Consider the following 233,810-nt stretch of genomic DNA (forward strand, 5'->3'; position numbering starts at 1 on the left):
AGGGATGCTGGGAGGCCACCTCCCCTGCCCCTCCTGGCCTTGGGGACTCTCTCTGCTGTCCCCCTTCCTGTCCTGCCCTCACTTCTGAGTCAGTTGCTAGATGATAGTGGGAGAGGAAGTGAGCACCTTAACTGATGCTTTCTTGAGAAAACCAACCCTATTTCCTTTTAGGTTCCCCAGAAAAGAGTCATCATGGGCAGAGGAAACAGGGTTGGCCCTCTCTTGTAGTCTTTCCTGAGTTACTAAGACTCTGGACTTCCTATAAAAGTCATCCAAAATAGACTTATTGTCAAGTGGAAATAAGTTGAGGTAGAAAAGAGCAGTGTGCTCTCAGCCCTTCCTGTGAACTCTGCATCCATCCAAATGGCCTTGATCACCCACCCTGGGCCACTGGGACCAAAGTCACTGGTGTCATTGTTGCCCTCATGGATAAGACTACAGGGACCTAGACATCACCAACTCAATGGACATGAGTTTGAGCAAGTTCCAGGCGTTGGTGATGGACAGGGAAGCCTGGTGTGCTGCAATCCATGGGACTACAAAGAGTTGGACACACAACTGAGTGACTGAAGTGAACTGAACTGAGACTATAAGGGTTGTAGGTGACATGCACAGAATGGCTAAGTGGTGGACTTAGGGGCCTCTCCCAGGTACTATGGGAGCAGAGCAGGGGACTTCCTGGGGATTTCTCGGACGAGCTCTTGCCAGGATTGGGCTTTGAAAGATGAGCATAACTTTGCCGGGTGGTAGGAGCAGGTGTTTCTGGAAGAAGGATATGAGGGAGGAAGCACCTGGAACCTGCATGAATGTGCCCCTCAGCAGCAGGAGTATGACCAGTATGCAGTGAGCAGCTGGTATCTTCTAGGACTGTGCCAAGTGCTGGCACTACAAAGGTGAATAAGGTTGGCAGGCTGGTGAGTGAGGGTAAATGGAGAGGGTGGAGGGGCTGGGAAGAAGACCATGGAGTGGACAGAGCACTATTGGCAAAGGACCTCACAGTCTGTTGGTGGCAGGTCTTCCTTCACAGAGCCCAAGGCACAATGTACTTGGACATGAAGGACTCCACAGGACAGGACTGGGTTTGTTTATCTAAGGGAGTCAACAGCGAGGATGGGATTAGCTCAGGGTGGGGCCTGGTGGGCAGGGTGTTTGTTTAATCTGAGCAACCCAGATGTAAGGGTGTTCATGTTCCCTTTTGCTTCTCCAGGTATATCTGGGCCCAGAGGGTGTGTGTGGTTTATTGCACAGCTGGTGGCTGCATCTGCAGAGCTGAGAAAAACTGGATCTTGTTCACACTCAGCCGGGGGAAGACTCCTGGATAAGCAGGGGGGTAGGACCCCGCCCATCTCCACATCCTCAGGACAACTATCTGAGAAAAGGATGATTGTCACTAGTTGACAGAAGAGGGAAACAGAACCTCAGAGAGATGAGGTCATGGCCAGAGGTGCAGGTTGAGCAGGAGCAGAGCCTGGATGTGGGGGCAGGTATGTCTGATGACTTCCTCCCACCCCCAAGGCCCTAAACAGTGCAGAGGGAGGTTGACACTTGCTCAGGTGGCCTCAGCTCAGGATGTGGACTCCTGAGACGTGAGCGGTGACCCCGGAAGGAAGCTGGATGTTGGGGGTGCTCAGCACTTTGGGAAATCTGGAGAAAGCAGATGGGTAGAGGATAGGAGAATCAAAGCCTCTTCTCCTATGGCCTGGCCACCTTGAGGCTGCCCCCAGGGTGAGGAAAGGGTTCCTTTTGAGATACAAGGAATCCAGGTTCATCACCACCCTGTCTCTGAGTGCCTGCTCAGTGCCAGGTCCTAGAGGGAAACTGAAGCCTGAGAGGGGAGGGGCAGGAGACCAAGTGGGAAAATGCAGGACATGTCCTTCCTGTGCTCTCTGGGCCCTCAGCTCAGGGCTGCCCATGATGGTTGATCAGGTGTGGGGAAGATGGTCCAGATGGAGGAAGTGAGAAGGGCTTACTACACAATGTCTGCATTATGATCCTGGTTTTGCAATATTAAGATAAAAAATCAAACTGTAGACACATTAGTGTAACAGGAGGGTTATAGGCTTAGATCTATGTGTTTAGACAGCGACTGCACTTTCAATTTTCACTTTCTCGCATTGGAGAAGGAAGTGGCAACCCACTCCAGTGTTCTTGCCTGGAGAATCCCAGGGACGGGGGAGCCTGGTGGGCTGCCGTCTATGGGGTAGCACAGAGTCGGACATGACTGAAGCGACTTAGCAGCAGCAGCAGCAGATAAACTTAGAAACTTGGGGGTTATTAAAATCATATTCTTGGGACTTCCTTGGTGGTCCAGTGGTTAAGACTACCTGCTTCCACTGAAGGGGTTGTGGGTTCAGTCCCTGGTTGGGGAATTAAGATCCCACATAGTGGGCAGTGCAGCTAAAAAAAGAAAAATAACAAAATAAAAACAGTGTGCAATTTGATCAGTTTAAATAAAAGAAAAGAAAATCACATTCCCTACTTACATACCAGTGTCAGAAGGCCTGGTCTTGGCCTCTACTCTGCCCAGAGAGCTGTGTCACCCTGGACAAGTCACCTCCCCAGGGAGTGTTGTTCAGTTCTCTTATCCATTTTTAAAAGCTGGTTTCAAACAACAAATAACACACAAGGGGATCCCCATAAGGATAACAGCTGATCTTTCAATAGAAACCCTTCAGGCTAGAAGGGAATGGCAGGACATACTTAAAGTAATGAAAGAGAATAATCTACAACCCAGATTACTGTACCCAGCAAGGATTTCATTCAGATATGAAGGAGAATTCAAAAGCTTTACAGACAAGCAAGAGCTGAGGGAATTCAGCACCACCAAACCAGCTCTCCAGCAAATGCTAAAGGATCTTCTCTAAACAGGAAACACAGAAAGGATGTTTCAACACGAACTCAAAACAACAAAGTAAATGGCAACGGGATCATACTTATCAATAATTACCTTAAATGTAAATGGGTTGAATGCCCCAACCAAAAGACAAAGGGTTGCTGAATGGATACAAAAACAAGACCCCTATATATGCTGTCTACAAGAGACCCACCTCAAAACTAGAGACACACACAGGCTGAAAGTGAAAGGATGGAAAAACATATTCCATGCAAACGGAGACCAAAAGAAAGCAGGAGTCGCAATACTCATTTCAGATAAAATAGACTTTAAAATAAAGGATGTGAAAAGGGACAAAGAAGGACACTACATAAAGATCAAAGGATCAATTCAAGAAGAAGACGTAACAATCATAAATATATATGCACCCAACATAGGAGCACCACAATATATAAGGCAAATACTAACAAGTATGAAAGGGGAAATTAACAATAACACAATAATAGTGGGAGACTTTAATACTCCACTCACGCATATGGATAGATCAACTAAACAGAAAATTAACAAGGAAACACAAACTTTAAATGATACAATAGACAAATTAGATTTAATTGATATTTACAGGAGTTTCCACCCCAAAACAATCAATTTTACCTTTTTCTCAAGTGCACATGGAACTTTCTCCAGGATAGATCACATCCTAGGCCATAAATCTAGCCTTGGTAAATTCAAAAAAATTGAAATCATCCCAGCCATCTTCTCTGACCACAATGCAGTAAGATTAGACCTCAATTACAGGAAAAAAACTATTAAAAGTTCCAACATATGGAGGCTAAACAACACGCTTCTGAATAACCAACAAATCACAGAAGAAATCAAAAAAGAAATAAAATTATGCATGGAAACGAATGAAAATGAAAACACAACAACCCAAAACCTATGGGACACGGTAAAAGCAATACTAAGGGGAAGGTTCATAGCAATACAGGCGTACCTCAAGAAACAAGAAAAAAATCAAATAAATCAACTAACTCTACACCTAAAGCAACTAGAGAAGGAAGAAATGAAAAACCCCAGGGTCAGTAGAAGGAAAGAAATCTTAAAAATTAGGGCAGAAATAAATGCAAAAGAAACAAAAGAGACCATAGCAAAAATCAACAAAACTAAAAGCTGGTTTTTCGAGAAGATAAACAAAATTGATAAGCCATTAGCCAGACTCATCAAGAAACAAAGGGAGAAGAATCAGATCAACAAAATTAGAAATGAAAATGGAGAGATCACAACAGACTCCACAGAAATACAAAGGATCATAAGAGACTACTACCAACAGCTATATGCCAATAAAATGGACAACTTGGAAGAAATGGACAAATTCTTAGAAAAGTATAACTTTCCAAAACTGAACCACGAAGAAATAGAAGATCTTAACAGACCCATCACAAGCACGGAAATCGAAACTGTAATCAGAAATCTTCCAGCAAACAAAAGCCCAGGACCAGACGGCTTCACAGCAGAATTCTACCAAAAATTTAGAGAAGAGCTAACACCTATCCTACTCAAACTCTTCCAGAAAATTGCAGAAGATGGTAAACTTCCAAACTCATTCTATGAGGCCACCATCACCCTAATTCCAAAACCAGACAAAGATGTCACAAAAAAGGAAAACTACAGGCCAATATCACTGATGAACATAGATGCAAAAATCCTTAATAAAATTCTAGCAAACAGAATCCAACATCATATTAAAAAGATCATACATCATGACCAAGTGGGCTTTATCCCAGGAATGCAAGGTTTTTTTAACATCCGCAAATCAATCAATGTAATACACCACATTAACAAATTGAAAGAAAAAAACCATATGGTTATCTCAATAGATGCAGAAAAAGCCTTTGACAAAATTCAGCATCCATTTATGATTAAAACCCTCCAGAAAGCAGGAATAGAAGGAACATATCTCAACATAATAAAAGCTATATATGACAAACCCACAGCAAACATTATCCTCAATGGTGAAAAATTGAAAGCATTTCCCCTAAAGTCAGGAACAAGGCAAGGATGCCCACTTTCACCACTACTATTCAACATAGTTTTGGAAGTTTTGGCCACAGCAATCAGAGCTGAAAAAGAAATAAAAGGAATACAGATAGGAAAAGAAGAAGTAAAACTCTCACTGTTTGCAGACGACATGATTCTCTACATAGAAAACCCTAAAGACTCTACTAGAAAATTACTAGAGTTGATCAATGAATATAGTAAAGTTGCAGGATATAAAATTAACACACAGAAATCCCTTGCATTCCTATACTCCAATAATGAGAAAACAGAAAGAGAAATTAAGGAAACAATACCATTCACCATTGCATCAAAAAGAATAAAATACTTAGGAATATATCTACCTAAAGAAACAAAAGACTTATATATAGAAAACTATAAAACACTGATGAAAGAAATCAAAGAGGACACAAACAGATGGAGAAATATACCGTGTTCATGGATTGGAAGAATTAATATAGTGAAAATGAGTATACTACCCAAAGCAATCTATAGATTCAATGCAATCCCTATCAAGCTACCAATGGTATTTTTCACAGAACTAGAACAAATCATCTCACAATTTGTATGGAAATATAAGAAACCTCGAATAGCCAAAGCAATCTTGAGGAAGAAGAATGGAACTGGAGGAATCAACCTGCCTGACTTCAGGCTCTACTACAAAGCCACAGTCATCAAGACAGTATGGTACTGGCACAAAGATAGAAATATAGATCAATGGAACAAAATAGAAAGCCCAGAGATAAACCCACGCACCTATGGACACCTTATCTTCGACAAAGGAGGCAAGAATATTCAATGGAGAAAAGACAATCTCTTTAACAAGTGGTGCTGGGAAAACTGGTCAACCACTTGTAAAAGAATGAAACTAGAACATTTCCTAACACCGTACACAAAAATAAACTCAAAATGGATTAAAGATCTAAATGTAAGACCAGAAACAATAAAACTCCTAGAGGAAAACATAGGCAAAACACTCTCCGACATAAATCACAGCAGGATCCTCCATGACCCACCTCCTAGAATATTGGAAATAAAAGCAAAAATAAACAAATGGGACCTAATTAAAATTAAAAGCTTTTGCACAACAAAGGAAACTATAAACAAGGTGAAAAGACAGCCTTCAGAATGGGAGAAAATAATAGCAAATGAAGCAACAGACAAACAATTAATATCAAAAATATACAAGCAACTTCTGCAGCTGAATTCCCGAAAAATAAACGACCCAATCAAAAAATGGGCCAAAGAACTAAACAGACATTTCTCCAAAGAAGACATACAGATGGCTAACAAACACATGAAAAGATGCTCAACATCACTCATTATTAGAGAAATGCAAATCAAAACCACAATGAGGTATCATTTCACACCAGTCAGAATGGCTGCTATCCAAAAGTCTACAAGCAATAAATGCTGGAGAGGGTGTGGAGAAAAGGGAACCCTCTTACACTGTTGGTGGGAATGCAAACTAGTACAGCCACTATGGAGAACAGTGTGGAGATTCCTTAAAAAACTGGGACTAGAACTGCCATATGACCCAGCAATCCCACTGCTGGGCATATACACCGAGGAAACCAGAATTGAAAGAGACGCGTGTACCCCAATGTTCATCGCAGCGCTGTTTACAATAGCCAGGACATGGAAGCAACCTAGATGTCCATCAGCAGACGAATGGATAAGGAAGCTGTGGTACATATACACAATGGAATATTACTCAGCCATTAAAAAAAATACATTTGAATCGGTTCTACTGAGATGGATGAAACTGGAGCCCATTATACAGAGTGAAGTAAGCCAGAAAGAAAAACAACAATACAGTATACTAATGCATATATATGGAATTTGAAAGATGGTAACGATAACCCTATATGCGAGACAGAATAAGAGACACAGATGCATGGAACAATTTTATGGACTCTGAGGGAGAAGGTGAGGGTGGGACGTTCTGGGAGAATAGCATTGAAACGTGTATATTATCATATGTGAAACAGAACACCATTCCATGTTCGATGCATGAGACAAGGGCTCAGGGCCGGGGCAATGGGATGATCCAGAAGGATGGGATGGGGAGGGAGGTGGGTGGGGGGTCCAGGAGGGGGAACACATGTAAACCCATGGCTGATTCATCTCAATGTATGGCAAAAACTATTGCAATGTTGTGAAGTGATTGGCCCCCAACTAAAATAAATAAATTTATTAAAAAAATAAAAATAAAAAAAATAAAAGAATCACAATAAAAGAATAATTTTTTAAAAAGGGAAATGAAGTTTTCCCCAAGGAATTCCATAACTTTTTAATTTTTAATAAACTAAAATTATTATTTAAAAAATAAATAAATAAATAAAAGCTGGTTTCAGTCTGCTCATATGGGTTTGTAGCTTCTCTGTGTGTTTGGGTATTCACCTTTATCTTCTCTAAGTATTGCAGACATTGTCTGCAGATCTCTTGCATTTTGACTTGGTTTACGGTGTCCTTAGCAATTTCTAATTTTTAAGAGGTCCAATGGTTTCTGGGATTTGTGTCTTGGTGAGACAGTTTTCCTCAAGTTAGCAGTATTTTTCCAGTATGTTTTGCATAATGTTTTCATTTCTTCCAGTATGTTTGTGGATTTTTTTCATTCTGGTTTACGTTTAGATCCCTTTAGGTTTCACTAATTGAGTAGAGCTTTTTGTTTCTTCTTCTTCCTCTTTTTCTTCTGCCTTCTACCTTCTCCCTCCTCCCTTTTTTCTCCTCCTCCTCTCCTGCTCTCCCAGACTCCCTACCTTCCTTCCTGCATGTCTGCTTCTTTATCCCCTTAAAGCACGATTTACTTAACAGGTACCTACTGCAATCAAAAAGGAATACACTGTTTTTTTCTGCCTTTAAAGAAGCCTCCAGTGCAGTAAGGCATTATTCAGATTTTAGCAGGAGCCCATGTCTTTCCACAATTCTCTCTTCCTCTTTCTCCTCCTGTAAAAATATCATGGCTGGAGTAAGGAAACATGAGGAAATACAGGTGTTTCCTGCCCCTGAAAGTACAGTATTCCTACAAAAGCTTTTCTAAACCAAGATGGCTTAGTGTGAAGAAGATATAGGCCTCACTTCACAGTTTACTGGCAGAGGGTGATCTTTTGGAAAGCAAGCGACACCCATAAATGAAGCACTCAGAAATCTGATGGCACTCAGAAAGAGCTTCTATCAAGACAGATAAGGAAAACAAATGGAATTACCCAACTGCAGGTAAAAGAGGTGTGGTGCTGTGTCTTCAAGAAGTTGGTGGTTTCATGTCCAGTAACGGGTCCCACACCTTGTATTCTAGCCAGGCTGTGCCTGGGAGGGTGGAGGGAGCCCCAGAGGCCCTGGAGCAGGAGGAGCAGCAGAGAAAAGACAGGGCACCTGCCCAGTGCTGGAGCTGAAGAAACTCCACACAAACAGACCCACAACCGGGAAAGTGTAAGATTCCAGGGGAGACTGGACAGGAACTGGGGGAGACAGCAGGGGAAGGAGGCTTTGGAGTGGGAACTCTAATTACAGGCAACATTTCACCTGGTGAGGCAGGTGGGGAAAGGCACTGCACGGGAGGGAGAGCCTGAGCGCAGTCCTGGAGGCTGGGGGGGATCAGAGTCCAGGGAGCTGGGAGTCCTCCAGGCCCCTCGACCAGGCCCTGAGAAGGCAGGAGGGTGAGGAAGACAGGAGTAGGAGCACCAGGAAGGCCTGGTGATGGGCTAAGGACTCTGCACTTGATCCTGCCTTAACCCCTCCTTTCCCTGCCCAGGGTGGATAACTTGCAGCCACATGGAGGGAGATGTGTGGTAAGAATCTCTGCCCACGTGGAGGGGAGGCCTCTGCATCTGGCCATATCGTTGGGTGGGGAGTCTTTTCAGGGTTCTCCTCTCTCCCACTGATAGGCTTTTCAGGCAGTGACCAGTCAGAGGCTAACAGAGGAGGATGCCCTGGATAGTAAGCCAGCAGCAGAAGCACTATCCAGCATCCACACCCAGATGAGGCCCCAGACAAGGGTCAGAACCAGGACAAGAAAGTCAGGGAAGGATGGAAGGATGAGGTCAAGGGTCCAAATGCATTTTCAAATGTTTGGCATCATCCAGGATCAGCCCTTTCTGTCCAAGTTCTCCTCCTCTCTCTGCCTTGGCTCTTGGTCCTTGTGTTCCACAATTTCAATTGGCTGCCCTGGTTCCTGGGGACCTACAGTTTCAAGGCAGAGAAGGAGGCAGGGGACCAGCCAGCTCTCCTCTCCCACGTGCCTGGAGACGGGCCTGTTTGTGTAAATTCTCTCCCATCCACACAGTCAGTGCCCATAGCCACCGCCACCAGGCATACTCCCTAGTAATCAAGCTGATGGTTACTCTTCTTGAAGGGAACCCTGGGCATTGCAGAGAGAAGGTGATAGAAAGAAAGATTCTAGGATCAGAGCTCAGGTTAGGGGGCTTGGGGGAAACTCTAAGGAAGTTGGGCCACTCTAGATTGGGTGCTGTAGAGAATGACAGGGGCAGTTTTACTAATGATTGTCTCAGTAACTCTATCTGTGGAGAGGGGAGACCAGAGCAAGGATAAAGGTGCAATTGGTAAATAAGGAGCAGTCATAATTTTCAGCCAAGGGAGGGAATGTGAAGACTCTGGGTTCCTGTCGCCGCCATCCCTGCTTTTTAATTACTATTATTGTTAGCAGCAAAGTGAGAAGAAGCCGGGTATGGGATCTTGAGCCCAGAGAGTGGGGTGGGATCTAGTTCTCCATGAACAAGGTTTCTGACCTTGGGCAAATCACAGAACATCTATGCTTCAGCTTCCTTAGCTGTAAACGGGGATACAGCGGTACACACCTCCTGGTTATCAGAACAATATGGATTATAATTTATAAAGTCTTAGAGTAACTACCAGTGCAGAGCAAAATCAGAAATACAAGCCACTCTCACGAGTAGCTGTTACTGTAACTATAAGGACCTTTACTAACATTTCAGTCAGGTCTCAGGAAGAGTACTCAAATAAGTACTCTTTTGCCTTCTTAAAATACTGCCTAAGTGTAATTAACATGCTTTCTTTTCTCATCTCGCAACACAAGATAGTCACAACCGGAACCAAAAGAAGTTCTCTCTATATACAGATCTGCTATTTGAAAAAATAACAGAGAACTGGCAAGACCAAGGATGGACACCATCACATATGATATGTGTGAATGTAAATTTGTACAGTTTCTTTGCATAACAAAGTAGCTTAAGTATGAAAAAATGTTAGGTGTTGATACCCCTGGATCCAGTCATTCTACTTCTAGAAATAGCTTAATGAAAGAATCTTAAAGGTAGGCAAAGTTTTATGCAAGAAGAGTATTCTTTGCACTGTTATTTACATAATGAATTAAAAACAGCCTGAAGTCCAACAATCCGGAGTGGATAACAAAGAGGACACCATTCGGGTCCTCAGCTGACCAGGGCTGGGCTGCAGGGATTGGAGTGGGGCTGGTGGGACTCCAGCAAGAAGATGTGTGGGATGAAGGCTATTGCAGAAGCGAGGAAGATGTGGGCTGTGGGAGCTACAGCACCGGGAACTTTATCAAGGCAGAGACTCGAGCACAGGGTGCATGACATCATTTTGCAATAAAGTCATTTTCCGATTAATATACATCCACAAATAGACATTTTTGTACATTAAAGCAAGTAGAGCATAGTCATCACAAACCTGGGATTTGGATCAGAAAGACTTGGGTTCAAGGCTGGGCTCCAGCAGAAATGTGAAAACTTGGACTGACCTAAGTTTAGGTGAGTTTTAGTAGCCTGCACGTCATAGACAGTGGATCAATATCACCTATAACCAATTAGTAACACAAGCGTCCCCAACCTCACGTAATTTTCAGAGTATTCCCTTCCTGCCTGTTCTTCTGTCTCTGGCTCCTGTAACTTCGCAGATAGCTGTCTCCTGTCTGATTATCCTCTCCTTGTGCCCCAACAGGAGAGCAGGACTCTGGCTGGGGAGGACAGCGGGAGGATGAGTAACTTTCCTTTACAAGTGATCTGCAGAGCCTAGGGGACAGAGAACCATGCTGGGTTAAGTCCATGGTGGTATTGGTGGCTGTCCCAGGGGAAACCACCTAGGACCTCACCCCTTGCTGCTCCCTACAGCCACTGCTCATGCGTGATCAAACCCACAATCTGTTTTCTCTTCCCACAGCCTGACACAGACGGGTGAGCTGAAGGGAGATCTCTGGGACCCTGCTGCTGCCACCATGAGCTCAGAAGATCCCAGGGACCGCTCAGGTAGTCAGCCACATCGTCTCTGGCAGGGTCCTACTTGTGACCCAGAATTGAGGGTGGTGGCTCCAGGCGAAATTAACCTGCCGAGTAATCAAGAACCAAGAAAGGCGTGGATATGCATCCCCCAGAAGGCAAAGGGGAGTCCCCTAACACTCGGTGGTCTGTCCCCACAGCCTCTTTCCTGGTCCTCTCCTCAGGGAGCCACAGCCAAGATGCTAACTTCCTCCCCCTGCCTCCTGACCCCCAGCTAATGACTCAGAAATGAGGCCAGGACAGCCCATGGAGTGGGGCGGGCACAGCAGAGGAAGTCCCCAAGGCCAGGCGGGACAGGGAGAGGAGGTCCCCTGGAGCTTCTCCTGCCCTCTCCCTTGGTCCAAGCCTCCTTCTGCTCCCAGACCCTGGGGTGTCAACCCAGGCTGTTTCCTCCACCTCTCGCCCTGCTTCCCAGCCAGCTGCTCTGTGAGGATCAGCGGACTCTAAACTGAACCCCAGTCTGGCCTTTGCTGCCTCCCACACCTGTGTGACCTGGAGCACCTTACCTGACCTAACCTGTAAAATGAGAAGAATATTTCCCTATGTTGTGATGAGGACCAAATATAATGTGTGTCCATGGCCTGGGCCAGGGCCTGCCACATAGTAGGTCCTGCCTAGTGTGGTGCTGTCCCCTCTACCTGGAATGTGTTAGTTCCAAGTAGAAACCTCTCCCCTTCTCTAGAATCCCCTCTCCCCTGTGTTGTGTTAGGGCACCTGCCCAGCACTCCCATATATATATACACCTGATTATCAAGTGACTGCCCCAGGCAGGTACTAGTTCTATGTTCTCAAACACCCATGCAGACACCCAGGTGCTGTTATTCCTCCACCCACACCCACCCTAATCAATCAACACACAGATCTAGTGCTGTGGCTTCCCTCCATGTGAACCCTGAGTGCATTTCTCCCTTAGTGATGCATGAGAAAAAGAAAACCTAAGAACACTTAATACTTCAGGGAAGAGAGAGAGCGGAAGATATCTGACGTCTCTTCATTTAATAAGGACACTGATATTACTGAATTAAGGCCCCACACTTAAGGCCTCATTTCACCTAATTACTGCCTTAAAGCCCCCTATCTTTTAATATAGTCATTGCAGAGTGGGTGGGTCTGGGTGTTAACTTATCAATCGGGGCTGGTGTATACAGTCCACCTGAGACCCCAGATAAATCCATCAACAGCATGCCAGATGAATGCTGCTCAGAAAGGTGAGCTTTAACCACTTTTACTCGATACTGTTTACATCACACCATAGTTTATTAGAATCTTCAATTTTTATTTTTCTGTCTAGAGAGCCAAAGCTTTTTTGAGGATGTCATTGAGTATTTCCAGGGGAGTGTGAGATGGGAACACCTGCAATTCCTCCTCACTGAAGACAAACCCTGGGAGAATTTTGTGACTGAGGCCGATTTGTCCAGGTAACCATGCAGGTACAACAGGAATGTCACCAACATGCCCCCAGGAAGATTCTCCCAGGCTAGTTTCTTCCAGGCAGGATCCTATAGTTGGGGTCGAGAATGTTCCTCCTCAAGATCCTATGTGGAATGTTTCCTCTGTGTTATTTGTTGGCAGTGAATGACCTTGGGTTGAGAAGAGACAAAACCTGCAAGGAAGGTCAGGTTGTATGACTTTGGATAAGTTGCTGAACTACTCTCTGCTTCATCATCTGTTCAATTTTATTGTGAGGACACTGAGATCATGCATGCAAGTGCTTTTCATGATTGCTGACACAGAGTAGGTGCTCAATCAATGTTAATTTTAAAATAAGCTTGTTGGGAAGAATCAGGGACCTTCTTCCTGGAGATAAGAACCAAGAAGGACTTCCTTTGGGTCAAGTTGGAAAATACTGACCCGAACATCATTTTGTATTCCTGGGGATTCCGACTAGAACTCCTTGATTCCCCATCTTAGTAATTATACCAACATTGCAGGTCCCTGCTGGCCAATAAGGCAGAGAGGCTGGAGGGGAACTGGTTGGACCTGGTGGGATCCTGGATCTAGCCCTGCCCAACTCTGGGCCTGTGGGTTTAAGACTTTGAGTCTCAGATTTGTTATGTGTTACGTGTCCAGTGGGAATAGCAATTCAATCTGATGGACTATGGTGGTGGCCTCAGAGTGAACTGCAGGTCAGAGGTGGGGAAGCAAGTGCAATCATGTCGTCCAAAGGCCAAGGGAGGCCTGGACCAGGGTCAGACCCAGGGGTCAGGGTAGAGCAGAGGGTCCAGGTTGGAAGACTAGTAGGCAGGCTTGGGCAGCAGGGCCAGGACCAGAGTGAGGACAGTGGGCCCCGAGGACACAGAACTGAAGGGGCTGTGACTCTAATAGAGGTCCCGTGAGGGGGGGGGTCATTTCTTCCCTCCCTGATAGGATCCCCTCACGCTGTGCTAGAGGGCCCCAGGTGACCCTGCCTGCACATCCTGCCTGGGAGCTGGCTTCTCTCTCCATCTGGGACCGTCCTCTAGTCTACGTGGAGCCGCCCTGATGGTGGGAAGGCCGTGTGGCTCAGTGAGCCCTTCAACGTCACAGTGAGTGGCTGTGATTGTGTGTCATTTGAGGGCTTCTAAGGAGCCTCACGCGTCCCCACCAAAGAGGAAAATGCTTCCTCCACCAGCTGTGCAAGTGCCGGTCTCTTCAGGCTCAGCCATTTAGATGGATGTTTCCTCAAGTCTCTTGAATCTTTAGAGGTTCCATAAAGTTGCCCACAGCCTTGGGGTGCAGGCTCATGAAGCTGTCACAAATTAACATGTGACCCCTGAGAGGTCAGGGGTGCTGGGTGCTGGGTCAGGAGTCAGTGAGGTGGGCCGGAGGGGCCACAGGGAACAGGGCTCACAGCACACCTTCTGCTTCCCAGTCAATATGGGCAGTGGACAGACACAGTGTCCTTCTGCTGAGAAGGCCAAGGGTATCAGGCTTGGGTGAGAGCAGATACCAGGCAAAATGATTGTTAAGCGTCCTTGTAGCTGAGTTTTGATTAAAAATAAAATAAAATTCTAGGCACACAGTTAGCCAGTCTGAAAAGTATGAGGATACAGTCCCAGGACTGTCCTTATATTTGTCATCAAGGCCAAATTTGGGGGACCCCATAACCACCTTCAGATTCTAGAACTCCATAGAAAGATGCACAGACTCACTTAAAGCTTCAGGATCCCAGTTATGGTTTATAACAGGGAAGGATGCAGTTTCCCATCAGCCACAGGGCAGAGTCTGGGCAGGTTTCACACACGAAACTTCCATTGTCCCCAGGATGCATTACTGCCCTGGATTCAGTGTGGCAGGACACACGGAGCACTGCCCTCCGGGGACCCTCACCCTATTTAACAACAAATTACCCTGACCTGTCATCTCCAGCCCCTCCCAGAGGTGAGACTAATGCCCTAGAGCCCAGCTCCTCCAGAGGACAGAACTGATACCATGTGACCCAGAGGCCCATCACATATCAACTTGTCAGACTGTCCAGTGGCCAAAATCCCAGGCAGGCGAGGACATTCTTATCAGCCAGAATATTCTTGGGGCCTAGGGACCACATCCTAACAGCCAAGAGCAAAGAACAAGTGGACTCCTCACTATACACTAAGGTCCTTGAGTGAAGGGTTTTCTGCTCTCATCCCACTTCTCTTTGTTTATCTCTGAAGTTCCCATTTTACACACATTTTGGAAGTGATGGTATTGGTCTGCCTTTGAGGTGTCTTTATCAAATATCTTTCTTAAGTTAAAGGTATCCTAAGATGACCTTTGCTTATTTATTCCATGATTGAATAAGTACATGGAGCACTAACAATATCCAAATGAGGGTTTAAGGTTGGAAAAATTTTTACATTAGTAAAATTCTTGTGATTTACAATAAAATCTCTGTGGTTTATGCAGGATAGAGCTTGTTGAGCCTGTTTCATAAACAAGCAAACTGTCTTTCTAAGCCTTTAATGTTCATTGTTACAGGGAAGAGGCAGATGTACTACGTGAATATCTGATCAAGCTGCAAACAGTCTTGGCCAGGGAGGACCAAGACAGGCTTCAAAAATACCAGCAGGAAAAGGAGAGGTTTTTGAAGGAGTTTCCTCAGGTAAAACAGGAGCTGAAGGAGAGCATAAAAAAGCTCAATGAGCTCGCAGACAATGTTGACAAGGTGCGCAGGGACTGCACCATCTCCAAGGTGGTAGCCTCTTCCACCAGTGTTGCGTCTGGCACCCCGGGCATCCTAGGCCTGGTTCTGACACCCTTTACAGCAGGCCTCAGTCTGGGACTCTCAGCCACTGGAATAGGGCTGGGAGCAGCAGCTGCTGTAACAGGTTTGTCCACCATGGTGGTGGAAAATGTAAACATGTCATCAGCAGAAATCCAGGCCAGTCTCCTTGACACAGCCAAAATAATTTCCTATGGAAGTGATCTCTATAAACTTAAAGACTTTGGGAGGCATATTCGTGCCATCAGGGTGGCCAGAGGCAACCCTCAATTAGTAGCCACTGCTCAGCGCTATATAACCACCGTGCGAGTCTCTGTCCAAAGTGCCCAACAGGTGAGAAGACATTTTGAAGGCACAGCTCTGGCAGTGACTAGGGCAGCCCGCATCACAAGGGGAGTCATGGCAGGTTTATTCTTTGCACTGGACGTGTACTCCCTTGTGAAAGACGCACAGGACTTGCAGGAGGGGACAAAGACACCATTGGCTGAGAACATGAGGCAGAAAGCCCAGGAGCTTGAGAAGAATTTGGAGGAGCTCACCTGGATCTATGAGAGTCTGCAATAGGGCCCGACTGGGCCACCCCTAGACCAATGCAGGGACAGGGAACATGTGCAGGGTCAAAGGGAGAAACCACTTATTTTGGACTGAAGAAGACACTGAGGGCAGAATAAGGGAGAGACAGGGAAACTAGCAATGAGAGGCCAGGAATAGGGGAGCTTTGAAAATGGGAGAAAGCCAAAGAGTTAGGATTGTAGAGATCCAGCACAAGTAGCAGGGGCTCCTCTATCGCCCTCCCCAGGGTTTGATATTCCAGCAAGAAGGGTTTCCCCCTGGTGATGGTCTCTAGCCCTACTTCTCCAACCTCATCTCACCTTTGAACTCAGTAGGTATTGACTTGTATTGTTTCCATGTTTTATTAAAGTATAGTTGATTTACAATATTGTATTAGCTTCAGGTGTATAGCAAAGTGATTCAAATATACATGGATCTATGTACATATTTACCCTTTTTTAATTTTTTATAAGTTCTTCAGTTCAGTCCAGTCACTCAGTCGTGTCCGACTTTTTGCAACTACATGGACCGCAGCATGCCAGGCCTCCCTGTCCATCACCAACTCCTGGAGTTTACTCAAACTCATGTCCATTGAGTCGGGGATGCCATCCAACCATCTCATCCTCTGTCATCCCCTTCTCCTTCCGCCTTCAATCTTTCCCAGCATCAGGGTCATTTCAAATGAGTCAGCTTTTCACATCAGGTAGCCAAAGTATTGGAGTTTCAGCTTCGGCATCAGTCCTTCCAATGAATATTCAGGACTGATTTCCTTTAGAATAGACTGGTTGGATCTCCTTGCAGTCCAAGGGACTCTCAAGAGTCTTCTCCAACACCGCAGTTCAAAAGCATCAATTCTTCTGCACTCAGGCTTCTTTATGGTCCAACTCTCACATCCATACATGACTACTGGAAAAATCATAGCTTTGACTATAGGGGACTTTGTCGGCAAAGTGATGTCTCTGCTTTTTAATACGCTGTCTAGGTTGGTCATAAGTTTTCTTCCAAGAAGCAAATGTCTTTTAATTTCATGGTTGTAGTCACCATCCACAGTGATTTGGAGCCCAAGAAAATGAAGTCTGTCACTGCTTCCATTTTATCCCCATCAAGGAAGGCCACATGATGCCAAATTCTTTCCCCACTCATGGAAGACAGAGAGATGTGAACACAGCAGAGTGGGCCCCAGAGTCTCTGTGAAGGAAGAGTTCAGGCAGCTTTCCCCTGAGGTGGGGCTGTTGCAGAAGTGAGTTGACACTTGATGCCAGTCACAGAGGGTCCCCACTGGCCCCGCCAGACTGAGCTCCTTGTGGCTCCTAGGAACTAGGGCCTCCGAGCTCACTTCTTTGACAAGAGATAATTGATGTTTATGACTCATCTCAAGCTAACAGGGAGCATTTATGGAAAGAAAATACATTTTTAGACTATTGGAAGGTTTAAGGATTTCTCTTCCTCTAAGGAAATGGCATAGTCCAGAAAACAGACTGACCAGCCAGTTTCCCCATTTGGGGGCAGGTCTGAACCTTAGTTTTCCCAGGTGACATTGAGATAGTAAATGTTTTCATCACAGGGCTGTGGTAGCTTGCACGATGGTGTGTGTGAAAATGTTTTACAGACTGTAAAGGCTTCAGGTGCTGCTATGTTTTCCCACAAAGGTTCAGCTTTTTAAGAATTTGTTTTAATTTTTGAAAATCATCAAATTTACCATTTTACCCACTTTTAAGTGTACAGTTCAGTGGTATTAAGGACACTCACATCATTGTACAACCAGCATCACCATCCATCCACAGAATATTTTACATCAAAAATGAAACTCTGTCCCAATTATATACTAATACCTCATTCTCCCTCCTCTCCACCCCTGGCAAGCACCAGTGTACCCTTGATTTTTATGAATTTGACTCCTCTCAGGACCTCATGTGAGTGGAATCATACAATATTTGTCCTTTGTGATGGGATTTTTTTCTTTCTTTTTTACTTCCTGTGGTAAAATATACACAATGTAAAATTTACCACTTAACCATTTTTAAGTGTACAGGTGAGTGGTATCAAATACATTCATATATTGTGCAGCCATCACCATCATCCATCTCCATATTCTTTCTTCCTGAAACCTGAGCTCCACTAGACCGTAACTCCCCCTCCCCTTCCCACAGCCCCTAATAACCACCACCCTATTTTCTGTCTTTATCGGTTTGCCTACTCTGCAAACCTAATAAAAACAGAAAATATAATAAGTTTTTTGTAACTGTTTTATTTAACTGAACATAATGTCTTCAGGGTGCATCCAGGATGTAACATGTGTCTGAATTTTATTCCTTTTAAAATAATTTTTTAAAAAAGAACTTTCTTTCTTTTTTAAGTGAGTAATAGTCCGTGGTATGTATAGACAGAATTTTTCTTATATTATTTTTCTTTCTTGCACACTTTGGCTATTGTGACAAGAGCATCCTGGCAGTGAGTGGCCGAGACCAGTTCCCCTGAGGTCACCTGTGCTGTCAGCCTAGAGGGGATCCCCTGTGCTCTGCCCCGCTGGTGCCCATCTCCATCAGCAGCTCTGACGACTCTAAAGCCCTCTGGTCACATGCTCAGTCTGAAGCTCCCTACTCACTCCCAGTGATCCTATGAAAAGCGACAAGGACATGCAAGTGGGTCGTTGTAGCCATCCTGGGGTACTTCTCTTGTGATGTTGGGGTCAAGTGGAGCCCAATTTTACCGTCATTGAATCTTTAGGATCTCCAAATGGGGTGGCCTCAGCTCATGTCCCTGGATTTAAGCCTTGCTGAATCCTCACCTTGATTTGAGTCTGTAGCTCCCATGGTTGCTCTCCCATGAGCTTGTGTTTATTGAGTCCATGATGGTCTGGTGTCTATTAGGCATTCTCAGCAGAGGACCTTCATGACAACTGGACACAGCTCCTCTGGATTAGCTGAGTTCTGCATCTCAGGGTGGTTTTGCTTAACTTCCAGATAAACTCATGCTAGTGGGAGAGAGAAGAATTGGTAGGAGGGAGTTTACTGGGGGGAAAATGATTTAAAGGAAGGAAAAAAAAAAAGGAACTTTAAACAAAGAGTGGCGTTTACAATAGGCAGTGACAACCTTGGTTTGAATCTTGGCTCCTCCCCTGAGTTGCTGGAAGAAAGCCCCCTCCTCACCCCTGCCATCAGCTACCTTACTGCAAAAATCAGGTCAGATTCCTGGTCTGTGTTCCAGGGTAATTGTAAAACCAAACTGTAGAGTGTGGTCCTCATGGAGTAACACCCATCACTTCTCTGTCCCTCCCTCTAAGATGGGGAAGGTGACCATGATGACCGGGGCCATTTTCTGGGATGAAGCACCGCTGATGGAAGGGCAGGTGGGCCTCCATGGGGGTCCAGCCCCACTGGGGCAAAAAAGAAAAGTCCACCAGGACTCTCAGGCTGTAGGACCTTTTCTTCTGTTTCTTTATCTGAAAAATGGAGCTGACACTTCCTAGACCTGATGTGAGAGTAAAACAGAAAAGGTATGGACAGAGCCTGCACAGAGGGTGGCTAATGCTGAGCCTTCCATACACTTTGGCTCTTTGCTCAGGAACGAAACAGAAAATAAGACTGGTTTTCTGTTGTTGACTTTTGAGTTGCCAGGTCACTAGTCTTCCTGTAAAGATCGTCCATTCTGAGAAAAGAAATCATGCAACTAAAACTAATCCAGGGTAGAAAATAGCAACATGCTCTCAGCCCTTCCCACAAACTTCACATCCATCCAAATGACTCTGACCACCAGGCTGGGCCTCCTCAGGTTACTGGGACCTGAATCAGGCACTATTTCTGTGCCTGTCAGCAGGGCCAAGTCTAGAAGGACTTGATCAAAAGGAGTGGGGGTGGGGCATGGACAGAGAGGCTGAGGGGTGGCCTTAGGCCCCTCTCCCAAGTACCACGAGAGCAGAGCCGGGAACAGGGGACTCTGCAGGTGAAGTCCCGGAGGACTTCCCAGAAGAGGTGATACCAGCCTCTGGCTTTACAGGGTGAGTATGATTTCTCCAGGTTCGATGCAGCAGGTGTCCCTGGCAGAAGGACCTGCGTGAACAAACCCTAGAAGCCATGTGGATGTGACCCCCAGCAGCAGCAGTATGACCAGTATGCGGTGAGGAGCTGGTGTGTCCTAGAACTGTGCCACGTGCTGGTGGCGTGAAGGTGAAGAAAGCAGGCAGGCTGGTGAGTGGGTGGGTGGGGAGGGCTGAGGGGGTGGAAAGACGGCCATGGGGTGGGGGAGTGGTTGGCCAAGGGACTCATGGTGTGTTGGTCTCCTTCAAGGAGCGGAGGCAGGATGGGCTGTGTCAGAAGGACGTGGGATGTCAGGGCTGGGGTTGTTTCTCTGAGGGGACAGCAGGAGGGTGGAAATGTTCTGGGCAGGGCCTGGTGGGCAGAGTGTTGGTAACTTGAGCCACTCAGAAGTGAGGGTTTCACTTTCCCTTTTGGTTCTCCGAATATATCTGGGCCCAGAGGGTGTGTGTGATTATTGCAGAGACACACAGAAGGCGGCTGCATCTACTGAGCTGAGAACAACTGGATCTTGTTCACATTCAGCCAGAGGAAGACTCCTGGGTAAGCAGGGGGTGGGTAGGACCCCCACCCATCTCCCCATCCTCATGACAACTGTCTGAGAAAACCTTGATTGTCACTAGTTGACAAAAGAAGGGAAATGGAAGCTCAGAGAGGTGAGACTAAGGCCTAAAGGACAGAGCCCGGATGTGGAAGCAGGTGTATCTGATGGCTTCCTCCCACCCCAGCGACCCCTAAACAGTGCAGAGAGAGGTAGAAGCCTGCTCAGGTGGTCTCAGCTTGGGATGTCGACCCCTGAGACATGAGCAGTGACCCCAGAAGGAAGGTGTATGTTGTGGGTGCTCAGCCTTTTGGGAAATTTCAAGAAAGCTGAGGGGATGGAGGAGGGCAGTGGGGCTAGAGAACTTCCTCTTGGTGGGCTGGCCACCTTGAGTCTGCCCCTGGGTGCTGTGTTGGGGCTGATGTGAGCAAACGGTTTCTTTTGAGTTACAAGGAATCTGGTTGCATCATCCACCCTGTCTCTGAGTGCCTGCTCAGTGCCAGGTCCTGGGGAAAAATGAAGGCCTGAGAAAGGAAGGACAGGAGACCAAGTGGGGAGACGCAGGCCTTGCTGCACAATGCCCACATTATGATACAGGTTTTACAATCTTAAGACAAGAAACCAAACTGTAGATACATCAGTATAACAAGAGGGGCGTGAGATTAGATCTATGTGTTTATAAAGGTAGAGACAAACCTAGAAATTTCTGGGTTATTAAAATCACATTCCACTCCCCTCCCTTACATACCCATGTTAGAAGGTCTGGACTTGGCCCCACTCTGTCCGTGGAGAGCTGTGTGACCCTGGGCAAGTTGCCTCCCCGGGAATTGCCATCTCTTACCCATTTGTGAAAAACTGCATTCAGTCTTTTCACGTGGATTTTAGGCTCTCTCTGTGTTGGGAATGTTCATCTTTGTCTACTATGAATATTGCAAACAGTGTCTTCCGGTCTCTCATTCTTTTCTGACTTGGTTTGTGGCATCCTTTTGAAATATTTAGTTTTTAAGAGGTCAAATAAATCAGACCTTCCTTATGGCTCCAGCAATTGTGTCTTGATGAGAATGGTTTCCCCAACTCAAAATTATTTTTAGCATTTTTTCTACTATGTTTGTAGTTTCTTTTTCTTTTCCATTTTCATTTAGATCCTTTGGAATTGATTGATTGATTGATTAGAATCTTTTTGTTTCTTCCTCTTTCTCTTCGCCCCCTGCCCCTTCCTTTTTTTCCTTCTTCTCCTTCTCCTCATTCAAGCAGGACATGTTTAAGTGGTACTTTTCTCAGTCAAAGAGTAGCACACCCATTTCTGTGCTTTCAAAATTGTCTCCATTGCAGTCAGGAAATGACTCCACGCTTTTCCTCTCAAAGTCCCAGGCAGCAGTTTGGGAGCAGAGAGCGAGAGACTGGAGGAAGCTGGGCCCCACACCCAGACCAGACCTGGACTGGACATTCTGTGGGAGGGGAGGTTTAGGAATGTCCTGCTCAAGTCTTCAAGTCTCAGGATAGTATATCAGATTTCAGGTAAGCCTCAGGTTTTTCCACAGTTCTCTCTTACTCTTTCTCCTCTTATAAAAATATCATGGCTGGAGTAAGGAGACATGAAGAAATACAGGTGTTTCCTGCTACCTGAGAGTACAGTGTTCATACAAAACTTTCTTAAACTAAGACGGTGTAGAGCATGGACCATGTAGGTCTCACATCCTCTTTTACTGACAGAGGGTGATCTTCTGGAAAAGGGTGGGATGCCCATAAATGGAAACGCTCAGAAATCTGATGGCACTCTCTATCAGAAAGAGCTTTTATGAAGACAGACAAGAAAAACAAGTGGAATTACTCAACTGTAGGTAAAAGAGGTGTAGTGCTATGTCTTTGAATCTGGTTGTTTCATGCCCCTGTAACAGGTCCCACACCTCATATTTTAGCCAGGCTGTGCCCAGAAGGGTGGAGGGTGCCCCAGAAGCCCTGGAGCAGGAGGAGCAGCAGAGAAGAGACAGAGCCCCCACCCGGTGCTGGGAGCTGAAGAAACTCCACACAAATAGACCCACCAGCAGGAAAGTACAAGATTCCAAGGGAGACTGGAAGGGAATTAGAGGAAGACCACAGGCGGAGTAAGGTTTTGAGATGGACCTCCAAGGACAAGTAACATTTCAGCTGGTGAGACACGTGGGGAAAGGCCTTGGAGGGGCAGTCTGAGCAAAGGCCTTGAGGCTGGGGGGGAATCAGAGTCCAGGCAGCTGGGAGCCCTCCAGGCCCCTCAACCAGGCCCTGTAGAGTCAGTAGGGTGAGTGAGACAGAGCTGGAGCATGAGGAGGGCCTGGTGATGGGCTAAGGACTTTTAATTTGATGCTGCCTTTACCTCTCCTATCCCTGCCCATACCATAGAGTATGAGCTGTACCACGTGGAGGAAGAGGTTTGGTAGAATCTCTGTCTGCCTATGTGGAGGGAAGGGCTCTGTGTCTGGCCATGCAGTTGGGCAGGGACAGGCTTCTCTAGGATCCTCCCCTCTCCCACTGGCAGCCTTTCCAGGAAGTGACCAACCAGAGGCTAACAGAGGAGGACACCCAGATAGTAATCCAGCAAAAGGGAGCACCGTCCAGCATCCACACCCAGCTGAGGCCTCAGACAAGGGTCAGGACCAGGACAAGAATGGCAGGGAAGGATGGAAGAATAAGTCAAGGGTCATGATGCATTTGCAAGTGTTTGGCGTCATCCAGGATCCAGCCCTTTCTGCCTGAGCCCACCTCTTCTCTGTGACTTGACTCCTCATTCTCATGTTTCATGATTGCAATTGGCTGCCCTGGCTCCTGGGCTCCTGCAGATTCTAGGAAGAGAAGGAGGTAGGAGACCAGTGAGCTCTCCTCTCTCACCTGCTTGGAGGTGAGTCTGCCTGTGTGAATTCTCTCCCACCCACACGGTCAGTGCTTCCAGCCTCTGCCACTGGGCATATTCCCTAGTGAGCAACCTGATGGTTACTCTTCCTCAGGGACAACCCTGGGGATCAGAGAGAGAAGCTGTTAGAAAGAAAGATGCTAGGATGGGGCTCAGGTGAGGGGATCTGAGGGAGACTGTAAGGAAATGGGGCCACTCTAGATTGGGTGCTGCAGAGCAATGGGGTCAGTTCTACTAGTGTGAGTCTCAGTAACTCCCTGTATGGAGACCAGAGTGAGGATAAAGGTATAATTGGTAAAGAAGGAGCAGTCACGCTTTTCAGCCAAGGGAGGGGGTGTGGGGTTGGTGAGGGCACAGTGATGGGTGTTTGCTGTCTCCTTCGCTCCTACTCTCAGGGTGACCCTGTGTGAGGCTGGAGTTCTGTGAGAGCCTTTACATACAACAGAAGAGCATTGCCCTCTTGTGATATCAGGCCAGCTTTGGGATGCCAGGGCTTGTTCTTTCTTTCTCAATTCTTTATAAACATTCATGTAAATAAACAGAAAGGAGTATACCTATAAACTTCAAGACCCCTCTTCTTTTTAAATTTAATCAACAATGAAATATTTCCCATTATACTTACTTTTCTTGGCAACATAGAAAGAAAAGAAATATACTGACTCAGTCATGTCCAACTCTTTGTGACCCCATGGACTGTAGCCCATTGGGCTCCTCTGTCCATTGGATTTCCCAGGCAAGAATACTGGAGTGGGTTGCTATTTCTTTCTCCTGGGGATCTTCCCAACCCCAGGACTGAAGCCATGTCTCTTGAGTGTTGCGTCACCTGCATTACCACTATTGCACTTTTTAACCTTTATGTCTCCCTTTTTGACCACACTTTATTTAAAGTATTCTCATTTGAATATTATTTTGAACTCATGGCCTTTCACAGACTCAGCTTGGCCCAATGAAACATCTTTATAGTAATCATTATCTTTTATTATTATTATTTATGTGGGTGCCCCTTCTGACCACTCCTCTGATCATCTTCAAGAGCATCCTTGCCTTTGCAGGAGCAGAGATGCCAGCCTGTGGGATTCACCTCCCCTGCAAGGGGTCTTCCTTCCTTTGAGTAGACGGAAGCCCATGGGTGCACATGTGGGTGGGCAAGATGCTGCTGGACAATGTGTCTGTTTAGGGTTACTGTTCACTCTGATTATTCTGGTTAAATCCCAGTTACCATCCCTACTTAGAGAATTTAGAGGGCTTCCTTAGTGGCTCAGAAGGTAAAGAATCTGCTCGCAATGCAGGAGACCTGGGTTCCATCCCTGGGTTGGGAAGATCTCCTGGAGGAGGTAATGCCCATTCCAGTAGTCTCGCCTGGAGAATTTCCTCCAGAAGAGCTTGGAGGGCTATAGTCTCTGGGGTCGCAAAGAGTCAGACATGACTACTAACACTACCACTTTCACTTTCACTTTCTTAAAGAAGTTGGTTTCATCAAAACGAACATGTCTCCCATACTGACAGCTGTCATGGCAGGAGCCACACTTATTTCTTGCTGGCATTTAATTCAACCACTTCCATCATCTTGAGGGTGGTGGCACTAGAAACCATCCCATTTTGTGGGTTACTGACTGCTATAAAGTGACTGCTGCTGTCTTAGAGTTAAAACAATCCAGTCCTAAGTGCATATGGTTCAGATCAATTTGTACAGAGGGTTCTGCTCATTCCTTCCCAAGGAAAAGCTTCTTCTTTAGATAGTTAATCAATGTCTTTAAATGATATTACTACATTGGGAGGTGGAATAGTGTGAGAATGTGTGCTCAGGAGACAGGAACCTGGATTTGGATTCTGGCTCTAGCACTAGCTGTGTGCTTTGAGTAGATTGCTTAACCTCTCTGAGCTTCAGTTTCTTTTCTTATAGGATCATTGTGAGAACTAAAGGAAGTGAATTCATACCAAGAAATTGGGAAGGTGCCTGGTGCAAAGTGGGGAGTCATCAACCACAATAGCTAATCAATATTTAGTATTGGATTTTTCTTTCTCTTGGCTTAAAAATTTGATATTATTTACTTACTTCTTACTGGGAAAAATAAGGATTTCATTTATTTTTTACTTTTTCTATACCTTTCCCCATCTTCAGTTTGTATCATTATTTCACTAATTTGATATCCTCTATTAGGAAGCTTTGTACTTGTAAGCACCTTATTTACATCTTCATTTCTTATGCTTTCAACTGGACCCGCTATTTCTTGATTCTCAGCTTTGTAAACTGAGGTATTAATTCTCCTTCTCCCTTTAGTGCTTCAGATCCCAAATTCTAGAAGTGTATTTTAATTTTTATATCGATTAACAAGTACATTGATCATGGAGGAAGGCTTTCTTATCTCTCCTTGCTATTCTTTGGAACTCTGCATTCAAATGGGTATATCTTTCCTTTTCTCCTTTGCCTTTCACTTCTCTTCTTTTCACAGCTATTTGTAAGGCCTCCTCAGACAGCCATTTTGCTTTTTTGCATTTCTTTTCCTTGGGGATGTTCTTAATCCTTGCCTCCTGTACAATGTCATGAACCTCCATCCACAGTTCTTTGGGCACTATCAGATCTAATCCCTTGAATCTATTTGTCACTTCCACTGTATAATCATTAGGGATTTGATTTAGGTCATACCTGAATGGTCTAGTGGTTTTCCCTACTTTCTTCAATTTGAGTCTGAATTTGGCAATAAGGAGTTCATGATCTGAGCCATAGTCAGCTCCTGGTCTTGTTTTTGCTGACTGTATAGAACTTTTACTTTGGCTGCAAAGAATATAATCAATCTGATTTCAGTGTTGACCATCTGGTGATGTCCATGTGTAGAGTCTTCTCTTGTGTTGTTGGAAGAGGGTGTTTGCTAAAACCAGTGCGTTCTCTTGGCAAAACTCTGTTAGCCTTTGCCCTGCTTCATTCTGTACTCCAACGCCAAATTTGTCTGTTACTCCAGGTATTTCTTGACTTCCTACTTTTGCATTCCAGTCTCCTATAATGAAAAGAACATCTTTTTTGGGTGTTAGTTCTAGAAGGTCTTGTGGGTCTTCGTAGAACCATTCACTTTCAGCTTCTTCAGCATTACTGATCAAGGCATAGACTTGGATTACTGTGATATTGAATGGTTTACCTTGGAAATGAACAGAGATCATTCTGTCGTTTTGAGCGTGCATCCAAGTACTGCATTTCAGCCTCGTTTGTTGACTATGATGGCAACTCCATTTCTTCTAAGGGATTCTTGCCCACAGTAGTAGATATAATGGTCATCTGAGTTAAATTCACCCATTCCAGTCCATTTTAGCTCACTGATTCATAAAATGTCGATATTCACTCTTGCCATCTCCTGTTTGACCACTTCCAATTTGCCTTGATTCATAAACCTAACATTCTGTGTTCCTATGCAATATTGCTCTTTACAGCATCGGACTTTATTTCCATCACCAGTCACATCCACAACCGGGTGTTGTTGTTGCTTTGGTTCCGTCTCTTCATTCTTTCTGGAGTTATTTCTCCACTCTTCTCCAGTAGCATATTGGGCACCTACTGACCTGGGGAGTTCATCTTTCAGTGTCCTATATTTTGCCTTTTCATACTGGGTTGGAAAAGGTCAGTTTTCATTCCAATCCTGAAGAAAGGCAATGCCAAAGAATGTTCAAACTACCGCACAATTGCAGTCATCTCTCACACTAGCAAAGTAACGCTCAAAATTCTCCAAGCCAGGCTTCAACAGTACGTGAACCGTGAAGTTCCAGATGTTCAAGCTGGATTTAGAAAAGGCAGAGGAACTAGAGATCAAATTGCCAACATCCGCTGGATCATTGAAAAAGCAAGAGAGTTCCAGAAAAACATCTATTTGTGCTTTATTGACTATGCCAAAGCTTTTGACTGTGTGGATCACAACAAACTGTGGAAAATTCTGAAAGAGATGGGAATACCAGACCACCTGACCTGCCGCCTGAGAAATCTGTATGCAGGTCAAGTAGCAACAGTTAGAACTGGACATGAAACAACAGACTTATTCCAAATCCAGAAAGGAGTACTTTTGGATACACAAATATACAAAGGCTGTATATTGTCACCCTGCTTATTGAACTTATATGCAGAGTACATCATGAGGAATGCTGGGCTAGATGAAGCACAAGTTGAAATCAAGATTGCCGGGAGAAATATCAATAACCTCAGACATGCAGATGACACCACCCTTATGGCAGAAAGCAAAGAAGAACTAAAGAGCCTCTTGATGAAAGTGAAAGAGGAGAGTGAAAAAGTTGGCTTAAAACTCAACATTCAGAAAACTAAGATCATGGCATCTGGTCCTATCACTTCATGGTGAATAGATGGGGAAACAATGGAAACAGTGACAGACTTTATTTTGTTGGGCTCCAAAATCACTGTAGATGGTGACTGCAGCCATAAAATTAAAAGACACTTGCTCCTTGGAAGAAAAGTTATGACCAACTGAGACAGCATTTTAAAAAGCAGAGACATTAGTTTGCCAACAAAGGTCTGTCCAATCAAAGCTATGGTTTTTCCAGTAGTCATGTTTGGATGTGAGAGCTGGACTATATAGAAAGCTGAGCATCTAAGAATTGATGTTTTTGAACTGTGGTGTTGGAGAAGACTCTTGAGAGTCCGTTGGACTACAAGGAGATCCAACTAGTCAATCCTAAAGGAAGTCAGTCCTGAATATTCATCGGAAGGACTGATGCTGAAGCTAAAACTCCAATACTTTGGCCACCTGATGCGAAGAACTGACTCATTTGAAAAGACCTTGATCCTGAGAAAGATTGAAGGTGGAAGGAGAAGGGGACGACAGAGGATGAGATGGTTGAATGGTATCACCGACTCAATGGACTCTATGAGTTTGAGTAAACTCCTGGAGTTGGTGAAGGCCAGGGGACCCTGGCATGCTGCAGTCCATGGGGTCGCAAGGAGTCAGACATGACTGAACTGAACTGACTGAACAAGTACATTTACTTCTTATAGTTAAATACTCCACCTTATTTTAAAAGATAACAATCATTTTATAATGATTATAAATAAATAAAACTTTGTTTTTGAATCACTATATTATACACCTGTGAATTATATCATAGGAGTACATCAAGGCTGTATATGGTCACCCTGCTTATTTAATTTATATGCAGAGTACATCATGAGAAACGCTGGGCTGAAGGAAGCACAAGCTGGAATCAAGATTGCCGGGAGAAATATCAATAATCTCAGATATGCAGATGACACCACCGTTATGGCAGAAAGCGAAGAAGAACTAAAGAGCCTCTTGATGAAAGTGAAAGAGGAGAGTGAAAAAGTTGGCTTAAAGCTCAACATTCAGAAAACTAAGATCATGGCATCCGGTCCCATCATTTCGTGGCAAATAGATGGGGAAACAGTGGCTGACTTTATTTTGGGGGGCTCCAAAATCACTGCAGATGGTGACTGCAGCCATGAAATTAAAAGACGCTTACTCCTTGGAGGGAAAGTTATGACCAACATAGACAACATATTAAAAAGCAGAGACATTACTTTGCCAACAAAGATCCATCTAGTCAAGGCTATGGTTTTTCCAGTAGTCGTGTATGGATGTGAGAATTGAACTATAAAGAAAGCTGAGCTCCGAAGAATTGATGCTGTGGTGTTGGAGGAGATTCTTGAGAGTCCCTTAGACTGCAAGGAGATCCAACCAGTCCATCCTAAAGGAGATCAGTTCTGGGTGTTCATTGGAAGGACTGATGTTGAAGATGAAACTCCTATACTTTGGCCACCTGATGTGAAGAACTGACTCGTTTGAAAAGACCCTGATTCTGGGAAAGATTGAGGGCAGGAGGAGAAGGGGATGACAGAGGATGAGATGGTTGGATGGCATCACCGACTCAATGGACATGAGTTTGGGTAAACTTCGAGAATTGGTGATGGACAGGAAGGCCTGGTGTGCTGTGGTTCATGGGATCACAAAGAATTGGACACGACTGAGCAACTGAAATGAACTAATATATATCAACAACACTTCACTTCTCAATAGTCTCCAAAATAATCAATCAAAATAGGAAAACCAGGACTTGAACATAGATAAATTTACCTTAGATTTTTAAAAAATCAAACAAAAGAGTTTACATTTTTGTGATATTTTAATACATTTTTAAAGAGCTAACTTGTACCATATAGCTGCACATGCTTTTCAGCAGAGCTTTAGTTTTTCCTGATGTTTCTAATTGGCCTCGTTTTCACCCTTTGCACTGTTTATCTCCAACATTTCCTCCATTTCTTTCCAACTGTGCCTCATATGACAGCAAATCCCCTGTCCCCACAGACGCTGAACTTCTTATCCTATTCTGGACTGGTTTCTCTCTAGGTCTGCTGCGCGCCCAGCTGGGATCCTTGAATTCCCTTTCCCCTGGGTTGATGTTCCTGATTCCTGGATCCCATGTCTATCTCTCTTATGGGTAGCCTTTACCTTCCTCCATAATTATACAAACGCACCACCTATTTTTTTTCCCTGCAACTCGTTCTCAAGTAGCTTTCTGAAAAGTCTGGTGAAGAGTGAAGGCTGCTGTGAATATGGGATGGGCCATGGTGTTGGTAAACTTGTTCCCTGCTCTCCCCTCGGCCTCCCTCTCATCTTGCTCCCTCTCTGGGACTCTGCCCAGCAGACGGTTCTTCTCTCCTGTCAGCTCTCTCTTCCTGCTTCTCTCCCTCTACTGTGCTCCTCTTCATTCAGCTATCACTTCTCCATCCAGTGGGTCTTCAGACATTTGTTGAAGACTCTGGTCTCCTGTTGCCCCGTGCTTGTTTTTATTAGCAGCAGAGAGAGGAGAGGCGGGCTATGGGTTCTTGAGCCCAGATTGTCGGGTGGAGCTCAGTTCCAGGGGCAAGACTTCTGACCTTGGGTGAGTCATGTAACATCTGTACTTCAGCTTCCTTATTTGTAAATGAGGATACAATGCTACACATCTCAAAGTCTAATGGAATAAAATGCAAGTTATCATTTGTAAAGTTTCAGAGCAAATACCATTGCAGAGCAAAGACCACAAACAAAAATCACTCAGTAGCTGGTATTATAACTGTAAGTACCTCTACTATCATTTCAGTCAGGTCTCAGGAGGAGTAGTTGACAAAGGCTCTTTTGCTTTCTTGAAACAGTAGTTAAATGTCATCAACATTTGCTTTCCTTCCTCATCTCCCATGGCAAGGTAATCATAAGCAGAAGCAAAATAGATTTTTTATATATAAAAATCTGAACTACTCTTTTTTTTGAAGACCACTGAGAATGAGAAAGTCTGAAAGGATGGACACCCTCATGTATCATGAGTGTGAACATAAATTGCTGCAATTTCTTTGCATAACAGTGTGTCTCTAGGTATAAATATTTTTTAGGTGCTGATGCCCTGTGGTCTAGCCTAGATAGCTATATCCTAGATCTTATATCCTAGATAGCAATCTAGCTATAACCTACTCCTAGATATAGCTTAAGGAAACAGTCTCAAATGTAGTTTTATACAAGGAGAATGTTCTTTACATTATTATTTGCATAAGGAATTAGAAACAACCTAAAGTCCAGGAGCCAGGGGAGGACAGAAGAGCGGACGGGGCACCATCGGGGTCCTCAGCAGGCCAGGGCAGGGATATAGGTATTGGGGTGGGGACGATGGGACTCCAGGCCTTTGTGGGATAAAGGCTCTTGCCGAAGCAAAGAGGGCATGGGCTGTGGGAGCTGTATCACCAGGAACTTTATCAAGGCAGAGACTCGAGCATAGGGAGCAAGACATTATTTTGGAATGAAAGCACTCATTTAACCGATAAACATATATCAACAAATAAATATTTTTGTATATTAAAGAGAGTAGAGCATAGTCATCACAAACCTGGGATTTGGATCAGAAAGACTGGGTTCAAGCCCAGGTTCTGGAATCAGCTTGAAAACTTAGGCTGATGTAAGTTCAGGTGAGTTTCAGGAGCCTGCAGATCATAGACAATGGATGAATATTAGTTATTACCAATTAGTAAACACAAGTGTTCCCAGCCTCATATAATTTCCAGATTATTCCTTCCTATCTGTTCTTGTCTCTGGTTTTATTGCTCCTATAACTTTGCAGATGGGTGTCTCCTGTCTGATTACCTTCTCCTTGTGCCCCAACAGGAGAGCAGGACTCTGACCTGGGGGGAAATGAGTAACTTTCTTTAACTAGTGACCTGCAGAGCCCAGGGGACAGAGAGCCACAGTGGGTTAAATTCCCGGTGGCACTGGTGGCCGTCCCAGGGGAACTCACCGGAGACCTCACCACTCCCTGTTTCCTGCAGGCACTGCTCACTCGTGATCAAGCCCATAATCGGTTTTATGTTCCCCAAGGGTGAAGCCACACCTCCTTCCAGCCTGACGGAAACAAGGAGCTGAAGGGAGATCTCTGAGACCCCGCCGCTGCCATCATGAGTTCAAAAAACCTCGGAGACCGCTCAGGTAGGCAGCTGCCTTTTTCCTGGCCAGTTCCTGCATGTGACCCAGAATTGAGGGTGGTTCCTCCAGGGAGATCTCTGAGACCCCGCCGCTGCCATCATGAGTTCAAAAAACCTCGGAGACCGCTCAGGTAGGCAGCTGCCTTTTTCCTGGCCAGTTCCTGCATGTGACCCAGAATTGAGGGTGGTTCCTCCAGGCAGAGTTAATCTACAGAGGAATCAGAACCAAGAAGAGGATGGATAAGCATCCTGGAGCCCCCCAGAGGGGCCACATGGAGTTACCCCAACGGGGGTGTGTTCCCAGAGCCTCTTTCCCAGGCCTCTCCTTGGGGAGCCCCTTGCTAGGTGCTCAATTCCTCTCCCACTGCCCTCTAGCAAGTGACTCAGAAGTGAGGCCAGGACAGCCCATGGGGAGGGGGACAGCAGAGGGTGTCCTCAAGGCCAGATGGGGCAACAAGGGGAGGTCCCCCAGCACCCCTGGAGCTCCTCCTGCCCTCTCCCTTGGCCTGAGTCTCCTCCTGCTCCCAGACCCTAGGGCGTCACCACAGACACCTTTCGTCCAGCTCTTGCCCTGCCACCTGCCCAGCTGCTCTGCGAGTATCAGCGGACTCTGAACTGAACCCCAGTCTACCTTTGCCACCTCCCACCTGGAGGGGAGGGGTGATGGGGTTTTACACAGGATCACGTCTGGCTCCACCCCTTCACTGCCCATCCTGGGTGTCTCTGATCAGCAAGATGAAGCCTCTCACATGGTAGTCTTACTCAATGGCAGGTGGCCCAAAACCCTTTTTTAAAATTAGGTAGCATCGGAGAAGACAGTGGCACCCCACTCCAGTACTCTTGCCTGGAAAATCCCACGGACAGAGGAGCCTGGTAGGCTGCAGTCCATGGGGTCGCTAAGAGTTGGACACGACCGAACAACTTCACTTTCACCTTTCACTTTCATACATTGGAGAAGGAAATGGCAACCCACTCCAGTCTTCTTGCCTGGAGAACCCCAGGGAAGGGGGAGCCTGGTGGGCTGTCTATGGGGTCGCACAGAGTCGGACATGACTGAAGTGACTTAGCAGCAGCAGCAGCAGCAGCAGTTTATAACGTTCTATAAGTTTCATGTGTACAACATTATATTTCTACTTCTGTATATGCTGCAGTGTGCTCACCACCAAAAATCACTTGCAAAAATCCTTATAGGTATACTGCATGGTAGAATGAAGAAATCGCAAGAGTTTAACATAAGGAGGATTCAAGTTATGTCCAAGAAGTGTCTGATACCTGACCTTGGATTCCACCTCTGAGCTTTCTGCTCACTGACCTTAGGCTGTCCCTTATCCTGTCTGACTCTCACTTTCCTCATCTGTGAAATAAGAATGATGCATTTGTGGGTGCATGTACCAGGAAACACATCTTACATCATGACTCAGCCCCACTCTCCATATTATATACATACATACATATATATATATATTCTGGTTGCCTATGTCTTACCTACAATTCCATAACCTCTGGGCTTCCCTGGTGGCTCAGACGGTAAAAGAATCTGTGTTCAATGCAGGAGACCCAGGTTCGGTTCTTGGGTCAGGAAGATCCCCTGAAGAAGGAAATTGCAACCCACTCGAGTATTCTTGCCAGGAGAATTTCATGGATAGAAGAGACTTGAGGGCTACTGTCCTTGGGGTCACAAAGATTTCAGGACTGAGCAACTAACTGAGCAATTCCATAACCTCTAGATCCCTGAAATCACACAGGGATTTTGGTAACTCATTTGAGCAGTGATCTTGCTCTGTACTGATCTGAGGCTATTTATTGTCATTACATCCTTTATCACATTTAATGTGACTATTCTTTTATTTCAGTGCCAAAATATGAAAGCAGTCATTTATAGGGTGCTGCCAGTCTCTGCTACAAGTAGTAACTAACAAAACACATCCCTTGTATTCCTTCTCTTTGTGTGTGTGTGTGAGCTCAGTTGTTCAGTTGTGTCTGAATCTTTATGGCCTCATGGACTGGTGTCTGCCAGGCTCCCCTGTTCTTGGGATTTTCCAGGCAAGAATGCTGGAGTGGATTGCCATCTCCTACTCCAGGGGATATTTCTGACCCAAGGATCGAACGTATGACTCTTGCATCTCCTGCATAGGCAGGCGAATTTTTACCACTGTGTCTCCTGTGAAGCCCTCCTTCTCTTTCTGAAGGTTTAAAATTGTAGATTCCTGAAGACACCTAAATCCCAGGATTAGATAATTATTTCTGGAGGTTTAGAAGTCCAAGATCAAGGTAGTGGTGGTTTCTGGTGAGACCTCTCCACCTGTTTTGTAAATTCTGACTGCCTTCTCTCTCTGTCCTCACATGGTCTTTCCTCTGGGGGAGAGGGAAGAAATAGAGAGAGAATCTGGTGTCTTTTCTAATAAAGACATTAAACTTATTGGATTAGGGCCCCACACTTATGACCTCATTTTACCGTAATTACCTCCTTAAAGGCCCAGTCTTCAAATATAGTCACAAGGGGGTTAAATCTTCAACATATGAATTGGGGGGTGGGGGGAAAACAGTTCCATCCATAACCCCAGGTGACTCTACCAAGAGTGCCCAGGTGATCGCTGCTCAAGAAAATGAATTTTAACTAATTTATACTAAATACCATTTTTTTTAATGTGCTGTAGAATTTATTGCAGATACCATGTTATGATAACAAAAGCAGATCATCCTTAAGGCATCAAATTTGTTTATTAATTTAAACAAAAATATATGATCCCTGTCACACAAAGAGATAATTTTAAATTTACTTGGAAGTTGAACCAATCAATACATATATATTTGGAAACTATGCACCTGATGTGCTAAGTCCTTTCAGTCACATCTCACTCTTTGTGACCCCATGGACTATAACCCATCAGGCTCCTCTATCCATGAAATTCTCCAGGCAAGTGGGTTGCCATTCCCTTCTCCAGGGGATCTTCCCGACCCAGGGATCAAACCCACATCTCCTACATCTTCTGCATTGTCAGGCAGGTTCTTTACCACTAGTGCCGCCTGGGAAGCCCAACTGTGCACCTAGTATCATATCATGCCAGAGATAAGGCTGCTGTCCTCACAGAGTACATGGATCACTGGTAATCAATCCTTAACCTAGTGAATAACATAAAATATTGGGGAATATTGGAAAGCTAACAGATTTCTCTGGACACTGTTTATCTTGCCCCTCTGAGAGACTTGTAGACTAGATGAGATTAGTTTGGAAAAGAGGTCTTGTTTAGTTCAGAGAATCGTCTAAGAGTCCAATATAGTTGTGGGCTAGTCAGAGACTAAAGAAACTTTATAAGGAGAAGTAGGCTTGGAAATCAAGCGATCCTCTTTTGAATTAGCATGTTTTAGTCAAAAGTATGGAATTAATGATAAGCATCGGTTAGGAATTTCTGTAATGTCCTCCAATGCCAAGTGACCACTAGCATCCTATTTCCCATTATGATGATTCCTTGATGAGAGGTAGAAGGCATAAAGAATATTGCCAGCTATAAAATAAACTACACTCCAATGCCTATGATTGCTAAAAAGAAATATTTTTTTTAAATAGAAGAAACTCACTGAATCAAATGAATGCTAAGCAGAACAAACACAGTGTACTCAAAACTGAGGTAAGAAACCTCTAATTACACAGGAAATCAATGCAAGGATTAATCATTTTAAGAGAAGATTCATTTTCCCATAGCCCCACAGCTATGAATGATATCTTCATGAGCCTGGGCTGCCTTCTCCAGTGAATACCAGGGACCTATTACTGGTTTCAACCAACCAATTTCCATTCCGGCTTAGAGGGCTGCTGCAAACTGCTGAAGTGCTTCCTTGAAGGATGGATGGAGAGCTACTGCTTTTATGCTAGCTTCTTTTGTCATGGATCCTGTGGGTTTATTTCAACAGGACCTCTGCGGCCAACAATTATTCCTCGTCCTCCATGTGACAAAAAATTCAAATCATCACTAAGACTGACATTAGCAAACATTTCAATAATCACATCAACTTTTTTTCACCAACAGATTTCTTAATTTTATCAATATAATTAGCTTCTTTGTGATTAAACAATTCGTGGGCTCCATTTTGGAAAGCAATCTTTTGTTCTTCCTCAGTAAGAGCTGTGCCCAAAATCTTTAAGCCATAAGCTCTAAACGTTTGGCATACTGCTCTTCCAGATCCCTCACTAGCCCCAGAACACTTCCTCCAGCTTTCACGGGCACTGTGGAGCAGACTCGATAAGCAGTAAAACACGAGATGCTGATGGCAGCTCCTTGTTTAAAATCCAGTTTTTCTGGCAGCGTGTGAACAGTGTGATGGGCTGCCAGAGCATACTCTGCGTAGCCCCCAGAGATCGTCCTGGTAGTGTATGTCACCTTTCTTGAAAGCAGATATATTCTCTCTAGCAGCTTCTACTATCCTAGCCACATCTCAGCTAGGAGTATAAGGTAGAAGTGGTTTTATACTGTGAGTGCCAGACCGGATATATGCATCCACTGGGTTTACACCACATGCTTGGACTTTGTTAGAACCTGGTGGTCTTTCAGAATTGGTATAACAACATCCAACTGGAGTTTCAGCACTTCGGATCCACCAAGTTAAAAAACTCAAATAGCTCTCACCAACTTCTGTCCTGTCACCATAGTGATCTAGATACCTGTTCTAGGCTGGAAAATCAAAATCTGCAAGCCCTCCCCCAGATTCCACAGGGTTTAAAAAAAAAAAGCTACTCAATACCATTTATTATCCACCACACATTTTTCTGGGCTTTCCCGGTGACTCAGACAGTAAAGAATCTGCTTGCAACACAGGAGACCTGGATTTGATCCTCGGGTCATGAAGATCCCCTGGAGGAGGTAATGGCTACCCACTCCAGTATTTTTGCCTGAAGAACTCCATGGACAGAGGAGCCTGGCGGGCTATAATCCATGGGGTCGCAAAAAGTCAAAGAGCACTGAGCGACAAATGCTTTCCCTTTTTCACTTCACAAGCTCTAACCTTATTCCCTTTCCTTTCATCTAGGTATTGAGATCTTTTTTGAGGAGGTTGCTGCATGTCTCTGGGACATACTGAATAGAGAGGAACTGATACTCCTGCTGACTGAATTTACGAAGAAAATTGAGGCTAAGGCTGGTTTGTCCAGGTAACCTGCATGGGTGTATCAGGAAGGTCACCCACACCCCCAGCACCAGGCTAGCTTCCTCCTGGCAGGCACACCTCCTCCAAGCAGGACCATATGGTGGGGAAGGAGGATGTTCCTTCTCAACATCTCATGAGGAATGTTTCCTCCATGTCATTTGCTGGCAGTGAACAACCTTGAATTGAAAAAAGATGAAACCTGCAAGAAAGGAGTAGATTATGTGACCTTGGACATGTTACTGAACTACTCTCTGCTTTACTTTCTTCATTTGTTTAGTTAAACTGTGAGGACACTGAGATTATGCATGCAAAGAGCTTCCCATAATGACTGACACAGAGTAGGTGTTCAGTCAATATTAACATTTTAAAAACCTGTTGAGAAGAGACAGGGGCTAAGAGTCTTCTTTCTGGTGATGAGAATCAAGCAGAATTTCCTCTGGGGCAAGTCAGAAAACCCTGACGCCATTGTTTATATTACTCAGGCTTCTGCTTAGAGCCTTTCTATTCCCCATCTTAGGAATTGTACCAAACGAGTGTACCAAACCAAACAGCAGGATCCTGCTGGCCCATAAGGCAGAGAGGCTACAGAGGAACTGGTTGGAGCTGGTGGGATCCTGGATCTAGCCCTGCCCAACTCTGGGGCTCTGGGCTTATATGTTAGAGTCTCAGACTTGCCTATGTCCAATGGGAATAGCAATTCAGTCTGATGGACTATGGTGATGGCCTCAGAGTGAACTGCAGGGTCAGAGGTGAGGAACCAAGTGCAATCATCTCATCCAAAAGCCCAGGGAGGCCTGCACCAGGGTCAGACCAGGGTCAGGGTAGAGCAGAGGGTCCAGGTTGGAGGACTAGTCGGCAGGCTTGGGCAGCAGGGCCAGGACTAGAGTGAGGAGAGTGGACCCCGAGGACACAGAACTGAAGGGGCTGTGACCCTAGCAGAGGTCCCCTGAGTGGTAGGGGGGGCATTCCTTCCCTCCCTGATGGGATCCCCTCAGGCTGGGCTAGAGGGTCCTGGGTGACCGTGTCTGCACACCCTGCCTGGGACCTGGCTTCTCACTCCATCTGGGACCCTCTTCTAGTCTACGTGGAGTCCCCCTGACTGTGGAAGGCCGTGTGGCTTAGTGAGCCCTCCAGAGTCACAGTGAGTGGCTGTGATCGTGTGTCATTTGAGGGGTTCTGAGGAGCCTCACGCATCCCCACCAAAGAGGAAAATGCTTCCTCCACCAGCTGTGCAAGTGCCGGTCTCTTCAGGCTCAGCCATTCAGATGGGTGTTTCCTCAAGTCTCTTGAATCTTTAGAGGTTCCACAAAGCTGCACATGACCTTGGGGTGCAGGCTCATGAAGCTGTCACAAATTAATATGTGACCCCTGAGAGGTCAGGGGCACTGGATGCGGGATCAGGAGTCAGTGAGGTGGGCTGCAGAGGTCAGGGGGACCAACAACAGATCTCCTGATTTCCAGGCAGTTGAGGCAGTGGATGGACTCAGGGACCTTTTGCTGGGAAGGTCAAGGGCACAAGGTAGCACAGAAGGTAGCATATGGCAGACCAAATGACTGTTAAGGTGTCTTCTAGTTCTGACTTTGGGGTGTTTTTTCTTTTTTTACAAATTCTAAGTCATAGAGACAGCCAATCTGCAAAGGTGAGGGCACAGTGCCCAGGACTATGCTTTCATCTGAATCAATGGAAAATTTAGGGGATACCCAAAACCACCCTCAGGTTTGAGAATTCCCTATAGAACAGACAGGACCCACTGAAAACCATCATGATCCCAATGTATCACAGGAAGCCTGTGGGTTTCCATCAGCCACAGGGCAGAGTCTGGGCAGATTTCACACCCAAAGCTTCGATTGTCCCCAGGATGCATTACTGTTCTGGAACTCAGTGTGTGGCAGGGCACACGGAACACTGCCTGCCAGGGACACTCACCCATTTTGAAACAAATTATCCTGAACTCCTTATTGCCAAATTCAGACTGAAATTGAAGAAAGCGGGGAAAACCACTAGACCGTTCAGATATGACCTAAATCAAATTCCTTATGACTATACAGTGGAAGTGAGAAATAGATTTAAGGGACTAGTTCTGATAGACAGAGTGCCTGATGAACTATGGACAGAGGTTCGTGCCATTGTATAGGAGACAGGAATCAAGACCATCCCCACGAAAAAGAAATGCAAAAAGGCAAGGTGGCTGTCTGAAGAGGCCTTACAAATAGCTGTGAAAAGAAGAGAAGCAAAAAGCAAAGGAGAAAAGGAATGCAGAGTTCCAAAGAATATCAAGGAGAGATAAGAAAGCCTTCCTCAGTGATCAATGCAAATAAATAGAGGAAAACAATAGAATGGGAAAGACTAGAGATCTCTTCAAGAAAATTAGAGATACCAAGGGAACATTTCATGCAAAGATGGACTCAATAAAGGACAGAAATGGTAGGGACCTAACAGAAGCAGAAGATATTAAGAAGAAGTGGCAAGAATACACAGAAGAACTGTACAAAAAAGATCTTAATGATCCAGATAATCACGATGGTGTGATTCCTCACCTAGAGCCAGACATTCTGGAAAGTGAAGTCAAGTGGGCCTTAGGAAGCATCACTATGAACAAAGCTAGTGGAGGTGATGGAATTCCAGTTGAGCTATTTCAAATTCTAGAAGATGATGCTGTGAAAGTGCTGCACTCAATATGTCAGCAAATTTGGAAAACTCAGCAGTGGCCACAGGACTGGAAAAGGTCAGTTTTCATTCCAATCCCAAAGAAAGGCAATGCCAAGGAATGCTCAAACTACCACACAATTGCACTTATCTCACACACTAGTAAAGTAATGCTCAAAATTCTCCAAGCCATATTTCAGCAATACATGAACCGTGAACTTCCAGATGTTCAAGCTGGTTTTAAAAATGGCAGAGGAACCAGAGATCAAATTGCCAACATCCGCTGGATCTTTGAAAAAGCAAAAGAGTTCCAGAAAAACATCTATTTCTGCTTTATTGACTATGCCAAAGCCTTTGACTGTGTGGATCACAATAAACTGTGGAAAATTCTAAAAGAGATGAGAATACCAGATCACCTCACCTGCCTCTTGAGAAACCTGCATGCAGGTCAGGAAGCAACAGTTAGAACTGGACATGGAACAACAGACTGGTTCCAGATAGGAAAAGGAGTACGTCAAGGCTGTATATTGTCTTCTTGCTTATTTGACTTATATACAGAGTTCATCATGAGAAATGCTGGACTGGATGAAGCACAAGCTGGAATCAAGATTGCCAGGAGAAATATCAATAACCTGAGATATGCAGATGACACTACCCTTATGGCAGAAAGTGAAGAAGAACTAAAGAGCCTCTTGATGAAAGTGAAAGAGGAGAGTGAAAAAGTTGGCTTAAAGCTCAACATTCAGAAAACTAAGATCATGGCATCCGGTCCCATCACTTCATGGCAAATAGATGGGGAAACAGTGGAAACAGTGACAAACTTTATTTTTCTGGGCTCCAAAATCACTGCAGATACTGATTGCAGCCATGAAATTAAAAGACACTCCTTGGAAGGAGAGTTATGCCCAACCTAGACAGCATATTAAAAAGCAGAGACATTACTTTGCCAACAAAGGTCCATCTAGTCAAGGCTATGGTTTTTCCAGTGGTCATGTATGGATGTGAGAGTTGGACTATAAAGAAGGCTGAGCGCTGAAGAATTGATGCTATTGAACTGTGGTGTTGGAGAAGACTCTTGAGAGTCCCTTGGAGTACAAGGAGAGCCAACCAGTCCATCGTAAAGGAGATCAGTCCTGGGTGTTCATTGGAAGGACTGATGTTGAAGCTGAAACTCCAATACTTTGGCCACCTGATGCGAAGAACTGACTCATTTGAAAAGACCCTGATGCTGGGAAAGATTGAGGGCAGGAGAAGAAGAGGACGACAGAGGATGAGATGGTTGGATGGCCTCACCGACTCAATGGACATGGGTTGGGTGGACTCTGGGAGTTGGTGATGGACAGGGAGGCCTGGCATGCTGAGGTTCATGGGGTGGCAAAGAGTCTGACATGACTGAGCAACTGAACTGACTGACTGATCCTCACTTGTGGTCTCCAGCGCCTCCCAGATGTCAACTTATGTCCTACAGTCCAGCTCATCCAGAGGTCAGAACTGATACCACATGACCCAGAGGCCCCATCATACATCTCATCAGACTGTACAGTGGCCTGAGGCCCAGGCAGATAAGGACATTTGTATCAGCCAGAATATTCTATGGGCTTAGGGACCACTTCCCAGTAGCCAAGGGCCAAGAAACGTTGACTCCTCACTACACATCAAGGCCCTCGAATACAAATTGTCTGCTCCAATTCCACTTTTCTTCGTTTATTTGTGGAGTTCCTAACCTACCAACTTTTTGGAAGTGATGATGTTGACCTGTCTCTGAGGCGTCTTTACCAAATATCTATTTTTTCTTTTTTTGGCTGAGCCACATGGGTTGTGGGATCCTAGTTTCACGATCAGGGATTGAGTCATATCAGGGCCAGTGAGGGTGCAGAGTCCTAAATCTGGACCACCAGGGAATTCCATCAAATACCTCTCTTAAGTTACCAGTATCCTAAGGTGACATTTACTTATCTGTTCCAGGATTAAATGGGGCTTCCTTGGTAGCTCAGACAATAAAGAGTCTGCCCGCAATGCAGGAGACCTGGGTTCAGTCCCTGGGTCGATAAGATCCCCTGGAGAAGGAAATGGCAACCCTCTCCAGTATTCTTGCCTGGGAAATCCCATGGATGGAGGAGCCTGGCAAACTACAGTCCATGGGATCGCAAAGAGTCGGACACGACTGAGCGACTTCACTTTCTTTTCTTTCTTTCTTTCCAGGATTTAATAAGTATATGAAGCATCTACAAGGTACAAAACCTGCATTTAATGTTGAAAGAAAAATTTACATTTGTAAAATTCTTTTCTAATTGATTTATAATTCTATCTCTGCATTTATGCAGAATAGACATTATGGAACCTATTTTGCAGACAAGCAAACTGCCTTTCTAATCACTTGACCTTCATTGTTACAGGGAAGACGTGGATGCACTACACAAATATCTAAAGGAATTGAAAAGAGTCTTGGTTGAGGAGAACGAGGAAATGCTCACAAAAGAGCAGGTGGACAGGAGGAGGTTTCTGAGGATGTTTCCTCGGAAGAAACAGCAGCTGGAGGAGCAAATAAGAAAGCTCCACAAGCTCGCAGACAAGGTTGACAAGGACCACAAGAAGTATGCCATCTACAACACCATGGCCCACACCACTGGCACTATATCTGGCTCCCTGACCCTCCTTGGCCTGACTCTGGCACCCGTGACAGCGGGGGGCAGTCTGGCACTCTCATTCGCTGGGTTAGGGCTGGGAACAACAGCTGCTGTGATAACTGCGTCCACCAGCTCCAAGGAAAACGCAAGCAGGTCAGCAGCCGAAACTGAAGCCAGTAGCCTGATGTCAACTGGCGTCAAGAAATGGAAGGTGCTCCTAGAGGTACTCAGGAGCAACACCCAAAGTGTTGATATAACAAGGAAATTGGAAGAAGCCGTGCAACACATTGAAAGAAATATACGTGACATGGAAACAGGCAGAGCCAACCCTGACTTTGCAGCCGATGAAGTCACCTACTCGAGCTTTGGGAAAATCATAGTCCCAGGCACCCGGCTGGTAAAGAAGGCCTGTTCCATTAGAATGGCTCCGGCAGCTGTTGCAGGAGCCCGGATTGTGGGTGCAGCCGCTACAGGTATCTTCCTCCTGGTGGATGTGGTCTTCCTAGTAAAGGAGTCAAAGCACTTGTGTGATGGTGCAAGGGCAGAGTCTGCTGAAAGCCTGAGGCAGCAGGCCAGGAAGCTGGAGAGCAAGTTGCAGGAGCTCAACGCGATGTATGAGCATCTGCAGTAGAGCCTGACTCAGCGACCCCCAGAGCAATGCAGGAACCAGGATACACATGGGTCAAGGTGCAGAGGTACCTTATTAGAGAGAAAAGGAGAGGGAGAGAAAATTTTTGGAGCTGAGTATCAGGAATTTGAGGTTTCTGCAGCTGAGCACAGCAGGGGAGGGATGGATGTTGGTGATGGCTCCGGAGAGTGAAAGAAGGAGCCTGGAGCCTGGATTAAGGGAAGAGGGGGAACTAGAGAAGGGTTAGGGGTGGGGAGAGAGAAACCACTTTTTCCCTTCATATTATGAAATTTTATTTTGTTTTGAGGAATAGCTGATTAACAATGTTTGATAGTTTCAGGTGAACAGTGAAGGGACTCAGCCATACATATACAGGTATCTACTGTCCCCTCAAATCCCCTCCCATCAGAAACCACTTACTTTGAACTAAAGAAGTCACTGGGGGCAGAATATAGGGAGAGGCAGGGGAACTAGCAGTGAAAGACCAGGAATATGAACGGGTTGAAAATGAAAGTCAAAGAGTTAGGATTGTTGGAATCCAGAAGTAGCAGGGGCTCCTCTATCACCCTCACTAGGGTCTGATGCCCCAGCAAGAAGAGTCTCCCCCTGTTGGTGGTCTCTAGCCCTGTTTCTCCAGCATCAAATCACCTTTGATCCCAGCAGCTTATCTTAATTAGCCAGTGACTTCTTTTCCTTGCTTGTTTCTTTAATTGAAGTACAGTTGCTTTACAATATTGTATTAGTTTCAGATATACAGCAAAATGTTTCAGTTATCATGTATCTATGTATATATCTGTTCTTTTTAATCTTTTCATTACAGATTATTACAAGATACTGAACAGTTTCCCCTGTGCTATATATTAAGTTCTTGGTTTTTTTAAAATCTATTTTATGTATGGCAATGTGCATCTTTTAATCCCATACTCCTAATTAACGCCTCTCCTCCTTTGGTAACAATAAATTTGTTTTCTGTGACTCTGAGTCTCTTTCGATTTGTTAATAAGTTCATTTGTATTCTTCTTTTTTTTTTTGGCCATGCCAAGCAGCTTGTGGGATCTCAGTTTCCAGACCAGGGAATGAATGGGGCTTCCCTGGTGGCTCAGGTGGTAAAGAATCTGCCTGCAATGCGGGAGACCTGGGTTCGACTCCTAGGTTGGGAAGATCCCCAGGACAAGGGAAAGTCTACCCATTCCAGTATTCTGGCCTGTAGAATTCCAGGGACTATATAGTCCATGGGATTGCAAAGAGTCAGACACAACTGGACGACTTTCACTTTCACTTTCATAGCAGTAAAAACACCGAATTCTAAACACTAGACCACCAAGGTACTCCCTGTACTATTTTTTAGGTTCTCCATATAAGTGATATTATATATTTGGCTTTTCTGTCTGAATTACTTCACTTACTGAATTATGATCACCTCTAGATCCATACATGTTACTATAAATGGCATTATTTCATTCTTTTTATGGCTGAGCAATATTCCACGTTGTATGTGGAATATTGTATGTGCCACATTGTTTTCATTCCTTTGTCTGTTGACAGACATTAAGTTACTTCCATGTCTTTATTTTGCAAATAGTGCTGCTAGGAACACTGAGGTGCATGTATCTTTTTAAATTGGAACTTTTGTCTTTTCCAGATATATGCCCTGAAGTGGGATTGCTGGATCATATGATAGTTCTATTTTTAGTTTTTAAGAGACTTCCATACTGTTTTCCATAGCAGCTGCCCCAATTTACATTCCCACCAACAGGGCAGAAGGCTTCCATTTTCTCCACATATTCTCCAACATTGTTTATTTATAGACTTTTAGATGATGGCCCTTCTGACTGGTAGGGAGTGATACCTTATTGTACTTTTGATTAGTATTTCTCTAATTATTAGCAATGTTGAACATCTTTACATAGTCCTGTTCGCCATCTGTATGTCTTCATGAAGAATGGTCTTCAGGCAGTGACTTCTTGATGACGATGGTGGAGATAATTGTGGTGGCCGCAGTGGTGATGACAACACAGTGGATGGAACATCTGACAAATTGCAAGGTGCTGTTTGGGTCTGGAGTGCACTGAGAGACCAGTGCACTGGTCTGGAAATTCCCATGAAATTCCAGACGTTGTGCAGTAACAAAGGTTGATTTGGAAAAAAACAAAAAAGAAAGAAAAATGAAACCAGATGGCTGCAACATGTCAAGGAACTTCGAGGTGTGTCAAGGAGGTCAACAAGCCTGGGGCAAACAGATGTAGCCCATGGGACATCCAGGGGAGCCCATGTCTTCTGACTTGGGCTGAGCATGGGGATGCTCCTCCTCCAGCCCTGGGGGACCAGGATGGACACAGGGCACCTGAGGGTGATTGAGGGCAGAGGGCTTGTGTGCAGGTCTGAGAGAGGGTCAGCAGTAAACAGAGGGCCAGAGAGAGACAGCACATGCCTCACATAGGCTGCCTTCATGTTTCACTAGGACTCCTGCAGGAGCTTCCAGAACCATCTTCCTGTGTTTACCTTGGGGCACTGCCCTACCCCCACCCGTCTATTCCCCATGGGGCTAGAATGACCCTTAAGAATATCGACCTTAGCAGCATCTGCCTCCAGCTCTTCCCTGGCACCCATGACTCTGAGCACAGATGCCCAAAGCCTCCCGGTGTAATAGGGGCGGGGTCCTACAGCCATTAGCTTGAGACAGTTAGGAGACTGTCAGCAGGAGACCTGGGAGCAGGGTAGTTGCAGATCCCACCCCACCAATACTCAGCCTGGTAGCGGTGTCCTCTCAACGCGGAGTGTGGTAAGAGGGGGATGGCCGCCTTCTCCCCGGCCCTCCAGGCCTTCTAGCCTCAGGCCTAAAGGTGAGGTGAAGGGCGGGGGATAGGCTGGGGATGGTGACCGGCAGAGCTCCAGAGCTCTCGCTTGGCCGCCCGCTGGCCGGGCCCATCCTTGAGGGGGCAGTGAACCTCTCCCTTAACCCCACCTCTGAGACCTGAGGTGGTGGAGGTCTCCATGGGTCCCAGTCCACAGAGGCCTCAGCAACTGGAGTAACTGGACACTGTCATTAAGGTGACAGCTTTAACGAGCTTCAGTCACTCCATTCAAGTTCCAAGCACTGGTCCAGCTGAGGTCAGTTGTCGACCCCGAGGAGGTGCCAGAGGTCAGGGTTAAGTGGCAAGGACGTTGCATAGCATTGCTTCAGGTCTTCTCTGCGGTGGGGGCTAGTCTCTAAGAAGGGCAACAGCTGGGGGCTAGGGATTAACCTGAAGGGCATTTGCTGCAACATATGTCCTTATGGATCCCATGCAATGATCTCTCCAGGTTAAATGTGAAGCCTGAGGGCCAGCTGGGTCTGGGTGCCCAGCTTCCTCAGTGATGATGGCTGGACAGGGCCTGGGGACCTGAGGGTGTTGCCAGCTGAGATCTGCCTTCTTATCGGGGCCTGGGCATTGGTGGAAGGACCAAGACTGGGTGCTGGAAGAAGGTTCCTGGGCAGGGTAACTGGCCCACATGGGACCCTCTCCTCTTAGATAGGGCTTGGACCTCAGAGAGTGAAAGTTGAGCCTTGGGAATTTGCCCTTTCTTGTCTGAACAGAAAAGAACATTTCTATTGTGAAGGTTTTGACAAACATCATGACCTGACAATGACCTGATCTCAAGAACAAAGGATCTGACAACAAGACGTTTGCAAAAACTAACCACTCCCCTCCCACATCTTTCCTGTCCAAGGGCTTTGCTGAGAGATTTTGGGGACTTCAGGGTGTTTCAGGAATGAGCTACTTCTCATCTCCTTGCATGGCCCAGCAATAAACTTTTCTGGGCCCCAAACTCTGATGTTTTGCTATTGTTTGGCTCACAGTATATCAGGCTCTCGGAATTACATTCTGTAACACATGCAGCCCAAAGTATTCTCCTGGAGCCTGGGGTCCCCCAAGGGCAAAGCTAGATGCCATGTGGAGCCCTATACCATGGCCACAGATACAGAGCTCCACACCAAGATCATCTCCCAAACTGACAGTGCCCCATAGCAACCGTTGCCATGAGCCCCGTGATCTAAACCGGCCAGCTCCCTGACCCCATAGTAGGTAAAAAAAAATACTAACCCTAACAATTCACCTAATGCCACCCTTCCAGCAGGAATTTTCTTTGTGTTGAGGCTATAAAAATTGGCCACTGGCCCACAAAGAGCATCAGGCAGGCCGGCTGATCAAACGGTCAGCTCTCCCTGGTTCATCAGGAAGTCTGCCCACTGTCTGAGCAGCGCTCCTCACTCCCTCTGCCCTTTGTTCCCAATACTTTCTCTCTCCTAAATACCCTGTATCTGGAAATTCTTTCCAACCCTCATACAAGCACATTTTTGTGGCCCATAGAAGGACTCTCAGAGGTTTTAGCAGCAGCCCTGGCTTCTCCCCACTAGAGGTCAGTAGCTCCCTCCCTACTTGTGACAACCAGAAATGTCTCCAGACATCCTGGAACATCTGCTGGGGGAATGACACAGTTCCCTGGGTGAGGTCACACCACTGGATCTTAGCTCCGGAAAAAACCCTGGGAGTGAGGTCAGGACTGTGGACAGGGAGGTTGGCCGGCCCCCGCCTGGAGGCGCTGACCATGATCCTCGCCCCACAGGGCCTTCGCCAAGCAGCAGCAGCAGCTGACGGCCATGAAGGTCCTGCAGAAGAACTGCACCGCCTACCTCAAGCTGCGCAACTGACAGTGGTGGCGGGTCTTCACCAAGGTGGGTCTGGAGGGGCTCCTTGTGGCATAGAGATGAGCGGGCCTCACGCTGGCCTCCTGCGGGGCTCAGGCCCCGGGGCTGGCACTTTGCCCTTGTGTCCCCGGGCCCAGAACTTGAGCCCAGGATGGTCCTGCCCTGAGGGATCACGAGGGGTATGAGCTGGGGCATGTGTCCAGCGTAGATGGCCAAGGTGCTATTGACCTGTGTCCCCACGTCAGCTCCACGTAGAGACAGCACTACCTACTCAGGAAATCTGGCTTGGGATCTGCGTCTGACTAAGTCCTCCCTTGGCTTTACAAACATCCCTTTATTATTAAAGTGTGTCAGGCTGCTTTGTTCATAAAAAATAATCTGTGGTAGTTGCAAATTTTTTTTAATTTTTTATTTTATAAAAGGCTTTCTTGTCTCCTCTTCCTGTAAAAATGGTAAAATCCCTAGTCTTTATCACTGTCCTTCCATGTCTGCACCCTTCGGCAGCTCGACTGGGAGAGCAGAGGACTGTAGAAGTGGTTAGCTACCGTCATCCTTAGGTCGCTGGTTGGATTCTGGCTCAAAGGAAGTGCTTCAAGTTTTGGGCTTCGTTGGTGGCTCAGCTGGTAAAGAATCTGCCTGCAATGAGGGAGACCTGGGTTCTATCCCTAGATTTGGAAGATCCCCTGGAGAAGGGAACGGCTACCCACTCCAGTATTCTGACCTGGAGAATTCCATGTACTGTATAGTCCACGGGGTTGCAAAGAGTCAGATAGGACTGAGTGACTTTCACTTTCACATCTAGAAGAGAGTAGCTTGTCCTACCAGGTCTACACTAGTGGCTCAATTTCCCTGTATTCCTCACTGTTTTGTATATGCTGGGTTTAGACTTATTTATGGCAAAGAAGGTATGTTTTGCACTTGGGCAGCAGGTCTGCATGCAGGCCCCTGGGTCACTGTTTGGCCAGCCTGGTTGCTCAGGAGAGCTGCAGGCTCCTAGACCAAATGCTTGCCAGGCCTCCAGGTGCTGACCCGTCCAGCCTCCAAGCAGGTATACTTTCGGGCCCTGGGAAGGGAGCGGCAGGAGGTGATGAGAGAGGTGGGGGCCAGCACTGGAGCTAGGATGATGCTTCCTGTCAGCGGGGGCCCACTCCCATAGAAGTTCTGGGGGGCCTTCCCTGCCTCTCCCAGCTGGTGGTGGCTGCTGTGTTCCTTGGCTGTGGCTGCACCCCTCCATCCTGCCTCCGTCTCTTCGTGGCCTTCTCCCCCTACTCTCTGTTGTCTCTGTGTGTCTTACAAGGATGCTAGTTGATTTAGGGCCTACTCGCTCTCATTACAAAATGTTTCTCTTAAAGGGTTTTCAGAGACCCTTTTCCACATAAGGTCCCATACACGGTTGCAGAGATTAGGTCATGGATGTACTTTTTGGGGAGCTATCATTTAACTCACTACAGGACCCACAAATATCGGTTCTCCCCCTTAAGATCCTCTGGACTGATGTTCGCCTTGTGCAGGAGAAGTGCTGGAGGGTGCCCCTGTCTGCCCACCAAGGGGGAGGGAGCAGTCCCCAGGGCTGCCTGACTGCCCACCACACCTGAGCAGGAGAGCCCAGGGGCCACTGATCCTGGAGTCCCTTGTGGAAGGGAGGGATCCTTGCTCCCTCTCCAGCTGTCCATGTGTGTCCATGGAGCCTAAATGCTAATGACCCTCCTTGTCCAGCCTCTCTTGTTCCCCCTGTTCATCCCTCCTCACTGCTGGCCCCTGAGGTGGACCGTCCACCCTGGTCCCAGCAGGTGCTCACCTCTTCATTTGCCTCCACTGAGCTGTTGACTTTCCTACTGGTCTCTGATTCCTGGCATTAGCGATCCCCTCATTCCTAATTTTATACAGTTGCTTATTTTTCCAAATGATTCCGAAGTTTCCTCCCAGACTACGGTTGTGAATACAAAACCAGAAATGTCCACGTTAATTTTCTGGCTGTGGTCCCCTGGGGTGATGGTGAGATGTTCAGAGGGGCACCGTGGAGGGATAAATAAATACAAGAGCAAGCGAGATCACATCCGATGCTGTGTCCCAGCATCTCCCCTCTATATGCCAGCAACAGGCATTTAGACACAGAGGACAACGTGGTGGCCAGGTCAATGAACTTTGTTCTCTGATTGTTGGGCGAATAAAAAGGCTTTAGCTTCCTATTAAGATTTTATAAAACAGTACAGTGAGATCAGTCTAGAAAGATGAACAGAAAAGATGACACTGATTCTGTTTTTTGAATAATTTTTCAACAGTGACCAGGTAATATGTTTTAGTTTTTTTCCCGTGAAAATGTCATACTTTTTTTCTGAATTAGTGGCTGTAGTAGAGATCAATAGAAAGAAAAGTGAAGCTACTCAGTTGTGTCCAACTCTTTGTGACCCCATGGACTGTAGCCTTGTGGGATTCTCCAGGCAAGAATACTGGAGTGAGTTGCCATTTCCTTCTCCAGCGGATCTTCCTGACCCAGTGATCAAACCCAGGTCTCCCGCATTGCATCGGATTCTTTACTGTCTGAGCCACCAGGGAAGCCCCGAAGAGAGCAAATAATCATTCCCAAATTTTCATCCTTCACTCCTTTAAAAAAAAAAAAAAACTAAAAATAAAAAAAAAGTTGCTAATTATATAAAAAAATACACAACATAAAATTAACCACTTTAGCCATTTTTAGTGTCCTTATTTTTTATAGAGAAGACACTGAGTTTAGGTGAGTATACGGCAGCCCAGCCTCCCATGTAGCTCCATGTAACCTCATTGCTAAATTCTGACTAATCAAAGGTGAGAGGAATGATGTGTGGATCTTCTAGGTCATGTCTTTGAAGGGAAATTATGAGCTCTGTGTCCTTCTCTGCTCTATTTTGGGCTGAAATATCTGATGAAAACCAGCTTCCACATTGAATAAGACCCCTCACTGGAAATAATGGCCAAGCAATAACAGGCTGGACTTCTGGTCGACTTACCTACCACCTACCTCCCAAATGCCTAGCAACTTGGACTTTCATGTCTGAAATGAATACATCTACATTGTTTGAGTCAATATGTTAATATCTTGTGAGCCCTTTGTTACAGCAGCTCAGCATCCACATCCTAACCAATACGAAACCATCCCTAGGCTTCATCCCTCCTCTAGGCTTTGAGTCTTCTCATTCTTTCAGAACTCTGCCTCTCTGATCAGCCCCTGTGAGTTGACCATTGCTTAGATCGCCTGTGGCTTTGACATTGACTTCTCCCGGGATCCCATGTCTGAGCCCTCACCTCTCCAGGGGATCCCAACACTGTGGCCTGTGAATCAATGACCTCTTTAGGCTTCTAAGACTCAGTTCCCAGACTGGCCCAGCCCAGCTCTTAAATTAGACAAGATTAAGGACCACCCCTCCACCCCCATACCCATCCCTCAGCCTTCCTGTTAACTTTCAGACTTAACTGGTGAAATGGACAGACAGGAATGAGACGATGGCAACCATAGGACCAAGGCAAGGTGGTAAGAGGATTTGGGACTAACTTCTAGTAGGTATGGGCATTGTTTTGGGGATGATGGGAAAGTTCTGGAATTATGTAGTGGTGATGTTTGTACACATAGTGAATATACTAAAAGCTACTTTTCAATGGTGAATTGTATGTTATGTGACTGATATCTCAATTCTTTTAAATGCTACTTTTTAGAAAGCTGTGGAGATGATAGGAAAAGAGTTTCAGAGAGTACATCCTGAAAAGGGACAAGAAAGAGGTAATAGAGTCAGGTGGAGAGAGGACAGGGCAGAGGGGAAGAAGCCGTGACCAGCTGTCTTCCTGCAGAAATCAAAGTGACAGGTGACAGGAGTCATGTGTGGAGCTTCTGGTTCCTGGAGATGAAGCATATCCAGGGGCTCTGGAGGGAATCCTGGCGCAGTGGAGGAGGTGGGTGAGGCCTCCAAGATCCTTTCTTATGGGTCTAGGATCACTTATCCACAAAAACCAATGGACTACTGATACTCACAGCCAGTTGGCTGGATAACAAGGGCAGTTTTGTTGAGTGAATGTTTTAAAAGGTCAGTCTTAAAGTGTTACACACTGCCTGAGTCCACTTATAACATATTCCTAAAATGTCAAAATTCCAGGGATGGAGAACAGACCAGTGGTTGCCAAGAGTTAGGGAAAACCCAGGAAGGGTGACCTTAAAGGCCCAGCACAGAGAGTTTGTAGCGACAGAACACTCGGTATGTCGATTGTCATGTTGGTTAAATGGGGAATCTGCACATGTGATAAAATGCCATAGGATCATCCCAAAGACATAAAAACAAGAGCATGCAGCAATTGGTGAAATTCAAGTGAGGTCTGTAGTCTAGTTAGTCGTATTCTGATAGTGACTGTCGTTACATAAGTTATCACCACTGTAGGAAAAGTGGGTGAAGGATACATAGGACCTCTCTATAGTAGTTTTGCAACTATGTGGTTTTGTCTATGAGTCTATACTTACATTTTTTTTTTTTAATCTCTGATTCAAGAGCTGAATTTTGGAGATGAGGACCAGTGGGTAAAAGAAGAGAAGGTGAGGCCAGCTGTGTGACCTTGGGAAATGAATGAATCCTCTAAGTCTGCTTTCTCATCCATGCACAGGAATGATGAGAACAGCAAACAACTCACCAGGGCTTTGAAAGAGAAAAGGAGGTAATGCCGACACAGGAGGCCCAGAAAACAGCTCTTCTCGTTGACGGAGAACATACTGTTCGACAAGTCCAGTCCCTGCCTTGTCTCACTCATTCTCTCAGTGACTCTACAGGCTACACGCTCTTTCTATGAGCAAGGACACCAATTCACAGCAAAAAGGTAGAGGAGATGAATTCCAGGAGGGCTGCTTGATGGCAAATCCTCTTGTCACTCACAGAAGACGGGGAGACATGAGCATAGCAGAGTGGGGCTCAGAGACTCTGTGATGGAAGAGTTCAGGCAGCTTTCTCCCTGAGGTGGAATGTTCCAGGAGTGAGTCAACACCTGGTACCAGTCACAGTGAGTCTGTGGGGCCAGCCAGACTCCCTATGCCCACTAGGGACTGGGGTCTCTGGACTCACTTCTTAGACCAAGCAGTATTTGATGTTTATGACTCATCTCAAGCTAACAGGGATCATTTATGGAAGAAAATTACATTTTTAGACTACTGGAGGGTTTAAGGATTTCTCTTCCTCTAAGGAAATGACATAGTCCAGAAAATAGACCAAACAAGAGGCAGAGAGACCAGCCTAGTTTCCCCATTTGGAGGGCAAGTCTGAACCTTAGTTTTCCTGAGAGATGCGGGGATAATGTTTTCATCACAAGGTTGTGGTAGCTTCCATGATGATGTGTGTGAAAGTGTTTTGCAGACTAGAAAGGGTCAGGTGCTGCTATGTTTTTCCACAAAGTTTCAGCTTTTTAACAATTTTTTATTAATTTTAAAAGTCATCAGATTTACCATTTTAGCCATTTTTAAGTGTTCAGTTCAGTGGTATTAAGGACACCCACATAGCTGTACAACTAGCATCACCATCCACAGAATGTTTTACATCAAAAATGAAACTCTGTCCCAGTTATACACTAACACCCCATCCTCCCTCCCCTCCATCCCTGGCAAGCACCACTGTAGCCCTGGTCTTCGTGAACTTGCTCCTCTCAGGACCTCATGTGAGTGGAATCATACAGTATTTGTCCCTTGTGATGGGATCTTTTTTCTTTCTTGTTTACTTCCTGTGGTAAAATATATACCACATAAAATTTATGACTTAACCATTTTCAAGTGTACAGGTGAGTGGTATCAAATACATTCATATGTTGTGCAGCCATCACCACCATCCATCTCTATATTCTTTCATCCTAAAAACCTGAAACTACTGATACTTGCAGCCCATTGGGTGAATCTCAAGAGCAGTTTTCTGAGTGAATTTAAAAAGACCAGTCTTGGGACTTGCCTGGGGGTCCAGTGATTAAGACTCTGCACTTCCTCCGCCAGAGGCACAGGTTTGATCCTACATGTCATGTGGCACAACTGAAAAATGAAACTAAAAAATGCAAAGGCCAGTCTTAAAAGGTTACATGTTACATGATTCCACTTATAAAATATTCGCAAAATGCCAAAATTCTAGGAATGGAGAACAAATCAGCGGTTGCCCAGAGTTAAGGAAGGCCCAGAAAGAGGTGACTCCAAAGGATCAGCACAGGGAGTTCCTTTGTGGGGACAGAATACTCTGTATATCAATTGTCATGATGGTTAAATGAATCTTCACATGTGATACAATGTGGTAGGACCATCCCAAAGACACAAAAATGAGAGCATGCAAAAACTGGTAAAATTTGAGTGCAATCTATATTCTAGTTGGTTGTATTTTGATAGTGACTGTAGTTACATAAAATATCACCACTGCAGGAAAATTCGGTGAAGGGTACACAGGACCTCTCTGTAGCAATTTTACAACTGTGTGATTTTGTCTGTGAGTCTTACTTTTATTACTTTTTTAGTCTCTGATTCAAGAGCTGAATTGTGGAGGTAAGGATCGTTGGATAAAAGAGGGGGAGGTGAGGCCAGCTTTGTGACCTCGGGAAATGAATGAATGAATCCTCTAAGTCTGCTTTCTTATCCACGCACAAGAATGATGAGAATGGCAGACAACTCAGGGAGGTTTTGAAAGAGGAAAGGAGGTAATACTGACACGGTGAGCCCAGAAAACAGCACTTCCTGTTGACTGAGCACCTACTGTTCGCCAAGCCCAGTCCCTGCCTTGTCTCACTCACCCTCTCAGTGACTTACAGGCTACTCACTCTTTCTATGAGCAAGGAAACCAAGTCACAGCAAAACCTGGGGTAGCCTAAAAGGGCTGCGTGATGGAAATTCTCGCCCCACTCATGGAAGATGTGGAGTCATGGACGCAGCCGAATGGGGCCCAGGGTCTCTGTGACGAAAGAGTTCAGGCAGTTCCCCCCTGAGGTGGGGCTGTTCCAGGAGCGAGTTAAACACTTGGTGCCTGTAGCCGTGGGTCCCCTGGGCCCAGCTGGACCTGGCTCCCGGTGGCTACTAGGGACTCTGGCAGCTGGGCTCACTTCTTAGGCAAAGTGGTATTTGACATTGTGACTCATCTCAAGCTAACAGGGAGCAATTGTGGAAGAAAATTACATTTTTAGACTATTCAAGGATTTAAAGATTTCTCTTCCTCTAAGGAAATGGCATAGTCCAGAAAACAGACCAAAACAAGAGGCAGGGAGACCAGCCCAGTTTCCCACTTGAGGGGCAAGTCTGAACCTTAGTTTTCCCTTGTGACTCAGGGATAATAAATGTTGTCATCAGAGGGCTGTGGTAGCTTACACAACAATGTGTGTGAAAGTACTTTGCAGATTGTAAAGGATTCAGGTGCTGCTATGTTTTTCCATAAAGGTTTGGCTTTTTAACAATTTATTTAAAATTTTAAAAATCATCAAATTTACCATTTTAGCCATTTTTACAATTTTTATTTATTCACTTATTTGATTTTTCACTTGGCTGGGTTCTCCTTGCTTTGATGTGCATGCTCAGTCCCGTCCAACTCTTTGTGACCCCATGGACTGTAGCCTACCAGGCTCCTCTGTCCATGGGATTTTCCAGGCAAGAATACTGGAGTGGGTTGCCATTCCTTGCTTGGAGCGGGCTTTAGTTGTGCCATGCAGGGCCTACTCTTTGTTATGGTGCTCGGGCTTCTCATTGCGATGGCTTCTCTTGTTGCAGAGCACAGGCTCTAGACATGTGTGACTCGCGTACTCTAGAGCACAGGCTTAGTAGTTGTGGCACCTGGGCTTAGTGGCTCCCCAGTATGTGGAATCTTCTTGGACCAGGGATTGAACCTGAATCCCCTGCATTAGCAGGAGGAGTCTTATCTGCACCACCAGGGAAGTCCTAGTTTAGCCATTGCTAAGTGTAGAGTTCAGCGGTGTTAAGGACATCCATGCTGTCATGCAATTAGCATCACCCTCCATTCACAGAATGTTTTACATCAAAAGTAAAACTCTGTCCCCATTAAACACTAACACCCCACTCTCCCTCCCTTCCACCCCTGACAGGCACCTCTGAATCCTTGGTCTTTGTGAATGTGACTCCTCTTGGGACCTTATTTGAGTAGAGTCATACAGTGTTTGTCCTTTTGTGACAAACTTTTTCTCCCTTTTGACTGTGGTAAAAAGATATGCTAAATCTTCACCTTGATTTGAGTCTGCAGCCCCCTTGGTGGCTCTACTGTGAGCTGGTGTTTATCAAGTCCAGGAATGTCCAGTGTCCATTCTGCATTCTCATCAGAGGACCTTTATGATAACCTGCCCATCACTTAAATGGATGTTTAACTGAGTTCTTCTTCTCACTGTGGTTTTGCTTGGCTGTCAAACTAAAGTCATGCTAGTGAAAGAGAGAAGAGTTTATTGAAGGGAAAAAATGACAGAAAAAGAACTTTAAACTAGGAATGGTATTTGCAAGTGGCAAATCTCAAACTTGGTTGGAATCTTGGCTCCTCCCCTGAGTTGCTGGAAGAAATCCCCTGCCTCGCCCCTCCCCTCTTATTTGCAAAGTCAGATCAGACTCCTGGCCTGTGTTCCAGGGTGATTGTAAGACCAAACCGTAGTGTGTGGTCCTCATGGGTAACACCCATCACTCCTCTGTGCCTCCCTCTAAGGCTGGGAGAGGTGACCACGACGACACAGGGACATTTCCTGGGATGAAGCAGCCCAGATGGAAGGTCAGGCAGGCCTCCATGGTGAGGGGGAATCCAGCCCCACTGCCGTTCCTTCTGCTTGGGGCAAAGCAGAAAAGTCCACCAGCAGTCCAGCTGCATGACTCTCGGGCTCTGGGACCTTTTCCTTTCAGTTTCTTTATCTGAAAAATGGAGCCGACACTTCCTAGAGCTGATGTGAGAGTAAAACAGGCAAGATGTGGACGGTGCCTGCACAGAGTGTGGCACACGTTCAGCCCTCCACACACCTTGGCTCTTTGCTGAATATCCAAACAGGAAATAAGACTGGCTTTCTGTTGTAGACTTTTCTGAGTTGCCAGGTCACTAGCCTTCCTCCATTTGGAGAAAAGAGGTCTCTTGTCAAGTGCAAATAAGACAGGGAACAAAGAGCAACGTGCTTTCAGCCCTTTGCACGAACTTGGCATCCATCCAGATGGCCTTGACCACCAAGGCTGAGCCTCCTCAGGCGAGTTGCCTGAGGGCACTAGCGCCTAAAGATACTAGTATTGTCACTGTCAGCAGGGTTCGATCTAAAGGGACTTGATTAAAAAGGTGGGGCCGGGGTGTGGACAGAGTGGCTGAGGGTGGACTTGGGCCCCTCTCCCAGGTGCCCTGTGAGCAGAGCTGGGGACAGTGGACTCTGCAGGGAAGGATCCTGGAGGGCTTCTCAGAGGAGGTGACAACAGATTTGGGCTTTATAGGAAGTATGATTTTTCTAGGTGGTAGGAGTAAATGTCCCTGGGAGAAGGAACTGCATGAGCAAATGCCTAGAACCCACATAGGTGTGGCCCTCAGGAGCAGCAGTATGACCAGTATGCAGTGAACAGCTGGTATGTTCTGGGAGACTGTGCCAAGTGCTTCTGGGGCAAAGGTGAATAAGGCAGGCAGGCTGGTGAGTGGGTGGAAAGGGTAGAAGGAGCCAGGAAGAAGTTCATAGAGTGGGGGAGTGATTGACCAAGGGTTTCACAGTCAGTTGGTGGCAGGTCTTCCGTCATGAAGCCTGAGACAGGGTGGACCGTGCCCAGAAGGACCTGGATGTCAGGACTGGGCTTGTTTCTCTAAGAGCATCAGCAGGGATGGTGAGAACAGCCCAGGGCGGGGCCTGGTGGGCAGAGTGTTTGTTTGACCTGAGCCACCCAGAGAGGAAAGTTTCATTTTCCCTTTCAGTTCTCCGGGTATATCTGGGCCTAGAGGTTGTGTGTGGTTATTGCAGAGTCAAAAAGCTGGTAGCTCATTGCATAGCTGAGAACAACTGGATCTTGTTCACATTCAGCCAGAGAAGATTTCTGGGTAAGCAGGCAGGGTAGGACCCCCCGCCCCTCATCTCCCCATCCTCAGGATGACGGTCTGATGATGGTCACTAATTGACAGAAGGAGGGAAAACGGAAGCTCAGAGAGGTGAGGTCATGGCTGACATGGCGGGTTAAGCAGGAGCAGAGCCTGGTCGTGGAGGCAGGTGCGTCTGAGGGCTTCCTCCCACCCCTTGGGCCCCTAAACAGTGCAGAGGGAGGGTGACACCTGCTCAGATGGGCTCAGCTCAAAATGTGGACTCCTGAGATGCGAGCGGTGACCCCAGAAGGAAGGTGAGTGTTGGCGGTGCTCAGTCTGTGGGGAAATTTGGAGGAAGCAGAGGGGGTGAAGGAGGGCGGGGGGTCAGAACGCTTCCTCCTTGTGGCCTAGCCACCTTGAGGCTTCCCCCAGGGTGCTGTGCAGAGGCCAATGGGGCAAAGGATTTCTTTTGAGATATAAGGAATCCAGGTTTCATCACCCACCCTCTGACCCCTGTTTCCTAACTGCCTGCTCAGAGCCAGGCCCTGGGGAAAAACTGAGGCCTAGAGAAGGACAAGAGAGCAAATGAGGGGACACAGGGCACTGTCTTCCTGTGCTCAACGGGCCTCAGCTCAGAATGTAGGTGATGGGTGGTCCTGTGTAGGGAAGATGGCCCAGCAGACAAAGTGAGAAGGGCTCACTGCACGATCCCCACATTAAGATCCTGGCTCTGCCACCTTAAGATAAAAACCCAAACAGTAGACAGGTCAGTATAACAGGAGGGGCATGAGCTTAGATCTATGTGTTTTACAGGCAGAAACAATCCTAGAAACTTTTGGTTTATTGAAACCACAGTATTCCTCTCACATACCCGTGTCACAAGCACTGGTCTTGGCCTCCTGTCTGCCCCCCGAGAGCTGTGTGACCCAGGGCAAGTGAGCTCCTCGGGAATCATTTGCTCAGATCTCTTACTCGATTTTTAAAAACTGATTTCAGTCTTTTCATGAGGATTTTAGGCTGTGTGTTGGGGATGTTCACCTTTATGTACTGTAAATACTGAAAAAAGTGTCTGCTGCTCTCTCATTGTATTCTGACCTACTTTATGGTGTCCATGGCAATATTTAATATTCAAGAGGTCAAATAAATCAGACTTTTCTTTATGGCTCTGGGATTTGTGTCTTGATGAGAAACGTTTCCTCAAGTCAACATTATTTTTAACATTTTTTTCCAGTACCTTTGTAGTTTTTTTCTTTCTGGTTTACATTTAGATCCCTTTTGGAGTCACTGATTGATTGATTAGAATCTTTGTGTTCCTTCCTCTTCCTCCTTCCCCTCCTCCTTCCTCCTTCCCTCCTTGGTATTTTCCTTCTTCTTTGTCTTCTTCTCATTCAAACAGAACATATTTAATGGGTACATTTCACAGTCACAAATGAACACACCCTTTTATGTGCCTTCAAAAGAGCATTCATTGCGGTCAGGATATGACTCCTCCCTCTTCCCCTCGCAAAGTTTTAGACAGCAGTTAGGGAACAGGGAGCAAGAGGCTGGAGAGAGCTGGGCTGCACACCCAGACCTGGCCCAGACACCCTGCGGGAAGAGAGGTTTTGGAATGTCCGGCTCAAGGCTCAGGCCAGTATCAGATTTTAGATAAGATCCATATTTCCCCCCAATTCTCTCTTCCTCTTTCTCCTTCTAGAAAAATATCATGGCTGGAGTAAGGAGACATGAGGAAATACAGGTGTCTCCTGCTACCTGGAAGAACAGTGTTCCTGCAAAAGCTTTCCTAAACCAAGATGGCGTAGGGAATAGACCATGCAGGTCTCACTACACAGGGTGATCTTTTGGAAAGCAAGGGATGCCCATATATGGAAACACTCAGAAATCCGATAGTGCTATCTGTCAGAAAGGGCCTTTCATCAAGACAGACAAGGAAAACAAATAGAATTACTGCACCGCAGGTAAAACAAGTGCTGTGCTGTGTCTTTGAGAAGCTGGTTGTTTCACGTCCCTGTAACAGGTCCCACATCTTGTATTTTAGCCAGTCTATGCCCAGGACGGTGGAGGGAGCCCCAGAGGCCCTGGAGCAGGAGGAGCAGCAGAGAAGAGACAAGGCTCCTGCCTGGTGCTGGGAGCTAAAGAAACTCAATACAGATAGACCCACAAGCAGGAAAGTGCAAGATTACAGGGGGGCTAGAGTGGAACTAGGGGAGACAGCAGGGGGAGGAGGATTTGGAACTGGGCCTCCAAGGTCAGGTAACATTTCACCTGGTGAGGCAGGTGGAGAAATGTCTCACCACCTGCAGGGGGAGGGGCAGCCTGAGCGAAGGCCTGGAAGCTGGGGGAGAATCAGTGTCCAGGGAGCTGGGAGTCCTCCAGGCCCCTAGACCACACTCTGAGAAGGCAGAAAGATGAGGAAGACGGGAGTAGGAGCATCAGGAGGGCCTGGGTGCTGGGCTAAGGACTTCGGACTTGATCTTGCCATAACCGCTCCTTTCCCTGCCTAAGGATGATGCCCTGAAGTCACATGGAGGGAGATGTTTGGTAGAATCTCTGTCTGCCCACGGGGAGAGAAGGGCTCTGTGTCTGGCCATGCAGTTGGGCAGGAATGGGCTTCTCCACAGTCCTCCCTTTTCTCAGAAACAGCCTTTGGGAAAGGGACCAATCAGAGGCTAACAGAGGAGGACGCCCCGCATAGTAATCCAGCAGAGGGAGCACCATCAGCATCCACACGGAGCTGAGACCCCAGACAAGGGTCAGGACCAGGCAAAGAATGGGAGGGAAGGATGGAAGGATGAGGTGGAGGGTCCACATGCATTTACAAGTGTTTGGCATCATCCAGGGTCAGTCTCTTCTGCCCACACCCTCCTCCTCTCTCTTCCTTGGCTCTTGGTCCTTGTGTTTCACAGTTTCAGTTGGCTGCCCTGGCTCCCAGGGTCCTGCAGCTTCAAGGCAGAGAAGGAGACAGGCCAGCCAGCTCTCCTCTCCCACCTCCTTTTACAGCAGGAGCCCCCAGACGCCTCAGCTGAGTTCCCCTGTGTGTCCTTCGGCAGGACAGGGTCATACAGACACCCTTCACCATAGAGCAGCCCAGAAAACACATTCCTGATGTCCAGGCCCTGAGACAAGGTGCAGAAGGGTCCAGGGTAAAGGCAAGTGGCAATGGAGGAGGTAGAATTTCAGGAGAGCAGGTGGGTGTGAGGAGCATTCAAGGCCAAAGGAACACTGTGTGTTAAGATCTAGACTGAGAACAGAGAGCAGCAGCTGGAAATGGAGCAGCCAGGGAATAAGCAGAGCAGGGGTGGCTTGGACAGAGAAAGGAAGCTGCTTGGAGGTGGGCCGGCCTGTGTGAATTCTCTCCCATCCACACAGTCAGTGTCTCCAGCATCCACCACCAGGCATACTCCCTAGCGAACAGGGTGATGGTTACTCTTCCTGAAGGATAACCCTGGCTATCGCAGAGAGAAAGGGTTAGAAACAAAGATGCTAGGATGGGGGTCAGGTAAGGGGATTTGGGAGAGGCTCTAAGGAAATAGGGCTGCTCTAGATAGGATGCTGCAGAGAGTAGGGGACAGGCAAGAATACTGGTTCGGGTTGCCATTTTCTTCTCCAGGGGTTCTTCCCAACCCAGGGACTGAACCCACGTCTCTTGAGTCTTACGTCTCCTGCATTACCACTGAAAGTGAAAGTCTCTCAGTTGCGTCCAACTCTTTGCGACCCCATGGACTGTAGCCTGCCAGGCTCCTCGGTCCATGGGATTTTCCAGGCAAGGATACTGGAGTGGGTTGCCATTCCCTTCTCCAGAGGATCTTTGTGCTTTTTAAGCTTTATGTCTCCCTTTCTGGCCACACTTTCTCTAAAATCCTCTCATTTAAATATTATTATGAACTCATGGCCTTTCATAGACTCAACCTGGCCCGATGAAGCATATTTATATTAATCATTATCTTTTTATTTATTATTATTGTTATATGTGGGTGCCCCTTTTGAGTAGCAGAGATGCCAATCTGTGGAGCTCACCTCCCCTGCAAGGGGTCTTCCTTCCTTTGAGTGGACAGAAGGAAGCTCATGGGTGCAGATGTGGGTGGGCAAGATGCTGCTGGACAATGTGTCTGTTTAAGGTCACAGTTCACACTGATTATTCTGATTTAACTCTGTTATCATTCCTACTTTCCTAGAGAAGTTGGTTTCATCAACACGAACATGTCTCCTACACTACAGTCGTCACAGCAAGAGTCAGGCTTATTTCTTGTTGGCACTTAATTCAACCACCTTCAATCATCTTTAAGGTGGTGGTGCTAGAACCACCTCATTTTGTGGATTACTGACTGCTATAAAGTAACTGCTGCTGTCTTAGAGTTAAAACATTCCAAAGTCCTAAGCGCATATGGTTAAAATAGATCAATTTGTACAGAGGGTTCTGCTCATTCTTTCCCAAGGGAAAGCTATTTCTTTAGATAGCTAATCAATGTCTTTAGATGATATTACTACATTGGGAAGCGGAATAGCGTAAGAATGTGTACTCAGGAGACAGGAACCCGGACTTGGATTCTGGCTCTAGCACTCGCTGTGTGCTTTGAGTAAATTACTTCACCTCTCTGAGTTTCTGCTTCCTTTTTTACAGGGTCATTATGAGAACTAAAAGTGAGTGAACACCTACCAAGCACTTGGAATGTTGCCTGGTGCAAAGAGAGAAGTCATTGACTACAATAGCTAATACATATTAGATATTGCATTTTTCTTTTTCATGATTTAAAAATTTTGTTGTTATTTATTTCCTACTAGGAAAAAATAATGATTTCATTTGTTTGCATACTTTTTCTTATACCTTTCCCCACTTTCTCCTGATATCATTATATCACTAAGTTTATACCCTCTATTAGAAAACCTTATAATTGTAAGCTCTTAGTTTACTCCTTTATATTGTAAGCCCTCAACTGAAGCCAGTATTTCTTGACTCCCTGTTTTGTAAAATGAAATATTAATCCTCATTCTCCCTTCAGTGCTTCAGCTCCCAACTTGTAGCAGTGTGCCTTAATTTTTATATTGATTAACAAATAGATTCATTTCTAATGTTTAAATAGTTTTTTTATCTTAAAAGATAAAAATCATAAAATAATGAATATAGGTGAAATACCAACTTTAAAATTTTGAATCACTTATTGTACTCCTGTAGCTTTCTGAAAAGTCTGGTGAAGAGTGAAGGCTGCTGTGAATATGGGATGGGACATGGGATTGGCGAGCTTGTCCCCTGCTCTCCCCTCGGCCTCCCTCTCATCTTGCTCCCTCTCTGGGGCTCTGCCCAGCAGACCATTCTTCTCTCCTGTGAACACTCTCCCTGTTTCTCTCCCTCTACTGCACTCCTCTTTATTCAGCTATCACTTCTCCATCCAGTGAGTCTTCAAACATTTGTTGAAGACTCTGGTCTCCTATTGCCCCCATGCTTGATTTTATTAGCAGCAGTAGCAGAAGAGGCAGGCTATGGGTTCTTGAGCCCAGTGAGGAGGTTGGAACCCAGCCTACCAAGGGCAAGACTTCTGACCTTGGGCAAGTCGTGTAACATCTGTGAGTCAGCTTCCCTATCTGTAAATACTGGTACAATGTATATATCTCAAAGGTTAATGGAATGAAGTACGAGTTATCATTGGTAAAGGTTTACAGCAAATAATAATGCAGAGCAAATACCACAAACACAAGTTACTCTTATCAATAGCTGTTATTATACCTATAAGTATCTTTACTATCATTTAAGTCAGATCTCAGCAGAGGTAGTTAATAAGTGCTCTTAAAAAATGTGGCTAAATAGAATCAATATTTGCTCTCTTCCTTCACCTCCCAAGGCAACATAATCACAAGAAGAACCAAAATAGTCTCTATATAAATATCTGGGTTTTTTATTTTATTATCCAAAATTTAATCTTTTATTTAATATTATATTCTGATTCAATGATGATCTTATGTGTTTACCATGGGTAAAATTTTAAATTAATTTAAAATAGAACTGAATTTATAATAACATTAGGATTTAGCATTAATCAAAGACTGGATATCACTGATTGAGCTACACATAAATAGAACTGAAATATATCCCAAAATATCTGGATTTTTGTTTTAAAAAGTTCACTGAGAATGAGTACGTTTGAAAGGATGGATACTCTCATATATTATGAGTGCGAATGTAAATTGCTATAATCTGTTTGCATAACAGTTTGGCGCTAGGTACGAAAATTTTTTAGGTGTTCATGCCTTCTAATCTAGTAGTTATACTTCTAGAAATAGCTTAAGGAAACAATCTCAAATACAGGTGAAGTTTTTTACAAGGAGAATGTTCTTTGCACTATTATTTACATAAAAGAATTAGAAATAGCCTAAAAGTCCACCAGTCAGGGGAGGACAGCCGAGGGGGTAGGGCACCATCGGGGTCCTCAGCCACCCAGGGCAGGGATACAATAATTGGGGCAGGGCCAGAGGGACTCCAGGCTCTTGTGGGATAAAGGGCCTTGTAGAAGCAAGGAGGGTGCAGGCTGTGGGAGCTGTATCACCAGGAACTTTATCAAGGCAGAGACTCAAGCACAGGAGCAAGACATCATTTTAATTAAGAAGAGTTATTTTCCAATAAGCATACATCCACAATTATATATTTTTGTACATTAAAGGGAGTAGAGCATAGTCATCACAAACCTGGGATTTGGATCAGAAACACTTGGGTTCACATCCAGGCTCTGGTAGCAGCGTGAAAACTTGGGCTGACCTAAGTTTAGGTGAGTTTCAGGAGCCTGCACGTCATAGACAATGGACCAATATTAGTTATTACCAATTAGTAAGCACAAGTGTTCCCAACCTCACATAATTTCCAGAGTATTCCCTTCCTATCCGTTTTTCTGTCTCTGGTTTTATTGCTTTTATAACTTTATGGATGGCTGTCTCTAACCTGATTATCTTCCCCTTGTGCCCCAACAAGATATAAGGACTTTGAGTTGGCTTGGAGGGAACTGGTGGGAGGATGAGTAACTCTCCTTAACTAGCAGCCAGCAGAGAACAGGAGACAGAGAAACATGCCAGGTTAAGTCCCCAGTGGCACTTGTGGACATCCCAGGGAAACCCGCCAGAGACCTCGCTGCTCACTGCTCCCTGCAGCCACTGCTCCCTGTTGATGGAGTCCACAGTCTGTTTTCTCTTCCCCAGGGGTGAAGCATCACCTCCTTCTAGCCTGACCCAGACAAGGAGCTGAAGGGAGCTCTCTGAGACCCAGCTGCTGCCATCATGAGCTCAGAAGACCTTAGGGAAAGCTCAGGTAATCAGCTGCCTCGCCTCTGACTGGTTTCTACTAGTGATCCAGAACTGAGGGTGGTGTTGAGAGATTGTTGCTGAGTGGTGAAAGACACTGGGATTCTTGGCCTCCAGAGGAGAAGAATTCAATCCGGGGCCAGTGACGCTTGATCGCTCAGAGCTTTAGTGTAATAAAGTTTTATTAAAGTATAAAAGAGATAGAGAAAGCTTCTGACATAGACATCAGAACGGGGCAGAAAGAGTGCCCCCCTGCTAGTCTTTAGCAGGAAGTTATATACATACTAGCAGGCTGCTAATTAGTAAAAGGAAATGTCTCAAAACTCATAGACTGGCACCAGGTCGCTTAGCCACAACATGTATTTTGAGATAACATTGGCACAAGGTGAGTCATCCCAGGCCATAAAACTATTGACATGAATCTTGAAGAAAGGCAGATTTCCAAGCAAATACATAGTCTCATTAACAAACTTAAGAGAACATTTGCATGAGTAAAACATGCTGGTTTGTTGAGTAAAACATATTGATTTGTCAAGTCGGTTCTGAGTCTTAGGCTTGAAGAAAGATGAAGTCTAGGGTAAATACATAGTTCATTAACATAGCTTAAGAAAAACATTTCCATGAGAAAAACGCATTGGGTCGCTCAAGTTTTGAGAAAAGTTAAGTTCAGGTAGAATCAGGTATCATCATGGCAACACAGAATTTTAAAAGAAATCTCATTTTAATTTTGTATAGAGTAGGGGGAAAAAATCTGACACTTGTAGTTTGTTTCCTCCTGCCACTTAAGAGAGAGATTAAAAAATGTCTGACACTTGCAGCCTATTTCCTCTGTTTGGGGGCTTCTAGCCTTCCTGTCTGTTACCCTCTCAGTGTCTCCAGCCTGAGTTAACCTGCAGAGGAATCAAGAACCAAGAAGGGGATGGATAAGCATCCTCGAGTCCCATAGAGTCCAAGGGGTCTGTTTCCTCAGCCTCCTTCCTGGCTGTCTCCTCAGAGAGCCACAGCCAAGGTACTCACTTCCTCCCCTCCAGCCCCCTAAGCCCAGCTAATGACTCAGAAGTGAGGCCAGGACAGCGCACAGGGAGGGGGGACAGCAGATGGAGTCCCTGAGGCCAGGCAGGATGTGGGGAGGAGGTCCCCCAGCATCTCTGGCCCTTCTCCTGCCCTCTCCCTTTTCCGATCCTCCTCCTGTTCCCAGACCCTGGGGCGTCACCACAGAGGCTGCTTCCTCTGGCTGTCTCCTTGCCACCAGCCTAGTTGCTTTTCAAGGGTCAGTAGACTCTGAACTGAACCCCAATCTGAGCTTTGCCACCTCCCACCTGTGTGACCTGGATTGCCTTACCTGAACTCACCTGTAAAATGAAAAGAATATTACCTTTTGTTGTTATGAGAATCAAATACAATGTGTGTCCATGGCCTGGGCCATTCTGACAAAGGTTTGTATAGTCAAAGCTATGGTTTTTCCGGTAGCCATGTATGGATGTGAGGGTTGGACCATAAAGCAGGCTTAGCCCCGAAGACTGGATGCTTTCAAACTGTGGTGTTGGAGAAGACTCTTGAGAGTCCCTTGGACAGCAAGGAGATCCAACCAGTCAATCCTAAAGGAAATCAGTCCTAAATATTCATTGGAAGGACTGATGCTGAAGCTGAAGCTCGAATACTTGGTCCTCTGATGCGAAAGCTGACTCATTTAAAAAGACCCTGAAGCTGGGAAAGTTTGAAGGCAGAAGGAGAAGGGGGTGACAGCATGAGATGGTTTGATGGCATCACTGATTCCATGGATATGAATTTGAGCAAACTTCAGGAGATCACGGAGGACGGAGGAACCTGGCATGCTGCAGTACATAGGGTTGCAAAGAGTCGGACATGACCTATCAACTGAACAACAACAAGGGTGGCCTGGGCCACATATTAGGCCCTGCCTAGTGCAGTACTGTCCCTTCTACCTGAAATGTGTTAGTTTCAGGTGGAAACCTCTCCCCCTCCTCCAGGATCCTCCTTCCTCCATGCTGTGTTCAGGCATCTGTTCAGTGCTCCCATATATAAACACCTGTTTACCAGGTGTGACTACCTCAGGCAGTACTCAGTACTGGTTCTATTGATCTCAAACACCCCTGTAGAGACCCAGGTGCTCAGTTATTTCTCCCACTCACTCCCACCCCAATCAATCAATACACAGTTAGTGCTGTGGATTCCTTCCAAGTGTGCCCTGGATTCCTTTCACTCTTAGTGAAGCAGAATAAATAAGAAAAATTAACAGCTCTTTATGCTGCAGGAAAGAGAGGGAGGAAGATTTCTGGTATCTCTTCTTCAAATAAGGATACCAATCTTATTGGATTAGGGCCCCCCACTTGTTATCTCATTTCACTATAATTATCTCCTTAAAGGCCCTATCTGATACTAGTCATGGGGGTGGAGAGTTTGAGCTTCAACTTATGAACTGGGTAGGAGGTGGACACAGTCCATCCATAATCCCAGGTGAATCCATCAACAGGAACCCCAGATGACTGCTACTCAGGAAGATTAACCAGTTTATACTCAATACCATTTAGAGTCTGTCATTATTTCCTCTAATCTTATTTTTTTCCATCTAGAGAGTGACAACTTTTTTGAGGATATCATTCAGTATTTCCAGGAGAAAGTGAGCAGAGAACAGCTGGAACTCCTGCTCACTGCAGAGGAAGCCTGGGAGAGTTTTGTGGCTGAGGCTGATTTGTCCAGGTAACATGCATGTGTGCACCAGAAATGTCACTTGTATCTCCCTGCACCAGGGTAGCTTCCTCCTGGCAGACACATCTCCTCCAGGCAGGACTATGGTTTGGGTCAAGGATATTCCTTCTCAAGATTCCATGAGGAATGTTTCCTCCATGCCATTTTCTGGTAGTGAACGGTCTCAGGTTGAGAAGGGATGAAACGTGCAAAGAAGGGGGCAGGTTACATGGCCTTGGACAAGTTATCGATCTACTCTTGGCCTTAGTTTCTTCATTTGTTCAGTTTTATTGTGAGGACCACTCCAGTACTCTTGCCTGGAAAATCCCATGGATGGAGGAGGCTGGTAGGCTGCAGTCCATGGGGTCGCACAGAGTCGGACACGACTGAAGTAACTTAGCAACAGCAGCAGCAGCATTGTGAGGACACTGAGATCATACATGCAAAGTGCTTCCATAATGACTGACACAGACTAGGTGTGCTGGGCAGTGCTTAGTTGCTTCAGTTGTGTCCGACTCTTTGCAACCCCATGAGCTATAGCCCACCAGGCTCCTTTGTCCATGGAATTCTCCAGGCAAGAATACTGGAGTGGGTTGCCATGCCCTCCTCCAGGGGATCTTCCCAACCCAGGGATCTAACCCAGGTTTCCTGCATTGCAGACAGATTCTTTACTGTCTGAGCTACCAGGGAAATCCAAGAATACTGGAGTGGGTAACCTATCCCTTCTCCAGGAGATATTCCTGACCTGGGAATCAAACTGGGGTCTCCTGCATTGCAGGCAGATCCTTTACCAGCTGGCCTACCAGGGAAGCCCACAGAGTAGGTGCTCAACTTTAACTTTAAAAATAAGCTTTTTGGGAAGAGACAGGGGCCAAGGTCCTTTTTCCTGGTGATGAAAACCAGATGGGACCCTATTTAGTATAAGTCAGAAAATCCTGACACCATCACTTTGTGTTCCTGGGGATTCTGACTAGAGTGCTTTCATCCCCCATCTTAGGGACTGTACCAATCCTGCAGGATCCTGCTGGCCCATATGGCAGAGAGGCTGGAGAGGAACTGGATGGAGCTGATGGGGTCCTGGCTCTAGCCCTGCCCAGCTCTGGGCTTATGTCTTGCAGCCCCAAATCTGTCCTCTGTCCTGTGGGAATACCAGTTTAATCTGATGGGTTGTGGTGATGACCTCAGAGTGAACTGCAGTCAGAGGTGGGGAACCAAGTACAATCATCTTGTCCAAAGGCCCAGAGAGGCCTGGACTAGGGTCAGACCCAGGGGTCAGGGTAGAGCAGAGGGTCCAGGTTGGAGGACTAGTTGGCAGGCTTGGGCAGCAGGGCCAGGACTAGAGTGAGGAGAGTGGGCCCCAAGGACACAGAACTGAAGGGTCTGTGACCCTAACAAAGGTCCTGTGAGTGGGAGGGGGGACATTTCTTCCCTCCCTGATGGGATCCCCTCAGGCTGGGCCAGAGGGCCCTGGGTGACCGTGTCTGTACACCCTGCCTGGGACCTGGCTTCTCACTCCATCTGGGACCCTCTTCTAGTCTATGTGGAGCCACCCTGACAGTGGGAAGGCCTTGCGGCTCAGTGAGCCCTCCAGGGTCACAGTGAGTGGTTGTGATTGTGTGTCATTTGAGGGGTTCTGAGGAGCCTCATGCGTCCCCACCAAAGAGGAAAACGCTTCCTCCACCAGCTATGCAAGTGCCGGTCTCTTCAGGCTCAGCCGATCAGATGGGTGTTTCCTCAAGTCTCTTGAATCTTTAGAGGTTCCACAAAGTTGTACACAGCCTTGGAGGGCAGGCAGTTGAAGTTGTCACAGATAAAGTGTGAATTAGACTGGTGACCCCTGAGAGGTCAGGGTGTTGGGTGATGGGTCAGGAGTCAGGGAGGTGGGCTGGAGAGTCCACGGGAAACAGGGCTCACAGCACATCTCCTGCAGCTGGGAAGGCCAAGGTTATCAGGCTTGGGGGAGAGAAGATGCCAGGCAAAATGACCATTAAGGGTCCTTATAGCTCCAAGTAATGTGCTTGAAAAAAAAATCTATATACACAGAGTTAGCCAATCTGTAAATTGCAAGGGCACAGTTCCCAGGACTGTCCTTACGTTTGACACCAATGGCAAGTTTGGGGGTTCCCAAAGCTACTCGAAGGTCTGAGAATTCCCTAGAGGGATGCACAGAACTCACTGAAAGCTTCATGATCCCAGTTACAGTTTATTACGGGGAAGGATGAAGGTTCCCATCAGCCATACGGCAGAGTCTGGGTGGGTTTCACACACGAAGCTTCCATTTTCATCAGGATGCATTACTGTCCTGGATTCAGTGTGTGGCAGGACACACGGAACACTGCCCACCAGGGACCCTCACCCTATTTAACAAGTTATCCTGACTTGTTTTCTCCAGCCCCTCCCAGGGGTCAGACTAATGCCCTGGAGTCCAGCTCCTCCAGAGGTCAAAACTGATACCATGTAACCCAAGGCCCCATACATCACTTTGTCAGACTGTCCAGTGTCTAAAGAGGAGGACACTCCTATCAGCCAGAATATTCTGGGGGCTTAAGGACCACTTTCCAGTAGCCAAGGGCAAAGAGCAGGTTGACTCCTCACTAGATACTGAGGCCCTTGAATGAAGGTTTTCTCCTCCAATCCCACTTCTCTTTGTTTCTCTGTGGCGTTCCCACTCTAAAAACTCTTTGGAAGTGTTGGTGTTGACCTGCCTCTGAGGCATCTTTATCAAATAACTCTCTGAAGTTAAGCATATTCTAAGATGACCTTTGCTGATTTTTCCCATGACTGAATAAGTACATGGAGTGTCTACAATGTCCAAATATATGTTTAATGTTGAAAAACATTTTACATTTGTAAAATTCTTTCCTTGTGATTTGTAATAAAATATCTGTGGTTTACGCAGGATAGCTCTTGTCAAGCCTGTTTTATGGATCTCTTGATGTTCACTGTTACAGGGAAGAGGCAGATGCACTACATGAATATCTGATGGAGCTGAAAACAGACTTGGTAGAGGAGGACCAAGACAGGCCACAACAGGACCAGCTGGACAGGAAGAGGTTTTTGGAGGAATTTCCTCAGGCGAAACAGAAGCTGAAGGAGAGCATAGCAAAGCTCCATGCACTGGCAGACAAGGTCGACAAGGTGCACAGGGACTGCACCATCTCCAGCGTGGTGGCCAACTCTGCAGGCGCTGTGTCTGGCGTCCTGACCATCCTTGGCCTGGCTCTGGCACCCATGACAGCAGGCATCAGTCTGGGACTCTCAGCCACTGGGTTAGGGCTGGGAGCGGCGGCTGCTGTGACCGGTGTGTCCACCAGCATTGTGGAACACGTAAGCAGGTCATCAGCAGAAACCGAAGCCAGTCGCCTTGTGCCAATAGATACCAATGAAGAGGGGGCATTTGCAGAGGTTTTACGTAAGAGGACACCCCAGATCATTTCCTCTACAAAGAACTTCATCCAAGCCTTGGAAGGCATTGGGAAAAATGTTCGTGCCATCAAGCTGGCCAAAGTCAACCCTCGCTTAGCGTCCCACGCTAAACGCTTCATGACTGCGGGGCAAGTCTCCGTCCGAAGTGGAAAGCAGGTGCAGAGAGCATTTGGAGGCACGGCTCTGGCAATGACCAAAAGTGCCCGGATCATGGGTGCAGCCACGGCAGGTGTTGCCCTCCTGATAGATGTGGCCTTCCTGGTGAAAGAGGCAAAGCACTTGCACGAAGGGGCAAAGACAGAGTCAGCGGAAAAGATGAGGCAGTTGGCCGCGGAGCTGGAGAAGAAGTTGGAAGAACTCACCCGAAACTATGAGAGTCTGTAGGAGGGCTGGACTTGGACCCTACCAGGGCAGTGTAGGGTGCAGGGTCATGTGCGGGGCCAAGAAAAGAAGGCACCTTGTTAGAGGGAAAGCGAGACAAAAAGGGGGAAACTGGGCTGGTCTCCCTGACTTGAGTCTATTGTCTGGACTGTGCCATTTTCCCAAAGGAAGAGAAATCCTTAAACCCTCTTGTATTCAAAACATGTCATTTTCTTCCCTAAATTCTCCCTCTTGGCTCAAGATGAGTCACAAAGCTTCAAGTACCACTGCTCAAAAAGTATATTTTTTTAAATACAGAATAAGTGTCACCAATTTGTTCATGTCTCTAGATCTGTTTCCTCTGCTTATTTTTAAAAACCTTAATAGGAAACCAACACCTTTTTATTTGCCCAACAATCACATGATCAGGGAGCCTAGTTCATGACACCAGCCCTGACCTCTTGCTCTGTCTCTCCAACTGTCCTTTGTTAGCATGTAGAAGGGAGAGGCTGTGACATAGCGTCACGTATGACCTCTCTTGCTCTGATTCCTGCATCCTTCCATGATGCCCCTCTGAGCGTTTCACCAAAGATCTACATCACCCCAAGGGAACCCCAGGCAGAAAACAAACAGAACTTTCTAGCTTCTGTGTCCGAGTTTTCTAAATTGAAGTATGGTTGATTTCCAACATCGTGTTAGTTTCAGGTATATAGTACAGTGATTCTGTTATGTATATATATGAAGAGTATGTATTTTTCAGATTCTTTTCTCTTATAGGTTATTACAAAATATTGAGTATAGTTCCCTGTACTATACGGTAGGTCCTTGTCAGTTATCTATTTTATATATAGTAGTGTTTATCCGTTAATTCTAAGCCTCTAATTTATCCCACCACGCCCCTTCCCCTTCAGTAACCATAAATTTTTGATTAGCAGTAATTATTTGATATTCTACTACATTTTTTTTTTCCCCCAGAGGGGATTGGGGGTTGTTTCTTTTTCCAGAAAAAAACCCTATACATCCTGTCTCCTCCTTTACCTCTTTGGAACAGCCCCTCAGAGCTCCCGAGAGACTGGCTCTTGGACTAGTCTCAGTAAGGTCACTGAATGAATATAAAGTAATCCTCAACTTTTAGGTTGCGCTTTTCTTCAGTGGACAATACTGAGTGATGGATGGATTGATGGTGAGGAACTGGCTTCTGCAGCTGTGGGAGGGCCAAACAGGTCTGAAGTCTGCCAGGCAGGCTGTCAGGAAGGGACGGCAGAACTTTCAGGTCCAGGATGAATCTGCAGTCCAGGGCAGAATTTCCTCCTATCGCCAGATCTTTAATGTAAACACCCCTGCAAGGAACCCTTTGCCTTTTAAGGCAGCATGTTCACAGATTTCCTGGATTAGGGTGTGGACACCTCTGGAAAGCTGACAACAGCCTCTGAGTGGCCACCACCGTTCCTATTCATTCATTCATTCTCTCATTTTGCCCCGCGTGGTCCACCTAAGGGCTAGGCCTGTGCTGAGGACTGGGGGCATAGAGGGTGGCCACCGTGGAGGCTGAGGCAGTCAGAAAAACAAATGGCTGTGGTACAGAGTGGAGGTCGGGTTCAAAGGACTTTGGTGACACGGTGGGAGGTACAATCCAGGAGGAGAGGACGGGAAGGCTGCCTTGTAAGGAGTGGGGAGCGTGTCTGTGGGGACAGGGGCTGTGCCAGGGACTGAGGGAAGCCATGGCTAGAAGGGAAGGGGAACTTCTCTGCCGTCAGAGGTACTCCGGCCCTTGGTGGCAGGAGAGGAGGGAATCGGGTTCTAGGAAATTAGACTCTGATGTATCAGGAAGTGAAAAGCAAAATTCCCAAGGTTTCTGAAGAAAACAGTGGAGACCTGAAGTGACTGCTGAGGGGCCTCTGGTTAACCCTTGACCCCCCTCTCCACTCCCACCTGCTCATTTTATGATCAAGTGTGTGTGGGTTTGAGAAGCAGAGACAGGTGGAGAGTTCAGGCGGGACCAGAGAGATCGGGGCTTGTTTGCTCAGCCCTTTGTCTCACAGAGAGCGGCCGGAGAGAGGCCCAGCCAGGTCCTCCTGCCAAGGGGCCCACTTGAGTCTGGGGTGTTGCCAAGGGCCACTGGGCTGGGCCTCACTGCATGGGTGACGTCTATAAAGGCCTCTCCTCTCATCAGCCTTTTCTGCAGCTCTCGGAACTCACTTCCTCCAACTGCTAAGTGCTAGGGGCGCCACTTACAGGGAGGCCTGTAAAGCAGATTCAGGCTCCCACCATTGAAGCTGAATGAATGGGGTGGGGGAGGGGGTTGGGAGGGCTGTGGAGTTCAAAGCCTCCTCTCCTCTGCTGTCACATTAGGGTGCTTCCCACCCTCGGCCCTGGCCCAAGGCCATCAGCTCGGGAGAAATCCTGCCCATAGTTACAAAGCCCCAATTACTTCACTTCCTGCTGCCATTAACCACATCTGCAGCCCATTTGAGAAAAATCTCCAGAAAAGCAATGACTGTGTCTGCCAGTTCACCACACTATCCCCAGTGTCTCCACAGGTCTGGCACTCATTGGGGGCACAGTAAATGCCCCTCTTCCTTCAATTATTGCACATTAATTAGTCTACGGTGTGGCAGGCAGGTGCTAGGCTGAGACTTGGGCCTTTTAGACCTTTCTTCACTTTACAGCTGAGGAAAGGGAGACTCAGAGAGGTTAAGTGACTTGCCCAAGGCAGCAGGTAATAGAGTGGATATTTGGACCTAGTTCTTCTACCTGACTTTTGTCCACTTGACCCAAAGTATTGTAGTGTGAAAGTGTGGAGGCAAGGAGAGGGGGTGGCCTATTGGGGTGATGGCCAGAACAGCAGAAGATGAGGTGGGGCAAATGGGCTGGGGCAGGGTTATGATGAGCATTGAAGGTCAAGAGAGGGACCCATAGGATTTGGCCTTCATCTACTGGGCCACAGGGACTAGGATTTTGTTTCTGCTTCAGGTCCTTATTCAACTAAAGTAGTCTCAGGGAGGGGCTTGTCACAGTGTTCAGTTTTCTCGTCTGAAAAATGGTACGAATATATTGATGTTTTAGTAATCCCAGTGGAAAGTCTGAGTGAAACATACCAGGGCTAAAATCCACATGTTTGTGTTTTTTGCAGTTTATTTATTGTAGCTGATTTCTACTATCATAGTGTCGTGGTTGGAAAGATGCTTGATATAATTTCAGTTTTCTTAAATTTACCAAGACTTGCTTTGTAATCCAGCATGTGATCTATCCTGGAGACAGTTGCGTGTACATTTGAAAAGAGTGCATTTTCTGCTGCTTTCAGACGGAATGCTTTATAAAGTCCATCTGGTCTAATGTGCCATTTAAGGCCTGTGTTTCCTTATTAATCTTTCGTCTGGATGATCTGTCCATTGGTGTAAGTGGAGTGTTAAAGTCCCCCACTAGCTCAGATGGTAAAGAATCTGCCTGCAATGCAGGAGACCCACGTTTGATCCCTGGGTTGGCAAGATCCCCTGAAGAAGGGAATGGCTAGCCACTCCAGTATTCTTGTCTGGAGAATTCCATGGACAGAGGAGCCTGGTGGGCTACAGTCCATGGAGTCACAAAGAGTCAGACACGACTGAGCTACTAACACACACACATTATTTTGTTACTGTCAGTGTCTCCTTTTATGTCTGATAACTTTTGCCTTATATATTGAGGTGCTCTTACATTGGGTGCATATAAATTTACAATTCTTATATCTTCTTCTTGGATTGAATCCTCAATCATATGTAGTGTCCTTCTCACTGCTATATTTAAAATGGATAACCAACAAGGACCTCCTGCATAGCATATGGAACTCTGCTGGATGTTATGTGGCAGTCTGGATGGGAGGGGAGTTTGGGAGAGAATGAATACATGTATACATATGTCTGAATCCCTTTGCTATTTACTGAAACTATCACAACATTGCTAATTGGCTATATCTCAATACAAAATAAAAAGTTTAAAAAAATCATATGTAGTGTTCTTCTTTGTATCTTGTAACAGTCTTTATTTTAAAGGCTATTTTGTCTGATATGAGTATCACTACTCCAGCTTTCTTTTTATATGTATATAATTCTATTTATTCATTTCTTTTATTTTTGGTTGTCCTGGGTCTGTTGCTGTGTGGGCTTTTCTCTAGTTGCAGCGAGTGGGGACAACTCACTAGTGGTGTGTAGGCTTCTCATTGTGGCAACTTGTCTTGTTGGGGGCCACAGGTTCTAGGGCACACAGGCTTCAGTGGGCTCTGTAGTTGCAGCTCTCGGACTCTAGGGCTCAATAGTTGTGATACACCACCTTGGTTGCTTCACAGTATGTGTGATCTTCCCGGATCAGGTACTGAACCTGTGTCTCCTGCATTGGCAGGCAGATTCTTTACCACTGAGCCACCAGGGAGGCCCCCACACTCCAGCTTTCTTTTGCTTTCCATTTGCATGGAATACCTTTTTCCATCCCCTCACTTCAGTCTATATGTGTCTCTAGATCTGAAGTGGGTCTCTTGTAGACAGCATAAATATTGGTCTTTTTTTTTTTATCCATTCATCCAATCTATGTCTATTGGTGGAGCATTTAATCGGATTACATTCAAGGTAACTATCGAGATGAGTGATCTTATTTTGTTGTTTTGAGTTTGTTTTAATAGGTCTTTCTTTTCCCTTTTCCTCTTTTGTTCTCTTATGATTTGATGACCATCTTCAGTGTTGTGTTTTGATTATTTTTTCTTTTTTGTGTGTAAACTCATTATAGATTTTTGGCTTGTTACCCTCAGGTTTTGGTATAGCGATCTATATGTGTATATATATATATATATATATATATATATATATATATATAATCATTTTAAAGTGGTCTCTTAATTTCAAATGCATTTAAATACCTTGCATTTGTACCCTCCTCCTATCATGATTATTAATTTTGATATCATATTTGCATGTGAATAGTTTCCTGCCTTTAGTGTATGTTGGCATTTACCAGTGAGCTTTTCCATTTCATAATTTTTCCTGATTCCTAATTGTGGTCTTTTGTTTTCCCTTGAGAAATTCTTTAGTATTTGTTGTAAAGCTGGACTGTTGGTATGAATCCTTTTAGCTTTTGCTTGTCTGTGAAGATTTTTACTTCTCCAACAAATCTGAATCAGAGCCTTGCTGGGAAGAGTATCCTTGGTTGTAGGCTTTCCCTATCATAACTTTAAATATACAGTGCCACTCCCATCTGGCCTGCAGAGTGTCTGCTAAAAGATTAGCTGATAGTCTTATGAATATTCCCTAGTATATACATATTTTTTCTCACAGTGATGCATCCTGAAACAGTCTGTCTCTCCCCTGTCTCCCCTCAGATTGTGGCTCCTTGACAGCAGTGCTGTGTTGTCTTTTTAAAAATTTATTATTATTATTGTTTTGGCTGCACTGGGTCTTTGTTGTCTTGTGCAGGCTTTCTCCAGTCGCAGCGAGCAAGGGCTACTCTCCATTGTGGTGTGTGGGCTTCTCATTGCGGTGGCTTCTCTTGTTGCCGAGCATGGGCTCAGTACTTGTGGTGCATGGGCTCAGTTGCCCGCAGCAAGTGGAATCTTCCCAGATCAGGGACTGAATCCATGTCCCCTGCATGGGAAAGCAGATTCTAAACTATTGGACCATCAGGGATGTCCTCCTTGTATATTATTTGTAGCTTTTAATATTTTCTCTTTGTTTTTCATTTTTTTCAGTGTGATTATTATGTGTCTCAGCATGTTCCTCCTTGGTTAATCCTGTGTGAGACTCTATTCCTATTTCTAAATTTCTATTTGTATTTTTATGTATATAGTGGGTGAGTTATGTTTCACTCTCAACTTGAGCAACTGTTATCTTTCCCATGTTAGGGAAGTTTTCAGCTATTATCTCTTCAAAATTTTCTGAGGCCCTTTCTCTTCTTCTGGGACTCCTACAATGCAAACGTTTGTCCATCTGATATGGTCCCAAAAGTCCATTAAACTCTCATTTCTTTTCATTCTTTATTCTGCTTCACAGCAGTGGTTTCTACCTGTCTTCTAGCTCACTGATTCATTTTTCTGCCTCATTTATTCTGCTATTGATTCTTTCTAGTGTATTTTTCATTTCAGATATTGTATTCGTCAACTCCGATTGTTTTTTATCTTTTCTAATTCTTTGCTAAAAATTTCTTGTAAATTCTCGATCTGTTCATCCATTCTTTTCCCAAATTCTTGGGTCATCTTTACAATCATCACCCTGAACACTTTCTCGGGTAGATTGCCTATCTCCACATCACTTAGTTCTTCTGGGATTTTATCTTGTTCCTTCATCTGGAACGTATTTCTTTGCCATCTCATTTTGTTAAAATTTCTACTTGTATGTAGTGGGTGAGTTATGTTTCTCGACTTTGGAGAATTGGCCCTTTGTAAATGTCCTGAGTCCCAGTAGTATACTCCCCTCTCGTCACCCAAGGGCCAGGAACCAGCTGGTGCAGGTAGTTCTGACCCGCGTTTGCACACTCACATCCACAGGCTACAAGATCAGTTTTTTTGTTTCTGGTGTCTGCCCCCTGGTGGGTGAGGCTGGTGGGGAGGCTTGTGCAGGCTTTCTGCAGGGAGGGGCCAGCATCTGCCCACTGGTGAACGGAGCCAGGTCTTGGCCCTCCGGTGGGCAGGGCTGTGTCAAGAGGTGGCTGTGGGCTCAGCAAGTCTGGGGAACCTGTGTGCTGAACGGTGGGCCTGTTTTCCCAACCTATTGGTTGTCTGGCCTGAGGATTTCTAGTAGCGGGGTGAGATCAGGTCTCAGTGCCAAGGACCCAAGATTTCTACCTGCAGTGAGTTCACATAGGTGAATATTCCCCACTATGTGCACCACCAGATTTTATGACCCCAGAAAGAGCCACAACTGCTCCCACCTCCCCAGGAGATCCTCCAAGACCAGCAGGTAGGTCTGGCCCAGGCTCCTATGGAGTCACTGCTTTTACCCTGGGTCCTGGTGTGTGCACCCTCTAAGAGTAGAGTCTTTCCCTCAGTCCTGTGGAGCTTCTAACAATTAAGCTCCACTGGCCTTGAAAGCCAAATGATGTGGGGGCCCCTCCTCCTGATGCTAGGGAGACTGGCAGAGGGCTCAGAGCTCTCGCTCCTGTAGGAGGACTTCTGCAATATAATTATTCTCCAGTTTGTGAAGTGCTCACCTGGGTGAGATGGGATTTGACTATATTGTAAGCACACACCTTCTACTGTCTCATGATTTCTCCTAATTTAGGTCTTTGGATGTATCTTTTTTTTTTTTTGGTAGATTCCAGTCTTTTTTATCAATAGCTGTTCAGCAGTAAGTTGGGATTTTTGGTGTGCTCCTGAGAGGAGGTGAGTTCAAGGTCATTCTACTTTACCAACTTGTCTCCCTTCCAGTGGTTCATCGATTTTAATTATCCACATGCCCATCCTTTTCTTTCCATCAGTAGTCAAGATTTATCTGATAAACTAACTTCTAAAAACAGACTCTTCCAATACCAGAAATCACCAGTGTCACTGGCAAAGCCCACTGAGGTCCCCAGGAAAAATAAGATGGAATCTAGGTGATAAGGTCTACCCTCTTCTTTTGTGATTAGTGTAGTTTCACTTGTGTACAGAGGGCCCTGTACAGTGGCCTTGCACATAGCACACTGGATTAACATTCTCAGCACAGAACCGGTGGGCCAGACACTTGCCAGCCATGTGCTCATAACCATAGTCTGGATGCAAGATTTGGAATTTTTGGAAAAAATAAGCAACCGAGCAGAGCTAGGGATGAAGAGGTCTCTAATGCCAGCAGTCAGAGACCAGTAGGAAAGTTGACTGTTCAGTGGAGGCAAATGAAGAGGTGAGCACTTGCGGGGACCAGGGCGGATGGTCCACTTCAGGGGCCAGCAGTGAGGAGGGATGAGCAGGGGGAACAAGAGAGGCTGGATGAGGGGAGGCATTAGCATGCTCTAGGCTCCACAGACACACGTGGATGCCTGGAGAGGGAGCAAGGACCCCTCCCTTCCACAAGGGACTCTGGGATCTGTAGACCCCGGACTCTCATGCTCATGCTTGGTGGGCGGTCAGGCAGCCCTGGAGACTGCTCCCTCCCCCTTGGTGGGCAGAGGTGGGCACCCTCCAGTACTCCCCAGGCACAAGATGAACAGCCAATCCATAGGACCTTAAGGGGGAGAACTAATATTTGTTGGTCCTGTAAATGGTTAAATGGTGGCTCCCAAAAAAATATGTCCACGACCTAATCTCTGCAACTGTGTATTGACCTTAGGTGGAAATAGGTCTCTGAAAATCCTTTAAGTGAAATGAAATATCTTGAGATCAATATCGATTACCTAAATAACTAGCACCCTTATCAGACACACAGAGACAACAGAGAGTAGGGGGAGAAGGGCACGAAGAGACAGAGGCAGGATGGAGGGGTGCAGCCACAGCCAAGGAACGCTGCAGCCACCACCAGCTGGGAGAGGCGGGGAGGGACCCCAGAACCTCTATGGGAATGGGCCCCCACTGACAGGAAGAAGGGCCCCAGACTCCAGTGCAGGCCCCCACCCACCTCTCCCATCACCTCCTGCTGCTCCCTTCCCAGGGCCCAAAAGTACACCTGCTCAGAGGCTGGGCAGGTCAGCTGCTGGAGGCCTGGCAAGCATCTGGTCTAGGAGCCCGCAGCTCTCCTGAGCAACCAGGCTGGCCAAATAGTGACCTGGGTTGGGGGGGAGAGGGAACCTGCATGCAGATAGGCTGCTAGAGTCCACACCTTGGATCAAGTGCAAGCCCAATCCCTTCTCTAAGGAAAGACTTTTTCTCCCTCCCCTCTCACCTGCAACTGCAAGGACATCTGTCTTTACTGTCCTCACACTCCCAGTGCCTGGTGAGGGGCCTCAGCCTTTGCTGAAAGAATGAAGGAACAAAAGCTGACAGTCCTATGGAAAGCCTCTGCCCCAGCACCCACAGGCTTAGGCACCAACTCCTTCATTCCTGCTTCTACAGCCCCTGGGACGAACCTCCAAAGGGCAGGCTTTGCCTTGTCTGATGACTAAGGAACTTCCTAGAAGCTGGCATCTCTATCCCCTGAGCCAGCTCAGTGTCCAGCATGTAGTAGGTGCTCAGTAACTGAAAGGAACCAAGATTTATAAGACATTTGTAGCATCCTTGAATCTGGCCAGCCTGCCTTTCTGCATGACCACCATCCCCTATTAAAGCCTGGGCCCCAACCGTGCTGCACTCCTGGAAGCTTCCAGAAATCGCACAAAGGAGGTACCTGCTGCAGAAGCACAGCACAGTCCCTTCCAGGGGGCCCAGATACAGTGCCTTCTAGGCCACCTGCTCCAGGGCACAGACAGCCTCCAGACACGTGGCTCGTAGCACAAGGATCTCTTTATTGTGACGCTCAGTGGAAAACATCTGTAAACCAGCTCACTGTAGTGGTGACAGCTGCAACCATGCTAAGGCACTTTCATTATATAAAAAAAGGGCGGGGGTGGGAGTTCTGTCCACTCCTTTGTGACAGCAACTGGGACCTGAATTCAGAGCTTTTTAGGCATATGGAGCTTTAATATATCTTCATGATTTCTTGAGAGTTTGTTTCCTTAAAAAAAAAAAAAATGCCTTCTTTGCCATAAGTAAGTCTAAATGCAGCATATACAAAATAGTTAGGAATACAAGGGAATTCAGCCACCAGTGTAGACCAGTGTAGGACAAGCTATTCTCTTCTAGACGTGCTTCTGAAGGAAAGGCAGTGATAAAGACTAGGAATTTTACCACTCATTACAGTGAGAGGGAGAAAAGACAACAATGTTTTCTTTTTCTTTTAAAAATGTCTGTGCAGACGGCAGCGTCTTGAGTTATACTGAGTCAACGGTGCTGATCAACTACCCTCGGGCCCCAGTCCTGGCCCTTTCCACTGCTCTGGCTGTCAGACTCGGGACAAGTCCCTTAACCATTAAATATATTTGGTCCCCAAGAGTGTTGGGAGAGGCCACCGCTGGCCTTTCCAGCTTGGCCCCTAGGTCCTGCCTGCTTGGCCCAACAGCCCTGCTGTGGCAGGGATGAGTTGCCCTCGGCCAAGGAGGGGAAGGGGTCATCATTGCACTTGAGACATCTGAGAAGCAGGAAGGGGACAGTGGCGCTGCCCAGCAGGGTGGGGAGGAAGGCCCTTCCCTCCCCGCCCCCGGCATCCTGTGCCCTGCACAGAGGTGGACCCCCAGGTCTGCTCATGTTGGACCACCCAGAGTCCACAGGAGCAGGGGGGCCAGTGGGGCAGAGGGTGTGAGGTCACCGAGTGTGATTGCCAACAGCAAAGGAGGGAGAGGGAAGAGCTGGTGGTGGAGGCGGGGGGAAGTGAGAACTCTTCTGGGGTGCTGGGCTAGGGAAACTCCTTAGTCTGAAGAAAAATAGATTCATAGAAAACCCTCTTGCCCATCCCCGGAGGCCTGCTCCTGCCCTCGCCTCACCATCTTGTGCTCTGTGGAGAGAGAGCGGGAGATCCGGCTGGTCACTCTGTCCCTGGGCCTGGGCCCAGGACCCTGACTCTTTGGTATCAGATTCGGGGTGGGGGTGGGAGGGGAGCAGGGGGGGCTGCAGCAGAGGAAGCCGAACGCCCTCAGGGAGGCCTGGGGGACGGGTGGGGTGGTGAGGGAGGCCTGAATTCCCCAGCCTGGGGGGACGAGGCGGGGTCACAGTCACAGCAGTCCCAAGAGGAAGGAGGGGGTGCTGTGGGGGCCGGGGAGGGGAGGCGGCGTCGCTGACGTCTGTCTCCGGGCAGCAGGAGAAGAGCCGGTTACTCGGCAGCTCTGGCCTCGGCAGCTTTGGCCTCAGCCCCGTCGGCTTTGCCATCCACCTCATCGTCCGAGCAGTCGCTGGCACCTTTCCGGGCCATTCGGCGGGGCACGACGAACGGCAGGTCCCCACGCCTGGGGGCAGAGGCAGTGGTTAGCAGGGCCGGCCAGGCGGCCACAGCACAGCTCATATGTTTCAAAGCAACCTCAGAGGAAGACTAGCTCCTGACATCCCATAGGGAGAAGCGACAGGGGTGCTCAGGGGTGGGACAGGAGGGCTCACGATAAGGGGGTGACTGAAGCTTCCTGCTTTCACCCCAAACACCAGCAAAAAACTGTCAGGTAATGGGGGCTGATTAAAAGGAGGCACAGTGGTAAAGAATCCGCCTGCCAATGCAGGAAATATGGGAGACACGGGTTCGATCCCTGGATTGGGAAGATCCCCTGGAGAAGGAAATGGCAATCCACTCCAGTATCGTTGCCTGGAGAATCCCACAGACAAAGGAGCCTGCTGGACTACAGTCCATGGGGTCGCAAAGAGTCGGGCACGACTGAGCAACTAAACAACAGAAGGAGGCGCAAGAGCAGATGGAGCCACCTCTGCAAAACACCACCCTCTTGTCACACTTGGTACCAAACAGGTGAGATCACGAGACACAGGCTGACAGTGCACAGTGTACACAAACAGGCATCTCTTCCAGTCCCAGATAAGAAAACCAACAACATACACACTGACTAGACTGTTGCTTTTATGCTTAAAAAAAAAAAAAAGGATCACTGGGAAAAGGAGGTCAACAATGAGAATCTCGACTAAAAAGGCCCTCTGCCTCAACCATTTCACGTTGCCTGATCGGGACACTCCTTTGAGAAATGCCAAGCAGCCCTCTCCAGCTGATCAGGGTTGGAAGATTGACCTGAGCTGTGCCAGGGACTAGCTGGGTGGCCCTGAGCAACTTCTAGTTCACAAAACCTAAAAACATTCTCATCGGGTTTAAGGACTGTGACAGGAACAGACTTTTCAGGCAGGATGGGAATCAATCACCCAGAGAGGTTATTCAAAAGGCTGGGCTACAGCCTAGGAGGCCAGAGAACCAGGAAGGGCTTTCTGAAAAGCACCTTTCTGGTGTCAGTAAGTGCCCTGCCCACTGACAGGGCTGAGAAAGGGGACTGAGTTTACAAGAGCCTCATGGTCAGAATTCTGCTTTTTAGGACAAAGTAACTTTTTGGAGGAGAAAGGGTCGCGGGGCAGGGCGGGTGTGGGTGAGGGGGTGGGGCAGGGGCGATTGGTGGGGCTCACCTGAGCTTGTTCTTGAGGGAGCTGACCTCGCGGTTCATGGCATCCGCCGTCTCAGTGGCATCCTCCAGCTCGCGCTGCAGTTTCCGGCGGGAGGCATTGGCCCGCTGGGCCTCCTCCTCCGCCTCCTCTAGCTGCCGCTTGAGCTGCTTCAGGCGGGTGGATGCCTTGTCCGCCTGGGGAGACACAAGGCCAGGGGCCCAGGTCAGGACTCCACATGACGGTGGCCCACCCCGCTCTCAGCTGCCTCGGGGCAGGGCCCTGCTCCGTCCCAACTCACCTGGTCCTTGTACTGCTCGGCGTTCCTCCGCTCGTCATCCACCTGCAGCAGCACATCCTTCAGCTTCTTCTCGGCCCGACGCACCTGCTTGCAGGCTGCCTGGCGCTCCCTGCAAGGCACAAATACAGTGACTCAGGGGGACCCGCTCTTTTGGAGGGTCTGCTGGGCCACCCATGTCTAGGTCTCACTGGCCTGTCCCCTGTAGGGAGGCCCTGATCAATGCTCTTATGAAGGCATTAGGATTAGCCCCATTTCACAGATGAGGAAACTGAGGCTCAAGGAAGTGACACATCTCAGAGAGCATATATAAAGCTAGAAAAAAAGAATGATTGATGCCCATTACGACCCAGGTTCGATCCCTGGGTTGGGAAGGTCCCTTGGAGAAGGGAATGGCAACCCACTCCAATATTCTTGCCTGGAGAATCCCATGGACCGAAGAGCCTGGTGGGCTACAATCCATGGGGTCGCAAATAGTCGGACACGACTGAGTGACTTTCACTTTCACCCCTAAAGAAGTCTGTCTTGCTGAGTCCACAGATGGGCTGCCCAGGGAGTGGGAACCACCACCTCTCTCTGATTCAGCCCTGAGAGAGTCACCAGGCCCAACTTTAGAAGTGGGCCGTGGGCTCCTCTTCAAACTCTAAAGCCCTAGCAAAAGGCCCCAGGAAGAAAGATGAGAGCCCCATTGGGATGGAGGGAAACAGCATCAGGGATGGGCACACCGAGAGGCCCACAGATGGTGCTGGGTGGTGGGCGAGGAACACCCACTTGGTCTCGTTGTCCAGCTGCTCCTCCAGCTGTGCGATCTTGGCCTCCAGGGCAGCGATGGAGGCCTTGTACTTGGACTTGACGGTGCCCTCCATCTCCTGCAGCTTGACCTTGAGCTCCTTGTTCTGGCGCTCCAGCTGCTGCCTTGCGTTCTCGTTCTTCTGGGTGTGGCTGCGCTCCAGGTTCAGGTCGGTGTTGAGCTGGTCGATCTGTGGGAAGAAGGGCTGGTGACCTCAAGGAAGGCGGGGACCCTCATCACCAGATCCTCCTGGAAGAGGGAGCTCCCCAATAGGAAGGGTTCAGAAGCAGCTCAACCCCCGAAAGAGAGGAACCAAGGAGACAGTGCAGGCACCAGGATGTCCTCCTCTAAGCATTGGATGGCTTCTGCTGGGAGGCCCGGTGTGGAGTGAGGCCTCGCTGCCCACCTGCAGGTTCGCCTTCTTCAGCCTGTCGTTCACCAGCTCCGTGTTGCTCTGCTCCTCCTCCAGCTCCTCCTCCAGCTGTGCGATGCGGGCCTCCAGCCGCCGCTTCTCCTCCAATGCCAGGGCACTGGGGAGGGTGGAGCAGGTAAGAGTGGCTAAGCTGGAGCGGGGAGCCCCCACACCCACCACCTCCCCCAGTGGAACATGCCATGCTTGCCCCAGCTCACCCCTTGCCGCTGCTGTTGGCTATCTCCTCGGCCAGCTCGTCCCGTTCCTGCTGGGCCTGGCGCTTGGCGCGCTCGGCAGCTGCCAGCTCCTGCCACGGGAACCCGGAACGTGACCCACGGGGGCCCCCACAGCCGACAGCCCCCCCGCTCTGTTCCCAGTACTCTGAGCCCCTGGCCTCCTCTTCTCAAGCCCCTTTCCCAGGTCTGCCTCCTCCATGAAGCCCATTCTCACGAGCCCCTCTGAGATCACAGCTTAGGCACCATATGTTTACATAGCCCCCATATCTAAGTGCTAAAAACTAAGCCAGGGGTATTGTAATAAATAAGAAGTCACCCTGGCCTGATGGAAATCTGGTCCCTCTGCTTTCCAACAAGACAGGAAGCAGGGGCAACAGGACAGAGACGTGAGTTAAGGCCAGGGTGCCAGGGCTCTGAAAGCCAGAAGGGGAGAGGGCTTCATCCTGAGGCTGAGGCAGCCTCACCAGAAACCCACATGTGCAGGAGGGCACAGCCAGTCTTGACAGGAAGCCTGGCTACCTGGCCCAGCCAGGAGCAGAACTCGGTTGCCAGCATCCTCTCTGCAGAAGATGGTCTAGAGCCTGGGGAACGCTTTCACAACCAGCCTTGCATGAGGCAAGAGGCCGCCAGGGGACACTCAGTGAGGGAAGCCTCTGGGAGGGCCCCCTACTCGCCAGGCACCAAGTCACAGTGGGCAGCGGTGGTTACCACAGAGCCCTGTCTTGTGCAAGGGAGTCGGGCCCAAATGGTGACAATTGGGGGCCTTCCAAGGAGCCTTCCAACTTAATGAAACCTTGCCAGGCAACCTTTCAGAAACAAGAACCAGCCCTGCCTACGGCTGGAGCTTGGCCCATTTTTCAAGGCGTTCCCGGGTGACCCAGGCTCGTGAGTGGAGGCTCTGGGCTGCCACCTGCTGGTCAGAGGGCGCACTGCACCCAGCCCACCTCCTGCAGCTGGATCATCTCGGCCTCCATGCTCTTCAGCTTCTTCTCGTTCTCCTTGGCCTGCGCCAGGATCTCCTCACGGGAGGCGCGCGTGTCGTCCAGCTCCCGCATGTAGTCCTTCATCTGGGCCTGGGGGCGGGGAGGAGAGGCTTGGCACCACCACCCCAGCCACTCCCGTGCACCAGCCCCTCCCCACCAGAGGACACCTCACCAACAGGGACCAGTGGCTGGTTCTCGGCCTGTGCCCATGTTCAGCTCACACAGTTATCAAAGGGCAGGAGTGAAGACAAAGAGTCTCTGTTCTACACCACTGACAGACTTCTGACCGTTAGGATTTACAAAGGACACCTGTGGCAGCGTTAGGCCCTGGGTGTGTGTTAGTCCAGCTGCATTTCTGTTTACTTTCTACCACTTCTGGTTGACTTGGATCCCATGCTCCAGGTCAAGGACCACCTGCCAGGTTAGCCCCAACCACAAGACATAAGCCTATGTCCTTTGTTCTCCTGTGATTCATTTTAACTCTAAAGATCTTCCCCCTTTTCTTTTGTAGGTAAATCCCAAACTGGGATTCCCCAGGCCCAAGGGTACAAGCCTTATTGTGTGTGGCCAGGTGGTAACGGCTGAACTACCACTATCAATGCATCTACGGCCCACGACCTTGCCAGCACCAGATGTTGACATGTGTTCTTGTTGCTGGTTTGCGGGGTATAATGAGGCATCTCAGAGCTGGGTTTTTTTTAACTTGTTATTTTTAATTATTGACAAGGCCAAGCATGTGTTCTGTTTCTGGACTGCTGCACTGATTCACCAGCTTGAAACCGTCTGTCACTGTCCATTAAGGCTGGACTGAGTCATGTCTGGCTTATTCTAGAAAACTGCCACTAAGTGACTATAACGCCATTGCACTTTTAGCTTTACACTTGTTTCTTTGTTTAATGTAAAGTCAACAATTTTTGACTACTGCAAGTTTGATTCTGACTATAATATTTTGTCTCCGCTCAGCCTCTGTGTCTCCATCTGTGTAGTAGTAGTAGTAGTGATAGTCTCTCAGTCGTGTCCAACTCTTTGTGACCCCATGGACTGTAGCCCGCCAGGCTCCTCTGTCCATGGAATTCTCCAGGCAAGAATACTGGAGTGGGTAGCCATTCCCTTCTCCAGGGGATCTTTCTTACCCAGGGATCAAACACAGGTCCCCCACCTTGCAGGCAGATTCTTTACCACTGCGCCACACCCAAGACTTTCAAGGTGGCACTTCCCAGCACTCACAGGCCAGCCCAGCAGTGTCCAGCCCTGTGCTGGGCCCAGTGCTGCCGTGTGCGGCTGGATCAGAGCAGCCTGAGCTCACCTGCAGCTTCCGCAGCTGCTTGATGGCTTCGTCCCGGTTCTTGTTGGCTGAGTCAATGTGGGCCTCCAGGTCTTTCAAGTCCATCTCCAGCTTCTTCCGAGCGGCCACAGCTATCGAGCGCTGCTTCCTCTCATCCTCCAGCTCGGCTTCCATCTCCCGCACCTGGGGAGATGCTGACAGCTCAGGGGACCGGACGGACCCAAAGACACCGCCTCAGCTCAGGGCCCAGGTGGGCTTGGTCCAGTCCCAGGGAGTCCACAGGGCCTCCAGGGACAGTGAGGATTACTGACCATAAAACCCTGGTAGAGGGGGTCACCAACCCCCGGGTAGAGAACTAGGACACGAGGACGTGGAAGACACTCCCACAGACCAGTGGAAGGAGAAAGGAGCCCCCAAACTCTGGGGCACTTCTGCCCGCCTCTGCCCAGGGAGTGGGCAGGCCCTCTGCACCTGTTTGACCAGCTGCTTTTTCTTCTCCTCGCTCTGCTCATCACGGCCCTGCAGGTCCCTCTCGAACTGGGCCTTCATGGCCTGCAGGTTGACCTCCAGCCGCAGCTTGGCGTCCTCAGTGGCCTGCAGCTCGTCCTCCAGCTCCTCGAGCTGCGTCTTCATCTCCTCCACCTGCTGCTCCAGGGCCCGCTTGGACTTCTCCAGTTCATGGACCTGTCGCCAGGGGGGCCCGGTCAGGACCACAGGGGTGTCAGGCCCCCAGGCCCCCAGCCCCAGTGTCTGTGAGGCCTTAACTCTTGGCATTCAGAGGCCACCCCCCACCCTGAGAGCCAGCCATGGGCTCCAGGACTCACGCTCTTGCCCACGTCATCCTTGGAGCTCATGAGGTCCTCCATCTCGGTGCGGAACTGCTTGTTGAGCCGCTCCAGTTCTGCCTTCTGCTCCATGGCCTCCTCCAGCGCCCGGGCCAGAGACAGCGCCTTGGTCTCCTTCTCCCGGGCCTCCGCCTCCGCCCGGTCACGCTCCTCTGCATACTTGGCGGAGATGGTCTTCTCCTCAGCCAGGAGCTGGGGGACAGGAAGGCACCATGAGTGAGAGCAACGAGCTCTCAGAAAGGGTCACAGCCTGACAGACAACAGCCTCTGCCCGAGGCAGGGTGTCTGCAGATGGACGGGAGGATGGACTGCTGCACTGATGACACCCACCTGGTCGAACTTCTTCTGCTTCTTCTCTAGGTTGGAGACGCTCTGCCGCTGGTGGTCGAGATCCACGAGCAGGTCGTCCAGCTCCTGCTGCAGCCGCGTCTTGGTCTTCTCCAGCTTGTCGTAGGCAGCCACCTTTTCCTCATAGCGCTGGCTCAGCCCCTCCAGGTCCTTCTGCAGCTTCCTCTTGGCCTCCTCGGCCGTCTCCAGGCACCCCACGCTGTCATCCATCTTCTTCCTCATGTCGGTGACCTGGGTGGGAGGCAAGGAGTAAGGAGGACCCAGTTGGCACCTGCTCTGGCAGCCGGGAGCTGACCTGCCACTGCGAGCAGAGTTATGGGGCGCCAACTCAGTTATGGAGACAGCTTCCTAGCCACTCCTCTCTTCCTCTGGGACCAGCGAAATGGGATGTTCCACAGAGGGCAGGTGTCTAGCACACGGAGCCCAGGGCAGGCGGATGTCGCAGGTCAGCTTGGAAAGGCCACCCAACCCTGACCTGACCAGCCACTTGTATCAAGACTGAGGCCCAGAGTAGGGAGCCTCCATCTCTCCCATCTCTCAGGCAGCAGCCTGGCATCCCCTGCCCTCAGGTGTCCATCCTGCAGCCCCCTCCTCACACCTGGACACACAGCTGCCACTGCAGGAACATGCTCCCTGTCCCCACCCAGGTGTGGACCTGATTCCGCGCCCTCCCCTGAGCTGGTGCAGATTTTCAGGCAAATTTAAGTCCTAAGACAGGATCCACAAGAGCGCTCTCCATCTATCTCTGGTCCCAGATCCTTTCAGGGTCTAGAGAAGATCATGGCCTCCTTTCTATGATGATGTTTTAACAGGCATAAAGCGAAATACATAGGACTACTAAGAAACCACCGTAAAGAGTACAGTTGTCAGGTATTTTTTTAACACAGTGGTTCCGTAACTGGTGTGCTTCTTTAGCACAGCAAAGAGCAGGCTCTTGAGTAGCAAGGAGCACAGTGACCTTCCCAAAGCCTGGCCTCAGCTCAGACACAATGACCGGTGGTTTCAACTCAATAGGCCACAGGCGCTGCTACCATCATGGCTTGTTCCCTACATTCATAAGGGAACAGAATGCTGAGGGTCAGCTGGAGACTGGTGAAACGAAGATGAACCCCAACCAAGTTCATGGATCCCTGAATTCTCCTCGGGGACCCCAGGCATGAGCCCTGGTCTGGGGAGGGCAGGAGCTCCCCAAGGGAGGGTGGCCAGCTTGGGGAGGCCTGGCTGTGCTTCCAGGTCCAGGTGGCTACGCAGCCAGAAGCTCCCCAGCCCACAGGCTCCGACCACTGTTTCCAGAGCAATCTGAGGTGAGCCAGGTCCGAACCTGGGCGTGGAGGGTGGAGATCTGCTTCTCCAGGTTCCGCTTGGCCTCCTCCTCCTCCTCCAGCTGCTCCTTGAGAGAGTTCTTCTCATCCTCCACCTGCTTCAGCTTGGTGCTCAGACTCAGCTTCTGCCGGTTCTCCTCCTGCAGCAGCTCCTGCTCAGCAGACAAGGGGGGCCGGGGCTCAGGACCCACAGTGTCGGGGCCTTGTGGTCCCCATGCTCTCGGTGGGAGAGAGGAGCAGGCCCCAGATTCAGGGGGCAGCCAGCAAAGATCTGGCGGGGAGCCAGGAGGTCCCAGAGAGCCTGGGGACGCTGGGGAGGACACTGTGAGGAAGATCCAGAGGCCTGGCAGCTAACGCCGTGTGGGCACAGGGTGCTCCCAGGATAAGACCAGCTGCGGGGGCCCATCACCGCCCTTACCTGTGTGTCCTGCAGCTGTGACTCCAGAGCGGAGAAGTCCTTGGTAAGCTTACTAGACTTGCTGTCCGACTGGGTGAGAAGACCCGTCACATTGTCCAGCTCGACCTGTGCGTGGACGGGAGACAAAGCCCCATGAGCTTGACCAGGACTGCTCGGGGCCCACTTCGGGTCTCTCAGCCATGCTGGACCTGAGCCACAGGCTGAACCCCGGGGGGCTCACAGATGAGCCAGGTCATGGAGAGAGAGAGAGAAAAGAGCAGGGGCGCTGGCAGCATGGGCCAGGACCCAGGCAGTTGGGTAGGGGCCTCACCTGCAGCTTGGAGACCTTGTCGGCTAGCTCCGTGCGCACACGCTCTCCCTCGGTGAACTTCACCTGCAGCTCCTGCAGTTGAGCCTCCACCTTCTTGCGCTTGTGCTCGGTGTCCGCCTTGCCCTGCTGCAGCACTTTCACCTCGTTGGCCAGCTCCCCTCGCTCATTCTCCAGGGTCTGTTTGGCCTTCTCGAGGTTGGCTTTCACCTGCAGGGAGAGAAAGCAAAGACGTGAAAGGGGGAGCCTGTGACGTGAGGCTGGTTTTCCCAACATCATCAAAGAGCCGGTGAAGCCAGACCTGGAATCTGCTGCCCTGCAGCAAAAGCGACACTGGGCAAGTCCAGGGGGCAGCGAGTTGGCAAGGGCCATGGACTTGGAGGGCTCAGGCCTGATGTGGACTCATCACCCAGCTGGAACAGGACGCCTGGCATGTGGCCTCACCTCTGAGGACCATGGCTTCCCTGGCTCTCAAACCATCCCTGCCTGGCCTCCCGCACAGGGTGCAGGGAATGCCCAAGGGCAAGACATTGTCATTGCTAATGTTAAGATTTTAGCATTATTATCATAGGCTGAGGGAAATTATAACTGTTCATAGTTAAGACTTCCAGAAAAGCCTCTTGCAAATTTGATGTTCACCGTAAGTAACACTGAAATGTTCTTCCAAAAAATATAAAAGCCAAGTTTATAGAACAAACACAATCCCAATCTATTCTATATCAAGCCAGTCACAGGATCAAAGGGAAGTTTAAGGGTAAACTGGACCCCAAGTGCATGCAAAAGCTCTTTGGGTGAAAACAGATAGAGGGAAGGCTTCAACCTGCCCAGAACCAGGAGGAAGTCAAAGGGAAACAGAAGGACAAGCCATGTTTCTGAAAATATTGTTCACGCTGCCATGCAGAAGAGCCTCCATCCTGTCGGGATGCCAATAAGGGTGGCCGTGAGCTGGAAACCACAGGAGGCAGGACTGGTCTTGTTCAGGAACTGACTGGTCACAGTCCCCTGGCTGAGCAACCAGCCGGGTCAACATCCCCAGGGTTCTCCCCGAAGATTCCAGCTGACCATGTGTTGGAGGTGTTCTAGAGAAGGGCCTGACTTCAGAAACGGGACCCAATGACCCTCTGAAACTCAGTTTCAGAGTCATTCCAATTCCACGAAACTTTCTGGTCTGGCAGGTTGTTGAACGGGATAATAATGGTAATAATAAGACTAGAACAACTTACTGAGCCCTTATTGACTATGCACTGTCACACGTTACCAACTCCAACTCTCCCATAATTATATGAAATGGGCTCTCACTAGCCTCCCTTACAGAAAAGGAGACTGAAGCACAGAGGTACCTGTATGCCCCCCCAAGTCACACCGTCAGGAAGGGCTGGAGCCTGGACTACGCGAGGGTCCCCCAACGCTCCCCCCGGCCCACAGTGGCCGAGCCTCACGGAGCCAGTCCCGGGGGCCCACGCACCCGCTTCGTCTGCTCCAGCTGCTCAGCCAGCTCCTCCACAGCCTGCGAGTGCTTCTGTCTCATGTCCTGGATCTGGGCCTCATGGGTCCTGGCCTCCTCCTCAAGGGTCTTCTTCAGGATGTTCACTTCTTGTTCACGTTTGGACCTGGACAAAGAAATGCCTTCAGGAGGGAGGCCAGGGCCCCAGAGCAACACTGCCCTGGTGGCACCGAGTCCGGTGGGGAGCACTGGCCACCCCAGGCAGCTTTCTGCCTGCTGGCCTCCCTCCTCAGCTGTCCTTCCTATAGCACAGGCTCACAGACACACTTTTTTTCCTCTCCTTTTTTTAAAAAAAAAAAATGTAATGTAGGCCTTTGATGCAAGGAATTGGATTTTATTCTAAATATGGGGAGCCAGGAGTAAATTTATCAGACGTTTTTTTTTTTGGCTGCACCACAAAACATGCTGGATCTTAGTTCCCCTACCAGGAATTGAACCCATGCCCCCTGCAGTGGAAGCACAGAGTCCTAACCACTAGAGAGTCAGGAAGTCCCCACAGACATGACTTGTAGGGGCTTCTGCAGCCTTTCAGCCTTACTGCCCACCCTTGCCTCAGCCCAACTCCAAGCCAGGTTCTTCAACTCTAGGGAGAAACTGCTGAGGCACCATCAGCTTCTATCTGTTCTTGTTGTTCAGTCACTAAGTCATGTCTGACTCTTTGCAACTCCATGGACTACATCACACCAGGCCTCCCTGTCCCTTATTATCTCCCGGAGCTTCCAGGCTCCATGACAACAGGCCACACTATGTGTGTGCAGAGGCCCTGGGGTACCCCCTCTGAGGCCCGGGCCCCCCTTTCCCTGCACCACCACCCCCATCCTCACTGACCAGGCAGTCAGCCCCAAGGCACACCTGAGCTCCTGCTGCGCGGCCGTGGAATCCAGAGTGTCCTCCAGCTCCGTTTTCAGAGCCTCCAGCTCTTCGCCGAGGTCTCGTTTCTGCTTCTCGGCTTTATTCCTAGCAGCACGCTCAGACTCCAGGTCTTCTTGGAGTTCCGAAATCTGAGATTCCAGCTCCCGGATCTTCTTCAGGGCCATGTTCTTCTGGGTGGTTTCTTCTTCCACTCTGCCAAAGAGAGCACCAACGTCAGGATGAGGTTGCTGTCACCTTCAGAGAGCAGAGTCTGCAGAAAAGGCTTAGAGAGGTGCGGCCAAAGCCACTCCTGGTGGTGACAATCACAGCCCCTTAGGAGCTCTTCTGGGCACAGACACTGAGACATCTGGAAGACTTACGGGCTATTCCACTTGGAGAATTCAAAAACCTCATAGAGGAATCGTTTCATTTTCCAAATTAAGCTTCAGTGCTTTAAACATTCTTTAAAAATTAAAATATTAAATGAAAAAAAAAGGAAATAAAATGCTACAGTCCATGATTATAACAACAAAGTAGAAACACAAAGGTTCTCTGGACTTAGGGCAATAATCAAACCTCAGTGCAGCTTCATGAGTTGTAGCAAATGTATCACTCTTGTGGGGGCAGCTGCTAACGGGGGAGGCTGTTAATGTGGAAAAAAATCACTTGGGAAATCACTATAACTTTTGCTCAATTTTCTTATGAACTTAAAAATGCACCCCCAAATAAAATCTATTTTTAAAAAGCATACCTGTAGCCATGAAATTTTTTAAAAGAAAGAATTGCTTTGATTGGATGACTAGGATTGTAGATGACTTCTGGGAGAGATTACAGATGACCAAGAAGCCCAGACTGCACTTTCAGTGAACAGAAAATGCTTTGCTGTAAACTAGCTTCCCAGACAACAGTGGAGCGCACGCCCGCAGGTCACTGATGCACTGAGAACCATAGCAGGAAGCCCACTGAGAACACAGGCACTGGCCATCTGGCCTGACGCTCTGACCCTCACCTGGCCAGGGCGGCCTGGAGCTCCTCCTCCTTCTTGGCCAGCTGCATCTTGAGCTCGGCAATCTGAGCCTGCAGCTCAGCGATCTGATCATTGAGGTCGGTGGAGTCTCCTTCCAGCTTCCGGCGGGTCTTCTCCAGCTCCTGGCGCTGCTTCTCCTCTCTTCGCAGGCGTTCTGAGAAGGAAGAGTGGAGAGATGCCAACAGAGTCCTCAGTGGCTTCTCTTTGTCTTCAAATCTTACATAAAACACCAGGCTTCACAGGGAGTGGCTGCCGTGTCCCACGTCTAGAGGGCAGTGGCTGGATGCCACAGGCCCCAGGAGACCTGCTCACGACCCCAGCTCCTGGCAGCGAGGCCCATGCTGGTCCTCAAGTGATGGGTGCCCCGGCAACCCCAAGTCCAACGGTCTCTGTGCCCCCCATTTACCCTCCAGGTCGGTGATCATCGCTTCATGCTTGTTCTTGAGTTTGGCAAGGCTCTTCGACTTTTCCTCCTCTTCCATGAGGTTGGTAGTGAACTCGGCTATTCTGTCTTCCAGAAGCTTCTTCTCCTGGGGGGGCGAGGGTGGGTCACAGCTTAAAGTTAGTTGAGTGCAGAAGGCACTGGCTCTCCTCAAGCACGACTCACCCAGACAGTGAGGTCTGAATGGAGGGGTAGGGCCTTAAACACCTGGTCAAGTGCATTGGGATTTCCCAGATCAAAGGGGTCATTTTGAAAGTCACTAGAAGGAAATGGCAACCCACTCCAGTGTTCTTGCCTGGAGAATCCCAGGGACGGCGGAGCCTGGTGGGCTGCCGTCTGTGGGGTCGCACAGAGTCAGACACGACTGAAGCGACTTAGTAGTAGTAGTAGCTCCTCTGAAACAGCTGGGTAAGCATCCTTGGGACCCATAAACGGGGTGCCCAAGCCCTTTCTAGGTCTGCATTACCCCTTTCTACTCAGGTAAAAAGACCTTCCGGGTGATGGTGTCAGTGAGAGAACTTGGGGCAGGAGGGTGCTACCTTCTCGGCCTGTGACCTTGCCCTTCCTCATCCCCTAAAGTGCCCCTGCTCTTCTCACCTTCTGCTTTGTGTGGCCACCACTGGAGTCCTAATTCCACAACAGCGACCACACAGCCCGCTTACTCCCCACGTCACAGGCTTCCAGACAGCCGTCCTGCCCTGTGAAGCTGGCCACCCCCATCCTCCGGAGATAAAGGTCAGCATCCTGACCGTGTCTCTCCCACTCCTCTAAAGTGATTCCCAGCTATCATCTGTGGCCAGGAAGACGCTGACAGGGGCCCGGCCACCAGCCTCACCTTGGCCAGTTTGCAGTTCTGGTCCTCCATGATGATCTGGTCCTCCTCCAGCTTCTTTAGCTTGGCCTCGGTGGTCACCTTCTCCAGTTGAAGCTTCTGCCGGGCACTCTCCTCCTCCTCCAGCTGCTCCTCCAGCTCCTGTCATGAAGCCAGGGCGACCGTGAGCAGACAAGACAGGGCCCAGCGCCCACGTGTGGGGTCACGTATTTAAAACTGAGGTACAAGGACAAGAACCCCAGGTCCCGGTTCCATCACAGGGTCATGTGTTCTGAGGGGCCTCCTCTAGTGAAAGTCCACCCTCCGCTCCTCAGACCAGCCGGAGTGAGTACAGAGGAGGGGAATTAAATCAGATTCAATGCTCAGCACGGCAGTGCTCATGGACACCTGACACATGTGTCAGAAAAATTGAGCCAGGGAATTCCCTGGCAGTCCAGTGGTTAGAACGCTGAGCTCTCACTGCCAAGCGCCAGGGTTCAGTCCCTGGTAGGGGAACTAAGATCCCACAAGCCATGCATAGCATAGCAAAAAAAAACAAACAAAAAAACTGCCTCAAAGAGAACACCTCCCCAAGGCTGCCCCCAGGACAAAGACTGTCCTCCCATAGCACTTGGGATATCCCTGCTCCCCACCCACCCTGTCCCCCACTCCCCTCCTGGGTCCGGCCCGGCCCCTCCTCTGGGCACCTGGATATTCTGCTGCATCTTCTTCTTCTCGGCCTGCAGGTGCTGGCAGCGCTCCTCCTCCTCCTCCACCCTAGCCTCCAGGTCATGGCAGATCTCTTCCAGCTCCTGCTTCTTGGCCGTCAGACGGGCGCGGAGCTCCTCGGCCTCGGCACACAGTTCTGTTTCCGCCTGGAGCTGCTCTTGGAGCTGCAGCTTCTCAGCCATGAGCTACAGGAACATGGGGGAAATGTGAGTTCTGACAGCTGCCTGGGGGCTGCCTGTCCCTGTGGGAGAGCTGGTCCCTAGCGCAGGCTCCATCTCAGGATGCTTAAGCTGCCAGGCATGTCTAAACATCACATCCTGCATCGAGAAAATTAACCCCCAATTTTCCTTCAATGCCAAGTTTATGCTTTGTCTCCTGGGGCTTCCCTGGAATCTGCCTGCAATGCAGGAGACCCGGGTTCAATCCCTAGGTTAGAAGATCCCCTGGAGGAGGGCATGGCAACCCACTCCAGTATTCTTACTTAGAGAATCACATGGACAGAGGAGCCTGGCACGCTGTAGTCCACAGCATTGCACAGAGTCAGACACAACTGAAGCGACTAAGTAACAGCTCTGGTGGCCAGCAGGAGGCAGCTACGCGGGCCGAGTCTGCAAACACCCACCTGGGACTGGAGGGTCTCCATCTCTGAGAGCCTGTTCTCAGCAGCCAGCTGCTTCTCCCGCACCTTCACCAGCTCCTCCTCCTTGGCCATCATCTCTTCCTCCTGCCGGCTCACCTGCAGCAGTGGCTTGACCTAGGAGAGGAGGTGGAGGAGACAGGTCAGGGAAAGAGGCCCGTCCAGGTTGAGAGTTGGGGGTTTTCCCCTCACTTAGGGAAGCGCCAGGGCACGAGAGCGAGGGGCAGGGGAGGACACTGGGCGGAGCAGGTGCGCCCAGGTACAGCTTTTCAGGAAATCAGTCTGGTGCTGTGCACCATAGGCCTCTGAGCCACTAATTACATTTTGGGGAAACTAGCCCTGTATGTGCATGAAGACGTTCAGGACAGCATTGTTTACAACAGTGAAAATTTAGCAAAGAGATAAAGATCTACCGCCGGAAAAGTAGCCAGATAAATTATGAAACATCTCTAGGGAACAGTACGCTCACTTTTAAAAAATTATGCTTATGAAAAAAATTTAAATGGAAAACGCAAAAAAAAAAAAAAAAAGACTGTTTACACAAGTCAAAAAGCTCAGGTATGTAAGGTGTATAGTTTACACAGCAGAGATTTAATGGGAGTGTTTAAAAAAAAAACGGAATAAATATTGAAATATCTATTCAATATTGATGTTGGCTCAAGGTTGATGGGATTATAGGTGAATTTTTACTCTCCTGTTGATCCTTTTTGTTGGTATAGTATTTTGCAATTACCACAAATTATGTACCATAAACAAAAGTAGCTTGACCAACTTTAAATACATGAGAACTTTTTTGTAAAGGCTAGGGAGGACCTAGCTACCGGGTACAGACCGCGGTTTCCTGCTCGGACAGCACTGTCACCACACAGGGCCGTGGTAGGCAGGCGGGGCCTTGACATCCCGGGAGCTGCCCCTGGAGCTGCCCCAGCCCAGGCCCACAGCACCTCGGCCATCCATGCTGGACACACACCCCAGCTCACACCCCTCTAGACCCCACAGGGCAGGACCATCCTGGGCTCAAGTTCTGGGCCCGGGGACACAAGGGCAAAGTGCCAGCCCCGGGGCCTGAGCCCCGCAGGAGGCCAGTGTGAGGCCCGCTCATCCCTGTGCCACACGGAGCCCCTCCAGACCCACCTTGGTGAAGAGCCGCCACCACTGCCAGTTGCGCAGCTTGAGGTAGGCGGCGCAGTTCCTCTGCAGGACCTTCATGGCCGTCAGCTGCTGCTGCCGCTTGGCGAAGGCCCTGTGGGGCGAGGGTCATGGTCAGCGCCTCCAGGCGGGGGCCAGACAACCTCCCTCCCCACAGTCCTGACCTCGCTCCTGGGGGCTTTTCTGGAGGGACCGACCCCTTCCAGGAGCACTTCAAAATAGATGTGGGGGGAAGGAAGCTGGCTTGGGGTTGAGCCCTACAGGTGACTTCGCAGAGGTGACCAGGACAAGGTCACAACCACCTTCCTTCACTAAAGGGTGAGTGAGGTAGTTACAGAGTCAAGTGTAACCCCTGGTCATTAAGGCCACCTGTCAACTGCAGCTCCCCACCCTCGTGCCACCCACAATCTTGGGGCTTTTGTTTGGTGGGAGAACGTCAGCAGCTCATGTCCTGCAATGTCCATCTGTCCAAACACCCACATTCATGCTCTCTCCACAACACTCACAGCTCAGGCTGGAACAGACGCCCCAGAGCCCAGACACAGAGGAGTCAGGGGGCAAATGTGCAGCTGTCCCACCCACTGTCCTGCACAAGTCTGCCCCTCACCCTCCAGGAGCTGCCGGGACTCAAGGGCGCCTCCTCCCCAGAGCTCAGGGTCCTCTGGGGACAGCCAGCTCTGGGTGTCACCCCTATAGGAGGGATACAAGGAGAAACAGTGGGAAGCAGGGGTTTTCTTAGAGGGAAAATCTGAGCACAGTCACCCCTCCTGCATGCTCACTTTAAACCTCTGGCAGAAATCCAGGAAGCAGAGGAGCAGGGAAAGCCACGTGGCCTCCCTGGGGGACACCTGACTGCGTGAGGGTGCCCAGGCCCTGCTTCCTCAGTACCCTCTGCTACAGGAGAGCCGGGGGTCCCAAGCAAGGTGTGGGCGTCCCGGGACTCACTTCCTAGCCAGGTAGCCCCTGCAGCAGGCCTGGAAGCCGATGATGACGTCCGTGATCTTCAGGTCCCGCTCTTCCTCCAGGTGGGCCAGCACGCCGGCCCGGAAGAAGACCTTGCTCTGGCCGATGCGATACAGGTTGCTGTCGAGCTCCAGGGCTTTGATCTAGAGGAGGAGAACTAGCTGCTGACCATGGGGCCACCACGGAGCCCTGGAACAAGGCCAAGGCCGGGGAAGGGGCCTGGAGCCAGGGTCGGCCCTGTGCTCTGTGGGCAGCCTTCTCCTGGTGCAGGGAAAGCGGGGCTGGGAAACGCCAGGAGGGGGAAGGTGGAGGCCAGCAAGGGGCAGGTAAGGAGTCAGACTTGCAGAGAAACACAGGATCTCAGCCCTGAAGGGACCCTGTAAGTCTCCTCTTTCTTCTCTGCCCCACCTCCTCACTATAGGCCTGTTCTACAAGCACCCAGTCAGGTCACCCTCTGAGCAGAGGTGGTCAAGCATCATTGCTTTGTCCAAGCCCAGCACCAACTCCAGCTTAGACGGGGATCAAATACTAAATAGGTGACCCCAGGCCTTAACCTCTGTGGGCCTACATTTCTGCGGCTGTAAAATGGAAATAATGGTTTCTTTAATTAAAAGATAAGTTAACAAAGCAAATAAATAGCACTTCTTTCCTAGCAGAGCTGTGGGAAGGAAACCAGAGAAGGCACAGAAGGTGCTGAGCATGGGGTCACATGTGGGACCATTGCTGAATGAGCTTTAGGCAATGTGTTGTTACTGTCACAGGGCTGTTTCGGTACAGAAACAAGGCTCTCTTATTAAGCCCACTGGCAAGAGTCTGTCTGTCCATCTGTCTGCCTGGGAGAGAGGGGATTTAGAACAAGCTCCAAGAGGCAGAGCCTTGAATAGGGTAAGAGGAATCTAGGGCCCTTGATGCCCAACTAAAGGCCCTTCAGGTCTGGAAGAGGTCCTGGGAGAAGGGGCAGGCCAGGGAGGGTGGAGCCATCGCCGGGTGCCCCATCTCCCGTCATGACAAGCCTGGCCAACTGTCTTCCCTACAGAGCTGGATGGAGGGGACCTTCTTATGTCTAAAGGCGGGAAAGCCCTCATTGGCCAGCAGCTGACTCTCCGGAGAAACAGTGGCCCAGACACGAGCTAGGGGCGCACCTCTGTCCTTCACATCTCCCTTCCATCGGGTGATAGGCATCACAGAGCAGGGACCCATGTCTCCTTCCTCCTTCTCTAGGCTCCACCCTCCCTGTCCCTTATAGGGCTGCTCTGAACAAAGGTGGTATTGAATTTTTCTTCCCTTTTCTCTTTCCTCCCCAATGCCCACCCCAGCCCATCCTCTGCTGACTCTCTGGCAAAGATGCAAAGTAAAGAAAGCAGGGGGCCCTGGCTGCTGACCCTGGACACATGAGACCCAGCCAGGTGCCTGCCTGCAAAGCAGAAAAATGACCGGTGGGTAGAGCCCCAGTGTGGCCACTGAGTCATCCTGGGGCCTTCATTCACTAAGCACAATCCTGTGCCCACTGGCCGTCGAACACTGGCCAGTGGGTGGGGAAGAGAGGAAAGGGCCAGAAACTCAGACTCTGCTGGCTTTGCACCGGTTGTGGGGCCCTGGCGGTGAACTGTCCCCTGTGAAGATTAGAGGAGATGGGAGCAATAAAGAACCAAATGTGCCCAGAAGGAAGGGTCCCTGCCTCACACCACAGCCTTGCTATCTGAGCTCTGGCCTCCTCCTCCCCTCCCTACTCCCACACACTATCCTGACCACCTGATGCTCGGTGTGCCTGGCAGAACCAGAACAGGCTCACTGGAGGAACAGGAGAGCACAGGCGTCAACAGATCCAGAGGGCCCTGACCAGGCACGTGGGCGCTGGCCACTCGGGTGTGCATACCAGCCACACGTCACCCACCAGGAGAGCCCACTCACCATGAGCACACACGCTTGCTTCCCGTCCATGAAGCCCTTAGGAATGGAATTTGGGGTCAGGATCTCGTATCTGAGGAGGAAAAGGGCGGCAGGTCAGTACACCCTTCACTCGGATTCTACGTGGCCTGGAATATCCGTGAGACGAGGGCCATCCCTTCAGTGGAGCAGGTGTAGGATTCTTTCCACAGAGTGTCCGAGAGAAAGGGGACACTCAGTGAATCCTATCCTGCTCTTTCCTGAGGCTGAAAGGCACGAGGAAGGCCTGGCATTTTCCAGAAAGTGAATGGAAACTTGTGTCAGACTGTTTCATTCACTTATGGGTGAGCTCTGCAGTGGGCTTACAGTGGGCTTACTAACTGCTAACCAGCATCTGCGTCTTTGGCCCCAGAAGTTTTTGAAATTAAATGTCTAGTTTTACAAATATCATCTGATACAAATCAGTAAATGCCTCATGACCTCATGATTAGAAAGATATGTGGAATTCAGGCATTATCAGACAAAAAATCAAGTCATGATACCTCTAAAGCCACTGTTTCCCACTTCCAAACTTGTCCTCTATATTTGTTACCAAAAAAAACCCAAAAATGAAATAAATGGCATATATTGAGTACAAAGAGAAAACCATTTGCTACAGAACATTTTTCCTGACAATCTCCGTCTATGTAACAGACCACAGCTGGTGAACATAGCCAGGCCCGTCTCTGCTGAGATGTTGCAGAGAACCATTAATCAACGGGGTGGTCCAAGAAATTAACCAGAGGGCTGCAATAGACAGCAACCAGTGCTAAACACAGTCATTAGGCAGATAGGCCAGTGTCATGACTGTCCCCACTCCGCACACACAGCAGACATCCGATTCCATTGATTTTTTTAATACTCAAGGCTCCAGCTGATCCTCCTTTAATGTCTTTTCACAGCTCCTCTAACTATAGCAAATAGCACCAGGCCTCCACAGTGACTGGGAGTGGAAGGCAACAAGGTAACTTTCATTTTAGCAACAAAACAGGAAGTCCTTCCTCACATGGAGGGTGGCACAGGGACCCCAGCTCAGAGTGGATGGGGAAATGGCTCCCCTACTAAAGGCTTCCCACTCACCTCTGCCGGAACTCCTGGAAGACCACGCGGTTGGGGAAGCCCTGGCGGCAGATCCGGATGCCTTCGAGAACCCCATTGCAACGCAGCTGATCCAGCACCAGATGGGGGTCCAGCTTGCCGGCCTAGGGAACAAATCCATGCACGTGCTCTTGCTGTATGCCCAGGGACTGATGGAGAGAGGATGGGCCCCTCTGGATGCAACAGGGCAAACGCCCCCCGGGAAGGAGCAGTCACTGCCCTCCCACCCATAGTATTGACAGCTCAGTTACAAGATCCGTGTCTGAGAGGCAGAAACGCAGGCTACATGGGCAGGCTGTCCCCTAAGAGTGCCCAAGCCACCCCGCAGGGTGACTGAACCAAGGGCTCTGTGTTCCACGGGCGAAGGGTTTCCGATCAGGGTGACAGACAAGGGCTGGGCGGCCCGCACCACACTACTAAGCAGCCGCACCTTCTTCTCGTGGTTGGGGATGATGCAGCGGACGAAGTTGGGGTTGGTGTTCCTCAGCGTGGCCATGAGTTTGGCCAGCTGCTCCTTGTACAGCTGCCCCACCGTGCGGAACATGCCCTTGCGCGTCTTGAAGGCCCCGGGCATTGCTGTCTCCGACATGCCGGCCACCTGGTCCAGGCCAATGATGCGGTCCACTGGCAAGAGCAGGTAAGAGCACGTGAGTACCCAGCAGCCCAGGCCAGGGCAGAGGGGCGGGAAAGACAGACAGGCCAATCTGGGCAGAAAAAGAGGAGACTACAGAATGGCAGACCGTTTCTACTTGGAGCTTACAAAGCAGGCTAAGGTCATCTCCAAAGGTTGAGAGCAAAGGTGACCTTGTGAGCAGGGAGGAGGGAGGAGGAAAGGGTTTGGAAAGATCGCAGAGCAGCAAAGTGGGGAAGCACATTCGTGAAGGCTGTCTCCACGTTCTCACTTATCTCAGCCACCCTGGGACGCTCCTAACCCAGAGACACAAGAGCTGATGATGCATTCTGGAAGAATGAGCCGAGCTGGTCCACTAGCCTGGCTCTGAGGTGTTCAGACTTGACTGACAGGAACTGAAAAGTCCACTCAGTCATTTGAAAAAAGCAGACCAGTATCCTGAACTCACACTGACCATTACCTGAGAGCACTGGGCTAGGTCAGAAGGCAAGAGTTCTAAAGCTACTCAGCCATCGCCTGCAGGAGTCTGGCCCACCCTCTATCTGCCAGCAATCCCCCCATGCAGAGCTCTCTACATCAGGGGCCTAGAGCAACATGCATTGTGTCAGGGCAGAGAGTTCCAGAGAACCACCCCTGCCCACGGCTACCCCAAAGGCCGAGGATCCTTCTCCCTCTCAGGTCTCACTTGGTCTCCAAGATCACGAGTCTTTCTCATCTAACCCAACCCTCCAAGGAAACAGCCCTCATCATCGTGGCTCCTGCCCAGATCAATGAAATGAACCACCTCCTCCTGGGCAAGAACCAAATGATGAACAAGCCCAACCTAAGTGGCCAGCGATCTGAGGTCAGGCTTATACCAGAGCCAGTATTAAATTTGAAGACTTCCATTGCTGGATGCAAAAGTTAAGAATTCTATGACAAAGTCGGGTTCTTGTTCCTTTGTGGCCAGATCTCTGTTATTTATTTGAAAGCAACAGAAAAGACAGCTGCTCAAGAGGGAAGCCAGGAGTGAGGATAGACCCAATGAACCCCTCAGTTAAAATAAGAGGCAACTGGACCTCCTGCAGGCCACACAAGGCCCCTCTGGCCACCAAAGGTGTCCTGGGACTGGGTGGCTTGTGAAGGCCACTCAAGTTGCCCAGGGGAAGGTTGAACACGCCCCAAAACAATTGGTCATTTCATGTGAGGGTGTCCTGGCCCCAAAAGACCCTGCCCAGGAGGAAAGGTAACTGCTGCATAGACACACAGGTGCCCTGTCAGCACTGAAGTGTCTGGGCCCACACGCGCGTGCACACACACACATGGCAGTGCACACACACACAGCAGTGCACACAGCACCCTGTGCTGAGACACAGCAGCCATCACACACACACACGCACGCGCACACACACGGCAGTGCACACAGCACCTTGTGCTGAGACACAGCAGCCATCACACACACACACGCATGCGCGCACACACACACACGGCAGTGCACACAGCACCTTGTGCTGAGACACAGCAGTCATCACACACACACGCACACACACGCACGCGCACACACACACACACACGGTAGTGCACACAGCACCTTGTGCTGAGACACAGCAGTCATCACACACACACACGCACGCGCACACACACACACACGGTAGTGCACACAGCACCTTGTGCTGAGACACAGCAGTCATCACACACACACACGCACACACGCACGTGCACACACACACACACACGGTAGTGCACACAGCACCTTGTGCTGAGACACAGCAGCCATCCAAGTGGTGAGATGCCGCCTTCACGAGGGGAGTTCTGAAGGGAACGTGGACTGTGAAACAATTGTTTTTCCTCCTTTTAAGATCTATAACATGAAGCTGTCGATATCAAAACATAGCCCAGATGGGCCTGGCTTTCTACTGGAGGCCTGTGATGGGGAGGGGACCGCAGCCTGTGCACAAGCCCAGGGCAGAGACCAGGGAAGGAGCACAGGCAGGCAGGAACAGCCAGGCAGAGCAGGCAAGCTCAGCAGAAGCACCAGTCACGCAGCCCAGGGTGCAGCACACGTTGGCGCCGCGCCAGGCGGCCAGTCACCTGGTTCTAGGTGGAGGATAGGAAAGCGCTGATAGAAATAGGCTCTCTGGGTGCTCTGCATCTCTGCAACAGAGAGGTTAAAGCAAAACCCAGGCAGAGGGAAGGAGAAACTGGCAGAAACAAGGAAAAGAATGGCTTCCAGAGGTACTGGCTACCAACGAGATGCAAGAAGGCAGTGAGGAGTTGGATGGAATCCGGGTGGCCGGGTGCTGGGCCACCACACGACCCCCTAAAAGGGAAATGTCTGTGGCCTCAGAGTCTGGAGAAGCCTCTGGCCCAGAGGAAGTGGCCATGTGCCATGTTCAAGGATGCTTGGGGCTCAAGGGCACCAGGATTCAGGGACAGGATGACCCTCAGGGCTGGAGGAGCCCACGCTCCTGGGAGCTAAGTGGGCACAAACCCTCTGGCTTGAGCCCTGCACTCAGCCAGAGGCCAGGAAGGGAAGGGGCCTAGCTGTGGGCACGGGGAGGCAGGGTGAGGGCCAAGGGCGTACCATCCTTCCACAGCTCCGAGACAAACTTGTCAGAGGACTGGTGCAGCAGTGTAGCGATGTTATCGTTCAGCGGGTCCATGTTCTTCATCAGCCACTCATCAGCTTTGTAATCCACCTGTAAGATTGGACCTCGAGTCACAGGCTGCTCAGGGCGCACTGGTGCGCACAGCCTCTACGGCAGCAGGCTGACCCCATGGGCGGAAACATCAAAAACAGCGAAGACCCTCAACCTGGTATTTTCATCCCCAAGAAGGAAATAACGAGTGACCAGGGTGGAAGCCTCCACAAGATGTTCTCTGCAGAGTTATGTGAAGGCAAAATATTTAAACAGCACCAACGTCTGGCTGCAGGGAACAGGCTAAGAAAATTACGTTGCAGCTACATAGTAGAATATTCTGTTTTTAAAAATGTTTAATGTAATATGAACGTTAGAGGGGAAAATCCTAATAATTCCTTTTAGCAACAAGACAAGTAATTTTTGCTTTTTTTTTCAGGATATTCAGGTTTTCTTGGAGCATGTATTCTTCTTACCTTTTTTGAAATATGTTCTCAATAACAAGAGTAATAAAACATCATATATTGTAACAATACAAACAGAGCGACTGGCCACCACAGCCTGCTTCCTAACCAACACAGCAGTAACTCAGCCTGTGGTCCCCTCTTGGCCCCTCTCTGCAGGTTTCACTGCACGCAAGGCTGTCAATGGTGAGGTGCAAGAAGGTGGCGTCTTTCTCCCTAGAGGCGTCTTTCTCCCTAGAGGCAGAGTAACCTCCTGGGAGAGGACAAACCCTAGAGTCGGGTGTCTTGACATCTGTCCCCCTGAGCACGGCCAGCATCTTTGTCCTTTGAGCTGCTGCAGTGCAGGCCAGACGAGGATGCACAGGGCCAGTTTCACCATTCAGCCCTTCATGGGCTTTCAGGTGTGCCCAGGTTTTGCGTTACCGACAACAGTGCAACAAAAGCCTGCCTGTGTTTCTAACAAAGGTGGTGGGAGACATGGGCATTCGGGGGGCACGACCTTAGGTAACTGGAAAAAAGAGATCTCCTTAAAACAAGTAGTTTAAAATCAAGAGTGGCTTCAACAGCCTTAGGAGACAAAGGAGCTAAGCAGGGGGGGCCGAACAGTGCAGGGCCACGTGCAGAAGGGTGGGAGAGGATCACGGGTGGCTTGGGGAGCACCGCTGTGACAGCACAAGTTTCTCATCACCGATCCTCACTGATGGGGAGGCTGGGGACTGTCCGGCTCATCACACATCCAAATATTAGACATTCTGTGCAAGCAACACAACTTCCTGAGAAGAACCAGCTTTAGTCTAAGCTTGGACCTCTGCAGACTCAGGACACCCCTGTTCAGGTCCGAGCCCTGGGATCAAGCCAACTGGAGGATGTCTGACAGCTGGTATGAAGACAGCTCTGCTACTTCCTGGCCGGTGGTCTTGGCAATAACAAAGCCAACAACACCTACAGGCATGGCTCTCACCCAGGGGACAATGTTACCCCCCAGTCCCACCCAGCAGATGTTCCAGGATGACTGGAGACATTTCTGGTTGTCGCAAGTAGGGAGGGCGCTACTGACCTCTGGTGGGGAGACGCTAGGTCTGCTGCTAAATATCCTATAACACGCAGGAGGGTCCCTGACAACACAGACTGATCTGGCCACGGAGGCAGGCAGTGTGGGAGCTGAGAGGCCCTGCCCCAGAGCACTGACTGCCCAGCACTGAGCTTTGTGAGCTCCTTTAATGCACATTCCTCAGCATAACGGTGGTCACCCCCATTTTCCAGATGAGGCAACCAAGGCTCAGAGAGTGAATGAAGTAACTGGCCCAAAGTCACACAGGAGCAGAGCGCTGATTCAGACTGCAGAGTCCATGGCTTTAGCACAAACAGCACATCTACACCTGGAAAAGGCACTTAATGACAGCACACCGCATGACACCAGGCTGTGCGCTCCTCACCTTGCCAGCGTAGTGGATGATGCAGAAGTCTGCCTTGTCCTTCAGCTGCTTGGGCTTCTGGAACTTGGGGTGGGTGCCCTGCTCCTGCATCACCTTCTCCACGAAACTCTTGTCCGTGGCTTTGGGGAACCAGCACTCTTCGTCCAGCAGGGCCAGGATGCCAGGAGGGCCTGCCTGGAGGAAGCACAGCATCACGCAGGTCAGCTTGACCTGGAAACCCACCGATTCTCACCCTCGTAAAGAAGTTACAGCCTGGTTTTCAGAAACTCAAGAATCTCACCAGAAGGTGGGCAGTGCTTTCCTCACACAAGAAAAAAATAAGGAGCATGACTGAAAGCACTCCAATTACAAGTTCTAGCTGAAAAAGAAATTTCTGAGGTCTAGGCTATGTCCAACACACCTTAACCCCACGATCCATCCCAAGATTCTCCCATGAGAATACTGGAAATCACCTGGTGGCTTGATGGGCCATGCAGACCCCTGACCCATGTTCAGAGGATGCCCGTCAACAGGGGTCCTGGCCCCTGGAGTCCCTCTCGGACCCCATTCGACACAGTGTCCACACAACTATGTGGTGAGCAGGGACAAAGCACCCCAGAGCCCCAAAGCCTTCCAAACACTGAGTTTATAAGAGAGCAGACTCGGGCACTGGGGGACTGGCTGACAGGCCTGGGAACCAAACACCATCTTGTTTGTTGGAAAACAAAACTGATTTCAACAAAAAAAACTCATCGTCAAAGTAAACCATTCACTATTAGGATCACAGATGGTTCCGCCCCCAGAGGGGCAGAGCGCGAGGTGGGGCGAGGCGCAGCCACGCGGCTCTTACCGGCTTCTCAATGAGGTCGATGCAGGGCTGCAGGTCGAGGCCAAAGTCGATGAAGTTCCACTCGATGCCCTCACGCTGGTACTCCTCCTGCTCCAGGATGAACATCGTGTGGTTGAAGAGCTGCTGCAGCTTCTCGTTGGTGTAGTTGATGCAGAGCTGCTCGAAGGAGTTCAGCTGCGAGAGGGAGATGGGGTCAGACAGATCCCTGTTGCTGCCGGCAAGCCCCCAGGAAGGACTGGAGAGGTGTTTGGGCAGAATCTCCTGGGGCCCCTCCATGCTGCCCCCTGTGGGCTTTCCCTCATCACACCCACAGCAGGGACTGTACTGCTGGGGCCCACGGACCCCACCAGCAGTCTGGTGGAGCCCCTGTATCAAGATGATGTTTTCAAATGCACAAAATAGATCAAAAGAGAAAGAAGCTATCTTGAAATGTAATTATCAAACATGGTAACATAGAAAACCATAGTGCTTCTTAATTAACAAGCACAAGTCCAAGCCGTCAGCTTCGTAACACCTAGAATTTGAAGTAGAGCTGAATGCAAACAGTATGCATGTGTGCCAAGTCGCTTCAGTCGTGTCCGATTCTCTGTGACCCCATGGACTGTAGCCCAGCAGGCTCCTCTATCCATAGGATTCTCCAGGCAAGAATACTGGAGTGGGTTGCCATTCCCTTCTCCAGGGTATCTTCCCTATCCAGGGATCGAACCCGCATCTCTTATGTCTCCTGCATTGGCAGGCGGGTTCTTTACCACTAGTGACACCTGTGAACCCAAACAATACAACAATATGCAATGGCTCCTATGATGTGAAAATATCTGATTTCTACTAGAGACAGAACAGCTGTAGTTTGTGTACTCTGCTGAATACACAACTGAAAAAAACTGCATCATTTAATGAGAGGTTAGTGAAAATAAAGAGGTAATTCTTTCCCCACCCAAGTTCACGGCTCCTCTGAAAACAGCCATGGACCCTAGGTTGAAGAATCTCTGAGCTCCTGCAATTACCAGTTTTTGCTACCTGACCTCAAAGTCTTTGTGGGCAGGGACAAAGTCATGTCACAACACTCAAATATTTGAGAAAACATAAACAATAAATGAACAGAAAGCCCCTGTCTGTGAGGCCTCCTAAAGCACCATCTAGATGGTACCATTCTCACCAGCATGTTTGGTTGGGAAAGGGCACTTTATTTAAGCTTTAAATACACCCAACTGCTGTCTCCTGTCTCCATACAAGCAAGGAGGTGGCCGGCTCAAATTGCTGCGGGACCAGGTGAGAGAGGACCCCAGCCCAAGGAGAAGGCAGCCCCAGAGGCCCGGGAGGTGGGAGGGGGCTCAAGGGAGAGGCTCACATCAAAGATCTCGAAGCCAGCGATGTCCAGGATCCCAATGAACGAGGCGCCCTGCCTCTTGGTCTTGTCCAGAGCCTTGTTGATGCGCAGGACCAGCCAGCGGAACATGCGCTCGTAGGTGGCCTTAGCCAAGGCCTCGATGGCAAAGTCAGCCTGCGGGGACACAGGGCGGGGGGGAAGGTCAGACACAGGAAGCCTTTAAGCGCTCATTCCCTTTACCCCAACAATGTCACCTGCAGGGCCCACCCCCAGAAAAACAGCCCCAAAGATGAGGAAAAACCTTCAAGCACAAATATGTTCACCACAGTGTTATCTATAATGAAAATTGCAAGAGCCTAAACTTTCAACATTACGTGCCGAGTGAACTTGTGTGCGTGCATGCTAAGTCACTTCAGTCGTGTCTGACTCTTTGCGACCCCATGGACTGTAGCCTGCCAGGCTCCTCTGTCCATGGGATTCTCCAGGCAAGAATACCAGAGCGGCTTGCCATGTCCTCCTCCAGCGGATGTTCCCCACTCAGGGATCAAACCTGGGCTTCTGGCATTGGCAGGCAGCTTCTTTACCACTAGTGCCACCTGGGAAGCCCCCAGATAATCTTTGCAAAGACCTTTTTAAAATAAATGGATATGAACTCAAGTGTCTACAGAAGAAATGACATCTGAGACATGCTTCAAGTAACACAGCTAGGGGTGTGGAGACCAGATTAACCAGGAGCCAAGACCAGCCATGAGTCAGTGACTCCTGAAGCCTGGACCCTGGGCCCAGCTTCCTCCTGCTCTCAGTGGGGGTGACACTACCTGCTCTCCACGGTGCCGTGAGGACTCAAGAGAGGGAACCAGGGGACAGTGCTAATACAGGAGCCGCCCCAGGGCAGGCCTCAACGTGGCCACCACAACAGTCCTCGCCAAGGAGGTGGCCCAACCCCCCAGCCAGAGGGCTCACCTGCTCCTTCGTCTGCGCCTTCTGGACATAATCCCGTCCCACCTTGATGCGCGGGGTGAGGATTCCTCGGGTGAAATCAGTCACATTGATACCCAACAGGTGGGATACTTTCTGGGCAGCTAATATTTTTCAAAGAGGAAGGAAGGAAGGGGTAAAAGGTTTTTTAATTAAACCCAAGAGAACCAGTCCCTCTGCTCAACCTGCAAAAGGCGTGGTAACTGAGTGATCGTTACCAGGACAATCAACCCGGGCCCGGCCCTTCCTTCACAGGGCACAGAACAGTCAGCTCTCCCCTTAGACAGGCCAGCGGGCATGGCTTCCAACTCAGGGCCCCACATCAGGACCTCTGCACACCCCTGGCCACATCCTGAGTGTGAAAGAGGGTCCTGAACACAAACAGCACCACCCTAGATGGGGACAGGACAGGACAACTCACATGCCCATGCATTAAATTCTTGCGAAAGCCCCTCAGGAGCACATGTTAAGGCTAACTTAAGTAGGGTCACTTGCAATGACCCAAGGACTAGCAATGGCCGAAGAGCTAGGGTGAAGACAATGTTTCATGTCCTCCCAAGCTCACAGGCAAGTCGAATGACAGCAGAAATGACTGTTTTACAAACGGAGACAACCGGTCTGGTCTCAACATAAATGAGAGAAACTCGGGGCCACAGATCATGGGTTTTCTAGCTCATTCTGACACTTATTCCGTGAAGGAGCAGCAGGGTCATGTTCAAGAGTGTTTTACAAAAATATGGAGTGACAGGCAGCCATAAACACACGTGCAATAAAAAAGAAGAGTGTCTAAGATCTCTCCAAGACTCCTTCTCCTGAGCCATCTCACCCAGGCCCCTACCCACGTAGTCAGGTGAGGGGCCCACGGGGTTACCTGTGTTGTCGGGCATGGAGGCCTGGTCGCTGTTACGCTCCTTCTTGAAGACAATGTTGCCGAGCTGGAGGACCCCCGAGATGACTCGCAGCAAGCCTTGGGGTGCAATGAAAGGCAGCTCAGAACCAAGTGGGGTAGAATAATAAGCCCCCAGGTGGGGTGTCACCCCTCAGAGGCCCTCAGGCAAGACAAGCCATGTGAGGCACCAGGCCTTGGCCTCAAGCACATCTCCAGGGCCTCTGGTCGACCTCCGCTGGGACAGCCTTGTGCTTAGATACAAGCTCTGTTAATGCTTCTAAGTTCAGACGTGCCTCTACCTAGGGCCCACTGTCTGTTTTTACAAATATAGTTTTACTGGAACACAGCCAGGCCTGTCCATGTACATGCTGTCGGTGGGAGAGCAAAGTGACCCTGACTCTAATGCTGAAGAACAGGGTACACACGCTGCAGCCCCTAATCTTCCTAAAATACAGCATCAAGGCCCCCTTCACCTCCCTCTAGAGAAACGAGAAGACACAGGCAAGCTCCACACCACTGTCACTCCGGACGTCACCAGTGCAGAAGCCCCAGCCCCTTCCACGCTTGGCTCCGACAAAGCAGGAATATTCCACTTCCAGCAAATGGCAAGGACAGGAGCGGTAGGCCCAGGCCCTGGGCAGTTAGGAACCTGTCCTTTGTCCCCATATGTCCCCAGGCGATAAGACCAGGAAGAAATAACCCTGAACCTCAAATCTGCAGGCCCACCTCCCAGCACTCAGCCTTCCTCCGGTCTCTACGGACTTCCTAACAGCCAGTGCCAACAGAAAGCACTCCCCAGCCTCCCCAGGAAGGGCTAGCCCATACCCATCTGCTCTTCCTCTGGGATGCCCATAATCCGAAAGGCCTCCATGGTCTCCTGGAACATGTCCTTGTCTTGTTGCCCGGGAATGGTGACATGCCCGTTGGACAGGAAGCGGTATTTGTTGTATGACTCTAGCAGGAGATCAGCTATAGGAGGCAGAGAGCAAAGTTCAGTGAGGGTCAGGAGGCTCCAGTCAACCCTGTGACCTCAAAGGTGTGGGAGATGGGGAAGCGCCCCGAAACACCACAGGAATGCTGACTCTCCCCAGCACGTGAGATGGGCACACACAGAGCCCCCCACCCAAGAGCATCAAGGCTCAGAAACCTGCAGCTGTGCAGTGACCTGCAAAAAGGTCTGGCCTGGCTGGAAACAGGGGCCAAGCCCGCAGCCGGCCCAGAAACAGAAGTCAGGCTCGCCTTGCCTGCCCCTAGGCCGAGATTTCATTTCCCGACTGCAGTGTGTGGCCTGACTGCAGGGAGATCCCCTAGGTGGGCCCATGACTCACACTTGAGGTGCTCCCCAGCCCCAGACAGCAGGTAGTAGAAGATGTGGAAGGTCCGCTCTTCCTTGGCTTGGCGGATGGCACGAGATTTCTCCAGGAGATCTTCAAGAACATTAAGGAACTGTGCACACCGCAGGGAAGGCAGCCCCACACGCTCCCGCACTGAAAAGCGATGGAACTTCACCAGCAGAAAATGGCAAAACAAAGCAAAGGCAAACTACCCTGGCTCTGTCCCTCATGGGGTGCAGCCTGTCCAAACGGCAGCCCTCACACTTAGGAGCCTCGTCTGTATAAAGGGCCCCCTTTTCACAGAGAAAGGAGCTCAGAATGCCTCCCCAGGCTATTAACATCAAGGAGAAATAAAGCAGCATTCACCCAAATGGGAACCACACTAGATGACCTTCAATAGCTCCATCCTATTCAAAGATCAACTTTGCACGCATGCTCAGTCGTGTCCAACTCTTTGTGACCCCATGGACCATAGCCCGCCAGGCTCCTCTGTCCATGGAATTCTCCAGGCAAGAATACTGGAGTAGGTTGCCATTTCCTTCTCCAGGGGATCTTTTCGACTCAGGGATTGAACTCCTGTCTCCTGTGTCTCCTGCATTGGCAAGTGAATTCTTTACCACTGAGCCACCTGGGAAGCCCTAAGCTCAATTTTATCCCTCCTATAAACAAAAACCAACTTATCCTGGTCCTCTCCCTGGTGCCATAGACAAGGTGTCATACGAGGCCGGTAAAGGGGAAACCGCTGGAATCAGGAAGCAGCCTCTTGTCCATCAAGGTCACTTCCCTCCCCCCCAGAGCCAGAACACTTTTTATAGTTAACCACAAGGATACAAGTCTCAATGTTGGCTCCCACAATGTAGCCATTGACATCAAAGTTGATGCGGATGAACTTGCCCTGAGGAAAGACAGATAAAGAGATCAGAGCCCCATCGTCCAGCCCCTTCCCCAGAGGCACAGCCTGAGGCAGGAAACCAGGAGACTGAGCCTGCGTCTGGCAGCCAGGGACCCGGCACCCCAATTGCACGGGAACTCAGGACTCAGAAGGGCCACACAGCTAAGCCTGAGCCAGGACCAGGCCCAGGGGTGCCCAAATTCCTCCACAGAGGGGAGGAGGGAAGCAGTTATCTGGAGGCTCTTCTGCTTGGTCTGACTCCAGGTTCTAACTGGCTGCGGTTACATCAGGACAAGCAGGGGACCGGTGGGGACTCCCTGCTGCCTCATTATCTTCGTCACCTGAGCTGAGGAAGCTCCTTATGCAGGTGCATGACCCAGTCTACTGCCTGCAACAGGCCTGGAAGCACCAAGTCTGACCCTTCTCTCCCATCTGAGGCATAAACACCCAGTGGGAAGGTGCCCGTGAGCACCATCACTCACAAATCGAGAGGAGTTGTCGTTCTTGACGGTCTTGGCGTTCCCGAAGGCCTCCAGGATGGGGTTGGCCTGCAGCAGCTGCCGCTCCAGCTCACCCTGGAAAGGAACCCAGAGGCGTGGTGAGGGCCAGGCAGTGGCGTGGCTGCCAGACCTGCTCTGCCAGGCGGAGGGGAGGCGCCAGAGCCGTGTCCACACGCCCCACATGCCAGGGATGGGGGCTTCCGGACTCCGACCACACCGCCTTGGCCTGGTCCCCATTGTCACTCCAGAGTGATCTTCCTGCCAGACGTCTGGAAATGCTGCCTGACTTGAATTTGCTTCCTGGGTTAACCAACCAGTGGTCCTAGAAAGAGAAAGCAGGCTGCCCATCCAGCTTGGGGACCTGGCAGGATGGCCTGGATCAGCCCTGGAAGATGCACTGGGAAGCAGCACTCGAAACAAGAAGAGACACAGAGGCATCAATCCTTCCCCTGGATCGTTTCCATCCAGGATGCTGCCCTTCCTCTGCCCCCCGGGCCTCTACTCCCCACCCAACAGCCCACAAAAAACTTCTCCCTTTTCATAGGACAAGGAGAAAGGGAACTAGATCCGCAAGTCACCACCTTGTCATATATGTGTCCTAATAAACTCTGCATTTTCCCTGCTGGTCCCCTGTCCTGCCACTCCCCAAGCCACCCCCATGCCCCCTAAACCTGCTCCCAGCAAGTCAGGTGTCTGAGCATGGGATCAGCAAGGCCCACTTTGAGTTCTAATTATTTATTGATAACATCAATAAGCCCTACTACAGTCTCATGATACTTGGTGGTCGGCAAAAATGTCCCCTTATTTATGCCTTCTTCTCCCTGGGTCCTCGTGATACTTAGAGTAGGAAAGACAAGAGTAGCCCCATTTCATGGAAGAGAAAACTGAAGTTGAGGGAAGGGGACTGAATTGCCCGAGGTCATCCAGCTGTCATCCAGCAAAGCAGGTCATCGAATTCAAGGCTTCTACCTGACACATGTCAGTCACCACACTGTCTCTCGCCATACCCCAGCCCTACCTGGGGGCTCCTTGCTATCAGGTGGGCAGGCCTTTGGAAGCAGTTATCATCCTCCTGGCAGGCCAGGTAATAACTGACACTGCCTGAGGAAAAGACGGCTCCTGTTCACCTTAATACCTGGGTAATCTAGGAAGACAGCACATCACACAAGGGCCAGGTGGGATTTTCTATTTATCGGCAGGGCTGGAGTCAAGCCAGGACTTTCTGAGAATAAAGGCTGCCTGTAATCTGTGATGAAAGGGAGAACTGGTGGCAGATGCTCCCCAAAGAGCCATGAACTACAGCCTCCCAGGGACGCCTGCAGCACACAAGGCCGCTCAGGCTCACCATTCTGTACATAAGTCTACAGAACACTGACGATGCTCTGGGGTCTGGAAAGGCCACCAGAGACTGGAGGGGGCCCCACAACAGCCATCCCTGGTCAGGGATCCTCCCAGGGTTGGAGAGTCTTGATTTTGGACTGTACAGATTAAGTGGAGGAGGGTCAGTGCAGCCAGGTCAAGGGGCAGAGGTCAAGCCCACAGAGCAGGCCCTACAGGAGTGCAGGGCACCAGCAGTCACAGGACGCTGGCTTCCAGCCCCCAGGCTCAGACGGACTAGGACGACAGCGAGGCAGCCCATGGATCCAGAGTTGGTTGAGCGCTGCTCCCCCACCCACTAAAACACCTTCTCCAAGCACAGGCCAGGCTGCCAGGCTGGCCGAGCCACTCCTGTTCCCACAGTCAGATGGGAGCTTGGTCCCCACCGGAGCAGGCAGCCTGCTTAGAGGCAAAGCTAAGGCCTCTGTTGGGGACACAGGCTGCTGCTGTGGAAACGTGGGGCCACCAGGCCAACCTAGGAGTGACCAGCTCGGATTCCCGAGCTGAACTCAGCTGAACTGAATGGTGGCGGCTAACCTACAGGTTTCTCTTCACTGATGCCTAACTGGGCACAGGAGAGACCTTTATTTGTCAATGAAACCTGCATACTGTGAAATTACGAGGCACTGCTATAGGCAGCGTGTGCTCGTGAGGTTTGGGATTATCTGCGTGGTCTCTGAAGGGCTTCCCTGGGTGGAGTTTCTGCCAGGGGCCTCCAACTAGTACACAAAAACCAGAGGGAGGAAGAGCATCAGAGGTCGCTGTTCAGACTCTAGAAGTCCATCTGGAAAGTCCCTTCACTCAGCGCCGCTTTGCCAGCTTGCCATCTGGCTAAAGCCTGGCCCCCCACAAGGTGAGGTTTGGGGTATCCCAATGGATGGTCTTGGGATGAGCACTTGGGTCACTGCGGGGAGCAAGCTCCCCAGCGTATGCCGTGACAGGCCTAGAACACAAGGCACAAACCAAGTTCAAGAGTGTCTCGTGGCCTAGCTGTGTGTGGAAAATCACTGCACAGCTTCAGGCAAGGAAATCAAACAAACTGGTCAATGGCCTTTACAACTGAGGGCTGGATGGTCGTGGGAAGCCAAGGGCAGCCTATTCAACCATTCTAGTTGAACCTGGAGCTGGGTACCGTGTGCCCATCACACAGTAGCCTGAGAAAGAGGACGTGACAAGTTGGCCTCCACTTGTCACAGCTCCCACGTGCCGTCCTGAGTGCTGGGGGCCTGCTTCTCCCTGCACCTGCAGATGGATCAGCCCCAGACGTTAACGCATGTGGGTCAACATCACTGCTCTGTAACTGTGGTCCCCCCTCCTGTCCCACAGGGCAGGGACACCAAGGCCACCCTCTGGAGATCCAGACACATACTAGGCATTCAACCAATAGTTGGGAAATGGATTTTCCTGCAAATCCAGAGATGGAAAACCGCAGCTAGAGAACTCCTAACCTCCCCAGCCCTGTTTTTAAAATAGGTCCCTTAAAAAGAATGGAAAATGAGGGAAGGGGTGGGTAGAGAGAGAGAGCAAAAGAAAACTTTACTCGTTTCTAAATATAACTCCTGACACCCCTTGGAAAAAGATTCAGAATGTCTGGCGAAGTCTGGCGCGTGAAAAGTTACTTCTGGCTTGATTCCAGAAGACTGTCCTCTTTAGAGCATTCTGCAGGACACACCCCAGGTCTGCATGCAAGGAGACACACCGCTACTTACTTACACACGCTGCACACAGCGCCCCGGGAAGTGGGGGGCGCCCAGATGGCTGTAGGGGACACCAGTGGCACTGAGATTTCATAGGGAAGTTTGAGTGTGTACTTGAGAGACAGAGAGAGAGCACCACACGGGCATGCTTCAGACTGACCACACCCCGCTCTAGGGAAGCCCAGTGAGCAGATTCCTGGCACGGCTTCCTGCCAGTGCGGTAAGGGCCGCCCACCCCATCTGGTCTGGCACGCTGAGCGTGCGGGGGTCTGGTCAGGCAGACGCTCACTCTGCCGTGCCTCGGTCAGGGCTCCACACGGGGACTTCTGGCCCTCATGTGTATGGGAACTCTGAGCTTCTGAGAACAGCTAGGTGGTGAGACTGGTCCCCTTTCTGCGGGGGCTGTCATTGCAGAGTGCACGCGAGGTCACCGTGTGTCACAACCCAGCCCCTCCTCCCAAGACAGTCAGTGAACCGAGCCTGTAAGAAGAGGTCTAGCCGCAGAGAGTGACAATGGTGTGGAGTGAAAAGCTGCTTAGAAAAAAATCGTAATTCAAGGGCACACGATGGGCAGAACACGCATTCCCGGTGTACAACGTGCAGTAAACGTGCAGCTCACCTAGCGAGGACACTGCTGGGTTCGACCACAGTCCACCAAGGGGGAGAGGGGGAGAAAAAGGGAAGTGAGATGACTTTGCAGCTGCCTTTTCTCTCTTCGCTGGGGGCTGCCCACCCAGAGGCATTTCAACACCAGGGAACAGAAGCAGGGGTTCCAATGCCGGCCTGCGCGAGATCCTTCAAGTCTCCATTGACTTGAGAACCAAGCTTTGGAATCTGTCTTCCAACCTCAGAGGTGGAGGCCACACAGCATGGGCTGCAAACTTCCAGCAGTCTCCAGTTTCCATAGCAACTCAGAGTTAGGGCCGGTCAGGAGGAAATGGGCTGGCTAACACCAGACCCACTCCCAGGATGGCCAAGACGCAGTCTCAAGGAAAGTGGGCCTGGCCTCTATTTCAGTCCCCCAAACGCCAAGTCATGGATCATTAAGTGCTCTTCCTTGGGGAGACGAGGCACGTCCATGGGGAGGAAGGCCACACTCACCTGGTCCTTCTTGCTCTTGTGTGATGAGGCCACGTGAGCCAGGTACTGAATGACTTTCTTGGTGTTCTCCGTCTTGCCAGCTCCAGACTCACCCCTGCCAGGAGAGCCAGAGAAGTTCTCAGGGGAGAAGTGGCCAAATCTTGGGTGTCTCCCCTTTCCCACTGCAGGCTCTACTGTCTCCCATTCTGTGGGTGCCAATGCGGGACACCACCTCCCCAACAGCCCATGGCAGGAAAGGGACAGATTAAACTCTGGAATCCTCTCTGGGGCCCTTTCCCATGGCCCTCCAGAGTCCTGACAAGAGTAAACTTCAGTCCACTGCCTGCCCTGGTCACTTGGCAGCCTTTGCTTCTAAAAGTCTCAGGAATCAGTTTTCGGCAGCTGTTTTGACTCAGGGGTCAAAGGCACTTATACATCTTCCCTTGAAACTTCACTTGAAGGAATGTTCTATACCGTTAACTTCCTCGGCAGTGGATTGATTCATCAGCTTCTCGTTAGGTTCAGAGGACAAAGGTGAGAAGCCCAGGTAAAGAAAGCTGAGGTTCAAAGCAGGAGAATGTATTCTCTGGGCCATCAGCTCCCAACTCTGCCTTGTTGAGAAAATGCTTGCTTTTCTTCTTGGCTATAAACCCCAGCCCTGCCCCCTCCTTTCAGGAAGGAGATTAAATCTTTGGCCATGAAAGAAAGCTCATTCATACTGTGGGACCACTGAGTAGCAAACATTAAGCCTGTTCCTTGGGGAAGTGGGGGCTTCCCTGGTGACTCAGACAGTAAAGAATCTGCCTTCAATGCAGGAGACCTGGGTTCAATCCCTACATCAGGAAGATCACCTGGAGAAGGGAATGGCAACCCACTCCAGTATGCTTGCTTGGAGAATTCCATGGACAGAGGAGCCTGGAGGGCTATAGTCCAGGGGGTCACAAAGAGTCAGACACGACTGAGCAACTCACACTTTCACTTTTCACTTTTTGGGATAGGGGATTGACTTGGGAATGGATCTCATGGACCTAGGTTTTGGTAGGAGTCCCCAAGAGTAAGAACAGAACATAGTGACCAAGGCCCCGCCACCCAGAGAGAAACACTTACGTGCACAAAATGGACTGATCCTCTCGGTCTGAAACAAAAGAGACAAGGGGTTAACCTCCAGGAGACATAAAGCCTCCCCCTCCAGTTTCTGAAGAGCTGCCCACTGCCCCCACCCCCACTTTCCAGGAGCAAAAAGCCTCAGACGCTGGCCTTACAGGGGGGTTGGGGGTCCCACACCACCGACACACGCTGACCCACTGCCTCACCGGGAGGAGGGACATTCCCCGGTGGCAGCTGCTCCCTCCTCCAGGGGCTCAGACTGCCCGCCCTGGCTGCCCACCCAGCCCCAGTTCCGTCTGTCCACCTTTGAGGAAGCCAACCTCTGGAAAGCTCCCTGGAAATCTACTTTCCTGAGTGCTAAGGTGGGGCCTGCCCTGTGCATTTCTAACTTGGAGTTGTTGGAAACGAGGACTGTGGCAGCTGTTTAAAACACTGTCCTCATCCAGGTAAGAGGCACAAGTAAGATGCTGGGTGAGAGGTGGGGTCAAGGCTGGCTTTGCAGTGGGACAGCCCTGGGCTAAGATGCTGCCTTGGCATGGCCTTCCTGGAGCCCCAGCCTCCTCCCATGATGGGGGATTAGAGTGTACATGGAAATTACATGTGTGAAAGCACCGGTGTGGTGTCTGACATGGGGAAAGTGCTCAGTAATGTGAGTTCGGAGGCAGCTCAGAAAGAACAGAAGCTCTTTAGAATCAGCTCCTGACCAGTTTCTGTGATAACTGGGATCTCCCAGCCTGGGGGTCAGGAACTCTCAGCCACTCTCCCAGCTCTGTGAGATCCTCAGCCAGCAAGGATGTAAACAATGCTCTCCCCTTGGGGGCAGACGTAACAGTAATGCTCAGCTTTGAAAGCAAAGTTTGACAGAAATGCTTTATTTAAGATATCAGGGCTGACCTGGCTCAGTCCTGAGTGTGCAATTTTAAGCAACAGCTAAAAACAAAAACCTTTTTTTTTCCCCTTTTTATCCCATCGCATGGAACACCCCACCCACCTCCCTGAGGTAAAGTCAGCCTGAATCCAGGACCAGGCTACTAACGGACACTTGGCTGCAGTGAGGTCTGCGGTTCCCAAGTCCCGGTTTCCTTATCCATACGTAAACATGCTACTAACTCCCTGACAGGATTAGTTTGAAAAACAGAAAGAATGTGCAAAGGACCCAGCCTGGAAGCCTGTGCAAGGAATGAACTCCATAGGCAGCTGCTGTCCATCTACCTCCCCATCAAGAAGTCACCATGATGGGTGGTGCTGACTCGGTCAGGGAGGTGGAAGAACTGGTTGAGAAGTAACCAGGGTTCCAGAAATTGTCAGTAGCCTCAGTGCTGGAGAGAAACTGACATCAGCCATCTGGAAGAACACCCCCACGGGCTCTACTGCCCAGTCAGGACCCTGCAGGATGGGGCATCTCGAGGCAGACTCAGGACAGCCTGTGTGTCTCGCCTTGAGAGATGGATTTAGCTGTTGGGCACCAGCAGATACTGTGCAGCGAGGTCACCTGCCTCTCTGCGAGGGGACCTCTCCTGCATGCTGATCCCAGCAGCCCACTCGGCTGCACATTTCTGACGACTACCTCTTTTCCTGTCTCGGGAGGGAGAAAGGGAGTCCAGCCAGGGAGGAGCAACAAGAAAGCTCGCATCCAACACAAGCTGCAGCTGCCCTTCCAGCCCCTAGAAATATCAACAGTGCGGGAGTGTGGAGGGAACCCGGCCACTCACACGGACACAGCCAGCACCCTGCCCCACACTGGGCAAGGGTTCAGAGCAGACCCGGAGGGTGACCTTGCTTCCAGCTCTCGACTTTCCCAAAGAACAGGGCCCTTCAAGGCTGTGCAGTAGGGCCTGAGACAGACCCAGCGGGGTCCCTGATAAGACAGCAGGGAAGGGAAAGCAGGGGGAGGGGCAGGAGGGAGGTGCTAAAGGTGGGGGAAGCCAGGGCAGAATAAGGGAATAAGGGGGCTGGGGGGGCGGCACACAACAGAAAGAACACAGCTGTGATGGGGTCAGGCCTCCCTCCCCCACCCTCTGCTGCATCTCAGAGGCTGCCCAGCAGCTAGCGTGTTCAGTCCCGCTCCCTGGGAGCAGGCAAGAATGTACCTGCGCGGCGCGGCAGGCAGTGGCGGCTGAGGCTACCATAAAAGGAAACATTCCCATCCCTTCCAGAGGAACCGTTTTCCCAGGGCTGTCCAAGCCTGGTCCCTGGGACGGCTGGAATTCCTCTGATTGTGTGAGGGGGAGTCAGATGCTGAATGGCTGAACAACAGGAAGCAGAGGCCCCAAACACACACGTGTGGGCACGCACACACAGTCACACTATGCACACAGACCCACACGCACACACACAGGGTTGTGGACAAGTTGCATGTGGACACGCATACACATGAATGCAGAGACCGGACGTGCCTGGGAGGATGTGCAGAGCCATGAGTGCACACATAGGCACACGTACACATATACACGCATACCTGTAGGTGCACACACACAGATAGAGGCACTTACACAGAGGCCTGCACACACTTCACATCCCCCTTCCAGAACCAAACACTTCATGTAAGCTTCATCCACTCCACCATCTCCAGCTCTCCCTGCTCTCTGACCTTTCACCTCCAACTCCTGAAGCCAAGGTACCACTGTCAATACAGCCTAAAAGGAAACTCTCCAACCCTTGAATTTTACACTTTAAAGAAACCTTAATTTGCTTCGCCAGAACATTCGCTGAGGCAAATACTTCTGCAGAGGAAACCTGACAGGAGGCGTTTCTGATTTCCCCAACTCTTGCCCCTACCACCGGGTGCCCCTAAATCCACCTGCCCACCATCCCCCAGAACCTGTCGATTTCTCACTTTTTACAGAAGGTTGAGTCTGCATCTCTTAGGAGGCAGGTGAAGCAGGCACCGCCCTTGGTCTGCACAAGCCTATCTCACTGCCTTTGGCTCTGTTCCTGTGCTCAGAAGCATTTCTTCTGTTTAGTCGCTCAGTCGTGCCCAACTCTGCGACTCCATGGACCACAGCCCACCAGGCTCCTCTGTCCATGGGATTTTCCAGGAAAGAATACTAGAGTGTGTTGCCATTTCCTTCTACAGGGGATCTTCCTGAGCCAGGGATCAAACCCAGGGCTCCTGCACTGGAAGACAGATTCTTTACTGCTGAGCCACCAGGGGTCGGGCAGAAGATGGGGGAGGGTGGAGGAAATTCTCAGCGGCTCTCCCCCGGCTCAGTTTACTGCGCCAGGGCCCCAGTGCATTCCGGCCAGAACCCTCCTTAACACACACTCCATAAGCTCTCCCCATACAGTCCTCTCTAGGGACACAAACTCTTCCGAGTCCAGCCCACTCCATTGTTTGCTCAAGTCCTTATTTGAGTCTATGTGAAATGAAGGCTTATTTGAAAACACCCTTCCTTCCTCCACTATAGAGGAGATAGACAGACAGACAGATAAGAATCCTACAGCCCAGAACCAGGGAAGTGCACCCACCAGAGAAAATCCTGTTCTGGGAAACAGGCTCCCACAGGATGAAGACAGTAGCCTGACTTAGGGCCTCTGAACCCCTCCTGCCCTGGTCCTGCCTTGGCAGGGACAGGGTAGAGACAGGAACACGAATCTCTGCAGTGATTTTCAACTCTTTTAAAAGCCGCAGCAGGGACTTCCCTGGCGGTCAAGTGGTTGAGACTCTGCCTTCCAATGCAGGGGTTTCTGGTTCAATCCCTGGTCGGGGAGTTAGGATGTTACATACCAAAAAGCCAAAACGTTGAAACAATACTGTAAGAAGTTCAATACAGCCTTTAAAAGCAGCAGCAGCAGCCTTTCCTCAGGAAAAAAATCTTTCTGAGTCCCCCATATGAACAGCAGGAGATAAAAACCAGAGCTGCTTGGGAGGTGGAGACAGGGTTCCTGGGAACACACTTTACAACTACTGGTCCATGTGTCTGGAGCCACGGGGGAGAGAAGACAGTCGCTGGCTGGGTGCCCTAGAGCCCAGGGCAGCACCCTCGTTCTGCACGTCCCCGCGGGATGCCTGGCCCTCGGCCTCCAGGCAATCAGAGGGCAGGGTTCCCGGGCAGCGCCGCTCCAAGGATCAAATGAGGCGGGTGCCTAAAGCCTGAGACACAGGGCAGGGTTTGGAGACTGACCGCAATGACCCCAGCCCTCTGCACCTCCCAGCTCTCCCAAACGCATGGCCTCCTCACAACAACAACGAGAAAGGTTTTAAGTTACATATCCAGTGATGAGGCCATTCCCTCCCCGGATTTTATTTTAAACCCCAAATGCCCTGAGGCCTTTTGGAGCCAATTCTGAAGTCCACATGGACAGGTGTTTCCAGCCAGCTCAGGAGGCCCCGGCACAGGTGGGTGGTGGGGGAGCCCCAACCACAGGTATTTCAGGCCAGGTACAGGCTTTACAGGCTTCTGTGAGGGGCCTTCTCGCTCACTTCCTCTGAGAGAGGAGCTGCCGATTCTTGTCCATAAAAGGCCACGCGGCTCGCTCAGCTGTGATGTGACATCAGCCCCGACAGGAAGTACGGGAGGAAGGGAACAGGTCTTGTTCACCCACTGCGGCTGCCCAGGGCTGACTCATCAGACGTTCACTCAGATAATGCCTGCTGGCCTTCTGCAGGGCTGCCCTCTGGGGGCACCTGGAACAGGGTTCTGCCTGCAGGACCCGTCTTCAGATCAATAGGGTTTTTCTCCAGAACCGACTGAGATGTGGATACAGGCCAAGCAAAAATGAATGCACAGGGCAGTTGCAGCTTCGACAGCCCACCTGAATGGGTGAGAGATGACACGACCAGTGGGCTTGCGACTGTCCACACCAAGGGGGCTGTTTTTCTGCTAAAACTGCACAGCAGACCCCCAGGTCACCCGCTGTGGGACCCCTGCTCGGTGTCGCCTGGGACAGAAGCCTCAAGCTGCGGGGACAAACTCCAGGGCTGCAGGTTACTTTTCCCAAGACCCTCTCAGGGACAGCATTTTGGTCCTAGTGGGTGAAAACACCAGGCACTTTGCCAGGTGTGAAATGTGGAGAGACTTTTGGGTTTGAGCTCAGATGTGGGGGTTGGGAAGGTTCTAGACAACCGGTAGTCCTATCACCTGCATCTAGAAGTCAGGACATCGAGTCCTGAGAAACCCAATGACTTGGTCAAAGCACATAAGCTGGGCCAAGAAGCCAGGCCTCCAGATTCTTCCCCACGCTGCTCCCATAGGCCAGAGCCTCAGAGCTGCACGTGATGGGCTAGTCCCACTGACGAAGGGTCACACCAGCCTTGCAAGCTGTCTGCTACTTTCTCCAAAGCCATCCTAAGTCATGAGCTTGAGTTATATAAGTGCATGGGAAGCAAACAGAGGTGAGGAAGAGGGGGCAAAATAATGCCTCCTGTTAGCGGGTTGCTGCCAAGCCTCGGTGGCCTGGTGTCACGGCACCCAGGGGAACCTACCTGCACCCCACTGCAGTCAGTGAGCGAGGAGAAACACCCACTGGTGGCTCCCAAGCACGTGGTGGTGTCACCAGCCATGTTCTCTTCAGGAACAAAGGTGGGCCCAGACCAAGCAGACACTCGAACCAGAAGCCAGGGGACCCCACTCGGTGCCTCTGCCCACGCTCTCCCCCTGTAGGGTCGGGGTGTGAACCCTGCAGAGGCCCCAGTCCCAGGCACAGGAGGCAGAGGTCTGGTAGGCCTCCCCCACCAGCACCCCTGACAATTAGGAAGAAACTCAAGGGACTGCTCTTTCATTCTGTTAAGAGGCCCCAGACAAGCCCCATCTTGGTTAAAATGCATCCAGTGGCTCACGCAAGTAAGCTCCTGGCGCACAGGTAAAACGGCCAAAACCACTGCTTCTGGCGCGCGGGGCTGGGAACAAGAATTTCTCAGAGTGAGGCTGCTGCTAAGGCAGCTCTCATGAGTCTGCCAGGATGGAGGGAGACTTAAAAGCCACATGTGGATATAGACGGCCCACAGTAAAGGTCACGAGGACATCTGGAGAGACCTAACAACCCCTGAGGCCAGTTTTACCCTCTGAAATAACCCCTCATGGTAAAGGAAAGACAGGCAGGAGTCCTGGCCAGAGAGCACTAAGCCACAGGTCACAGCCCTGCAGCGGAGAGGACAGGCGGGAAAGACAAAGGGACACAAACGGGATGAGATGGACACCACCAGGCAAGCTCAGGACAAACCTGGCTTCAAGTTGGAGCACAAACAGCCCTCCCAGGAGACAGCAGGCTTTGCAAACGTCCCATTGATGGGTTTGGTCCAACTTAGAGAACCAGGAACACCAACACTAGGGAGACAAACCACAGTGGCACATGAAGATGCGCCCTGAAGAAGCCAGGGGATCCAATGTCTCGAGAAGGACAATCAAATGAAATAAAAGATGGGCTGGGGACTGTGGGGCCAGTATTTGCCCCCAGAACATAGCTTCTGTTCTTGGCTTTCAGCTTAGAGGTCTGCCCTATTGTGTTTGCAGTCCAGCTCGGGTTGGAGAGACCAGCTCTTCCATAAGAGTCAGGAAGTCCAGTTGGAATGACACCCCGAGCCCCAGTCAGCACCACCTGTTTGCCAGAAGCTTGGAGTTATTACAAAGGTCAACACTGGGCCATTAGCCTTGGTCAAAACTAGAGGAATTTTACAGAAGCCACTGATGTTATCCTGAGTTTTACACCTGCAGACTCTCAGCTCCCTTATCTCTTTAGTTTGGAGGAATTTATCTTGTTCTCCTCTGATAGCTTAATTCCAAAAATCAGACAGGCAAAGGAAAGCAATCCTTTCCTCCAAGCGCACCAGTGTCCAGCCCTGACATACCGGGACACGCTCTCTTAGGGTCTCCAGCTAAGAACTTGAGAAAATAGGAGAAATGAGCTTGTAGGCAGCAGAGAGGTTAAAAGCACAAAGCGTCTTAGCCATTAGAGATGTTGCAGGTGAGTTTTTGTTGTTTGCATGTTGCAAACAGGGAGATGTGAAGTAACAGAGACGTGGGGCCAAGTTCTCGGCCACCCGCAAAGTTTCAGATTCCGAGAGGTCACTTCTTTCTTCTCTCCCACTTCAGTCGGCCCAGAGCAAAGCCAAGCCAGAGCTGAATCCTTGAAAAGGACCCGTTAACCACAGATTCCTCTTCTAGAAAGAACATTTTATAGAAATGAGACTGACAAGCGTGACCACACTGTAAGTAGGCAGCCTCATTTCAGGAGCCGACTTTCCTTCTGGGGGGCCTGACCAAGCAGCATCTATGTGCGGGCTCTAGTGTTGGGGTGGCAGGCCCAGGGCTGCCTGTCACGACGCCCCTCTGGTAGCCTACCAGCACATAAACAGAGGATTGCTCCAGAGCCAGGGAGGAACTGTCTCTCATGTGCCCGACACCCTCCTGAAGACCCACCCTTGAGGCCTCGTCAACCCCAAGGCCCAAGGACCAGATCAGACAAGCTGGAGGCTGCATCTGCCAGCACATGCCTGTGTGTGTCACGTGGTAGCTGCGGGGATGGCAGCTAGATGAGCCACTTCCTGTGCATGCCGGTACCCAGAGTCTGGCCTCTCGGAGGAGGCTCACCGAGGAGACTTTTAAGAAGCTACCTGAGGAAGCGTTTGCTTATCACCTTCTTCAAGCAAGTGGGAGAGCGTGTGGTAAGCAGTTCTCGCAGAAGGCAGGGACTGTTCATTCAAGACATGGCATCTCCAGGCCCCACTGCCACCTTCTATGGGACATTCATCACAGGACACGGCCTCTCATTCGATCCTTGGAGTAACCCTGCCAAGTTCGTTTATCTAGTCAAGAGGCAGACGAGAAAATGAAGGCCCAGAGTCGGCCCCAGTCGGTCGGGACACAACAGGGCCAGACTCCAACTAGTCCAAACCCTGTGCTCTCTTCTCCACACACTTTCTGCTCACCAGGCTAATCTCTCCTTCAAGCAAAGGCCAAGAGAGACCCAGCAGACTAGACTCCTCTGATGACCTGCTCCAGAAGCGCCGTGTCGTCTGTCAAAGCTGAACCCCCCACCCTCCTGCTGTGGTGTATCTGCCTGCCTCTCAGGCTCCCAACCCCAGCAGGGCTGCATCCAACACAGCTGGCTGGCAGGGGTGACCGTGTGGCAGCAGGGGCGACAGAGTGCGGCCCTAGGGTAAGCCGCTGCCTCCGGGCCTCCCTGCAGACAGCGGGGCCTTTGTGTGCAGCTGGCTGGCGGGGCTCCCTGGCAGGGCCTGAGCCTCCTGGCTGGCACATTCCTGCCTAAGTGGAATCGTCATATCTGCGGCTTCCTCGGCTGCCTGTCCTGTGAGTCTGCTTTATGCAGGAACCGTTGATGCACTTTCGAGCACCTCCCCAACACAGCACTTTCCCTCTGGAAGACCTTAGAGGGTAGACAGCTCCATGGGAACAACAGTCACCAAGGCCAGGTGAAGGTGGAAAGAGGGCCCTAACCGGCAAAGCCAACAGGGAGCATCCCTCCAACTCCAGCCAGGGAGGAGGACCAGCAGTGAGCCCTGGAAGATGGGCACCAGGGTGAGAGGGGGAGAACTGGTTTCTGGGGCTGGCTCTCTGGGGGCCTTTGGACAGTCAGTTAACATGTCTGGGCCTGTCCTTCTACCTGTGAGGCAGAAGGATTGTCCTCAAATGTAAAGAGAATGATCAAATTCTTCCCTTCTTTGCTTACCCAGAAAGGCTACTCAAGCACTGAGAGGCAGGTGGACACTCACCAGCCCTTGGTGACCAACCACCCTGGGGCAGCTTCCACTGAGGAGCAGAGGTGGGACTAGCGTGGAGCAAAGGGTTAAATAGTTCTTGGATTAGTTCAGGTCTGGAATGAGAGCAGACCCTGCTGCCCCTCCCCCAGCAATGTTGGGAGCTCATTAAAATACCAGAGTCACCACCAGTGAACCAAACCCGGTATTCTAACTAATTAACATAGAAGAGAGTCCTTTTCGTCTCCTGCTGGGGGAGATAACTGAGCTCCAATTCTCTAACTGGCTGGGTCTCCTGTGAAAACACAGGCAGTCTTTCCCACAGAGGGAGACTCCCAAATTCCCCGGGGGCAGCCCCTGGTACCCTGTCCTCCAGAGCTGATGTATGCCTTCAGTCTTCTCTCATCTTTCCAGCCTTAGACCATTCAAAGCCTTCCGCTTTTTACAGAATCCTTAGGAACGCATCAACCACAAGGTAGGAAGACCCAGTAATGCCCAGGACAACAAATTAACCCAACGGGAAAGCCAAGGTTGGGAGGGTGAACCTACTAAGTCACCACAACTTTAATTAAACCCAAGGCTGAGGATTAAAACAAACAAAACTGGGCCAGGCATGCCTGGGCTGTGTCATAACCATTTATTGACACACACCTGCCAGCCTTTCCACAGGATCCGACCTGCGCGGGGTGTTCCGCGGTGACTTTCTGACCACCCCAGGCCCCAGCGGCAACATCTTCTTCTAAACTCTCAAGACATCTGACACTTGCTGCAGTCGTGTTGACACCAGATATAGGTGGCATCTCATCCTGTTATACAGCTTTGGCCACAGATCTCTGTGTACAAACATGTCTGTCTCTCCACCCAGACTGCCAGCGCTTCCAGTGCCAGAATAATGTACTCAAGCATTCTGGCACTTTCCATCTCCTACCTCCATAGCCTAATCTTGAGTACTATGTGCTGCCATGCCTCACCTCGTGCCTATGGCAGACAGCACTAATCTATCCCAGCATTCTCTGGCACTGAGTCTCAGATCCTTGCCAACACAGGGCTAGGCAAGGTACTACTGACTGATTGGAGCTGACACTTAGAATAAAACCCATCTGCAATACTTAGTCCAATAGTTCTGAAGTAAGTGGGGGCAATGTTGCGCCCCCAGGGAACATTCAATAGCAATGTCTGGGGGCATTTTTGATTGTCACAACTGGAAAGGGAGGGTGCTATTGGCATCAAGTGGGGAAAAGCCAGGATGCTGCTAAGCATCCCATATACTCAGGATAAGTCTCACCCCCACCCAGCCTGCAACAACAGAGTATCCAGCCCAAATGTCAGTGGTGCCAGTTTGAGAAACCCTGGCTTAGTCTAACAAATAGATAGAGAAACCATATAATTTATCAACCAAACTGGGGTGCTTCTGAAAGTAAGAGGGCAGTGTCAATACTAACTGCAAGACAGCAAGCATAAATCAGGACTTACAGGCAGACCAGAGCATTTAAGAGATGAAAGGCAAGGGAGGTCCCTAGGAGAAGTCAAAGAGCTCCTCTCATAAAAGTCCCCAGACAAAGCCACCAACTCCCCTATTTGGCAAAATAAATGCCAGTATGTCATAAGCCACAGCCAGCTCAGGGACGAAATCTTTTTCTAGTTCTCATTTAAAGAAAAAGCAGAAAAAGAACCGTCTGGCTGTGCCTTTTAGGATGCGTGTGTCAGAGACCAGACTTGTGTTTCTCAAAGCCAGGGGGGCTGTGTGCACTAAGTAAAACACCCTCTCCAAAAGAGAGAAGCTGATTCTAACAACCTGAGGACCCCAATGCTCCACTGGTATTACCTGACTTAGGGCAAGAACCAAAGACTCCTCTTGGGAACTTTCTTTACTGGTGAGCCATCTTGTCATAACAGGGCAACTTCTGTTAATTAACTTCCTCCCTGTTGTTTCAAGAACAAGAAATCTGTTGCCAATTGCTTTGCTGGTCAACTGTGTGCAACGAGAGGGAACTTGGAAATGTCTCTGGTCAACATGGGGGCTGAAGAGCTGCACCGAGTCCAGCATGAGGCAGAGAGTGGGTGAAAACTTCTCAGTTTGAGGTTCAGAAAATACGTGGACCCAGCACCTACATAGATCATTAAAGAGAAGCACTAAGACCCTAGGTTCCTCGTGCCTGCAGATGTATTTCCTATCCCTGTTCTCCAAAAGATGAAAACACCCACCCATTTGTCCTCATAATTTGAGGCAGCTCCTTGGTTCCTGTCAAGGCCATTCCATTACAGCCAAGACTTCCTGCTCAACACAAAAGAAAGCTCCAGCCCTCTGCAAGTTCCCTTTTCCTTTTTTCCCCAACTGTCTCTAACCTGTAGAGCTGATTTTTGTCCCTCAAAATTATCATGGTTGAACACATATAACTCGGGCAAATCTCTTTGGAAAGAAGTCCCACAGGTTGTTAGAAAAAAGGCTAGCAGTCTAATTTCAGAAATTCCAATCCCTGGAGCCATGCTATAGTATATCACTACATTATTCTTATCATAATGGCTTGACGAGAAGTGAAAAAGCTCACTTGCTAGAAAAAAACCTTTTGGGTTCAGGATCCAAGTATGGGAACATGCTCTAACTCAGCAGTGCAGAGCTCAAGAAGACTCCAGCCTGCATGAGGCCAATTATGAGAGCCAGGAGAAAACTGACTCATAACCTCTAGAGACAGACTCGGGCTCTTCTGGAATCCCACAGAATGTTCTCCCACCAGACTCTTCTAGTTAGCACTCTGAAACTGACATCCTACTCTAAAAACTAAAAGGCTGCCTTCCTCAAGGAATTTTGATAGATGTGAATATGAGCCAAAGGGGAGGTCAAACTTGTACATCCTACATAATTCACCAAGTTTGGTGATGAAACACCTTCCACAGCACTGTGTGGATGGTACAAGACAGGCCCACATGTTGCCATTTTAAACCACTAAACCAGGGATAAAGTTAACACAAGACTCATCACCACCACTGCCTAGATTGACTATTAAGTTTAAAGAAAAAAAAAAACCAGGATGCCCATGTAATAAGACATGAAAAACCACTATCAATATAAGATATGAGAACATAACCCTATGCTAAGTAGTTGGCTAAGCTCTGAGAATATAAAGGCAACATGGGCCTGGTCCACACCTAAGTCAAAGTATTACCAGGGTTAGCCCAGACATCCTCCCTAGCTGGCAATAATACTTCAATCACGTCTTTAACAAAAGAGTAGAGACTTGCCAGCTACAGCAAGGCAGATGGAACAGGCACGGTGGTTTGAAGCAGAAAGGCCTATTGGAGAAATACAAGGAGTTCCATGAAGCCAGGAAGCTGGAGAGGTAGGCAGTAGGCCAATTAAAAAAGGGACAGTGTAAGATGAATCATGTTCCAGGCTTGGGTGATTGGGTGGATGGAGAAATGGCATCTGGGAGCAATGGCCTGCAGCAATCAACTAATAGAGCTGGTCCTCAGCTGGAAAGTGATGGCAAAGCCACTGAAGTGGGTGGGGCCATGGTCCAGAGGATGAGTCCTTGAGGAACACCAGGTGTTAACGGGACAAGACGTGAATGGGGCCGTAAAGATTAGGGAACCATAAAATCACAGGAAGGAAGGGCTTTCAAAAGGAAGTGGTCAAGACTGTGCAACCCTAGGAGAGGTTAAGTAAGATAAGAACCCAGAACTCCACAGAAGGGAGGGTGGCCTTTACCAGTCTGGGAGGGCAGCGGATGACATGCAGGGGCAGGAGTATGGCTGAGAAGTGCTGAATGGAGGCCGTGAGCATGGATATTTCCTCTAAAAAGCTTCACTGTGATGGAGGAAAGCAGAGACAACCTACAGAGGGCACAGAATCCAGGAGAGACTTTGTCTGTTTTTTTAAAAGATGTAAAAACTCACATGTTTCCAGACTGGGGAGAAGAGAGGAAGAGGTTAAAATCATGGAGGAAAGGGAATAACAGGTAGAAGAGGCAGCCCGGAAGTCAGAGGACTGGCACAGGAGCTCTTGATCAGAACGAGAAATTGGGAAAATAATTAGGAAATGCACTTTTTTTTAAAGCTTCTACAATATTCTATCAACGTATAAACACCTCCTTTGACAGCCACCAGCCTTGGCTCTCAAGCAATGGCTTACAGCTCTTGATGCACAGCCCCCTCATCAGTACCACTGATACCAATCCATAGGATCACCATGGCTGTGAACATGAAGGAGCACATGCAAAGTTGCCGACAAGGCTGCAGGTAAAGACAGATCCTTGGAAGGCTGAGGGACTCACCTTGCATCATACTCCTATAGGCGGTGTCTGTGATAGCGTAAATGTGGGGGGGCATCTCATGCCTCTTCTTGCCCTTGTACATTTCCACGATCTCTTCAGAATAGATGGGCAGGTTCTTATATGGGTTGATGACCACACAGAATAGGCCTGAATAGGTCTGAAAAGAGTGACAAACGGGAATGGGTTAGGAAGTTTGACTCACAATGTCATGGAAACTCTGTGGCAAAATGTCTGCTGCCTCCAAGGACCCCAAGTCAGCCTGATGTGAAAGCACCCACTGGAGCCCCTGGTTTTCCAGGTCCTGCTCCAGCAGACCTGCCGAGGCATGGGGGCACCACCAGCATTTCTGCTCTTTCAGTGAGGGGGCTCCCTTGACTGCCAGACTGCTGCCAGCTGTGTGTGTCAACAAGCGTGTGCTTTGGGCAAGATCTGGGGCAAGCTTTATGGACAGTAGGAGTCCAGTTATAAAACTGAGATATAAGGACAATAAGAGATGTGTTTGCCTTTGTGAGAGATGCACAAAGGGAAAAGGATGTGGCTGCAGCAAGCCAACTGTGTGAAGATACAAATTATTCTATCCTAAAGGACTTTCTGAGATATTCAAGCTGAAACTTTTCCAGCATTGGGAAAGACTCATTATGCTCCTCAACCATCTAGATCCTTTGTGGGAGAGTAGATCACTGACAGATACCCCCTCCCTGGAATCTTCCAGAGACACTAACATGAAGGTCTCTAAAAAACCAAAAAAACAAAATTTAAAGACCACTGTCCTGTCCCCCATGATCTTTCTCCAAGACTCAGGTCTCCTCTGAAGGGGAACTCAATTTGTCAGCACTCACAGTGAGACTCCTGGGAACACACCTGACACCCCAAGTCTGAGTTCACCAGGTTAAATCAGACCCCAGAGTCAAATCCCAACAAGGGCAAGTTTCTTAACCGCCCCCTCCATTTCTCAATCTGTAAAATGGGCACAGGCCAGCTAGTTGATCCTCATTGAGTGAGGGGCTCGGAGTAGTTCAGGAAAGCAGTTTCTAGTGGCAACAGTCTAGGCAGACCTGCCTTTCCTTGGTGTCTTCTAGGCAGACCTGCCTTTCTTTGGTGTCTTCTTTTTCTAATAATTTCCCTGCTATTCTTTTTTTCCTTCCCCTCCTCGCAACACACAAAAAAAGACAGGCTCCTAATACCTGGATAAGACTCCCAAGACCACCTAGGGGACATGGGTAATCACTGAGGGACACAGCTCTCTTTAGGCAGCTGGAGCAACACAAGCACCTTCTCCCAAGAAAAATAGGCCAGAGGCCCCAAAGAACCCAGGCGAAGCGAGGCCCACAAGCCATGACTCACACACCTGCAGCCCCAAACTCTGCTGAGTGACGGCTGAAGACCACAGGGCAGGTTCCTGGCAGAGTTGGGAGCAGACCCAGGTCCCACGACCCCCCTCCCCACCCCCAGCCAGTGCAGACCTCCTTGGCTGTGGAGGCTGACTCTCCAAGCTCCTCACATCTTTTTGTTTCCCTCACTACAAGTGCCCTTGACACTCACTGTCTCCACTGTTGCCTCTGGATCCAACAGCAGCCCATATCTGAGGGGCTGTGGATGTATCAGTCCAGTCCCTTCCACCCCTGCCCTCTCCAGTCTCGCCAAAAATGAGGGTGGATCTTGTAGCCAAATCCAAACAAAGGATCCACATGGGAACTGGTCGTCAGGACAAAGCCCCCTCCCAGCACTGGCCAAGGGCTATAGGTCTTGAACTTTCCAAGCAGCAGTTAGGCTGAAAGCAGAACTCCAGAGGGATCCACCAGCCACGCACTGGCCCGCGTGCAAAAGAGCAGCTGAGCTTGGGACATGAACAAGTGTGTTTGGTTGCCTCTTCTGCTTGGAGGAGGGGATGCAAGGCCCTTAATTTCCTTTCTTCCTGGGATAATCAGTCAATTGTTTTCCCTCCAACTACTCTTTTCAGGAGGGACCAGGAAAGCTCTAAAGCAAAGCTGTCTGCACGTGGTATCACCAAGCTCTGGCTCGGGTATATGGGAAGACAGGAGCGCCTTGGGGAACCTCTGGTTTTCCCTCCACTACTGTCGGATGGGGACGAGATGGCAGGCCAGGCAGCAGTGAAGTCATCCCAGGAGCTCAGAAACAAGTGTGCTTTGTTCCTGGGGTTTGAGAAAACCCACACTCTAGGAAATCCAGCCCGATGAAAGTAAAGGACACGTGGCCACACATTTAGGGCGCGCCATGGGGCCAGATGTTTGGAAACAGCTGGTGGTGACAGCAGAAGGACCCTGGGGTTTAATAGGACAAGTCATTCTGACAGCTGGGTGGGCAGATGGTCCTGAGGGGGGTTCAAGAGGACCTCAAAATTCTCTGGGCTAATCCCATCAAATCAGTGGACTATCAAACTAAGCCCCGTGGAATGAGCACTGCAGCTCAGGTGGGAGGCAGGGTGCTGTACCTCGAGCCCATCGCGCTGGAAGTCCGTGGAGGCACAGACATTGAGCAAGTGGCTCTGTTCCCACCCAGCCACACCAGGGAGCTGCTCCATTCATGGGCCACAGAGGCCCTTTGTGCCCGACCGCCCTCTGTCCCCAGGCCTCCCCACACCGAAGAAACAGACAGAGCAGCTGTGGCGCAGAATTACCCCACGCCTCCCACAACGCCAGGCAAACACACCACACAAAGGCTCCCAGGGTCGCAATTTGGAACCTCGTGTGCAGGGGGCGGGGGGGCCTGTGAATGAGGTGGCGCCCCCTTGCCCAGGCAGCCCCACCAAGCAGCTTTGATCTTCCTGAAGCCCTGCACCTGCTGGGGTCTCCAATAGGGCAAATGCAAAGACAATCAACTTCCTTCTGGTGAGGATGCTGAGAAGGCCAGCCAGACGGAGGCAGGAGGGTCTGTGCCCAGGAGAGGCCAGCAAAGATGCAAAAACAGGAGTTAATGCCTGATGCCTCCAGCTGAAGAGTTTCAGTAAAAAGGCTCAGATTCTGCTCCTGAGCTTACAGGCATGAGTCCATGCTTGCCTAGAGAGCAAAACCCATACTCTGGGAGATGAAGCAACTAACACACTTTCATAACTAATATTCCCATCTGCAGTATGCTGATAGGCAAGTGCAGGCCACCAATTTGTTTCATACTCAGCGGTTCTTTAACAGGACCCAAGCTTAACTGAGACACGTACAAAAGGCCAAGCAGAGGGTCAGAGTTACCTTCACCTACAACAAATGGCAGCAGCTACAGAGCCCAAGCCTGAATGAGCCCAGGATTGGCTGGTGCTTTACAACATTCTCACAACTCCTTGTAGATGGGGAAGTGAGGCCCCACGTAGCCATGTCAAACGTTCGGGGAGGGCCAAGATGCGAACCAGGTCCTGGAGGCTCCAACTCACATGACCTGAATCACTCTGCTTTACTGAGCAGGACCATTTCTTACAGGCCAGAAGAGTGGTTCTAACATAACTCATCAAGGATACCAAGGGGAGAGTCCCCTGCCCAGACAATAGCACTTACTCCCATCTCCCCTTCACAGACAAGCAATGCTTCCTTAAGGCCGTTTGTTTTTCTGCAAGTCACTAATTCTGAATTTCAATATTAATACCCCAAGAGAAGGGGGCTTTTAATTTGGTCCATACAATATTTTCATCAAGAACAGATAATAAAACTCCTGACTTCCAATCTCAGGCCTGCCAACACCTGGCTGTGTGTGTAAATCCCTTGCCCTCTCCGGGCCTCAATCCTTCCCACCTGCCATATTACATATTAGAAAGCTGGGCGAAGCTGGTCCATTAAGGACTTTTCCACTTAGATAGGTCAATGTATCTCCTTATCCTCCCAACTGCGAACACCGCCCACTTATGTAAATAAGTCCTGGAACCACCCACTCGCGCAGAGCCCCGCCCACTTATTTAGATGAGTCCTGGGACCGCCCACCCACGCAGAGCCCCGCCCACTTACGTAGATGAGCCCTGAGTAGTAGCGCTCCTTGAGGTTGTGCAGCACCGAGGCTTCGTTGAGGCACGTGAGCTCCGCCATGTCTTCCACCTTGGAGAACTTGGGTGGATTCATCTTCTGGATATCATCCTTGTTCACCTTCACCTTCTTCCCGTTCTCCACCAGCTCCACAATGGCCTCCTCACCCATCTCTTCCTTGAGGCTGGCGGGCTCAAAGCCACTCTTGTCAGAAGGCACCCATACCAGCTTCTTGGCTGCCCAGTCGGCCTGGGCCAGGGGGTTATTGATGAAGTTTTTATCCACATAGAGATACTTATCTGCAGCTTGCTGCGCCATGGTGACTCACAGCCAGGACCTAAGGGAGAAAAAAGGATAAAAGGTTAGCTATGCACCACACCAGCCACGTAAAGATCACTCATCTCATATCTTTTCAAACTGTACAGCATTATAATAAGTAAATTATGGATAACCAGGGTGTACAATTTGTCAAAATTTTCTCACTCTCTACTTGCAGGAGAAAGATGGACACTGCTGAAGAAAAAAGTGATCAAGGATTCTGTAAGGAATTAATGGTAAGATGTATCCTAGGGTAAATGCATAATCAAATCTGTAAACAACAATTGTGCCAAATGATGAGCATAATAAGAATCTTGGACAGATGTAATTATAGTCACACAAGGCTACACTCACTAAGGCTAGGAAAGTGACCACACAGTTTAAGAAGACTTCCAACAACAACAGATTTCTAGTTACTCCAAAACAGGCAACTGACTACAAGTGCACAGAGTGTTTAAGTCTCCAGTTTAAAAAAACTTTATTTCACAGAGTCAACCAAGAGAAGAAAACACAACACCAGTATGTTGCCAACAGATTTTAATTCCACTGCCCCAAGAAATAAGGCGAAAAGGAAAGATGTCAGGCTCCAGGAAACATGGAGATTAAGTAATGACTGCTTCCTTTCTGGGGCACTAATGTGAAAACATAACCCTCACAATTCATAGCCCAGGAGAACTTAAGCCCATGTGTGTTTGCTTTTTCTTAAGCTCATTTGCAAAACAAAGATGATAAAATAAGAACCCCTCACATCTGAGTGGTTTTATAGTTTATGAAATACTATCACACACACTTCTCTATCTCAGAAGATCCTCATCCTAACAACTCTGTAAGGTGGGTAAGGTAAGTGTTATTATCCCATTTTACAGATGAGGAAACAGAAGCTCTCTGGAGGTAAGGGGCTTTGTCCAAAGTTACCTAGGAAGGACTCATGCTCCCTGGTCTAACTCCTGCTTCCCATGGCCTAACCACAGTACTTATTCCTGCTCAGAGGCTTAGCTGGGATCAGCTGGGAGGACAGCTGTTTTGAGTGAATCAAAAGCAGGACTTAGAAGCCCTGATCTAGAAGAGATCCAGCCAGAGCCACCAGAAGAATAGCCCAGAAGCTTACTGCCTAGCTCACGACACAGAAAGGTTTTTCCCTTATGAGATCAAGGCCCCCTCCCCAGGTCCAGGAAGCCAGGAGGACCCCAGATCCACATCTAGAGTCACATAGTCTTGCATGCTTCCAGGTCCCAGCAGGAACTGGGATGCCAAGGAGGCTTGGGATGGAGAGAACAAAAGGAAAAGTCTGGGCCATCCAGGCCTTCTTATCTGGGCTCATTAAATGGTTTCCAGATCAAGGCTGAGGGGCTCCCTTGGACTCACTCCAGGAGAGGCTGTTTTCCAGGAAATCTGCTAGCTCCCCACCACCCCCACCCCTAACAAAGAGAAGGCAAGTCCAAGGAGCAGAGCCTGGCAGCCTCCCCAGCAAGCTCAGTCAGTGGCTTTGTTTACATTCCCAGCAAACCCTGGCAGCCCCTCTCAGGGGACCAAGGGGCACCATCCACCTGCAGGGACCACCGCCAGAAGAAGCAGGCAGAACTCAGAGTTAGGCAGCAGCAAACAATGCAGGAATGGAATGGCTGCAAACCACCTGGCTGGCCTCATCTGTGTGGGGCTGGAGGCTGGGGGGCTGGACAGGCCCACTGCCAGCTGTCCTCGCTTCTACACTGGCCAGTCCATTCAAGCAAATCAGAGGCTTCTCTCTGCCAGAGCAAATACCAGTTGTCTACTGCCTCTCTGCCGTCCATCTGACCACAGGCCCTAGCACCCAAGCTCCCCAAACCAACCTCCCCAGTCACGTCACCACCAAGCTCAAGAACCTGCAACAATCACTAGGCACAGGCCTCACTGGCTGCTGGTTCTTAGCCTTTTCTCAGACCTCAAATAAGTAAGAGATGAGACAGTCTCCCACTAGTATGCAAACAGGGATTCACTTCAACCCTTTCCCCCCAACCCCAAGCCCACTGCTTGTTAAGAGTTCCACCAACCCAGCCCAGTGAAGGGGGTCAACCATTAAGTACCTACCCACCAACATCGAGCTCAGTTTATTCACAACCTCACTTAACCATCAATCACCCTGGGGGAAAAAACCTCTTAGTACCCCCAGTTTACAAAGGAGCCAACAGCCCAGAGAGGGCAAGTCACTCACCCAGTTGCCTAACCCCATGGGCTAACCCAGATCTGCCTGATCCCTAGGTTTGGGCTCTTCCCAACACACTTGTGCCTGGGGTCTTGCAAAAGAAATCCGTCCAACAATTTAGTGGGGCTAAAACTGCCAGTAAATTGAGTAGAATACCAGGAGTACAGGGGGACACATTCCACGACATTCATCAGATATCTACTGGGCATCAGCAGGCAGGTGGGGAGGCTGAGAATGAGCCTTATGGTGTGGACCATGTAGCCTGTCAAAAACAGAGCAGGCTGAAACAGAATTCTCGCTCCCTCGGCCTGTGACTCTCAACAGCCAGCAGCCCATCAGTGATGTCAGATTGACTCCTGGCTCTCATCAAATTCCAGTTCACCCCAGCAACTCCAACCCTGGGGCAGCAACAAGCAGCTACCTAGGCTGCAGGCCATGGGCACATGACCTTCCCTGGGAATGTGGGTAAACTGCCCTTTGAGAGCCTGGAGGCCATGAACTTACAGCGGGTAGCAGAGGAAGACTCCACCCAACCCCTCCACCTTAAGCTCCTGGTTCTGCCCTACCTTCAGGCCTCAGTGGGAGGGCAGGGGGCAGGTATAGGTCTGTACTGTCTACCTGACAGCCATCAGAGACCTGCAGGCCAAGCATACACTTCCTGTAAGAGAGAGAGGTACCCCCACGCCCTCAGACCTCAGCCTCCAGGGGGGGGCTAAGCCCCCATGCACGGTGAGCTTGAGGAGTCCCCACTGGCCTCAGCACCTCAGAACTTTTCATTAAGCACTCCCACTTGGCCAGGTCAAGGACAGAGCTGTTTGGTTTTAGCAACTCTGCTGGAATGATATGCATTACCACCAGTGCCAAGATCAATACACGAGCCGGACTGGTAGGGAGGGCCGCAGAGGTCATGATAAACAATGGAGTTTCTATTCAAGCCCTCCCACTTAGACCCGGAAGGGAACATCCCCATTTGAGGGTTCAGGGGGGCACAGGGCTGCAACTGAACTCCTGTTTTCACCTGTGTTAGGTAGAGGCTCCTGGGCCTCAGTGCCCAGAGGGGAAGCCGGCACTGCAGACAGGTTAACGCTCACCTCTAAGGACGCAGGTGGAGCAAGCCAACCCTGTCCAGAGCTATGAGCAGTGAAATAAGGACTGTTACAGAAAGGACACCAGGGAGGGACTGCCTGATGGCAGCAGCCAGTACACTGCCATTTCTCCCTGCCCTGTCCTGGGACCATGCTAAATGGCCTCTGAAATTTTTTTAAAACTCCATGTAACAGAACAGTTTACAGAATGAAAGAAAAATATCCCCCCCACTTAAATTCCTGACATTCTCCCCACAAAAATTAGTTTTCTGTTTTAATGGTCCCTTCTAGTCCTGGTTCATAGAAACACTTGATTTTTAATTATCACAGGCAGAGCAGGGAATTCTACATTTTGTATTTTCCCTCCTGACTCTGACCACTTCCCCACAGGGCCCCACAGAGCCTATTTGTTGATCACTTTTATCCAAATGCTTCACTGTTACAGGTGATGACACAGAAACTCTGAGAGAGAAGTAACCACTCCTTCATAAAGCTGGAGGAGTGAGGACTCAGACCTAGGACCTCTGACTCCAAAGCCTCATTGGCAATCACTTTTAATGGCTGCATAATATTCCAAAGTGGTGGGGTTTTTAATTTTGTTTTAAGGAAAAAAAGAAAACCATCACTTACTAGGCCTTTTCGTCTTATCTAGTGGACCACCTTGAGATAAATTCTCAAGTGGAGTTATGGGAGCAAAGGAACATCCAAGTGTTTTTATGGTCCCCAGATGTATTATCAACATGTTTTCCACAAGAGTAGACTGATGTGCTTGGCCACTTGGGCAGGGTACCCACACGCAGCATGCACACCAGCACTAAGAGAACTGTCTGCAGGAAAGAGTCAGATTAGGGAACCTCAAAAGTCCTGGGAAGCAGCAGGACCAGGCCAGCAAGGGGTTAAGGAGAAAGGAGGCGGCTCTGGCGCATTGCAGATCAGATCAGGCTGAGGCCAGCCCTTCCCATGCTGGCTTCCTGTGGGTACCAGTCCAACTCCAAGAAACCCAAGGAGTTGCCTTTTTAGGCCATAATCGAGAGGACACAACCAGAGGCTAAATTAGGATTCTCAGGAAATGATGAAACTGAAAGTAAATAGGTTGACCAAAAACCTCTGCTTTCAACCCAAAATGTCATTCCTCGATTATTTGCCTTCTCCCCCTTCCCCCTAAAGACCCATTTGGATCTATTACTCCTTCCTGTTTTCCCAAGGAACCGTTTCTCTCCCTCCCTTCAGTTGGTTCTCTTTTTGTTATACTTGTTTGTGTGTTTGTTAGAAGAAACTGCCAGTCTCTTGAAGACAGAATTTATTGTACTAGGACAAATCAGTGGTCCAAACAGTGAACTTTTCCATTCCTAGACAGTAGGATTTATGTAAGCCTTCTATGGACCAAGTTTTAGGCTTGAGCTTTCAAAGTCATCGCAATTCATCTGAAAGCTACTGATCTTAACTCATTGTAAAGTACTGCAGGCCTGCTACTAAGGTCTTCATTTCCTCAAGCCTCATAATCATTTCATAAGGGGTATGTCATCATAGGGCTTCCCAAGTGGTGCTAGTGGTAAAGAATCCATCTCCAATGCAGAAGACATAGGTTTGGTCCCTGGGTCGGAAAGATCCCTTGGAGGAGGGCATGGCAACCCACTCCAGTATTCTTGCCTGGAGGATTCCCATGGACAGAGGAGCCTGATGGGCTACAGTCCATGGGGTCACAAAGAGTTGGACATGACTGAAGCAACGGAGCAAGCACGCACGCATGTCATCATAGTCATTTGATGGTGGGGGAAATGAGGTTGAGACAAGTCACAAAACCCAAGTTCAAACTCAGAGCCACTCAGCAGCAATGCCCTGCTCAGTTTCTACTCAGACTGCCCCCTCCCGGGAGCTCTCCGGGGAGAACATGACCTGAGAACCCACCATGGGGAAGCAAACCAGTAAAACAGACATTAATCATGCCAACTCCAGGCTGCAAACCCCATCTCCCCTACCTTAAGTTGGCGGAGCTAAAAGTAAGGTGAGGGCCTTGGGGGAGCCATTCAAGTTCTCTAAGCCAAGGTTCCAGTTCAGAGACCCAGGCAGCCTCAACCCAGACCAGAGCCCTGTTCCAGCTTAGTCACTGACATCTGCAAGCAGGCCCCTTGGATTTCTTTCAATCACCACCCGCATCCCAGAGAACACAGGTAAACAGGCCCCTTCTCTTTCTCCTTACAGCCACTGCTGAGTGAAAAGGTACCTGAGTACCACTGTTAAGGAAGAGTCTGTGAAAGTAGCTGCTGAAATAATATAGAAATTTTCCAACCCATGAGATTTAATTATTCAATCAACTAATACATACTGAGGCTCTACATGCAAAAATACTGTGACAAAGGTGCAAAGGACCCAAGGAGCTTTAATGTGGTGAGATGACAGGACAGACATGTACCACTCGGGACAGTGCCAGTCTGAGACTTTATTATATAGAGTACAGAGTGGACAGAGAGCAAGCTCCTTGGTTTTCTCTCCCTGTCACTGCTGTAGTCAGCATCAAATATGGTGAGCGTCTAAAAGACAGGTTGCTCATATGGATGAAGAGGACATAGAGCCGGCCGTCCGAATCTGAATTCCACCAACCATGGATCAAGACTCCGTGAAGGAAGACAGAGGAAGAGCAACTTGTTTATAGAGAAAGAGAAAGAGGAAATTCATTGGAAAACTTGGAAGCCCAGGGGAGTTTCATGGAGGAGATAACATTCAAGTTAGATTGTGGAAGATGGGTAAAATATTGATGGGGGAGGGGAGAGAAGGTTAGAAAGTATTCCAGGCCAAGGGAGAAGAAAGTATAGTTTCACATGAACTATGAAATTATGTGACCACATAAGGCAGGGCTTCTCAGCCTCAGGACTGTGAACATTTTGGGCCTGGTTATTCTTTGCTGCGAGGGCTGTCCTGTGGATTGGAAGATGTTTAGTAGCATCTATGACCTATACTCACCAGATGCCAGGGGCACTTGGTCCCCAGTTTTGACACCAAAGACATCTCCAGACACTGCCAAAGGTAGGGAGTGGCGGAGGGAGAGGACCCCCAGTTGAGAACCACTGAGTTAAGGGATAAGCATGAATAAATGTTGCATCAGGGACCCAGACCTCTCCTTAGTAAATTTTCTCCCAACTCTCAAGTGCACAAGACAACTTTCCTTAAAACTGAAGTCCTCAACAAAATGATTCCCAGGATCCAAACAATGACCATCATGGATGGCACCATCACCAAGGAAGGATGGTTCCTTTTAATACACTGTAAATTAAGGGATATGACCACTATTGGACTGTACTCTAAAGATTCCTAAATGCCCAATTCAAAAAAGAAAAAAATCAGGCAAAGGAGGCTGATGTATCGATACCTGCCCTGGCAGGACACAAATTTCCGTTGGAGTCTCCAACATGGCAGCTCAGCCAGTGACTCATAAGCAAAGTTCACCAGCATCAAGAGGCCCAGGTAATTAACGGAAGACAGGAAGCAGCCACGTTGGGGAGAGCTCCCAGGGCTGGGCCAGCTCACTCCATCACATCCTGGGAAATCCACCAAATGCTCTTTACTGGATGGTTTTGGCAAATCAGGATCAGTCCCAGGGATGATACCCAGGGTGAATGTTTCCACCTACCAGAGGGATATCTCCACCTGGAGGAACCACAACCATCATCACAACTGAACTCTCCCCAAATCTACACTCCCTTCTGGGTCTCCATCTCTGGCTAAGACACTGGCCCTCTGGTCACCCAAGACAGTCACTGTAAACTCTTCCCTGGTGGATTAGCAGGCCCTCCGCCAACCTCATGGCCGGCATCCCTTCCTTCCAGACCAGGCCTGCCTCCCCTCCTTTCTGAGCTGTCATAGCTGCCTCCTCACTGGCTCTTCTTCCCCCGAGTCTTCTACCTCCTTCAAATCCAGCCTCCTCACTGCCTTCAGGATGACTCAGCAGCTCCATTTCTATGCTTGCTGCTTTCTATTTTATTGATATTCCTCGCCCGTTCAAAATAGTTCAAGACTTCCCCAGAATAAAATCTAATCATCTCTGCACAGTGAGTAGACCCCTTGTGATCCCCATTAATCTCCCCCATGCTCCCAGCCCTTCTCCCCCATCTGCCCTTTCTTTCTCCCTCAGCCTAAGCCATTCCCAGCTCCTCAGAAACAATTCCTACACATCCCACTCGGCTTACCCCTCCAGGCCTTTGAAGAAGAGGTGCCTTCTGCACCAGGAACCCTCTCTCAAATAGCTCCACGCTCTGTTCTCTGCTAAGAAAGACTTCCCTTGTGTCCTTCCCCTCTGGGGAAGGTTCTGTCCCTGTCTCCACTGCAGTAATCCAGCAGTCATGAGGACAGGGACCAACTTTCATTCATCTCAATTTCAAACAGCGCAAGGCCCGACTCTGGGCAGGTGCTCAATTAAAGTTTCCAAAATGAATGAACATGAAACAAGGTGACAAGGAGGCAGGAGTAATGGGGAAGGTTTCAAGGAGACTGGAGAATCACCTTGAGCTGTGCAAAGAAGCCAGAGAGTAAGAAAGCTGAAGTGACAGGGAAAGCCGAGCTGAAAGCACACATCAGGGTCACAGCTACCTAATTTGTTACAAAACCCAAGCCATTTGTGGACTAATTTTTATATTCTCCCCAAACAAAAAGGGAAAGAAAGCATATCAGGGCTTTCAGTCCACAGAGAAAGAGTACTAAAGCTAAGTTACTGGTCCCCAAGAAGCTCTGCATACGGCTGAATAAACCATCACAGTTTTCTGAAACCACCTAGCACCCCCTGATTAACCAAGGAGGAGGTGCCTACCATTTACCACCAGATGTAGCAGAAAGGACCTCAGTTGGTGTGGCGTGGCCTCTACCCTCATGGGGACCCAGGAAAAGCCTGAGTCACCTTTCCTGCCTCTCTTGGCCCTCGGTCTGCATCTGCTGAGCAAGCGCTGTAGGCATGTTCTGTGGTACCAATTCAGAACAAAGACAGGACTTGGAGAAACCACTGCCACGCAGGGCGCCAACTCTGCAGATCCTGAGATAAGTGTTTGTAATGCACTGTGATGGAATGCAGTGGAATGGGCGCGAACTTGGAGCCAGGTAGCCCAGGGTCTGAATCTTCCAGTTGTCACTCCTGTGATCTGGAAGCTGTGAACACCTCCATTTCTTCACTTTAGAAAGAGAAAAAAAATACTGACCATGGACAATTGGAGGAACTGTAACTCAACTTCCCAGCAAAGAAAACACTCTGACACTTACTAGGAACTCCCCTCCCAACTCCTCTATCTTGTCCTCTTGATCTGATTAATCCTAATCCTTCCTGGAAAGATATCCGGGGCTTATGAAAACCTTCCAGAAGTCTCGGGGTTACGCTAGTCCACAGAGAACAACATAGTACAATCTGGTGACCCCCAGACATAATGACTGCACGAGGGGACAGGGCAGGTTGGAAATGCTCTGTCCCATGGCCCTCCTGCTGAGAGGCACTGGACACCCAGATTCTGAGATGCCTGCAATAAGGAAGCCCACTGCATTTTGTCCCCTCGGGCTTTGTTGTTATTGCTGTTGTTGTTTGGTCCTGTATCCTTCAAGAAAAATATGTGTCAGTGCTGGCCTGGGATATGCCATCTTGTGGGATGTGTGCACGAGGCAGGTGAAGAGCTGGCCAGAAGAGCTGGCCAGAAGAGCTGGCCTTTGAGTCTGGTGTGGTGTTGACCAGCTGGGTGTGACCCTGTGGACATCGCTTTGCTGGGCAGTGGTGATCAGGCTCAAATAAGATAATGGACACAAAAGCTTCCCAATATAAACAGGGCGATTCAGCCTCTCTGCTGCTCGGGGCCACCCTCACAGCAGCCCCCCAACCCTGAGGTGCTTGCTCACTCTCCCCAGGCTATGAAGGGGGCAGGGCGACTCCCCTCCCCACCTCAGGAATGTTGTTTGCTTACAGAAGAAGCTGGGGCTTGTTTCCATTAGCAGTATTTCAACCCAGGCCTGTGTTGATGCTCAGCAGATAAGAAAACCAGACCAGAGACAGGCCAGAGAGGAATTTAGCACCAGAGCCCCAGAACCCTCCCCCTTTGACCTTCTCTCCTCAGAGGCCATCTGGAGAGGCTTCCCGGGATGCCTGAGCTCCCCAGGGAACACCAAGACGCAGGGCCTGCACCCAAGGGACCCAGACCCTCAAGAGTGACACCATAAAGTAGTATGTAAATGCCCTCCTCCTAAGTGAGGAATAGGGCATGGGGGCAGGGGACATGGGAAGGAGTAGAGATTGGCAGTGGGGGCAGGGGGGGTGCACAGCTGCTCACCAGTATCTTATCAGCCATTGAGGAATGTGGACTTTATTCTAGGACAAGGGGAGGCGGGAGAGGGTGACATCATCAGATTTGTATTTTAAAGAGATCACCTTCCCTGACCTCCATTTAAGAGGGCAGCAAGAGAAGTCAGCAGTTGAAAAAATACCATGGACCAGCCAGGAGGGGGGCTTCCAACCTGAGAGAAGAAATAGTTCCATGACAAGGCTGGGGAGAAAGGGATCCCAGGCCACGTGAGGGGGACAAAGGGAGGTAGACCTCACCCTGTGAGCTACCACTTGGAACAGCCCGGCTCAGGGGGGACCTTGGCAGCCCTGCCAAGCTCCATCAGTTCCTCCTAAGTGAGAAGTGGCCCAGCATCCCAGGAACTCTGCGGTCAGTGTTACCAGAGTATCTTGGGCATAGATCTGTATCAGGTGTCACGGAGACCAATGCACCCAGGTGAGTCTCCTCCACTGAGATACCATCCTGTCCTTAGGGCCACGAGGTACATTTTTAATGAATGAATCCAGCTAATCAGGGCAGAAGAAGTTAGTGCTTAAAGACAACTCCACTGTTAAGAATTCCAGAGACTGCCCTGGTGGTCCTATGGCTAAGACTCCAAGCTCACAATGCAAGGGGACTGGGTTTGATCCCTAGTCAGGGATCCAGATCCCTCATCAGTTCCATTCAGTTCAGTTCAGTTGTTCATGCTGCAACTTAAATAAAAAGAATTTCCACCATTCAGAATGACAGCCCTTCTCACCTAAAGAGAAAGATCCTCATGGCCTTTACAGCTTAACCAACTCCCTCAACCAATGCCTCTATCTTTCCAGCCCCATCTGTCTTGTCCCCTGCCAGACACTCATTCTAACCATGGCTCCCTAGAGGACAGTCTTCACTCCATCATGACCCTCCACTCGCCCAAGCAGCCTTTCCTAACACCGATACATTACTGCTCTTTCTCCTCTCCCCAGGCCTGCTCCAGCTGCTGCTAAGTCACCTCAGTCGTGTCCGACTCTGTGCGACCCCATAGATGGCAGCCCAGCAGGCTCTGCCGTCCCTGGGATTCTCCAGGCAAGAACATTGGAGTAGGTTGCCATTTCCTTCTCCAATGCATGAAAGTGAAAAGTGAAAGTAAAGTCGCTCAGTCGTGTCCGACTCTTAGCGACCCCATGGACTTCAGCCTACCAGGCTCCTCCATCCATGGGATTTTCCAGGCAAGAGTACCTTATTCTGGAACCACCAGAACCTCTCTCTGCGTGCCCCCATCATCCCCAGAACTCCTTCAGGTGCTAACTGAACCCAGGGTTCAGAGAGCAAGTCCTCCTCAGTCAGTCAATGCTTGTGGACGTGACCTTGACTGTTCAGAAGGCTTGGGTTTACAGTCCACATCATGTCTTCCGGAACCTGGGTGTCCAGGAGAATAACCATTCCCTCCTAACCCCCTCTGTCTGGTGTCAAGGGAGGGGAGCAGACACACCAGCAATGTAGCTCTCACTCAAAGGTAAGAGGCTGGGCGAGCACGCTGCCAGATAAGTCATCAGCACTGGACCTTGACTTTGCTTTTAATTGGATCAATATTTGTGTAGTGAGATCACACATGAGCCTCTCCTGCTCGGTAATGAGCTTCTATTTGGCTGCCCAGAAGAAACTGCAGAGAAGCAAGTTGTTCCAGACATGGGGGTGGGGTCCCCTCCCAAACAGCAAGGTGCAAGTGACACCCCGAGATATGCCCCAGGTTTGACAAGGTTGACAGAATTGCCTGGCCTCCTTCCGTCAGGAACTGTGCATGGAACACACCACCCTTCCCTCCTCTGCAGGAGCATCTCTGAGCCTCGAGAGCTCCCCACTCACACGAGGGGCAACTCTGACCTTCGGAGTCCTGCACTGAAGTTATTCCTTCCCTTTGGTTCTGCTGATGATAGCATGGTTTTTCTTTACCCAACCCTGCGAACACAGTTTGCTGAAACCCAACACAGAAAAATAACCATACTGAGAAGATGTAATTATACGGCCACAGTCTCAATGGGAAAGTGCGGCAGGCTGGATTCTGGAGCCCACATCAGGAACAGCTGAGGAGCCCAACCCGAGATCAGAAATGAAAGACAATTTTGAAGATCACTCAATCCAGGACCCACCAGGCCTTCGGCAGCTTGTTATTCTGATTGATGTTTAAATGACACAAAAAACAAACAAAATCCCTGAAAATCCCAGCCTCTACTACCAACAGCCATCCTCATCCCATTGCTACCAGGCTCAGAGTTCTAAGGCCACGATGGGGCCCAGGCACCCCTGGGTCCCTGATGACTGATCTGAGTAGATGTTGAGTAATCCCTGATGAACTTTAGGAATGGGGAAGGTTCCAGTCTCCCAAAAGGTCCAAACTCCTAGGACCAAGCCCAACTGACTCTCTGCCACCCGTTCTTAAAGTGCCTAAGGATAACCCCAGTAATCCCACATCTTCTTTTCCAAACCTCAGTGACTCTCTTTAGTAGATGAGGTAGGAAAGGCCCACAATGAGCTGATCTGTGGCCATTCAGGATCATATCAACGTCCTCATTCTTCTCCATTGCCCTTCCAGCTAAATCTAATGTACACTAATCTCCATGTTATTTCTAAGGGACACATGACTGGTCAACAGTTATCTTCCTGAATTGATCAGGCAGTCACTTAAGACTCCGAGAGAGAACTTCCAAATGGTTAATAACTTATTCATGACCTTTATGAGGAAGGCATCTTGAAAGAATTAGACTCAGGAGGCAGCCAGACTGGCCGGGGAACTACAGACCCATCACTTTACTAACAGGACAAACTGGGCCAGGCCAACGGGGCCCCTGGGCCTCGGTTTATCCATCTGTAAACTGGAGATGCCACGAGCTGCCCCAAAGGACAGGAGGGCTCCCCCAGTGGAGTGAGCTGACAGCCCACAGCCCCGACTCTGTGATGCAGCCAGAGCCCGGCTCAACTCACAGGACTATTGTGAGGAGCCAAATGAACTAAAGCAGGAGTGGTGCTTGGTGGCGCCCCGGGCCTGCTGGCTCCCCGCCCACAGTCTTGCCTCTTCTCTCAAGGATGTCGCTGAGCTCGCTCATAATGAGTCAGTCACAAGCACTGCCCTCACAGAGCCCACTTTGGAGGGGTTTGAAGTCACATCCTGCCTCGCCTCACTCGACATGATTTATTCCACCCCAGGAATGCAGCTCATTTCCCAGAATTTTGTAAAGAACTTTAGTTAAAGAGTTTGATCTTGCAGCGAGCTCCATATACGGCTCAGCTGTGGGGAGGTAGGGACCTCAGCTCTGCTCAGACCTATCGGTGGGAACCACACAAGTCAGCGCTGAAAGACCACCCCTCCACCAAAGGAGCATCTCATCCTGGGGGCGCCATTTTTTTTAAAAAATCTCAAGCCACAATAGAAAAAAATTAATTTAAAAGCTTTCTCATAAATATGCAAACATGTCAAACAAAAGCTTCACAAAATGTTGTATACACCCTAGGCACTCTGATATTTTCCAATCGAATCTAATTTCTAAGACTACTGGTTGCCACCAATAAGCTCAGGACCCACCAGTGAGTCTCAGTTGATAGCCAGAAAAACACCCATCTGACTCAGCCTTCGTTGGGTAGATGAGTCTCAGACTCAGCCAGCAGCTTGCCCAAGATCACACAGTGAAGTTCAAATGGAGAAGTTCAAGTCCAAAGCCAAAGCAAGGTTCCAGGGCTGTCAAACCTCAGGCAGGTAAAACGGCAGCTGTAGCAGCCCAGTCACCTGACATGGGTTGGATGGTTGATCTCCCGCTGCTCCTATCCTTTGATCCAGACAACCTCAGTAAAGCCATAGCAGGTATCCTAAGGCCTCTGCTGCACTCCCTGCTCCCCACCATCTCCCTTAAAAAAGAAAGAGGCTGACACTCAGGGAGATGAAGTGACCTGACTGGATCTGGGGGTTTAGGAAATGTCCTTTGAAGACCTGGAGTCCAGCTGAAAGATCACAAGGACAGAAAGAAAGAGCCCAGTTTCCTCTGTATGCAGAGTACACAATTGATCAAATCCACCACATTCAAAACCTCACCACTCAAAAGCTCAAGGCCCAGCCCCACAAGGAAGAGATGCCCAGAAGTGCTATGATATTAAAGGCTTAATACAGATCAGATGGGAGAGTAAAGTGCTCTGCACACAGTACATCTTAGGATGGTGTCACCTAACCCCATAGTGAGCAGATCCTCCTGCCTGAGCGTGTGTGTGTGTGTGTATAAACAGATATGCAGAGACATATGTTTATACACATGCAGACATTCTATAAACAGGAAACCCAAAGTCTCCATCTCTCTAGATCAGTGGTATTGAACACTTTCAGCCATCAAAGACCCCTTTGAGAATTGGTTGAAGGTCATGAACCCTTTGTGTACCATCTTAGAGGTACATCTACAGAGACCCCCAAGTACAGTCCTGGGACTTTTAGGAGCCCCCTGGTCACCAGCTCAAAGGCAAAGGGGCATTGGAGTGGCCTTCTTCTCCACCAAGGCAATGTGAACATTATTTGAAAGGAGTTTCTTCCTTCATTTTCCTCCAGAAGGTTAAGTAGGATCTTACAAAAGAGGTCCAAGGAAGCAGAGCTGTGGTCAGGACGACCCAAGAGTGAGAGTCCGCATGGGAAGCAGAGGACCTGGGATGGTGGGGGCAGGAGGCCGTCTTCCCTGGGGTGCTCTCATCACTCTGGACAGCAGAAACAAAAAATCCAAAACGGAACAGCAAACTGTCTCTCTTCTGTTTGCATCCCTTGGGCCTATTCTCTACTGAGCCAGCCACGTGCCAGCCCTGGGCACAATGACTGCAGGACAGGCAGAGTCACACTCTCCAGAGAAGCCAGGATGGACAAGCAGCATTCCAGGGCCTGTAGCCTCCCGAGGGGAAACAGCCCAAATAGGAGCCATGCACAGGATGAAGATCAAACCTGTGTATTTCACTCTTTACACAAAAATTAACTAACGTTCCTAGAGCAAGTCGTGGTAGCATCTGTGTCTCAAAGTCTGGCTAGTATGAGCAGGCAGCCTGACCGAAGGGATGAGCCCACCACATCCATCACCAGAAATCTAGGCGCTGCTTATTTTACTGCTTGCCGAGAATCACTGCTTTGCCTGGGCCATAAGCTGGGCCTAGGCAAGCCAACACTGGTGAGAGAACTAGCCACGGCCCCTACCTTAGGGAGAAGCCAGATTCAGTCACCCCAGCCTGCCCAGGGTGGAGGCTCCCCTCCCCCCATGCAGACGTGAGTGTGCACACACACACACACACAGTGTGAGATCAGTGCAGGGTGGGACACTTCAGGCCAACCTGGATGTGGCCACTAGAGTCTCCATATCCAGGGACCCCGGGAATGTAATTTAACCATTCTGCAGCTCCCTTTCTTCGTCTGTACAACGGGAATCACAAAGCCCACGGCATAGAACCGTGCTTGTCACAGTAGACCTCACAACCACACACGACAACCCGGACCTGGAGGCGGGTTCCATGAGTGTCCTTCTTTGCAAAGCCAAAGCCCAGGAGATTTCAGTGACTTGCTCCAGGGCACAGGAAGTAGTAGCTGTTGGTGCCCCAGAGCAGCCAGCAATGTTGGTAAGAAGACCTGGTGACCAGCAGTGAGTGATGGGTCAGGAACAGGAGGGAGCCTGGGACGACCCACAGTCTTCCGTGCCCTCCAGAACCAAAGCAGCAGACGCGGTCCTCCTGGCTGCCACCGACCCCCTATGCCCAACCCCTTGCAAACTCCTTTAACCCGATTTCTCTAAGATGAGTGTGTTGGGAGGGGGGTTTCTCCCCCAGCCCCTCCCAGCTGTCCCTGGAGGATCCCACTGAGGAGGCAAGAATTTAACGTGCCTCCCGACCACAACTAGTATGGAATGTCCTGGGTCCAAGAGCACAAAGACCGCCTGCTAAAGCCCCGGAAGGGCCTAGAATCCTGCCCCAGCTCCTGATCTCTGATCCTTGCTCAGGTCCAAAACTGAGTATCACATTCTTCAGATTCTTGTTTGAAAGCCAGAAAGGCAGGCGGGCAGGGTGGGGGTGGGGGTTGGGGGGCTCTCTGCCATTTCAACCTAACGTTAATTAAAGCCTGCAACTTGCTTTTTTTTTTTTTTTTTTTTTGCAACTTGCTTTAAAGGGGAAGAGAGTCACCATTTTTCAGCCTCTAACACACGGATCTGCCTCAGGTGTGCAGGGAAGAAGGTTGGAGGTGTGAAGCCACAACGAGGATAGGGCCTGATGAATTCCACCATGCTCGGAGGCCAGTAATTAATCCCATGATGAGGCATTCTTCATGAGCACTTGGCAAGGCGCAGCTACCTCCTCCTCACCCTGGCAAGCACAGGAGACGGTTGGTGGGTGGCAGGCCCAGCTCTGGGCAGAAGGCAGGCTGAGAATAGCAGGCTGATGGGCTTGGAGGCGGCCAGGAGATGGCTAGGAGGTGGTAGCAGTGCTGGAAGGCTGAGGGGGAAGCAGCTATGGATCTGTACAGAAGCCAGGCTGTGCCCAGTCACACACTGGCCATCCACCCCCACCTGCTGCCCACTGCCCTGTCTTAGATGGAGCAGGGGTGGTTGCTCTTTACACCTGACACCAGAAGCCAAGGAGTCACCAGGCCGACAGCCACTGTATACAAAAGCCTGAAAGTCTACAAGCCCCTAGCTTCACAAACACTTACAGGGTCAAGTAGGACGACTGGGCAGGAAAGGCAATGGAAGCAGATACAGAAAATGATTGGCCTGAAAATTAGAGGAGCAGGGAGAGGACTTGGGATCTCTCACCTGCTACCTGGGTCAAGGCACTTAGCTTCTCTGAGCCTCAATTTCCCCAGCTCTAAAATGGCAACAATAAACTCAGATATGCAGATGACAACACCCTTATGGCAGAAAGCGAAGAGGAACTAAGAGGAAAGTGAAAAAGTTGGCTTGAAACTCAACATTCAAAAACTAAGATCATGGCATCTGGTCCCATCACTTCATGGCAAATAGATGGGTAAATAATGTAAACAGTGACAGACTTTATTTTCTTGGGCTCCAAAAATCACTGTAGATGGTGACTGCAGCCATGAAATTAAAAGACACTTGCTCCTTGGAAGCTGTGACAAAACCTAGACAGCAGATTAAAAAGCAAAAACGTTGCCAACAAAGGTCCATCTAGTCAAAACTATGTTTTTTCCAATAGTCATGTATGGATGTGAGAGTTAGACCATAAAGAAGGCTGAACATCAAAGAATTGATGCTTTTGAACTGTGGTGCTGGAGAAGACTCTTGAGAGTCCCTTGGATTGCAAGGAGATCAAACCAGTCAATCCTAAAGGAAATCAATCCTGAATATTAACTGGGAGAACTGATGCTGAAGCTCCAATACTTTGGAAGAGGTGACTCATTAGACAAGACCCTGATGCTGGGAAAGACTGAAGGCAAGAGGAGAAGGGGATGACAGGACGAGATGGTTGGATGGCATCACCGACTCAGTGGACAGGAGTTTGAGCAAGCTTCGGGAGATGGTGGACAGGGAAGCCTGGTATGCTGCAGTCCATGGGGTCGCAAAGAGTTGGACACTACTGAGCAACTGAATAACAACAAAATGGGAACATTAATACCATCACTTTGGTGGGATTGGGAGACTTCAAATGCAATAACCTGAGTGTGACTTAAACCTTCATAGTGATTGGGGGAAAAAAAAGATTTGGGGCTTCTCTGGTGGTCCAGTAGAAGTTGGTTCACATTCCCAACTCAGGGAGCCTGGGTTTGATCCCTAGTTGGGAAACTAAATCCAACATGCTGCCACTAAGACCCAGCACAGCCAAACAAATAAATAATAAATAAAATAAATACTTTTTTAAAAAAATAGATGAAAATTGGTTTGTTAAAAATGGACAAAATGAAAGACATCCAGCTGTTTCTTGGGCATGTACTAAGTGCTTATCATGGGCCACATGCAGTGCTTAGGGTCCCAGTGGCAACTCCTCTAACAGAGGCAGGGACACCAGCAAGTATGGTCAAGAAGGGTTAAGACGGAGACCAGCGCAGGGAGGCAGGGGCACTGCCAGAGCAAGAGAAGCTCTCCCGGCAGCCATCCGACACTTCAGCCAGCAACTCTAGATTTATAGATTTATAGTTCTGCACCAGTTTGCCACAAGCCTTTCCCCTTCCTCACATAAAAGCAGTGTTTATGGCTCATCAGAGGGGAGGCCATCTCCAAGAACGCTTGGTCCACAAGAATGGGCGGGGCGGCAGCGGGGTTGGCGGCAGAGGCGGGGGGTGCCATCACTCTTATAAGGAAGGCAGAGAGACCTAGAAACTGGTCCATCCCGGGTCCATTCCGTGGGCCCAGTTACTGAAGCACTTTGATGACAACGAGTGGAGAGAGGATGAAAGTGGACAGAAGAAAAAGGGAAGGCAGGAGAGGGTATGGGGACACATTTACTGGGGTCCCCCATAAATGCACAGAGTGCCTTCCACACTTTAGCTGCCCAAAGGACACCAAGAGATGGGTTTATCAATATTAACCGGATTTTACAGATGAGCAAACTGAGGTTCAAAGCAGTTAAAGAAACAACTGGTAAAGCAGAGAAAAGTCTGAGTCTCCATCAGTGGGTTAGAGAAGCCTCCTCTGACAAACACACTCCCACTTCCTTCTCCCTTCTAATGGACTGTTCTGTGTCCCCCCTCCCCCAAATTCACCTGCTGCAGCCTTAACCCCCAGGACCTCAGAATGTGGTTGCATTTGGAGAGAGGGTCTTTAAAGACGTATTAGGTAAAAGGAGACAGTAAGAGTGGGCCCTAATCCAATATGACTAGTGTCCTAAGAAGAGGAGGAGGTTCAGACACAGGGACACAGCAGGGATGAGGGCGGCTGACTGCAAGCCAAGGAGAGAGACCTCAGTGGAAACCAACCCTACGGGCACTTTTATCTTGAACTTCCAGCCTCTGGAACTGTGAGAAGTAAATTTCTGTTGTTTAAGTGGTCAGGTCTGTGATTCTTCTTACATGCCTTCACCTGATCATCATTCTCCATGGCATAATGACCTGCCACAGTGAGCCTGTCTGTCTGGCTGCCATCTGCTTTTCCCCACTGGAATGTCAAAGGCAGGCTTTGGTTACCTCTATCCAATCATGTATCCACAGAACTGACACAGTCTCCAGCACACAGCCAGCATTTGATACATATTTAATGAATAAATAAACTGAGTGAAAATGGGATTTAAACCCAGCTGCTGCTTCTAGAGTCACCCACGCCCTTCCCCATGCCCCACTGCTGCCTTCTGCTTTATCTAATTCTCTATTCCTGTACCCACCTCTCCTCCTTCAATATAAAAGCCGGTAAATAATTTAAAATAGTATAAATTCAAAGATAACTCTAGCCTATAATCACTACCAAACAGTAGTGTAAACAAGGTGACAGGAGATGTAAAAAAGATACACAATGGACCGCATCTCAACCACTAGGGAACATTATAATCTACTAAGTGCTGAAATCCCCAGCTAATGTGTTGTTCTTATTAGTAATTTTAAGTCAATATGCAAAAAATAAGGTTAGGTTAGGTTTAGAGTTTGTTTTTGGTTTTTTGAGTGTGTATTTAACGGCGGAGGGAGGCGGGGGCGGGCGGAAACAGAGGCAATTGAGGACCACGACAGAGCTCTTCTACTCAAACCTCAACCCTGCAGACCTGGTACTGATCCAAAACCCCACTGCAGCCTGGAGTGGGGACCCGATGAGGTTGGCAAAACCTGAAGCAGGACCACAGAAATGTCCAAGTGACCATGTCCCACCCTGTCCTTCTCACCCACCGGGAAGGGGATTCTTTCCTGCTCTCTAGGAAGATAGCAGAATTCATGCCAAGCAGCTCCCTTGAGCTGGGTGCTGGGGCTGGGGGGGACCAGGACAGGAAAGAGATGGAAAGAGTGAAGAAATGGTAGCAAGGAAGTCATTTATCTGGAATGAACAAGAATGCCAGAGCAAAGACACAGCATTCCAGTTTCCAGGCCCTTGACCACCCATCTTCTCCACTTGCACGGAGCCCCAAATAGCTCCTTCACGGTTGTAAATATCTTCCTGTTCACAAGCAGCCACTGGGATTCTGAAACTTCCTCTTTACAACAAAACTACACTGTTGCAACTTGTTGCTGCAACTGGTTCCTTCCCCAGAGGCAGGAGCCGCAGCAGAGCCCAAGTGGCCTGCCTGGCTTTGGACAGTTCACAGACATCCCACCCCACCCTCACTGCCTGCACCCTCAGCTGCCTGCCACTCATGATAACCAAGGGGCCTCCCTCCAGAAGGCCAGGGGCTAGTTCCCCAGCCTCTCCGCTGACAAGGTCCCTTGGAGGCTTCTGTCCCTCACTCACTCCTCCCCATGCCACCCCAACTCGCCATGTGTCTTCTGGCCCAGACCTGTATGAAGCACTCAGGGAGTGGGGGGGACATGAAGATATTCCTCCAGGGAGCCCAGAAAGCTCTCCCAAGTCCAAGTTCCTGTGCTTTCTCATCGCTGATGACAAAGTGGTTTTACCTGTTTTTCATCAGCTCAACCTGGGCGTCTAAGCAGCCACTTTCTCCCATGCTCACCCCATCACAACCCACAACAGCCAAGTGAAGTGATTCTTCCCTAGCTGTAGACTGTGAGCCCCTTGAGGGCAGGGCCTGGAATGTCTCATCCTAGGCACCCAGCAGTTTCTTTCCTAAAACAGATGCTCAGGATATATTTACTGAATGAATGAATTTCCAAGAGACTCAATAAAACCTATGGAACTTTCTGGCAAAGTCAGTAATGGTTCTTTCCCACAGTGGACCGTAACATAGCCATTAAAATAATAATTGTGAAGCCTGTTGCAACATAGGAAACTTTATATTACAGCACTGAGTAAGTTAGAACACACGACAATATCTAATTTAATATTTAATTTTGCAAAGTATGCATGTCTATGGACAGGAAACCCAGAAAGATGCAAAGGGTGGATAGGGTGAGGAGCAAATTTGTTTCTTGCTAGTTTTGCTCTTACATTATTTGCACTATAAACAAACCTCCACCCCCTTTTCTTTTCCTTTAAAAAAGGAACTGATTCCAGTAACAATTATGTCTCTCTCAACACTCCATGAAAAAAATCTCATCCCAAGTCCTTCAGCTGGCTAACCACATAACCAGAGAGCACAGGCAGAATTCCCAGCAGGCGTCCAGAGGTTAAGGCCCTGGGAGTGGAATCCTGCACCCCCACATTTCCCAGGAAATGGCACAGGGGAGCAAGCCTTAATGGGCCATTTGGGCTGCTTAAGGGGCTTCAAGATGGGGCTGAGGCCCACAGCCACTTACGAGGAGAGGAAATCTCTTACTAGCCCAGAGTGACTCAGAGGGCCTTGGCAACCTGAATCACCCTTGTACAAAGCTCCGCTGAAGTCTGAGCAGCTGAACAAGGTCCCAGCCCTGTTCCCTGGACATGCTGTGCCATGCAAACCAGCCCAGATGCTGCCTTCTCAGATCCCCCTGGGCCCACAGCATTCTGCTGCTGCTGCTGCTGCTAAGTCGCTTCAGTTGTGTCCAACGCTGTGCGACCCCATAGATGGCAGCCCACCAGGCTCCCCCGCCCCTGGGATTCTCCAGGCAAGAACACTGGAGTGGGTTGCCATTTCCTTCTCCAATGCATGAAAGTGAAAAGTGAAAGTGAAGTCGCTCAGTCGTGTCCGACTCTTAGCGACCCCATGGACTACAGCCTACCAGGCTCCTCCGTCCATGGGATTTTCCAGGCAAGAGTACTAGTGGGACACTAAGAGCTCCCAGAAACAAGAGTCCCTGATTCCTTCCCCTCCTTATTTCCAGAGCCCAGTCAAGCACCCAGCACACACCGTAAAGCTCTGAGGAGTGGTTAACAAATGAGTAGACAGACAGACACATGAAGCAGGAAGGAATGCACTCTGCAAGTGGACTGAGATCAAGAAGCGCCCACTATGGAGATGGTGGCAGGCTCTCTGGCTGGCTGACTCCCAGTGACCAGCCAGGGCCCCTCCAATAGCAGGCAGGCACAGCAGCCAGGGCTCACATCACCCTCCCTTAGGACAAACCACACACACTTGAAAAATGGCCGGCTGAGGTTAAAGGTGAAGTCAGTAGCCAAGGCAACACTATCAACCTCGCTCCAAGCAGCCAACTGCACTCTGGATGAGGAGCACCGTTCTGCCACAGCTCCAAAAGTTCTGCTCCTCTCACTAGTTCTTGGCCACGGGTGGGGGAGGAAGCTTGGGAACCAGTCCAACCCCTCACTGTCAAGTGACAACAGGCAAGCCCAGGAGTGAAGGGCATCTGCAAAGTCACACAGGGGTCACAGCATATGAGTGTGAATCAGGCTCAGTCTCCTCATCTGTAAAATGGGGGCAAACTTCCTACCTCCCAGAAATGAGGGAAGAATTAAATGAGAGAATCATGTAAAAACACTAACATAGTACCTGGTACATAACAAGTGGTCAATAAAACTTTTATTATTATTACTATTATTGGTAGAGCTGGGACTTCAGCCCAGACATCCTGATTCCCAGCCAGCGCCCTCCCACCAGAGCTCCTTCCTTCCTTCCCCATCTTCCCTCCTCCCCACTAGGCAATTCTAACCTTCAGGAAACTCAAGATGCCCAGAAATCCCCATTCACTCAAGATGACACAAGCCGCCTCAGGTCCCAAGTTTCTGTCCCCGTGTCCCAACTCCCTAGTAGAGAGACAGGCTCCTGAACCAGAGGTAGGCTCTCTGCCCTTGTTCCCACTAAAGCCCAGCAGGTCCAGCACAGGGCAGGTCATGCAGCAGGAAGGAGTCCAAGGTGTCTTTGATGATTGACTTGGCCAATAAATTTGTGATCAATACACAATAGCTGACTCTTCAATATTAAAAAATAGACAAAAACTTTAAAAGAGCTCTCTGCAATAAGAAAAAGAAAAAGAGCTCCCTGCTACCAACTTTCCTATCCCAGTAATTTTCAGATAAGTACTGAGCACCCGCCTTTTGTGAGACAGAGATCACTAAGTGGCATTCTAGAGCTTCACCTGCCCAGGCCTTCCCATCCCTAACTTACAGGTAAGTACCAGTGAGACTTGAACTCCACTCGTGCAACAAGGACGAGGGGTCAAGTCCATGCAGGGCGCTGGTGAGAACTTGGGGATAAAGAGATGAAACAAGACCCTACTTCTGACCTCCCAGTTCAGCCTTCGCCCCCATTTCAGCCCAGTTAGATTAAGTCACCCAAATGGTTCCAAACGCCTCTTTACGTTTATCAGACAGGAAGCTGCCTTCTCCAGCCCAGGGCCTTATGCAAAACACAGGAAACTCAGTGGCTTTTGAACACCAGACAACTCGAAACAAAGGTGCCTCGGTAGCCTTGTAACAGCTTTTTGTAAATGCTTAAACCGGTTCAGATCTGCGTCACCAGCTGAACTGTGTGATCTGAGAAGAAGAATGCAAAGGTCACATAGGCTTGGAAAACCTCAGTCTCCAAGCTCAAGGAATCTTCCCACAGGTTCCTCAGTCATCTCACCATGCCTTACCATTAAGGGACAGACTTAATTTAAAATCTTTAAAACCTGAACATACATCTCCTACCACCCAAAGACAGAGGATGTTGGTGACAACCTGAAAAGGGGAGGAAGAGGAGGACAAGAACTGAGCCACTTGCTGTGTGTTTCTATGCAAGTTACAACAAGCCTATAAAAGTGGCATCTCCACGTGGCCAGTGAGGAATCTGAGACTCCAGCCTAACAGTTAGCAGGAGCAAAGGCAGGGGTCTGGTCCCAGCTCTGCCAGAGCCCAAGGCCCTGGTGTGGTTCCCTCCACATGGGTTTTGTATCGAAAATACAACTAATCAATCACCCAAGACCTTAAGTGACTTAAAATTACTAGAAACCAGGACTGGCTGCAGGGCAGTGGAAAGCCGATGTGGCTCTGAGTGGCCCACCCGCTGCCTGGCGCTGCCCCATGTGAAATATTGATTTTTGAGCCACAGGAACTTCCAGCCCAAGTGGAACTGTCCAACTGGAAGAGGTTCAGAGAAACTCAAACCACTTCCCACCCCATTTCTTAACTCTTGGGCCCCCCCCAGCCCCCAAAAGAAAACGATTACGGGTGTGGAAGAACAGACTTAAGGAAAGATGAAAGGAGCTAAGTACGTGTTGCTGGGCTGAACAGTGTGTAAAGGTGAGGAAAGGCATGATAACAGCTCAGAAACACTTTTAAATGAGGCCATGTGATTCTGAAAGGCATTGGGGTTGAGGGAAACCAGGGGCCAGAGCTTTCTACCAACTCAGAATGAGTTTGACTCGACCTTCTCATGGGCGGGAGGCCGAGGGCAGGGGCGCAGCAGTGGAAGGAGTGAAAATTACAATATCCCTAAGATCCCTTCTGAGGTTCTCAGGGGGCTCAGTGGTAAAGAATTCTCCTGCCAATCCAGGAAACACAGGTTCAATCCCTAGCTGGGGAAGATCCCCTGGAGAAGGAAATGGCAAACCCCTCCAGTATTCTTGCCTGGAAAATCCCATGGACAGAGGAGCCTGGCAGGCTATGGTCCATGGGGTCGCAGAGTCAGACACAACTATGCAACTGAGCACATACACACATGATCCCTTCCATCTCAGATACTCTATGATCCTAAGTAAATTCAGTAGGGAGGATTGTACTGTTGCTGCTGATTTCTTTTCTTTTTTCCTTTTTTTTTTTTTCCATATGGGATCTTAGTTCCTGGACCAGGGATGGAACCTATGCCCCGTGCAGCGGCAGTCTGGACCACTGGACCGCCAGGAAAGTCCCTGTTGATTTTTCTTTTAAGCCGGGCATCATTCAGAATTAGAGTTAAATGAAAGAAAAAAGGAACATGAGAAGGAAGTACCCAAAATAACATCCATGGAGGTAAGAGAGGGACCCGCCTCCCAGAGGCCCCCTGTTCCTCTGGGCAGCAAGGTAAGAACCATAAGGACCAAGAGGCACCAAGGAAGTAAGAGGCACCCTGAGAGGCACCAAGGAAGTGACCTTCGAGAGGGAGGGGAGGAGAAGCTTAAGAGCACTTCAGCTTCCCTGCAGGCTGCAGCCCCACCTGCCCAGGCAGGAAGCCACACCCTTCAGTGGCAACTTCCAGAAGACCCTGCAAGGGTCTCTCCAGCCGCAGAGGAAGGCTTCTCCACCCAGGGCTGCAGATGAAGACAGCTGCTGAGGGCACTGCCGTGAGAACTCCCTAGATGGCCTGGCCCTCAGCCAAATGTTGGCCAGGAGCCTTTTCTGGGCCCACCTGCCTGGGCCTGGGTGTGCTGTGTCCACCCCAGGTGCTGAAATCACCTCGGGCCAGAGACACCAGTCAGCAGAATAGGGGCCTGAGGCCTTCTGACAGCAGCCAGCCTGCCTCAGTTACTTTTTAAAGAGACCTGCATCAGACACAAGGGGGCAGCTCCTCACCTGCTCCCCAAATATCTGGTGCCATCAAAGCCTGAGGGGCAGGTGGGGGCAGACAGAAGGGGGCAGATACAGGCTGGCATCCTGCCTTCAAACCACCTGCCCATGGGGTGGCAGGCCCATTTTAGACCCAGGCTCATTGTGCATACTCATGTGTGACTCACATCACCTTTCAGGAGGCCTAGAGCTGCCTGGCAGGGACACAGGCCTGCCTGTGACCCTAAAGGGGTCTTCTACCAGCTGTGCTACAGAAAAAAGTCAGCTCAGGAGTGAGCAGAGCCTGAGTCTTCTCCGGGGCCCACACTGTGCAAGGCTATGACAGTCCTCCTTGAGAAGGGGATCGGAGCTCTCCAATTCAAGACCCCCCTCTGATCACATTTTCTTGAGAATTTGGGCTTTTCCAATGTTAATTAATACATAAAAACCACAGGCCAGATCTCTGAGGGACAACTGGAGATGGGGTGGGTTGCAATGACCCCAAGTTTACAAATGAGGAAGACTCAAGAGAATAAAGGTCTGGTCTGGCCTGCTGGTCAGGATGGGCTCCCCAGGAAAGGACAAGTGGACAGCATGGAGCCAGGGGGATTGTAGGAGAGCTGGCAAAAGGGCTTCCCAGAATACATTCCAGACATGTCCTGTGGGCTTCCTTTTCTCATACAGCAGAGAAAAGGCAATCAAAGCACCTACCATTTTCCAGAAACCAAGGAAAAGGATCAGAGTAGACATTTGTTTAAAGGGGTTACTCTGGTGATAATATGACATCATGGAGAAGAAAACGGGCCCCAAAATGTTCCAACCACAGAGCAATTCAGTCAATTTTTAAGACCCTTCCTCCTCCCCTGCACGTGGCAGGCACTCAGTATGCAATCTGGGTTCTCAAGCAATGCATTTAAAAGTAGAGACCCCCCAAGACTGGCCAGCCAACCACTTATTTTTGTTGTTAATAAAACTAAGAAAATTTTCAACTTCTGACTATTTAAGTAGTCAACACATGTAAAAAGGCATTTAGTGGAAAAAGCAATGCTCACTCCAGGCTCTGGCTTCCTAGGCCCTTTCTAGAGGCAACCACTGTTACTTGGGTTTCTGTAGCTTTCCATGAACAGAGCGGAGGCATCATACCATGATTCGCACAGAAGGGAGCAACATGTATCCCACTTTGTATCAAGTTTTATCTACTTAAAATATATCTTGGAGAGCATGCTCAATCAGTACCTATAGGCCAGTCTCGATTTTTTTAAGGGCTTCAAGGATTCCCACTGTGCAGCTGTACCATGATTTATTTGACCTTTTTAATGGGCAGTTAGCTTATTTCCTGTCTTTCTCTAGAAAATGCTACGAAGAATATCCTTGGACATTTCCTTTTGCACATTTGAGTTTATCTGCCGATGAGTTCCTAGAAATCAGTCAGAAGAACTATGCTTTGACAGATATTGCCCAACTACCTTCTATAAAGAGAGCTGTTACGACTTAGACCCCATCAGTAGGGCATGAGGGCACCTAAGAAACTGGGGCATTATGGAGAAATTTAAATTCCTGCATGTCTCAATTTTCCAAGCACTCTCGGGTATAACTGGCAGACACATAAACTGGCATGGTGTCTCTGTGAAGCAGTACGTGCCTTCCAGCAAAATCAAATGTACCCCCAACCAGGGCCAGAGCCGGAAGCCAGGCCTCCAGACACTAAGTCCAGTGCTCCTCCATGTCACCCCTTAGCTCTCCCCTAGACCATGGAAGCTGTGTCTGAGAACTAAAATGCAGTGAGTTTGTGTATCTTCTGGCTGAGCCGGGGCCCTGCAACAAGGCTAGTGAGCACAAGCTCATCACCAAGAGCATCCAAGAGCATCAGCAGATGGGCCCCAGAACCACCTGTGTTTTTACCACTCAGGCTTTGTGGTCCATAAGCAACACACACACACACACACACACACACACACACACACACACACACAACACATCATTTTTAGAAGCAGAAAGAGCATTGAGCTAGGAGCCAGGAGAACCTCCTATCCTGTTTCCTTACCTGACAACCCAGCAAATGAAGACTGATCACATATATTTTCTTAAAAATGTACACAGTCACTATGTATCAGGCCCTTTACATACTTAATTTCTTTTAGTTCTCACATGTAACCCTGTAGGATGGGTATCATGACTCCTGTATTACAGATAAGGACACTGAGGCTTGGGGGGTTAAGTGACTTGCCTACAGTCATATAAGTGGCAGGGTCAAGATCTGAATGCTGTCTAGTGCCAAAACTCAGGACTCCACTCTTTCCAGCTCTAACGAAGAACCTGATCCCGTTAAGTCACAAGCCTACTGCTTCCCAGGGGGCAGCTGGGGTTCCACTCCGTTGTCACCAGAGGGCTTAAGCCCAGGGGCTCAGCACACCAAGGGTTAAAGCCGAGAGGCAGTGACTCTCTGGGGCTGCACAAAGGGAAAATGTACTTCCTGCCCCTGTGGGCAGAGATGCTGTTTTATGCTCAGCAAATTAGGACATTTGTTTAATTAAGACGACACACAGATTTTGTTATTCTAAATATTTTTGGAACATGATGCTTGGGAGGAAGCTGTCAAGGCCTGGATTTTTGCTTTTTCTTTTTTTCCTTTGCCTGGGGTTTCTCTCCGCCGCCCCCCCTCCCCCCACCAAGAGAAGGGTAGGGCCAGGCTCAGAGGAAAACAACAGCCAACCCCTCCTCTCCTTTTGAAATAAAGATGTCAAGCTGGTAAGGGCTGTCTTAAGTACTTTATGGAAGGATTAGCTAGAAGAGGAAGTGAAGAAAGCACAGTTAGCCTGGCTTCTAGCAATACCCTCCACCAGGCAACACAACAATGCAGCATTTTTTGAGTGGGCTTTTCTCCTTTTAAAAAGCTAACAGATCCGTGTTTTGTTTTTTCTGGAGCAAGAATGGGCAAGGGGCAGGCTGTGATTAACATGTGTCCTTCATCCAGTGAGAGGGAAGTTGTCCAATCTCCAACCCCTTAGGTTAAAAGTTTAAAAATAAAAAATAAAAGTCAGAAAGCCCTGCCCTTCTCTTTTCCTCTACCCTCAACCGCCCTTCAGACAAGGAGCCCCACAGAATGCACCTATGGGGGTGCATTCCCCAAACACTGCCTGCCAATCCGAACACCTGGATCTGCCATGGGCACTGCCGGGACTTGCTGAATCTGAAGAACAGAGCTCTTTGGTGTCACCCTGCAGCCATCTGAGGGGCACAGCGGCTCTCAAATTACACTGAGCAATCTCTTGACGTTTTTAATTACACCTCAATTATCGTAAATGAGTCCTCACTTTCCAACACTGAATGCTTGCCTCAGTTTGGCAAACCTGCCATGTCCTCCTTCCTCGAGGCAGCTTCCCTTCTCATCCCAGACAGAAGTGGCCCCTCTCAGAATTCCTCGAGTCCTTTGTCTGAGGCCTGTTTGAGACACTCATCACAGGCAGCTTCTGTATCTCAGTCACTGGGCCACTATTTCCCTCTGAGGACTGTAAACTCCCCTAGGGCAGAAGCCTCTGGGCTCCCCGTAGGACGGGCTGGCTCCCTTCTCCCAATCCCATGACTCACAGCACCCTTCTAGGGTCTCTGTCATCTTCGTCTCACCTTAGAGTCATCTACGGATTTGTCTTGGCTCTCCCCTAAATGCCCCAGGGCACAGGCCAGGTCTTACTCAACCTCACACCCCTCTCCACCTGGCAGAGTCTCTGGCACAGAGGAGCCAGTTAAATATTTGCTCAATTACACATGTGTGTACCCTCCCCCCACTCCCAGCAGCCTTGTATATAAACTGACCAATATTAATCAAGTGACTGTCTAAATAGGCCTTAAAGCAGCCTCCCTCCTTACCATAAAGGGAATAAACCACCCGGTGAAGTTACAGGCTCAGACAGCACTCAGAAATGGCCACAGTGTTGCAGGAAGGCGCTAAGTTTCTTCCCGTTCAACAGTTACTCAACAGTTACTTTGCAATCCTGTTAAACCCAGGAAAGGGTGCAGTGAACCCAGAAGCGGCTGGGTCTCTCAACTGCCCAGCGGAGAGAGATCCGCCGGTGCCTAGGACCTGGGACTTCCCGGGAACCTTTTCCCTACACCGGCTGGGTGCGGCCGCAGATAGCAGCCCGGGCGCTCACCCTGCCTCCACCTCAAGACGACCGGCAACCTGGTCCAGGAAGATACTCCGTCTCTGACACACCTGGGCTCTTGGGGGCGCGGGGAAGGCGCAGAGGGGTGGGGAGTGCAGTCCTGCCTTGGGCGTGGCCCCTGGACAGTAGATCAGGACCCTGCACAGAGACATTTGGCGGGGGGGGGGTTGGGGGGTAAGTAGAAAACCCTGGATCTGGCCGAAACGGGCACGATGCAATAGCCCAGGCCGGATCCTCGAGGAGCAGGACCCAGCTCTCCCCGCCCCTGCCCTGCTGGGGCGGGCCCGCAGGTGCGCTGGAATCAGGTGCGCGCCGGGGTCGCGGAGATTGCTGCGGGCCTTCCCCGGCCTTCCTCTCCCAGGAAGCAGAGGCCAAAAGTCAAAGGATGCGGATCTGTGAGGGAGGGGGAAGTCTTTCCTGCCTCGAGCCGGGATCCCCGCCGGGTCCTCTTTCCCAAGCACCCGGCCGCACCTCTCCCGGTCCCCCTCCTCCGCCCAGCCGATCGCACCCTGGCGAATGAGGAAGTCGGGAGCCGAGGGCGGAAACCCAGCCGAGCGCAATGTCTGCTGCAGGACTGTCCGATTCTGACTCAGGAGGACGCCCTGACAGCTGCCAAACGGTCCCCGTCTGCCCGCTACCTCCGTTTCGAAAACGCCTGGAAACTTCCCAAGGAGCCGCCACCCTGAGCCCCCCACCTGAACCTCGCCCAAGCGGCTGGGTCCAAGGGACAGAGGCTGCCCGGAAGGGGTTAAAAAGTTTGCCCAACTTGGGCACCGGGCGAGGCGACGGCGGGGCGCGTGCCCCGGCGGCAGGGGGAGGTCGAGGCTCCCCGGTGCCTGGGCTGCGGAGTGCGCCGGCGGGAGGGCAGGGAGGGGGTACGGAGGGTTTCCGGGAAGCGCCCAGCCCCAAGCCTTCCTCGGCTCCCCGGTCTCCCTTCCGTCGGCGTCTTCACCAAGCATCCGCGCGGGGGTCCCGGGGCCCCTCCGTGAAGGGTGCTCAGCCCGCTCTCCCCCGCCCACGCCTGGTCGCCGGCTGCGCGGAGGCCGAGAACCCCTCATCGGCCCGCTCGCCCAGACGCCGCGCGTCCGGTCCCCGCCACCCCCGCTCGCCCGCTCGGGGCGGGACCCGCTGGTGGGGCTCGCTCACCTGAACCTGGATCTGCCCCGGGGAACAGGCGCTGCTTCTCCCGAGAGGACTTCCTCGAGCGCTCGGGCGACGGCGGAGTGGGGCGAGCGCGCGAGGCTGGAGCTGCAGCAGGTCAGCCTCGCTCAGCCTTCAGTGCCCTGCCCAGGAACAGCAAGGATCTGCGCGCCTCACCGCACCCTGCGCTGCTCCTCGCCGCCCTCCCGCCCCGCCCCTCTTAGAGCGCGCCCACTCCGAGCCCGGCGCCGGCTGAGGGGCGGAGCCTGAAGGGACGAGCCCGCCCCCGAGCTGTCTCACCCACTCCAACCAGCTGCTGGTCATGATGAACAGACAGCTTGACCTGTGGAAAGGCAGTGGGTGGAGCCTATGGGCCCAGAGGGGTGGGAATACGTTCTCCCCATCCGCCCCCATCTCCACCCTCTCCACCTTCCCCCGCTCTTCCTAGGCGGGAGCCCCGCCCCCTGGGGCGGGCACAACGAACCGTCAGGTTCCAGGAGAAGGATTGACACAGAGAGAATCCAACCAGGAGGAGTAGAGTCTCGGCGGACTCCCGGCAGGGATTTTGGTGCATTGCCTGATTCCGGGCGAGGCCCGGCGGGAGCCGACTGGGAAAGTCCGGGCTCTGACACTCCGCCCCGCGAGCTGTTTTCCCTGACCCATGTCATTTTGTTGATACCAGAACAGATATTAAGTACCATATATGGGAAAAGTGCTATTTTACAATGCAGATGGCCTGTGGGGGCGGACCTGGACTCAAGCTTCGGATCCGTTGTGGGTGCCCTGAGTTCCATTTTTGACCCTGTCTTTGGAGTCCGCACGCTGCAGTCTTTCAGCCTCCAGACCTCTGCTCCGATGGGTTCCTTCAGTCTGGAGTGCCCTTCCGAGCCTCTCTTTACCTCCACGTGGTTAACTCACACACTTCCTTTCAGATATTTGTTGCAAAATGTTTTCTTGGGGTTCTTCAGGCTGGCAAAGCGCACTGTGTATGTGTGTTACTGCCCACAACAAGAGGATTACAGATTTTATTTTTTTAATTTTTAAAAGATTTTGTTACATTGTTAATCCATCCGGAATTCATTTTAATTTCGGAGTGGGAAAGAAATCGAATATAATTTTTGTAATAGCCAGCTGTCCACACACCATCATCACCTACCAACTCATATATTCTTGGATCTGTTTCTGAGTTGTATCCATTCGTCTTTCTGTGTGTTCCTGTGCCAGTTCCACAATACTTTAAGCATGGTAGCTTTATAATACATTTTATATCTAAAAGGGAAATTTTCTCATTACTCTTTCCTTTTGGAATGTTCTTCCTACTATGACTAAACTAGACTTCCAAATGAGCTTCAAAAAAAGTATGATCTATAGGCAAGACAACACTGGAAAAAAGATTTTGCAACTCTGTGACAAAGAATTATCAACAATATGTGAATATCAACAATATGCGTCCATAAGGTAAACCCCGAATGCTTTAAAATAAAAATGGTCTAAAAAGGAACGGTCTATTTAAACAGAAGAAATAAAAATGGCCAGTAATTATGAAAAAATTAGTCATCTGAAATGCAAACAAAACTACATGAAATGCCATTTTTCACCTAAGAAGTTTTTTTAAAAAGAATAAAAATGTCCACCATCAGCCAGGTTTAGAGATTACAGGTGGGAAAGTAAGTTGATCGATTTTTCTGATAATTAATCATAAAGTAATAATTGGAAAAGCACACCAAGATGAGTTTAATAGTTCTTCTTTGCAGCATATATAACTTGCATAATTTTTCTAAAACTGGGAGAGAGACTCACCCCAACATCATCTTGCATTTATCTCTCATAGCACTAACACACTAGATTTTTTAAAATATTTTTTACTTTATTTATTCTAATGGATAATTACTTTACAATATTGTGATGGTTTTTGCCATACATCAATATGAATTGGTCATAGACACACATGTGTTCCCTCTATCCTGAACCCCCCTCCCACCTCTCTCTCTACTCTATCCCTCTAGGTTGTCACAGAGCACCGGCTTTGGGTGCCCTGCTTCATGCATCGAACTCACACTGGTTATCTATTTTACATAGGGTAATGTATATGTTTCAATGCTGTTCTCTCAAATCATCCCACCCTCTCCTTCTCCCACTGAGTCCAAAAGTCTGTTCTTTACACCTGTGTCTCCTTTGCTGCCCTATAAATAGTATCGTCAGTACCATCTTTTTAGATTCCATATATATGTGTTAATATACAGTATTTGTCTTTCTCTTTCTGATTTACTTCACTCTGTATAATAGACTAGGAGTTCATCCACCTCATTAGAACTCAATCAAATGCATTCCTTTTTGTAGCTGAGTAATATTCTGTTGAGCACTAATACATTAGCTTTTAATTGCTCATATACTTACTGTTTCCTCTGCCTGAGCTAGGAGCTGCCTGAGATCAGATAGGAAATATGCCCTAAATGTCTCTGTGGACCCAGAACTGACACAAGGCTTGACATAAAATGGTCTTTAGTGGATGCTTGAACAAGACTCAGAGAGCATCCATTTCCTTATCTGTAAAATGGGTGTAATCACAGGAGCTTGCCTGCAGGACTGTTGGGGAGAACACAGGAGAAGTAGGCCTGTAAGTGTTTTATAAACTGCTAAGCAGTGCGTACTTAACAACAGAGCATTATCAATGATGATCGTATCCATTTTCCTCAGCTTCACCCTCCTACACCACCTTCTCCAGAAAACTGAGGTCCCTAAGAAGATGGAAGGCCTGTCAGCTGAGCTCTGAATTCTCTCCTCATCATCTGCTAGCCTGGATGCCTTCCTACTTCAGGAAGCCCTCCTGCTTACTGTCCAACCTAACCCTTCCTCTGCCTCCTAGAACCTACACCCTGGTGGTATTTTAGAAAAATATTTTATCTATTTTGTCTAAGTATTTAAATAGTATTATGGTTGGTGTGCATGCATGCTAAGTTGCTTCAGTTGTGTCCAACTCTTTGGGACCCTATGTACAGACTGTAACCTGCCAGGCTCCTCTGTCCATGGGATTTCCCAGACAAGAATACTGGAGTGGATTGCCATTTCCTCCTCCAGGGGATCTTCCCAACCCAGGGACTGAACCCACATCTCTTACATCTCCTGCAATGACAGGCAGGTTCACAACCCAGGAAGCCAGCCCATGGTTGGTAGAGAAAATACTAAAAAATGAATCAAAAGTATCTACAACCTTACAAACTCACTATAGCAACTATTAACAAATCTTATTTCCTTCAAATCTTTCTACACATACACATTTAAAATAAAATTGACAGATCAACACGTATATGGTCATCTGATTTATTACAAAGGTGCCACTGTAAATAAGGGGAAAAAATGGTCTTTTTTTCATTTTATTTATTCTTTTTTTTTTTTTTGCCACCTTACACAGCATGTGGAATCTTAGTTCTCCAACCAGAAATAGAACCCACACTCTCAAGATTGGAAGCACAGAGTTTCAACCACTGGACCACCAGGGCAGTCCCAAAGATTATCTTTTTAATAAATGGTGCTAGATCAATTGCCTATCTACACATTGAAATATGATTTTTTTCTCCTTCTCTTAAACCATTGAGAGGAATAGCTTAGGATGAATCTGAGACCTAAATGTAAAAATTAAACAATGAAACTTCTAGAAGAAAGTTCTTCATGACTTTGAAGTAGGTCAAAAAAATTTTAAGACACAAAAAGTATAAATGATAGGAAAAGATTGTTAAATTGAACTTCATTAAAATAAAGAACTTTCATCCATTAAAAGATACATTTAAGAGAGTGAAAAATCAGACCACAGACTGGGAGAAAATATTTACAATACATATATACAAAGCAAGGATATTATCCAGAATTTATCAAGAACATCTATGTTAAGAAAAAGACAGACAACCCAACTTTTCTTTCTGTTTTAATGGGCAGACTTGAATGAATACTACATAAGAAAGGATAACTAGCCAGGAAGCAAATTGAAAAGGTGCTAACCCTCATTAGTTATCACAAAATGCAACTCGAAACCACAGTGAGTTAGCACCACTCCAACTAGAAAGGCTGAAATTAACATACACATGTTTTGGCGAAGATGGGACTTCCTGAATCTCTTATCAATTGCTGATGGGAATGTAAGTTTCTATAACCACTTAGGGAAAGTGTTTGGCTGTATTTTCTAAAATTTAATATACTTGTATAGGGGTTTACCTGGTGGCTCAGATGGTAAAGAATCTGCCTGCAATGCAGGAGGCCCGGGTTTGATCCCTGGGTTGGGAAGATCCCCCTGGAGAAGGGAATGGCAACCCATTCCAGTATTCTTTCCTGGGGAATTCCATGGACAGAGGAACCTTGTGGGTTACACTCTACGGGATCACGAAAAGTCAGATCTGACTGAGCTACTAACACACTATACTTATATAACCTGTGATCCACAATTCCACTCTTAACTACATTCAGTTCAGTTCAGTTCAGTCGCTCAGTCATGTCCGACTCTTTGCGATCCCATGAATCGCAGCACGCCAGGCCTCCCTGTTCATCACCAATTCTCGGAGTTTACCCAAGCCCATGCCCATAGAGTTGGTGATACCATCCAGCCATCTCATCCTCTGTTGTCCCCTTCTCCTCCTGCCCCCATTCCTTCCCAGCATTAGGGTCTTTTCCAATGAGTCAACACTTCGCATGAGGTGGCCAAAGTATTGGAGTTTCAGCTTCAACATCAGTCCTTCCAATGAACACCCAGGACTGATCTCCTTTAGGATGGACTGGTTGGCCCTCCTTGCAATCCGAGGGACTCTCAAGAGTCTTCTCCAACACCACAGTTCAAAAGCATCAATTCTTTGGCGCTCAGCTTTCTTAACCGTCCAACTCTCACATCCATCGTGACCACTGGAAAAACCATAGCCTTGACTAGACGGACCTTTGTTGGCAAAGTAATGTCTCTGCTTTTAAACATGCTATCTAGGTTGGTCATAACTTTCCTTCGAAGGAGTAAGCATCTTTTAATTTCATGGCCGCAAGCACCATCTGCACTGATTTTGGAGCCCCCAAAAATAAAGTCTGCCACTGTTTCCACTGTTTCCCCATCTATTTCCCATGAAGTGATGGGACCAGATGCCATGATCTTAGTTTTCTGAATGTTAAGCTTTAAGCCAACTTTTTCACTCTCCTCTTTCACTTTCATCAAGAGGCTCTTTAGTTCTTCTTCGCTTTCTGCCATAAGGGTGGTGTCATCTGCATATCTGAGGTTATTGATATTTCTCCCAGCAATCTTGATTCCAGCTTGTGCTTCCTCCAGCCCAGAGTTTCTCATGATGTACTCTGCATATAAGTTAAATAGGGTGACAATATACAGCCTTGACGTACTCCTTTTCCTATTTGGAACCAGTCTGTTGTTCCATGGCCAGTTCTAACTGTTGCTTCCTGGCCTGAATACAGGTTTCTCAAGAGACAGGTCAGATGGTCTGGTATTCCCATCTCTTTCAGAATTTTCCACAGTTTATTGTGATCCACACAAAGGCTTTGGCATAGTCCATAAAGCAGAAATAGATGTTTTTCTGGAACTCTCTTGCTTTTTTGATGATCCAGTGGATGTTGGCAATTTGATCTCTGCTTCCTCTGCCTTTTCTAAAACCAGCTTGAACATGTGGAAGTTCACGGTTCACGTATTGCTGAAGCCTGGCTTGTAGAATTTTGAGCATTACTTTACTAGCGTGTGAGATGAGTGCAATTGTGTGGTAGTTCGAGCATTGGTTGACATTGCCTTTCTTTGGGATTGGAATGAAAACTGACCTTTTCCAGTCCTGTGGCCACTGCTGAGTTTTCCAAATTTGCTGGCATATTGAGTGCAGCACTTTCACAGCATCATCTTTCAGGATTTGAAATAGCTCAACTGGAATTCCATCACCTCCACTAGCTTTGTTCGTAGTGATGCTTTCTAAGGCCCACTTGACTTCACATTCCAGGATGTCTGGCTCTAGGTGAGGGATCACATCATCATGATTATCTGGGTCATGAAGATCTTTTTTGTACAGTTCTTCTGTGTATTCTTGCCACCTCTTCTTAATATCTTCTGCTTCTGTTAGGTCCATACCATTTCTGTCCTTTATCGAGCCCATCTTTGCATGAAATGTTCCCTTGGTATCTCTAATTTTCTTGAAGAGATCTCTAGTCTTTCCCATCCTGTTGTTTTCCTCTATTTCTTTGCAATGATTGCTGAGGAAGGCTTTCTTATCTCTCCTTGCTATTCTTTGGAACTCTGCATTCAAATGGGAATATCTTTCCTTTTCTCCTTTGCTTTTCGCTTCTCTTCTTTTCACAGCTATTTGTAAGGCCTCCTCAGACAGCCATTTTTGCTTTTTTGCATTTCTTTTCCATGGGGATGGTCTTAATCCCTGTCTCCTGTACAATGTCATGAACCTCCATCCATAGTTCATCAGGCACTCTGTCTATCAGATCTAGTCCCTTAAGTCTATTTCTCACTTCAACTGTATAATCATAAGGCATTTGACTTATGTCATACCTTAATGGTCTAGTGGATTTCCCTACTTACATACCCAACAGAAGTGAGTGCTCACACCTCACAAAGACATGCACAAAAATGTTCATAGCAGCTTAACATGGCCAAGAACCAGGAAGAGAAAAGCCTACCAACGGTATAACGGATAAACTGAGAATGTTCATACAATGGACTACTATACAGAAATAAAAAGGAACAAATTAGTATTATGTGTGAAAAAACACAGTGACTTGGAAATCCATGAACTGATGAGTGGATGAACAGAACCGTGGTGTATTCCTACAATGGCATATTACTCAGCAACAGAAAGGAATGACACACTGACACATGCTATAACATAACTAAACCTTAACAGCCTTATGCTAAGTAAAGGAGGCATAAAAGGCCAGGCCACATGGGGTATAATCTCATGCGTATGAAATGTCTAGAACAGGCAAATCTTTAGAGATAGAAGATAGATTAGTGGTTGCCACAGGTTGGGGAAAGGAAGCAATAGGAATTTACTGCTAATGCGTGTGATGAGGTTTGGTTTGTTTTTTTTGAGACAATGAAGATATTCTGAAATAAGATAGTGGGGGTGGTTGCACAACTCTCTGATACACTAAACTGAGGAAATTAGACAAATTGAGAAAGTAGCATGGAAACATGTACATTACCATCTGTAAAATGGGTAGCCAGTGGAAATTTGCTGTATGATGCAGGGAGCTCAGTCTGGTGCTCTGTGACAAACTAGAGATGTGGGATGGGGTGGGAGGTGGGAGGGAGGTTCAAGAGGGAGGGGACATATGTATACCTGTGATTGATTCATGTTGACGTATGGCAGAGACCAACACAGTATTGCGGAGCAATTATCCTCCAATTTAAAAAAAAAGAAAAAACAACTGAATTGTTCACTTTAAAAGGATGAACTTTGTAGTACATAACTTATATCTTAAGCTGTTATTCTTTTTTTTAATGAATGACTTTCACAGACATACTGCTAAGTGAGAGTTTAGACACACACACACACAAGTAGATATTGTATGATTCCATTTTTGTGAAGTTCTATAACAGGCAAAATCAAACTCTAGTAAAATAAGCCAGAACAGAGGTTTTCTTTGAAGAGAGTCAGTGAATGGGAGAGGAACCAAAGGAAACTTCTGGAGTACTGGAATGTTCTGTGTCTCAATCTGGTTGGTGGTTCCAACTGGGTCTCCACATTTAAAATTCATTGATTTGTACACTTAAGACTTGTGTGCTGTACCGATGGTAAATTTGTACTTCAATAAAAAAGGAAGATAATAAAGTAAAATTGAAGCAAACTATAAACAATGGGCAAAGATGGATAAAAGGTATATGGCAGTCCTTTGTCCTAGTCCTACAATTTTCTTTAAGTTTGTGACTATATAAAATAAAAACTTACAAATAACGTGAAAGTGAAAGGCACTCAGTCGTCTCCAATTCTTTGTGAATCCATAGACTATACAGCTTGAAGAAGGCAATGGCACCCCGCTCCAGTACTCTTGCCTGGAAAATCCCATGGACGGAGGAGCCTGGTAGGCTGCAGTCCATGGGGTCGCTAAGAGTCGGACACGACTGAGTGACTTCACTTTCACGTGTCACTTTCATACATTGGAGAAGGAAATGGCAACCCAATCCTGTATTCTTGCCTGGATAACCCCAGGGACGGGGGAGCCTGGTGGGCTGCCGTCTATGGGGTCACACAGAGTCGGACACAACTGAAGCGACTTAGCAGCAGCAGCAGCAGACTATACAGTCCATGGAATTCTCCAGGCCAGAAAACTGGAGTGGGTAGCCTTTCCCTTCTCCAGGGGATCTTCCCAACCCAGGGATCGAACCTAGGTCTCTCACATTGCAGATGGATTCTTTACCAGCTGAGCCACAAGGGAAGCCCAAAAATACTGGAGTGGGTAGCCCATCCTTTCTCTAGTGGATCTTCCTGACCCAGGAATCGAATCAGGGTCTCCTGCATTGCAGGTGGATTCTTTACCAACTGAGCTATCAGGAAAGCCCTGATAACATATAACATAAATAACATATGTATGTTGTTTATATTAACAATAACAACTGATAACAAATAACATAAAGAAATACAATTTAAGTCATACTGTATACATAGTTTATGTTCCTGCTAATTCTTTTTCTCTTCAACATCTTGGCAGATCATCTGCCTGTTACCATACTTGGGGATTTCTCTGTCTTAAAAACAAACCAGAAAGTAAGCCAGAAAGAAAAACAACAATACAGTATACTAATGCATATATATGGAATTTGAAAGATGGTAACGATAACCCTATATGCGAGACAGAATAAGAGACACAGATGCATGGAACAATTTTATGGACTCTGAGGCAGAAGGTGAGGGTGGGACGTTCTGGGAGAATAGCATTGAAACATGTATATTATCATATGTGAAACAGAACACCATTCCATGTTCGATGCATGAGACAAGGGCTCAGGGCCGGGGCAATGGGATGACCCAGAGGGATGGGATGGGGAGGGAGGTGGGTGGGGGGTCCAGGAAGGGGAACACATGTAAACCCATGGCTGATTCATGTCAATGTATGGCAAAAACTATCACAATATTGTAAAGTAATTAGCCCCCAACTAAAATAAATAAATTTATAAAATAAAAAAAAAATAAAAATGACTTGGCATCGCTAAAAAAAAAAAAAAAAACCAGAAAAAGGATTACTATCCAAAATATTCAAAGAATTCTTAAAACTCAACAAGAAGAAAACAAACCACATGATTAAAAAAAAAAATCAAAAAAACCTTAACAGGAAAATGATATACAGAGGGCAAATAAGCATATGAAAAGATGTTTGACACCATATATCATGAGAAAAAAGCAAATGGAAACAATGAGCCTCCACTACACACCTGTTAGAATGGCCAGAATCCAAAACACTGATAACACCAAATGCAGGTGAGGATCTGGAGCAACTGGAACTCTTATTGATTGCTCGTGGGCATGCAAAACCACTTTGGAAGCCAGTGTTGTGGTTTCTAACAAAACTAAACATGCTCTTACCATATCATCCAGCAATTCTTCTCCTCAGTGTTTATCCAGAGGAGTTGAAAACATGTACACCTCCAAACCAGCACATAGATGTTTCCAGTTGCTTTATTCATAATTGCCCAAACCTGGAAGCAACCAAGAAGTCCTTCTGTGGGCAAATGGATAAATAAACTGCTCCACATCCTGACAATGAAATATTAGTGCTAAAAAAATATGAACTCTGGAGATATGAAAAGACATGGAGGACGCTTAAACATATTATTAAGTGAAAGACTCAATATGAAAAAAACTGCCTGTTATATGATTCCAACTATATGACATTCTGAAAAAAGGCAAAACTATGAAGAAAAAAGACGAGTAGTTTTTGAGGGGTTGTAGAAGGGGGAGGACCAAACAGGCAGAGCAGAGAGAGTTTTCAGAACAGTGAAAATATTCTAGCGACCTGCCTGGTGGTACAGCGGTTGGGAATCCACCTTCCGATGCAGGGAACAGGGGTTCAAACCTGGTGAGGGAACTAAGATTTCATATGCCTCGAGGCAACTAAGTCCATGCACCATAATTGGAGAGACCCTCCTGCCACAACTACTGAGCCCACATGCTCTAGAGTTCTTGCTCCACAATAAGAGAAGCCCACACGCCACAACTAGAGAAAGTCTGTGAGCCACAAGGAAGACCCAACACAGCCAAAAAACATTAAATTAAAAAAACTTTAATTAAAAAAAATACTCTCATGAGTGATGTATTCCACGTTCTCCCCTCCATCTCATCAGCAGACTTATCCAGAAAGTGAGCCTTAACTCACAGCATCTGCATCAGGCCCTCAGAAACCTCACCTTGCTCTCACTCACCCTCTCTCTGAATCTGCTCTTCAGATGTCCACAAGCCCAAAGCCTCACTGAGGTCTTGCCTTCCTAGATGGCATTTGAAACTGCTCAACATCCCCTCCTCCCAACACAGACTTTCTAGAAACTCCCAAGAAGGGCTGGTTGCTTTCTCTATTCTCCCTTCCATGATTGCTTCCTAGTCCAGGGTGGACACGCAGCTGGAATGCACCAGTTTGGGCTATAACTGTTTGTGGAAGGTGGTGTTTCTTTCAACTGGCTGGCACCTGGTTTATATTGATCCTTCAGTATTTTTAATAGCATCTCTGCCAGAGGCTCCCATTTACTGAGTGATTTACCATGTGGCAGGCATGGTGCCAAGTGCTTTGGTTAAACATCATCTCATCTAATCCTCACAAGGACGCTAGGAGGTTAGAGATGAATATTGTCCCCATTTTACAGATGAGGAAGCAGAGGCTCAGAGAACTTAGGTTGACTTGCTAAGTTCACACAGTGCTGGGGCCAGAGTTCGGCCCATGTCGGTGGAGCTTCAGAGCCCAAGTGCTACATAGTATTACACAGAGGTGCCCACTATCTTCAGCTCTCTTCTCCCTTCTTCTCCTCCCTCCTAGATCTGGCTTCTAACCTACTCCCCCACTTTCAAATACTATATTCATGTGTGGTGGTTTAGTTGCTAAATCATGCCTTACTCTTGCGACCTCATGGACCATAGCTTGCCAGGTTCCTCTGTCCAGGGGATTCTCCAGGCAATAATATTGGAGTATATTCATGTGAGTGACTTTCAAATCCATATCTCCAACCCCAGCCTTTTCCTGATGTTCAGTCTTTCTTTTTTTTTCAATTTGTTTTTATTGTGGTTAAAATACATACATAACATAATACGTGCCATTTTAATCATGCTTTAGTGTATGGTTCAGTGGCATTAAGGACACGTATTGTTGTACAACCATCACCACTATCCCGCTCCAAAATCCTTTTCATCTGGCAAAGCTGAAACTCTATACCCACTCAACAAACAGTACCTCCCCATCCTCCTTTCCTGCTCCACCCCACCTCCTGGAAAACCACTGGTCTACTTTCTGTCTCTATGAGTTTGACTATTTAGGTCCTTCTCTCATGTAAGTGGACTCAAACAGCATTTGTCTTTTTGTGACTGGTTTATTCACTTAGGGACTTCCCTGGTAGCACAGACGGTAAAGCGTCTGCCTACAATGTGGAAGACCTGGGTTCAATCCCTGGGTCGGGAAGATCCTCTGGAGAAGGAAATGGCAACCCACTCCAGTACTCTTGCCTGGAAAATCCCATGGACGGAGGAGCCTGGTAGGCTACCGTCCAGGGGGGTCACAAAGAGTCGGACACGACTGAGCAATGTCACTTTCACTTTTATTCATTTAGCATAATGTCCTCAACTTTTATCCATGTGGTAGCATGCATCAGCATTTCCTTCTTAATGCCGAATAATATTCTGCTGTATGTACATACCACATTTTGCTTATTCTTTCATCCATTGATGAATACTTGGGTTGCTTCCACATTTTAGTTATTGTGTCTAATACTGCTATGAACATACATGCACAAACATCTCTTCTGTTTTCAATTTTGGGGAGTATATGCTCAGAGTATAATCACTGGATGATAAAAGGTAATTCTATTTTTAATTTTTTAGGAATATCATACTGTTTCACACCAGCTATATTTCACCTTCTTACCAACAGTGCACAAGGTTTCCAGTTTTGTCCACATCCTCTCTTCTGCTTATTTATCATAATAAAAAATATTGTTAACAAATAAGATACATACAACAGGAAAATAGGTGAAAAGCTTTTGGTTTTGGATAGTAGCCATTTTAACAGATATAAAGTGATATCTTATTGTGTTTTGATTTGCATTTCCGTGATGATTAGTGATGTCGAGAATCTTTTCATGTACGTATCGGCCATTTATATGCCTTCTTTGGAGAAATGTCTATTCAAGTCCTTTGCCCATTTTGAATCATATTGTTTGGGAATTTTTGTTGATGAACTTCAGGAGTTCTCTGTGTATTCTGGATATTAATCCTTTATCAGATGTATGATTTGCAAGTACTTCCCTCTAGTCTCTGGGTTATTATTTTACCCTGTTGATATTGTTTTCTGATGCACAAAATTTTTTTTCATGAAGTGCAATTTGCCTATTTTTTTTTACTTTTGTTGCATGTGCCCTTCAGTCTTTTTTTAAAAATTCCATACAATATTTTATGCTAAAATAATACATCTTAGACTAAACAGAATATCGTTGGAAGGATATACAAGAAGTGAGTAACACTGGCTATTCTTAGAAGAACTGGGTGATGGGGAAATAAGAGTGGGAGAATTTTCACTGAAAAAAAAACCTTTCTCTCTTAAATTTATATTCATATAAATACATTACATATTTAAATAAAAATCAAATTTAAATATAAAAAGATACGCTACAAATTAAAATATAGATATAAAATAATACATTCTCATTTTTTTAACCTAGAAAAAAAATTTAAGCATTAAAAAAAAGCATATAAATCACCTGAAGTTTTATTACCAAAGATTCTCGGTGAGTTTCCCTATTCAGTTGTCTAATGATTTGGTTCTTGCCAAACCTGTCTGCAAGCCTGACTCCCAACTGTGCTCACATTCCCAGCTTCTCAATGCCAACCAGACTCAACCCAGAGCCCCCTCCCCTCTTACTCCTCCATCCTTTTTCTCCCCTGACTCCAAGGAGACTTCACTCCTCATTTCCCTCACCCTCACCACCTCCTCACCCAGCCTTCCTTTCCTTCTCCTTGGCATCTCCTTGCACTCTGGCATTTTCCCTCCCCTCCTCCTCTCCAGACCATGACCTGAGCTTCCCAGCAGGGCCCTCCCCCACCGCCTCTTCCCAATTCCACTGGTACTTTCCCTGATCCCAAGATCAGTGTCTTGAAGCCCAGCTTGTTGTTGTTGTTTAGTTGGTAAGTCCTCTCCAACTCTTTGAGACCCCATGGACTGTAGCTTACCAGGCTTCTCTGTCCATGTGATTTCCCAGGCAAGAATACTGGAGTGGGTTGCCGTTTCCTTCTCCAGGGGATCTTCCCAACTCAGGGATTGAACCCACGACTCCTGCTTAGCAGGAGAATTCTTTACCAATGAGCCACCAGTGAATCCCAGTTTAGCACAAACTTACTATCATGTGCCAGGCATGGAGTTATGCACTTGTCACATTGCCTTCTACCATAAGCTTGGTGTCATCTGCATATCTGAGGTTATTGATATTTCTCCCGGCAATCTTGATTCCAGCTTGTGCTTCCTCCAGCCCAGAGTTTCTCACAATGTACTCTGCATATAAGTTAAATAAGCAGGGTGACAATATACAGCCTTGACGTACTCCTTTTCCTATTTGGAACCAGTCTGTTGTTCCATGGCCAGTTCTAACTGTTGCTTCCTGATCTGAATACAGGTTTCTCAAGAGACAGGTCAGATGGTCTGGTATTCCCATCTCTTTCAGAATTTTCCACAGTTTATTGTGATCCACACAGTCAAAGGCTTTGGCATGGTCAATAAAGCAGAAATAGATGTTCTTCTGGAACTCTCTTGTTTTTTCGATGATCCAGTGGATGTTGGCAATTTGATCTCTGCTTCCTCTGCCTTTTCTAAAACCAGCTTAAACATCTGGAAGTTTACAGTTCACATACTGTTGAAGCCTGGCTTGGAGAATTTTGAGCATTACTTTACTAGCGTGTGAGATGAGTGCAATTGTGTGGTAGTTTGAACATTCTTTGGCATTGCCTTTCTTTGGGATTGGAACGAAAACTGACCTCTTCCAGTCCTGTGGCCACTGCTGAGTTTTCCAAATTTGCTGGCATATTGAGTGCAGCACTTTCACAGCATCATGTTTCAGGATTTGAAACAGCTCAACTGGAATTCCATCACCTCCACTAGCTTTGTTCGTAGTGATGCTTTCTAAGGCCCACTGGACTTCACATTCCAGGATGTCTGGCTCTAGGTGAGGGATCACATCATCATGATTATCTGGGTCGTGAAGATCTTTTTTGTACAGTTCTTCTGTGTATTCTTGCCATCTCTTCTTAATATCTTCTGCTTCTGTTAGGTCCATACCATTTCTGTCCTTTATCGAGCCCATCTTTGCATGAAATGTTCCCTTGGTATCTCTAATTTTCTTGAAGAGGTCTCTAATCTTTCCATCCTGTTGTTTTCCTCTATTTCTTTGCATTGATTGCTGAGGAAGGCTTTCTTATCTCTCCTTGCTATTCTTTGGAACTCTGCATTCAAATGGGAATATCTTTCCTTTTCTCCTTTGCTTTTCGCTTCTCTTCTTTTCACAGCTATTTGTAAGGCCTCCTCAGACAGCCATTTTGCTTTTTTGCATTTCTTTTCCATTGGGATTGTCTTAATCCCTGTCTCCTGTACAATGTCATGAACCTCCATCCATAGTTCATCAGCCACTCTGTCTATCAGATCTAGTCCCTTAAATCTATTTCTCACTTCCACTGTATACTCATAAGGGATTTGATTTAGGTCATACCTGAATGGTCTAGTGGTTTTTCCTACTTTCTTCAGTTTAAGTCTGAATATTAATCACCTCAGATATGCAGAGGACACCACCCTTATGGCAGAAAGTGAAGAGGAACTAAAAAGCCTCTTGATGAAAGTGAAAAGAGGAGAATGAAAAAGTTGGCTTAAAACTCAACATTCAGAAAACTAAGATCATGGCATCTGGTCCCATCATTTCATGGGAAATAGATGAGGAAACAGTGGAAACAGTGGCAGACTTTATTTTTTTGGGCTTCAAAATCACTGCAGATGGTGGTTGCAGCCATGAAATTAAAAGATGCCTACTCCTTGGAAGGAAAGTTATGACCAACCTAGATAGCATATTAAAAAGCAGAGACATTACTTTGCCAACAAAGGTCCATCTAGTCAAGGCTATGGTTTTTCCAGTAGTCATGTATGGATGTGAGAGTTGGACGATGAAGAAAGCTGAGCACCAAAGAATTGATGCTTTTGAGCTACGGTGTTGGAGAAGACTCTTTGAGAGTCCCTTGGACTGCAAGGAGATCCAACCAGTCCATCCTAAAGGAGATCAGTCCTGGGTGTTCATTGGAAGGACTGATGCTGAAGCTGAAACTCCAATACTTTGGCCACCTCATGCGAAGAGTTGACTCATTGGAAAAGACCCTGATGCTGGGAAGGATTGGGGGCAGGAGGAGAAGGGGATGACAGAGGATGAGATGGCTGGATAGCATCACTGACTCGATGGACCCGAGTTTGGGTAAACCCCGGGAGTTGGTGATGGACAGGGAGGCCTGGCGTGCTCCGATTCACGGGGTCGCGAAGAGTTGGACACGACTGAGTGACTGAACTGAACGGACATTGCCTTATTAAATCCTCATCTCAGTCTTTTGATGTGGGTACTGTTATTCTCCCCCATCTCACCAATGAGGAAGCTGAGGCTCAGGAGAGGTAAATAATTTGCCCAGGATAAGACTAGATCTCTCAGATCATGATAACAACAACATTATGATTATCATTTGTTCATTACTCTCAACAACCCAATTGTCATTACTTTTTCTGAAGCACGGAACAGTAAGTAACTTGATCAAGGTTATTCAGCTAGTAGGTAGAAAGGCTGAGATTTGAACCTAGATATTAGGAAGATCCCCTGGAGAAGGAAATGGCAACCCACTTCAGTATTCTTGCCTGGGAAATTCCATGGACAAGAGGAGCCTGGTGGGTACAGTCCATGGGGTCACAAAGAGTTGGACAGGACAAAGCAGGCACACAGTTCTATCACTTATGCTCATTGCACAAAATCCAAAACCTCTCACCTTGATGCTCTGCCATTCGTAGACACTACCCTGGATCTCAAAGAGCCTGGACGACATCTTGCTCTTCTCCTGCCAAAAATGGTTTCAGCACTTTACTTGCGAAGCCCAAACTCCTAGCCTGGTATCCTGAAAAGTAGAAGTGTTAGTCTGTCAGTCATGTCCAACTCTTTGCAGCCCCATGGAATGTAGCCCACCAGGCTCCTCTGTCCATGGAATTTCCCGGGCAAGAATACTGGAGTGGGTAGCCACTCCCTTCTCCAGGGGATCTTCCCAACCCAAGGATCGAACTTGGGTATCCTGCGTTGTAGGCAGATTCTTTATTGTCTGAGGCAGTGGGGAAGCCTGGTATCCTGGGCTGCAGGCAATTATCTCTAATTACTTGATAAGACCTATCACCCCCTGGCCTTCTGCTGCTACTGCTGCAAAGTCGCCTCAGTCGTGTCCAACTCTGTGCGACCCCATAGACGGCAGCCCACCAGGCTCCCCCGGCCCTGGGATTCTCCAGGCAAGAACACTGGAGTGGGTTGCCATTTCCTTCTCCAATGCATCAAAGTGAAAAGTGAAACGGAAGTTGCTCAGTCGTGTCCGACTCCTAGCGACCCCATGGACTGCAGCCTACCAGGCTCCTCCGTCCATGGGATTTTCCAGGCAAGAGTACTGGAGTGGGGTGCCATTGCCTTCTCCAAGGCCTTCTGCAGGGACTTAAAACAGAAGCAGCAGCTCACTGAACCTGCCCATTCTCCGAATCCACCACGGTCACACCAGTGCTTTCGTACTTTCTCCAACAGTTCTGCCCACTGACCCCTGCCCATCCATCCAGACCCCAGCCCCCCTCTAGAAAACAACCTCTCCGTCTGCCTCACCTATAGCCTCCTCTGATGGCCTTCTCCTCCTCTGTCGTGTGCCTGTCTTTTGCTGCCTAGATCACAGTTCAGACTGTGCCACCTACTGTGCCTTAGTATCCTTGTTTGGAAAATGGGGAGGGTGATAGTCCTTTCATCATCATCAGGTTGTTGTAAGGATGAAATGAGGTCATCTATGTCAAATACTACCAAGAGTCGGCACAGAGTAAGGGCCAAAGAGCGTTTGCTGGGATTTGGCATTGGACAATCTGCAGTCTCTGCTCTGATGATGCCTTCACAGGTGATAACAGAATAACCTAGTGAGGGCTGCAAAGAATAAATGCTGTAGGGATGCTGTGGGTGCAGAAAGGGGGTGGGCATTTAGGAGAAGGGGGAGGAGAAGCTTATTCCAGACCAGATAACGGGTTACAAATTCCAGTGAGGAGAACACAGACTGTGCAGGACTCAGCAGCTCGCTGTCCAGGTGGGAAGTATCAAGGAGGCAAGAGGGGTAGGAAGGGGCAAGGACCTGCCACAGAAACTGGGGCCCTCAGACCAACAGCATGGCAGCATCAGCCTCAACTGGGAGCTAGTTAGAAATGCTGGGTCTTAGGATCCAGCTCAGACCCACAGAATCCAAGTCTGCTTGTTAACAAGCCCCCCAGATAGTTTGCATTGTCTTTAAGTGGAGCAAACCCTGGCCTTAATCTGGTGTCCTGTGGTCCTACTAAGGAGCTTTCACACCATTGCACGTTGGAATTCCTGGGGAGATTTTCCTTAACTCAGTATCTCGGGCAGTGGGTCCGGAGTACCCTTATTTTATAAATGTATTATTCATTCAACAAATGATTACTGGGCACATGACCATGCCTTCTCTTTCCCTGGAATGGCACACAGGGCCTCTCTTTTAGCACGCACTCAACAAACATCATCCCCTGAAGAAGGAAATGGCAACCCACTTGAGTATTCTTGCCTGGAAAGACTCATGGACAGAGAAGCCCGGCAGGCTACAGTTCACGGGGTTGCAAAGAGTCGGCCACAGCTGAGCCACTGAGCACAACCCACATCATGCCAGTAATCCAGGCCTGGGCTCCCTTGCCCGATTTACATTTTCCATCTAGGGCCACCCAGGTCTCCCTGTCATCAAAGATCTACACTTCCCCCCACCTTCCCCTTGAGCCTTTGAGTGGGCTGACTCCTTCAGATCCTCCCACTCTGGTATGGAGATCCTCCCTCATGCTCCCATATCACCCTGAGCTTGTTTCTGTCTTAGCATCCCTGTGCTGTCAGCCTCCAGTCATGGAGCCAGGAGCTTCCCATGCACAGATCAGTGCTCTGTTTGTGCCTGTATCCCCAGGACCTGGCACAGTTAAATGTTTGTAGAGTGAATGAACAAACAAATAATCTAATAAAAATTAAAATAGACACACTACTATGTAGGTGTAAATAGCCAACAAGGACCTACTGTATAGCATAGAGTACTTTATTCAATATCTTGTAATAACCTATAATGGAAAAGAATCTGAAAAAGAATATAAATGTATATATTTATATGTATATGTATAACTGAATCACTTTTCTGTATACCTGAAACTAACACAACGTTGTAATCAAATATATTTTAATAATAAAAAAAGAATAGATGTGAAAGCATGACACCAATCCAATGCTAGATAATACAATTATTCATTTGTGTTTTTCCACAGATGGGTGCTAGAGAATAAATAACTATGCTTTCTGTTTTTCTTAAGAGCTTTTCTGAGATATAATTTGCATACCTTCCACCCATGTAAAGTGTACAATTCAGTGGTTTTGAATCTAGTCACAGAGTTATGCAACCATCAACACTGTTTAATTGGAGAACATTTTCATCACTCCAAAGACCCCATATCTGTTAGCAGTCACTCCCCATTTCCCCCCAACTTCCTCCTCCTGCCTGAGGCAACCACCAGTCTACTGCCTGTCTCTAGAGATGTGCCTTTTATGGACATTTCATGTAAACAGAACATACAATATTCAGTCCACTGCATCTGGTTTCTTTTCAGCAAGCATGAGTATTCCAGGTTCATTTATGCAGTGCTTGTATTAGTACTTCATTCCTTCTATTGCTGAGTGATCTTCCCTTGTATAGGCCTCCCCGGTGGCTCAGATGGTAAAGAATCTACCTGCAAGGTGGGAGACCTGGGTTCGATCCCTGGGTTGGGAAGACTCCCTGGAGGAGGGAATGCAACCCACTCCGGTACTCTTGCCTAGAGAATCCCCGTGGACGGAGGAGTCTGGTGGGCTACAGCCCATGAGATTGCAAAGAGTTGGACTCAATAGCTGACTAAGCACAGCACAGCATTCTCTTGTATGGATGTACCATATTCTGTGTATCCACTCATCAGATGACAATAATCAACTTTCCTGCAGGTTTATAACATTTAGCTTTTGCAACTGCATTCTCATCCCACCTCACTTCATCTTGACATTTACTGTTTGACAAAGGTTGTGTTTATCCCAGGTGGTTCAGTGGTAAAGAATCCACTTGCCAATGCAGGAAACACAAGAGACTCGAGTTTAATCACTGGATTAGGAAGATCTCCTGGGGTAGGAAATGGCAACCCACTCCAGTATTCTTGCTTGGAAATTTCCATGGATAGAGGAGCCTGGTGGGGCTATAGTCTATGGGGTTGCAAAGAGTGGGATATGACTGAACATGCAAGCTGAGGCAAACTGAGGCTAGAATGAGCAGGTATGACTTGCCAGAGATCACAGGCTATTAAAAGGCACAGTCATAATCTGAAGCCCTTTCCTCTGTGCTGTTCTGCCTCCCTCCCCAGTCCATTTTCTGTCACAAGTCCCTTTTCCCTTTATATTAAGGACTCTGCTCCTTGTGGTGTCCACAGTGCCCCAGGCTACTGTGCCTTGGATACACAGAAGTTTGGATGTGTGCTCAGAGAGGGCGTTAAGTCTGTATCTGATCTGGATTAATAAGCCAAAGGTTTGCCATCCTTCCAGCCTCTGTGTAGATGGGCTGCTTCTGGGTCCTGTGGGGGGGGCTAGCTCAGAGGAGACGGAGTTTCAGGAGGACATGATCCCACCATCCACTCTGCAGAAAGAGGCCTCCCCACCTGCTCCAGTGCCACCCAGATCTTCCCGTGGCCACTTCCTTCTGCCTGCCATACCCTTTCCTTTCTAACCACAGAGAACATTAACACACCTCTTGATAACACTGGTCACATTGTCACACAATTCTTTATTTGTCTGCCTCTCCAAACCTGGGAGCACAGATCTGAAAATCACCTTAGTGTCACAGCAGCTGACACTTATTAGGATCTGGGTCAATGTTGGTGGAATGAATGGGTCTTCCTTTTTTTTTTCCTTTTTTGGCTGCTCTGGGTCTTTGCTGCACAAGGGATTTCTCTAGTAGCAGTGAGTGGGGGCTACTCTCCATTGCTGTGTTTGGGCTTCTCATTGCAGTGGCTTCTCTTGTTGTGGAACGGGGCATTCGAGCTTCAGTAGTTGCAGCACGCAGGTTCCATAGTTGCGACTTGAGGGTTCTAGAGTGTGGGCCCAGTAATTGTGGCACATGGGCTTGGTTTCCCTGCGGCATAGGGGTTCTTCTCGGACCAGGGATTGAACCTGTGTCCCCTGCCTCAGCAAGTGGATTCTTATCCACTGCGCCACCAAGGAAGTCCCAGTCTTCCCTGTTTTAATAATGGTGCCTATTGGGAATTCTGGGCAGTTCGGTGATTAGGACTCGGCACTTTCACTGCTGAGGGCCCAGTTTCAATCCCTGGTCAGGGATCTAAGATTCTGCAAGTCATGTGGTATAGCTAATAAAAAATGAATCACTTAATTAAAAAAAAATTGTATCTATCATCTATTGCATGCTGACCATAAGACGTTTATCCTGACAACAACCCTCGGATATGATGTCTTATCTCTTTTTCACAGAGGAAGTGGGGACTCAGAAAGGTAAAGTTTACAAGCCCAAGGCCTCATAGACAATAAGAGACAAAGCAGGGATTTAAATCTACACCTATTTGTCTTGCAATATGCTTTTACCACCAGTGGACCCCTCTTATGGCAAGTGTGAATTTAGAATCAGGACTTTGGAAGTGGATAATATAAAAAAGAAACAGAAACACAAATTTCAACATGAATCAACTATACCTCAATTAAAAAATAAAACATGCATCACATTAAAAAATAAATAAGTAAATAAAGCACAAGGTTGCCCATAGCTTCTCAAACTCTTGCCTGTGATCTCTACTATTAGATCTCACTTCTGGTATCAAGAGAGAAAAACACTTCAGAGAGGTTAAGTGACTTCCAAAAACACACAGCTCAGTAGGAAGACCAGCCTTCAAGGCCAAGCCTGCTTGTTTCCAAGGGCAAACTTGCGTCAGCACAGGACAGCTGCTGGGTGTTTATTCCACACTGCATTGCCCAAGTGAGTCTCAGTTTCCACTGAGAAGCTTTACAAGGAAATAAGTAAATGCAAATATTGGAGAAATTGGTACCCTGATCCCTCCCTGGTGGGACTGTAAAATGGTGCAGCCAGTTTGGAAAACAACCTGGCAAGTGCCTCAAAGTACTAATCATGGAGTTACCAGCTGACCTAGAAATTCCACCCCTAAGTATCCACCTAAGAGAAATGAAACAACTGTACACAAAAATGTGTACAGGAAATGTGCATGCATGTTCATAGCAGCATGATCCATAATAGCCAAGAAAAGGGAGCAATTCAAATGCCCATGAACTGATAAACAGATAAACAAAATGTGGCATTCTGTATAATGGCCTGTTATTTGACAATAAAAAGAAATGAAGTTCTGATACATAGTACAACATGGATGAACCCTGGAAACCTAATGCTCAGTGAAAGAAGCCAGACACAAAAGGTTACATATTGTATGATTCCATTTCTATGAAATGTCCAGAATAGGCAGATCTATGGAGTGGGAAAGCAGATTAGTGGTTGCTGGGGGCTGAGGGGAGGAGGGAAAGGGGAGTGACTGCTCATGGGTTCCGGGTTTCTTTGGGGATGACGAAAATGTTCTGGAATTAGTGGTGGTGGTTGCCCAACACTGTGACTACATTAAAAACCACTGAATTGTACACTTTAAAAGGGTGAATTTTATGGCACGTGAATTATATACCCATAAAGTTGTTATAAAAGGAGAAAAAAAATGGTCTCTACCTTTTCCAAGTTTCACAGAAACAGGTATTTGAAAGTGCCCTGGTCCCACACCCATGCTGTACAGAGCATGGCCTCTGCTCCCTGGCCCAGTATGGCACCCACTGCCAAGCGTGGCCTGTTTGACTTGGTGTGAGGTGTCTCTGAGCCTCTCTTCCCTTCGAAGGTGCACTCTTAACACTGGGCCTTCTCTGTGTGGCAAAAGACTTTACAGTCATAACAGATCCCTTGCTGGGAGGTCAGGCCACGTGGTGTGAAGTCCATTCCAAGATGGAGAAGCCGTGGTAGCTGTCCAGCCCAGCCGAGTAGTGATGAAGTCAGATGACGTCATAGGATGTCATCGATTTGGAGCCAGCGATTTGACCTCCAGGGCAAAGCAGCTGGGATATAAAGGCCAGCATCCTGGATCTGGCACCTGAATGCCTGGGTTTGAATCTCAGCTCCATCACCTGCTAGCTGGGTGGTCTACAGCTGTCTCTTAACCACCTGGAGCCAACATTCACTCACCTAAAAGGATGAGGGGGATGATCCCTAGCTCCAAGGATGCTGAGAGGACCCTGGCTACTCAAAGTGTAAGTCTACTGAACCCAGCAGCTTCACTATCCCCTAGGAATTTATTAGAAATGCAAAAGTTCAGGTCCCACCCCGACCTGCTGGATCAGAATCTGCATCCCACCTACGGGATTCAGATACATGGTAAAATCTGAGAAGCACTGGGGAGAATTAAATGAGATTATACCGGTAAAAACTTGCCACAGTGCCTGGCACACCATAGGTGCCACACACATGAATTTTGGTGTTTTACTGTTACTTAGAAAGAGGGCTGGACTGGTCCCAGCTCTGCCACCGCCTCACTGTGTGATCTTAAACTAGTTCCTTGACTATGCTGGGGGCTTGTGGTTTCCATCTCCCATTTATCTAACAAGACTGTATGTGGCTCATCTGATAAAAATGTGTGAGAAAGCGCTTTACAAATGCAAAAGGCCCAAGTGTGGACATGGTTTTCTTGGCCAAAGTGGAGAGACAGTGACTTGCAAGATTCTGGAGATAAGAGAAGGTTTGAAGCAGTGGAGGGGCATCAGGGTCTAAAGACCCTGGCAAGCAAAGAAGAGTGAGTGAGGAAGCACCGCTCTTGCCCAAGAGAAGTCCCTGCACCTCAAAGACATTTAACCAAAGGAAATGGAGAAAAAAAACCACAAAGTGCTTGGGTAAGATAGGGAGGTGCCAGAGAAGGACCCTGCAGCGGAGGCTCACAGCTGGTGCTTCCTCGTCAAAAAGAGAGCCAAGATTTCGAGCTACTAGAAGCACCCGTGCAGGGGGCGGATGGCAGTGTCTGGATTTAAGGTGGCCTCCAGGGGGCTGGAAATTCCTCCTCTGCTTGTAGTCCCTCCATTGGTGGCATCCCATGGCCTTTAGGAGGACAGTAACCGCTGATGTTTATATGTGCCAGACATTTTCTGAGAACATTTTGCATATTCCCTCCCGTGATGCTCTCAAGAGCCCTCTGAGGTGGGTCTCTTTAGATTCCCCACATTACAAATGAGGCCACTGAAGAACAGAGAGATTGAATGACTTGCTCAGTATCACAGAGCTAATAAGTGATGGAGTCAGGCTTCCAGCCCAGGACATCTGACTCTAGGGTCCTAGTTCTTTGTAACCCTTCTCCTGCCCCTGTTTTAAAAACTGATTTTATTTTTTAGAGCATCACTAAGTTCATAGAAAAGCCAAGGGGAAGGTACAGAGATTTACCATATACCCTTTGCCCCCATATATGCAGAGCCTCCCCATTATCGACATCCCCCATGAGACTTATTGAGATACTGTGGTATCTGTGGTATCTCTTATTGAGATACTGTGGTTTCTTTATAAGAAACATGAATTTGGTCATTCAGATAATCAAAATATACTTTTCATTTATATATTTGGCCTTCATCCACAGCTCCTGGCTCACAGCTCTTAAAACCCTTGGAATTTCCTAAGAGAGCAGAAAAGTTTTGTCATAACTTTTGGACTCCACTTACAGATGGGACTGGTTGGAACTTCCCTGCTGTTCCAGTGGCTAAGACTCTATGCTCCCAGTGCAAGGGGCCTGGGTTTGATTGCTGGTCAGGGAGGTAGAGCCCATGTGCCACAACTAAAGATCGAAGATTGTAAAAGGATGGGACCAGTTGTCAGTGGAGTGAACCTTGTAATTAGAGGGGAGGGAGAGAGACTAGAAGTGGAACCAGGCCAGTGAGTTAATCAAGCAAGCTTCTGCAAGGAAGCCTCCATAAAAACCCTAAAGAACAGGGTTCAGAGAGCTTCCAGGTTGGGAAACACGTGGAGGGTGGTGTGCTCAGAGAAAGCATGGGAGAGACACTCCCTTCCCCATATCGAGCCCTATGCATCTCTTCCATCTGGCTGTTCCTGACTTACATCCTTTTATAACAAATCAGTGATCTAGTGAGTAAGTGGGTTTCCTGAGTTTGAAATTAATTGAACCTAAGAAGGGGGTCATTGGAACCTCCAGTCTATAGCTAGTTGGTCAGAAGCACAGGCAGCAACCTGGAGTTGTGATTGGTGTCCAAAGTGAGGGAAGGGGATAGTTGTGTAAGACTGAACCCTTAACCTGTGGGATCTGATGCTATCTCCAGGTAGATAGTGCCAGAATTGGGTTGAATTGTAGGGTACCCAGCTGGTATCCAAGGCAGTGCTTATTGATGTGGGGAAACACACATATACACACACAGAGGAATTGGTGACTTGAACCCTATTAGTGGTACATTAGTTACAACTGATGAACCCACACTGATACCTTCTAATCACCCAAAATCCATACTTCACTCTTGAACACTCAGGGTTCACTCTTGCTGTTGTACATTCTGTGGGTTTGGACGAATGTGTAATGACATGTGTCCTTCATTATAGTATTATGCAGTTTTGTCACTGCCCTAAAACTCCCTTGTGCTCCACCAATTCATCCTTCTCTCCCCCTATTTTACCCAGGCCCCAGCAACCACTGATCTTTTTATTGTCTCCATATTTTTGCCTTTTCCAGAATGTTACATAGCTGGAGTCATGCAGAATGTAGCCTTTTCAGATTGGCTTCTGTTACTTAGTAATAATGCATTTAAGTTTCCTCCATGTCTTCCCATGGCTTGAGAGCTCATTTCATTTTGGCACTGAATAATATTCCATGGTCTGGAGGTAGCAGTTTATTTATCTGTTCACCTGTTGAAGGACATCATGATTGCTTCCAAGTCTTGGAAATTATGAATAAAGCTGCAGTAAACATCTATGAGCAGGTTTTTCTGTAAAAATAATTTTCACTTATATTGCTTTTTAGTCTGGAGATGGGGACAGTGGTTAGAGGCTGGCCTGAGAGTCCCCAGCAGAGGGACCAGACTGGGTATGGTCTTCTAGGACCTTCATCATCATCACCACATGAAGCTGTAATAAGAACTAGGAATCCAAGACTTCTCTGGTGGATAAGAATCAGCCTGTCAAGGCAGGGGACATGGGTTTGATCCCTGGTCCAGGAAGATTCCACATGCCACAGAGCAACTAAAGCCCAGGGGCTACAACTACTGAACCCACATGCCACAACTACTGAAGCCCATGTGCCTAGAGCCTGTGCTCTGCAATGAGAGAAGCCAGCAAAATAAGAGAAGCCCACACTCCACAACAAAGACTAGTCCCCACTTACTGCAACTAGAAAAAGCCCATGCACAGCAATGAAGACTCAGTGCAACCAATATATGGGGGGAAAAAAAATATATATATATATACACACACACATATGTGTGTGTGTGTATAAAGAACTGTGAATCCAGCAGTGTTGTTGTTAGCATCTGTCCACCATGGAGTTCCTATGATCCAGGGTCACTGAGCAGTTTCGGCTGTGCTGCTTAACTCATTACATTCCCATAGCAACCCTGCATGGAGCAAATTCTACATTTCAGATGCCAGTGTTTTGCACAAGGTTGAGTTTTTATTTTTTACCCCCAGCCCACTATAAGAAATATATTTTATAATACAAATAGCCTCAAATAAATGAAACAAGTGTCCCCCCAATACTCTAATATCTTCTAATCTTTTTCATTTTTGAAAAGACTAGCCATGACATTGACTTCATGACACATTTGTGGAATTCTATTTATGCTGCAGATTCTAGCAAATTACTGAACTTCTGTAAGCCACCAGGCACACCTCAAAATGTTGTTGTGCGTAGTAAATGAGATAAGGTATGTGAACAGTTTAACACAGGATCTAGTTTATGGGTTAGGAAGGAAGAAATGGTCCCTTTACTGATAGGATAGAAATGGTCACTTTACTGATAGGATAGAAAATGAGGCTTAAGGAGATTAAGTGGTTCCTAAGGTCTCACAGACAAGGGCCAAAACCAGGATTGAACTCAGAATCAGGCTCTCTTTTCTGCAATTCTAAGCTGCCTTCCTAGAGAAGCTTAACTTGCTGGGTGTGGCTTCCAAAGGTTGTGCTACAGGTTACAGCTCAGCCACCTGGGTAGAGGCCCAGTTCACCTCTCCTGGAGAATATAAGAAGCTGTTCCTACTCTCTCCTGAGCTCCTGACTGTCCTCTCTCCCCCTGCTCCACTGTGTAGTTTAATATCCATTTGCTGGGCACTGATTGGTCACATGGCTATTCCCTCTCTCAGCATGGAACACTACTGATACTGCCCTCCCTACCTCATTCAAGTCACACCTAATATGTCACCTCCATACTATTATCCCTAAACCCCTAATCTGAATGAGAACAAACACCCCCTCTCCAGGACCACCCCTTTCTCCTGCTTTAGCTTCTTTCATGCGTGTGTTTTGGCCTGACAAGTTATACACTATCTTGGTTTATCCATTGACTCTTGTCTTCACTAAAACATAAACTCCAGGAGAGTAGGAACTATTAAGAGTTGGATCTCTGCTCTGTCCCTAGTGCTTAGAACAGTAACTGGTACAGAAGATGTACTCAATAAATGTTTGTCGAATCAATGACTTTGGACTCAGACTGCAGAGCTGGGCTTATAAACCAATGCAGACCATAGCGAGCCATTTTGGTGGGCATCCTAACAAATGGACTCAGACAAGTACAAAGGGAGCTCCCTGGAAGCACAAAGGAGGCAGGGATCAATTCTGACTGTGGATCAGGGAGGAGGGGATCTCTGAGTGATCCCAGAAGCTGGGTGGAACTGCAAAGATGGAGACAGCATCCCACGTGGAGGAAAAGGCAAGAGCAAAGATGCAGGGGCGGAAAGGTGGGTGGGCACATAGAACAATCCACAGGGCCTGTAGGTTTGGGTTCAGGATTGATGGGCAGGTGGGAAGATGGCTAGGGTGGGTTGTTAAGGGAGTTGAATGCCAGGCTAAGAAGTTTGGAGTTCGCAAGTCTCTGACAGTGTCTAAAGGTGATCCATCCATCTATTATCTTTATCTATATCCATCTAGATATATCTGATTCCTATCTATCTGCACACACATATGTGGAACACATATTTACACATGCTGGTGCTACTGCTGCCACCAAATCGCTTCAGTCGTGTCCGACTCTGTGTGACCCCACAGACGGCAGCCCACCAGACTCCCCCGTCCCTGGGATTCTCCAGGCAAGAACACTGGAGTGGGTTGCCATTTCCTTCTCCAAAGCACGAAAGTGAAACATGAAAGTGAAGCCGCTCAGTCGTGTCCCACTCTTAGCGACCCCATGGACTGCAGCCTACCAGGCTCCTCCGTCCATGGGATTTTCCAGGCAAGAGTACTGGAGTGGGGTGCCATTGCCTTCTCCCTTACACATGCTATGGGAGCCTATTAAAATACACCACGTAAAATAAAAATTAAATATAAAATTATAAAATTAAAATTATATATATACTACACATACAAAAAATCACACATACATACTTGCACACGTGTATGTGTATGCATAATTTTTAATTTTATATTTAAGTTTTATTAAATATATGTATATGCGTTTTAATAGGCTCCCAAGATTCACAGTTTGGGCATAAAAGGTTTTGCGATGAAACTCTCTCTCCCGCTTCTGTCCTCCCCTAATGTTACTGTATTTTGTGTCTTGCCCCAGCAGATTCACATTTACTGCAAGGCCACACTTGCAGAGACGCTGTAAATCGGGTGCAGGCGTTCTCACCTCTGACCCACAAACAGGGCGTGACCTCTCTCACCGCTGCAGGGTGGTCCTTCCACTCGCTCCTGACCGGAAATCCTGCGGGCTCCACCCTCTGCCAGGTGGATGGATTGAGTCCGCCCACTTCTGTCACATGAACCAATCGAGCACGTCTATGCAAATTGAGATCCATTCCCCGCCCCACCAAGATAACCTACGGTTGCGGAGGTGCAACAGGTCCGCCAGGTTCCTGTTCTGACCGAGCTCAGAGAAGTCTGTACAATTTCTGCCAAGGGCAAAAACAATTTGGAAACTTCAGGAGCTGGAGACGTGAGGACTGGGGCATAAATGGAATGCCGCGGTAAGACCGATGGCACTGAATCACAGAAACTGAGGCTTGAAGAGTTGCTGGAGGTCCTTTTGTCTGACTTCTGGACTGACATTCTGCCTCACTCCGCGTGATTCCTGTCAGGTGCTCACAGGGGCTGGTGAAATCACTACCTGCAGACGTGACCCAGCTGACGAGAAAGAGCACGTCCCAGATCTGGGTATTCAGTTCAGTTCAATTCAGAGGCTCAGTCGTGTCTGACTCTGCAACCCCATGGACTGCTGCACGCCAGGCTTCTCTGTCCACCACCAACTCCCAGAGCTTGCTCAGAGTCATGTCCATCGTATCAGTGATGCCATTCAACCATCTCATCTTCTGTCTTCCCCTTCTCCTCCTGACTTCAATCTTTCCCAGCATCAGGGTCTTTCCAAAGAGTCAGTTCTTCGCATCAGGTGACCAAAGGATTGGAGCTTCAGCTTCAGCATCAGTCCTTCCAATGAATATTCAGGACTGATTTCCTTCAGGACTGACTGGTTTGATCTCCTTGTAGTCCAAGGGACTCTCAAGAGTCTTCTCCAACACCACAGTTCAAAAGCATCAATTCTTCAGTGCTCAGCTTTCCTTATACTCCAACTCCCACAGCCATACATGACTACTGAAAAACCATAGCTTTGACTAGACGAACCTTTGTTGGCAAAGTAATGTCTTTGGTTTTTAATATGCTGTCTAGGTTGGTCATAGCTTTTCTTCCAAGGAGCAAGCGTCTTTTAATTTCATGGCTGCAATCACCATCTGCAGTGATTTTGGAGCCCCCAAAATAAAGATACGGGAAAAAGCCCCATGGAGAATCAGAAGTGGTCTCAAATACTGCTGTTGTATCTTTGCTGTGTGACTGTGGCACTCTGCCTCAACTCTCTGAGACTCAATTTCCACACCTGGAAATTGGCAGTAATAACACCACCCTCCTGGCTACTAATAACACTACCCTCCTTGATGTGAGGATTGATGGGCTAGTCAAATGGACAATGCAAGGCGTTTCCATCTCTGCAAGTCATAGTGTTCTATAATTTAAAAAGTATCACTTTGGGGTTAGACAGGCCAGGGTTTAAATTCTGGTTGTCCCAGTTGCTTGTGATACCTGCCTTAGGAAAGTCACTTTTACCTCTCTGACTCTCACTTTATTCAGTTTTAAAGTTAAAAATTTCATGGGCTGTTGATAGGATAAAACGAGTTAAGGTTTATAAGGCACTTGACACAGGGCTAAACTATGTGTGGTGGCTAGAACCAAGACACCTCCTGGATCCTCTGTTTCATCATCTGTCTTCTGGGTACAACCATCATGTTCCCCGTATGCCTCAAAGGATTGTTCTGAGGCTTAAATATCTTGTGACACAGTTTATAAATAGAAAAACATCACACCAATGTTAATTAGTGATAATGCAGGGCAGTCAGCACGTTGGAAAAAAGCCTGACCTTGACCCTGGCTCTACCTTTCATTCTCTGTGTGACTGTGGACAAGTGACTTCCCCTGTTGAAGGGTCAGTTTCCTTGCCTGCAATGACCATCTATATGGGCTATCTTGGACATTGATGAGATGGACTATGGAAGATGCCTACTAGAAAACTTGCATACAACAAATTTTAGTAAATGGTTTGTATTATTACTAGCAAGTTTTTCTTTAAATTTCCCTAATTCTGTTTCTGGAACTGAGAGAAATAGGGTGAAAACACAACTTGTTTCTCACAGTACATTATTCTGTATCTTTTGACTTGTGTTATGGGAATGTATCATTTTTTTAATAAACAAAATTTAAATTTAAAATGGAAATACAATACATTATGTCTATAATATACAATAACAAAACATAATAAATTAAAATTTAAAACTGAATTTTAATCTCATGGGTAGAGGCCTTGTCTAGGGTAAGAAATACCCAAATGCAAAGTATAACCTGGTGCCCACACATGCCAGAATGTACCATGGAAAGGCAGAGTCATGTTTTTTTCTAAGATCACAGGGAAGATTACCAAATCCAACAAGGGGTCACCTCTGAAGGGACTGACCACCCATTGGTGTAAACATTCTCCAAGCCACTTGAAGTCATGTTCTATGGAAGGAAATGACCTCAATTTGGAAACCCTCAGGATGGATTTCCCTCTGCATCAGAGGTATTCAGGACTCTGGATGACTCACTCCTCCCTGCTGGGCTTGCCCTCCAACCCCAATAAGGTTGAACACCTCATTTGGGAACAATAGCTTTCCCCCAACCCTAAGGCCTTACATGGATATCAGCTAGCTCTGGGCCATCCACCCAATCCACAGCCAAACTTCTCCAATGTCCTAGGATGCCGCTGGCCTTGGACAGCCTCCCTGTCCCTTTCTCCCCGGGGGCCCCAGTCTGAACTAACCACTACTGCTCTTCACTGGAGGCTCCCATGCAGCTGAGAATGAAGGGCAGATAGAACATTACAAGCCAAGCCCACATTTTCCCCTGTGTCTACTGTCACGTCTTTGCTCTGTGTGGCAGTGACCTGGCAGTTAAAGTTCTACTTCACAGATGATCAAGCAGGCAGGAGAAAGACTGATATTTAGGGCCTGGGCTTTAACTGCCTCATCCTGAATTTACACGTCACTTTCACACATCTGATTGGCCAGAAGTAGTCCCCGCCCTTTCACTTGGGAGTGACTGGAGCATTGCTGTGTCTGCTACATTCTTCGTACTCAGTCTTTTGGCCAATATTAATTGGCTCTAGACTCAGAGGACATTAGAATGGGAGAGACTTTGGGACTCATTTCATCCAGAAGCAAATCAGAATCCTCTGAGGTTGTTGTCCAAAATGCAGAGTCCTTGGTCCTACTCCAGACCTGCTGAATCAGAACAGTCTGGGGCCTGGGAACCCACATTGTTTTTCTTTTAAATTTATTTATTTATTTTTGGCTGTGCTGGATGTTCGTTGCTATGCACGGGCTTTTCTCTAGTTGTGAAGAGCAGGGACTACTTTCTAGTTGCGGTGCACTGGCTTCTCATTGCAGTGGCTTCTCTTGTTGCAGAACACGGGCTCAGGAGTTGTGGCACGGGAGCTTAGTTGCCCGGAGGCATGTGGAATCTTCCCAGATCAGAGATCCAACCCACGTCCCCTGCATTGGCAAGCAGATTCTTAACCACTAGACCACCAGGCAAGTCCAGAATCTATATTTTTAAAAGCTCACTGGGAGATTCCAGCAGAAATCAGGCTGGAGACCCACTGATGGAGTTAAACCCCCTTTTATAGATGAGGAAACTGAGGCTGGGAAGGACAGTGACTTTCTCCCGGCCATACAGGAAGTAAATGATCAATCTTAGATCAGAATCTAGGCTTCCTGGCTGTCACTTTTAGCACCTGTATTTGTCACCTGTGGTCTCTGCTCTAGCTTCTGATAACAGCACTTTAATTCTCTTTTGTGGAGACAGGGTTCACAGTTCAAGTTCCCAGGGTTCAAGTGAGGGTGACCCACCCAAGCTTGGAATGGGTACATGACACAGAATTAACCAATCAGAATCCCAGGATTTGTTCTGAGACAGTGTGAGATTAAGTTCAAAAAGTGGGAGGCAGCCTCAGGATGTTTGCTGGAACTATTTAGGGAAAGAAACTCTCTTTCCACTGAGGTTGTTCCCTGGTATGCTGTGAGCCTGGAGAAGCAGCTGGCTGTCTTTGCTGTCATGAAGGGACAGAGCCCGGAAATAAGCCCCGAACAGAGAAAAGCAGACATAAGGGAAGGAGAAGGGACCTGATAGCATCCTCAGATGCCTGCATCCAGCTCTGCCTGGACTTTTCCCTGAGCCAGTAAATTCCATTTCAGTTCCTGGAGGTTGAGTTTCTGCCCTTGCAGATCCAAATAAATGACTGAGGACAGAGCCCTGGGGGCCAGAAGCACCACATCCAGTTAACAAGCATCTGTTGAGGGACTTTGGGGAGCGTCAAGTGTGAGGTACTGACCGTGCCCCCTCACAAACCAGGACACAGGACCAACACACCAGGCAGTTGGGGTGTCCAAGACAGTGAGGTGCCTAGACTGGCATCACAGACATCCAGGGTCTCATGTGAACTCCTCACCAGGAATTAAGCAAGGGAAGTGTAATCATCTCGGAATGATGAGGAAACTGAGGCTCAGAGAGATGAAGTCACTTGCCCAAGGTCACATCAGAAGTGGCAGAGTTGAGGCTTAGCCCAGTAGCCCAAGTGCTTGGTGTTCCACTGGGCTTCACTCAGCCTGGAATTACTTGCCAGCATCATCTGAGTGCCTGACGTGAGCAAGACACTGTTGTGAGTACTTTCCATGTTTTGCTTATTCTGTCTGTACAACAAGATACTGGTGAGTATGGTGATGGTGATGATGACATTGCACAGTTGAACAAATAAGGGGGCTTGGGGATTTAACCAAGATCACGGGGCTGGGCAGCATCGAGGTCTGATTGTGGCCCAGGGAGTCTGGCTCCTGAGCCCTCTGTAGCTGGAAGTTCACTCACTCTCCTTGCTACACCACATCTAAGCAGATGGCTCCCTAACTTCTTGTCACCTCGATGAGAGTGGCTGATTAGAAACCAACCTGGGGGGGGGGCGAGGGAGGATGGATGGGAGCATCTTCTCTGATCACATTGACATTCCTGAAATGGCTCTAGCCAGAGTCACTTCTGGGAGGGCTTGAGCAAGGTCCATGGGGATTCTACTAAGAGGCAGGGAGTAAAGAGTTATCTCCAGACTCCTGTATACACAAAGTAATTGAAAGTAAGGTCTCAAAGAGACATTTGTAAACATGGACATCTATAGCAGCAGTATTCACTATAGCCAAAATTAACAGATGAGTGGATAAACAAAATCTAATGTATGTGTGTTTGTGTGTGTGCCAAGTCACTTCAGTCGTATCTGATGGTTTGCCACCTCATGCACTGTAGACCACCAGGCTCCTCTGCCCATGGGATTCTCCAGGCAAGAATACTGGAGTGGATTGCCATGCCCTCTCCAGGGGATCTTCCCGGCCTGGGGATCAAACCCACATCTCTTATGTCTCCTGCATTGGCAGCTGGGTTCTTTACCACTAACACCACCTGGGAAGCCATGTATAGGAAATTCTGAGACAACATGGATGAAAACATTGCTGCAAAATGGATGAAGACATTCTACTTTGTGAAATAAGCCAGACACTGAAAGATTAAAAGCTGTATGATTATACCTGTATGAGCTACCTGGAGCCATCAGATTCATAGAGGCAAAAACTAAAATGCTGCTTGCCAAAAATCGAGGGGAAGGGCAAATGGGGAGTTATTGCTGAATGAGGGCAGAGTTTCAGTTTTGTGGAAGAAAGTTCTGGAGATGGATGATGACACAATAATGTGAATGTACTTAATGCCACAGAACTATACACTTTTTTCTTTTTATTTATTTTTTTATATATATTTTTCTTTTTTTTGAGAACTAGACACTTTTTAAAAACGTATTTATTTATTTATTTTTGACTGGGCTGGGTCTTCATCGCTGCATGTGGGCTTTCTCTAGTTGTGGTGAGTGGGGGCTACTCTTGACTGCAGAGAGTGGGCTTCTCATTGTTGCGGCTTCTATTATTGCAGAGCATGGGCTCTAGGGTGCACAGGCTTCAGTAGTTGCAGTGTGTGGGCTTGGTAGTTGTGGCTCCCGGACTCCAGAGCACGGGTTTGTTAGTTGTGGTCCATGGGCTTAGTTGCCAGGCGGCATGCGGGATCTTCCCAGACCAGGGATTGAACCGGTGTCCCCTGCGTTGCAAGGAGGACTCTTAATCACTGGACCACCAGGGAAGCCCAGATCTATACACTTGAAGATGGTTTAAATGGCAAATTTTATATTATATGCTTTTTACCACAATTAATAATTAATTAATTAAGGGGAAAAAAAGAGGAATCTCCAAAGACAGCCCACGCTCAAATCCCAGTTCTGCCACTCATGTGCTGTGTGACCTTGGGTAAGTTGCTTTCCCTCTCTGTGCCTCAGTTTCCTCACCTATCAAATGAGGATCATAATAGCTAGCTCAACAGAATCGTAGTGAGGTTTAAAGCGCTTCGTACCTATCAAGTCCTCAGAGCTGTGCCTGGAACTCCGTAAGCACTCAGTAAGGTTAGCTATTATTGTTTTCATACAGTTACTTAGGACTGAGACTAAATGAGAGAAGAAAAATGATGATTCTTTCTTCTTTACATTCTCTGTCTCTTTCCCCAGTTTCCACCAGGCTAAAGACACTAGATTGGGAAATTGCTGGTGGTCCAATGTTTAGGACTTTGTGCTTTCACTGCCAAAAGCCTGAGTTCCATCCCTGGTCAGGGAACTAAGATCCCACAAGCCTTAAGCCATGACCAATTAAAAAAAAAAAAAGACACTGGACTGTGCTCTCAGCCACAGGGTGTACTAGTGGAAAAAATGAATGTCATAGTCAGTCAGCAGATTTCAACCCAGCCCCTCCATGTGCTACTGTGCAACTTTGGACCAGCTCATTGACCTCTCAGATTTTTCTCTTTTATGAAATGGGTAAACTACTGCCTATCTCACAGGTGAAGTGAGAATCAAGAGAAAGAACAGACCACCCCACATGTGTCCATCCCTCCCTTCTTCCTGGATCCATAGCGGGGGTGAGCGGTGGGGGGTGCAGCTTTGTGTTCCCTCACTTCCCAGGCTGCTCCTTGTTTGTAAAGAACCAGAGAAATGTTGTCTCCAATGACTGGAACTTCAGTCCACATGACCAGGACAAGCATCATCAACAAAAGGCCACCCACCCTCCAAGGTCTGCAAAAGAGCCTTCTTCCTCCTTTTAGGCCTTCAAATGTGGGCCAGGGAGATGCCCAGGGTGATAAATAAAGAAAAAGCAAAAATAAAACCCCCAAAGTGTTTATTCTGGGATAAGAGTACATTGCTAAACACAAGCCGCAAAGACTTGTGTACAAAAACCACAAGCCAGGGTGCTGAGCAATGTCCCAGGCTGCAGTGCTGTGAGGAGGGGCTGGGCCGGAGCAGCTGGGCTGGGCCCAGGAGGCAGGACCAGGCCCCGCCCGTGGCAGCCCTCCAGGGCACCCTGGCACCTTGACGTGTGGGAGCTCAGGATTTCTCACACTCCAGCCCACACAGACTGGGCAACCTGCATGGACACACATGTTGCCCCCTTGCCGCTGTTCCTGCTTCGGCCCCTCTCCTCTATAGGGCCCTCTCTGCCCACCCTACCCATCTTAGTCCCACTAACTCCAACTCATCTGCCGTGTTTAGACATCATCTCTGTGTTTAGACACCAGCTCTGCTGGCAAACCGTGATTGACCCCACTACCACCACCACCCAGACTCTATAACCCCAGCGTTTATCTCTATCACAGCTACTCTATGATGTGTTGCAATTTTTGTGTACTTGCTTTTCTACTAAGCTGCAAGCACTTTAGGGTAGGAATAGTATAATGGTCAAGGACATGGATTTGAGCCCAAATTGCCATGGCTTGAATTCTAGCTCTCCAGCCCTGTGACCTTGGATATTTGACTCAATCTCCTATGCCTCAGTATGTCGCTCTCTAAGTTGGAGATGATAATGACAGTGCCCGCCTTATGGAGATTCTGCTGATTGCTGAGTATGTCTGTTTCAGTTTTGCATTCCAGAACTGGGGAAATAACAACAGGATGGGTTTCTGGGACCCATTTAGCCAAGCATGGAACAAACCTGAACAAACCTCCATTGATCACCGGACTTCCATAAGCCCTTACCCTGGCAGTGGACCATTGTGACATTTTGGGTCTCCTGGAATTAGGGTCAATTCAAAGCCAAAAAAATCTGATTATTTCCCTCTCCTTAACACACTGTCACCCTGGTCAATGTCTAGAAGTCCCTTTGGGGGAAGGCTGGGAGAAAGATAAAGAGGGTAACTCTTTGATAGTGTACTGGGGTCCCTCCTTAAGGTGAACTGGTACCCTCTTCATTCCAGCTGTCTGGGTCTGTCAGCTGGTTCAAATCCGGGAGTTGGTTGAGGGTGACAATTGTTTTGGTGACTCACATTAGGCTCTGTTCACTTGAGCTGGAATTCTGCCACTTATATAGATCAAGTAACGTTTAGTAGACCACCCATCCATTATTTCTAGGGACGCTGTGATCAACTAGCCAAGGCCACAAGTCTCTGCGAGTTTAATTGGATTTGAATGGATTGATATAAGTGAAGCATTAGGATAGTGCCTGCCATGCTGCATGCAAAATAGAAGCCCTCCTTATCATTGCCAGTCGTCTTTATGCTCCCTGTGCCAGGCAGCAAGCAGACACCTGGGCAATGACTACAGAATAGGGTGGAGGGGCGGGGTCCATGGTCCAAGGGCAGCTGGAGTCTCCACTCGAGACATAACCTGACTTCACCTGTGATTCAGGTAAGACTGGAGGTTCCGGGGCATCCAACATGGTCCCACCTGCATGGGGCCCAGAGCAGTTCTGGGAAAGAACTCCCTAGAAAGTAAAAGAGAGTCCAAGGACTTCCCTGGACATCCAGTGGTTAAGACTTTGCCTTCCAGTGCAGGGGATGCAGGTTTGATCCCTGGTCAGGGAACTAAGATCCCACAGGCCTCGGGCCAAAAAACCAAAAACATAAAACAGAAGCAGTATTGTAATAAATTCAATAAAGACTTTAAAAATGCTTCATATGTTTTTTAAAAATCTTCAGAAAAAAAAAAAGAGTCCAAACATGGAAGGCTGGTTTGAAGGCATCAGGCCAAGGTCAGAAGGGAGAATTAGGCACACAGAGCAGCCTGGGGTGTGACCCTCAGATGATCTCTACTAGACTTAGTTATTTGTTTTTATTTAGCTTCTATGGACCACCAGCTACATGGTGTTGACATACTTTCAGGGTGCAGCAATTCATCTCTGGTAGTTTATTTAAGACTCCTTTCTTATTCATTTTATGTTTTCTTTCTTCCCTGATTTCCCCTCCCATTCACCTTCCCAAATATGTATCAGTCTTGTAAATTTCCTTATAAGGATTTCTTGCATGCGTTTCAGTTTTCAGAAATGACATTTTGCTCTCTTTACTACTTCATGGTCTACCTCTCAGCATGGTTGTATGTACACTATATGCCGTTTCTTGCTGCTGCTCCACATCCCCAGCCCGGATCTGCTACATTTTGCTACTAGTTAAGGCTGCAATGAACATCCCTACCCAACTTCTCTTAGGGATTTTTTTTTTTTTTTTAAGGGAGTCAGGTCATTTATTTGTCTTTTGCATGAAAACAAAATTTGGGGAGGGAGAACAAGAGGGCAACTAGCCGGCTGCTCAGATTTTTCTGTAGTTAGGAGAGTTTCTCTGAGATGATTACCCAGAAATAAGATGTCTGAGTGACAAGGTGTGCCTGGATTTAATTTTGCCAAATATTGCCTGGTATTTCCAGAATGGCTGTGCAAATTCACATGTCCACAGTGGTACTTGGGGTTTCCCAATTCCTCACATTGTCACCAACACTTGAGAATATTGACCTTTCTGATCTGTGGTGTGTGCAAAAGTGATATCTCACTATTTTAAAGTTTTTTTTGTTTTTTTTTTTTGCCAAGCTGTGCAGCATGTGGGATCCTAGCTCCTCAACCAAGGATAGACCCCCGTGTTCCCTGCTTTAGAAGCTCAGAGTCCAAACCACTGGACTGCCAGGGAAGTCCCTATATCTCACTGTTTTAATTATTGTTAACTTAGAATCTGTCTTCTCTGCTGAACTGGAAGTCTGTGAGGGTGGCAGGCCCACACAGAAGGTACATCTGTGGCCTTAGTATCTTGACCAGTGCCTGCCATGCATGAGGCACTTTGATTTTTACCTTTGAACAGATGAATGGATTACTACCACATACAGCCCTCCTGAGCTCAAGCTTGATTCCTGGGGAGGGGAGAAGGGTGAGTGAGCCAAACAGGAAGAGCTGTTTACTGAAGTCTCAGAAGTCACTGGCCAAAAGGAAATTCCCTCGAGACTCCCATACACAGCTGGAGGAATGCAAAAGGGTGAACGTTCCCACAGAGCCAAAGAAAAGCCAGGGGTTGTGGAGAGTAGTGTCTCTGTTCATCGAGGAAACACAGGCTCTGCTGAGATCCCAGAAGACTCTGGCAGGAGCTGCCAGGGCAGAGTCCCCATAGACAGAATTGAATGTCAGAGGAAAACAGGACGTTTGCTGCTGGGTGGTTGGACTAAATGGGGCCTTTCTCATGTGTTGTTATTGTTATTATTATTTTTAAAATTTGAAATGAAACGGAAGTCACATGCTTCTGAACTGTTTGGACCAAAAGTCTCCCTGTAGGGCCTGCACAGACCCCCAACTGTCCTGTCCTGAGTTTAGGAGATGCTTTTCTTCTGGAAGCCTCAGTTTCCTCATCTGTAAAGTAGGTACAACCTTATTGCCCAGTGTGTAGTAATCCTGGCTTTGGGAGACTTCTCTAAGGCTCAGGTTTGGCACTAGTGAGAGCCAGGAGCATGGCAAAAGGCAGGCAGCCTGGCCTCCCTATGGCCTCACTTTTCTGGCTCCCTCTTGTGACTTCTGTATCTACATAATGCTCACTCAGTCAGCAAACTCCCATAGGAGCACTGAGGACACGGTGACAAACCAGACCCACCCCCACTCTGGAGGGGCCTGCAGACACAGCGCAGAATGATGACATTGTGATGAAGGACCACACAAAGGTCCACTCGTCCCTTTTAGTTCTGTTGGAGCTTCACTCTTCTCACCGACAAAATGGGACTCACAGAGTTGTTTTCAGGTTCAAATAAGATAATGGACTGGTGGGAAAGAAACTTCCAGACTGCTAAATGCTTCTAAACAGATGACCCAGACTTTATTAGGAAAGCAGAGACCTACTTACAGAGTGATGCTTAAGATTTGTGTGCTCTTTCTCCGGGGCACTTTAAAATCTAATGGCTGAAAGAAGCTTTCAAAGAAAGGAATGGTGCTCTTAGCCGATCCCCGGGTGGGAGCAGTGGGGAATGGAGGAGGGAGCTCCAGTTTGGTTGCTCATCTGCGCTGCTATTGGTTATCTAATCACTAAGTCATGTCTGACTCTTTGCAACCCCAGGACCTCAGGCTCCTCTGTCCATGGGATTTCCCAGGCAAGAATACTGGAGTGTTGCCATTTCCTTCTCCAGGTGATCTTGCCGACCCAGGGATCAAACTGGTGTCTCCTGCATTGGTGGGTGGATTCTTTACTGCTTTCCACCAGGAGAGCCCTTGATTGCTCCTTTTGTTTTCTAAACTGTCAGGACCTGTCTGAGTGATGGGAGGGTCAGGAGCAGAAGCTGGTGGAATCCAATTACTATCTTCCTCTCGAAGCCCAGAGGTCAGGGAGCTGAGGGGGGCGGGGACATAAAGCTCACTGTGTCAGCAAAGGGACAGTGTTAGTGAGAGGACAGACTAGGCTGCTGTAAGAGTGTGGAAAACATCGTTGCTTTGATATGACAGAGATGTATTTCTTTCTCACATAACTGTCCTGGGATGTGGTCCAGGGCTGGCACAGCTGGGCACCCAGGCTCCTTCTACTTTGTTGCTCAGCCATTCCCCGGGGCTCCCCATTATTCATGCACCCTTGGCTTCAAAATGGTAATCCGCTTGTCATTCCAGGTTAAGGGAAGAGAGGCAGAGGGGAGCGGTTGTCACATTCCTTTCCTATTAAGGGCATGTGGAGCCAGACTCCAAGATTGTCACCATGATCTCTGCTTCTGCTGTTCGTGCTCCTGAGTACACATTGAACAGGAATGACCTCTGTAACTAATAGGATATCATGGAAACATGGAATATGACTTTTCAGGCAAGGTTATAAAAGACACTGCAGTTTCCGCCTTGCTCTCTCTCAGATCACTCGCTCTGGGTGACGCCAGCTGCTGTGTCCTTTGGAGAGGCTCACAAGGTGAGGAACTGAGGCCTTCCACCAACAGCCAGCATGAGGCAAGCATCTTGTAGGTAGATCCTCCAACCCCAGAGAAGCCCAATGCAGGCCCAGCCAACAGCTTGAGAGCAACTTCATAAGAGGCTCTGAGCCAGGACCATGCAGCTAAGCCATTAATAAACTGACTCACAGGAACTGTATGGGATAATACATGTATACTGTTTTAAGCTGCTAACAGTAGGAAAAATTTGTTACTCAGTACAAGCTAACTAGGGTTTCCCTGAATTTATATGCCGAGTACAGCATGTGAAATGCTGGACTGGATGAAGCACAAGCTGAATCAAGATTGCCAGAAGAAATATCAATAACCTCAAATATGCAGATGACACCACCCTTATGGCAGAAAGTGAAGAAAAACTAAAGAGCCTCTTGACGAAGGTGAAAGAGGAAAGTGAAAAGGCTGGCTTAAAACTCAGCTTTCAAAAAACTAAGATCATGGAATCTGGTCTCATTACTTCAAGGCAAACAGATGGAGAAACAATGGAAACAGTGACAGACTTTATTTTCTTGGGCTCCATAATCACTGCGGATGGTGACTTCAGTCATGAAATTAAAAGATGCTTGCTCCTTGGAAGAAAAGCTGTGAGCAACCTAGATAGCATATTAAAAAGCAGAGACAAGCTTTTCCGTTAAGTGGCCTGAAGTGACCTCTAAAATTGGTGTGCTATTCACTCACCCCAGAAAACCCCACAAAATCATGCAAATCAAGAGGTTCAAATCTTCATGTTCAATCTAAGACAAATCTTCACATTCACATTAAGAACACTAGTGAAACTGCCCAGGCCATAAAGGGTATGCATACCCGAAAAGCCACCAAATAGCTGAAGGATGTCACTTCAAAGAAGCAATGTGTGCCATTCCATCATTACGACGGTGGAGTTGGTAGGTGTGCACAGGCCAAACAGTGGGGCTGGATGCAGGGTCACTGGCCCAGAAAGAGTGCTGAATTTTTACTGCACATGCTCAAAAATGCAGAGAGTAATGTTGAACTTAAGGGTTTAGATGTAGATTCCTCTGTTCATTGAGCACATCCAGGTGAACAAACCCCCAAGATGCGGTCCAGGACTTATGGAGCTCATGGTCAGATCAACCCCTAAATGAGTTCTCCCTGCCACATTGAGATGATCCTTACTTTAGATTGTTCCTAAACCAGAAGAGGAGGTGGTGTAGAAGAAAAAGATATCCCAGAAGAAACTGAAGCAACAAAAACTTATGGCCCGGGAATAAATGCCACAAAAAACAAATGCAAATAAAAGTTAAAAAAAAAAAAGCAGAGACATTACTTTGCCAACAAAGGTCCATTTGGTCAAAGCTATGGTTTTTCCAGTTGCTATGTATGGATGTGAAAGTTGGACCATAAAGAAGGCTGGACGTCGAACAACTGATGCTTTGAACTGCGGTGTTGGAGAAGACTCTTGAGAGTCCCTTGGACTACAAGGAGATCAAACCAGTCCATCCTAAAGGAAGTCAGTCCTGAATATTTATTGGGAGGACTAATGCTGAAACTGAAGCTCCAATACTTTGGCCACCTGATGCGAAGAGCTGACTTATTAGAAAAGACCCTGATGCTGGGAAAGATTGAAGGCAGGAGGAGAAGGGGAAGACAGAAGATGAGATGGTTGGATGGCATCACCAACTCAATGGGCATGAGTTTGAGCCAACTCTGGGAGATGGTGAAGGACAGGGAATCCTGGTGTGCTGCAGTCCATGGGGTCGCAGAGTTGGACACGACTGAGTGACTGGACAACAACAACTAGCTAACTAAAATAAGTTCCCACCAGAAGTTGCACTCATCATTTTCACTCACATCTCTTGGCCTTAACCTAGCTACATGGTCAGTTGTAACTGCAAGGGAGTTGAGGAAATGGGCATAGCTATGTGTCCAGCTAAGACTTTGATGACTTAGGTCCTTAATCACATCTATCAAGTTCCTCTTGCCATGTAAGGTCACATATTCACAAGTTCCAGGGATAAAGACGTGAACATCTTTGGGAAACATTATTCCACCTCCCACAAGGCAGAAGCTTGTATGTGAGTGTTCATAGCAGCAGTTTTATTCATAATAGTCCAAAAATGGCCAAATATCCCTCCATGGAGGAATGGCTAAACATCAGTGGCCCATCCATTCCAGCCCATGTGTGTTGAATACTACACAACAATAAAAAGAGATGGCCTATTGATACACACAACTTGGTTAAACGTGAAGAAAATGATTCTGAGTGGAAAAAAAAAACATTTCAAGAGGATGCATGCTGCTTGATTCCAATTATATGATACCTGTGAACGAAAATCACTCTAGCAATGGAGCATGAAGGTTGCCAGGGGGTAGAAATGAGCAGTAGTGGTGGCTGTAAAGGAGAGTCATGTGGTGATGGTACAGTTAAGTATATATTTTTAAAATATTTATTTGTTTATGTTTGACTGCGCTGGGTCTCTATAGTTGCATCGTGCAGAAGCTAATCTCCAGTTTTGGCGCACAGGCTTCTCTTGTTGCAGAGCATGGGCTCTAGGGCTTGTGGGCTTCAGTAGTTGCAGCATTCAGACTTAGTTGCCCCAAGTCATGTGGGATCTTCCTGGACCAGGGGTCGAACCCATGTCCCTTGCATTGGCAGGTGGATTCCTAACCACTGGACCACCAGGGAAGTCAACAATTAAGTATCTGGATTGTGGTGGTGGCTGCATGAAACTACACCTGTAAAAAATTGCAGACAGTTATACACAGTGACCTCCCTGTTGGCTCAGACAGTAAAGGGTCTGCAATGCAGGAGACCCAGGTTTGATCCCTAGATTGGAAAGGTCACCTGGAGAAGGAAATGGCAATCCCCTCCAGTATTCTTGCCTGGAAAATCCCATGAATGGAGGTGCCTGGAAGGCTACAGTCCATGGGGTCGCAAAGAGTTGGACATGACTGAGCGACTAACACTTTCACTTTCACATACATGAATGCATGTCAAATCTGAATAAGCTCTGTGGATTGTAGTAATGTCAGTTTCCTGGTTTTGATAATATACTCTAATTATGCAAGATGTTAACACAGGGGGAGGCTGGGTGAATCTCTAATTATTTCAAAATTCAACGTTAAAAAAAAAAAGAGAATGGGACTTCCTGACCAGAGACCTGGTTTCTGGGTTCTCGTCCTGGTTCTTTCCCTCTTGTGCCTTAGGCCAATCCCTTACCATCTCTAGGACTCTATCAGCCCATCTGTGAAATGGGGGTTTGGCTTACATCTTACTTACAAAGTTTTCTGTTTCACAGGAAACCTTTTGTTCCAGAAGATCTGACACTGTGGCAGGCACCCTGAGCACCCCAATATTGTGAACTCCAGTAGGATTTACCTACTACCTGTAAATTCCACGGCAAGGCTCCCCTGAGCTCAGGAGAAGGCTGGAAGTGCCAATAAATGAATGCCCTCTGATGGGAACTGGTAGTTAAACAGACCAGCCCCCTGAGCTTTTGGAAGGCTGGCTGGGAGGTCCTCGTTCTACACTGGCATCTGGTGATCTCCAGTTGTCTGGCTTGATAGCAAGGACTTTATAGTTTGTCTTGTCTTCTCTGGGCTTCCTTTGTGGCTCAGCTGGTAAAGAATCCGCCTGCAATGTGGGAGACCTGGGTTCAATCCCTGGGTAGGAAAGATCCCCTGCAGAAGGAAATGGCAACCCACTCCAGTATTCTTGCTTGGAAAATCCCCTGGACAGAGGAGCCTGGTGGGCTACAGTCCATGGGGTCGCAAAGAGTCGGACATGACCGAGCAACTTCACTTTTGTCTTGTCTGTCTCACTCTCAGCCAGGTTGCCTGGGGACACAATCCAAGCAACTGACGGGTATTCAGATCCTCATCTTAGCATCTCCGTCTGCTTCCAACCAAGTCAGGATCCCCCAGAGGCAAAGCAATAAGAGCTGAGTGTGAGGGAGAGCAGTGTCCTATGGGAACCTCCATGGAGGGGTGGGCCTGCACCTGGATCTTGTGGGAGAGTTGAAAAGGGAGGGAGTAAAGAGGAACCCCTGGAACCATGGTGGCAGGAGGCAGGGCCCTGTGATGATAACTTGCTGTACCATCCTCCGAGCTGACCAAGTCACTTTGGGGAAGTTCTTGCCATATCTTTCCTTTTCACTCAAGACCATGTTCCTCTTTTGACCAAGAAATTGACCCAGAAAGGACTGTGGTCACTTTCTTATCAGGCCTGTGGTAGAGGCCAAGGACGCCCACATCAACCCCTTCCCCAGCTCCCATGGCTTCAAGCACCTTCTCCAAGGAAGACACCCAACTCCACTCAGGGCCACCACAGAGCATCCCAAAAACTTTAAGCCAGATGTGGGAGCCTTAGGTGGTGCCCTAAAGTTGGGTCCCAATGCATGCCAGGCCATGCATTCCTGGGAGAGAACACGAGGAAGGGAGTCCAGCTGCTGACTTGCAGAGCAGCCTCTCACTAGAGTCTTCATTCTTCTGAGTCTCTGTCTCTCCAACAGCATCCACACAGCAGGGTCACAGGACAGATATGTGAAAGGGTTTCAGAAACCAGAGACCAGGGACTTCCCTGGAGGTCCAGTGGTTGGGACTCTGTGCAAAGGGCATGGGTTCAATCCCTGGTCAGGGAACTAAGATCCCACATCCCGGAGGGCACTAGAGAAAGCCCTGAGGGCCACAATGAAGACCTAGCACAGCCAAATTTTTTTTAAAGAGTTCTTAAAAAAAGAGGACTAATGGGCATTTCTGTTCAATTTCCTGCTTCTGTACACTGTGACTCTTCTCCACGGCCCCACAAAACCTTCAGGAAAGTCTCATTACTCACTAAAATCCCGCGGAGCTATTTCTGCCTGTGGAAGGAGACATGAAACCCCTGAAAGCTCCTTCCAGGTGAGCACACAGAAGAAAGCAATAGCTCCTTGGGGCTCAGTCACATTCAGGAGAGCAAAGTTCAGAGAGGGGCAGTCATTTGCCTGAGGTCACCCAGCAAGTATATTAATTAGAGTCTGGATTTGAACCTGGCTACAGTCCATGGGGTCACAAAGAGTCAGACAGGAATGAGCGACTAAGCACGGTAGCTTGCCCTCAAAGCCCAGACTCTTTCCACAATAAAACCTGAATGGCTGGTTTATATATACATTCTTTTAAAAATTATTTTCTATTCTGGTTTATCACAGGATATTGACTACAGTTCCCTGTGCTATACTGTAGGACTTTGTTGTTTATCCATTCTCTGTATACTAATTTTTATACCTGCTAATCACAGACTCCCAGTTCATCCCTCCCCTACAACCCCTCCCTCCTGCAACCATGAGTCTGTTCTCTGTGTCTGTGAGTTGGTTTCCATCTTGCAAATAAATTCATTTGTGTCATATTTTAGATTCCACATATAAGTAATATCATATATTTGTCTTTCTCTGACTTCACTTACTATGATAATCTCTAAGTCCATCCATGTTGCTGCAAACATCATGATTTCATTTTTTAATGGCTGAGTAGTATTCCATTGTGTGTGTGTGTGTGTGTGTGTGTATAACTTATGGTTATCACCAAAGGGGAAAGGGTATGGAAGGATAAATTAGAGTTTGGGATTAGCAGATACACACTACTATACATAAAAGAGAGAAACAGCAAAGTCTTACTGTATAGCACAGGGAACTGTATTCAATATCTTGTAATCAACTATAATGGGAAAAAAAATAATTTCAGGATGTACTTGGGGGAGGGTGGGCAGGGGCTTTCCCAATGGTCTGTTACAAGTCAGGGCCCCAGGGGATTGCTTGCCCATGGCTTGTGAGAGCTGACCACTTCCCCCGGGTCCCAGCTAGCTTCTTCCAGGCTCTATGACTGGACTGGTACTGACCAGGCCATCAGAGGCCATGATGGTGATGTTTATTGGTCAGCTTGATGTGGTGCTAACCCTAGGCCTGAAGCCTCACAGCAAAGACACAAAGAAAATCCAAAAGAAAATCTGCAAGGTTGGAAGGATTCAGGTATTTTATCTGGGCTTCGCCTGCCGGGTCTGTTTCCCTGGCGGTTTCTGTCCGACTGTTTCTCTTTGTCTAAGTCTTTTTCTCACACTTCTTACCACTTTGTGTCTCACTTGCTTTCCCGCTTCTGGATTTCTCTCTTTTCTCTCGCATCTTCCTCTCTGCATCTCCTGCTCTCCCACTTTCTGTCACCTTCTGTCTCTGGTTCTCCCCTCCGCCTCCTTTTCTCTTTCTCTCTCCTGAGTCCCTCCACCTCCCTTCCCTCTGTCCCATCCTCCTCTCCTCACTGCCCCTTGTCCTCTCTCTTCCCTTGTGCTCCTCCTGCTCCCTCCTCCCCCTCTGCACCCCCTCCCCCACTGGAGCTCCGAGAAAGGAGGCTCCCCAGGGGCCCAGCAGGAAGCATAGTTTCCCCTCTGACCCTGTCAGCTGGCCTTGGGGGCTGTAGTGTCCCTATCACCCGCCCCACTCAGGCAGCCTGAGCAGGCTCCTGGGGCTCAGGATGGACGATCTCACTTTTGAGGGGCTCAGAAGACAACCTTTACCAGGAAAGTGGAGAGCAGGGGGCTAGGCTAGGGCTGGGGGATCTGGGGAAGGAGACCTCCAAGTGCACTGAGCACCTCCTGGGTGTTGGCACTGCACTGGGTCCGGAGGGCGGGAGAGCATTAAAGGTTGAGGTCTCTTTCCAGGAAGACAGAGGACACATAAGGACAAGAGGCTAGGGGGCAGGGTGGCAAGAATCCATCAAAGCCTGAGAGGAAGGAGCAATCTCTGCAGAGGTGGGGGCTTCCAGGCCAGGGGAAAAGAACCACTCTCACAGATGTACACAGCTCTTAGTATATTTTTAGTTCCGCTGGATGACCCTTAGGAGAGGTGGTGTGCTATGTTAGAAAGCATCCAGGGGTCAGAGGTCTGGCTTCCAATTTAATTTCCAGCTTGCTGCATGCATGACCTTGGACATGCCCCATAACCTCTCCCAGCCTGCTTTCTTCATGTATGAAGTTGATGCAAAAGACCTGCTCACCACAGTGTTACAGAGTAGATGGGGGGTTAAAGGAGAGATTATTGGAGGGAGCTCAGGGCCTTGACCCTTAAACCTTGACCCTGTAACCACTTCTTCTTTGCCTTCCGGGTACCCTCTGTCCAACTGTGGTGACAAGGCTGTGAAGTCCTTGCAAAACGTCGCTTGTATTTGGCATCTCTTCTAGGCTCTGCTCTGCATCTGCCCCCTTCCCTGATCTCCTTGTTTCATAGAGACCTTTTCAAAAAAAGTATTTATTGAAGTATAGTTGATTTACAATTTGTGTTAATTTCTACTGTACAGCAAAATGATTGTTTTATTCATGCATATATACACACACACGTATATATTCTTTTTCATATTCTTTTCCATCCTGCATCCTGTGATGGTTCATCACAGGATACTGAGTACAGTTCCCTGCACCATACAGTACGGCCTTGATGTTTATCCATTCTCTCCATACAAACTTGTGTCTGCTAATCCCAAACTCTCAATCCATCCCACCCCCATTCCACTTCCCCCACCCTCTGGGCACCACAAATCTGTTCTCAGAGGGATCTTTTATATGGGAGCAGCACAAGCAGCATCAGGACCACCTGGGAACTTGTCAGGGCACTTAGTTCCTCAGTTAGTTAGGTCCCTCCCCAGACTAAGGCAGAAACTCTAGGTGAGCACCTTCAGGTTTTAAGGAGCCTTCGAGGGGCTTCGAATGTTTGGGCAAGTTTGAGAACTCTGGGATGGAGTGTCTTCTCAAGGACCTCCACCTCAAGGTAGATCCAGTAATAGTTTCCCCGTGGCCCAGGTGAGGTTGTGAGGCTCAGGGAGGCAACCGGCTCACCTAAGGTCACACAGGTAGAGCTCAGGTTGCAATCCGAGAAAAGTCAATACTCTTTCCACATCACCCTGCACCTCCACCCTGGACACCTCCTTCCCAGTGCCACCTGGACACAGGGTCCAGGACCCAGGGCTCAGGTACTTCTGGGGGAAGCTCCACCCAGCCACTCTTCCCTTGTCATTTGGGGCAGGGCCCTGCATTCTCAGGCTCTGATAACTAATTTACATTCAGGTAGAAATGGCTGATAATGCCTTCAGAGGTACCTCCTGCTTTTTAGGGGATACTCCTTGTAACCAGGAAGAAAGAAAGCTTATGGGGGGGCTTCCAGGTTCCCTGTTAGAAACATGTGTATGTTTTGGTGGAAGGGCCATGGGCCCCTGAGCACAGGCCCAGTGGTGTTCTGGAAACAGCACATTGCTGGGTCATCACTGCCTAGGGCCCTTGGGCATTTCCTTAAACCTTCATTTGCTTACTTGTAAACAGGCAGGATTCCTACCTCCTGTTCCCTTGGGAGGGCCCATGAGATAGCCTTTATCAGGTGGCCCTCCCTTCCCCAGGTTGCCCTGGCAGGCTGCTGTGAGTGGAGCCCAACCAGGGCAGGGTCACCCCAGGTTATAAAGTAGGAACCCTTCCTGGGACAGAACTTAGTGCCACCCGTCTGCACTACCTGCCAAAGGACTGCCTGGGGTCTGAGTGCCTGCAATCCCTGTTTCTGGAAGCCTTCCCCAGTGCCGGCCTGAGCTGCAGCCCTGTGGGAGGCAGTGGGGACGGTGGAGGGAGCCCTGGGCTGGCAGTCATGGGCCTGAAGCCTGGCCATGGCTTTGCTGGCAACTCTCTGTGTGACCTGGACAATTCCGTCTCTCTCTGGGCCTGAAACCTCACCTGAAAAATGAGAGTGAGATGTAAGAATACATAAAGACCCTTCCCACATAGGCTGTGTAACCATTTCCTAGCCGCCCTGCCGGTGCCCCAGGCCTGGTCACGAGCAGAGCCTCCCACGCAGCCTCTGAGATGTGCTATTTTCTCCCCTGTGTAAGTGCTTTGAGGGAAGGCCCCTGGGTTTGTGTCTCTTTGATCTGCCTTCACCCTTGCACTTAGCTCTGAGCTCTGTACATCACTTTGCTCAATAGGACCTACTGATTAATTCCCAAAGATCCTGGCTTTGCTTCAGAAGAGTACTTTTTTCGAGGTACCACCTCCTCTAAGAAGCCTTCCCTCATGGCACCTCCCTGCAGACACACATATAGAATGACCCTCCACCCCATCCCTACAATAATCTGCCTGCAATACAGGAGATCTGGGTTCCATCCCTGGGTTGGGAAGATCCTCTATAGAAGGAAATGGCTACCCACTCCAGTATTCTTGCCTAGGAAATCCCAAGGACAGAGGAGCCTGGTGGGCTACAGTCCATGGGATCACAAAGAGTTGGACACACCTGAGCGACTAACACTACTACACATGAAGGACTTCCCTGCGGTTCAGTGGCTAAGACTCTGCACTCCCAGTGCAGGGGGCCCGGGTTTGATTCCTGGTCTGGGAACTATACCCTACTTGCTACAACTAAGAGTTTATTTTTTTGCGAGTCAGAACTGAAGATACCCCATGCCGTAACTAAGACCCAGTGCAGCCAAATAAATAAATCTTAAAAAAAAAAAAAAAGTATAACCTTGAGGAAGATTTAAAATGGAAAGAAAGACAAAGAAAGTCTTTGCAGCGATGGGGGCCACAGCTGGGAAAGGCCTCTTCCCAGGAAGGTCTGCACATGGCAAACAGCTGGCCGGGGGTGTCTGTGACTCACCCCACTCCCACAGGCTGGCGGATGCTGCAGTCAGGCTGAGACAGGAGTCAAAGACCTAAAGGAATTTTGATAAGGACAACACAAGCCCTGGAGTATTTCTAGAATGCAGGAGGTTAAGCGTGCAGGGAGCTGGGTCGTGACAAAACTGCCTGATTAAGTTACTTATTTAATTTGTTTGCCTAGATAACATATTCCCGTGGTACAAGACTCAAAGGGCTTCCTAGGTGGCTCAATGGAAAAGAATCTGCCTGTCAGTCGAGGAGGCACAGGTTTGATCCCTGCGTCAGGAAAATCCCCTAGAGGAAAAAATTGCAGGCCACTCCAGTATTCTTGCCTGGAAAATCCCATGGACAGAGGAGCCTGGCAGGCTATAAGGGGAGCAAAAGAGTCAAACACGATTGAGCAACTAAACAGCAACAACAAGATTCAAAGGGTACCAAGGGGGCACCATGAAAAACCTCCCACGCTCCTGTTCCTGCCGCCTGCACCTCTGCCCCAGAAGCAGCCGTGTTTCCTTCCAGTTGCTTCTACAAACATCCTTGCTCTCCTTCTCCCTTTTTCCTACAAGGATACTCCACACTGTCCTTCACTCTGCTTTTTCCCTTAACATGTTTTTGCAAGCATTTCATATTAACCCATAAAGGGCTATTTTCATTGCTGAATCTAGCCCCCCTTGCTGGATTATGGGAACTCTATAATTAAGTCTTTGTGGGCTTCATGGATTGAGACCTTGAACACGGTGGGCATCCATTCCCAGGCCTGATTCTGAACTGGACCGTGCACGCACAAGGGTTTGGGTGCAATGAAAGATTTCCATCTCCAGGCCTCAGTTCCCAGGATGAGAAATGAAAGATTCTTAGAGTTGTCCAGACTACCTCTCTATTTGCGGCCCAGAGAGGGAAATGACTCACCCAAGATTACACAGCAAATCAGGGCAGAACCGGGGTTAGGCCATGGATCTCCTGTCTCCCAGTCAGTTTTCTTCTCATGATTCTCAGTAGGATAATCATGGGAATCGAGAACAACTACTCTAAACCTGAGCTTTTGTGCACAGGAGCACTCAGGAATCCCGAAGCACAGGGCTCCAAGTTCTGTAGGGGGAGAAAGGTGAAAGTGAAAGTCGCTCAGCCGTGTCCGACTCTTCGCAACCCCATGGACTATAAAGTCCATGGAATTCTCCAGGCCAGAATACTAGATTGAGTACCATTCCCTTCTCCAGGGGATCTTCCCAGCCCAGGGATCAAACCAGGGTCTCCTGCATTGCAGGCAGATTCTTTACCAGTTGAGCTATCAGGAAAGCCCCTGCATGGGGAGGAAGGCCCACAGAATCCCCGGGAGCTCCCTGGCTAGCGTTTGGTGCTAGGTATGACCCTTCAAAAGACCCAACTAGCGGTTATAACAACAACAACAATAATAATAACAATAATAGCTACCCTGTCAGATACTTCTACTGTTGGTGCTTCATGTAACTTGTCCTTTTTGAGCCTCTCAAGGGTCCTGCAAGAAGAATGTCTTCAGTCCCATTTTCCCCAGCTGGACACCGAGCACAGAAAAGGTACATAATCTCATCATTTGCCAACACCCCCCAGCCATGAAGGGGCAGCACCAGGATTTTAACCAGGTATGTTTGACTCCACTGGGATTATTAACACTCAATATATTTGAGCTTCCCAGGTGTTTCAGTGGTAAAGAGCATGCCTGCCAACGCAGGAGATGCAAGAGACCTTTGCAGGTTCAATCCCTGGGTTGGGAAGATCCCTTGGAGGAGGAAATGGCAACTCACTCCAGTATTCTTGCCTGGGAAATCCAATGGCAGAGGAGCCCGGTGAGCTGCAGTTCATGGGGTCGCAAAGAGTCAGACATGACTGAGCGACTGAGCATAGCAAATCAATATATTTGTGCCATTTTTCAGATGAGAAAACTGAATGCTTGCGACAAGGCTCTTCCCTAAGGCTACTTTAGTTGTGTAAGGACCCAAAGCAGGAACAAAGTTCCAGTCCCTGTGGCCCACAGGATGAAAGCCAAACCCTCATTGGTCGCTCCCTTGACCTTTAATGCTCAACATGACCCTGCCCCAGCCCATATGCCCCAGCTTGTTCTGGCCACCACCCCAACAGGCCACCTCCTCTCCTTGCCTCTGCATTTCCACACTGTGACACTCTGGGTAAAGTGGAAAAAGCCAGGTAGAAGAACTAGGTCCAAATATCAACTCTGTTACCTGCTGTGTGACCTTGAGCAAGTCACTTAACCTCTCTGAGTCTCCCTTTCCTCAGCTGTAAAGTGAAGAAAGGTCTAAGGCCTAAGTGTCAGCCTAGTGCCGACCCGTCCCACTGTAGGCTAATTAACGTGCAATATTTGAAGGAAAGAAGAGAGGTATTTATTGTGTCCCCAGTTCATGCCAGACCTTAAGAAAGACACTGGGGACAATGTGTGAACACTGCTTTCCTGGAGATTTTTCTCAAATGGGTTGCGGATATGATTAATCGCAGCAGGAGGTGAAGTAACCAGGACTTTTGTAACTGTGGGCAGGATTTCTCCCCAGCTGATGGCCTTGGGCCAGGGATGCGGGTGACGATGAAGCGCCCTAATTTGATAGAAGAGGAGAGGAGACTTCTCATCCCCACAGCCCTCCCAACCCCCCGACCCCCACCCCTTTCAGTCAGCTTCCATGGTGGGAGCCTGAATCTGCTTTTCAGGCTTCCCTCGTTCTCCCTGGCAGCACGAGCACTTAGCAATTGGAGGAAGCAGGGCTGGGGACCTGCAGAGAAGGCTGGTGAAAGGAGAGGCCTTTATAGGCCTCACCTGAATAGCAAGGCCCAGCCCAGTGGCCCTTGGCAACACCCCAGACTCAAGTGGGCCCCTTGGCAGGAGGACCTGGCTGGGCCTCTCTCCGGCCACTCTCTGTGGGACGAAGGGCTGAGCAAAGGAGCCCCAGTCTCTCTGGTCCTGCCTGAACTCTCCACCTGTCTCTACTTCTCAAACCCACACACACTTAATCATAAAAGGAGTGGGTGGGAGAGGGGAGGGGGTCAAGTAAAACCAGAGGCCCTTCAGCAATCACTTCAGGTCTCCGCTGTTTTCTTCAGAAACCTTGGGAATTTTGCTTTCCACCCTGTTGTACATCAGTCTGTTTTCCTAGAACCCAATTCCCACTCCTCCTGCCACCAAGGACTGCAATACCTCTGATGGCAGAGAAGTCCCCTTCCTTTCTAGCCATGGCATCCCTCAGCCCTGGCACACCCCCTGTCCCCATAGACACGCTCCCGCCTCCTTACAAAGCAGCCTTCCCATCCTCTCCTGCTGGATCATACCCCACACTGTGTCACCAAAGTCCTCTGAACCCAACCTCCACTCTGTACCACAGCCATTTGTTTCTCTGACTGCCTCAGCCTCCACAGTGGCCTCTCTTGAGGGCGTAGCCACAGGCTGCCTCCCTCTGTGCCCCTGGTCTTCAGCACAGGCCTAGCCCTTAGGTGGACCATGAGGAAGGACAAGAGAATGAATGAATAAATGAATGGCCTCGGTGGGCTGTAGGGGCTGTGGGGGCTGTGGTCAGCCCAGAGCCATGTATGTATCTCATGTGTTTGAGATACAAACTCGAGGGCTGTAGTCAGCCTCCGGGGATGTCCACACCCTAATCCAAGAAACCTGTGAACACGTTGCCTTATAAGGCAAAAGGAACCGTAGGGGCATGTTTAAGTTAAAGATCTGGTGATAGGCAGAAATTCCGATGCGGACCACAGATTCAGCCTGGACCTGAAAGTTCTGCTGGCCCTTCCTGACAGCCTGCCTGGATGATTTCAGATCTGTCTGGCCCTCCCACAGCTGCAGGAGCCAATTCCTCACCATCAATCCATCACTCAGTATTGTCCACTGAAGAAAAAGCACAACCTAAAAGTTGAGAATTGTTATATTCATTCAGTGACCTTACTGAGAGAAGAAGTGGGCAACAGAGGATGGGATGGTTGGATCGCATCACCCACTCAAGGGACATGAGTTTGAGCAAACTCTAGGAGACAGTGAAGGACAGGGAAGCCTCGTGTGTGCAGTCCATGGGGTTGCAGAGTCACACACATGACTTAGCAACGGAACAACTGAGACTATAGCCTGTGAGACAGCCTTTTGGGAGCTCTGAGGGGCTGTGCCAAAGAGGTAAAAGAGGAGACAGGATGTGTAGGAGTTTTTCCTGGAAAAAACAAACAAACTAAAAGATTACTGCTAATTACAAAAAACCCAGACATCTCAAGTTAATGATTTTAGCACCTTTCTCTGTATGGGAAGATGCAAGAGTCTGGGCTAATCGGAACTATTCCTTTGATGTACATCTTCACTATCTAGGACCAGTGGTCTATTTTTCTCCATCCTGAATCCCCTCAGTGTATACATTCAAGGTCAGCTGCAGTGGCTGATGGTTTGATAGCATTCTTCATTGTTTACTGTAATGGCAGATGACTTTTAAAATTAGATAATTAATTTTTTTAATTTATTTATTTTAATTGGAGGCTAATTATTTTACAATATTGTAGTGGTTTTTGCCATACATTGCCATGAATCAGCCATGGGTGTACATGGGTTCCCCATCCTGAACTCCCCTCCCACCTCCCCCTCTATCCCATCCCTCTGGGTCATCCAAGTGCACCAGCCCTCAGCACCCTGTTTCATGCATTGAACCTGGACTGGCGATCTCTTTCACATATGATAATATACATGTTTCAATGCTATTCTCTCAAATCATCCCACCCTCACCTTCTCCCACAGAGTCCAAAAGACTGTTCTTTACATCTGTGTCTCTTTTGCTGTCTCGCATATAGGGTTATCGTTACCATCTTTCTAAATTCCATATATATGCGTTAGTATACTAGTATTGGTATAGTATAGTATTGGTATTTTTCTTTATGGTTTACTTCACTCTGTATAATAGGCTCCAGTTTCATTCACCTCATTAGAACTGATTCAAATGCATTCTTTTTAATGGCTGAGTAATATTCCAATATGTATACGTACCACAGCTTTCTTATCCATTTGTCTGCCAATGGACATCTAGGTTGCTTCCATGTCCTGGCTATTATAAACAGTGCTGTGATGAACATTGGGGTACATGTGTCTCTTTCAAGTCTGGTTTCCTCAGTGTGTATGCCCAGCAGTGGGATTGCTGGCTCATATGGCAGTTCTATTTCCAGTTTTTTAAGGAATCTCCACACTGTTCTCCATAATGGCTGTACTAGTTTGCATTCCCACCAACAGTGTAAGAGGGTTCCCTTTTCTCCACACCCTCTCCAGCATTTATTGTTTGTAGACTTTTGTATAGCAGCCATTCTGACCGGCATGAGATGGTACCTCATTGTGGTTTTGATTTACATTTCTCTGATAATGAGTGATGTTGAGCATCTTTTCATGTGTTTGTTAGCCATCTGTATGTCTTCTTTGGAGAAACGTCTATTTAGTTCTTTGGCCCATTTTTGACTGGGTCGTTTATTTTTCTGGAATTGAGCTGCAGGAGTTGCTTGTATATTTTGTATTAATTCTTTGTCCATTGCTTCGTTTGCTATTATTTTCTCCCATTCTGAAGGCTGTCTTTTCACCTGGCTTATAGTTTCCTTTGTTGTGCAAAAGCTTTTAAGTTTAATTAGGTCCCATTTGTTTATTTTTGCTTTTATTTCCATTACTCTGGGTGGTGGGTCATAGAAATTAGCTAATTAATTTAAAAAAAATTTTGGCCGAATCTCATGGCTTGTGGGATCTTAGTTCCCTGACCAGGGATTGAACGCTGGCCCTGAGTAGTGAGAATGCAGAGTTCTAAACACTGGACCACCAGGGATTTCCCCCGGGTAACATTTTTTTTTTTTTGTCCACAGCATATATGTAGCTTACTGGTTCTGTTTCTTTGGTTGAAACATGAATGATACAGGGACCAAAGGAAGTTGACCTCTAGGAGGTCTGTAGCTGGGAAACCACTCAGAAAGGGGTCCTGGAGGGCAGAGGAGAACCAGCCTAGGGATAGTCTAGAAGATAAGGTGCCCTTCACCTGGGGTCTATGTGGGGCACAGGTCCACATGGAGGTTGGTCCACTGACCTTGTGGGTGAGGTGGAGGTGGAATACTGACTCCACAGGCAGCTGAGCAAACCCAGGAGTGGGGGATGGAGACAGCAGAGCTGGGGAATGGGCGGTGGGAAGGGGTAAGTCCTGAAGCTTGGGGATGCTGGGAGATGTCCCTGAGCCAAGAGAAGCTGGAAAACTGGACCAAATCCTGCTCATCTGATTAGCTTATGGCTGGGCTGGGCTCTGGGGACACAACAGAAGATAAGGTATTGCTGCTGCTCTCATGTCATACTTTCCCCCTCCCTGGGTTGCTCTGTAAGTGCAGTTCCTGGCACACAATAAACAGTTACTGGACAAATTACTGAGACGAGGCCCTGCTGTGTGACCTTGGGTAAGTTGCTTTCCCTCTCTGTGCTTCAGTTTCCTCACTTATCAAATGAAGATCATAACAGCACCTAGCTCAACAGATGAGGCACTTGACAAAGAAAGTCTGAGAATAGAGAAAAGGATGGAACAGGGAGCTGGGTTGAGAAGAGGCCTGGACTGGAAGGTGAGGTGCCCAAGGTGGGAAGGACCAGCCCTCCCACTCTCCCAGGAGCCAGAGTCAGAGCTGGAGCCGGGAACCAGCACTGAGGCTGAGGGAGGGACAGTTCTCTTTAGATCTGCCCTCCGTCCATCCACCCGTGGATCACTTTCCTGTTTAGGGACAGGCTTCTCCTCCCCCACAGGGTAATCAGAGCCCAGAGCTCTGCCCTCCACACCCCAGACCTCCCTTTTCCCTCAGACCTCTCCTAAGCTGTGGTTTTAGCAAACAATTGAATCCTTCTAGTCCTTGGAGGCCTGGCCCCTTCCTTCTTAGCGGTGGTAAGAAATGCTCCGCATTCCTGAGTCAAGAGGCCAGGGGCCATTCTTGCTCAACCAGGGGCAGACCCAGAGATGCAAAATTAAGTCTGAACCCTGACATCCTTCCCAGGTTCCCCAGTTCCTTGGCTGCCAGTGTCCGCCCTGGTGGGGCAGGGGACTGGTGGCATCTGCTGGATCGCAGGCATTGTTTTCCATTTGGGGAGCTCTCATTCACATTTGGAGGCCTGAAATCGCTGATGGCTGTGGTGTTCTTGTTTACCGATATGGCAGGAAATATTTCATTTCACGAAGGTCATAGCAGAAAAGCACAGGGGCCAGTCCTGGGACTTCAGAGTTCCTGCTTTTAAGCTCTAGGCACACTGCCTCGGGGGAGAGAGAAGGAAAGGTCTGGACGAGGACTGAGGTACACAAGCTCTGCCTCCCAAGGCTGTGAGGCCTCTGATGGTGAGTCTGAGGTGGGAAACAAGGAGACAGGAGGCTGGAGAGGTCGGTGGGGGCCTTGCAGTTTCCACATTCACGTGTCCTGTCTATCGGGTTTCCAGGTAGGGTGTCCTTTGGAAAAACAGTTTGCTACTGATGTGAGTGAAAGTGTTAGTCGCTCAGTCATATCCAATTCTCTGCGACCCCATGGACTGTAGCCCACCAGGCTCCTCCATGGAATTCTCCAGGCAAGAATGCTGGAGTTGATAGCCACCCTCTTCTCCAAGAGATCTTCCCGACCAGGGATCAAACCCAGGTCTCCTGCATGGCAGGCAGATTCTTTACCGTCTGAACCATACATTAAGAAAACACAGAAAAAAGAAAAAGAGAAACCACAGGATCAGCTGATCTCTAAAGCCCTCCTGGCAGTAAGGTTTGATGAAAAGTGGAATCAGGCCTGGGGGCAGATGGAGGGCGGCTTGCTCAGATTACCCCTGAAGTGGCCTGGGCAGGTGTTGGGCCAGGGGTCAAAAGTCCTGATCCTGATGCAGATGCTGAGCCCCACCTGCAGCCTCAGATTACATGAGCCCTGTGTACCTGGAGCATTGCTGGGTCTATAGTACCGTGACTATCCATGGAGCATGCTAGCACATCTCCTCAGTGACTTGTCCCTGAGATTCAAGGGTCGCCCCTCTGCAGATGGCTCCTGGGAGAATCATGAGGACAAGCTCTAACATCTGGACCACTCTTTACAACTTGCAAGATGCTCTCATGGACCTGATCCCACCTAAACCTCACATGAGCCCCGAAGCCACAGCGTTTATTATCATTAAGAGACCAAGAGACCACTGCTGAAGAAGAGCACGGCAGTCAGAGAGTCAGAAAGGAAGCAGAGGTTGGAGCGCTGTGATTTGAAGATGGAGGGCGGGGCTATCAGCCAAGGAGTGTGTACAGCTTCTGGAAGCCAGAAGAGGCAAGGAAACAGATTCTCCCCTAGAGTTTCCAGAAAGAACACAACCCTGCTGACACTTTGATATTAGCCCCATAAGAGTCATTTTGGACTCCTGACCTCCAGAATTAATTGTAAGATAATACATTTGCTTTATTTTAAGCCACTAAGTGTGTGGTCATGTGTTGCAAGCATCATAGAACACTCATCCCAAACCCAGGGATGCTCAGAAGGACAGTGGTAGGGATGGGACTCAAATGCAGTCCTTCTGTCGGTAGGAACTGTGCTCAGGCTCCCAACCATGAAGTTCAGGAGTTGGAGACCCCAATGCCATTGTCCTTAAGGAGGAGAAATGACCCTGGTGGAGAGTCTAGGGGAATTCTGTTGTTTTAAGGTCAGAAATGTTATGGGAAAGAGGAATGTTTTGGACCGGGCACAGCAAAGAATTCCCATATTTTGGACCAACTCCAATTGATGAGCGCTGGCAGCCTGGAGCTCCATGCTGAGCAGGATCTTGAGATTACGCCCAGGCTCCCAGGGAAATTGCTCTGTGGTTGACTGGCAATGCCTGCCTTGGCCTTGCCATGGATGAACAGCAGCGTATGCTGATCTGGATTAGAAGAGCTCCCCAGGGATGGCCCTGAGTTTGATTCATCTTTTTATTCCCAGGGCCAGAAATGGAGCAAGCACTCAATAGAGGGAAGGAGGGAAAGAGTTCAGAAAGGAGAAAGGAAGTAGAGAAGGAAATTTATTTTCAAGGAGGCCAGGTCTAGGACCAATAGGTAAATTCCTGGCTAGAAAGCTTCTGATTTGCCTCCCCTGCTTCTCTTACCTCCTTGCTCTGATCACACCAACCCCTTCCTTTGGAGATCCACCTTCTCCCGTTTCATTTGGTTCTGGTGGGACACCAGTCACAAGGTGCTGCCCCTCCTATCCTGGGGCAGGCCTGTGACTCACCCCAACTTTTGTTCCCAGAATCCAAACTTTGATGAGAGAGCACTCCAGGAGAGGGCCTGGAGAGGTGGTCCCCAAACTCAGCCACGGCAGAGGACGTGATGGAGTCCACTGGTGGGACTCCTGAGATGGATCTCAGACACTCCTAACCCCGAAAGTCATCTCATTCAGGACCAACAGCCAAAGGCACAGAAATCACCGGGAAAAGAAACATCCTGGGGAGGTCCATGGATATTACCCTTCCTGAATCCCAAGAGTCTGAAATCTTCCCCAACCCTGGCCATTTCATTCCCGAGAATGTCAACATAGGACTCCAGGCTCTCAATGCAAGATGCCTAGGTTTGATCCCTGGTCAGGGAACTAGATCCCACATACCGCAACTAAGAGTTTGCATGTGGCAACTAAAGATCTTGCGTGCTATAACTAAGACCCTGTGCAACCAATAAATATATAAATATTAGGAAAAATGGAACCCCTGGAGGCTCAGACAGTAAAGTCTGCCTGCGGTTCGGGAGACCCGGGTTCGATCCCTGGGTTGGGAATATCCCCTATAGAAGGAAATGGCAACCCACTCCAGTATTCTTGCCTGGAGAATCCCATGGATAGAGGAGCCTGGCAGGCTACAGTCCACAGGGTCACAGAGTCGGACACGACTGAACGACTTCACAGGAAAAAAAAATGTCCCAGATCTTACCCAGGATTTGCACTGCCTTCCTTGGGAAGAGGCCCCAATCCTTCCCTGCTGTAAGATACCCTGATTGCAGACACTGAGTCTCAAACCCAGAGAAGGGTCTCAAAGCCCTCAAGAAGCTGTGGGTCCCCTTGGAGACACGACACCCACATGGCAAAGGTAAGTGAACTGAGAAGGCAAAACCTGTGATGAGGGTCCAAGTTGCCAGGAAGACTCGGGGAGGGCCCCCTGCCTGGATTTCAGACCATATCCAGTGTCTCCAGAAAGAAAGAACTAGAAGCCACTACCCTAATCCTGAGGCCCCGAGGGAAGCAGCAAGTTCCTAAGTAAAACAGGTTCCCACAGGCTTTATCCTCCCTAGTCACTCCTCCAGGCTCAGGCTAGGGGTGTGAGAGAGAAGGAAGAAGGGTCTCCTCTTATCTTTGGGTGGGGGAGGGCTCCCCCCCCCCCACACACACACACAAGAGGAAAGGGCAGAGAGCTCAGGCTCAGAGCCATGGGCTGCAGGGCTCACCTGGTCCCGCCCACCTCCACCTCGTTCTGCAGCTCCCATAGGGCAGTGTCTCCAGCAAGAAAGTTCACTGAAAGAGGGTGGCTGAGTGCAGCCAGGACACGGGTCTCCCAGGTTGGGGTCTGGGCTAGCACACAACCCAGCTTCTTCCAGACTGGACATTTCTTGCAGACCCTCCATCTTTCCACAGACCCCCAAGATACAACAAAGGAAAGAAGAGGGCACTGGATTAGGAGCCAGGGGCCTGAGTCTCCAGACTCACTATGAGACTAACCCCCATATAATCTCAGCCCCTCTCTGGACCTCCATTTCCACATCCATCAAACCAGGGGGGTGGCCTCCATTGGCAAGATCCCCTCTGGCTCCAGTGTTCTGAGACCCAAGGAAGATGGGTTGGGGCCACCCCACTATGGCTTTCTCCTGTCTCTCAGGTGGCCTCAGAGATCCCAGATGGAAAAGGAATTTTTTTAAATTGAAGTATAGTTGATGTGCAATATTATATGTCATAGGTATACAGTATAGTAATTCATAATTTTATAAAGTTATACTCCATATACAGTTATTACAAAGTATTGGCTACATTCCACTTGTTGTACAGTATATCCTTGTAGCTTATTTTATACCTAATACCTTGAACAGTCACTGACTTAGATTCCATATCTAACCCTTTGTTCACCAACAGGAGAAAGTGAGCTGGCATGAAAGGCCCTTCGCATCGGGCCCTAACATACCTGCCTCAGCTCCTGGCTCACTCAGAAGACCACATGTTCCAGACACACCCCACAGCGGGCCACACCCCACTGGGACCACACCCCAGCAGCTGCATATGTTCACACCACTTTGCCTCCTTCAAATTCCCCTATTTTCTCAGCCTGACACTCAATCTTGCCTTCACCCAAGAAGGCCCTGTTCACTTGACACACCACTGGGCAAGGTGACTGCTTAATTGTTGGCAGCCCCATGATTTGTCACAGCACAGCACTCACCTTCTGGTCCGTAAGGAGGTTGGGGGGAGCTTAGCACACTCTGATTTACTAAATGAATGAAATGGTTCCTTTAAAAATAACTGAATGAATATTGACTTAAGGTTGGATTACTCTGGGACTGGGACAAAGGCTTGCTGCTTTAATAGTCATCCAACAATTTCAGTGCACCTGCTTAGCACTGTGCACTCTACAAGCTACTGAGAACACTAGACCAACCAGGGTAAGGGATATCCTTGAGGACAGGCATGTGAGAGACAGGCATGTGAATCACCACCCCAGTGTGATCAAAACTCTAGTAAAGACATATGCAAAGGGACCCCAAAGAGCTGATGACACTGTACCAGCATCTAAGAGGATGGCAAGAGGCACTGAGCAAAGGACAGAGCAGATGAGAGTGGGGTGGAGGTCTTCTAGGCAAAGGGCAAAAACTCTCTTGCTACTTTGTAGGTCCTTTATAGCACACGACCCATTAAAATAATTTTCTTACACTTATGTATTTAACTCTCCCATTAGACAGAGGATGAGGTGGTTGGATGGCATCACAGATTCAATGGATATGAGTCTGAGCAAACTCCGGGAGATGGTGAAGGACAGGGAAACCTGGTGTGATATAGTTCATGAAGTCGCAAAGAGTCAGACATGACTGAGCAACTGAACAACAACAAACAAATTAGACAGTCAGCTCTAGGAGAGAGGACACGGCCGGTGCCTTGCTGCGCTGCTCACCACTGCTGAGTGCCATTTTTGGTGCTGCATCCTATCAAGTTAAACATTTCCTGAATGATCAAATGCTTCAGGCCTGAGAGTCAAGTGTAAAGAGAAAGTGGTAGGAAAAAGGACTGAGGAGTCTGTGAACCCCAGACCATTGGCAGGCTGCCCTGCTAAGTGAAAGTTGTTCAGTCATGTCCGACTCTTCGCGACACCACGGACTGTAGCCCACTAGGCTCCTGTGTCCATGGAATTTTCCAGGCAAGAATACTGGAATGGGTTGGCATTCCCTTCTTCAGGGGATCTTCCTGACCCAGGGATTGAACCCTTGTCTCCTGCATTGCAGGCAGATTCTTTACCTGAGCCACCAGGGAAGCTGGGTCTTTTTTGGCAGGCACTAGGGACCCAGTGTGCAAGATGGGCACCTGGGGCCCAGGTGGCCCCAGCCAACAGGTGGGCAGCCAACAAAGCGATTGGAGAAGTAACCCAGGCGAAAAGACTTGAATCTAGAGGCAGCCGAGTGGGGTGCTCTGGCATGGAGGAATTTGCAGGTGTGCTAGGCCAAGGCCAAGGCCAATCTGGGCTCTCAACGGGAGACAGCAGCTCCCATCTCCCCTCCTCTCATGGCAGGTGAGCAGGAGAGGGCCTCCTTTACTGGCCAGGCTCAGCACATCCCCAGGAGGTCCACGCCAAGCCTCAGGCAGTTAGCAAGCTCAGTTTTGCCTCTGCACTCTTTATACTTTTGTCTTATTTTTCTCTTCTAAAAAGTCACCTCATGTTTTAACACATGCGTGTATTTTTAAAGTGAACATTAGATTAATGTATGAAGGATCGTTGTACTATTATTCTCTATACTCTGGTATGTGTGAACATTTTCTACTAAAAACATTAAGTGAATATGTCACGACCATGTATATATGGGAAGCCAACTGCCATAAATAGCAATTTTAAACTCTGGATGGAAACTCTTAAATCATTTCTCTCTCTCTCTCTCTCTCTCTCTCTCTCTCTCTCAGAGTCATGTGTTTGAATTTACCTAGCTTCTTTCTCTTGCCCAAGGGTTCCAGGCTGAGACCCAATCTTTGCTTTGCTAAAAAGAGATTGCTAAGATGTCAGGGAAATCCGGCAAGACGTTCTTCCTGTCGTTAACCAGGATTTACTGCAATGTGGAAAAGCAGTGCAGTGTTGTTTTTTAAAACTGCAACTATGCCCCCTAACACTGGAAAACAAATCCAAGGGCTAAAGCTGAACTCAGAGTCACAGACACCCGGGGTTCGGGTTACCTGCGACCTTTGGGGACGAGAAGCCAGTAAGCTACCTTTGCACCCAAGTCATGTGGTTCTAGAGTGCTTGTTCTTACTAAGCCATACCACGCAAGTTGGAAGGGGCGATTGACTTTTTAAAAGTCGAGTTTGATGCCAGGCACTTAGCAGGCGCGGAGTGGGCTGTGCCGTCCTTGAAAGGAGGCTGGTATTTCTCCCACCAGACTCCAAACTTTCGAGGAGTCCAGCACTACCCGCTTCGCCGGCTCAACCATCCCTGCTCGCTTGCTCCGCCAGCCTAAGGCTCCTATGAGCGGGATGGAGCCGGGGAAAGTGCTCGGACCCGGGGCCGGGCCGGGAGCGGTCGGGGGGTCGTGCGCACCCCAATGGGAGCGGAAGCCCGCGGATCGCCTCCCCAGGAGGCAAGGCGAGGCGCGCGCTTCCCGGCAGGAAGGCGTTGGGAGGCGCGGCGTTGGAAGGTTGCCCCCGGCGGGCGGGCTGCATCAGGAGGCCGACAGACGAACGCAGGTGACGACAGCCGTTCAGATGGGACGCGCTGGCAGCGCTCACCTTATAAGGACAGGCTCAGCGCGGGCGGGGAGGGGCCGGCGCGGGCGGGGCGGGCGTCCTACCCTGCGGCCCCGCCCCTAAGCCACACCGAACGTCTGCGGGCAACTTTTCTGCAAGGGCAGGCAGGCTCCTGCAGTGATGCCCCCAAGTGCCCAGAGTCTCTCTGGGGACACCCCCCGCGTCCGCCTCCAGGCTGAGACCCGCGTCGGCCCCGTTTCACACGGGCTAAACTTGATCGACTCCCTTTGTGACTGTGGGCGGGCTTCTTCACCCACCGCGGTGGCAGGCCCTTACTAGGGTACCTGGGGGAGGGGAGGGCGGGGCACGGGGGTACCTTTAGTGACCACATCTTGGAGCACTCACTCACCTGGCCTTACAGTCAGCTGGTGCACCTTACTGGCCAGGGCTGTACCAAGTAGTGCCTTTTCTAACTTAGGAAGTCTCTGTAACCTCAGCCCAGGGCCTGGCTAAACAGTAGCCATTGATCCTATCAGAAGTGTTTGGTTGACTGGGCACTTCTTGGTGGGAGGAGACTCCAAACCTGAGAGGAAGTGTCCAGCAGGAGTCAGTCCGCTGGTCACCTGGCCTCCTCTTTTCTCCCTCCAGGCTCTCCTCACAGTCCAGATCCTTTTTCTACCCTAATCTGTTCAATGGTGTCTTCTGTGACCTCCACTCCTTACTGCCCTTCACAGCCGCCCAGGTGCCCGCAGGCTGCCTTGAAGAGCAGCAAAATATACCACCCCAAAATACACCTCTTTGGTCTATTGATTATTTTAAGCTGATTATTAAAAGAATAAGAACAACAGACATGAGAGAAGCTCTAAAAACTAAGTATGCTGCTGCTGCTGCTGCTGCTAAGTCGCTTCAGTCGTGTCCGACTCTGTGCGACCCCATAGACGGCAGCCCAGCAGGCTCCCCCGTCCCTGGGATTCTCCAGGCAAGAATACTGGAGTGGGTTGCCATTTCCTTCTCCAGTGCATGAAAGGGAAAAGTGAAAGTGAAGTCGCTCAGTCATGTCCAACTCCCAGCGACCCCACGGGTCTGCAGCCTACCAGTCTCCTCCACCCATGGGACCCTCCAGGCAAGAGTACTGGAGTGGGGTGCCATTGCCTTCTCCAAAACTGAGTATAAGTTACCTTTTTGTAAGAAACAGTTACATTTATAAGGGAAATCTCTTTCTGTAAGGGTATCTCCCTCTTTGTACCAGGGAGAGCCTGTGCTCAGTCTTTCAACCGTGTCCCACTCTTTGCCACCGCATGTGCTGTAGCCCACCAGGCTCCTCTCACCATGGAATTTTTTAGGTAAGAATACTGGAGGAGGTTACCATTTCCTACTCCAGAGGATCTTCCCGACCCAGGGATCAAACCTGCATCTCTTGCATCTCCTGTATTGGCAGGTGGATTCTTTACCACTGCCCTACCTGGGAAGCCACCAGGGAAAATAGGATGGCTCTACCTTTCTAGAAACACTTATCCAAGGAGGAGGTAAGGACTTAAATATGCATAACAGCCTCACCCACTTTTACTGTACTTTTCCTGGTAAACTTTCATAACTGACTCTCTAGTCCCCACATCCTTTTTGTTTAATTTAATGAGTTTACACCAAAGAAATAGGTAGCTATTTTAAAGGAATGAAAATCTGAAAAAATAAACAATACAAAGGGTGAGAGCATTTTAACCAAGTTTATATTTCTTTTTGTTATCGTCTGTAACAATTCACCTCATCATATTGCAATGTACACCCAATACCATCACGGAACTAAATTTAAGGAAGTTGTTGTTAAGTCATTCAGTCATGTCTGACCCTTTGAAATCCCATGAACTGAAGCACACCAGGCTTCCCTGTCCTTCACTATCTCCTTGAGTTTGCTCAAGATCTTGTCCTTTGAGTCAGTGATGCTATCTAATCATCTCATCCTTTGCTGCCCCCTTCTTCTTTTACCTTTAATCTTTGCCAGCATCAGAGTCTTTCCCAATGAGTCTGAGCTTCCTGTCAGGTGGCCAAAGCACTGGAGCTTCAGCTTAAGCATTATTCCTTCCAATGAGGGTTGATTTCCTTTAGGATTGACTGGTTTGATCTCCTTGTAGTCCAAAGAACAAGAGTCTTCTCTAGCACCACAATTCAAAAGCATCAATTCTTAGTGCTCAGCTTTCTCTGTGGTCCAACTCTCACATCCATACATGATTACTGGAAAAACCATAGCTTAACTATAGGCACCTTTGTCAGCAAATTGATGTCTCTGTTCTTTTAATATGATGTCTAGGTCTTTGTCATAGCTTTCCTTCCAAGGAGCAAGGATCCTTTCATTTCATGGTTTCAGTCACTGTCTGCAGTGATTTTGGAGCCCAAGAAAATAAAATCTGTCACAGCTTCCACTTTTTTCCTCTTCCATTTGCCATGAAGTGATGGGACCAGATGCCATGATCTTAGTTTTTTGAATGTTGACTTTCAAACCAGCTTTTTAACTCTCCTCTTTCACCCTCATCAAGAAGCTTTTAGTTCCTCTTCACTTTCTGCCATTAGAGTGATATCATCTGCATATCTTAGGTTGTTCATATTTCTCCTGGCAATCTTGATTCTAGCTTGTGATTTATCCAGCCTGGCATTTCTGATGATGTACTCTGCACAGAAGTTAAATAAGCAGGGTGACAATATACAGCCTTGATGTACTCTTTTCCCAATTTTGAACTAGTCTATTGTTCCATGTCCAACTCTAACTGTTGCTTCTTGACCTGCATATGTGTTTCTCAGGAGAAAGATAAGGTGGTCTGGTATTTCCATTTCTTTAAGAATTTTCCACAGTTTGTTGTGATCCACACAGTCAAAGGCTTTAGCATGGTCAATGAAACAAGAGTAATTGTTTTTTCTGGAATTTCCTTGCTTTTGCTATGATCCAAAGAATATGGGCAATTTGACCTCTGGTTCCTCTGCCTTTTCTAAATCCAGCTTGTACATCAGGAAGTTCTCGATTCACATACTCCTGAAGCCTAACTTAAAGAATTTTTAGCATATCTTGAAGAATTTTGAGCATAACTTTGCTAGCATGTGAAATGAGCACAATTGTATGGTAGTTTGAACATTCTTTGGCATTGCCTTTCTTTGGGATTGGAATGAAAACTGACCCTTTCCAGTCCTGTGGCCACTGCTGAGTTTTCCAATTTGCTGACATATTGAGTGCAGCACTTTCACAGCATCATGTTTTAGGATTTGCAATAGCTTATCTGGAATTCCATCACCTCCACCAGGTTTGTTCATAGTAATGCTTCC

General features: G+C 48.5%; 4 protein-coding genes, 2 long non-coding RNA genes and 1 pseudogene across 36 annotated transcripts; 5 read left to right on the forward strand and 2 right to left on the reverse strand.

The window, feature by feature from the left end:
* The first annotated feature begins 1,241 nt into the window (after window positions 1-1,241).
* LOC145545957 (apolipoprotein L3-like) lies at window positions 1,242-16,281 on the forward strand. The gene is made up of 4 exons (XM_081591384.1): window positions 1,242-1,330; window positions 11,048-11,133; window positions 12,455-12,581; window positions 15,100-16,281. Exons 2-4 carry the CDS (start codon window positions 11,103-11,105, stop codon window positions 15,905-15,907), a joined length of 966 nt encoding a protein of 321 aa, XP_081447510.1. The 5' UTR covers window positions 1,242-1,330; window positions 11,048-11,102; the 3' UTR covers window positions 15,908-16,281.
* Window positions 16,282-19,744: 3,463 nt separating this feature from the next.
* LOC145545958 (apolipoprotein L2-like) lies at window positions 19,745-43,831 on the forward strand. Of its 23 annotated transcripts, none has more exons than XM_081591404.1 (7): window positions 19,745-20,082; window positions 20,393-20,472; window positions 21,836-21,988; window positions 22,369-22,630; window positions 31,844-31,943; window positions 36,838-36,958; window positions 41,998-43,831. In XM_081591404.1, exons 5-7 carry the CDS (start codon window positions 31,913-31,915, stop codon window positions 42,857-42,859), a joined length of 1,014 nt encoding a protein of 337 aa, XP_081447530.1. In that variant the 5' UTR covers window positions 19,745-20,082; window positions 20,393-20,472; window positions 21,836-21,988; window positions 22,369-22,630; window positions 31,844-31,912; the 3' UTR covers window positions 42,860-43,831. The 23 variants fall into 23 exon arrangements, with proteins under 23 accessions (XP_081447530.1, XP_081447519.1, XP_081447528.1 ...); XM_081591393.1 differs by lacking the exon at window positions 31,844-31,943 and adding an exon at window positions 31,709-31,816 and having other exon boundaries at window positions 22,369-22,621; XM_081591402.1 differs by having other exon boundaries at window positions 22,390-22,630.
* Window positions 35,502-36,458, reverse strand: LOC145545885 (zeta-crystallin-like; annotated as a pseudogene).
* Window positions 43,832-47,273: 3,442 nt separating the features above from the next.
* Window positions 47,274-71,647, forward strand: LOC145545960 (apolipoprotein L3-like). Of its 6 annotated transcripts, none has more exons than XM_081591416.1 (5): window positions 47,274-47,573; window positions 52,170-52,379; window positions 64,718-64,826; window positions 67,414-67,540; window positions 70,480-71,647. In XM_081591416.1, the coding sequence occupies exons 3-5, from the start codon at window positions 64,796-64,798 to the stop codon at window positions 71,336-71,338; spliced, it is 1,017 nt and encodes a 338-aa protein (XP_081447542.1). In that variant the 5' UTR covers window positions 47,274-47,573; window positions 52,170-52,379; window positions 64,718-64,795; the 3' UTR covers window positions 71,339-71,647. The 6 variants fall into 6 exon arrangements, with proteins under 6 accessions (XP_081447542.1, XP_081447538.1, XP_081447541.1 ...); XM_081591412.1 differs by lacking the exons at window positions 47,274-47,573; window positions 52,170-52,379 and adding exons at window positions 57,473-57,556; window positions 57,638-57,849; XM_081591415.1 differs by lacking the exons at window positions 47,274-47,573; window positions 52,170-52,379 and adding exons at window positions 57,473-57,556; window positions 57,638-57,722.
* A 9,016-nt stretch (window positions 71,648-80,663) lies between these two features.
* Window positions 80,664-166,521, reverse strand: MYH9 (myosin heavy chain 9). Of its 4 annotated transcripts, none has more exons than XM_081591418.1 (42): window positions 166,370-166,521; window positions 135,770-136,121; window positions 131,823-131,979; window positions 118,896-118,923; window positions 117,810-117,903; window positions 113,617-113,709; window positions 113,074-113,137; window positions 112,237-112,335; window positions 111,734-111,877; window positions 110,891-110,986; window positions 110,005-110,123; window positions 109,063-109,215; window positions 107,715-107,888; window positions 106,886-107,059; window positions 104,931-105,045; window positions 104,438-104,500; window positions 102,167-102,360; window positions 101,719-101,840; window positions 100,624-100,693; window positions 98,695-98,855; window positions 97,735-97,843; window positions 96,586-96,717; window positions 95,942-96,148; window positions 95,259-95,396; window positions 94,388-94,511; window positions 93,964-94,135; window positions 92,955-93,167; window positions 92,064-92,208; window positions 90,602-90,808; window positions 90,292-90,396; window positions 89,873-90,025; window positions 88,534-88,782; window positions 88,183-88,395; window positions 87,830-88,042; window positions 87,380-87,541; window positions 86,035-86,163; window positions 85,073-85,161; window positions 84,849-84,972; window positions 84,424-84,632; window positions 83,656-83,764; window positions 83,379-83,551; window positions 80,664-82,216 (listed from the first exon to the last, which is right to left on the reverse strand). In XM_081591418.1, exons 2-42 carry the CDS (start codon window positions 136,100-136,102, stop codon window positions 82,084-82,086), a joined length of 5,961 nt encoding a protein of 1,986 aa, XP_081447544.1. In that variant the 5' UTR covers window positions 136,103-136,121; window positions 166,370-166,521; the 3' UTR covers window positions 80,664-82,083. The 4 variants fall into 4 exon arrangements, with proteins under 4 accessions (XP_081447544.1, XP_081447543.1, XP_081447546.1 ...); XM_081591417.1 differs by having other exon boundaries at window positions 117,804-117,903; XM_081591420.1 differs by lacking the exon at window positions 104,438-104,500.
* Window positions 135,782-136,826, forward strand: LOC145545962 (uncharacterized). Its single transcript, XR_014082366.1, has 2 exons — window positions 135,782-136,145; window positions 136,281-136,826. It is a non-coding gene; the product is annotated as an uncharacterized LOC145545962 (long non-coding RNA).
* Window positions 166,522-169,081: 2,560 nt separating the features above from the next.
* On the forward strand, window positions 169,082-174,301 carry LOC145547151 (uncharacterized). The gene is made up of 2 exons (XR_014083581.1): window positions 169,082-169,365; window positions 170,707-174,301. It is a non-coding gene; the product is annotated as an uncharacterized LOC145547151 (long non-coding RNA).
* Window positions 174,302-233,810: the final 59,509 nt, after the last annotated feature.

The sequence above is a fragment of the Giraffa tippelskirchi genome, chromosome 4, assembly GCF_054371585.1.
Source record: "Giraffa tippelskirchi isolate mGirTip1 chromosome 4, T2T-mGirTip1v1.2.pri, whole genome shotgun sequence".
Taxonomy (NCBI): Eukaryota; Metazoa; Chordata; class Mammalia; order Artiodactyla; family Giraffidae; genus Giraffa; species Giraffa tippelskirchi.

Coding starts and splice junctions, on each gene's coding strand:
- LOC145545957 (XM_081591384.1), top strand. CDS start 11,103: ATGAGCTCAGAAGATCCCAGGGACCGCTCAG. Junction 11,134..12,454: donor AGATCCCAGGGACCGCTCAG/GTAGTCAGCCAC, acceptor TTTTCTGTCTAG/AGAGCCAAAGCTTTTTTGAG. Junction 12,582..15,099: donor ACTGAGGCCGATTTGTCCAG/GTAACCATGCAG, acceptor TCATTGTTACAG/GGAAGAGGCAGATGTACTAC.
- LOC145545958 (XM_081591404.1), top strand. CDS start 31,913: ATGAGTTCAAAAAACCTCGGAGACCGCTCAG. Junction 31,944..36,837: donor AAACCTCGGAGACCGCTCAG/GTAGGCAGCTGC, acceptor CCTTTCATCTAG/GTATTGAGATCTTTTTTGAG. Junction 36,959..41,997: donor GCTAAGGCTGGTTTGTCCAG/GTAACCTGCATG, acceptor TCATTGTTACAG/GGAAGACGTGGATGCACTAC.
- LOC145545960 (XM_081591416.1), top strand. CDS start 64,796: ATGAGCTCAGAAGACCTTAGGGAAAGCTCAG. Junction 64,827..67,413: donor AGACCTTAGGGAAAGCTCAG/GTAATCAGCTGC, acceptor TTTTCCATCTAG/AGAGTGACAACTTTTTTGAG. Junction 67,541..70,479: donor GCTGAGGCTGATTTGTCCAG/GTAACATGCATG, acceptor TCACTGTTACAG/GGAAGAGGCAGATGCACTAC.
- MYH9 (XM_081591417.1), bottom strand. CDS start 136,102: ATGGCGCAGCAAGCTGCAGATAAGTATCTCTATGTGGATAAAAACTTC. Junction 90,397..90,601: donor ACAAGGTCTCCAAGCTGCAG/GTGAGGCCCCTA, acceptor GTCCACGCACAG/GTCGAGCTGGACAATGTGAC. Junction 88,043..88,182: donor AGGATGACGTGGGCAAGAGC/GTGAGTCCTGGA, acceptor CCCTGGCGACAG/GTCCATGAACTGGAGAAGTC.